A 280,469-nucleotide genomic window follows, 5' to 3' on the forward strand; every position below is an offset into this window, starting at 1 on the left:
ACTCGATCTTCTCCCAGCAGGAAATATGTGACTGAGCCCAACATTGCCATTCTTTCAAAACTGCCATCTCCTAAGTGCCTGTGTGTTATGGTTCTCCAGTCCCAAGGTAGCATCTGTAAGGAACAGGATGACTTGCAAATAAAAGCAATGAAGCTGTAAATTAAGTACCTAAAAAATTAATCAGTGACTATCTTTGTCACCCAAAGATAAATATATTGAAACAAAGAAAAGCACTAGCTTTTGTGCTAGTTTTTTAAAGATTCAGACCTTCCTATCTACTTTTTAATGCAATTTTAATTGTTGGAGTGGAATGTGCTATCCCCGGGGTATTTTGTTGCACTTTCCCAATGAATAAACTTACTTGGTTTTTAAATTAAAGATCTCTATCAGTTTGGGGCTGGCTATTTTCTTCCTTTCTTTTCTTCCTGTTAGTTGTTTCAGTGTATTGTTAATGCTGCTGTATCTCTTGTGCAGTTCCCTCCAGGCTTCTTTTGGATCTACTGCCTCTGCAATCTGCCAGCTCCTGTGGAGGAGCCCTGCATCTGTCTGCAGGGCTGCTTTGCTTTTAGGCAGTTTCAGAGGGGTGTTGCCTGCAGTATCAAAGTCCAATTTAACACATGTGGCAGCTTTTCCTCAGGGGTAATGTGTCTGGTCTGCTTATTTCATGGAGGTCAATGTGTGTTTGCATGCAATTAATTCCTTACACAATAGTGGGAAGAGTTCCAGTAACTTAAAATAATTAGATAAGAGTTTAAAATAATTAGATATGAGTTTCAATGTCTCATTCTATGCTAGATGTATGTCCTGGGCCTGGTATATTTATTTACAGCTGAACTCTAGGAGAGTGAATGTGTTATGCAGACAGGTTACAATGTCGCTGTAGGACACAAAAGACTCCCAATATTTCAGAAGGCAAGAAGTATAGAAAAAGAAGGCTCTATTGTTTAAATTCTTAGTACCTTTTATAAGGTGTTCCAATACACCTTAACATGATTGGTGAATAGGAGCAACACCTCTCTAATGCCATTGGTTAAACTAGACAAACAGAAAACACCAGCTGGACAAAAATTGTTTTGAGAAAGGATAGTTGTTTACCAAGATTGTTTTGAGAAAAAAGCTTTCTCGAGAAACTTTTCCTTGGGAAAATATTAGCAGCTGCTAGGCAGGCTAAAATCTCTCAGGCCCACAATTACAACATGATCAGAAAGGAAAGTTGGCTGAGTCAAGCTCAGAAAGCAGCAAAGCTCCCTTAGTGGCACCTGAAGATGGAGAAGGATGGAGAGGAATATCTGCTTTCCTTACTGAGAAGGCAGACTGACTGTTCTTCACTCTGGAGAAGGAAGCAAAGATTGTCCAACTCGCTCATCTCTGATGATGAGACAAGACAGAGTCATGGAACTAGAAGGGGGTGAACAGGAGCTGGTTTCTTGATGTCATAGGCTGAATTGGTAAGTCCATGGTTTTCCTGTCTTTTGTTCCCTATGAATATATGACAAGCAATCGTTTATTCCATGATTCAGTTCTTCTTGTGATTCAAAGACAAGAAACAATACTGTTTACCCTCTGCAGTTAAAAATTGTAGTAAATGCTGCAAACTACTGATGGCAGTTGGTCATGAGAAGTATCCAGTCCATTGAAGCCTTATGTTTAGATGTGACAGAGTTGAGAATTTGCTGCATTACTTGCAGTCAAGCTTTTTACATAATGCCATTGTAAGACAGCCTTGATCTAATTCTGTACCAGACACCTAGAAAAGGAAATGTCCATGACCCAGAAATGGACATATGGGAAATGACCCAGAAAAACAAAGCATCCATGTACCAAGAGAAGCAACAGTAAGATGAGAGAATTTTCTGAACTGCCAGCCTGGCAAGATCATTGGTTCTGTGACCAGAGCAGAGCAGAGTACAAGTGAGCAAACCACAGGACTTCTGCAGGCTCTACAAACTGTGCTTCCAGAATATAATTTCAAAGAGGCAGTAAGTCCTGGGAAGAAGGCAGTGAATAGAGCTGCATACAGTAATACATTCAGGAAATGTTGACCTACTCCACACAGCTTTCAGAGTCTGACATTTGCACTGCATTTGCTTGGGTTTGTGATGACATAAAAGGATTTTTTCATAGCACTGATCAAATTTTTGTTTCTGTAGGTACCACAAATAATTGCTTGTGTTCATATAGGTGCATGCTGAGATAATCTCTGTAGTTTGTAATTCTTCTGAGGGAAAGGAGGAAAAGAAGAGGACATCTGGACCAATTTTGCAATGAAATTTATGTAATGAGTTGATTACAGGAAGATAAGCATGTGTTTCTTTCAAAGCCACCTGGAACTGAAGCACATTGTTTACCACATGTGCACTGTTCATTATGTGATCTATAGATAAAGCTAGGTGTCCAACAATTACTACTTTTTTTTTTTAAATCAAGAATAAAGGGAAAATAAATCTCCAGTTAAATGAGAAAGTGCAGTTGGATGAATACTGGAAGCAGAAGAGGAAGCTGCCTGCACAAACTAAAAATTTTCAGTCCTCTTGAGAAAACTGTGCTAGAACAGTCAAGGGTTATAACTGGACTGCTTGCTAGTGCCCAAGACAGATTTACTGCATGGCCTCTCCATGCTGCCAGGCAGTAACTTATGGGCCAGGTAGTCCCTAAAGCTCTGCCTGCTGCTGAAATAATTCTGATCTTAGGTATTTTTCCTTTCTTTGAGAGCTTGTTGACATTTTTTCTCACTGTTTCACAGCAGATATTTCTACAGATTGTAGCAAGGTGCACCTAAGTTCCTCCATTTTCCTATGTGCTCTGCAGTGTCAGTAGGCAGAGAGAAGCAAGTGGCTGGGGAAGGAAGCTGGGTGGGGACTGCCGAGACAGCAGCAACATCACACTGCCACAGCTGGGGTGAAGCTGGCCAGTGTCTTATGTAGTGCAGCTCAGATCTGTCTTGTTCTATTCATACAAGTTATTCTCTGCATCACACCTGAAGCAGGGTAGATTTAACACAGAAAGGAGACTTGTCAGTGATAAGATTGTCTTCTACTTAATTAGGATGCAAAATTAATTGAGCAATAATTCAGTGTGCTCTAAGCATACTTTATTCTGATGAAATCGTAAAACTTGCCTGAGTCTGAACACATTACCTCAAAAAGTTAACAGAAGTACATGGCCTGCAGACATTAATGATCCAGAAAAATACGTTGATAGAAGCCTCAAAAGACCCATATATAAAAGGCTTTTTTTGTTGTTAATAATCTTTATGCAAGAAGAGACTTGGAGAAAACCAGTGACAGTCATCCATGGTCTGCTGATGCCTCCATAAATCCTAATGACCCAAGCTGGTTGAAAACAGTCTATAGCATAGTGCTATAGATATGGTACAAAGAGGCACAAGATGTGTGTGACACAAGTTTAGCACAGTAAAAATAAGTTTCATCATTTTTACTCACCAAATAATAATTACAAATACCTTAATAAAACCATTCTTCTATACAAGGAGTTGAACAATGACTTAGAATATGTTCACATGTCTTCTGGTAAAGTTGAGGTGAGATAAAAGTTGCCACCTGTAGGTGACAGCTTCACTCGTTCAGGTTGTTTTCTTGCATCCTCATCTGGACAGAAGGACTACAGAAATGGTGGTTGAAGGGACCTCTGGAGGTGTCTAGTCCAACCTCCCACTAGTAATTAGTGCTGTTGTCTGCATGAAACTTAGAAATCTTCCATGATGGAGACTCTACCATTTCTTTCAGTAACTTGTGCCCAGTGCTGTCATACTCACCTTATAAAGAAATTTCACTTGTCTGAGTTTCCCAGGGTACAACCTCTGTCCATTCTCTCTGCCTTTTTCTTACCATCTTTTACTACCAGGGGTTTGCTTTCACTCTCTTGGTAACTCTCCTACAAATCACTGAAGTTTACAGTTAGACCATCTCCCCTTAGTCTACTCCGAGCCACAAGGAAGGACCCCAGGAACCACAACATTTCCCCGTAGATAATTTGCCCTGGCTCTCCCACTTTTCTTCACTTTAGCCCTGTTTGGAACCTTGCCTGATTTCAGGGGCTGGTTTCTGTTACAATCAGGAAGCCAACAACAAATTGACTTCTGAATCCTAGTTCCTAAACCTGCTAGGTGCACTAGATCCACTTTTTTACAGTGTTTTCTAAATTAAATATTTTTTCCTCCCATCTACATCATAATGAAATAGAAGTAGTGGTTTTGTGAGGTGCAGAATGAATGAGCCATGGTCCCCTATGAATTTCTATTCCTGAACTCTGTTGAGTTCTCACTGAAGCTTTTCATCGAGATGATTAATTACATGTAATTTTTTCATATGTGATGTCCCCAGAGTTTAATACATGCACAGTGCACCATTTTCCTGAACCAGGATATTTATAGGGTCCCTCTCCTCTAACTGACTACCTACTACCTGCAGGAACTTCATTTGCTGTGAAATTTATCAAATCTAATTAAAATAGACCAACAGATTTCAACGTTACTGCTCAGGAACATGAGGACCCACGAAGTTTAACACATGCACAACCCATAAGAACATATGCTTTCTTCCTTTAGGAAACCAGTCTCCAGAGGATATTTTCATGCTCTTATACAAGCTGATCTGGACTTCTGCAGCAGGTCCTGCCCTGAAGGATTCTCCTCTTGACATCCCAGAGAGGAGAGAAACAATCTGGAATATCAGAGCAGTTTTAGTCCAGCAGACACAATCCCCATCTGGTTCCTGCAATTATATCAGCCCCCCTTAGAAGAAGCTGACTATGCACAGAGACTGAACTTAATCAGCTAAATGCTTATCTCTCCATGGTGGTAAATAAGTCTCTGGAGTACAGCAGGGAGTCAGACCTGATTTTTATTCAAAGCTAGGGCTTGTATTCAGATAGGCATCATGGAAAGTATGACTTCCACTGGATCAGGGGTGAAGGAGACAGAGGATAAAGTCTGGAAAAGCCTATAGTAGCTTTCCTTCTTTTCAGAATAGAGGTGTTTATTCCTCTGGATGAGGAAGTGAAAGCTTTAACCTTGTGGAGCCATGTCCTGTCTTGGTTTTTTCCCAAACTGGTAGAGATTACTCAGACTCTGACCTTTTCCTGTGGGGCTGTTGAATATCCTCTTCCACAAAATCCCCATGTATAGTGGACTCTCCCCTGAGCTTCTCTGTGTAGCCTGACCCTTTTTTTCCATCTACATACATCTCAGCACTGGGGTTGTGCCCTCCACCATCACTCAATGCTTATTTCCTTAATTCAAGAACTCAGAGCTGCCACCTGCCACATGAAACAGTTTTCTAATCTGTTTCATCTCAAAGCTCTTCCAAAAGTCGGGACCATTAGCCCCTGGAAGTTCAGAAGCAAGGCCAGTTTATAACAAAATGTGGGGAAACTGAAATAGAGGTAACGTGAGATGGCATTTACCACCACTTATGGGTAGAAGTCTTGCTTAGAGACATGGTTTAGTGGTGGACTTGGCTGTCCACTACAGCCAAGATTTAGATCTAAGTTATAGTTTTATGTTTGGACTTGATCATCTTAGAGGTATTTTCCAACCTAAATGATTTTATTAATCTATGAGGCACAGTGAAAGACTCTCCAAATATTTTTGTTGAACTATGTATAGAGAATAAAAAGTGATTCAGCCTAGAAGACACAGAGTCTCTTTCTCCTCTGATGTTGAGAAGTCAGTATTTTATATTAACTTTTATCTTCCTTGTAGGTGAATTTAAAATGCTCATTCTGTATTTACTGAGGAAGGCCAGAAGAATCAATAAAGGCCTTGGCTTTCTAGAGGTGATCATCTCACCAATCATTCCTCCTCTGTTCTGCACTAAAGGCTTAGATAAGAAGGTCTTGTTTTTGTTTTCTTTCTCTTTAATGGATAGGTTTCTTAATTAGGGTGGGGAAAAATGACTGCAATTTTGCTGTGGCAAATTAAAACCAAAATGAGGTAGCAAAGAGCAGGATCTGGAGGGAAGGGGGTGCAATCAGAGACAGCTATTGATTTGGAAATGATGGAGTAGCCAAAAGAGAGCACACAGCCTGGAAAGGAGACTCATCTTTCAAAGCACTGTTCCTGCTGAAAGCAATCAGTCCAGGCAGAGGTGTTGGTTGATGCTAAAGCTTTGGAGTTAGCTTTGTTTCCAGACAGAATTTAAATTTTGGAAAGACTCACTGGTTCATGATAGGATAACTTCTTAGATGAATTTTGAGACTATGAGAATTAGGAGTCATGGAATGGAGCTGAAATAAAGTAAACATTAGTGGAACATCAAGACATTTTTAGCAGCAATGGTAACAAAAAGAGTTTGGAAATTGTTTTTTTCCAAAGACAAAGTATCACTGCTCACCATGGCCTGGGCATGCAGAGAAATGGAAAAAAAACATACTCTGAATGAGACAAGCACCAAAATCTAACACACCCTCACTACCAGGTGTTGAGTTGCATGTCCCATCTTTTCTACAACAGAGAGAATTGATTTGGCATCATCTTATCTGGTCCCAGTGGCTGAGGCCAAGCTTAGGTACAGCTTTCTGCCACTCCAGTCAGCACATTTTCATTTTCACTGGCCTTCTCCCGCTTGGCTTTTCAGACAACATTCCTGTAAGATTAGAGTCAGATGTTAGCCTGACCTTTTGTCAAATGTAACCAGCACCTGGAAAGGCTGTCAGAGAACTGCACCAATCTTGTGATGACTGGTTTGAGTTTGTCAGCTTGTTCTCATTGCTATGATGAAACCTGACTTGGGAGAATTGCTGATTGTCAGGTATCTATGACGGATCATTTTTAGCCACACTAGTGCAAATAATCTGCAGCCATTCCAAACCCTGCTGAAATAAGCCTCTTTTCAGTTCACATAGCTGAAAACACACCTCAGGCCCTTTTAAAGCAACCTTGTAGGAGAACCATCTTCTATTCTTCACAATGACATTGCTCCATCAAATCCAAGTCTGCTGAAAAATTGGCATCTCTTTTGCTTCTGGCATAGCATGTACCTTAGTATATCTTCTAGGTGTATCTGCTCCATGATCTTTCCAGGCAGAAAGGCGAGGCTCACCAGTTCTCTAGTCTGCAGATCTGACCTGTCAAATAAGAGTGTAGGGATATGATTGCCTCCAAGCCCTTCCTGGCCCAACACTGTAATTATGGTCCAGGAGAGATCTGAGTTTGGCATGCTGTTCTGATGGTTCAGCATTTACCTGAGCTCAAAGTGGAACAAGTCTGCAGACAGGCCCTGGCTTGCATAGGAGTCTTAAGCACCAAAGCAAGTCTTGCACAGTCTTATTACTACCACTGTCAAATTCACTAGCACTTCTTCCCTGCTCCTAGATCAAAATGATAAGGAAGAAATTAAAGGAAAGAAGGATGCCAGGTGAGCAAGCATAAAGAAGTGAAGATATGATATGCTCTTTCTGTCCCTGTGGCCTACTCAACCCTGCCAGCAGCTGCAAGCATCACTGCACACCATTCTGGAACAGCAGAGGAGCTCAGTGCTGAAGGCTGCAATCTTTGCCTCCACAGATGTTTAATACTTCCTTTCCCTGAATTTCACATTAGAAATGCTTTTTTTCACATGGCATGAAACCTACTGAGAAACCGTGGGTCCCATCTGGAGAGTGACTGTGCAAATACTTTCCATTAATATTATTTTCTGCAAAAGAAAAGTGTAAGAGAAAGAAACATTAGTCACATACATGCTTAATTGAGATCTAATAGCCAAGGTCAGTGCTCAGCCCAGAATAGATAGCAAAAGCCTCCTGTGATATATTTTTGTGGTGAGAAGTTCATAGCACACAGACTGATCTATTATTGGGTTTCACTATGAAAAATTTAGCTATCTCCTGGAATATGCTCAAATCTATTTTGCATCATTTCCTTGCTTTTTCATTTAAAAATATCTTTCCAATGAGACCTCATGACCATGCAAATTAGCAAGTCTGTGCTGTGTGGAAAGATTGCTGAACATCCACTGAAGTGCAGTTATTTGTTCTTTTGCCAGCCCTCTGCAAGATGACAATACCTGTTTGTCAGTGTCTAGAATGCTTTTCTGTGATTTAAACAAAAACCCTTACAGGGGAAAAGATGAGTACTCAAGGGAGGATGCTGCAATGGGCACATCAGTGAGGAGAAGCTCTGGACCTTTGCCTTGAGCTGTGTTCTGCATGTCTGCAAAATACCAGTGCAGCAGAAATGACATGATGACCTACCTGCTGGTCTGCAGCACCGCCCTGGTTTCCTGTGGTACTTCAACCTACAGGACCAGTGTGACCATCTACTTGGTCTCTTCTTTCCACAGACCATAAAATAACCATCTCCCCAAACCTCTGAGAACACAAGAGAAATATGACTTCTAATAGCCTTACAGACCACACAGAACTGGAGAACTGATGTAAGAAATAAGGCTTCTGAAGCTGAAAGGAGTATGGTCTCTGAAGATGAGATATAGAAATCTTTGAGGAACACACCTTAGCACTTGTGGTACCTGAAAGAAGCAGCCGTACTTTCTTTTCCTGGAAAACAGGATAGGACATGATTTGATCCTACTAAGAACAGAGAACATGTTCCATGTGGGCACTAAAAGCAAGCGGGAATACACTAGGTGCAAAAAGGCTTTATGCTCTGGTGCACATTTTTCTTTTGCCTGTCCTAGGAATCTTGCAGTACCTGTTGCTGGTGAGCTCCAAGCTCCTGGTGGCATCAGGATTGGAGCTGTTCACTGTGGTGCTCCCTGGAGCACCTTTTGCAGCACGGGTGCAATGTCCTCCAACACAGCTCTCTGCACCCACGGGGTTTGTGCCTAAGGGCTGGCAGCTGGCTCAGACCTCCCTGCTCCTGAGGACACACAGTGGGCACAAGAACCAGACTGTGTCGCAGTAATGCCAACCATTTTTCCTATGCAAACTCTTTTTCCTATGCACTGCACTAGTGACCAGTGCAGGAGGTATCCAGACAGTGGCCCCTTCTACTGAAAGATGGAGTGTGCAGAAACCACTCTACATCCCAGTGTTTGCTATTCTCCCAGTCTGGAGACAGGGCAGCATGGTCCTCACCCTTTCTGAAAACAGGGAGAGAGAGTTTGGGGGTTTTAGAGCAATGCACAAATATTACTGCCTGGAAGCCTGGCATCTGCCAGGGAGAGGAGTGCAGTTGCCATGGTAAATCTTCACCTCCTTTAACTGCCAGGTGACCTGGTGTGGTTATTTGTAGCCATTCCCAGCATAGCAACCCCCTGCCTGCGGCCCACAGCCACACAACACATCCCCTGCTGGGCAACACTCTGCCTGTAGGTAATGCACAACATGAATGTGCTGAGCAATTCACACTCCTTCAGCTTTCTCCCCCTCCTATCACCTGAGCCACTAGATAACCATCCAGTCCCTGCTCCAGCAACTACAGGTCCCTCTACCGCACAGGCATAGGATGGTCTGGGAGCACAAGATCAGCCCATGCTCAGCCAGGCACCAAAAGCTGCACCCACCTCGTCTCCCCCAGCCTTGCCAGCACACAGCTCTTGTACAGTTAATTCTTAGAAGCATTTTGTTTTCGTGCTGTGGCATGAGCAAGGAATAAAAAAGGTCCCAGAGAAGCAGAATCTGTGAGGAGAAGCCTGAGCCTGAACGTCTCTCTGCAGATTCAACTTATGGGAAGCTGGTGATCCAGTCATTTGGTGCTCCTGACTGGACCCTGCTGCTCACATTTCTTGTCAAATAACTACAGCAAATCGATCTTAGTACTGTTCCTCAAAGCACCCTGTAGGTCCCTGCAGGATCTCCAGGAGACAAGCAGAAACTCCTCAGCCATACATACAACAGGGTCCGTGGGAATCAGCAGGATTGGTGAAGCCTCAAGTTCCCATATTACATGGTGTAAGTGTCCTTTTGTACCTTGTGCAGTGGTGAGTTTTAGCAAGCACGTAGCAAAGGCATGCAGTCAGGGATGGACTGTGACTGAGGGTAACAGTCACTGACAGGGCTGCTGACAACCAAGACCCACTTGTTATTCCTACACACCTTGTGTGCTCCATTCGTGTGGCCTACAAATGCTATTAGAAGTGCTTCAGGCAAAACGTCTCCTTAGAGTGCTAGCAGGGTTGCCTGCCCATATCCTTTTGGACCTTCATTCCTCTTTGTAAATCTTTCAAGCTTGCTGATTTCAGCTCTCTTTCTCCTCTACTCTTCCTAAAAGCACCTCAATTGCCACGATCCTCGAGCCTGAATGCCCTGAGTGTGGTCCAGCTAATAGAACCAGACATCTCTATATGTGTGAGGAGAAAACTGAAATGACATTTCCCCACCTGACTGCCCATCATCTCCGGACAAGACATCTCCAGTTCTCTCAGGCCTTCTCAGGGCTGCACATCTTATCCTGCCCTATCTCCAGGAAGTGACAATTCACCTTCCCACTACGCCACCCTCGCTCCCCTCTCAGCCCATCCCCATCATCACTACCTGTACACTCGGCTGTGGCTGAGCTCAGGTGCCTCCGAAGGCACTGGCCCTGCTTTCAGCCTGGGGAGGAGGTGGGACCTAAGCAGATCCATGCTGCTTGCAGAGCCCGCAGCCAACACAGAGAAAGCATCAGAGAAAGAGAGAAAGCACCTAATGCCTGAGCACACACTTCCCTCTTATGGCCATGCCCGATACAGCAACCACGCAGGCCTGCAGCATCTGCACTGGAGATGTGATTTTCCCCATGAACATTTATGAATTTCCTATGAATTTATACCTATGAAACATTTCCCATAGTTTCCTCTTACACTCGCTGGACACAGACATGTCTCTCCTGCAGTCGAGGCTCAAGCAGAGAGTTGAGCTTTGCAGCCCTGCCTGCTGCTGAGCAGCACACACTGTGAGCAGTGTGAGTGGGAAAGACATGAGTGCTCAGCCCTGCCTCAGCATCACTCTCTCTCTCTTATGGAAGGCCGAGTATCAATACCTGATCTTGGGGTAGATTTCCCCTCTTGGTAGTGCACAGCCTCTAACATTTTTCATCTCCTCAGGTTAAATATGGCTTTTACTGCCTTTGACTTGGAAGGGGAAGTTTTTAACTACCTAGTTATGGTAGTTAAGGATCGTTATATTTCTCCCTTGCCCCATTTCACTGTAAGGCAAAGTCTCTCTCTCTCTCTCTCTCCTCTCTATAATAATATGCTTGCCAAAAGGAGAGACAGCAGTCTTCTGTTTTCCTGTATTGACCTTTTTCTCTGAACTGAACTTCAGGTCCTTTCTGTGCTCCCATCACCCCTAATACAGATTTTGTAATCCAAAAGCAGTTTGCTGCACAGATGAGGTGGTTTGCCCTTATATCTAATCTATGGCCACCTTCCTCCAGCTACTATGTCACTTCAGTTCACAGGCCTGAAGAAAATTTTCCATGGGATAATTTTCTGTTGCATGAGGGTTCTGACTCTCTCTGCAAATACAAAGTTGAGCACTAAAAAAAAAACCAAAAAAACCAACACAACCACACCCTCCTTTAGCCATGTCTTTTGCCAACTTGTTCATCTTCTTCAGTCACTTTTTTTTTTTCAAAAGAGAGGTAGGAAAATAAGAACCTGCAAAACTGTGCTTTGTACTGGAAAGATGGCAAATTGCTCCTTCCTTCCTACCAAAGTTTAATCACTGCTCAGGTACTAGAGCACTGTCCTCATTGTCTCTCTTCTCCACAGTATGCTGTCTTCTCATATGCCACCTTTGTAATAGCATCAGTACAGGATGAAATGAAACCATCAACAAAGATATTTTCAAGGGAACACCACTTCTAGTTCTGTTGTTCTCACAGGGAAAGGTGAATAAGGAAGAACCTGTCCAGTCTCCTGCAGTACTAACAGCACTGTCAGATGCAGCAGCAGCAGTTATATTGCGCTTGAGGTCAGTCATAGCAGCTTGATCATGCTCTGCTGGGCTCTGGGCCCTTTACCAGAGGTTTTCAGAGCGCTCCACAGATAAAGTGAGACCAGATCTGCTCTGAACCTGTTTGCCAGGGTTCTGATGGAAAGAGGGTAACTTCCATAGTCCCAATAGGTAGGTGCAGATCCTCAAAAGTATTTAAGCACCTAGAAAGTAGCTAGAAATTAAAATATTATGAGCCTCGAGGTCCTAATGAGGATGTAGTTATATTGGTATTCAGCGTTTTTGCTGATATAGCTGATGGTGCTCGGTAAAGTTCTGCTCAAAAAAGAGCCTCATTCTGCTGACATAAGCTGCCTGCACACAAGGAGGGCTTCACTGCTGCAACTCTGCTGCTACAGCGATATCACCCGTATTTACATGTAAATTAGGGCTTTGTTTATACCGCACAGATGCAGCCTTTCACTTCATCCTGGCTGGGGAGGGAGAGCGGGCGGGGAGTGTGATGGTCTCGCTACTCTCATTTTCTGGACTAAAAGCAAGGCACAAACAAAATGAACTCACTAGTTCAGGATCACCCAACATGGGTGTCAAAAAAGCAGAGATCCTGATCATAGTTTATAAGCATGCGACTGTTTTACTGTAGGGAGGGGGAGACAAGCGAGTCATCATCACTTGGCTCATAGGAGCCTCATCATTACATGAGGTCAAATTCCCGAAGTGTTTTTGTTTGAGTTTGAGGTGGAGGCGTTAGGAATGAATGCACCAGGGAGCCCTGAACACTGGGCATGGAGGTCTGTTTAGATGCACTGTCAGAAACTAACCTGAAGACCTAAAGTTTCTAGCAAGGTGCTCCTCCATTCACCAACCTGAGTGGTGACAGGCATGAGTGACAAAGAATGTCCGTGGAGGATGGACATGAAAGCTGAAGCAGCATGGGTGATTAACTGCACACCATAGGAACCAAACATGAGACCAGAAGGTACAGAGATTACCTTGCTTCCAACTGGTGCCCCAAGTAAATACACACTGACTGCACCTCCATTCTGCCAGCACTCCTGTATCATGACATCAGACTCTGTCAGGCCATATTTCCATTTAAAAAAAGGCAACAAAAGCCAAGAATGATGAAATAACTGATCACATTTCAACCATTCATTCCCAAACGTGCCTCTGCATTCCCAAACGCTGCTGTACTAAACTATGTATCTGGCATGGATACAAGGTAAATTGCACAAGAGGACCAAACTAATTATTTTTTTTCTGGCAAAGTTAACTTGTATCAGCTTCTCTCTGTGGCAACTACAAGGTTCCCGGAGCTACAGCCTTTGCCAGCCCAACAGCGCCAGCAAGGAACCTAAAAAGACACAAACCCACACAGTTCTGGGGTGGTGGCATAAACAAAGATCCAAAATTCAGGCTCCAGGTGGTGTCATGAGTTAGTGTCATGTGAAAAGGGGAGATTTACTTGACTCCTAGTGTTTGATTTGTCTGTCAACACCCCAGGGAAGTCAAGATCCTTGTAGCTGACCAGTCTATCACAGTTCTGTTATGGGGACCTTTCACTGAGCAGCCCTGCTGGATCATAGGGTGGTTCCACTGACTTAGGGACACATTCCAACCCCATAAGGGAGACCCCCTCACTGGGTCTTCCTCTTTATTTGAGTACATTACCCACTGCTGGCGACTTCCAGTGCCTGTGCAGGACTCACAGAGTTTACGGAATAACACTTTATTAAATAAAACTGTGACAGGCTAAAGTTTGAAGAGTGCTGTGATAGTATGTGACTGCAAAAACATATTCAAAGCAATGCAAAAACAAGCCTTAATCCCCAATAAAATATTCAGCATGCATAGAGTTTGAGTCTTACCCAGTAGGGGTCTCCTCAGGGGAGAAAAGTAAGTTTCCAAGGCTGTTTGTTGAAAAGCAGGAGCTGATTAGACAGCATGAGTTCCTGAGAGCAGACAATGGTTCTGATAAGCTCAAGAGGAGCTGAGCCCAGATGCTGTTCACCCTGGCTGAGGCCTGACAAGCATTTCTCACACTGTAGTGTATCCAGAGGTGGGGAGGAAGGGGACATGCACCATTACACCTGTTTTCAGACTGTACCAAAGAGCTGTTTTTCTCTAGGCTTTAGTCAGGGCTGACTATCAAGATCGTCCTAGCTTTGTTTGGAGCCTCCTATGCTTTATCTGCTCTTACTTATGTTCCCTGTCCCCAAGACTTCGGTACAAAACAGTTCTTTGTACCTTCTGTACAAAACAGAAGGTCATCTCTATTCCCATCCCACCCTCCCCAGTTCAATTTTCTGGATATTTGGCACTCCTTTGGACAGTGAGTTGTACCATGTTTTGGAATGTAGATGGCTGTTTCTCACAAATAAAAACCCAAATGTATCTTTTATTTGAAAGCTTGATAGCAAACCAACCAGAATTGCAGCCAGGATAGAAGATTACTACAGCTAGAGCCAACTCTCCCTTTGAGCTCTCCAGGATGGCAGTGGGCTGTGGCCAGAAATCTCCCTCTGAGTGGGATGTCTCTCAGAGCTCACAAACTTTCAAGTCTGCTACCCAATTGCTCCTTCCAGAACTTGACCTTCTGCCATCTCCAAAGTTCACAACTCACCTCTCTGATCATGCCCAGTGTTCAGGGCCCCCTGGTGCATTCATTCCTAACGCCTTCAACTCAAATACACTGGGAAATTGATCTCACATAACAATGAGGATCCCATGAGCCAAGTGATGATGACTCGCTTATCTCCCCCTCCCTACAGTAAAACAGTCTCATGGTTATAAACTATAACCAGGATCTCTGCCTTTTTTGACACCCATGCTGTGTGATATTGATATTGTTCAGTTGACAAAATAAGGCAGTTCGCTCTGCCAGTTCACTGGAATAGTATCTTTGAGACTTAAAATGTAATTTAAAACTGGAATTTACTCTTCAGATTTTGTTTGGCTTCTCTATTTTGCAACTGCCTAGTCCAGAGGTACAAGCTGCAGCCACCTGTGTACACAGGTGTCTCGAGCAGTGCAGAGAGCCATATCAGAATTGCTTGCAGGCGTGATTCCAGAAGCTCCATGGGATGTGTTTAGTGCTGCCTGTGGCAGTAGCTGTGGCCTGGGATGGCATCCCCATGCTGTGACTTGTCTCCATGGTTATCCTGGCCTCTTCTATCACTGCAGCCCCAGTGCCAGCCTGGCCTTCTGTGTCCCCTGCACAGTGCTGGAAGGGATCAAATGCCCCTAAAACACCAAGCTATGCTGGCCCCATGCTCAGAGCAGGGTGAAGTCCCTCTGTGCAGGGGAGCACTGCAGCTGCTGTGTGGGACTGTACAGTCCTGCATGAGCTAATCAGTAGGCCCTTTAGCGTTATTTAGATTTCCTAAACCAAAACTGAAACCATCACCCTCTAAGGGTTCATGTTAGTTGGGTTCAAGGACAAATAAGTGACCAGTCTGTAGGTACCTACATGCAAAAAGGGTTTGTGCTTTAATAGATACCACAGCAGTGAGATCCTATGCCTGGCAGGTGAAGGAGCTTATCCTCTCTAGAAGTAAAGCATCAGCAGGTGAAACTCCTCCCCGTGCAGGTGGGCAGGCAGGGAGTGGAGGGTGCTGCCCTACATATGCCTCGTAAATGTGGACTGATAACCATCTGCACCCCATAGCAAAAGCTAGTCAGTATAATTCAATCTGTTCTGTTCAAAGGGAGAGGAGGCTGGAAGAAAATGCTTACAGCCAAATAAGGCAACAGGAGGAAAAAATACTTCAGAAAGTCTACAGTACATGGTGCCCTAATACACTTCTCTTTCTTGCTCTTTTTTTTTCCCCATTATATTTATTCGTTTCCTCATAGATACTTCCACTCTGCAAAAGCCTTTCCCTGCTCATCCAGAAATAAAGGACTGTGCCTCTTCCCCAGCAGTGCTCCTCACTGTACCTACACTGAAGGCAGTCCACTTGCACAAGAACTCAAGTGCTAAGCAGGAGTGTTTGGTGCTCTGATCCCAAGGTTCCTCCTGCTAACACCAGTCTCCTCCATGGTCCTAACCTGCGAGAGAAGAGTTGGGACATGGCCCAGCCCATCTCTGCTGCTGGCTCTCTCACTGCACATCAAAACCAGGTAAAGGAAGGTCACGGCTGAGGCAAGTGCATACCTGCTTCTGTGGCAGTCCAGGTATGGGAGTGGCCACAGACAGCAAGAAAAGGAACAAGGTGAAACACCCAGCTTGCACTTGTCACCACAGAGGCTGTGTTTGTACCCCTCATTACAAAAAGCCCTCTTGTCCAGAGGGGATATGGAGACGTGAGGCAGACTAGACATGCACTGCTGCCTACAAATAGGCTGAAACAAGGCTGTGAAGTATTCCTGCCTTCCTGAGGGAAAAAAAGTTACTGTCTTTCATAGCAGCTAATTCACTTGTTAGGTACTGCATGTTCATACCAAATTTGCAATAAGATCCATGACAAGGGCTCCAAGATGTGACTATGATACAAAAAAATAACTATCAATAGTAGCAAATCAGGGAGAAAAGGACGAGACCATTCTCTCAAACTCATATGCTTGAATCTAATAACTCTTCATTTTGCTTTTTTTCCCTGTTGCTAAGTGCAAAGAAAAACCACAGCCCTTCCCTCTAAATTACACTGGAGATACCAAAGGTCACACTCTTCCACCTTTTCAGTGTGTGACTAAACATGTCAGGATATTTCCTTTCTGCCAATTAACACTCCTGCAGCTCGGGAACCGCTCCCTACTCCGTCACCAGGATGCATACAGGTGTTTAACAGCGCACAAATACAGACACACTGTGGTTTCCTTCTGGCCTTGTCCACGTGATGCTTGGTCACTCCAACTGTACCGAGGCTGCTAACACCTAAATACAGCATTTAGCTCACCTGCTCTTTGAACGAAACCCTGTCGGAAAACCCGTCTGTATATAAACCCATTATGGTGTTAAACAGAAGGGCGGGCAGAGAGAAGAGCCGGGCAGCTCCGGCTGCCGGGGGCGATACAGCGCAGCAGGGCGGCCAGGCTCACGCCGCTCTTCAGAACAAGTGTGAATCCATTTACACTTTCCCACTGGAATTAAGCTCTGCCCGAAGCTGGTCTGCAGGATTCCCTGCGAGGGCCTTCGATGTCCTGGGGGGCTCCAGACAAGACACGTGTTCCGAGCTGCCGGCAAGGGCATTACAGTAACTACCTCTGATCTCCTAAACGCTTTCCGGAGCTCTCACCCTGAGCTCTCCGCCGGCCCCGACCGATGATTTCATGAGGACACAGGGCGCCCTGGGACAGCCCTCCAGGTCTGGAGGAACCGCTTCGTCCATCGGCTCCCTCAACACGAAACAGCGAGGGGCTGCCCGCGGCCTTACCGCGCCCCGGCCCTCTCATCGCGCCCGAGGCAGGGCTGCCGGTTCCGCGGCGGGGACGGTGACGGCGGCAGCCCCAACCCGCGCTGGGCCCGTCCCCACGGCGTGCGGAACGTGCTCCCAGGGGCTCCCGTCCCCGCGGAACGGGAAGGGTGGGGCGGCTCCCACAGCCCTGTCCCCATCGCCGCCCTCACAGCCCCACTGCCGCCAGCGCCATGCGGCCCCGCTCCCCTTCCCTGCCCGCCCATTGGCTGTCGCCTCAGCCCCGCCCCACTTCTCCCTCCGCCATTGGACGGGCGCTGCTTCTCACTCGCGCCCCTCCCTCGGCCTCGCGCTGTGATTGGCTAGCTATTCCTCTCCCCTTCGCTCCCCGTCCCATCTCTGCTAAATGATTGGGCAATGCTCGCTCTCTGGCTCCGCCTCCCGGCGGGCGTTCCGCTTTGCGATTGGGCCAGCCCCTCCCTTCGCCTCGCTGCCCTCCCACCCGGGCGCCGCGCGGGCTCTCACTGGGCCCCGGCCGCCCGCCTCGCACGCGCGCCGGCGCGTCCCGGCGCGTCCCGTCCCCTCGCGTGACGCCCGCGCTGGCGATTGGGGGAGCGCGGGCCGCGCTTCCGGTGCGGCGGGGCCCGGCCGGCGGGGGCGGCGAGCGGGCGCGGCGGGGCCGGCGCCATGGAGCGGCCCGAGCGGCCCCGCGCCAACGGCTGCGGCGCCCACGGCGCGCTCCGCAACGGCTTCGTGCGCGGCCCGCCCGGCACCCAGGTGTGCGCGGGGGACAGGGGCGCGGGAGGGTGGGGAGCGTGGCGACGGGCCCGCGGAAGGCACCGCGGTGTGTGGCTCTGAGGGGTGTCGGCAGAAGGCGGGTGGTTTGTGGCGTCGGCCCTCGCCTGGGCACGGAGGGCAGCGCCCGGGGTTGCTCACTCACCGCGCTGGCGGCGGCGTGGGTAATGACTGTCCCTCGAGTGGCGGCTGTAACTTTCCTGCAAGGCTTTTGCTGGTGGCAGAGCTTTGAACGTAAACTTCTCTATAGCACAGTAGGTCTGTGAGATAGAAGAAGAGGTTTTAGCGGTTCTCCGCCGCTGTTTCGTTGTGACAGGCGACGCCGGGGCTGTGGGTCCGAGCAGCCTTGAGCACAGACTTCCCTCTGGAGCGGAGTTGGATGTAGCACTTCCCATCTGGCTGTACTACACCCTGTGCTGCGAGTGTGTGTTTGTGCCTGCAGACTTCGCTTGTTTCTTTGCGAAACACTCAAGTTTTGTGTGATAGTGACAGCTTAAAGGTTGTCATGAAGTCAGCCTCAGGAGGAGGCATTAGGTTGTGTTTCCTTGAACACCTCGAGCTGCTTTAGAAAAGCCTTCCTCTGGCATCATCTCTCCTGCTGCTTCTGTTTTTCAGTCCTCTGCTGTCCCTTCTATTTTTTCAGTGTAGGCTTGTGCACTCTCTATGTGAACTGGATTGAGAACTGATGCTGCGTAAAACGAAACTTTTTCCTCCTGAGTTTCCCTCTTCTTTTTTCCTCTTTAACTGAGGATCCTTACTGTATTTCTTTGACTGGATGGATGCTCATAGCCTTGCCCTGGCCTTTGGGATGCAGCACAATACTGGAAGAGAGCAAATGGAGGGAGGTAGAGTACCTTCATTTGGCAGCTTGTGCTTTTTGGGGAGCCATGGCTTTGGCAGTCTTGCCTTTCAAACACCAAGCAGGTTCAGGGTTCCCTGGAGAGGTGGTCATGAGAAATCTTATCAAAAAACCAACCTGTAGCAGCACTGTCAGAGGATATAAGAAGAGTGTAGGAAAGTTTGATATCTTTCTGGCAGCCGCTTGCTGGTCAAACAGAGATTTATAATTAGGAATGTTACATTCTTTTCTCCGTAATTTTACGTGGGCTAGCGTTTTGCTAATTTTCATAGTGAGGGTCTGAATGTTAGAACGGGGACTGGAAGAAGCAGCTGTTTAGGAAACTAATTATATTCATCTTTCTCAGATAGCATCAGTGGTGGTAAGCTGCCAAAGGATGTGTTTGCTGATATGTTACAGATGTGACAACTTGGTTAGTCTTTTGCCTTTTCAGTTTTGCTTTTTGAGCCTTTCTACAGAAGAAGCAAAACATGTGCATGCTCACTTTGTGTTGAATATATTTGTTTGTGTATGTATATACCACATACTTACCACATACAGCACTTGAGAATCTGCAGCTGTAAGCAAGTACCAAAAAAACAGGCAGCTTACACAAAAGAATGCGATTGTTGCTTAGCAGGAAAAAGAAACAAACAGAAAAGTAAGGATGAGTAAAAGAACTTTTTCAAGAAAGCCTTTCATGGGGTTTGTGTGAGACATGAGAGGCAAAATGAGATCTAACTAAAATGATGGGAAGAGGAGAGGCAAGGAAAATTGTTAGTTTAAAGAAATGTTGCAGTCATTGACAATTTATCTGGAAAACCATGGAGTTTCTGAGAGGAGATCTTAGAGACCAGGTAGCGCATTACTGTGCCCTCCAGCAGGGCTTGATAGTGCAGGAAAGCTCTACCCATTTTTAACTATGTGGAAAAAAAAATCCTCCTCTTCTATACAGGATGATTCTGCTCAGGCTGTCTATATAAGTTTTGGGTTTCTTTTCATTCTTGATTTATTTGTTTATGTTGTTTTGGGATTTTTTATGGAAAAAAAAATCTTAAATTCAAGTGTTTCCTTATGATACTCCCTTTACTAAGGGTGGTAATTGACATAGAGTGAGTTCTTTATTGTTACTCGAACATGAACAGAAGAGGGTGAAATTGTTCACTTAGATTTCAAAGAAGTTATATTTGTCTCCTTCTGAACTACTAAACCTCTTTGGTAAGAGGAGAGGGAAACTTGCTGCCTGCTAAAACTTTGCACTAACAGACTTTGGCTGCCTTGGAGATTAATGAAATATCATCAGTGACTAGGAAGGTCACCATTTGAAGTCAGGGTTCCAGCACAGTAAAAACATTCTGCTGAAATACTAAGATAAATAACAGCTCTTGGCTTTCCTGAGATGTGTTCAAATTACTTGGCTCCTGCTTGAAGTTAATCTGTTTAGAGATTGTTGCATTGACTGAATTTCAATCTCATTATGAACAACTTAATTTAAAGAGATTGAAGAACCACGTAGAAATTAAAAATTGTGGAATGATGGAGAAAAATGACTTTTTTTTTACTGTGTACAGTTAAGGGAGTTCATGGTTAGAAAAAACAATAATTTATGGATGGACTTAAAATTGATTTAAAACTCTGGTGTAGTACTTCACTATGTAAGATAAAGGCCTGACATCTCAAAGGGTGTTGTCATGATGTGAGGAATTGAACATAGATAGGAGAAAGAGAGCAAATCTTGAAAGAGTAAAAGAGGTGTGAACTTTTTTACCTAAAACAGTAAAAGCGATGTGAAGTTACGTTTTCAAGTTGTGCATGATTCTGCTTTTTACACCCTTCTGCTCTTTTGGGGAGAGCACTGACCTCAATATAAAAATGGTGTGTAGGAGCTGTCAAGACACCTGTGGGAATAATAAGTGGGGGGAAATTGCTTTTTCTTTCTGCAAAGCAATTTTAAACTGGAATGTATTTCTCTATTGGAATGTTTTGCAAATGACTAATGGTTTGCCAGTGCTGCATCTGAAAAGATTTTTCCTGCTTAGAATAGGGAGATTGGGATATCTTTAATGGGAGAAGGTGCCCTTATTTTCCAAGATAATTTATTTGAATCCACTTGTTTTTGTGAGCAAATTCTTAGTAATGTGATTTTTTTTTTTTTTATCCTTAATTGAGCTTCTCACATTAGAATGGTTCTGTTGTGCTTCTAGAAATTAAAGTAGTAGTCTCAACCTAAGAAAATAAAATTGGAATATAGGTTTTAGCTACCAAGTTTCTAATTTCTGTTGTGTGCAGTATCTCCAAGTCAGTTAGATAGGAGCTGGAATTATATAAACAAATTTTAATTTCTCTGATGTTTCTAGAAGATTTTCAAACACCATCCTATAGCAACTTCCAGATAACGTACATGCCTTTGTAAACAAGTTCTTGTACTGCTTCCTCAGGAAGACAAGGAATAGTTTGGTTGAGGAAAGTGGGAGGACTGTGGGATTTGCATTCCTTTAAGACTGCCACAAGTCCTGAATTCCAACAGCTATTAAAATGGCCAGCATAGGTATTTCTTTCCTGGAAGTTTTGGTGTGGACACAGAGGAAACAGTTTGTGTAGTCTTGTGGTTTGTGCTTGCTCTTCTTAAATAGAACAAACTGCTTGTAGGTTCATCTTGTGGGATGCTTTAGGATACTGGAGAACAGTGGCTTCATCATGATTTTTAAGATGGTTTTGCTGGAATTCAGGTTAATGTAGTTTCTTTCAGAGAGCACATTCAAGATGACTACAGCAGATAATGCCAAGTTCTTCTTGCTACAGGTGATTAGCAGTGATATGAATCTTGTTTCACATGAAAGTTGGGATAAGATAAATGTATTAAATAACTACCCTATGCACTGGTGTAAAAAAGAATTGGAGTACATAACTGTGAGGTTTTTTTCACATCTGTGTGCAAATTTAAAATTTAAGTATTTCTGACAGAAAAAAAATGATCCTGAGTATCTAAATCTCATAAACTTCTTCATGAAGAAGTGATTGTTCTCCCTTACTCAGCATTTGGGAGACTGCATCTTGCCAATGGTGTCCAGTTTTGAGCTTCCCAGAAAGATTCTGACATAACCACATCAGTCTGTGAATCCAGTGGAGGGTCCCCAAGAAATGAAGAGGCTGTGAGAGCTGGGTTTGCTCAACCTTAGGAGGAGAGAAAGTTTAACTAGCTGGCTGCAGGATATAGAGAAAATGAAGCCAGACTATGAGAGGCAATGTAATTTGGAGAAATGAGACATTTTGATTGCACATAAGGAAAATAATTTTTCGCATGAAGGTGGTAAAATACTGGAAGAAGTTGCCCAAAGAGGTTGTGGAATCTTCATCCATGGAGGGAATCAAGAAGTTCAGGACTGTTGGATGTGGCCCTTGGCAACCTGTTGTAATTAGCCCTGCTCTGATTTGGGGCTTGGGCACTGGAGGTCCCTTCCAACCTTGGTTATTCCATGGTTACAGAGATGAACTCAGGGAATGCAGAATTCGTTCTGGTTTAGACATTAGCGTTTAATCCCTGAACCCCTGTAAAAATATGCAGCATAGGGCTCGCAGCAGGTACTCTGAGGAAAGAAATTACTACTTTCTGACTCTTTTTTGCTTTTATGATTGACTGTGTTGATTGTGTCAGTAATGTAAAATTGAAATGAGAAGAAAGGTGTCTGATCTAAAAAAGACTGCAGCCTCGTTCAGATATTTTAATTGACATAACTCTTTTATTTTTGAAAAAGTGTGCCTGTGCACAACAGTCTTTTTCTACTACCAAATTCAATTATAAAAGACTGTGAGCCTTTGTGGAAGGAATAACTGCTCAACATTTTCCCTGGCTAAATGAATACTTGAGGCCATCAGATTAAATTAGTAGGTGTAGCACCAGTGTTGTACTTGTTGAGAATTTGTGTCTCTGTGCTGTATAAAAACAAACGCCCATGGTAGCTGCTGCTGTGATGGGCTTCTCTTAGATTTGAATATGTACTACTGAGAAATTAGTCTGGATGAATTGTTAAAATATGTATTTGTTATATTTGGACTGCTAAATCAAATTTAGCTGGTGATAAGCCTTAAATACTAAGAAATTGTTATAATGTACACAAGTTAATTTTTTTTACTATATCTACTTGAGTGATATGTTGTATTTTTCTGTCTTAATTGTACAACAGAAACAATATTTTTCTAAATTTCATGTTTTCAATTTGTTTGGGGGACAAAAGCTTTATCTGAGTTATCTATTGACTTCAGTTTCTCTAGGTGGAACGTAAAACATTGACCCATCTTCCGTAAGGTTTCCAGTTTTTTGTTTAGCCATCATTAGGAAATGAATCCTAGAAAAAGGAGTGTTTTTAATAATTCCAAAGTATGGTTTTGAAACATACTTACAGTTGAGAAAGCAGGACTTGGAAAGTTTAGAAATAATGGGGTTTAATGTCTATTAAAATGAGAGCAGATTGTAAAATATGTCAGGAAATGCTTTCAGGGATGTCTGAGAGCTTGGAGATTGACGTGTTAGGGAAGCACTGCAGACCTGTTATGTCTTTGGAAATATTTATTGTAAATCATATTTAGTATTTTGCATGCCTGAATGTAATCTACTGAATGTAATAGATAAAGTTGCATGTAAGGTTTAAGATAATTTAGGTTAGGTGTCAGAAAAATAGTATATTTTCAATAGAATTCAAATTGTCACCTATATGTCACAAGAAAAAAACAACCCAAGTTTCATTCTATCCTTTACTTGCCAATGAGGGGTGGGGGAACCCAAACCCAAACAACTTACAAACATTATGAAGATTTATATTTTTGTAGATGTGGTAAATGCATCTTAAACAAGGACTGTCAAATTTGTTGTTAGTAACTAGTTGCAAATAAAAATATTTGAGAATCCTTGTCAGGAAGAACAAATCTTTCATTAGAAATATACTCTTGAAGTCTGTTTCATAAAACAAGTTTATCTCCTGTTTTTTTTTTTTTGGTTTTTTTTTTTTTTTTTTTTTAAAGCTTAAAATATGATTCAAACCAGTTAATTCTAATTTTGGTAGTAAGTCCTTGGTCTTCTTACCCAGTAACAGTCTGAGATTTGAAGTCTAAGCAAAGCACTGCAAGGAAAAGGGCTAGGAGTGAAAAAGGGCTACAGTAAAATTACCACAGAGTACCTAACAGATTATAGCAGCTGCCTTCATGGAATTCTCACTGCTGTGGTTTTCTGTAGTGCTGATTTCCTCATTCCTTTGTAATAAATGTGACCACTTTTGCATACAGAGGCACACTCATGGATGTGGTCTTTCACACTGTGTTTCTAAAAATGGAAGCTGCAAACCTGTTAGTAAAATTTCTGCAACATGTGTGGTACATGGCAATGAGAGGCTGCTAAATTTTAATAAGAATTTAGCAAGGTGTGTTCCAGCATAAATAATCTTTTTAATGTCTTTACATAAAGTCTGCCATGTTCATCTGAATTTGTTCTTCCTGTCAGCATGAAATGAAACAGCCTCTTCAATACAGACTGCTGGACCTTTCCCAGGGTAGCAGCAGTAAGTTACTGTGTGCTGCTCTGGTACTGTGTGCAGCATGTGTTGCACTTGTAGCATCTTTTCTCCCTAAAGTACATGCCTGCCGTGCAAGGTGGGTACCCAGAGTCCTGTGGTAAATCCTCTGCAAATATTCCTGTGTTTGCACATGGCTTTTGTCTTCTCACTCACCAAGGATGTAGGGAGCATCCAAAGGAGCGCTACAGAGATGGTGTAAGGAGCTAGGAGAAAAACTTTATGGAGAGTCATTGAGGTCACTTGGTCTGTTCAGCGTGGAGGAAACAGAGGGCACACCTCACTGCAGTTACAACATCCTCACGAGGGGAAGAGGAGGGGCAGGCACTGATCTCTTTAATCTGGTGACCAGTGACAGTGCCCAAGGGAAGGGCATGAAGCTGTTCTGGGGCAGGTCTAGGCTGGATATTAGAAAAAGGTTCTTCACCTAGTTGGTGGTCAGGTGCTGGAACAGTGTCCCAGGGAAGTGGTCACAGCACCAGGCCTGATGACAAGAGTTCAAGAAGCTCTTGGACAGCTCTCTCAAAGAGATGGTGTGACTCTTGGGGTTGCACTGTGCAGAGTCAGGAGCTGGACTCAGTGGTCCTTGTGGGTCCAGCTCAGTACATTCTGTGACTATCATCAGACTCTGACATGTTTTGCTTAGACCTGTGGAGTCCTGTCTGGCAGTAGCTGTGATGCTGCTGCTGCTCAATAACTGCTACAATACTCTTTGATGTGATTTGTTTCCCCAAGAGATTGGCCCAACACAGCCATTACCAGTGGCTGGTTCTTTGCTGCCTTCTGTAACCAGCTAAGTTTCTGTGTTTTCTGATTCTCCTGCAGCTGAGTTTATTAATGTGCTGGTGCTCTTCTGCATACATGTACTCTGCACAGTACAGGAAAGAGAGATGCAGGTGACCATACACCTACTGTATTTCAACCATGTCTTTAAGTGAACTCTGACTTTTCTTTGTACTTGGATATGCTGCATATTCTACTTCAAAGGTCATGGCTCACTTTATGATCATGAGGCTTGTTACAATCATAAAAGTCTTAATCTTCCAGGTCTTTTTTCTCCTCTCAATAAAAGGAAATTAGGCACTGAACTGTAGCCACCTTCCTTCTTGGTCTATGGAACTAAAATTGGTGTTCTTCTGCAGCAGCTTTGGAGCTTGCAGCATATAAGCCTTCATTTGGAGGTTAATGTGTGGATTTATAAGGCATTCTTAGAAGAACAAATAGGCTTATATTTAATGTGGTTACAAATGTCTCTTATGTAGTCAGATTCTGGAGTTCTTTTACGGTCATATGCTTCATGAAGAGTTTGTGGAATTGTGTTCAGACTTTCCTTTAATGTTTTGATTCAGCTAAGATAACACTTCAGCTTCTCAGCTGATGTGGTAGCTGACAGGCAAATTTAAGGATGTATTAGCACAGTAGTGGAAGAGCACTGAGAGGTGAAGTTGACTGGAGTATGGGTTGAATCAATACAGGTATTCCTGAAACACCTTTTCTTAGTGAAATATTGGCATTGACCATGTTGAATAGCTTTTTTAGTTTTAGCATTCGTTACAAGCACAGGCATCTCCAAAGTTCTGGAAAAAATTGATATGTTTTTATCCTGATTTTGTTTGTATATAGATTTGGATCTCTTAGTTGTTTTTCTTTAAGTAACTACTTTTTGGAGTTTCATAACCTCAGATCCATTATCTTAGGATGTAACCTTGCATCTCTTCCAGATGAACTTCCAGTTACCTTGGAAAGACATTAGGAGCTTTGTTGTGTTCTCTAGTTATTCAATACTAGGTAATTTGCAAAGTAGTCACTAACAGTTTTCTGTCTGCTTATCCAAAAATCAGCTGCTGGTAGGCAGGCACAGATGGCAGGTATGTAGTGTGCCTGCTCCTGAACAGCTGCTATTCACAGCCTGATCTGACAATGTGAGGACACAAACTTCAACTTGTAATTCCCCAAGCTGTGAAACTGAGGTGGTTGGAGCATGATTATTCTTGTATCTGGATGCAGCAAAATCCTATAGTTTTGTGTAAAGGAGCCATAGTGATACAGTTAAGCAATCCTGAGAGTAATAGAGAAGAGGTGGCTTTCACGGTTTTTCCTTTGCAGTGTTGGCTCTCTGATTCTGCAGTTGTCATGGTGCTGCTGCCCCTCCTCTCTCTCCAAAAGCTGCTGCCTCTTGTTTGCTGAGCTCTATCAAATGACTTTGTGCAGCAGTGCTCGAAAGACTATTACGATCTAATGAATAACCTTCTGCAAAAGATTATATTTTCAACGTGCATCAGTTCAGTGTTGAAGGGATGCTATGCCAATAATGAGATTTAGTTGCTTTAGTTGTGCCAGCTGGAGGCTGGTGCAGATGGCTCAAAATGGGAGTGAGTGGGGCAGGGGCAATTTCTTTGGCTGGCATAGTTAATGAGAACAGTGTATGAACCTTTGGCCTGCATTAAAGCCTTAAATTGCAGCACCTGAGCTGCAGTGAGGTAAGCAGGTGTTCCTGCACTTGTTTCAAAGCCATGGCCATCACTGTGTGCAGTATGTTTTTAAAGTAGTACTTCTGTATTAAACCTGGCCTCAAAGCACTACAAGTTAGTTACCTGCATCTGGCTTTAAGTTCTGCTCCTGAAAGAGCTGTCTTTGCTATTTTGTTTCCATATTTACACCTATTCTAAAGTCCCCACAATTATGGTGACCAAATCAAGGATTTGCTTTGCTTAAAACTGTGCAGAAGGGAAGAGGTAGAAGTGGTTATCAGGAGGGGAAGGTGCTGTTGTGGTTTGTACTCAGTGACTGCCTAGCTATAGCATAATTGTATCCCTAAGAATAGATCCTTGCTTCTGAAAATTTGCTTTCATGGTTTTAATGACAGACTTGCTGCAGACATGAGCAGGTATCATTTTCCAAATAATGCAGTGTCTGGTGATGCCAACAAGTATATGTGCCTTATTGATTCATCAACTGTTGCAGAGGTTAGGATGATTCTTTCCCAGATGGTGAGTTGCATAGGTGAATAACTGGTTTTATTCTGTCTGCTGGCCACACCCCTCAGGAATTATTTGCCATTGTCTTTTTTTGATGAGCTTAGGTTCAGTCTCTTTCCTAGGTGTTGAGGTTTCTTTGATTAGTACATTTTAAGGATTACATTTCTTATTTATATATATATATATCTGATGCTACACAAAGGAGATTTATGTCTTGTAGAGTGTTTTGTCATATATAGCTATTCTGTTATTGTGCAGCCATTCTATAACTTATCATGCAGATAGCAATTTGCATCTAATGGCTGGATTTCTATGTTTTTGTTCAATGACTTATGAGATCTGATTTTTAACTTAACAATTTGAAAAAGTGGTCTAGTTAAAACCATGATCTTTTCCCCCAGTGTTAATATTGGGGGAGCACTTGCCTTGTAGCTGTGAAGTTTTTCTGTGATAGTCACAAATATTGCATATTCCAGTAATTGTACTTGAGATAGACCTGCTATATGCACTAGGTAGTTAGTAAATCTCTTACCTTCAGATGACCTGTAAGTAGCCAGATGACTTTTAGCATGGATTTTATACAGAAAGCCATGCATTGTTCTGTATGCTGACATATATGCCGTGTTGAGACTCTGTATACAATGACTTTTTTGTCTGTGGTGTCATGTCCGCCTCATGGATGAGTGCATTGTTTATGTCAGCATCTTTAGGCTAACAGCTACAGAGACACGTGGATTATAATTGTTTTATTGCAGTATTATAGGCTTCCAAGTCTGAGAATATATTGTTTAGATCAATAAGATTATTACTTTCTATTTTGTTTTTCTCTGTAGTAATCCTGGGATGCATCACTGTTCTGTTATTTGTGCCTTCTTGGTGAAGGCACTTTTTAAATTTTGGTTTGCCTATATGTAAGCAATGCTCTGTATATAGTCTTTGTGGCTTTTATGTAGTTTTAGCAAACTAAGTAGTTTTAATGAGATGTTAGATTAAACTGCCCTAGATTGATAACTGTGACTTGAGAAATATCAGCAGCTTGGTAGCTTCATATATGGAGGCTGGCAGTATTTATCAGTGATGGCTGAACTTGGCTGGAAGCAGTTTTTGCTGAGTGGTGGGGGATGCCAAGCACATAACTGACCACAGGGCTGGAAACTACTCTGAAATATCTGCCTTTTCTTCAACTAATACCTCAACTACCTCTCTTTAAATTTTTACTATAGATTAATCATATTGTGCACAATGGAGGATTATACAAAAGGCCTTTCAATGAAGCTTTTGAAGAAACACCCATGCTGGTTGCTGTGCTGACCTATGTGGGCTATGGTGTTCTCACTCTCTTTGGATATCTGCGAGATTTCATGCGGCAGTGGAAGATTGAGAAGTGTCAAAATGCAACAGAAAGAGAAGAACAGAAGGTAACCAGGGAAATAATATTCAGTGGGAAATGATGTGGCTGAGGCTTGAGTGTTTCTTTGGGGAGAAGTGGTGTTCAGAGTTTTCCGCTGTTTTCCTTGTCTTCTGGATGCCCCAAATACTGTACAAGTACTCCTGTGTCATAAAAAAATAATGTTTCAAGTTACTTTTCCTCAGAGTAGTTTCCTCATTTGTCTCAGTGAAAAGCTGCCTCAACAGTTGTAGCAATGTACTGAAAGATCCTCCAGCTGCAGAAACAAGAGTTTGGGGAAGAGAGACTGCATGTTCCAGCATCAGGACCTAAAGAAAGGCTCTGGTTTTAGTTCGACACCAGTGGAAGGCTAATGCTGATCTTGTGGCTGAGTTTTGATTTGGAAATATTATTAATTCTCTTTATCTGAAGCAGTTGCAAAGAGAAGTTTATGGGTCAGATCCAGAGCACAAGCTATATAACTAAATTCTTTTGGAATCCAGAACACTAGCAGGTTAGCTGGTGAGTAATTGGAGATACTGACTCATGGCTCACTGATAGGGATTAGAAACAATTCATGTTAAGACCTATTCACAAAAGCTTCTGTTGCCAGGTGAAATGTCTTGCCTGCTTCAGCAGTTAGCCTGGAAAGGATAATTCTGATTTTCAGTACCTGTAAATTATTTTTAGAGATCTTTATTCCCCACAGGATTAATTGTTTTTAAGAAGCTACTGTTGAAACATGAAATTCACAAGCTATCTACTTGCTAACTCTTAAAAGAGTGTGACTACCAGTGAGCTCTCTCCAAAGGTTTTACTTTTGCTGATTTGGGTTCTGTTTTCCTCAACAGCTTTGGAGAGCCAATGTGGCTTATAAAATATTAAGGGAGTTCCTTTTCCAGCTGCTGGCCTCTCATTCTCTGTGCACCTACACAAGCAGTTGGCTGGCAGAAAAGATGTCTCAGTAAGGCAAACAAATAATCAAGGGTGGCAGGGAGGAACTAAAAAAGGGAAAGCTCCTTTGAAGCCTTTTTTTGGAGACAGCACTGGAGTAAAGTGCATGTATTTTTACAGTAGATTAGCTAAGGACCAGTGCCTAAAATTACCTCACAGTAGCTTCTTTCTGAACATTTTGAGGTAGAATTAAGCAGATTCATAGTAGGGCACTAAATTCCAAAACAGAGCCATTCTTGCAGGAGTTTAATGAGTAAAAAGCGCTTCATATTGGTTAAAAGTACAGGAGTTTAAATTTACACTCTTGTCAAAACTAACTTCTGGAATATGAAAGTAAAAATCATGGATCCCTTTTAACACTTAAAATATTTGATTAAAGAATGCTGGTTAAATCTCTACTTGGAACTTGATGTATTCATTAATGTCTTTTGAGCTACTTTGGTTTATGACACCTGAGAACATGACACCCTTATGTTTTTCTGTGTATAAAGCAGAAGTTGATACAGCAGAGAAGAGTCAAAACAGTTGCAGAAAACTACCAAGACATTAGAATAAAAGTTTAAATATTGATGTGTATTCATGGTGTTGAGGATTAACTGTGTTGAGGATAAAGCAGTAACTGAAGTGTTGGTACAGTACTCTGTGCTGTAATTGTTACACTTCTGTTGCAAGATTGTTGTGAAAAGTTTGTCCTGTTATCAGTATGTAGGAATTGCCTGCAGCAGCCCTTTTCTGTGGGAGCAGTCATGGCTCTTACATGAGGGAGTGTAAAAAAGGGGCAGTAGGTCTAGTTCAGTAACACATAATTGGTATTAGGCTCTCAATAAAGATTCCCACAGAGAACCTTGAGCACAGAGGTTGTTAGGAACAGATTATCCTAGTCCTAAAAGAAATGTATCCTTGAATTTTTTTATAAATTAACTCAGCATTGCATCTTACCCCGAAATACATTTGCTTAACAAGTATGTCTTCTGGAAAGCTGAATTGAAACTCTCAGTTTCTGTGTTGGTCAGGGCTTCCATGAAGAGACATACACATTCTGGTTTTGTTTTGTGCATAGGATGTCTCTGGACAGAGCTAATAAGGAGTGCCAGTGAATATTGCGTAAGAATGAAAAATAGGAAATCCTGTTTAAAGAAGTTTTGATGGTGGAGAAATCTCAGCTGAGTGTAGTTCCCCAAATCGTGTCTCTAGCAGTTAGATTGTAATAGCTGCTTCTGATATCAGACAAATAGAAAAGTGATCACGTGAGGTCTAGAACATACAGTACTTATCCTCACCCTTTGCTGCTTTAATCTTTGTTTGCTTGCAAATGAATAGATGTGAGAGCACGTTGCAGCATGTCTGCTGTGGGAGCCAGGGGTTATTTTGGTGCAGGAGGTGGAAGGTGTGTGCTCAATTACTTGTTTTGAAATGATTTTCTCCAATATTTGTGTCTCTCTGCTGGGTAACAGCCCAGTCACCTTTTGGTAAGGGAATGCAGGTACTAGTGGCCAGAAAAGGCTCAAAACTCACCTTTTTATTATTGTATTGATACATTCAAATCAGAAAACCCCTGTGTCTACTCTGGGGTACTTTCTGGCAGATGTGTGGAAATCTTTACACTGTGTGGAAAGTAACATTTTTATTATTGAAATTCTGAAGAGACAACTAGGTTATTATGATTTTCTTGCATATTAGCCTTACTTATTTGAAATAGTTCATAATTGAATAGGTGAAAAATTACAAAATCATGTAGCGTGAGGAAGTATTTTATAAAGGGCTGAATGAAGCTATTCCAAAAATCACAGAATTGAAGTATGTGGATTTTCTGTTCTGTGTTTCTGAAGGTGATTACATTTAAAAGCATAACATAAACTTAGGTCCAAAATAATATAAAAAACAAATATAAGGAAAAGACTCAGTTTTTCTCTGTTATGGAGGGCAGTTTATTTCAGTACAGCAAGTCCTTCCTTAAATTGTCACTTAATAGTATAATCTTCTGCATCATAACTAGAAAACTGCAAGTGGCCAAACTAATTTAAAGAGCAGAGCAGGATTTTGAACAGGTTTGCATTACAACTGTCTCTGATGGCAGGTAAATTCTTTGGAATTTATTAGAGCCATGCATTGATGTGAATGATTCCAGGAAAACCTAATATTCACTCACTGTTGAGTGAATACAAAAGGGTGAAGAGGGACAGACTTTGCTAGTACTGATTTCCAGGAAATAGCTTCATGGGGTTTGGCTTTGTTTAAAATACATCCAGCTGAGCTTTTCCTGGAAACCAGTGTTGTGTAGCACATCCTCTCTGAAGCATTACTGGTCTGTTTTAGGCATGGGTAAATGGCAAGATTAACAATTCTCAGTTACCGTGGAATCAATTTATGCACACCTAATTTAATGTGCTGTCTGATCATAAAATATAGTCAAATCTGCAAAATGCTTCCAGGATTTTACAGGCAGGATAAAAATCGCTTTTACCTTTCCTCTAGTCTGATTTGCCTGTTGATTACCTTTTATGTTTTGTGTTTGGGAGTGACTGAAAACGGGGCTGGTAAGTCTAATATATTGCTTCTTGCTTTGCAGCTTGCCCAGTTAGAACATGTTTCTAGCATCTGGGGTTTTCAAACACATGTTCACAGGAGTCCAGCTGTAGGAATATTTCAGGGGCAGTAAACTGGAGTCGTTTGTTCAATGTTGTCTTAGCATCTGTGTAGCTCATCAGAGGCCTCCTGATGGTACAAAGGCTACCCACAGCTATTGCTCCACTTTTCTTGACTCACAGAACAGCGAGATGAAACTAGTCTTTCTGCTTCCTTTCAGAAGCCTGAAATTTGTTGCAATTGTCTGCTCCATTTCTGTTCAGAGTCAGTTATGTGTTACCAGAGAGCACATTATGTGAATTGCAGATAAGCCCTGCTGGTGCTCATGGCACCATTTGTTAGCTTAGGTGCAATGCTGTGAAAACTTGGCTCTGAAAGTAGCATAATCACTGCATTTGCATGTGCCCTGAGCTAAAGGCTGCAAAGCTCTCATTATGACCTTCACTTGTTGCAATATTAATTTAGAGTATGATGAAATAATGGATTCCCAAACGACCTATGCTAAGGTGTTGCACCCCAAGGGAGAATTTTGTTCTTCCCTTAATTGGGTGTGCTTTTCAGGCTTCTGGGAGATCACTAATATTTTAGTTTCTTCATCAGGCATCCTTTCATAAACAGGGGATGTGTTCTAGGCTGAAGTTTACAGGAATAGAATTCTATAGGATATTTTAGCTCTATAAATGAAAGAACTTGCTGCTTTTGCTCCCTCTTTTGGTCCAGTGTGTTGCAGTTGTTTGACTCTGTTTACTCAGAAGATTGCTCAAAGAAACAACTCCTAGAATATTTTTCCTCTGAATGAAGCTGTTTCATCTCAGACTGATATTCTGAGGGACCCTTACAGTTGGATCTGAAATAAGATGAGAACTTGATAAGAAAATAACAAGTTCTGAAGGCCATTTAAAGGTGATAGTGGTTGCTTCCAGCTCTAGGATGCTGTTGCAGCAGAGCACTGTGGCTGCATGTGTCAAAAATTTAAAGTCATGGAATATGTTAAGTTGGAAGGCACCCGCAAGGACCCTGAAGTCCAGCTCTTAGGCCTGCACAAGACATCCCAAAAAGTCACACCATGTGCCTGAGAGGGTTTCCAAACACAGTGATCTCTGTCAGGCTTGGTGCTGTGGCCAGTTCCCCTTTGGAGCCCCTTCCAGTGCCCTCTGGGTGAACACCCACTGGCTGAAAAGTAGAAGATTGGAAACACTAAATTAGTATGAAGAATTTAAGTAGTCTTTTTGTTGTACTATCTACTCTTCATCTGTAATGCCACACTGTAGAAGGATGGAGGAGGCAAACAAACAAACCAACCAACTCCTAAAATAACTAGCAGACAGAGAATCTGCTCCTGTATGCCAGCTCCAGAAGAGGGCTCTGAAACTCCAGAAGTCAGTATCAGTTTATAAAGGCACAATATCCTTACCCTTTCTTTTTTATGTTCTCAGATGTACAGGTCATGAGAACCCCTCAGTGGGGTTAGGATCACTGAGGAAATAGACAATCCATTTTTGCATTATGCCAAAATTACACTTTCTGCTTGTCCTATTCCAAGGAATTTTCTCATGAGATGTATCTGAGGATGGTTTGTTGGAGGGAGCAGGACATGTATAGACAACAAAGGAGTTGACAGTGTGCTGATAGCTACACTTAAAGCACTTTACTATCATCCTACAACTAGATACCCCCAAAAACTAAAGCTAGTGTCCTATATTAAACCTTAATTTGCTTACCCATAATTTATTCCTTAGGTTCTTGTTGACTTTTAAAGCATTTTTTTTTAATCATAATCCAGTAGGTTCAGAGAACTTCTCTACTAACCAGTAACTTTAAACTTAGTTCTAATGCTGGCTTTTAAGATCATGTTTGTGCTACATATACTGGTGGTGCCAGCCTGTTGTGGATGATTGTCCTTATCTCACCAGTTGAGCTTGTTACTGTTCTGGCTTTGTCAGCTTGGGTTTCAAAAGAAAACTCATTTGATGAGTAATCTGGAGGGGGATTGGGCTGGATCAACCCAGGCATACCTGCTTGAGTTGGTATAATGACTCATTTCCAGCTCCCCCCCTCCTAGCCCAGAACCTTGGCTAAAATATCAGTTGTTTCCCAGCTCACCTAGTTGGTGTACTTGGATAAGTATTACAAAGCTGAACTCTTGTGTGTAGATGGTTAAGAGGAGTTGAAAATACTGGGAAGCATCTCAATAGATTACAATTAGATTTAACAAGTCTCTCAAGTATTGATCTTCTAATGTGCCAGGGTTTCTTTTTGATCTCAGTTCCCCCATTCCTCTACAAGTAACAAAGCAGAGGGTTTGAAATAATTGTAAATAATTATTTTAAATAATTTTGTGTCATGAGTTGGGACAGGAACATGGAAGAAATAATTTCCCTTCTGTATATCTTAGGACCTAGAAACTTTATTCCTACTGTTTGTCTTTGAGAAAGGACATGCTTGTGATTCTCTGAAAGAGTGATTGCTAGCTAAATTTGGATTGTTTTTCCATACTTGAAATGATGGACATTCATATCTTTGTGCCTTTCTGGTAGAAGCAAATAGGAAATGGGTTTAGGTGAAACTTATCCACTTAGAAGTTGACACTTTTGGGCTTGGTATTTTCTGTGCAGCTGCTGGTAGGAGGATGCAAAGGTGTGAACCTAGATGTTCCTTTACTCCAAGCTGCAAGGACTAAGATGTTAAATCATTAAAATAGGGAAGTAATGAAAAAAGTACTCCTCCTGCAGGCAAATATTGCAAGTAAGAGCTTGAAAGTGCCTGTTTGTGTTTTTATTAAAAATCTGCCATAAATGCTCTCAGTTTTGCTTCAGTGGTACAAATGTCTGACATTATAGTACTTAGTGAGATACTCTGCCTTTCTCATACTGTCACTAAAAATAAAATTCCTGTCACAATGTTTGCGTTTTCTTGTGAAAAACAGGAAGAAATGCTCTGCTGGCTCTTACATTTGTAATAAATTCTACTTTTTTCCTTCTGTAGATGATTAAAAAGGACCTTTTCTTTTTGTTTCCCAACAGAAGCAAATGAGTTATGCATTCTTATCTCTACTAAATGTCAAACTTTCTTTAATTAAATAGTAAAAAGGAAATCTTGTGACTTTGGAGCAAGAAAAAAATGTTCTTGAGTGCTCAGATGTCCTTGCTGCCACAGTTGGTTTGACATTCTTGTGTTATCCATTCAAGACAGTCACTTACTTTTCCTGGAAAACATTGGAAGGGAAGCTAAAATTCAGGAAAGACTCATTCATAAAAATCATGTGGGATTTCAGTCTTGATAAGCTGTGCAGAAGAGACGTGCCATAATGTAGCTTATTAGGTTCTGTTGAAAACAAAAAATTGTGAAAGATTCTAATGGTGATGTGTAAAATAATCCTAGTGGTGCTATATTAAATGCACTCCTTGTGCACAGAACAAAATATGGTAGAGCCAGCTTAGTTTTCAAAGTCTTTGTGTATTCAGTACAGCAATGGATACTGTTTGGTGCGAAAAAGCCATTGCATATTCCCTTGCTCTGATTAATGCAAAGGCTGACTATACCTGTCCTGCAAAGATTTAATAAAGGGGCTGATTTTATATTTGTGTTTTCTTGAGTCTTGTCATTACAGCAGAATGACAGAAAAGAATTCTTCCTCTTACTCTTATTTTGCTATCATATATATATATATTTTTTTTTCTTTTTACTTTGAGTGCTTTTGGTATGTTTCAGGACTTTGTCCCATTGTACCAGGACTTTGAAAATTTCTACAACAGAAACCTCTACATGCGCATTCGGGACAGCTGGAACCGTCCCATCTGTAGCGTGCCTGGGGCCAAGGTGGACATGATGGAGAGAGTTTCCCATGACTATAACTGGACATTCACGTGAGTCAAAAGGCTTGCAAGACTTATCTGGAAATATAGGGTCTCCTAGAGCAAGTTACAGGCTGTGAGGTGAAAGGAGCAGTGAGTTATGAGCTTTGTTATGAAAGTTTGAGCTTTCTAGCAGCTTGAATCAATGAATTTTGCTCTTTTGAAATGCATTTACCCACTAAGGTGATGATTTTTATGTAATCTTTTGACTTTAATACTTTACTGTATTAAGATTTCCTGGGCATATACTTGTAATAAAATCAATAGCTTTGTGCATGATGACAAGAACCTGATGTAGATACTTTGTGTTGCACTGCTGGTATTGACTTTATGTTGACTTAGAAGTTGTTCTGCCACTTGAAGTAAATGCTACTGCCTGAACTGAATTTAACATGATTGTTTTGAGTCATAACTGAAGTAGTCTGTAGAAACAAAAAGAAATACAGTAAAGGATTTTTACAAATTGGAAATGACATATCACAGGTTTGATGTGAAGAGGTTTGCAGCACAGTACTTGAGAAAACTAGTTATGTTTCTTCTTGGATTTCAAGGGCAAAAGAATTAAAATTTATTTTTTTCTGCTAAACTTCTTCCTTGTTCTCCTTGTCACGTATTGTTATTCCAGAAGTGCCAGATGTGTTTCCTTTCTGTGGTTAGAGGATATCCCGCTTGAGGGGCTGCCAAGTTAATTGATTGAGAGATGCTATTTTGTAATTGAAAGAAAAGTTATATGTTTCTGGGATGGAGGGAGAAACATGTCAGAGCAGCAGATGGTTTGAGAAGCCTCGAGCAATTTTATGTGTGATAGCTAATTCACCTGTAAATGTAAACTCCTCTGGGAATTAATTTGAGATTGTAAGAGAGGGAGAGAATCTTTTCCACTAATTGTTGCAGTTTGGTGATGAGAAGCAGTACTGAAATAATTTGATGGTTCTATTGAGTTTTAACATTTCAGTGTATAGTCTAGGAAAGTAAAATAATAATCTTCTGGTGTTGATAACGTTTAAAATTTTGAGTGTCCTAACTTGTGCTGTTTTTAAAACACAGATACACAGGGAGAGTGATAAAAGACATCATAAATATGGGTTCCTACAACTACCTTGGGTTTGCACAGAAGACTGGGGCTTGCCAAGAAGCAGCTGCTAAAGTTCTGTCCCAGTATGGAGCTGGAGTGTGTAGCACTAGGCAGGAGATGGGTAAGTTGGAGGATGATAGTATGTTTCCTGAATGTGTATTTCAAAGTCTGTATCTGATTGCAGGTCCTTGAAACATTAATTGTTTCAGCATTGAACTTTAGTCTAACTGATAAAGCAGCTTTTACTTCAGTGAAGACAAATTGACTTCCTGGATTTAGTTTATATTGCACAGCATTTGGCTTACGTATGTTTTCATGTATGGGGTCTTTCCAGTGCTCCCTTATGGGCCTTTAAATAAAGCATGGCTTGGTTGGTGGAAATTCTCTTTGTAGAATTTAGCAGTAGTGAAAGCTTCTTGCTCTGAATTTCCCATTTGTTTTATGTGCAGGAAACTTGGACAAGCATGAGGAGCTGGAAAAGCTAGTTGCCAGGTTCCTAGGTGTGGAATCTGCAATGGCATATGGAATGGGATTTGCAACCAACTCCATGAACATTCCTGCTTTAGTTGGCAAGGTATGGCTTAAGTCATAGACAAAAGCTCCCCTAACAAAGATTCTAGTGGTTAATTTTTCTAAAAGCTACTTACTTGGTTTTATTTTTCCTCAGTGGCAGCTCCTGCAGATATTCTCTGTGGAAACTGTAGGTCACAGTATGCATCTCTAACCATTGCAGAAACCTTTTTGGGAAACAGCATCCATGGGACAAGTAGCAGCCCAGAACTTTCTGGGAGAAAGCCTAGCATGTTAAGGCTTGCCTCCTCAGACTATTCCTTGGTGTGTGAAATAGTGGCTGTTTAACAGACTGATTGGCTGAAGATGTTTTGGTGCTTTTGAGACACTAAGAACTGACTGTGTCAGCTGCACAGATAAGCTGAATTGCATGTTGCTACATAGAGAAATTATTATCTTTGAGTGACAGCTCAAAAATCCTTCCTTTGAAGAAGAATGATGTTTGAGGGAAATAAGGTGAACTGTAAAGACTCATGATGTTTACTGTGTGCCCCATAAAACAGTAGACAATTAGTTTGAGTGTCCAGTATCTCCAACTATACTATTTTAGTTATTGGAAAAGGAAATAAAAGTGAAAATTTTCTTTGCCTCTTCTGATGCAAAATACATGTTCTCTTAGCTCCTCCATAGAGTAAAATAGTGCAAGTACTGGATCAGGTTTTTGTTTCTTTTTTTTTGAAAATGATTCATTATCAGCCTAATACTGCTAGTCTATTGGAATTCTTTGTCCTTGTGTAGTGAATTATTTTCCTTGTATTTAATTTTTTTTTTTTTCACTTCCTGAGATTACTTTGTAAATCTTCCACTTGCAGTATCTACTGATCACAAATTTGCTGCCTTGTTCTTCCTGGCAACTTTTCTTCCTGGTGATTCTCCTTTGGATTAGCTGCAGCATCTTCCTGCATGTCTTTTTTCTGTTTTTGATTTTGGGTTTTTTTTTGTAAGAAGGAAGTAGTGCTGTCTAAATAATGTGCCTTTTCTTTTGGTCTGCTAAGTTTTAAATATCAAATGCTTTGCATCATTTAAAACAAAAACAAAAACAAAAACAAAAAAAAAAAAAAAAAAAAAAAAAAAAAAAAAAAAAAAAACAAAACCAAAAAACAAAAATCATTTTGAGTCTGATGCTAGAGAGAAATTCAGTGCTTCAAATCTAGTCCTTCTGGAGTCAAATACTTCGGTAGTGTTATGAACCTGAGCAATGTATGTTACTTCTGACATATGTTTCACCTGTATTTTTTGGCTCTTTGTCTTTCCGCATCTCTCCAGTTTTATGTTCAACAGAGAAATGATTCATGATTTCTGTGAGACCTTTCAGATTCAGTACACAACTGCCAGATATATTTAAGTAGATTGCTCGTTGTTGTCACTACAAATTACAGATCCTGCAAACTTACTCTTATCTTTTTTTCTATGTGGAACCCACTGTGTATCTTCAGTACCTTATGAGAGGACTCTTGAGGCACCTTACTCACACCCTGAGTTTCCACCTTTGAACTTCAACAGGTTTTACAACCACTGAGAGAATCTGAACAGTAAATTTCAAGGTGTATAACATACCTGTTTTTATGCAGCTCACTTTACTAAGCCAACTCTTGTCATAAATGGGCACAGCAGTCCCTACTGGGTTAGTCATGAGGATATTTAGTTTCTTGTACACTTGAAATAAAGTCCTAAGAAGCTTTTGCCTCATAACAATAACAAGTGCTCTTATACTTGGGTGAATACTCCAAACAGAAATTGCACTCTGGTGAAGAAAAGAGTTCTTGTCAAATAAACCATTTTGCAGTTCAGAATGTTCACTAAATGGGGTTCTTTTTGGCTGCCTGAAGTTGCTTCTCACTGCACATTTGATTTCTTCATTGTCTGCAAATAAAGACACATAAATCCTGAATTTTGGCACCACCCAGTACACAATTAATTGTGAGTGCACAACCTGTTTGGCAGTGCTTTGACAGTCCTCAGTAAAGCTCAGAGATTCTCATGCTTGATTAAACGCTTGGACTTTTTTTTTTTTTTCTTAATGACTGTTTGTGTCTTTTTGCATGTCCTACTTATGTTTTGAATGGCAAAGCTGCTGGGAATACAAGATATCTTCGAAGTTAATGGTATCTGGGCTCCTCTCTTACTACTTAATTAGCTAAAAGCAAGCTACTGAGTATAGTTGCTCACACATACTGGACCACCTGTTCTTTTTCTGCTCTGTGGAATCCTGAAGCACTTTGTTTATGTTCCTACTTAATCCTCTTTTAATAGTGACATATACAGTCTGACTATCCTAGATCCATCTCTGTGTGATAATCTGATCAGGATTAGTCATCGAAAAGAATTCAAAAGTTTCATTATTATTTAGTTGATCTTTATTCACTGTGCCTTGTTAACAGCAGCCTCTACCAAGCCAATGCTGAAAATAGGTCCTCAGGTGTAGACTGAAAGTTGTATTCAGCACTGTGAAAGCATCACTAAAAACAGGTCTTTCTGCACCTGGCAATTTTCAGCTGTTAGAGACCTCTTCACAGCAAGTTGTTGTTCATTGCCAAGTATGCTGAGTTTAGACCACAGATGATATGAAATTTGAGGTTTACTTAATCAGAAGTTGTTAGACCATCTGAGACTAAACTAGACTCTCAAACTTGCCTGTTTTGGATTAAGTATCATAAATGTAGTTAGTATAACTAGGTCATAACACCATCCTATACTGCTTTTAGCACAGAGTTTTACATCATAGTTCTGGATTGAGAGAGACTAGGCAATTGAGTTAGAACAATGCTGCTTGAAGGAAATTTTTTTTAGTTGTAAGAAAGCAAATTAGTTTCCATATATAGGTGAGTAGTAAAATTAACTGCTCAGGTCCGAATTGCACAATTCATATAGGTAGTGTTCTATAATAAAATGTGGCATTCTCTTCCCTTGGCCTTGCAGCATGTGGTGGTAAGCCTGATCTTCACTGACCTGTCTTTCTAGAGCCCAAGTCATGTTATCTCTAGTTACCGTTAGCCTTGTCCTGGATGCTTTCTCAAATGTAAATTTGCTGATAAATGCAACTGAAGTCTTATCATTGTAGTAGCATCACCTAGTTTTACATATAATCATCACTGATTAATGTATAATAATAATGTATAATAATCAGTGATAATCATCACTGATTGCTGTACTGTGCCAGTGGCTTATGTGATCCATTCCCCTCTCTCTAGTGGCAGACAGTACTACACTAGTTACTACTTCCTCAGTTTCAAATTAATTTGTTTCTAATTGAATTTCCTGATAGCTTAGGCTGCTGCTGCTTATCAATTTAAGTCTGCTTTCTCCACCAAAAGCTCATCTTTTTTTTATAGAAAACTTTTTCTAGGTAAGTAATCTCTTTTTTTTTTTCTTTTTTTCTGTTTTGTTTTTAATCTATCGCTTTTCCTGCTTTCTACCATTTAAGAAGGATACTAGTACTGGATTATTATACTCACTTTTTTTGATACAGTCGTGTTCAACAGCAAAGCCCTCTGATGTATACATAATCTATCTGGTTTAGTAGTTCCAAAGAGCAAACACTACTCAGAAATTTCCATACTTCATGTACCAAAGTCTATGAAACATGTCATGTGAATGTTTGTAGCAGCATTATGAACACTGCTGCATTTGCTGAAGTTTCTGGGGAAAACCAGCCTCGAGCATTCTCAGAATGTAGAATGTTTCTAAGTGCATCGCAGTTCTAGTGCAGAGTTTCCTGTTCTGGAGAAGGTGCTCCTGTTGTCTGTGACACTCCTTGTATAACTATAGGCAATGTTTTCCACAGTCCTTTCTAGTAATTCCCTTTGCAGAGAAGAAATCCTCTTGGTTGTTCCTTCCATCAGTTGTTATTAGCGAAGCATGGAAAGGGCATGTTTCAGTGTTAGATCATCAGCATCTCCTTTTTAGATTTTTAACTGATCAAAGACACTTCTAAAGTTGCAGCACATTTGCACAGTAATTGGAGTGGGCCAAGGTTTTTAGAAATATTGTTCCTCCCTTATATATTAATCCTCCAATACACATACATTCCTGTAGTCCACAGTGATAATGCTGTGACTGAATGTTCAGTGTATCAGTTATCGACCTGTAAACATTACTGCTCTCAAAACATGCATATCCTGTTTTAATGTTTATCCAAGGGTTTATCTTCTGGGTCTTTTTGAAAAAGCAAATTTATTCGGTATCATGTTTAATGGCTTCAGAAAACTTCTCCACTTCACCATGAAATTGTTTTCCACTTTCTGTTTCTTGTATGTTAGCTCCATCTAGACGTGGGTTTAGTCAGTGGTTGCCTCCTACTGAAATAATAGTGCAGCTTTGATAAGGCATTTAACCTTGGTCTTAGGTGTCCTGTTTCTTAGCAGCACTGTCAACTTGTTGAGTGAACTGTGGCAAGCTGCTCTGCTCTCTGTTTTACCTGACTGCATAGGAGGATGAGTACTCATCAGCAGCATTCAGGCAGATTCAGCTGCAGGACTCACAGGAAAAGTGAAATGAGTGGTTCTTTCTGTTAAGAGCAGTTATGTATTTTAATTTGCTGTATTGAGGCTGCACATTGGATCTTAGCAGTTCTTGCCTGGACTAGCTGCATTTATGTTAGAAGTTTTTTATTAAATGATCTTGGAGCACTTCAGAGCTGAAAGGTGTTACATGCTTGGCTGTGAAATATAACCTTTTCATTATCTTCCTCTTTCCCTTTCTAATTCAGGGCTGTCTGATTCTGAGCGATGAACTGAATCATGCATCACTAGTGCTTGGAGCAAGACTGTCAGGAGCAACTATTCGTATCTTTAAGCACAATAGTAAGTATCTGCACTCTGCCTTTCTGCAGATCATATAGATCAGATACAATATTTTTTGTCTTCTAATAGCTGGAAATTCAATTTCATGCAAGGAAATCAATTACTTGTTACATAAAAGGTCAGAAGACTGCTGCTACTGAAAGTTGAATCATCTTGAATCAGATTTTTTAATATGTTCAGTCCCAACTAATAACACTTTTATCCTGAAGCTGTTCTGGCCTACATCTTCTGCATATGGAGAAGAACATACTGGCCTTTGGCAAGTCTAGGGGCACTGGTGTTTTAGCATGGTTTCTTGTTCTACCATGCTTGGGTAGCTCAGCATGTTAGACTATTCTAACACTGTCACATAATGATGCAACCTTATAGGGATCTAGGTTGATTTGAGGGATAAAAAGTTTAATTTTAGAACTAAATGCTTACATGCTCTTACAGTAACAAAAGCTTGTGATTGCAGAAGTCCTAGCTAAACTAGACAGTCATGAGTTGGCACAATGTAGTACTAAAAGAATTTTTGGGACATGAAGCATAGATTAAGTTCAATGAATTACTTGCTTTAAGTATTTGTTTCCAAAATACACAAATTTTAAAATTTCCTAGTTTCGTCTTCCCCCAGTGGAGGTATTTATAGTAACTTTCAGGCTAAAACTAGCTAGGATTTCCTTCTCTTATTCTTGATGAAAGAGGCATGTGGTTGTTCTGGATTAGTAAGAACTACCTACATTCTTCAGGTACTCCTCATAATCTTTATAGTGTCAGTCTCTGAGATCATGATGACTCTTGCTCTCTCTGAAGTGTGTAATGGTAACAGCAAAACTTGAGTGACTGCAATTATCTTTCTTTCTTTGTCCTACTTGATAGTGTGGATTCTCTCTGCTGTGCTGACTGTTTCTTTTGTGTTTGCTCTCTCTTGTTTTCTGTCATTTGAATAATTTGTTTAACAAAATAGTAGAGCTTATTGTAACATTCATGTTTTCTTTTTATTTCTTCATAAATTTCAGTTGCTGGACAAGATCACAAAAGCTTTGCATTCAACTTCTGCATTTGTATGGACATACTTCTGAACATTGCATACAGTTGCAGAATTTTGAAAGAACATTGGTGACAAACGTTGTTCTGGCTATGGGGAGGAGGACTTAGAAGCTGCTGTGATGAAAATTAGATGATTTGTGGGAATGGGCTACAAACTAGTCCTGGTGAAATTGAGGGGTATTCTAGGAACATTTTAGATTGTGGATTTCTGTGGAAGAGAATGTTATGGCAGATTAGAATCAAGGCAAAATACAAACAGTGGTCTTGGCCTGTCAAGAAGATATTCAGTCCATATTTCTGTATGTGTTCTCAGTCCTACTCTTGTTATACTCTATGCTGCCCTTTTAATATAATTTTCTTGAGAGGATAATGGCTTCATTCATATTCAGTTGGAAGGGGGAAATGAAAAATTCCCCTGAAATTCCTTGTTCAGTGTTGGTTTTTTTTTCTGCCGTATTCTGTAGTTTGTCCTATTTATTAAGCTCAGACTCATCTTCCACTCCTTCTTGAAAGATTAGAGTAGAAGTTTATTTTCCACCATTCTCCCTAACTGCACTAACCTTGTCTTTCCTTCATTGAGACACCTGTTGGAGACCCTGTTGATTTCTTCATCGTTAACTTTCTGAACATTAGCTATTTTAACAATCTTAACAATTTTAGCTGACCTATTTTGCTGTTTAGTTTTTAGTCTAGATCTAGTTCACAAACTCCTCTTACTGCTACAACTGCCCTAGTCTACCAATTCTCTTTCCATGATTAATTTGTGCTCTTTTTCTTGCCCTAGTGTTTGTATCTGTATCTTGCCCAGCACTTGGCTTTTATGCTTTAATTAATCCCATCTTCACTCCTTTCCTTGGAGGTTTTTTCAGGACTGATTCCACATATATGTATTTGTCCACATTAGTTAGGTCTCTTAGGATCACAACAAATGTTTGTAACCAAAGCTTGTAAGATTTCAGAATATGTTCCTATTACAGTTTCATCTGTCTAGTTGCTGATATGCCGAGCATTGTCCTCTTTCCTGCACTTGTGCTTCTCTTTTTTTCCCTTTTTTCCTTTGGTTTAGAGGCTTCCTGTTCCCACTTCCAGTATCTTCAATTTTAAACAAAGAATTAAAAAAGTATACTTGCCCTGCTTCTTTTCCTGCACTTTGGTCTTCTACTTATCTTTAGTTGACTAGCCTTGAACTTGTGTTCTAGCTCTATTCTGTTGTTCTATTCTGAATTATTTCTGTCCACAAGGATATTTTTCCTACCTAAATTGCCTTCTCTTTTCATCAGTATGAGATACCTTCCTTTTTTAATTCCCCCCTCCCACTTTCTTTGATTATGCCTAGTGCTCTAACTTGTGCTTTTAGTTTAGAATGATGAAATTCTTCTTTGGAGTTCATACAGTCATCTATTCCCTTCAATCTCATCCATGGGCCTATAGGTAGATGAAGCCTGTGCTTATTGACTTGTATATGGTCTGTCCTCCATGCTGAAGCAATTTGTGCCTTTCTGGAGTATTGCTGTCATGTCAAAGTTCAAGCTAGTAGCTGTTTTGGTACCATTTAACAGTAATTTCTGGTGCAGATATGCAAAGCCTGGAGAAGCTGCTCAAAGATGCTATTGTGCATGGGCAACCTCGTACACGGAGGCCCTGGAAAAAAATTCTTATCTTGGTGGAAGGAATATACAGGTACAAACTATTCTTTATATTCCTAAGACCCTCCACATAAGATCTAAATGCTTAGTATTTGGGTTTCTTTGCCAAATCAAACTATGAATATTGTCACTTCATAGTTATTTCATTAGTCTCATCTGTGAATTAATTACACTGTGTATGTCTCACATCCTGGGCTTTCTGTTGCTAGAACTGTAGCTGCACCTGGTGGTATCACAATGCTTCCCACATCCTGATTAGATTATAGAAATTAATTAATCAGAAGTGATTATTTATATCAGAGCTAAGGTCTTAAGTTGTTTGTCCATTCCATTCTTTCTGTGCTCACTAGATTATGCTAGTGTGAATGGAATTGCACGAATTTAATGTTTTTTGCTAAGAGTGAGTAGGAGCAATAGGCATAACTGTGTTAGGTATTTAAATCCTAGTGACTTTCAGTGCAAAATGTGGTGTTTTGGAGTGTTACTAATGAAAGCCTAGTCAGTTCTTAGCAACATCAGGTAAGTAGATGTCAAGTCCGAATACTGACATTAGGGTGGAAATAAAACTGAGATAATTTTATAAATTAATTATCACTGAACACATTCCTGTGCCCTAACTTCTTGTTGCTGCTACTGTTAAGTCTGTGTGTCAGCATCCCAGAGATGCTGAACCGATAGAAAGCAGAGATCTGGGCCCCAGGTGCAAGGAGGAGAGGTGCATCTCTGCAGACTGTGATGGGTCTAGCAAATTTTAACTGTTTGTAATTACTGAAAGAGTGAAAAAATGAAAACTTAGTGACTTTAGTCTCTGTGAGGTGGTCCCAACTATTAAATCAACTTATACTGAATTTCTGTTTCTCAACAGTATGGAGGGATCCATAGTCCGTTTGCCTGAAGTGATTGCCCTTAAGAAGAAGTACAAATCCTATCTGTACCTTGATGAAGCTCATAGTATAGGTGCCCTGGGTCCCGGTGGCCGGGGTGTAGTGGAGTATTTTGGACTCAATCCTGAAGATGTGGATGTTATGATGGGAACATTCACCAAAAGCTTTGGAGCTGCAGGAGGATACATTGGGGGCAAGAAGGTAAAAAGCTGGGAATCTCATGGCTGGTGGTGAAGTGCATTCCAGGCAGGTGGTGGAATTCTTCATTAAACATTTTAAATTTAATCTATTCCTCAAGTACCCTATTGTCCATTTGTTTCATAATTTTACATGCTGTCTAATACTATGAAAGTTGGCAGTGCAGAAGAGTCTGGTCTGGTAAAATACCTCGTAATTGTGTAGTTCTCACATGGTCAGTGATGATCTGAGTTTGCAGAATGTACAGTAGTGATGTTATAGCTTTCTAGGAAGGGCTAGGAGCTGGGAAGCAGGGATTTCTTGATGTTACTTTTTATGAGACTTGAAGGAAAAATGCCAAAAGCTTAAGTTTTTCAAGCTGTTTGGAGGAAAAATCCGCTTAGGTTAGTCTGATAGAATTGATTTCCCGTGGGTGCAAGCAGTTTGCTTTCTGAAAAGATACTTTTTCCCTTTTTCTTTTTTGTCTGGTTCATGTTTTGGCATTTTGTGTGTTTGAGGTTTTGGGGGGTTTTGTTTTGGTGTGTTGTTGTTTGTTGTTTTTTTTTTTACTACTGTCTCTTTCTATTGGAAAGTACAGCTAGAAAGTATTTCATTTTCTTTATATTCCACACTGTTCTAATAAACATTTGTGAAACTCACCCTAGGCATAGCTCAAGTAATGCAAACATAGTGCAAACCCTTGTTGCAATCCACTGCTGATGGTGTTAGCTAAACAAGTCTGTCATAGACATTGTCTCTGATCAATGCACGTTCTTGCCCTGTGACATTATTTTGAGTTGTCATGTCCCTGCTGTTTCTTGTACTGTAAAATTAATCCTTGAGATACTTGTTCTCCTATGGGGCATTCTGAAAGAGGTTTTTTGTGGTGCCCTGTTTTATTGTGATTAAAGATATAACAGAAGCTTTTTTCCGAATGCTGGGAAGTCTGTGTCTGATGCCTCTTGTGTTTTGCTAGGAACTGATTGATTACCTCAGGACATACTCTCACAGTGCTGCATATGCAACATCAATGTCACCTCCTGTTGTGGAGCAAATCATCACCTCTGTGAAGTGCATTATGGGTGAAGATGGTACAACTATTGGTGAGTCTTTCTAGTGGTGAGCATGTAGAAAGGGGAACCCAAAAAGAGCCTCTGTCACTTTGAAGGATAACACATTCAGTGGTTGCTTTCATAATTATCTATTAGTAATTCTATGGTTAGAATTTCAGAGTCAATAAATCAGTTTACAGTTCTACTTGGCATATAATAACAGCATAATAATAACAGCATAAAGAGTTTTCAGCTGGAGGTAAGTCATCTTAGTCTTGCCTAAGACACACTACTTTCTTGTACTGATTTTTGTTCTCTGTCAAGCTATTCTAGTTACCTTCTTTTTCTTTCCATTGTCTGTCCTTTGTTATTTGCCCCAATTTAAATTGCTTTCAGAATATTTTGCTGTTGTATCTTTTACAGTGGTGTTCTGGTTTATTGCTTGGATAGTGCTTTCAATTTACAGCTCTAGTATAATTTGATATTTGCATCTCAGTTGAAATAAATGTGGAAATGTTTCTGAAATTCCTTTTTACTTGGGGAGCTGGAGGCATTTTTCAAAATCAGTGAACCTAATGGGCTAGAGAAGAAATTCAGCTTATTTGTCTTTATTGTCTTAATTTTCCTGTTTCATTATAGAAGTAAAAAAGGGAAAATTTGTACTACTCGCTGGGCGTTCAAAGTCATAAAAACAGATTCTTGTGTCTCATTTGTCTATGAGTAGCAGCTTCCTTGAGTTACAGCATGAAGTAAATAGCTCTTTAAGCTGCGTTGAAACTGAAATGGTACCGTTTGCACGTAGGTTACTTTTCCCTTTTCACAGGTAATTAAAAAGTTGTGAGCAGCTTACAAAGAACGCTGATGTAGTTTGTTAAGGATCTGCTGGTGGCATTTAGTTTGGAGGCTCTTTGAATTCTAACTGCAGTGTATGTTGAATTCCTGGAGCTTGAGGCATCTGGCCACGAGGTGGTGGTGTACGCTGAAGAAATGAATTGGCTTTTGAGCATGTATCCTCTGACCAACCAGCCTGTTGGATGACTTGCAGTAGAAAAGCTCACTGGAGAAATGACTTGAGAATTTTCCTATTATAACAGTTTTAATTTGGTTTGCTTATATTATCTGAGTTAAGGGCCAGCAGTTGGAGTTGGTGGTTGCTCAGTAGAGATGTCATCAGTGAGGCAAGTACTGCTGGGCACAACCTGTGTCTGTGCTGGCTTTGAGAGCTTCTGAGAGGTGCTTGTGAAAGACCTGGACCAAGAGCCAGGTGTTGACTTCCTGCTCTCCAGTACAGGTATTAAGCAAACTTCACACCACACAAAAGGTTGTCTTGCTGTACTCTTAAAAGTAATTGTCGGAGGTTTTTATAGCTGATGATTTGCCAAGAATCTGTGGTCTGCTTAGGCATTGCTTGTTTTGGGTTTCTTCCAGTATCTGTTTTGCCTAATGAAGCGGGAAGCAAGGAATGTGTAACTGATTTCTGTTTGCAGTATTTAAACTCAGGCATTTTTGTCGCTTTCTGAGGCTACAGTGTGGTATTTGTTCAAGCCAGGAGAATGGAATTAACTTCCATTCCACACTGTTCTGCCATTATGCCAGCAAGATCCATCTGAGCTGAAAGACAAACCAGATCAGGAGCCAATATGGCAAAAACGTAAACTCAAAAGATTGTTTTTGGTCTCATGTTGCTTAAAATGCATGTTGAGCTACATCGTGCTAGTTTGGTGCAAAGAAGTACCAGAATTGCTAGGCATTCTAACGAAAAAATGAGTTGTTTTGGTGTTTGATAGGTGTCTTGTTTCCAAGAAGTCTCTGTATGTCTGCTGTCCTACAAAGCTTTAGCACTTTTCATAAGGGATGGATATAACAGCTGGATCGCCAGAAACCTGTCAAATCTCATGGAATTTTCAGCTACAAGTCTTGTGAAACTGTTACCGGCTTTTTAAGCATCTAAGTCCACTCTGAGTTAAGATAAGCACCTCATAGGATGATTTCTGCATGAAAGTGCTTTTCTGTTTATTTTCTGCAGAGTGCTGTTTCCCAGTCATGCATTTTTTAAATTGCCTTAAAGCTTTAGAGATAATATTACTTTGTAGACATTTTCTGTGGATGAAGTTGGCAAAAGTTCAATTGGGTGAACTAAGCAGCTGATTAGCACGACAAAATTTTTTCATTGTTTAAGGGCTTTGGCTGAAAAACTTCTGTTTGGATTCTGTGGAATTACAAGTGGGGCTCTGGAGGACCTCCACTGCCTGGAGTTGGTTTGACTATGAATAAATAAGAAGTACATGGGTGCTGGTAATAGTTGTTAACTGTGAAAGACAAGTGGAGAAATAGTGTTTAACTGGGTCACTGGTAAGCACCTCTGAATTGACTGTGTACTACAAAAACTTCATTGCTTCTAAGTTAGTCAAGCTGAATGAATCAGTAAAAGAAACTGAGATAGGGCAATGATTTTACAACAGCACGGGAGTTAGAGCTGGAATCAGAACAGTAGATGGCTGGCTCCCAACCTCATGTTTTGGACCACAGCTAAATCTTTTAATAGCTTCAAGAATGCTTTCTTGAAAAGAGCCTTTGCGGCTTCTGTCTGCCTGCTCCTGTTTACCACATGCTATTTGTAAAAGCTGCTGTCCTCCATGGCATCAAATGTTCGTGGAAATTGTTGTGTCAGATTCAGATAGTCTGTAGCTGAGGAATAAATGATAGGAACCAAGTAGTTTTTGAAGATGAAAAGGTTTTTGTATATAATTTTGCAAGAATATGTTATTTGTCTAGGTCATTTCTAAATCTAAAGAAGCATCTGAAGACTCTAAACTTAAAATACAAGGTGCTGTAGTTACTAAAACTTTACATAACTAAAAAAGTGAATGTCTCCTTTCAGATTTTTCCAGCAAGTTGCCAGTGACTAAATAGGATATTGGTAGGAGGCAGCACAGACAAAATACAGGTGCTATGAAAGGCTTCTCTACAGAGAATGTAAGACGTGGGAATGTGCTGCCTTAGTTGTTACACTAGTTTCCTTGTGTCTAGATTGCTGTTCAGTTAATCTGTTAATTGTTTGTAAGGTGTATGCATGGAAGTGACTAGCAGAGTTTGATCACCCTGGAGGCAGTTACAGCAGGTCACATGAATATATAACCTGTTTTTTCATCCAGACTGCAAAACCTATGCCAACAGCTAAAGCAATGGCAGAGCCACCTTATGGGTTCTTGGTAGTGGTGCTTCCAGTACTGCAGCTCCTCTACATTATCAGATCAATGCTCTGTCCTGTGATACTTTGCATTACTTGTCTTGTACTGTAATTGGCTAGAAGACCATCATGAAATCTTAAGCAAAACGTATTTGTTCTGTGATCCCTTTGAGACTTTATTCAAAGGGACAGTCATCCTTAAGAGTGTTGAATATGTTGAGCATATAGACTCTCTTCAGAGAACTCAGGTGACAATGTGCATGAATATCTTGTACATCATCACATTGGGCTTTAATATGTAGTAGAGCAAGGTAAGCAGGAGGGATGGAGAAGTCTTCTTTCTTCAAAACCGAACTTTTGGAACTGTTTTCCAATTCAGATTCTCTGTGGTTGAAAACTTGAATGAGAAAGTGTTGCAGATGCTTGTCAGCAGTTTGGTGAATGTTGCTCTTGCTCTGTTCAGTGACAAAATGAATGAATGTCAGATAGTTTTGTAGATAAAGGAGCTTTTAAAACAATGATCATAAAAAGACACAATAAGCAGACTTTTCAGGGTCATAGTATACATACACAAAGATGACAAATCGATTCTTGGAATGGAGTTTTGGAAAGCTGTAGCATAGAGCCGCTTGATTCTTGCTGTTACTTAAATTGACTGTAGGGAAAATGAGACAGCTTGGTTCTTGTCATGGTAAATGAGACATTGTTGTGATTTATGATGCTAAGTACTTGACCTGTCTTGGTGAATTTTTCAGCATCAATGATTTGGTTTGAGTTAAAAGCTGGATTTTTGCTGCTACAATCTCACTCGGACTGGGAATCCAGCTGGCTCTTTTCTGTTATTTACATAAGAGCCAGTGATGCATCCTGTACAACTGGAGTTCTTTTAGCATTGTAGCTGTTCAGGACCCAGCCTTTGTTGCCCTGATAACATTGGGAGCAAGTGGAAGAAAATCTTAAGTAACCCAAGTGAGGTGCAGGCAAATCAAAATATGCAAAGTGAAACCAGTCCATGGACTGGTTAACCACCTTCAGAGGTGAAACTTAGTTTGCTCACCTATGTATTGAAAACTGAAGGCAAGCCTTAAATCCAGGTGTGTTTCAAGTTTAAGCTAATGCTGGCAGTACTGTTGGCTTGTAAAAGAGGTGAACTATTTCTTTCCACAGACCTTAACTCAGTAACAGTAATTATCCCTCTTGGAACATTTGTAACAAGTTTGACTGACTTCCATGTGAGTTTTAGGAGGCAAATATCCCACACCTAATCGCAGTATATAGTACATAGTATGGATAGAATAAGTGGTGAATAGACCTTTCCCAAGATGGCTCTTAAATTTTGACTGAATGTTGTCTTGAGTACTGTATAGAAATGAAGGATTTTTATCCAACATAGTTCAGTGGAGGTAGCAGCTGCATTGGCCATCCCTGCTGCTAAACTATTGGAAACAAATAACTGCTCTTTGAAGGCTGGTCTGTCAATTAGCAGCACAGAGTCAAATTGGTATTTGTCTTAGCACCTCAGTTGTGAAGAGGCAGTAATTGATTCCATCTCATCAGTGAAAAACCTTAAATTATTTAAAAATTGTACTCTTGCCATTGCTATGTGCAACAATATTGAGTGAGTTAAATCAGAGAAGGCAGTTAAACCAATTATAATCAGAAGTAATAAGGATGTACAGCTGTCTTGGCAGAGAATTGAGCATAACTGAGCTGTTCAGAATTCAGAACCATTGTTATATCCTTAATATGCCCAGGGAGAAGCATGCTGGGGAAAAAAACCCAAACACCAAACCAAGCTTAGATGGTCTGCTTAAATTCTGGAGGAGAAAAGACTGCAATTAGGATTTTAACTTCCTTGTTAGTCAGGCCCTCAAGTGAAGATAGGACCTCAGCAGTTCAATCACCTGCCTAATCAGTAGGTCTCTTGAAGTTGGACATTACCTTTTTCTGTCCAAAGACAAACCAGAATTATATGCAAGTACAAACATAGGCAGTAATGAAGGAGTAGCCCATGTTTCAGCACCTGGAATTGAATTTTAAGTAGCTTATGGTATATTTATAAATGAAGTCTGTCCTTTGTCATTCATTGCCAGCAGTCAATCCACAAATCGAAGCAGTGACTGCTGTTGTACTCCAATGGGGAAATACTCCTTCTGCAGGCTGAGACTGAAAACATTCAATTATCATTAAAAGCGGTTCATTTGAATTTCCTCCAATAATGCACTTGTTAATGAGGTGTTAAATTATCACCTTGGGAACCTGGGGACCAGTCAAAACTAATTTGAGCAAAGTGAATTTTTTTTTTTGTTGCTGCCCTTGAGAATCTCAAGCTGAGCTGGGAAACTGTTGGAAAAACAAATACTCTGGGGGTCATAAAGAGAGTTTCCTGCTTCTCTCCAGGAGTCTAACAGTTTTAAACATCAGTCTCTGTATTTGTACTTCCAGCTGAGGATCTTTTAAATCCAGCTTGTTGCTGCACCCCTACCTCCCTCCCACAGAGCATGGCAAGCTTCCAGAAAAACTGCTTTAACCTGGGCTGGGCAGGAGAAATCTTTCAGCCTTTGATGCTTTGAAGAGTGTTTACAGACGTTAGCAGAGTTGCACCCTTTGTGTTGCACGTTGAAATGTGAGAATTCTTCAGTGCCTCTTCTTCTGGCCTTTATTCAACATTGTAGTGTTTTTATAGAGCTTATAAACCTTTATAAGTATACACCTGCTTTGTTCTCTTAACATTCTGGTTCTTGCTGTTTCTCTTAAGGTAGGAGCTGTCATCCTATGTCTTCATAGACTAAATACTGATCTGTTATGGCAGAAATACAACTAGAAATGTTGCTCTGTTGAAGTAATTTAATTTCTCTTCATTTCTTGTACTACGTTTGATTTAAAATGTGTGTCTCACTTTTTACTCTCAGTAGCATATGAGGTGCCAGGTTTCTACAGAAACTTGGTGTGCTGCTCATACAGGAAAAGGAGAAAATACTGGTAGCTAGTTACTAGTATATATAGTACATATTTTAGCAACAGTACAACTAAAATGCTTCTAAAACAGCAACATTAAGGTAAAGCATTTCAACAGGAGTGGTCAAACATGAGGTGATGTGCACTCTTTCTCTGGGTTAGTGGGAAATAAAGTTTGTGCTATCACCTGATGTGGTACATGATTTACTAGAGCAGAGTTTTTAGAAAATACCTGAATGACCACAAAAGCACTACATTCTATCATCACACCTGGCAACTGCGCCAATTTTCTGTATAGAAAAAATAATGCTAGTACTGCAGCAGTGTCTGCAGTATAGAGACTTCTATGAAGACTGTGTAGTGTGATTGTTTCCATCTTCTTTGGAAACAGGCAATAGTCAGTAATGAAGCCCTTTCTGTGGGCTGTCTTAGGCTGTGTGGGACTTGCAGGCCAGCTGAGCTACTGTCCATGCCTACTTTAGTGGGTTCTGATGGAAAATATGTTTGGCACAAGGTCAACTCATGCCATTTCACATCAATGCAGTTGACCTACCACAAAATTCCCAAACACAGACAATCTTGACAATCTGCAGTGTGTTCTTTTGCTCCTGCTAGAGTGCAGATGTTTGCTAATGGTTCAGGATTAATAAACTTTCTTAGATAGTACAGATTTAATCTTAAAAGGAGGAAGCTGTCTGAAAAACGTGCGTGCCAATTAATGTGTTTTAAGAGCATATGGCCAGAGGAGAGATTTGAGATGACTTTTAATAAGATTGAGAGGATTCTCAGTTTCAGTATTGGGGTTTAGTTCAAGACAAATTGACTTGTCAAGGATAAACCAACCTATAGGGCTTCTTTCTGCCACGAGTAAGCTTCTGTTAATGCTCAGGTTATTGCCTAATTGTTGCATAGTGGAAAAGTTGTGGTTACAATACTGCCTACATGGGGGAAATGTGTTACAGAGTATGTGTGCTTCTCAAGTTCATATTGGCTAGCAGCTCCTAAGATTTCTTAACTGTTTGTCCATGGACACTGGGATTGCAGAAAAAAAAAAAAAAAAAAAGGAAAAAAAGGCGCCAGTAAAATACTTCCGAAGCTTTTTAAGACTTTCAAGCATGCCTTCCAGCTGGTCAGCTTAATGTTGTATCATATAAATGTGTTGGCAAACTCAGGCTCTAAATGGGCAGTGGAGAACTCATTTGTCCTGCAACTAGCACCTCTAGAACTGAGTATTTTGTGCAAGATGTGTCACTCTTACAGAATAACTATACCAGGAGCTGGAAGCACAATGTTCAGTACCTCCAATCTGAAAGAGCTTGTGTTTTCTAAGATTATAGCTGTATTCTTGACAAGTATCCTTTTGTTCAGGACATGGCAGCATAGAGGCAATTGTGAGTTTTATATGCACAGCTTTGATCTTTCCAGGATCCTTGGAAAACAGAGCTGTTCAGGAAAAACAAGTCTGTAAATGTCAAAGGAGAGACAAGGTCCCCAGGGTTTTGGCCTTTTCAGGCACCACGCCTGCTCTTCCACCTGACTGCAGTTCCAGGTGGCAGGATACCAGAAGCTGCTTGCCAAATACAACTTACTAACATGGGAAAGCTCAACACTCTTGCTGTTGAAATTATTACAGAGTTTTAGGGTAAATCTGAGAGCACACAGTAGAAGGACAAGTATGGCTAGTACAACAGATACACAGGCAGATGTGGGCAGCTCTGATTTGATGGGAAGTTTGCAGGTTGTAGTTTTTATTGTAAGCTGAACTTGTCTAGAAGTATCTTTGATGTCAAAGGAGAAACTTGAAATGTTGTAAAGGACCTCTTATTGAATGGATCAAAGTCTTCACAGGAAGATGTATGAAAATGTATTCTGTGAAAGATTCAGGTGCAGCCTTCTCAGTGACTTCACACAAGAGCTTCCTGTTGAAAAAAAAACAAACAAATAAACCAAACCAACTTGTTCAGAGTGAAAGTTCTTAATTTTAGGACACAGTAGTAAAGATCATGTAGACACTTGCAGCATCCTGTCTGTTCCATTGTGCCTTGTGTTAGGTGAAATCTGTAGCAATGTTATATTGGGCAGTATATCAAAGTCTTGTTGAAGGACAGAAAAAACTTTGTAACGTAGTGTGCTCCATTCCATAAGGTCCCATTTAGTACCACTGATGAAAAGTAGGCATTGAGGACTATTCTGTTCACTTTCTTTAGCCCTTCAAGGATTCTTCTGCAAAGAGACGTAGTAGAAGGTAGTCTGTCTGCTGGGCTGCTTTCATGGATTTTCAGACTAACACAGAGATAAATACTACTCATAGTAGCGTACAGTATCCATTACTGGTCAAAGCATGCTTCTGTGTAGGATCTCATTATTATCTAAAGCTCATGGAGCCTGTTTTATGGCACTCTTGACATCATTTCTTTATAGAGCTGGCTTCTGTTCAGTTTGGCCAGAAGATGGTACTTCAGTGTTTATGGCTGCCACCTCCCAAAGGAGTTTGCCCAAAAGTTCCGTAGTCAAGCACATCCCATCTCTCAGGTGGTACCCCCTCAGGGAAAACCTCACTATCCAGGCAAGAGAATGGGTGCCCTAGCTCTGTTTGTTGCTTTCTAGATGAAGCTGATTATTTCTAACCAAAGCTGGCTATTTCTAACCAAAGGTGGACACTTTATAACTGGCTGGTGTCTTTTCCAGTGAATGACAAGTGCTAGAACTTGAGCATTAGTCCAGCTACTTTAGCAGCAATGCTGTTAGAAGCTTTTAAGGTGTTGACATGGAGTGTGACCAGTCACCTGACTATTGCTGAATACTGTTTCTGCACTTAAAGCATCCCTATCTGATTTTGAATTTAAGAGCAGCACTTCAGTATGTGGCTAATGCAGCTGCAGGGAGTGAGGGAGAAGACTGTTGCTAGTCATCTGCAGTTAATTTGCACTGTTTCTTAGTCTACCTTATTGCCTGTGATTTATGTGACATACAAATCCCTCTATTTGGCTGAACTGGCTTTGAGTTTTAGAAGAATAGATTAAGACCTATGGATGTTGTAAAACCTTGTGCTTTCATACCTGTTTGATGTAAAATTCAGAAAACAATGCAGGAAAAAAAAATCTAGTTTTTATGACCCGCTAGCAAAGGTTCCATAGGGAAGGTAGTGTATTAACTCTGTCAGAAGAGCTTCTGAATTACTCCTCTAAAGCTGAGTACTTGGCTGTCTTGTACAGTCTATGGATTCTACTTATGAACTCCTTAGAGATATGCCTAATGGCAGGATAAATATATTGACAAAATAATGTTAGTACTGTTAATAAATAAATATTTTTCCATGAGACTACAGACTACACTTCACTACATTTCCATGAAGACTCTCAAATTGTATTTGAGAATTTTAGGGAAAATTTGTTTTGGTTTTTTTTCTGAAAGCAACAAAGCTAATTCTTTTCCAAGTTTGGTTTGGGGAGCTGTTTCCTGTTAATACAGGTCATTCAGTGGCATTGGATATGGTTGTCAAGCTCTTCACCTTTTCTATCCTGATACCTTTGGCTATAACCTGTGTTTTATGCAGTCATTTTTATAGGATTTTAATACTTTTCATTTTTATAGTACTTAATACTTATACCTTCTTTCTTCATTATATTTTGAGAGAAGTGAGAACACTTTGGAGTAGAAGAAGGCTACATGACCACTTTGGGGTTTTTTAGTTTGTTTATTGAGGTTTTTTTTTTTTTTTTTTGGTTGGTGTCTTCGTTTTGTGGGTTTTGTTTGGGAGGGGTTGTTGGTTGTTGGTTTTGTTGGTTGTTGGATTTGGGGTTTTTTGTGGATTTTGTTGTTTTTTGGTTTGGTTTTGGGATGTGTTTTTTGTTTTAGTGTGGGGTTTTTTGGTTGGTTGGGTTTTCTGGGGGGTTTTTGGTGGTTGTTTTGTGGATTTTTCTGGTGGGATTTTCTCCATTAGGAAGAAGGCATTAGTATCCTTTAGCCTGTTAATTCTGGATATGACGCCCTAATATTCTGGTTGAGTCCATGCATTTTGGTACTTTATTAACTTGGAAATTTTAGTACCAAGGGAAACCTTTGGAAAGTGTTACACAGATTAAAAAGAAACCCCCTACAAGTGTTTGTCTTGTCTAGGAGTTAGTTGTTTTGACAATTCATCATGAAACGAAGGGTTTGCACAACAGTGTCTTCATGGCAGCTTGGTAGATAGCTGGTAAACAAGGGAAATTAGGCTGTGATCTGGGACATAGATGTGTAGGATCTGAGGGTTTTGACAGTTCTGTTTTAATGGCATTTGGTGGAATGGTGGGAGACACTGCTGCTGCTCAGGCATGGTCTGGGATCCCTGTGGTGGTCTCCATAAAATACCTTAAGTTTTGGGTTTGATGTATTCACTGGGATTGAAGGCTCACATGAGAGACTTTGGGAATATTTTTCCTAACGCAGGGTATTAATTATAAATGTTCAATGACTTCCCTTTAGATTTGAGGGTAGTCTAACATGTGGCCACAAGGGCTATATGTTCCATACACATTTGTTTTTCTATAGTAGTAATTACTGTGGAGTGTTTCAAGTGCCTTTCTTTTAAAGTGGTTGTCTGTATAGATCACACCTATTAAACTTCAGCATTGTGCTTTTTCTTGGAAAAGCTGGTGTGCGCTGCAGCTTTTTTGTGTTCTGGGAAAAGAAATACAGTTTTCTGCACTGTTTCCTGTGGTCTGTGCATGTAGAGCCCAGCTATGCCATATAACATAGGGTGAACACCAGCCTAACAGCAGCAGAATGGCAGAACTTGTGCTAATAATATATGAGTACAATAGATGCTTTTTGTTATTTGTTTTTACCTGTTTTAATGGGGGTAGATTCAGAAGAATTTTTTTCCTACCACTGTAAATTAACTTTGGAGGTGGAAGGAATACTTCCAATACTGGTATTTTTCTTTTTCTCTGGAAATAGCAGTTACAGTGCTGTCCTTTTTGTTCTCCTCATGCTTGACCTAAAGCTAATTTCATGTTTTATGGTGACTGTGTCTTTCCATTTTTGACTATAGCTCTCTTAAAATGTGGAAGGGGACTGCTTTGCTGTTCTTATTGCACATGTTGAGCTGGAAGTGATAATCTGTCTGTTTCTGTAAGGTTTTTTATATCTGTGTGATATTTTACAATTAATGAACACAGTAATATTAGCTGAAACTAGGTGACTGCTACATTTTATGTAACACTTCCTGCTTGAAACAAGAGGTCTTCATCACGTTTTTGTATATATATTTAATAGCCATTCAAATCCTCCATCTTCTCTTGTACTACATAGGAAAAGATTTCTTTACCCCTTTGTGTTGCTCTTTAAAATGCCAAGGAGCAGTCAGCTTTGATACTGACTTCCATTGTGAAAAAACAGTCGGCACAAAACAGATGGAAAATATAGTTCACTCTCTTGGTTGCTGTGTTGTAAAGCTACTGAACTGTCTCCATGGAAGTAGATTATAAACATCCTTAATATAATATGCTTTGTCAAAGCTTGCACATTCCTTAGCTTCTAAAGAAATGTGGTGTTTGTATGTGTTCCTGATGTTTTTACTCTCTGTGGCTTCAATCTGCCATAAAGGCCTGCCAGCCTATTTGTACTGTACAAAGGTTTGAGTCCTTTCTTTTTTTTTTTTTTTTTTTTTTTGTCTCCTCTTCACTGATGCTTTCTCTTGAGATTTTTAAGAGCAAAGATGTGCTTTTTAACTTTTGGTGTCCATGATATCATAATAAAAAGAAAACAGAAGGTTTTAAATGCTTGCATTTTTCAACAATTCAATTAACTTGGCCAGGTCAGTTGCATTGAAACTATTTTTCATGGTTCTGACTTAACAGTGAAGGTGCCATAACTAGTTCACAAGAAGCCTGATGAGTGCCCATTTCTTTTCTTTCTTCACAGCAAGACACAAGAATAGCTGTCAAACAGGATATGTATGCCCGTCTTTTTAATGATTATGAATGCTGTTATGATGACTGCATTTGTAATAATACAAAATCTGTATGAGCCAATGTGTAATTAGTATTAATACATTCCCACAAACCCTCACAGTGATTAATGTGTACAGTTAGATAATACATATACCCAGGTAGCACAAACCTAATTTCTTTGTTCTAGAGGGATAGCCCTAATCACATTATTTAAAATTACCTGTTGATCTGAACCAATGCTTTTAAAGTTCATTGACTGTAAATCATAATTGTTAGGATGCAGGGAATTTTAGTCATTTGACAGTGGAACCAGATACAGTGAGCAAGGTATAAACAAACAGGAACAGCTATTGTCAATGCACTGGATGCATGGATTTTCTCCATTAGGAAGAAGGCATTAGTAGCTTGGAGCCTGTTGATTCTGGCTGTGGCACCCTAATAACCTGGTTGAGACCATGGATTTTGGAACTTCATTAACTTGGAAATTTTAGTACCAAGGGAAAGCTTTGGGAAGTGTTATATAGATTAAAAAAAAATCCACTACAAATGTTTGCCTAGTTACTGCAGAAATTGCTTTCAGAATTCCCTATGGGGGTTCAGGGGAGGAATTCTTGCAGGCAATACTACTATTCTTCAGCAGATCCTTCAGCTAGTGTCAGGGTGAAGTTGGCTGGTGATGTACTTTTGTTCTCATTTTATATCACAGTAGATTTTCTTTGTCTGTATGGCTAATGTATTTAACTGTGATAACTCTAGAGAGAACTTAAACTGCTTTCAGTAGAAATTCAGCCTCTGGAAAAGTTTTGTGTGAAAAATACGGTGGTAGGTGTGGAGTTGGAGTTAGGGAACTCTTCTGGATCTCATGAGCCTAGTCTCTCACTGCAACAGGGCTTGAAATATTTCAGGGGAGATGAGTGCAGCGTGACTCTAAAAGTAACTGTTGTTCCTATGCAATTCTTTACGTATGAAATAATTTTGTGTTCAGCCAGTCATATTAATTTTTAGATACACAGGCACATGCTATTGCTTTCTTGTTCTTTTTTTAAATGCTAACATGGATAATTTTATTGACTTAGTCAATGAGGAATTATCTTGAATTCTCCTTGAAGTGGACAGGGCTTGTGTGTTTCTGACAGCCTTCTGACAGGAGGCAGTGTTTTGGTTTGGTTTTGTTTGTTGTTGCTGCTTTGGACAAGATCCATTCTTCATCAAAGAGATCACTGATATAGGAAGTCAGTATCACAGCAGTCTTTGAACATTCTCTATAACCACAAGTTTTCTGGCAGCCCAGGTGTTTTCAGGTTTTGAGACAACCACTAGTCCAGCAGAGCTTTTGGAGAGGCAGGCCTAGGGGAATGTATGTCCTGCTGAATAGTCTTTCCCTCTTCTTTAGGTAATGTTTGTGCAGACTTCAAAGACTGCTTGAGGTCAGCAGATCATTTCCTCTGATTATCACACAGGGAGTCTGAGATGGTAATGACTCCGTATCCCTGTTGTGTGTCATTTTCTTATCTATTCAGGGGGAAAGGGCAATTTTTAAAATCAGGGTGAAAAGCACTGCAGCTCAAGTGTCAAACCTTGCGAAGGTTGCTGCTATAAGCTCAGTGGTCCCTCAGATCTTTCTTAAAGGTTGACAAATGTAAACAGATGCATTATGTTGAATTACAGCCAGATTAGGCTGCATCCCTTTAGCTGTGAATTCCTGAGGGCTGGATGTACCTTCTAGAACAAATAAATGGTCTGATGAAAAATCTCCAGGTTAAGAGAGCTGGTCTCTTCAGCAACCTAAATGTGTGTGGGAGAAGGTCCTGTTATGGCCAAAGTATCAACTGATGAACCTCACATAACAGCACAAAACTTCTCCACACTTCAGTGACAAATATGTAGCATGTCTCAAATGCCAGACTTGGATAGGAATTATTCTGGTGTTAAGACAGCTGAAATGTTTCCATATTAAATTACAAATAATCCTGTCTTTTGGATGTGCCAAAGAGTAGTGTGTGTTGTGGAGCAATATTTTAAACAGAGAGATTTGAAAGTTCATCCGTTGAAATAGTTGGTGTATTCTATTGGCTGTATTTTTATCAGAATACTGAAAATACCTGGTATTTTTAAAAATGCTAGTCAGTATGCAGGCCATGATGCTGCATACCAGTGGAGCCTCTAAAAATCTGTATTGCCCAGAACTGTACTGAGATTCACTTCATTACAGCTCACACAGAGTTCAGCAAAATTGATCATTGGTGCCTTGTGTTTTTTGTTTGTTGTGGGCTTTTCTGCCGGGGTGTAACCCTGTTTCATTTAATTGTATCTCAGTGCAGATACCAGTTTATCAGTTCATTCTGTGTGTCAAGAGGAACTAAGGTGTTTCAGTTAATAAAATAGGTTAATTCAGTTCCTGGCTCTAGAAAATTCAGATTAATTAGGAAACCTAAATTGCAAACTAGAAGGAAGAGTCATAATAAAACCTACATGAAAACTGTTCAGACATGTTTGTCCTTAGAGTTGTATTACATGATTTTAATATGGTGTTAATTAGAAGGTGATACCACTTCTTCAGTCACTCACTAGAGCAGGAGATTGATCAAGAGGAAGATTCTGAACATGCTGCAGTCTGGTTCTGCTTTGGTGTAAGTGCTGACATAATGAGCAGCTGATCATCTGTGCTGTGGTGTTGCCTATGTTCTTTGGCTTTGTTTTTCCAAGTACTGTGCATCAGTTAATATTGGTGGTTCTGAATGTATTTTCTTCATGTAAACACAAATGCCTTCAGTTGTCTTTAGTTTGATTGGGGTTTGACTGGTTTCTGTTTGCTCTACTTTTTCATTAAAATTGCTTGAATAGTAGTGGCAACATTAAAGCTTTCTAGCTGTCAGGAATCTCAAAAAAGATGATTTTGTAGTATACTCTCTGTAATATGGTAGAGTTGGAGATAGTATTGTACAAAACAAGAACATAAAACATGTTTTGTTATCAAGGTGAGACTAGTTGTCATGTGTTGGAAAACAAACAAAAGCCTCCAACTTGGAAAGGGCATTGAGCTTTTTTCTTGTGTGCATCTTTGAGTGTGAGTTGCTGCACAGCTGTGTCTGGGCTTTGGAAAAACCTGCAAAATCCTCTAAGGCTACTGCATAGATGCAAGAAATGCTTAAAATCTGAGAACAACTTTAAGTGTTAGTAAAAATAGCTATGTATCTGTGTGTCTGTGGAAGTTTATCAGTTGCTGTCTCTATTGTCTTATGTCCCCACTGCATGTGCTTATTAAGAGTGAATAACAAAGAGATTTTCCAGTGATACTTTAAGTTCTGGTGAGACTGGACCCTGGTATCCTAAGGTAAGAGCCCCTATAGCTCATTCAGACAGAGAAGACAACTTACTCTTTCTCTGTGAAGCTTTTTGTTAATGCACATAACTGTGCTTCTTGGGAGAACCAAAGGATCCTGGTTTATCTGCTACCCTTTTTTAATGAGTTATGGTCTTCTGGATGGTAAGTCATCAGCTACTTACTGCAGCTTCTGGGGGTGATGAGCAGGGATTTGTCAGCTGAGATTTTTGCAAAGTTTTAAATGCTGTTCAGTTGTTGTGGTGGTTTGGTGTTTTTTGTTTCCTAACATGTTTTGCCTCAATGTAGTTTTCTTCTAAGACTGTAAATTACATGTAAAATGTAATAGAATCTATAACAGCATCCTTTAGGCAATTGTTACATGAAGAGAAGAATATATTGATTTGATCTTAGCTAGAGAGAGGGTCAGTCAAAAGTAAACTGAGCTAAGACATCTTTTAATACATTTGTTACCACTGTGGAACTGAAACTGCAGGAATATTTCTGTTCTATTCTGTTAGATGTAATTCCTGGAAATGGTCACACTTGGGCTTTTAGCTCATGTTTAATTTCCCAAGCTAGACAGTTATTCTGCTTTCTCAAAGTGAACAAAGTGTTCTGGTGTTAGGAAAAAAAGATGTGTTTCTTAACCACTTCATTAAATATGTACTGTTGAAAGAAGGACAAGTTGAAAGTCAGTTTTTGGCGTGGAAGTAGGCTCAGAAAATGCTTTGAGTGTTCAAATAATTACTGCTTTTTATTTGGCGGGGTTTGAAACTCAAGGGGAAATTCAGTATGTAGAGAAATTCATCCAGTTTCTTGCCTTGCTCAAAGTGAAGGTACCATTTGGTTGTATTGTGACTTGTTTAATTATCCTGCAAGGTCCAGTCCTCTGAATTACTCCAGTATGATTGCCATGTGTTTTCAGATGTCAGAGGAGTGTCAACTTAATAGTGTTTTGGTGTGTGAGACACAACTTTCTGTTTTTTAGCATTGCTTTCTAATTAATTTTAATTTTCTGTTCTTTACAACCTTTCCTCCCAGAATAAATGTCGCTACTCCAACTTTTGAGATGCAAAAATGCAAAGCAGAAGAGGTGCATAGCAGAGCAATAAATATCTTCCATAGTTTACCTAAAAGGCCTGGGACAGAGGTGGCATTTTAATGCAATACAACTACTTTTGCTGTAAAATTTGTGATGAAAAACATCTGTGCAAAAAGCTTTTCAAGAAAATTCAAAATGTCTTTACTGTTTGGGTTTTTTTTTTAAATTGTGTGTCATCAGTGTCTTCTGAGACACTTGTGTATGTTTTTAACAAATGGTCTCCTTCACTTCTGTGAGTCTAATGAATCCTGGAGCTGCACAGTGGGAGTCTTGACAGACTGGAAGTTGCATTAAACAGCTTTGGGTTTTTATTGAAAACATTGTCCTTGGTTCAAAGGAAAGGTAATTATTCTGCCCTGGAATGATAGTGGCCTCTCCTTTATTGACAGCACACCATATGGTTGTGATAAATTACATGGCCCTGGCAAGGCTGCAGCTTTTTGGTAGCAATGGGTGACGTAAAAGCTTTATGTCCAGATGGTAGAAAATAAGAAATAAAAATCGTTTATATAAATGACACACTTCCCTGTGTTTGGTGTCATGGTTTAACCCCCAATCAGTCACTGAGATGTATCTCTAAAAGAATATTTCAGAAAGCAAGGTAGTGTATAGAATTTTTTAGGAACTAATTCTTGCTGCAAGGTAAATTCCACTAATCTCTTGAGGGAGAGTTTGAAAAAAGATGATGGAAATCTTGAGTATTTCAGGTGTAATTGGCACCATTTACTTTGCTTTACCACCCAAAGACTGTTAGTGTAGTTCACACCTAGCAGTAAGAACAGTACAGATTATTAAAGGGTTTTTTTCAAGAACTGGTTGTACTTAAACTTGTTTGTTGCTGTAGCTTCAGGGAGGTTCTTTTTCTGAAAACTTGCCAAGCAGTCAGTTTACATCCATAAGTAAAAGTTCAGAGTGCTGTTAGGTAGTTTGCTAGCAAATTTCTTCTCCTGGCAGCTACTGCTTTCTCTTGCTGTTCTAGCCAAAGTCTTATTTCTTCTTCTAACCAGTTTAATTTTATGATACCATTTAATGATATGATACATTCAGGCTCAGTTCTTGTACCCTGACAAAAATAAACATGTGAGCCAATGGTGATTATTAAAGAGAAATGTCTGCAGGAATCTTGGAGGGTAGAGGCAGTTCTGCTTCTCATAATGTCTGAATTAGAACTGTAATACAGGTTTAAATGTTTGCAAGTAAAACATATTGCACGTGACTTCCTATGGTGTCTGATTTGTTCAGACTGTTGGCTGGTACCTGCCTCCAGACTTTATTTCAGAAAGCAATTTTAGATTCTCTTGCCACACATTAATGTTTAGAAATTTCTTCCATTTGTTGTTTTTATTTGTTTTAAAAACATAATCACAGCACACTATGATGAAGCTTATTCTTGACAAGTTCTTCTGGTATCTTTTGTGAGGCTTAGTTGCTGCAGAGGAAAGTGTCATCAACTAACTCTGCAAAGCAGTTCAGTCTTTTTTTATTTGGGCTGAGGTAATGATAATACCACTCATTACTAGTTTTTGCTTTCCTACTACTGCTGTTTTTTGGAGTTGGATCCTTGCAGTTATATTTGCACAATGTGGCATGAATAACATTTATCTTAGATTTAGATGTAAAGAGGAAACACTTTGAACCTGGCATTGCTATGCTTGTTATTTCTGTGGCTAGGCAGTTTGGACATGGCTGTGGGGATTGGCCACAGGTTAAAATAACTCTGAAGCTACGTTGAGTCGTAACTAAAATTCAGTCAAGAATTCTATGTATAATGAGCAAAGTGCCCTGGCAAGTTTGACTCACTGTTTGGCTGCCAGGGTACATAAGAAGCGGATGTGTATTATTCTGGGGTTTGGCAGCTTAGACCTTCACCTTTGTGGGCAAAATGCCTCAGCAGCTTCAAGCTATTTAGGCTAATGCCTCATGTCTGCTGTGCACAGTTTGTGGATGAGCAAAAGTTACAAAGTGCTCATTATTATTAGTCTCTCAAACTAACAGACTTGAAATTTTATCCTCTATTGTGGAAGACAGCTTAAAGTACAAGGTAGAACTAAATGTATATGATTGTAGTGTGTATTAATTCATGTGTGCAATGTTTTCTGCACCTAGTAAATTGTAAGTCTTTGGTAATTTTAGGGTTTACCAAAGAGAGAAAGAGTTTCTGAAAACTCAGACTCTGAGGGTTCTCAGGCATTGGAGCACACTGCTCATGGAGGTTGTAGAGTCTTCATCTGTGAAGACAGTCAAAACCCCAAATAGACACAGTTCTGGGCAACCTCCTCTAGGCAGTCGTGCTTGAGCAGGCAGGTTGGACTGACTGATTTCAAGACATCTATTCCAACCTAAAGAATTTGTGAAATGTGAAAGTGATACCTTCCATGTCAGTAGTAGCTCATTTAACTACTTGGGACAATTTATATTTTTACGCAGAGAATAATTAATCTGCAGAGCTTCTTTTGCATTCCACTAAAGCCTTTTTCAGTGCCATAGGAAAGGTGCAGAGTAGATGTTTCCAGAGTCATTGTCTGTGCAAGATGCATACTACAATGACCTCATTGTATTGACCCTCGTAATGATAACAGTTCCTGATGCTTCAGAGGTGATTTATGTTTGTTCATGGCCAGCTCCAACCTATGGTCAGAGAAGCTGAATCTCTGATGAGATTCCTTCTGATGGTCTTTGACAAGCCAATACAATGTGTCAGTTAGCCCATCCTACTAGACCTGGCCAGAGAGGATAATTCTAGCATCTCGTTTCTTGGGCAGACCCCATATATATTACATACTCTCAGATCTGGTTGAGCAAAGTCACATCAGGAGATATCAAAGCATTTGGAACCTCTGGCATTGAATGATGCCCACGTGTAGAACACTGTCACACTTACAGAGGATGTTCTAATTGGTAAGCAGGCAAAACCCAAGGGGGCATTCTCATGTTGCCAAGTAGGCTGTTTTGTGCCATGTACAAGCACTTATCTGTCCCTTGCTCAGCAGTTCTGGAGCAGCTGTTTGATTACTGTCTTTCAAATTTACCCATTGTTTAGATAGGTTTCTTGCATCTGCCTTCACCACTGAGGTCTTTGAGAAGCCATTTTCTCCAATCAGTCACCCTGTAGTCCTGAAGTACCAAAGCAGTCCCATAAAGGTGTTTCCTTCAATAAAAAACTTCTCTAAGGCAAATTCCAATTTTCGTTCCTCCTATACTCACACACCTCATAAGGGTCACAGTCAGTTTCTCCTCCCGTCTCTGAGGATTACTGTTTTGGTGATCTTGCTGTGAAGGAATGACAGCTTTTAGGGATTTTTTTAGTTTTTTCTCCTAATGATTGACTTTCATCCAAATCTTGGATTTTCAGTTTATTTAAGCTTTGTCATTCAGGACTGAAACTTCCAATAATAGAGAGCAATCAAGTCTTGTTAAAGGCTTCAGTTTATCAGAAGACTGCAGTCACTCCATGAACTATTAGGATTGGTTACAGAAGTCTTCTCTAGTGGAAGCATGCTCTGCTAAAATATTCTAACATAGCCCAAAATAACTTAAAAATGTCTTTCAGATACCTGCAGGTCCATCAATCTTACATTTCAGCTGTGGCTTCATCAAAATCACTGCCACTGGTGCAGTATATGATTGTGATGGTACATTTGATAAAGTAGCCCTCTGTTCATATATGTTTTAAAGACTTGGACCCATTGTTGACTAATTGTAATGACAGGGACTGATTGGAGTCTTCTATCCTGATTTTTAGATTTACTTTTCTTAACACTTGACTTTCCTCTGAGTCCTTAGTAGGTTACTGAGTTCTGTAGTTAAGAGACTGTAAAGGACACATAAAAGGCTGAACATTGGCCTTGTCTCAATCACATGCGGGGAGATGCAGGTTGATAAACAATTGTGCCAACTACAAAGGCAAAAAGTATAGAAATAGTAGATTACTAATGATGTATGTGCACCCAGAAGATTAAACCTACATGCATACAAGATAATTAAAGAATTGGTTATCAAGAAGTAATTTTCCTTCCACTTTAATGAGTATGGATTAATAATTTCTAAATTTCACATATCAACATTTACAATGGTACTTGCTCATTTTATGTATTCTCAGCTACTACCAAATGTTTGGTGTATACTTTTTTTAGGAGCCAAGGCTGGCCAGATTTGGGGCAGGATGAACTGGTAACCCTTCTTATTTTTTTTTCTGTAGGATCAGTAGAATTCTACTGGTTTAATCTCTTTCTCTTTAAAGCTTGAATTTTCAGAATCTTATAAATGATATTTTTGCTGTAGAAAAGCTGACTCCTGTAGTTGGATAAACATTGGCTCAGTTTAAATCAATTGGTTTTAATACTGCCTTTACTAGCTCCTTAATGTTTATTCATGCTGGTCTCCTTAGCACATGTATCTTATTTCAAAGTCTTTCTGCTCACTTGATGAAACCTGCTGTTTGAGGCAAAAGATGACTAATCAAATAATTATAATACTATCATGGCTGTGCACAGAGGAGCAGCCATTTTAGCTGATTTTATTACAGTATCATTTTGTATCATCTTTGTGTCCTCATACTGCAGGACCTTTGACATGAGCTAAGAGTGTTGTGCTCACTGCCGTACACATATTAATACTGCTCTAGAGAAGTTTAAATGATACAGAGAGCAGGGCAGTATAGAGAAATCAGGCTTACAGATACTGTTTTATTGGCTGCAGCAAGGTTGGACTATGCTACTACTGTGATATTTGAAGTAGATATGCAGCCAGATCCTTCAAGTTCTTTTGTGGTCACCAACACAGATATTTTATTAACAGAATAACAAACTGTGAAACATGTGCTATTTTGAACAATTAGTAGGATCCTCTGGCAAGGTGCCTCTAATGTGATCTTTCTGTAGCTAAAGGGAGCTTATGGGAAAGATAGGGACAAACATTTTGGTAGGACTTGTTGCAATAGGACAAGAGGTAATGGTTTTAAACTAAAAGAAGGTAAATTCAGATTAGATATAAGGAAGAATATTTTTTTTGGAAGGCTGGTGGAACACAGGCTCAGGCTTCTCAGAGAAATGGATGCCCCGTCCCTGGAATCATTCCAGGACAGGCTGGATGTGACTCTGAGCAACCTGGTCTAGTGTTAGGTGTCCCTGCTTATGGCAGCAGTGTTGGAACTAGATAATCTTTAAGGTTCCTTCCAACCCAAATTGTTCTGTGATTCTAACAGATTGTGTCTTTCCAGTCACATCAAGCAACATGATCTGTTCTTGGTGAGAGCTGCATCTTTTTATGATGAAGTTCATGGGGAGAGCAGGCTGCCTTGGAGTTCTCTAAATGCAGCTGGTAGTTGCAAACAAAATCAGAAAGTGCAAATATAAAAATACTCCTCTGGGCTCTAGAATATGCCAAAGGCTTCAATCTCACCAGTATATATAAACTCAGTGAATATACAGTACATGCACCCAGCTGTTTTTTGGCAGGCCTTAAGACTCCACTGGAACTATTTAGTTTGATAGCAAATGCAATGATGGATACTTAATATTACCATAAATTTTGTTTGTCTGAGACATTTTAATGCCAAGAACACCAGCCATAATTTTCCTTTTCTCCTTTTTCCATTTCTGATTCTCTTTGGCTTTACCACTGCCAATATTTAAAATCAGATTTACCTCTTTTCCTCTCTCCTTTAAAGCACTGAGCATTTTTACCATCACCTCTGTAGTGGCTCCATCCTGAGTACCCACATAATCCAGGCAAATCCCCTGCATACAGTGCTGTTAAAAGCCACACTTATGGGGTTAACACAGAATGGTCACGAGCCAAGCCCTTCACTGCTTCTCCTAAAATAAATTTGTTGCTTATGCTGCTGCCATATGGCGAATGAACATGAGCTCACAGCCGTCTTTTGATTTCCTCGTCCGCGCTTTCAAGTGCGCTGACTCTTAAACTGGTCTTCTCCCCCCGTGTTATTTGTAGTTTCTGTCCTGAGTGGTGAACTCGGGAAGCATGCAAGTGTGTCAGAAGAATAAATAACTGGACTCAGCTGTCCCCTTAGTGTCTCCTGGGTGAATTAAGCATGGCCAGTGCAGCCCTTCTGTGGGGAGCACAGGCTGTGAGCAGGAGCTGGGGACTCGTGGGGTGCAGCGCTGGCCTCTGGTGGACAGTGCCCGGCCCTTCTGGCCACCTCGGGCTTGACACACACAGCCCAAAGACTCTTTCCATGCCCACATTTGCTTTAAACCTGGGTTCCCCATCAGTCCTGAGAAAAAACCCAGTGAGTTGATTCTGTCTTCAGACTGGTTTGCTGAATACTGCAGTTTGAGCTGTTAAACAGCAATATAATAGCACTAAATAAAGGAATCATTCTAATTGCTTTCTTTAGGTTTCTCATTGTGCTTGGAGGTTCTCTTGGTGTTTGCTGATGTGAGCTGGTTCTTTCTAATGTAAAACTGGGGGAATGCAGTATTCTGGCCCATACATTTTAATATAGCTCTGTGCACTCTCAGGTTACACTGTGTACTTGTATATAATACTTTTCTGAAGATCTATAATGAAAATCTGCAGATGACATCTGAAGGGGAGGATGTAAAATTCTTACTGCAAACGTTGGCGGTGATGCAGTGTTCACATAAGCAAACTTGGAGGAACCAGACTGAAACATGTGGAGTCCCCTTGTAGCTGGAACTTAAACAGTGACATAGGAAAAGTATTCTGAAAGATAAGAAATCTATAGGTAATGTATAATAAAATTTAATTGATTATCTTTTATGGAGTAACCTCTCCAAAGAACCCAGCAACACTTTGCTTTATACCTCCATCTTGTTTATGAGCTGTTGTAAATCACTTTTTTTAGGCTGACAGAGTAAGCTGCTGTAGGAGGTCAGCTCTCCCTTACTGTGTAGGTGAGCGATGCCTTTGGGTGAGTTGTGCAGGTGAAATACTCTTGATCCCTCTTTCTGCCTTGGGGTGTGAGTTTGTGTCATGAGTCTGCTTTCTGACAGATGATGTTACAAGGGTCTTAAAATCAGCACACACTTGGCCCTTAGATATCCGTTACAGCATTTTTAACAACGTTGTACTGCACTCTTAGTGCAACTTTTCCTTAAAAGGTAAAGGTTTTGGCATTTAGTCGCTGTTGAAGTGGAATTTTGTTTAGTGTTCTTTTTTGGTTTAAAAATCTCACTCTCCTTTCTCTGGTTTTAGGTTACTCACTGTAGCCCCTAATAGGTACTACTTTGTTTCCAGTCTGACCCTTGCTTCCAGTCAGATATTCATAAGTTGTTCTTGTCCTTTCTGGGAGCTGGCAAATCCAAAAATATTTTGCTCTTTTTTTTCATTGTGCAAATATTATTAGAAGTCATGCTTGACTTGTGCTTTTCAGGAGAAGCCTTCAAGAGGAGAGTTTTCTATATCTTCTATGAAAAACACATTCATGGCAGTAAAAGGCTAGTAGTGCTTTTATGTCTTCTCAAAAAAAAAAAAAAAAAAAAAAAAAGACATTGGGGGTGGTGTTGGGGCTTTTTTTAAATTTTGAGGTATTTACAAGTATAATGTCCAGAAAACAACTTGACTTATTATGTTAACATTGCAAAAGATCTTCATAAACCCTTGGGAGGCAACTTAGCTTCTGAAAGCTTAGTGGAGAATCTGTTAAATCAGCAGAAGAATATTGAATTCCTGGTTGAGATTTGAAAAATGCTTGTTTCCAAAACAGAATATGCTGAATTATGTCTTTGACTGAAACAGCCAACCAAAAGATGGAAATGTAGGAATAATAAACAGAATGAAAGTATAAGCCTTTGCAAAAACAAGGAGGTTTTAATGTGGAAAAATTTACAAGCTTGATTGTATAATAGCATCACTCTTGACTGGAAGAAACAAACTTTTAGAGAATGATATATGTAACCAAGTTTTCGTTCCAGTTTAATTTGATTTAAGCACTTCCCAATGTCTGAAAATACAGGCTTTTTGAAGTAGAAATTTTCTCTTATTTTCTTTTGTTTGGCCCATTGATAGCAAGGTATGTGGAGAAAAAGCACTATCCGTGTTGATGATACAGTGCTTTATTTTCTCTGTCATTGATGCTGGTGCTCTCAACAAAAGCTACCACAGAGTACTGCAGCCTGGTCCATATCCTTGCTGTGTAGGTTGTATGTAGCCATCATCTGTTTGGAGAAACAGGACACAATGGCATTACACTGTTTACTGTGCCACTCAAGTGGATTGGTTGGTTTGTTTTCTGTGGTGGAGGGCTTTTAATTGTATACATGTCTGCTAAAAATTGTAGTAATGGTCTTACATGGTCCAGGATTTCTGTAAAATTGGGTTATACTTGTCATATAGTTTGGGAGCAATGGTGGATGCTACAGAACCTACCCTTTCCCCAAGCTCTTTTTGTTCTGAACAACTATCTGTCAGCATTAATGCTTAAACTGTAAAATGCCTTTCAGCATTATTTCCTGAAAAAATAGGTTGAGATCTGCTGCTTTGATCTCCTTTCACACCATATGCATGCTGCTTTCTGTCAAGGCTGACTTGCTGGGAAGCAGCTCTGTGGAGAAGGATGAGGGGATGCCTGTGAGCCAGCAGTGTGCCCTTCCTTGCAGCCAAGGAGGCCAACGGTGCCCTGGGGTGCATAAGAAGAGCATTTCCAGCAGGTCAAAGGAGATGATCCTGCCCCTCTACTCAGCCCTGGTGAGGCCGCAGTTGGATTGCTGTGTCCAGTTCTGGGCTCCTCAGTCCAAGAGAGACGTGGAGCTCCTGGAACAAGTCCAGTGGAGTGCAACAAAGATGATTAAGGCTCTGGAGCATCCCTCTTCCAAGGAAACATTGAAGGAACCTTGTCAGTGTACACAAGTATCTGAAGGGAGGGTGCCAAGAGAAAGGATCCAGGCTTTTCTTGGTAGTGCCAAGAAACACAGTGAAGGGCAATGGGCAGAAACTGATGCACAGGAAATTCTGCCTGAATATAGGGAAGAAATTCATTCTTTTTCTGGATGCAGATGATGGAGCACTGTAACAGATTGCCCAGAGAGCTTGTGGAGTCTCCCTCACCAGCTATCCCAGAATTAACTAGGATGGAAAAGACCTTTGAGATGATCAAGTCCAACCTATGACCTAACCTAACACCTCCCATCAACTAAACCATGACACTGAGTGTCATGTCCAGCTGTTTTTTAAATATTCAGGGATGGTGACTCCACCACCAGTGCCCACTCACTCTTCAGTGAAGAATTTTTTTCTGACGTCTAACCTAAACTTCCCCTTGGGGAGGCTTAAGATTCTGTCCTCTCTGGTTGGCTGGGAGAAGGGGCACACACACAGCCACACCTGGCTACAGCCACCTTTCAGGTAATTGTAGAGACTGATAAAGTCTCCCCTGAGCCTCCTTTTTTCTAGGCTTAACAACCCCAGCTCCCTCAGCTGCTCTTCATAGGGCTTATGTTCCAGACCCTTTGCCAGCCTTGTTGCCTTCCTCTGAATGCATTTGACCATCTCAACATCCTGCCTAAACTGAGGGGCCCAGATATTAAAGAAATGTCTGGATACAATCCTGTGCAAAGTGTTCTAGAGTAACCCTGCTTGAGCAGGATGGTTGGACCAAATGACCCACTCTGGACCCTTCCAACCTTACCCAGTGTGTGATTCTGTTATTATATGAGAGGTATTTAAGCACATTTCTTCTTGAAGTAGAAATTGAGTTGGTATTGACTATAATTATCAGCAGGATAAAAAGGGAGTTGCACATTCCACCTTTTGCAATGGGTTTACCAATGACACACATCAACAGAGAAAGTCACCTGTGTTTAGCCTCACTATCTCATAAAGCTAATGCTTAAACTAACAGTCCAGGTATTTATGGGTTCTCATACAACCCAGATTTGCAAAAGTCAGTTTAATAAATAAACAGTTGCTCAGTAATTAAAAATTTTTGCAAGGCCAAGATGAACATAGCCTTTGGAAAAAAAAAAAAAAAAGGAAGACAGTTCTTAGAGCTAATGTGAGTGTGACGACTTAGTTCTGTGTTAAAAAAAATCATCTCTACAAAGAACAAACAACCCCAAGAATTTGTGGAAGTTACTCTCACAAAAATCTAGTATTTATAACATTCCTGTCATCTATTAAGGTTGATAAATAAGCTATCATAGATGGTATTGGACACAAAAGAAAGTTCAGTTCAAACAGGATGTACTTGCTTTCTTCCCCCCGCCTTGATCTCTATGCAGTAATTGGCGAGCAATCACAAATCTGTTCTAAACAGCACAACACTTCATCAGCACGGCTTCTTGAGAAATAAAAAGCATGTTGCATTATGCACAGAAAGACTACCCTCTGACACTGAACTCAGAGGGGCAAACCAACTTCAGATAGGCAAAGCCACACACAGGCAGGATTTTATCTGCTTGTCACACTAAGGATCACTGCCTCCTGGATCTAAAACAAAGATACTGCAATATAAAGGAAGCTTTACATTTCTAATTAGTTCTTGCAAAGACTTCAAGGAAAAAAATAGTATGACATTTTGAAAAATGACTCCTAATCAGTGAAACTGAAAGTTGTATGGAGAAGTTCTTGTTGGTCAACAAATACCAGTTCACATTAGGCAGCTATGATGAAGTTACTCTATAGTCTTTCATTGCCAATCTTGTAGATGCTCAACACTAGAGTTTTAATATTGCAGCCTTAATTTAAGCTATTTACTTTGTCAACATGAAAAGGGGGGCTAAACTAAGGAATTTCATTCCTTTGCCTTACATACTGATTGAAAACTAACATATTTGTTTTATGATGAAATGAAAAATGTAGAATAAAAAAACCCTCATGACACAAATAGACTGGAATTCAGTACATGCAGAAGCATTCCACTTGTGATACATATTTATTGGCCTAATTACTCAGTCCCTCAATAACAGCTCATGCTGTAACACAATCAAACACCTTCAGGTTCAGTTTTCATTATGTGATCAAGGAAGTTAAAACATTTATTATTAGCAGAGATTTGTAAGAATTCTGTAAGAACTTGTGAAGATGTAGTCTGACAGTAGCACACGGCCTCTGTGCTATAGACTCAGAATGTGTCTAACAAGAAATAAGTTTTGTTAACAAGATTGTCAGGTGCATATTAAAGATGTTTTAAATCACTGTAAGAAGATTATATCAAGTTAATATCAGATCCATAAGGCACCTTAACGATGAAAATACTCTATTCATTCATTGTGGAAAAGTATTTTTTAGCTTTCAGTCTCTGTTGTAATTCACTTCCCCCTGTTTTTCACGCTGGTCCCATCTTATGAATTCTTGCCAGGTGTTGGAGGCAAGAAACATTATATAAACTACGGATAGTTGTGCCATCCTTAATTTGTGGCAGAATCATTCATCTTAGTAGAGCTTATTCAAGTCGAGGAAGGGATTTATCTGGCAAACAGTTTACCCTGCCAAATACCACAACTTTACCAATGTTAGCATGACCTCCGCAGATATACTTTACTAGGAGGGCTGTGAATTTTGTAGCACTGCTTACCTGGGCAGGTTTCTTGTCTTCTCTTCTCCTGATTGCCACAATCCAGGGAGTATAATAAAACTTTTCTCTTCCTTGGACAAATGCTTTTCCAGAACTAAACAAGTTTCTGTCTTTCTTAGAACTAAAAATAAGTAAGATCAATAAAAACCAAGCTAACTAAAATAAGGTACTTGGCCAACTAAATGCTTATGGAGATTATGGCAGCTCTGAGTGCGTGTACAGACAGAATGGGTAAGGAAGGGATCAGGATGGGTCATTTCATGAAACCTTCCTGCTCAAGCAGAGTCAGCCTAGAGCACTTTGCACAGGATTGTATCCAGGCATTTCTGTAGTATCTCCAGTGAGGGAGACTCCACAACTTCACTGGGTAATTTGTTACAGTGCTCAGTCATCTACATCTTGAAAAATAAAGAATTTCTTCCTCATAGTCAGGTGGAACTGAGCACAGCACTCCAACTGTGGCCTCACGAGGGCTGAGTTGAGGGGCAGGATCACCTCCTTTTACCTTCTGGCAATGCTCTTATGCACCCCAGGACACCATTGGCCTTCTTGGCTGCGAGGAAAAGCACACTGCTGGCTCATGGACAGCAACTTGTTGTCCACCAGCATCCCCTCGTCCTTCTCTACAGAGCTGCTTCCCAGCAAGTTGGCCCCCAGCCTGTACCAGTGCATGGGGTTATTCTTCCTCAGATGCAGGACCCTGCATTTGCCTTCATTGAATTTCAGATTGTTCTTCTCTGTCCATCTCTCCAAACTGTTGAGGTGTTTGTGAGGGACTCCACAGCCCTCTGTGGTATTGGCCACTCCTCCCAGCTTCATGTCATCAGTGAACTTGCTGAGGAGTTGAACTTCTCTTCCATCCAAGTCATTGATGAATGAGTTAAACAATACTGTGCCCAGTACTGGACTTTTAGGGACACCACTAATGACAGGTATGAAACTGCACCTTGTGCCACTTAATTCAACCCTCTGGGATCTGCCATACTTCCAGAATTTGCCTGTGAGGATATTGTGAGAGATAGTGTCAAAAGACTCGTTGAAGTGTAGGTAGACAATGTCCATTCTCTCCCCTCCTCCATCCAGGTAGTTGATTCATCATAGAGGCCAATCAGGTTCATCAAACATGATTTATCTTTAGTGAATCCATGCTGACTACTCCTGATCACCTTCTTGTCATCCATGTGGATAGAGATGATCTCCAGAATGAGGTGCTTCCTCACCTTTCCTGGGATTGAGGTGAAGCTGACTGGCCGGTAGCCTCCTTCTTGCCTTTTTGAAGACTGGGGCAACATTTGCTTTCTTCTAGTTCTCAGGCCCCTCTCCTGATCATCAGGACCTTTCAAAGATGATCACGTGCTGCCTTGCTGTGATTTCCACCAGGTCTCTGCAGTTGTGGATGCATCTTGTCAGGGCCCATGGACTTGTGGATGTCAAATCTTCCTAGGTGTTTTCTAACCCAATCCTCATTCACTGGGGGAGAGTCATGTTTACAATACTCTACTCTTCCTGGTTTTCTGGGTCAGAGATTCCTGAGGACTGGTCATGTCAGTGAAGATTGATGTGAAGAAAGCATTCAGTAACTGTCTACTCTGCTTCCTGTTTTCATTATAACTTCTGCCTTTCTGAGTATTATGTCCTCTAAAGCAAACACCTTCACAATTGATGAAGTATTTTTCACAGAGTGACTGTATATCCTGAGTTGGAAGGGACCCACAAGGATTGTGAAGTCCAGCTCTGACATGAATATGCCATACAGGTGTTGGACCCACAACCATGGCATTACTGGCACCATGCTCTAATCATGTGAACTAATCTCAGGGTCATTGTTTTATCCTGTGGGAACCTGTTCTGGCAAAGACACTAATTTACTTCCAGTGGTTGTAAGGAATATGTATTTCACGTGCTTTCAGATTCATGATGGAGTACTTTGTCTAGGTGTTGGAATTTCTTTTTTTCAGGTACATACTAGCTGCATTTTTTAAAGAATATTGCTTATGTTGTATATTTGTGATAGGGGAGTGTTTCTCCCCTTTAGGTGACGTGTGACCTTTACTTCTGAAACAATGGCATCATGTTCTTTAGGACATATATGTGTACTTCAGACCAAATGATGCCCAGGCTACTACAAGCAAGGAAGTGTTTTATGAAATTGTAAGAGCAGTCTTGATATGACTGCAGTAAACTTGCAAAAGGGTATAGTAGCACAGGAAAAGTTATTAGTTATCTTCTAATTTCAATGTTGCTCAGTCAGTAGCTAGTTTAAGCCATTAACAGGACCCATGAGGGACTTGAGATGAGTTGATCTGATAAACAGTTCTAGTTTTTTTAACCTTCTGAAGAACTCAGTTCCAGTAATCATCGCTTTCTTCTCCTTTTCCTTGCTTTGCTGAAGGTCATAACATTCCAGTTTCCTAGATGAAAGGATGTTACCAGAATCATTGCACAACTTCTATGCAAGAGCAATTGGCAGGGTGCTGTCTGATCTGGCATTTTTTTGCGTGGTCTTAAAAATGCAGCTGCATAGTGCCAAAAAAGCCCATTGCTGGAAAATTTATGCAGTCCTGTCAATTTTTCTAGGCCTACAGTTGAGCAGTTGTGGACAAAGCTCTAACCTTCAGGAGATGCTTGGGGTGGGAGGGAATGTAGAAGTCCTATTTGAGTGCTCAAGCACTGTTTGGGTTGTGAGTGGGATTAGCAATGATAGCTACTCACTGCTGTTTCCAGCACAGCTTAGTTTGTCTTTGTGGCCCCAGAAAACATGGAGGAACTGTGCTAGCAGTTAACAGCCTGCTACACCAGTGTGCAGCAATGGGGCTTTACTATAACACTGGATATATGCTTGTTCATAATATTGCAAACCCTATTCAATTAGCACGTGGAATCACGCTTCCAAGTGTAGGATTTTATAGTGGAATAGGAGACTAAACATGTTGAAGTGCAGAGAAGAGTACTTGCACAGAATGCAGGGAGAAAGGCAAGCAGAGGACAAGAAACCTGCGCTCAGTTTTTGTTTGATTCCTGGTGCTTTGCTTCACCACAACTACAGTTCTCTTCAGATGGTAATGACATGTGATGGGTAGTGAGCCATTGTGTAGGGATGCCACCGAATATATTTTCAAGTTCTTGGTAATATTATTGTAGCCACGAGTTTTTAAAGAAGTAATTATTTCATTAAATTACTTGATGGCTCTGGCATGAAGTAAAAGGTGATAGACTTTTGAGACCCACAAACCTGAAGAAGGCAACATCTCCCAAATCTGTCACTTGCTTTTAGTGGGTGATTACATGTCTGTGGAGAACTGAAAGACTTGTTCTTGAGACTAGTTTACATTGCAAAGCATTCTTCAATCTATAAGGATAAATCTAAAATCATTAACTGTTTTTATTGGTAGGTGTTTGGGGAAAACTGAAGTGGTTGCTAACTACAAATTAAGATTGCTCTTTAATCTTTAGTCTGGAAGGCTCCCAACAACATGGAAAGGGGTGTGAATGTATAGAGGGGAAAACCATAAAGGTGATGAAATTCCTTCCGCTTCAGCAATGTAAACTCCATGCTTTATGGGAACATAGAGAAGATGTATGGATGGCAAAGGCTGCTTTCCTTGTCCTGGGTGAGGGGCTGATCACAGCAGCTGTGTATGTTACCTTACTACTCCATACTAGTAAAATCTGATTTGTATTTTGATGCAATTATACATCACTGACCTGACATATCAGAAATTGGTGCGTTTCTCTGTAGGAGATGTGCAGATGCAGCTTTGTCAGCTTTTTTTCTGCATGTAGTTTGCTGTGGGCACTTGTTTGTTCATTGATTGCCTCAGTATTAGAAATGCAAGTAGTGGCTTTTGGCTCGCTATTTTTAGTATCTTGCAGTAAGCCTGGTTCTTTTAATTTTATTGAGTTCATTTCTTCTTTTCAACTTCATTTTACAGTCTGGGTTATTTAAAATAACCAAATAATTGGTCTGAAAAGATATGTGAAAGCTGGGTCTGCAGCAGAGGATCTGATCTGATGTGAATAAATTAAAAATTTAGTTTCATTAAGTTAAAGAAGCCTTTGTGTTTTACTGAAATCTTACTGCTTTTTGGGGAAGAGGAATTAAGCTTCTAGGGAAACTGGGGGAGAAAAGATCGAAAAATAATCCTGTTAATGGAGACAAAGAGATGTCTTAAGTGGCATTCAGTGCTATTAAAAATACCAGCTTCCACCCACTAATGATAAGCCAAGTTTTGCAAACTTAACAGGTTTCACCTTTTTTACTTATGCTATGACTTTGATGGGATTTTGCTTTTGTTTGTCTGGTTGTGGGTGGAATGTCTGACACTCTTGGCAACAAATACTATATAGGTTCTTAAAATTACATTTGTTCTGGCCTGGAGCAGAGTTGTGTGGGTGTTGGATATTTGTTTTGAGACCTGGCATTCCTGTTAGTTAATCACCTTATGTCATCTGCAACTTTAAAGGAGGACAATTAGTGTCTAGCAGCCACCTTCACTGTGTGGCATAGATCTGCATGCTGTACATTTAATGGTTTATGAATCACCTGTTTGGGTAATCAATTATCCAGAAATATACTTCGTGGACCAGAGACAAGTAAGTTAAGTGTTACTTATTGTAGTCTCATCCATGGCATAGTGCTTAATCTCTTAAGTACATTAGAGTATTAGTTGATCAGAAATTTATTATGATCTACTTAAGTGAGATGATGTGAACCTTTTTCTTGGTAATACAGGAAAATAGTCCACTAGAATTTAATAAACTGATAAACAGGTTGTTCTATACATATATCTGAACATCTGAGATACTTAAATTTTACTTGGTGTCTAATGTCCTGTGTACTAATTTTGACAAATATCAAAGAATCCCTACGGAAATGGATGAATACATGATAAATTAGCTGCTGCCATTTAAGTGAAGTGAGCTGGATTATCAGAAGTAATCGGTTTAATTTAAACCCAGCTCATTTTAACTGAAAAAGGTTAGGGAGCAGCCACGTGATAGTCCAGCTAAGAGATCTGAAGAGGAAAGAAGTAATTTACAATAATGCAGGCAAGCAAGGTAAAACATGGTAAACAACACAAGCTGATTCAATAGGTTTTCAAAAAAATTAATTATTCAAAAAGTGTAAGCAAACTCTTCTTCAAGATGCAGTTACTAGTGAATTCTGGGAAAACTTTGAATCTTGTTTAAAAGCAGGTAACTGCTTCTGGTTTTTTTGCCAGGTACCTCCTGATTGAAAGAAAACCTGGTATGGAAAAACTAGGCAGTGCTTGGACTGATAGTTGTGCATGTAGTGGTCCATTCAGAATTGTCAGAAAATGCATCATTTATCTTGGTTACATGAAGGAGAAGAAACTGCAAATCCCGATTTACATTTATTTTTAATACTTCCATAAGCACAGGCAGGACATTAATGTCTTGTACTTTAGTACAAGTTTGAGGTCTTGTGTTGCAGTTATAGATGTGACTTATGACAATTGAGTTCAGCCTCACTTTCAAATTCTTTTCTAGGGAGAGCACGTGTGCAGCAGCTGGCAGAGAACACGAGATATTTCAGGAGACGACTGAAAGAGATGGGCTTTATCATCTATGGAAATGAAGATTCCCCTGTTGTGCCTCTGATGCTGTATATGCCAGCAAAAATTGGGTATGTTTGCCAGCAGAACTTTTTACCCATATTCTTTAACGCTAGGTTGGTGTAAGAGTATTAGGAGTTTTCTAAATATAGGAATAGATTAATTTGATTTTTGCTTTTGTGATCATTACTGAGTCTTATAAAATATGGAAACTTCTATAAGGGATCTTGAGAAAGTCGAGGCTTGTAGCTTGGGGCATCAAGGAAGCATTTCCAGGATGCAGTTTTGCCCCTGTGTGTCATGTTTTAAGGGTTGGGTTGTGTGTTTCCATTATATTTATATGTGAAGTGTATAAATGTCCCAAAGAGGAGCTGGAATTTAATGGACATTAACATTAAAAGTCACTGGAAGAAGTCTTTTAACTAGCTCCTGGATCAGAAAGAGGCAACATTTTCATTGACACGCTTTGAAAATTAGAAAAGGAAAAGCAGCGAGGCAAGACATAATGTATTTAGTGAATCCCAAGTTTTTAAGAGGTCACTCAAGTATTGGTATTGTAAATATTAAAACAGCTGTAGCACATAGGTTTGTAAATGCTTGCCAGTTTGTGGGGTGCTGTGTGGATAATTAAGGCTAAAATATATATAAAGTATATATTGAAAATTTTTTGAACATAAAAACCTGATTTCAAGGACAACTTGTCTTTGATTGCCACTTTTCAGGGTCTGTACAATGCAGTGCTCAATCAACACTCTCAGATTTGGAAAACATAATTTCATCTTAAGTTGTACTGAACATCTCCAGTGCTTGACTAGCTCAGGCTTCAGTCCTGCAGGGTCCACCCTTCTTAGTGTAACAAAATTTTAAAAAGCCTTTATGGGCACTTCAGAGTACACATCCAGTGCACAGAGGTGACTGTTTCCACTGCCCAGCTTCTCTAGTCAATAAAATCTTTTCCTTGAAAGTGTTCATGGAAATATTTATTAGCTGAGCAGTTGGTTCAGTACCTTACTCAAAATGAGCAAGAACAGAGAGCTCTGATGAGAGCTGGCTGTGATGATCTGCATTTGGTTTACTTGATCCTTTCTTTGTCCCTTGTAGCCTGTTTTTAAAAGAGTTTGAGAGTACTACATGGATACAAAATGAAGTGTATCAGGATGCACCGTTTATAAGTAAAATAGCTGTGGCAGAAAATTTAAAGATCTAGTAGAAGAATGTTATTTTTATATGTCCTTATAAACCTCTTAAGTTCATTGCTACTTCTCACAAGAAGATCAGTTCAAAAAGGATTAACCATTTCCTGTGGCCTGTAGAAACAGCCCCGACTGCACTGCCATTACAGATCTGATTGAGATCTTGGTGCTTCTTATTGTATGTCACAGCCACTACTTTCTTTAATCTCCTTAAGAATTTGTTTTGTTGAATGAAAATAGTGTGTGACAGTTGTCTGATATTTTTGCGCTTTCCTTAAAAATATTAGGTATCAGTAAATGATCCAAATTTACTGTGGTAATTCAATGGTTCCTGTGATACTTATAAATTATGGATATGATGTACATTCTGTGATGCAATAATGTACTTCAATCAAATTAAATTCATGAAAACAAAACATCTTGAAATTGCAGAAACATCCACTTTGATCATTGCAGTATGAGGAATTCCTTGTATAGTCAAACTACTGTGCCAAAATCACTTTTTCCTATTGGAAAGATTTCCAAGCTTAGGTTACAAATCCATTTAGAGACAGCGGGCTAAAAGACCAGTCTGCTACATATAATCTTTCATCTTTGTTAGAACTTAATACACTGAAACCTTTTGAGAAGGACCACCTTGGGACTGAATTTAAAAAAGGCTTTTGTGAGCAGCCATTTCTGCCTTAAAAAAAAAAACCACTGGAAGCTCCAAACTGTGGTCTGACAGCCTTGCCACAACAAAGGCCTGTATGGGTCACCATACTGAGTCCTTCCTGCTCCTGCTTTGCCCCCAATAATTGTGACAGTCTCGTTCTCTCTGGCAGTGCGTTTGGGCGTGAGATGCTGAAGCGGAACATCGGTGTTGTGGTTGTGGGCTTCCCTGCCACCCCCATCATCGAGTCCAGAGCCAGATTCTGTTTGTCTGCAGCTCATACCAAAGAGATGCTTGATACAGTAAGTCTCTCATCTTGTCTTCCTTCTGCTCATGCCTGCTAATAAACAGATACAACAGCTGTCTGGGTTTTGTACACTGGTTCAGTGTTTGGTACTCGACGTAGTTAAACCTAATCTTCAAAGGCCGTTGCAATAGAGCTGGCAGTGACTCCATCTCTTTCCTTTCTTCTACAGTGTGGAATGGCTGCTTAGAGTAAGGTCTCAGGACTTTCCTGGTCCTGTTTTTAAAGGAGACAGTCTCATTCCTGTGAGACAAAGCTTTTTACCCTCTTTAAAGGCTATATGTTGCATTGAATTGGTTAGAAGGAAACATTTTGCATCTTCTAACCTTAGATGTTAACGGTAAGAAAAAAAGAAAAAAAAAAAAAAAGGGCCTGAGAACCTCCAAAACATTTATATTCCTCTCAAAAGCAAGTGCATGATTATTAGTGAGAATTTTTTTTTTCCAGAGATTGCTATTCCTGTTCTTGTTTAAAGCTTCAGAGCACTGTATTTTAAATGAATCTGTCCTAGTGAGTCTGTACCATGTGCAGTGCTTTGCTTGCTCTTACAGGCACTTGCAGAGGGAATGGAGGTCCCTTCACAGGAGACCTGCATCACAGTTAGGAGATGCTGCCTTCAGTAAGGATGGTGGTTACTCTCTTAACAGAGTCAAAAGAGGATTATATGAATAAGCCTGACTATTCTTAGTATGTCTTGGTATTCTTATGTGTTCTTAGTATGTCTTGGTGTGATAGCTAATTAGACTTTGAGTCTTCTGAAGAATCTTTTTTGATGGACACATGTACATGGGCTGTTTTAGGCGCTGCCAAAGTTCTGCATTGCATTTTTTTTCCCCACTTTGAGGGTCTGTGATTCAGAATACAAACTAAGTTGAGTCATGAATTTGGACTTCATGAGAGTAGACTCTGTCCTATTCAGAAACCTACTTGAAAGAATCCTGTAGGATACAGACAGTCTCAAAGAGCAGAAGTGTCCAGGAGAGCTAATTGATTTTTGCTCCTCACTCCTTCCCTGAAAGAGTCATCTATCTTGACTTAAAGGAGAATGAATGTGGCAGGGAGCCTGCATGGATGAACAAACCAACAAAAATATATCATGAAAATGTATAAGAGGTGCAAACATGGACAGGTGACCAAGGAAGAATAGAGACACAGTCTTGAGCATTCAGGGATGGTGTCAGGAAAACCAAAGCCCACCTGGAACTCAGTCTGTCAAAGGACATCAAATGCAGCAAGCAGAGCTTTTATGGGGCATTAGCAGCAAAAGAAAGAGTAGAGAAAATGTGGAGGACTGCTGCTGAATGTCACAGGGAATCAGGTGAGAAATATGTGCAAGAGCCAAGGGTACTCAGTGCCTTTGTTGTCTCAGACTACTGGTGACTCTCAGGAATCCTGAGACCATGAGGTTAGTGGAAAAGTATGGTGGAAAAGCAAAGACAAGACTTACTCTTGGTGTGAAGGAGGCTCCAATAAGGGAACATTTAAATAAAATCAACACGCACAAGTCCATGGGACCTGATGAGCTGCATCCACAAGCATTGAGGGAGTTGGCAATCACTGCAAGGCCACTCTTGATTATCCTTTGGAGGAAGAATTCGTGGTGGTGGGGGAGGCTCCTGAGGACTGGAAGACAGCAAATGTCACCTTCTTCTTGAAGAAGGGCAAAAAAGTGTAAGGAACTGCAGGTTGAAAAGCCTTGCCTTTATCTTGAGAAGATTGTGGAGAAAAAAATAATCTTGAAACTATTTTTGAACATTTTGTGGACAATGTGGTTGGGAGTAGTCACTGTTAGGAAGGGGAGATCATTCCCAGTGTCCAAATATGGTCAGTAACACTTCAGTATATGAACAGCAAATAGTAACAGATATTTACTACTGTCTTGTAAAAAAAAAAATAGACTCAACCTTTTCACACTTGACTGCTTACATAAAAATCAACAGCTTAAAATTACACACTTTTTAAATGTAATTTCTGTTAAAAAAATTAGTAAGGCAGTGCATGGTGTGAGCAGTTTCATAATGTATCTGTAGTGTCACTGAGTAGTATCAAGCTGCTGTGTGTCTGCAGTGCTGTACTTGCTGCTCCTGACTTGTTTCCACCTTGTGAGAGATTCTACAACATAACACTCCAACAACAGGCTGCTTAAGGAATTCCTTCCCAGCTACATGTCCTGCTACTCTTCCCTTAATTATCTCAGTTTAGTTGTGTCTGTTCCAAAGAAAGGTTTTGAACTAGTATGTTCAGAGCAGACTGTCTCCTTTGCTTCCTTTCCCCTGTATAAAAGAAATAGTATCAGACTTGGCTCAGAGTGTGTTAATAGCCCAGAGTTCATTGACACAAATGAGGGAGCTGTAACTTCTGAACAGGTGAGCATGGAGTGGGGATGAATGGATAAGAGATGGGAGGAAGGAAAATAAAGAAAACTGAAGTCTCTGAAATCATATTGCTATAAATTGAGCTACAATTGAAATTGTACAAACTTGATGTGCAGGCAGTACCTGAGCAATCGTGGAATTTTATATTGGTTGGGTTCTTGGTCTTCTCTTTCAGTGACTAGCTGGGGCCTTTGCCACAATAAGCTGCTTTTGTAGGGTCTGTATAAGTACCACATTTGTCCTCTTTCAAAGTCTATCTGTAACTTTTATTATTATGCTTTAAAAACCTCTTTTCCTGTCAATTTTTCCTGCATTTTCCAAAAAATGTTTCAAATTTTGTGCATTTAACATAAGACTCATTGCTAGAGTACCTCTGTAAGTGTTAAATGTACTGAGTTGAGGAAATGCATGTACAATATATTAGAGCTTGTCTGCTAAGAAAATTAATCCAGAGCAAAATGAGGTGTGAATTTTGAAGTGAATGAAGAAATCCTGATTTAGCTCAGTATGTAGAGGCTTTTTTCCAAGTTAGCATAACCCCCTTTATGGTTCAAAATAGCTGCATGCTCAGAACCCAGAACACTGGCAAGAGGAGTTAATAAGGAGCAAGTCTTTGTGTCAGTGACTTTGTGATGTGTTTTCTTGTGATGCAGTGAAAAGGGATCGATTTCAGGCAGCTAATCATTAAGGCAGACCTCAGGTCTAATCCCTCTGCTAACTATGGCAACAATATCCAGGAGAGGGAAGAACTAAAGTGAATGGACTTGGGGAGAACTGGCAGACAACTTCTTCACTTCACTGACTTGTTGTCCCATCTGTGTATTCATGGATACACAAGCTCTTGTGGTATTTTTTTAAACAAAACTTATCCAGGTTTGAAGCATAGGGAAGAGAAGCTTGTCTTGCAAATAGTGATATTTGTAATGCTTCCTTGTTCTTGTTAAATACACCCACATGATGAAGAACAGTTCTTAGTTAAAATTTTAACTGTTTTATGTAAATAAAACTTCCTTGCCTAAAAATATTTGGCTTAGGATCAGAGTGAAGTTCCTCATAACCTGCATCGCTGTGGGCTGTGCTTTCTTTTCGGTGATGAAAAATATATTACACTCTCCTAAAGTCAGAGTACACCAATGCCATTTCCTTTGTAGTCTTTGCTGGTCACATGGCCCTTTTTGTTTTAAATTAATAAAATCCTAAATCTGCATTCAAGAATAACAGTTAACATACTCTTTCAACAGAAATTCGGCTTTAAATTGCTTCCATATGGGATCTTTACTTAAAGCTCTGGCAGACTGTGCCCATACTTTTGTTTTGTTTTGTTTTTACCGAGGTCCAACTCCTGGGTTTGTCATTCCCCTAGATCTTGGAGTGCAGAGGGTTTTGCTGCCAGATACAACAAGCATGAAGGGCCATTGTTTAAAGAAACAAAAACTTGAACTATCCATCTAGGAAGAAAAAACATGTAGAGCTATTAACCCCCATCAGCCAACTGTCCTCAAGAGACAAGCATTTGACCCAGATTGGAGCATTAGTGTTGAATTAATGACATTCTGAAGCAATGTTGAATGTACCTATCTCCATAATTTTACAATTCAAGGCAGTGAAGAATGCCACCCTTTGAATTCAAAATATCACATTGGACTTGGAAGTGGTCTTCTGAATTAATTTTTGTCACTTGCCTGTATAAAATAACTAGCATCACGTGCTATCACAGATTTGTCTGCAGCAACTGATTTATTTTGTACTTCGCTCTAGGAGTGTTCTGTAGAGAAATGAAATTTAGGATTTGGCTTTTAACAGACTCTACTGTGTGTGGACCAATGTCTTATCGAAGATTGCGACATAATGGAAGTATGATTAACTGAGCTGGGACTTCCCTCATTTCTTACGCAAGCAGATGTTTGATCTCTGGTAAACTTCATAATATGGGAGTTCAGGTCAAAATGGTGAAAGGCTGTGCTAATTCAGTAGCAGTGTTCTGGGTCATGAGTTGCTTGAGTGCAGCCTTTGTGGCAACCTCAGTGGGATTTGCTTTCCAAGGAGAAGATGTTTGGGGTCCTACCCAGAATAACTCTTTATTTTTCTTTCCTTAGATTGTCTGGCAAAGATATCCTGTGCCATGTTGTTTATGACACATAGCTTTCATCTCTAGTTGTATATGGACAATGCAAATTAACCAAATGTAGATATAACAGATGCACCTATAGAACTTGTTAGCTCACTATCGTAGTTTGTCTTTGCTATTTTGCAATTTAAAAAATACGGTAGATCAGGTTTGATAACCCAGCTTGTTTTCAAACTGCATGATATATAAGAAGGAGTCAAAGCTCAAACAAAATGTACATTTTTTTTTCTATTTCAGCTTCATTACCTCCAGGAAGGGAGGAACATTATTCTGTTTTCCTATCGATGAATAGTCATGGGGTTTGCTAGATATTATGATCCTGTTCTGGAACTGGAATAGTCAGGTGGATGCATAGGCACTCTCAGTTAAGTGACCAGTGCTGTTTATGTGGTCTCAACAAAAAAAAAAAAAGAAAGAAAAAAGAAAAGAAAAGAAAGAAAAAAAAATCCTATGCACTTCTGAAGGTGCCGGCTCCTAGCACAGTAAAATCTCAAGTAAAATGGGTGTCAGAGTAGTCTGCAAGCGTGCATAAAGGAAGATGTGCAGATTTACTTTCATCTGTCTCCTCTGCTGATCTACTGTGGTCTCTTTGTCAGGCTTTAAAAGAAATCAATGAAGTTGGGGACCTTTTGCAACTGAAATATTCCCGTCGCCGTTTGGTACCTCTCTTGGACCGGCCGTTTGACGAGACAACGTATGAAGAGACAGAAGACTGAACTCCCTCCATGTGCCTCAGTGGGAGGGACACAGCCCATGGGACACTCCGTGGCACACGGGCCACAGCATCTGTGAACAACACACTTATGACTGCTTAGTATAAAAGACATTTCCTCACAATACTGAAGTGGCCACATCAGCTCTAAATGGCATTTTGTAAATAGGGAGAGGAGAAAAAAATTATTTGATTCCTATGTCTTCAGGGTCTGGCCCTAGAGGTGCTTGGCTTTTTTTTTTTTTTGGCTTTTTTTTTTTTTTTTTTTTTTTTTTCTTGTTGCTTTTTTTTTTATTTATTTGTCTCAGTGAATTCACAGCAACCCAAGTTGGCTGTGGTTGATTAGTTCAGACTTTGTATGCACCATTATCCTCCCAAATGCTGGCTGAGATGTTGTGAGCATGTGTGACGCTGGCATGGCAGCATTTTCAGTGTCACTGCTAGGTGTCTGATCTTCCCAATAAGGAATGAGCTGACCTGTCTGCTTCTGGAGACTTCCTAGAGAAGCTGTTGATTGCTAACTTTGACATATTTAACAAGATGGATAATCAACCAAAGTTGTTTTTTTCATTTGCAGTTACTTATGTTTAAAACTTGAATTTAGCCTTTTTAAAATAAATGTGTTGTTGACATGTCACTGACAGGACCATTGTTCCCAAACATTATTTAGTTTTGTAAGCCACAGGCAGAAGGACTTCCGGAACTGTAACCTCTTTTCCTTCCCAGTATGGATACCAGATTGTCTCCTGATTTTGACACTAATTGTCCCTTTGATAGAGGGTAAGTGATGGAGAAGGGTTTGTTTTGTATTTAATACTTCTGTTTAAAAAAAAAAGAAAAAATATGGGTTATGTGTGTGTCACTTTCTCATCTTCAGGTTAGTTTCTCTTGGTTTAGAATTATCATAAAGTCATGAACAAGTCACTAAGTCCTAGAAGGGTGCTCTTGGGTTTAAACAAACTAGAGCAAGTCTTGTGCTTAGTCTTCAGTCTAAGCCCCCTCAATAAGCAGGCCTATACAAGGGGTCACTATTAGGAGAATCATCTGTTTCATGCAGATCTGTGAAAGACTGCTGCCCTTCGCTATGGTAACTCACTGCTGTTTGTCATCTGGGAGGTGTTCTTCACTGGCCCTGTTACTCTATGGACAGCTTGAATCTTGTAGGCATGTTACATTCTGGCTGGCCAGCAAAGTCCCCGTTGGCAGCTGCATGTCTGTAGGCCTTCTCTGAAGAAAGAGAATGTCCTCACAATTGCATTTAGTTCAATATCTTTATTCTTTTGTGCTTCTGTTACTGATCAACACTGCTCCAGTGAGTGTTTGCTGAGCCAGTTGCTGTTTGGAGTGTTTTATTTGCAAGTTTCATACTGTCCCTCTGTTTCAAATAGATGCCTTTGCTCTAACACACCTTAGAACTGGTCTGCTACTTAGTCTTTACATCTTGAATTCTTTCAGTGAACAGAATGGATCAACAAAAAGGTACCAAAAATTTTAAATATGAGTCAATTGCCATATAGTTCATTTCTATATATTTAGACATATACAATTTCTGCAAAGATAGTAAAATGTTAACATTGTGTCAGTTGGGTTGGGCCAGCTCTTCAGTTTGGGTTAGCAAGATACATTTTGCAGGTCACTGAGGTTTTTGAAACAGACTCATCATCATAATACTAAAGCAGAGAGCAACTCAAAGCTCTTTGTGTGGTGCTGGAAAAAAAAAATCATTCTTTTAAAGTTCTTTAATGTTCACTCTGCAACTAACAGGGAGGGAATGTTTTTGCCACTAGAACCAAACAGTTCTGCAAATACATGTGGTGAGTTAAAGCAGAATTGGCTTCTATTTTATAGACTATCTAACTTCATGCATTAATAGATCTTGTTACATTTTAATGTAAAGGAACTTCAAAACACTGGTTCATTTTTTTACCATTGAATTTCAGAAATTTAATTATGTGAAAAGAACTGAAATTGACTGTTTGAAAAAAGGTCCAGATAACTATTTCTGTCTTAGTCCATTAATGTTGGTTGGCTCTTCTTCTGGAACTGAGTGAGTGCAGAGCCTGAGAAGTCTCTATGTGCAGCTTGGATAGCCATGAAATAGTCTCACATATTCAGGCAGAGTGAATAAATGGCAGTTAGCTGAGCTCATTTTCTCGCCCATGTTCTGCCCAGGACTAGCTCTAACATTCCAGCAGATTACCTGCTTTCTGACTACAAGAATCTTTATCTCAAAGAATTATTGATTTCTTTTTCCTCTGGATTATACTAGGGAACAAGAGGAGTTTAGTACAGGAAGCCCTGACTTCAGCCCTGATCCTATTTACTTGATCATGAAATGGTTTAAGAGCAGACAAAATGGACCAATTTAAAGGCTTGGATCAGTAGGTACCTGTTTTTAAGCATTCACAAATGTACAGTGTCTTTGTCTGCTGTGTAGTCAAGTCAGTTTGGAAACTGTTATGTATTAAGTTAGAAGTGGGTTATCATAGATTCTACAAGTGTTGAATCTTAACCTTGTCTCTGGGAATCAGTTTTAGAGCAGCTTGTCTTAGGAAGGGAGAAAAGCATCTGGAAAAATCTTCAAAATATGGATAAATCCTGTGTAATACTTCTGAAATGGTCAGTATTTAAAAATTACTAGTGTCCATTTGGTTTCTAGTTGCACTTCTTGAGGAAATTGTGTTCAAGCTTCTGCCTTTAAGTATCTTTCTGCTGTGTTACACTGTCAGCATATAACTTAGAATTTTGGATTGCAAAGACACTTCAGAAATAATTCTGGCAGTTAGCATTTGCAGACTGCTTAGTTACATTTCAGCCTTGCCATATCCTTTTTGGGAAGCAAATCCCCCCCCACTCCTTTCTGAGGCTTTTTGTTCAAGAGAATCTGTTTTGCCAAAGTCTGGTAAAAATAATGAAACCTGTTGAAACTGCTTCTGAAAATGTAAGAGTTACAAGTCCAAGATTTCACGCTTTTTAATTCACTGAGCTTGAAAGCCAAGAAAACCTTTTTGCATTTAGTAAAAAAACTCCAGTAAGGGTTTGTGCTAGGCAAACCTACAGCATGTATGCTGTCACAGTATGTGTAGGATGGATTGCTGCTTTGATACTTATGTACTGACCAGAAATCTGTCTCCTTTTTCTCCTGGCAGTAGAAATGAATGAAAGAACCAATCTTGAGAGATCACAAAGGAAGAAAAGCTGCTTAAGAAATAAAACTTCAGTCTCTGCCAACTTTTCAGAGACATTCTAATTGAAAATGACTCCTGGTATTTCTTTAGAGATGCAAAACTGAAAAGAAAATGAAGGCTGCTTTTGAACAAAGGATTTTGCCCAGTACTGTATATTGGCTAAACTTACTCATAAATATACAATAGTTACCTTCCCTCTCTGAAGAACTAAGCAAGCAAGTTTTTGCCTCTGTTAAGCAGAGTAAAGAGTTTAGAACCATTACTGGTTTTAAGGCTAATGGCTATATTCTTTCACTCATAAGAAAATTGAGAAGCTCCTATTACCAAGCATCAGCAAAGAGTGAGAGATCTGCTTCTTGTTAGAAACTGGCCTTCCCAAGCAGATCTTTTTCTTAAGGATTCATAGTTTTCCTTTAGTTCTTCGGCAGAGAAGAAACCAAATTTTTTGTGTCAGAATATTCAGGCCCTTCATTTGTTTTTTCCATGACATAAACTTTTGTATAGTATGTATATGGTATATTTAACTCTTTAGTTGCTGTATCTTTCCCTTCTAAGTAGCATCCTTAATGAACAGTTCTGGTTCTTGAGTTACAGGTGTAGTATGCTTCTGCTTTAGGCAAAGACTCAGGAGTTGACCAAACATCTGAAGGAATTGCATTAGCCATCCTCTTCTTGCTGTTTTTTTTAAGAGTGCAGATCTGGTACTCACGATCAGAACTGCACCTTCACAAAGAACGGGCAAGGGAAGTGTGCCCATAAAATCAGCAATTCTGTGCTGTGTGGATGAAGGACTGATACAGCAGAGATGGAGAAAAGGGAGAGTCAATCATGGCTTATTTTCAGCTGTACAGGTATCTTTCACGTGTATTTGAACAAATATCCCTAAATCAAGAATGCAGCTTTCAGTGCCTGAATGGACACTCCTCTAAAACTTTTCCACACCAAGTAAATACTTTTTTTTCCTTCTGAGCAACTTTGATTTCTTTACCTTTGAAAAGCATTTGGCTTACAGTTGTTTGCTCATTCAGAAGCCATGTTATCCATTCAGGGAGATCATAGGAGAGGTTGGAGGAGAGGGTGAGCATGACTTCATTTCATCTAAGAGAACACCTTGCAGCACTGGATCTGAAGCACTATGCATGAGCCCCCTTGCTGTATCACAGAGAAGGAAACTTGTGGAGATGTATCCCAATATACAATGCTCAGTCAGAATGTATACAGTTTATATATATTATTTTTACAGTTTATATTCAGCCTAGGAAAGTGTCAAGCATGCTGGGATCCGTATGGATGGCACCTTCTGCATGGAGATTTCAGGCACCTGCAGTCTGTTCTGTTTTCAGCACTAGTGAAGTGCTGAGCTGTTCAGGAATGCTTAGTATGACCCCCTCAGCAGGTTCATTGTTGTCTTTGGTGCTGGATCTGACACCCAAATGGCATTGGACCACTATTTGGGAAAAGCACGAGTCATTTGACCTCCATGACCTGAACATGGTTTTAAAAGGAAAAAAAAAAAAAAGAATCTCCAATGCCATTCTGATGGGTTTGTATTCCTGTAAACATTCCCAGCCTCGCAGTTGTTCACCTGTTCAAGGATTCAGACATAATACTAGAGCACAAACATAAAGTGTTTGTGTGAAATATTGTGCTTTCACTAAAAAGAGAAGCATTTGCTGCAAACATTGGAGCTGTTGTGCTTATATCCCCAAAAGGGGCTGGGTGAAGCAGATGATGACTGTGGTGTGTGTTGAAGGCCTTAAACTGTGATTCTTGGTATGAAGAATTAAAATTAAGACTGACCTTGAAGAATGCAGTGGATTTTAACCCACAGAAGAATACTAGGTGCTCTTAATTAAGCAGTATGTACTGCTGTTTCCTTGGGAGGGATAGGTTCAAAACTCAATTTGTGTGACCTTGCTGTTTCAGGAGATGGGAACCAAAAGTAGCGCAGTTCTCTGCACTGATGTTCCTGTGTAGCTTACATTGATCCTGTGTAGTTCCATTGGAAACTTGGTCCGGGGCTGCTGAAAGTGGGAGATTTATTGAGACTGTCAGGGACTTGGGAACCAGTGGCAGCTAGCAGATTCATTTCCTCAGCAGGTGAACAGGTCTCACAGGAATATGCCAAGGGTTGGTGCCGTTCCAAAAATACCCGTAGTGAGGTGAACATGCACCAAACCATCTGACCTTTGTAATTTTTTTTTTTTTTTTGCCAAAGCTCATCCCATTCAGACAGTATTTCTGCTACCCCCTAATGGTATATTAAGCTTAATGCATCTCTAGCCTCCCAATATTAATTTCAGACCCATTTGAGAACTGAGGAATGCTGGAGCCTGAGGCTTTAGGCTAACAACCCCAAAGCCAATGGTGGCCCACATTTCCACGAGCCCTGGGCAGAATTACCAAGTCACAGCACTTCATCTTAAATTGCACTGTATTCTTATGCCTCTGTGTTGCTATAATGTACATATATATTGGATTTTTTTGTAGATAAGACATTTTAGATAAAATTTTTAAATGGGCTCCCCCCAAAAATATTTTATGCCAGATGTCTAATTTTTTTTACACTTGTGATTAACATGAATATGGATGCTCTGTGGGCAGGGAAAAAGATAAATGGATGGTACATTGGCTTTAAAAAGGTAACAATGCATGTTTAAAAAAAAAACTGGAGAAAAAATGCTTGGGAAAAAAATCATTCAAATATATTCTATGTTCTGCATAATAAAGACTTTAAAAAAAACACTATATCATGATTTTGGCACTTTTTTCCTTAATGAAGCTTTCCCTGTTAAGAAGACTGAACCCTCTTCCTTCCCCGTCCCTCTCCTACCTACCCTCAAAATAAAAACCTCAAAAAAAATTCAACACGAGTTTCATACTGGAATGACTGGGTAAAACCACAGCCTGTTTGAGAGCTCAGACAGATCATTGTTCCCCTCTGTTCCTCCACTCCAGAGGCAGGAAACCTCGCATGTGAGATGGGTGCTCAGCTGGTTTTTGGCAGGCTCTGGTCCATCGTACAGCAGCAGCTTTGATGTGCAGTGTAGAAAAGCCGCTTCTCTTGCAGTCGTAGCTGCTGTTGCTGATGTGCAGCACTCCCACGATGACTGCCCGCTCCAGCTCGGTGCTGGCCCCAAAAAGCTGCCGTGCTTGAAAGCCAGGCTGCTACTCTTGGGTGCTGTTAAGAGTGTCAGACTGCTCAGCTGCCGTGCTGCTAATGAGATGTTTGAAAGGGCTTCTTGATCCATCTCGCATGGGATTCTTGACCTCACATCTGTCTTGCAGTTTGTGTCTTGTTTTAAACATTTCCTTCCATTCGTCTCAGCCCTAAGTCGGCATAAACCAGATGTCGGTATTTGAAAAGGAGGTGTGGGTCCTGATTTCAGCTGTGGGTACGCAAATGGGCCCAGGTGATTTGCAGCTTTGTGCTGAGGCTGTAGAAATGTTGGGTTTTGCCTTCCAGATCTCCCTTTCTGGGATCGTGCCAACACTGGCACTTCTCAGTGGGCTGCAAAACCTCCTTTCAGTGTCCTTCCTTTCCCTAATTTCCTTCATTGGCTCATGAATGCCTGTGGAAATCCTGGAAAAGATGCTCTCTACACCCCAAGTAAACAGCCACTCCCATGTTTCCAACAGGCTTTGAGGGCTGGATAAGATGCTGACGGCGCAGAAGAGAGCAGATCACGGAATAGACTTTTTTTTTAGTGGTAGAAACTTTCTCCCGCAATTCGGGAACAGCCGGGGCGTTCAGCGGGGAGCACAGAGCCCCGTTTTCTGCCTGTCGCGGGCCGTCCTCCCCTCCCGCAGAGCGGCCCCAGCCCTGGCGCTGGGAGAAAGGAGAAAAGGGACGGCTTTTGCCAGCTCTATCCCCCGGGGGCGCGGCGGGAAGCTCTGAGCCCCCTGCCCGGCTCCGTGCAGGGCTCCTCCATCCTCCGTGCCCCATGCGGCCGGCCCGGAGCCGCCGGAGCCCTGCGGCCCGCCCCGCCGGGAGGGCGCTGCGCCGGCGGGAAGCGCCCGGTGCCGCGGGGCTGCTGCGGGCCCGGCGCCGCCGAGGCGCGGAACAAAGAGCCGCGGGCCGGAGCGACCCCGCGGCACGGGCAGCGCCCCGCGGCACCGCCGGGTGCAGGGGGCGGCGGCCAGCCCGGCCATGCGGCTCCCGGGAGGGGAGGAGCGCCCGGAGGGAGAGGGGGGAGGTCTGGCAGTGCCGGCAGCCTCCGAGCGGGGCAGGGGCGCGCCGGGGCCGTGCCCGGGGCCGGCAGCCGCGGCGGTGGCCCGGGAGGGGCTGGAGCACGCTTGGTGCGAGCGGCAGCCTCTCCCCGCCGAGCGGCCTCCCGTCCGCCCTCCGGTGCCCGGCGCTGCCTGCGGAGCCGCGGCGGCATCGGGGAGTGACTCGGCCAGGGGAGGAAAAGAAATCGGATTGCCGAAAGGATTTAGGAAGTGGGGTGGGGAGCCGAAGGTCTCTCCCTCCCTCCCTCCCTCCCCGCACACATTTGTGAAGCTTTTCAGAGTTACCCTTCAGCATCAGTACCGGCGGGCGAGCCGGGGGAGCCGCGACAGCGGAAGGTGCTCGGCAAACTGCAAGAGCGATCAGAGGGAGCGGAGTGGCCGGGCCGGCAGACCCTAGCCCGGCCCCTGCCCGCTGCCGCGGGGCACCGCACCTCCCGGCCCCGGTGATATATATATATATATATATATATAAGTATATAAGTTGTTTGGGTTGGGGTTTTTTGGTGTTTTTTGTTTGTTTGTTTGCTTGGTTGTTTTTTGTTGGGTTTTTGTGGTGTTTTTTTTTTTACGTTTTTACTGCTCCTCTCGGAGGACAGGATTTGGAGCATTAAAGGCGGGCGTGCCGCCAGACCGCCTGCCCTGGACGTGCGAGGTGGGGAGAGAGGAAGGGAGAGATGCCTCTGATTAGAGGGAAAGTCGTGCTTATCCTCGGATTCGTCTTTCTGACAACTTTCCTGACTGCGCTGAGAGGACTACCCGTGAGGGGGAAACAGCGCGCCAATACCCCGAGGGAGAGGAGCTCCAAGCTGACGGAGGTAGGGCGATCTTTGAGGAAACAGGGAAAGCCGGGAGGGTGCCAAGGCGAGCTCTTCCTCAGCCCCTGCCCCGCCTTTCGTGCCCGGGAAAGCTGAGGGTGGCAGCCGGCCACCTGGGCGGTCGCTGGGGCTCCCTCGGAGCTAGTTGTGCATCTCGGGAGGGAGCAGCATCCAACACGTGTCCCGCGGCCCGGCCGCCCCGAGCTCCGGGATGGAAGCAGCAGCGGGGAGAAGCAGCCTCCTCTCCCCGCCGCCTTGTCGGCTGTTTCCTCGCTCGCTGAGGGGCAGAGCCCTTCCCTGGCCCGCGGGGTGCTCGGGAAGCCTCAGGTCTTTGCACTGCACGGAGGCGGAAGGTTAGGGAATGCTTTAGGCTTTCTGAGTTCGGGGCCGAGTGCCGTGACCCGATACCCGGGAAGATCCCTTGATTCCGGCGGCCAGCATCCCAGGTGGCAGAGAGCGGTCCGGCTGCAGTTAAATTAGCACTTGGCACTTGGTGCCCTGCCAAGAACGCCAGATCTCCTCTACCAGAAACAGAAGACACGATAGATTTCAGTCACCATCTCCCCTCGCCTCCCCGCCGAAACTCCCCTGGGGCAGGTTCCGGAGCGGCCGTGCTCCCTCCTCACCCCGGCCCTGGAGCCCCTCGGCCGGGAGCAGAGCACGACCCGGGGCTGCGCCTCTCCTCCTCTGAGCGCCGGATCCTGGGCTGTGGAAGGGGAAACATCGGCAGGCAATGAGGGACTGGTCAGACTGGGGATGACAGGAATGGGAAAGAAACTACTGGGAGAGCGGGTAGTAAGGAAGGAAGACTTATTGGATGGTAAACAAGCTGTTTATGGATGAAAACAAGCTGTTTTCCATCTTGAAATTGTTGTCTGGAGGGAAAATAATGCAGGCAGCAGAGCTGTGTTTAAAAAGTACTTTTTCAAAGAATGCTGCTGCTAAAAGTAGGTGAAAGGAATGGTTAAGGAAAGTGATGATAGGAGGGGTTTGAGCAGGACAGGGTAAGAGCAGCTCAGTCCTCACTGACGATACGCGGCAGAATGGAAAGCAGCAGATTTGATCTCCAGTCTCAGTCAGACCGGGAGAGGAGGTGCAATGTGATGGGAATATACCGTATTGTGAGTTAATGCCAAAACAGGGTCTGATCTGTGGAGGAGTCATGCTGACAGCTCCAATCAGATGCACTAAACTCCATTCCAGCATGGTCACAACTGTGAGGAGGGAATCTGCCACACGGAATGCTTGGTCAAGAGGCAAGAGACAAGTACATCCAGACAAGTACCGCTAGTCAAGCCTGGTGACAGTTTTGAGTGGAGTGTGGACTGAGCAGATGCAAAGAGAATTGCTGGAGATGATGTGCTGTAGTGCTGGCGGCACCATGTTGGTGCTGTACTTTGCCAGTGAAACTTCAACCATAGACGTAGATGCTGGTTGAATTGCCAGACAAACGTCGGGCAGAGTGACCTCAGGCTCCAGCTGCAGAAGGAGTAGGGATTTACACTTGAAATCCAGGAAGGTATCGCAGCCCTGTGGCAGGGACCAAGGATAGGGACAAGCTGCGTGTTAGGAAGCTGTGCATGCCCCCACCACGGGACCCTGCAGCGCAGTCTCAGGCTCCTTTTTCTCTGACATCTCAAATCCACGGGAGAGCATGTGAGCCGCTGTCAGTGGCGGTGTGTGAATGGGGAGCGTTGTGCGGCCAGCCAAAGATCACACACGGCACTTACACAGCGCGGCCTCTGTCCCCGGGACCTTTGCTTCTTGCAGAAACACAAACATGCCGGGAGGGCAGAGGCAAAGGTTTGAGGGTGGAGGTTAGAAGCAAGGAGGAAGCTGAAGAATGGATTCCTCTGGCAGTCTGTTGGTGCACCCTGCATCCCTCAGAGCACTGCGGCACAGTTCTCATGGCAGGGAGGAAGCAGTATGTCTCTCCTAGCTGCGTTTTGGGATGAAATCCTCTGTTTCTGGTGCGTTTAGGGGCCAATTTAGAGTAGTCATGCCCAGCTGTTTGAACTAAAGCGGAGAGCACAAGCACAGCAGCATGGTGGTTAAAAAAATCCAGAGTGATTTTGGGTCATACACACAGATGGTTCCTGTTGCAGCGCTGATACGTCCTGTCTCTATGGCAGCAGGGCAGCCACAGCTGGAGTATTGGTTACACTATGGGTAATGCCCTACAGATGTGGGCAGAATGAAGGGGGCTGTGAGGAAAAAAATAGAAATGACAGAGCAGAGCAGATAGACAATCCAAACCCTTAAACAATTACATAACTTGGACTTATTAAAATAACTTTGTTTAAAGCAAACATTTTTCCTTGGTTTAGAATTGAATGGAAATTTATGTAATCTGTGCTGAGCCTTAGAGTTGTACTTCTGTGCTAAAATAGTTTAGGAAAATAAAACAAGTAAGTCTTTCAGTAAATTTTTGAGAAAGAAAGTCTTACTATTATTGTAGGAAGGATGGAGGAAACACATGCTTTATTTTTGGGTGTTAGCCTTATTGATGTGTCTAAAGTCCCATACCTCTGTCAGAATCCAGTATTTCCAGCCATTACCAAAGGAGCAAGTACATGCATTTACATTATTTCAGCAATGACACTGGTCACCAAAGTTTTGCCTGAATTATACTGTGCTTAGCATAAACAACAGACATAGTGAGAATATTTTGCTTTTTCTTCTGTCTATTTGACTAGAAGTTTAAAAGGCAGGATGAAAAAAACTGAAAGGCAGTTTTCTTTCCAAACTGTGTGACTTGAGTCCAACAAGAGATGATACCTGCTAATTTTGAGGTTTGTTGGTGATGTTTGGGAAGGCAGGTGGGTTCAGAAACAGCAGATGGGTGTGCAGCAGGGGTTTAAGAAGAACTTTTGCAGGTTGAATGCATCATACTTTGATGTGGGCAGAAATGTGGCAGGATGGAGCACTGACCATTAAGTAGCTCTTCAGGTTTGGGTAACAATATTTGGAAAAGCTTGTGTCCCTTTCAGAGACAAGGTACAGCTCTCCACATCACTTAATGGTTTGTTTATTTATTTATTAAGTCAAGAGTTATAAATGAAAAATTATGTTTTGATAAACTCACTGGATTTCAAAATATTGGCTCTGAACATTGTTAATAGATGTTTGGATTCTTTCCAGCTGATACCAATCCGTTACAGTGCTGTTCTGGTAAACAGAAAACAGCCACACTACTGACATGCTACAAGTGTAAACGTTAGGAGGGATTAAATCCGTGTGAACTGACACAGGAGATTCAATGGTTGTGCACAGGAATAACCGTGCTGGTGGGAATGGTGATGGGAGTGTTGGAGCATCCCGGCGCTGACAGGGTGAGGCAGAGCAAGCCACAGCAGTGTTTTATGGAGGGTCTGGGCCACCCAGTCCAGGTCTGGTGGGTTTGGTGGGTGCTCTTCTGCAGGTAGGAACAATTCTTGAGAGAGGAGCCCCAGAGCAATGTCAGCAAACTCACCCAAGCACCCAGGGTGTTACTGCAGGGCTGGGGGCAGATCCAGGCTGGAACTTGCTCTTGGATTTCCCCTGGTCTGAGGCTGTGAGCAAAGCAAATCTGGCATCTGCGATAAGAGATAATGGAAGGCAACAAAAGAAATATCAAACGTAGCATAGAGGCTGAGCTGGCAGCAAATCAGTGGGTTTGTGCAGCACCTGATATGACTGGCTCCTGGCCCCTGAGAAATAAGGAAGCAAGTAACAACATTACACATTATTTACTGGTTAAACCAGGCAGTGAGAAAAGCGATGGGAAACTGCTTGCAATACTAAAGGTCTACACCTGATTAAAAATCATTTAAGAATTAAATGTATAGCAGTGATGTGATGCCTGGCCGGAGACACCGGGAGTGAAGGAGCTCCAAGGTGACATGGTGTGACTGTACTAGATTTAAAAAGGGTTAAAGGGAAAGAAATATCAGCTGGGCTGGAGTGGGGTTGGTCAGGAGGCTGTAAGTCAGGGTATCCCTGTCGCTTGGGAGCCCTAATATAGCCTAGACACCTCGGTTTGGGGAGACCACTGGGGTGCTGGGCTGCACAGGCACAGGGGTCCGCGGGATCCTGCAATATGCCTCCCCCACAACCCTTGCTCCATCTTTACTCCTCTAGGGCTCTGGCCAAGAAGAGCATCTCGGTTTCCCCTTGGCCGTCTGTCCCTGCTGTGGATCCCCAGCCCGTGTCACCCACGCCTGCCCTTGCCGGGCTGCGCTGCGAGGGTCAGCGCTGGCTGCCTGCACAGCCACATCCCCGCCGCCACTGCGGGCTGTGTCAGTAGCAGAGTCATTTTGCCCGAGGATGTGCTTTTTACCTTTTCATTTCTTCAGCAATTAAGCGTTCTTGTCCCTGGCTTTGTCCTTGGCGGAGGTCGGATTTGTGGGTACAAAACGTTCACTGAAGCATCCTTCCGCTCTGAAAGGGGCTCTTTGTGTGCAGGGAGGTACTTCGCCCTTTGTAGCAAATTCCCTTTTGAGAAGTGCCAAATTATCTTAGTCAACACAGTTGAAAACCCTCCCGCCCTGGGGCTGAGACAGCAGCAGAAACAAAGGAGAGCCGGGTGTAGGGAAGCTGCCCAACAAGGGGGCTTCTTCCATTTTCACTGCACAAATAGGTCTGCTGCGTTCCCATTGTTACAATCAAAGGGGTTCCTGTAAAAGGCACATGTAAGGGGAAGAGATTAGGCATAAATCGCCCCACAGGGTATTGCCCTGCGCTCTCTCTGGGTTCCCAAAATTGTCCAAATCGTTCAGACCCTTTCCTCAAAGACAGTCAAATTAGGGGACTCATCCTGCTTCCAGCCATAGTCCTTCCCAATGGGGTGATAGAGGAGGGTGTTAGAGAGCAATTCCTGCTTTCCTCTTGTCAGTGTCTTAGGGGTAGGGAGTGCAAACTGATCCACAGTAGCAGTAAGTGCTCTTCCTCTCAGAATAATCCTCAAAACAAGAAGCCTGATACTTCCCTTAGGGAAGCCTGAGGACAATCTGAGCTGCAGACAGGCCACCAAGGTGTTCCTGTGCTGCCCAGCTCCTTCAAAGCAAATCTTATCAGCCAGAGGCTCGGGTTTTGCATAATATACTGGAGAAAGGAAGAGATTGCAGCATATTTCAGCGTTGAATTGGATTTGTTTCAGACAGAAGCTTGCAAAAGTGCCGTGTAAGGACTATTTTTGTTTATTTGTTTGTTTGTTTTGGTTGAATGTTTTTGCAAGGAGCCTTCATTGGGCAGGCTGATGCTTTTATGTGGCCAGCTGTAAAAGTCAGCCTGCATGGTGCTGCTTCCAAGCAATTCAGTTTCTCTATGTTCCTTCTGGGTAGGGCCTCTGGGGGCTATCTGAGAAGCTGTTTGAGATGTACTTTCATCTTAGTACTTACGAGATGAAGACACCAAAAATATGGTGCCTCTGAGTCCCAGGTGGCCCTGGCATGAAGGGCACCAACGCCTCTTGAGGTCCAGGTTGGTTTAGTCTGCAGGGCAAGGATACAAGTTCAAAGAGAAGAAAATGCAGTGAATTGTTGCCTTCTGCTGTCTCCTGCCACCACAAGACAGGCACAGGTTAGAGACCTGGCTGCAGATGGCCAGGAAACATCCATGGATGCAGGGAAGAGGTGCTGAGGCATGGAATAATCTTGGATTAGGAGCTGGTGGTTGGCCTGGTCACTCAGGACTCGGGCTGCAAGGCAGGTGTGGGAACACGTCCCAAACCAAGAGAGCCACTAGCACAGAAGGCTCAGTAGGAGGCTGGCACATGGCATGGGTACAGTGCCCTTCAGGTGAGCTGCCTTCCACCCCAGCCTTGGCAGCCTCGGGTGAGCAAGGCAGCCCTGGCTCTCTCCCAGGACCTGAGCCCCCAGGAACCTGCTGGCTGAGGGGACAGTGTTTGCTGGACGGCCAGAGGTGCTGTGGGAGGTTCCTCATGTGCAAAATCGACACCTCTTTGCCTCCCTGGGATGTCTTCTCTTCCTTAACACTTTGGCACTTAACACTTCCCTCCTGCTGTCCTCCCTGCCCTCCCCTTCACCTGCAACCATTCCCACAGCAGCCAAAAATCACAGGGAATTCCAGCTGCACTGTGCTGTACCGTGAGCACCTGCATCGAGACAAGGTGTTGTACAGATGTCCTCCTGTGTGGAGTTCCCAGCACCTTCCCCTCTGGAGACAGTGTGCTTTTATTACATGCTAAGGCTGCTGGATCCTTAAAATCAAAGCTTTTGGGGAGGGAAGCTGAGCTTGACCCCAGGCTGGGGAGCTGCAGCCAAGCACCTGGGGCAGGGGCTGCTGGCTCAGAGTCATCCCAGCTTTGCCCCTTCAGCAGGATGAGATGCAGCATCCCTGCCTGAATCTGCAGGGCATGGAGATACTCCAAGCCTGGCTCAGGTGCCCATTTTGTCTGTTGTTGAAGGGATCCCTGACGGATTTGCATTTGTTTGGTTGGCTGCATTCCTTGCCCCGCTGCTTGCACGGAGGGGCAGTGTGTGCACCCTTCGTGGGACAAGGGGAGCAGGTGTCCCCTGCACTCTGTCCTGCCTGTGATTCCTCCCCCACCTCTTCTAGCCGGTGTGACAGAGGGTCACACTTGTGACTGCTGTTAGGAGCACCAAAGGACGAGGCAGGCAGCAGGAGGTCAAGCAGGAAAGCTTCTACTTTATTTTTCTGACTCCATATATATACAATTTTACAGACAGGCCAAGATTGGCCACACAGGTAGCCACCTCTTCGACCTCGTTGGTGAACATCACCATCAATCATCTTTCTCCTCCTAGAGAGGAAAAGTATGTAAACAAAGATATAATTTTCTAAAAACATACATAGTTTACTTGAAGCTGCGTGAGAACAAAATGCAAACAGTGAAAAGCAGGCAAACTTGAGGCAACAGCACGGGGAGGCTGGTGTTGGTCTGGTCCTGTCAGTTCCTACACCTGCTTTGCGGTATTTGGGGTTTTCTTCCTTCTGCAGTTTTGCCTGGGCTATGGCAGGCAGGGAAGCAGCAGCTGGAGCAGTGGGAGAGTTACGGTGTGCAGACTAGCAAATGCAGATCATTAGCTGGAACAAGTTAATGGTTACTGAAGCACATGGGGTTTGGAGCTGGAACAAGTTAGCAGCGACTCCCTCTGATGCGTTGGGAGCTCATGTGTATTACTGCTCAACTCTGTTAACAGAAACCATGTGCCCTAGCAGGAGCGTTTGGCAGAGCACCAGGGGATGTGGGTGTGTGCCTGTTCATCCCTCTGGGAGACCTTTCCATGCAGTCTCTGTGGGGGCCTTGCTCCCATATCCATGACTTAGCAGAAGTCTCAGGGTCTTCAAGTAACAGTGCCTTGCCACCAGTTTGTGTCCTTCCCACCCATCAGGAGTTGGCCCTTGGGGTCTGTGCACTTGGGCAGAGGCTCTGGTGTGAGGACAGCCCCGTCTGCTCTGCTGGGACAATCAGTGGTGCCAAGGATGAGCTCCAGCTTCCCCACTACGAGGCTTGTGTGGTTCATCTGTGTAGAAGGCAGACCAGTTTCCCCTTTGGGGCAGGTGGGGAGAAGAAACTGAGCTGTGGTGAACCTTCTTGAGAGTCTTCTCCAAGCACAATGTGGGAGACCTGTGTGCCTGGCCTTGCCACAGGCTACCAGAGGAGCATGCCATTTTCTTTGTCTGCAAAATGGGAGTTTTGTAGACAAAGAAATTAGTCTCAGTGTTAAAGAGGGAGATGCTGATGGTAGAGAAACATCTCTACCATCTCTCTTTCTTTGCAGACAAAGAAATTAGTCTCAGTGTTAAAGAGGGAGATGTTGATGGTAGAGAAACATCTCCCAGTGGAACAACCATGATCTGCATGAGGAGGCCATTTAAAGACAAAGCAAGTATTAGTAATGAGTTAAGTATAATTATAGTAGAATATCTAGGGGTGAAATACTTTATTGTTTAAGTAGATTAGAAATGTATGTTGTATGTAATTTTGATAATAATTTTAAGCCTGTGTTTTCCAGAGTCGAGGGGTGGAAAGATGTGGTGGTTTAACATGAATGTGAAGGTTTTTTTAAAAAAGGAAGATCTAGCATGGATTGTGATTGACAGATTGGCTGATGAATGGGAGTGTTCCTACACCTCTAGAAACACAGCCTTAAATTGCAAGTTCTGGTGACTTTTTCCCTCTCCTTTTCCAGCCACCAGAAAGGTAACACAGAAAGGTAATGGTGAGGGGAAAGGCGTGAGGCTGCTGCTTTTCCTCCTTGTGTCACAAGTGGTCAGGGGAGTGAGGATGCCACGGGCAATTCGCTCATGAGCACACCCACAGGAAAGTGACTGTGGTGTGAGGAGCTGGGCTGTGCCAGCAAGATGCATGAGGAGCATTCTCTGTAGCCTGGGCATCCTCCTCATTTTTGGTTTTGCACAAAGTCAGCTCTGCTGTGTCTTTGCTCATCATGGTCCTGCTGCTTCTCTGTGCTGTGATGCCTTCTGCTCCAGCGTTGACTCTGCCTCAGGGGCAACTGAGTCACCGACCTTGGAAAGGGTTTTGAGATTACAGTTGTTGCAACTGTGAGACATGAAAATAAATGTGAAACATGAGGAAGCCTTTGATGCTGCCTCCTGCAGCTCCCTACCCAAGAGAGTTGAAATGAAGCTAGTTAGAAAAGAAAGTGATACCATATGATCTAAAGTATTTTGATAACTGCATGAAAATTATAATCATGAGAGCATAATAATTATCTGCACAGCCCACAGTTTGCTGCTGGCTCCTGCTGGTCTGTCAGAAACAGGATCTGCCCATGTAAGCATGATAACCAAGTGCCTTGTCTGTTCCACGAGCACTTTAACAATGCTCCTAAATCCTGAAGGGAGTCTTTATTAAAAGAAAAGAACAAACCAACAAAATCAAACAAACCAACCAATAACTCCCCCCCCACAGCACCCATGTAAGTTGATCCTGAGGTGGACCAGATAGTACAGCGTTTGGGAAGTCTCAGTTGTGCTCAGACAGAACTTTGGAGGCAGGGGTGTAACCCAGAACACAAGAAGAGGGAGGCATCTGGAGGTGTTAACTTCTTTAAATTACCTCTGGGAGATCTTCCAGAGCTCACAAGTCAAAATGCTGAGTGACAGCTCCTGCTAAGCCACCTGCCTGTGAGTCTAAATGTGTTGGGTCTGATGTCTGGGGTTGTGGCTCAGAGGGTCCTACAGACAGTAACGGGAACTGAGAGGCATGTTTGCCTTCCCTGTTATCTCACATGGACCCACCCAGCTCTTGACACCTCTAGAAGACCTTGTGCTCTGTCATGGCTCTGGGAAATCCCTTAAGTGGGTGATGAGCTGATGGGTGGCAGAGGTCACTTGCCTAATGTGTATCCCATGGATTTTCCATGTGGCTGAGAGACTTCCAGTAGACAGGTTATGTGCTGGTGGATGGCTTATGAGCCAGGAGGATCAAACTACAGGCCTCAGGAGGCTGCAGTGGTTTCAGCTGGCTGGAAAAAAGCCCTTTATTTGAGCACTGCCTCATGGAGGAGAAAGTATTTACTATGGGAGGGAGGCATCATGGCACACTGCATTTGTTCCTGGTGATTACCCTGCTGTTCATCCTTACTTTATGTTAAAGAGACAACAGAGTTACCTGTTATCACTAGAAAAACCTCCCTTTTCCCCATCCCACCAGTAAAAATTGTCATGAGCCTTTCTGCAAACTGCAGCCCTAGAGCAAACCCCAGACATGCTGGGCTTCCTTCTAATGCATCCAACCAGCCTCCTCTACTTCCATAGCTGTATAGTATGGCTTTATATTAAATCCTGCTTTGGAGTTGTTCCTGCCCAGTTTCAATCCAAAGATAATTTTTTAATGCTTTCTCCAGATCCTTGCAGCTCATTTACGTAAATATAAAAAGAAAAGTTTTATGGTTAAAAAAAAAAATTGTACTTGACTAATTCATAAGTGGGCAAGTTTGCAACGGATGAATTTTAAAATAATGTTGGAGAGAGCTTAGGGGAAAGAGAAGGAAGGTCTATTCAGGAAAAGATCAATAGTTCTTCTGGTGGTTTCTTGTTTCAATACAGCATGGTAAAACTGTTCAAAGGAAACCTAACACAAGCAGTAATGATTAAGCAACAAAAGCCCCCATTCCTTATAATTATAGCTCAGTGTGATACCAGCCTTTAGCAAATACGTCATTTTCTTCACTGCGGTGTTAACAAGCCCAAAGCACAGCCTGAATGTTGCCTCTGATCTGACTGCCGTGTGCACAGGTTTCTTTGGTTCGAGTTGAATGAGTTTATGTGCTGGATAATTGGCTTGGGATAGGTGTGGGTAGAAGCTGCATCCTCTGAGCTTGTCCTGTGCTGGTGACTTGCTTGCCCCACTGGCTGCTGATGCACAAGCTCTAGCAGTGCTTCACTGCCAGGGGAGTTCTCCAGATGTACTCGGAGTGGTTTAACCCCGTGATGAGGGGTAGCTCTGCTCAGCAGTGTGTGTGGTTACAAAGGAAACTGCTGTTCCGTGCTCTGGCAATTTGCAACACCGACAGAGGTGCTGAGGAAAGTGCTGGAGGGACAAGTACCTGTGGTTGTGTAAGTGACAGTGGGGTGGTGTCCCTGGTTGCCAAAGTGCAGTACAGCACAGGAACTAGTCTGATGATGCTTTCAGGTTTTAAACTTCTGTAGGATCTGAAATGTCATGTCTCTAATGGTAAGAGCTGCAGCACATGAACATTGGTCATTTGCTTCCTTAACCCAGATTTAGTTCAAAGCCTTACAGACATTTCTAGAAAAATCACAAATTTTAAAAGCAGAAGAAATTACTAAAGCCTTGAATTTCTTCCCTAGTGCAGTTGCCATGCTCATGTGTTGAGCCCAGTGATGTGGGTTTTGACAGTCTCCACAAGAGAAATTGTCACTTTTTTTGTTAATTGTTCCTGTGGTTAATTACCTACGGCATTAAAAGCACAATTCTTATTTATCAGTTAAATTTGTTTAGCTTTGACTCGGGCATATTGCTTCCTATTATGTGTTTCTGTTCTGGATTATAGAGTCTCTGGTGCCTGATGGATTATTGCCTTAAAGAACTGGAAAACTGAGTCACTGCTTTCTTTTCTCAGCATGAAAAACAAGTTTAATTGTACAAGTCTTTCACTGGAAAAGTCTTTCCATCCCTTGAAACGTTTTTGTGGCTACTCTCTTCATCATCTCCAGATTTTTGAGCAATTCTAATAGAGGTGTATGGACTAGAAATGGAAAAATGTCAGCCTTTAGTCTCCAGAGCAATGATGTGTGGCCTTTCCCCACACCTTTTCCACATACCTTGTTGCCCGTGTTATGTACAAAGTAAGCATGACACTGGGGTGAATTGCTAATGAGTTTATTCCCCTTCCAAACATCTCTTCCAAGCTTGTGCCTCAAGGTGTTTCAGTGGTCAGTCCCACATGTGGGACGGCCTGGACTGTGTGGGAAGGGCTCCTGGGCTGGTAGGCTGGTGTGATCCTGCTTATAGCCTTCAATCAAAACATGATCTTCACAAATGGAAAGTCCATGCTCTTTCCTGAGGGCTGTCCCAGAGTTTCTCCAGGTTCCTGCCCTGAGAACCCTGATTCCCAGACAGATAGGATATGCCAAGTGTAAACAGGAGCAGCTGTGGCAATTCCTTGTTCAGCTTTTCCCTTTGCTTGGTGCTGGCTGGTCACAGGAGAAGGCTGGAACTCATCTGCAAGACATTAATGGCTTCCCAGCACCTCACTCTGCTTCCATGGTGGTGGAAGGAGAAGGGAGCTGCTGCTGACCAGTTCTCCAGTGGTTTGCTTTCTTCTGTGCTCCATAGAGAGCAGAGGAATAGAGAATTCTTCTCTTCCCTTAGCCCACTGCAGTGGCTCAGCTCCAGGCTTGATGGTTTTATCTGAAACAAACCCCTGCAGCCCCCTGGGGCTAGCTCAGTTCCTTGGGAGGCTTTGGGGGAACATTTCAGGGACAAGACAAAAGATCCAAAAGAGGCTCTTACCCCCAGGGTTGACCCAAGATGTTTTTTTCCAGGAGGGAAAGCGAGGGCAAGAGAGGAAGAAGAGGGCTTTATCAAGGCTCCTGCTCAGGGGGGTGGCTGGACCTCAGCCAGTTGGGTCAAGAAAGGAAGGAAGGGTCAAAAGACATGGTTACAGGCTCCAGGAGTCCTGGGAAAAAACCATTCCCCAGAGAAATACAACATTTATCCAGCTGCTCCTTGGACACTGCAGAGGAGAGGGTGGGTGTCAAGTGCAGGGGTGCAAACCTCAAGGGCAGCTGCTTTTGTGGCTGTCACAGGGCCCTTGATGATCACTTGAAGAAGACACATCTGATGCCATGGATGCTCTGACCTGGAGGGAGCACTGGGCCTTCTGAGAGCTTGTTCAATCCATGGATTGATTGTCTGGGGCAGCAGGGCACTGAGCCTTACATCTGATGCAGGGACAGGTTTTAACCCAGCAAAGCTTCAGAGCAGTGCAGATGGCAACAGGAGGGAAGAGTTGGGTGGTACATTGTAGTGACCATTGCTGAAGGGCTCTTGGCCATCCAGGGTGGCCACCCTTGTGCTTACACCACCAGAGTATCTGGGAGCTGAGGGAGCTCTGTTTGCCCTGGAGCGCTCTTGCAGCCAGTTCCCCTGGAGCAGTTTCACATTTTCCCTGTGGGAACAGTACTCTGAATTTCTTGAGCTTGTTTGGGCGTAAAATCTGAATTAGGCACTGAGTGTAAATTTGGAGACTTTGAGTCTGTTCCTGGCTTGCGTGCTCTGGTGTCCTTGGGTGAGCTCAGATCTTGTTGCTAGAGGAGACCTCACTTTCCATGTGTGTTAAATTTGGGTTGTGTGTGAAACGAGCTTACCCAGCCCAATAAGCTCTTGGCAAATTAGGCAGGAAGGCCAGCCTTGCAGGGCTGTTGTCAGTCTCTTGTGCAGGGGATGTGTTGGGCATGTGCAGCTGGCAGCAAACCCAGCACCAGCAGGCAGTGTCATGCAGCCAGCACTGGGACATGGCTAGGTTTGCCTGCTCAGCCCAGCATGCAGGTTTTGTTCCACCCGGGCTCCTTGCTCCTTGTCAAGGACTCCTGGGACATGACAGGAGACCCAGCGAGGGGCTAAGGCACTGGGAAATAGGCTGAGACAGAGCCAGGCATCATTCTCGCGCATTCTTCCCAAAACCATTGTGGTTTGCATGAGGACAGAAGGAGCTGGGAGGGGAAGGTGTATGCAGGGGAGTCTTTCTGCTCAGGTTTGCTACCAGCAGTTCCACGGAGTCCTCCAGGCCAGGGAGAGGAGTAGGACCCAAATGCTGTGTCTGGACAGCCCAGGTTCTGTCCTCTCTGCAGCCCTCTCCTCCGGGCCCATCTGGTGAAGTCTGTCACCGGCCCTTCCCTGCGCTCAGCCTGCTCTGGGCACCAGCCAAGGGACCAGCAGCGTCCCTGCTGCTCTTTTCCCTCCCCCTGGGATGGAGGGATCGTGGGCTTTGATGTACGGGGACAGGGCCGGGGACGGGCTGTGTGCGCTCATGAGAGTCTGGCTAGGCTCCAGCTGCCTTTGAAGTGCTCCAGTGATCAGGATGAAAGGGAGGGGAGTCCTTCCCCAAACCATCTGGCTCTAATTGCAGGTAGAAATGCCTCTCTGCGTCCCCCCGCCCGGCGCCGTGGGGAGGGGGCACTCCGCGCTCTGCCTTAATCCCACGGCTCTCCACTGGGCTGACGCGAAGGGTGAGAGCTTGGGAACAAAAGGGGGTTTCAGCCGGGCAGCCAGAAATAGGCAGACGCTGGCGGAGATGCTGGGAGCTCGGGCACCTCTGCTCTCAGCCTGGAGCTGCGGGGCCCTGCAGACCTTCCCGAGGGCGGCCGTGCCTCCGGGGGCTTGGCCAGTTGTTCCCATCTCGGGTTTCGTGGGCACGCTGGAGCCCGCTGGCCCCTGGAGTCACGCTCTTTCGTGCCAGGAACGTGGGAACTCACTCGGTGCAAGCACAGCGTTGGCTGGCCACCTCCCTGCGTTTGCTGGCCACCTCCCTGGCACCCCGATGGCTGGTGCTGCCTCTCGGGCGAGGCTCCCTGTGTGCTGCCCCTGCTCCTCCTGGGGCTGGAGGGCTAGCCTGGGACTGACAGCAGTGCTTGGAGCCATTGGCAGCACTCACAAGTGAGTTTTGTGGATTTGTTTGGCTGGGCATCTTCCCTTTCCCGAAGAGCTGAAGGTGGCTGGGTTATAAATGCCAGCAGTTTCGTTCTGTCTTTGTGGTAGCCCTTGGGCACCATCAGAAATTTCAATTAAACCTGTGTCGCTTGAAGTCGTCTGCCCCAATACCAGCACCACAGAACAATTTGTTTGGGTGAGGTTTTCCCCTTTGTCATAAAGCCTTGGTTGTAAACTATTTATATAAATATATAAAATTATTAAACATGACCTGTGGTAACTCTGTGACCAGAAGCAACCCTCGCTGTCAACCCATTTCCAGGGATGGAGAAATAGCTAAAAAGGGAGAGTGAGAAGAGGAAAGCCAGGCGAGATGGGCAATGGTACAGCAGAGGGATGCAGAGAGGGCGATCATGGGGTTGGGAATTACCAGTCTGAATAGACCTGCAGGTTCAAGTGCAGCAGAACTGAGCACTGGCACAGCACAGGGCACTTGGCATTAACTTGACTGATTAACATGTTGATTGCTATCCCGATGCTGCAATAAGATGGAGTGGAGGAACTGTTCGGGGCAGGAGAGCAGACCCATCTTTGCTGGGCAGTGTTTTTCTCCCTGCCCTGCACCACCACCCTGAAGAGACGTTGTCTGTGCCTGTTCCCTGTCCAGGTGTCGGCGGTGTCCAGCCCCGGTTCCGCGGGGGACGAGGAGCTGCCGGCGGGCAGGGCGCGGGGGCTGCGGCGCCACCGGCGCAGGGGACTGCCTCAGCAGGCTGCCAGGAGCCCTGCCCTGCCCCAGCCCGCTGCTGCTGGCCGGGAGGACAGCCTGCCCTTCATGCTGGACCTGCAGAACCTGCCGGGGCTGGCCAACGTGGACCTGAGTGCCCAGAACCCCAACATCCAGGTGGGGAGTGGGGCTGGGATGGCCTCAGGGGATGTGGGTGAGCGCTGTTGTGCTCTGCAGCTTCATTTAGTTCCTTAAGAGGAAAGATCTCGTGAGCAGGGTCTGTGTGGCTGCTGTCATCTGTTTTCTTGGTGACTCCCAGGAGCAGATAAGAGAAGATCTTCATAGATAGAAGAGCATAGAGAAGATCTTCAACTGAGGAATTTGCTCACAGCCTTTCCCCCGTCCCCCTCATCCCCCCTTCACAGAGCAGGAGTAAAAACGCTCCTAATGTGGGTGATCTCTCCATTTCTGAGGGTGGAGTTGGCCCCTGTGGGTGACCGCCAGCCATCCTGTGCTTCCCACTCTGTCCCTGCTCAGTCCCTCTGGATGAGGAGAGACCATTTGCACTCCTCATAAAGTCCTGCAGTCCTGAGTGTCCCTGGCCTCTTGGGCTGGGAGCCAGTGCGTGGTCTGCTAGGTCCATCCAAGGGCTGTGCCCCAGCTCACTGCCTTGCCTCATGTCTGCCCACCAGGTGACCATTGAAGTGGTGGATGATCCTCAGGCTGAGATGGAGATGGATTTGTTGAAGGAGACAAGCAATGACTGGTCTCTGACATCCTCTGAGTGGCTGTCTCACAAGGACCTATTCTGGCCCCTCTTCTGGGAGTACACTGACCCTGCTGAGGGGGAGGAGGAGGAAGATGAAGAGGAGGAGGAAGAGGAGGAAGATGATGACAACCTGGATGTAGGGGACAGGGAGGAAGAAGAAGAGGATGATGATGAAGAGGAAGATTACACAGCAGAATATGAGGAGGAGGAGTCTATGCTTAGTGGAGTAGGTGGTAACTGGGACCAGCGATGGCCTGGGCAGAAGAACTGGATCTTTAAGGAAAAATATAATTATGGTGAGTTCTCTTGGCACCTGCAGCTGCCCTGCAGACCAGCAGTGCCCTCCCCTCTCCTGCCTGGCCTGCAGCCCTGCACCAGGAATCACAGCACATTGGTGCTCAGGTCTTGCTTACAAAACAAGCAAGCCTGCCAAGGAGCAAGGCCAGCACACTCAGCTGGGGCTGCCAGCAGTCAGACATGCCAGTGTCCTGGTGGGAATTGTCCTTGCATGTAATCACCCTGGAGCATGGGCTCTAGCGAAGGCATGCTCAGATGAGACACACAATGTAAATGTTTAATGACAAGTGCTGCTGCCATTAACTCAGGTCCCTGTAGTGACATCAGTGCCAGAAGCCTTTTCCACAGACCTGGGTGCCCCCCAAGAGAGGAGGTGCAGAGAGCTAGATGGCAGATTCTAGTGAGCAGATGGGCCAGGGCCCCACAGCAGCTCCCTCCTGCAGCTTCCTGGCCATGGCCCCAAAACCAGCCAACCTTTGCTAATACCTGATGTTCACATCATGGTCATGTGGGGGTGGGCAGCGGTACCTGTTTGGGTTGGTATGACTGTGGGTAAAGCTGTGAGAATTAGAGCCTTGCTCAGGGCTGCTTCCGTGGGCTTGGCAGTGAGGATGGGGTTGGCCCTTGGCACTGTGTGGCTGGGCACCTCCGTGTGCCCCAGGCAGCACTGTCACTGTTCAGGGATGGAGGCAGAGCTGAGGGAGGTGGCTGTTGTCACCGCTCCTGCTAAAGCTTTGCTGAGGTCCATCACTCTCTGCCTCTTCCCTGCCGTGCACAGACTATGAAGATGAGGAGGAGTGGAGCCCATGGTCCCCTTGCAGCATCACCTGTGGCAGTGGCAACCAGAAGAGGACCCGGTCCTGTGGCTATGCCTGCACAGCGACAGAGTCGAGGACCTGTGATCTGACACACTGCCCTGGTGAGCCCCTGGCCATATCAGTCCTTGGGCACTGTCTGTCTTTGGTGTGGGCTGGTCCTCCACTGCTGCAGTGGGCATTGCTCATGCTTCAAGAATTAGTTATGTTTAATGTGATCAGGGGTGATGACCATGGGGCTTTGTTTCCACAAAGAAGCTGTGATTGAGCTTCGTGGCTCCCCAGGAAGCTGTGTGGGGCCCAGGGGTGGTAAAGCTGGTGGTAAAGTGTGGTGTGTGATTTCTTGCATCTCTCTGACATTGGGAGCTTGAAATTCTCCCCTGAGGCATACTGGGATCCGGCTCTATCCTCTGGGATTTGCATAATTAACTGCCTCTGTTGGGCTTGCTGCTGGCCCTTCCTTCCGAACACAGGCCCATGTTACTGAAGAAATGGCAGGAGAGGGGCTGGGGGACAGATGGTGTCGGGTGCACATACAGAGGGAAAAATCCACCATTCCTCCTGGTGTTCAACGGGGCTCTTTGTTCTGGTTTTTTTCTGTCTCAAGGAGCAGAAGGAGAAATGGTCTTCCCCACAGAGGAGACACCTTTCAAAAGCGACAACACCACAGAGCTGTTCAACTCAGGTCAGCCTCTGCCTCTGTTTGCACTGGGGGCTTCAGTGGCGCACCTTGGGAGGGTTGTAGCTGGCTGGCGGGGAGGGCTCAGCAAAGGGCTCCTGTGTCTAGAGTCCAGACCGAAGTCACCCAAACCACTGCCATGAGCAGGCTTCAGTGGTCATGCTGGAAACCCTGTTACTCCCACAGCCCTGCTAAAACACAGTCCTGCCTTAGGGTTCAGTGGCTGAGGCCAGCCTGCCACATGCCCTCTCCTGTGAGGGAATGTTCCCAGCTTTTGCCCCAGCACAAAACCCATTCCCTTTGTCGCTGCCTTGGGGGTGGAGGATGGCTCCAGCTGAACCCCAGAGTCTGGTGGCTCCTGCCTGGTGTTTGCAGGCTGCCCTGGTGGTGTTGGCATGGCCTCAGGCAAACGGCAGCTGGCTGCAGTGGGATGCAGAGTTGTGCATGCCCTCACCCTTTTGGTACCCTCCCCCAGAGGTGGACAGCTGTGAGAAGTGGCTGAACTGCAAGAGCGACTTCCTCACCAAGTACCTGAGCAAGGTGCTGACGGACCTGCCCAGCTGCCCCTGCTCCTACCCTCTGGAGGCCGTCTACAGTGCCGTCAACCTGCGGGACGAGCAGCAGGGCAAGAGCTTCCGATGGCGGGACGCCAGCGGCCCCAAGGAGCGCCTGGACATCTACAAGCCCACGGCACGCTTCTGCCTGCGCTCCATGCTCTCCCTGGACAGCACCACCCTGGCTGCACAGCACTGCTGCTACGACGAGCACACTCGCCTCATCACCCGCGGCAAGGGGGCCGGTGTCCCCAACCTCATCAGCACAGAGTTCTCTCCGGAGCTGCACTACAAGGTGGACATGCTGCCCTGGATCCTGTGCAAGGGTGACTGGAGCCGGTATCACGCCGTCCGGCCCCCCAACAACGGGCAGCGCTGTGCTGACAACCCCACCGAGGAGGAGTACCTGTCCCAGCTGCAGGAGGCCAAGGAGTACTAGCCACAGCCACCCTCAAAAGGTGCCACGACCACCGCTGGCTTGCACTCCTGCGTGGCCTGGCCAGCCCTGACCCTGCTCGTGGGCTCCTCAGTGGTGCCAGGCAAAATGGGGAGGATGTGCCGTCTGTCTCGTGCCCTCCGAGGGGTGTCTCAGCCCCACTCTGAATTCTGAGGGTGCTGGAGGTTAACGGGGTGCAGTCCCTGCCATGCCACCCATGGCAGTCCTGCAGTTCAGGGCTCCTGGCCTGGCATATGGAGAGCAGCAGGGGCTGGCAGGTGTAAAGGGAACAAGGGGCTGCTCTTGTCTGCTTTCATTCTCTACGACCTTTCAACACAGCCTGAAAGCTGAGCACAGGGTGAGGTGGGCTCAGCTCCTGCTGGCTTCACATCACATCTGAGGAGCTGCTGCAAGCATGGCTGCCTGCTCTTGTCTGTACACCTGCCCAGGAACATGCTGGTTTATGTCTCAAGCTGAGGGTAGGTCTTCTTAGACAGTGCAGGGCTGTTCCAGTCACACATACAGAGCAGGGCCTCCCCCATCCTTGTGCATGCACAGTTGGGAAGGAGCAGGGAAGGGCTTATCAGGGTCTGTGGGTCTGGGTGTTGTGGGGCAGGTTGTGTGGCTGCCTGGGCTTCCTTGAGGTTGCCTAGCCGCCAGAGGTTTGGCTGCCAAAGCTGCACATAGGTGGACCTCAGAGGAGGTCAGCATGGGGACACACCACCTGTGTGCATCTCAGCTCTTCTGCCTTGGTGCTTGGGGGAACAGGGTGGTACCATCTGTGCAAGTCACAGCACTAGCCCTTGCCAGACTGTGGCCCGTTGGCAGTCTCCAGAGGGTCTCAGAAGCACCTGTGACACAGCCCAAAAGAAAGTCCTGTGTTTCCCACTCATAGCCCTGCCAGGGGCAGGAGGCACCTTGGCCACTGCTCAGGCCATTGCTGGTGAGGAGCAAAAAGCACTCAGCCAAGCTGGGCCCTGCTCCATGCTGAGTCTGCCCATGTCCCCAGCTGCTCCATTCTGTGTCTGCCCAGCTCTCCACCTGGAGTCAACCCACACAAACTGAGCCATAGACCCTTCAGGCTCACTTCCAGGCCAAGCTCACAAGTGTGGCTCCAGAGGGAGAAGACACACACATGCTAATATTGTCAATACCTGGTGTCCACAGATCAGGGATCATGATGCTCTCTGTTGGCACTTTGTTCTTGCCTGGGCTTTATTCAGCTTTTCACAGGTCCATGGCAGTGTCTCCCAGCATAATTTGGAAGCTTTTCTGCAGAGAAACTAGGCTGAGCACCTTTGTCCCTGGACATTCAGTTGCTAAACTGGCAGAAAATTTATAGCTTTTATTTAAGAAATTTTATTCATCAGGGGAAATAAAACTCAAGCACACATAAAGAAGAATGAAGTCATTTCTACACTAGAGGTTTCATGCAAAGCTGCTAGCTACTCCGTGTACTTTTGCAGGGCACTGTTGAACCAAAAAACTGGTTGCAGAGGTCCTTAGTTGGCCATCTGTAGGGGAGTCTTTCTGGGGAGGTCTTTGTATTTGTTGAGTGTATGATGATCCATTTGCCTTGGTTACTGACAGAATATTGCATCCTTGGTCATCCATATCTATGGATGGTATGAAGCTATGAGGTCTGGTAAAACAGAAGTATTAATGAAATTAGAACTGAATTATTCTTTCTCAACTGTTATTACACCCTTGTATCCCTAGACTCTGGATATGGGTTCTATCAAAATACAGGCAGACGTCATCCATTTCTTAACAGACATGCAGTCTGAGATGACCAGTGTTCTGTAAATGGTGAGAAAGAAGAGAGCTAAATAACCATGGATGGAGACCTTGGAACGTTTTCATGACCACTACGTGTTCTCTAGCCCAGATGGTCATTCACTGGCTGGTTTCTGGCAAAGAGGTAGGTCATATAGAGGTGGTCAAGAGGAGGTGACAGTGATCGATCTGGTGGCTTCTGGGAGCCAGGGAGCCTCAGCAGGAGACATGGAAGCAAACCAAGCATCTGAAGCCGTGGAAGGATGAGCTTGGTAACTGCAGTCATTCAGCAGAGTGTATTTCCACTCCCATACCACACCCCATCATTAACATCATCCATCTCTCAGTGGAGTGTTTTCACCATCAGTGCAGACTTCTTTAAAGCAACCTCCGGTTGAATGTGTCTAGTGTTCAGTATTGGACCCATGCATGGAAGCAGGACTTCTACAAACAGTCTTTCTTGAAGAAGATTTGCAAAAGCTTAGCAGATTTGTTTGTTAGACTGGCTGCTCTCTAAGGAAGTGCTCTTACAGTAGGAGTGTTACCCAGGATTTTTACCCTCCTCTTCTTTACACTGGCTGGTCAACCAGTCTAACCCCCAGAAAAAAAACTTGTGATTTCTGTAATAACTGGAGTTCCTACCCAAGGGCAAGTAAAAAAATTTCTTGCATTGATACTTCCCCATTCCCTGATGCCCCCACAAAATCTAGTTGAGAGCCAAGTAGCTGTTCTGCCTTGCTGCCTCTGTGGTTTGAACAGTACAGGCACAAACTGGAGCATGAGAAACAAGCACCATTGTTCCTCATACAAGCACCTTACACACTGTGAGGCTTTGCAGAACACTGTGAGAAATGTAGACATTAGGCAAGTGTTTGTTTTTATATCCCGTCAAAGATTCTGTCCAGCCCACTGCTATTTAAGTGATGAGTCTTTAAGCTTTCACTCCTTAAGTTTATTGGGTTTTTATATATATGTAATATATATATATAATGTCTTTTATTTCCTTGAAATTTCACAGAGAAGAGTTCTTTAATCTGATGCTGCAATAAAGCACTTTATAAATGTATATGTCATGCTGATGTAATTCAATTGTGACTGAAGTGTGTTGCTATTTATTTTGGTTGAGAGGGATGATACTGTGTTTAACAATGTGTGTCTTGTGTTCCCAGCCTTAGTTGGAGCCCTGATGGTTTTTCTTCCTTCCCTTAACATTAGCATTTGAAGTTGTCTGGCTGCAAAAGTCACAGGTAAGAAAGCATAACTGGAGCCCATGGGATATGTGAAGTTCTGCTTACAGGGAAGGAAGCCTCCTACAAGAAGGCTCTCAGGGTCAGTGCTGAGAAGCAAATGCATTGCCTGTGCCCCAGACCTGTCCTTGGGTTTTATTTCATGGTCAGCCTGGACAGAGCTGGCTACTGGCTGATGGTCCAGTACATCACTTTAGGCAGGAGTGTTAAGCATGGAAGCAGGGGAAAAAAACCCCAGCATCATCCCAGCTGAAAAACTGGTTTGGCAAACCACCTCCAGAGCCAACAGCTAATTGTAGCAGGGGAATTTGCAAAGCTTTCCATGGATCACAACTTTTTGTTGCTGTTAATTTAGTGCGTAAATCATAAACACTTCCAAGCTCTTGCTGTTTCCAGCTGTTTCCCCTCCTTCTCTCTTGCTCCTTCTGCTTTGTGCTGCCTGCACATCTGTCAAGGGCATGGGACTCTGCTTCACAGCTGCCTGCACCATTGCTGGCCAGTGAGGAGCAGGGAAGGATGCTGGGGGCTTCCTACTGGCCTTCTGCAACATCTAAAATGTTGTTGCATGGAGCCCAAATGAGGGTGAGCAGGCTGAGCTCCACTCTGCTCAGAGAAAATCACTTTCCCTGGAAGGGCAGTCAGCAGTTACTGCTATGTGTATAACATGCCTAATGTGCTTTTATCCTCTGCAACAAGGTCCTTGCTGTATTGGATGATGGACCCTGCTGTGAAACTCCTGGGATATAGAAATCCCACAGCCAGAGGATGGAAGCAGGAAGAATTCCTGCCCTCGTTCTGCAGGTGATGAAGAACTGGAGATGTCACCTGAAATCATAGAGTGAGTCTGTGGCAGTCTTAAGCTGCACTTTTACCTGCTGCTTTGAACACAAAACTTCTTGAGCAGTTGCTGTTGAGTTGTCTTAGTCTGCCAGCCTGCACTGGAGCTGAGCTGGACCAGTCCCCTGGCATCCAGTGTGCAGTGGTGTTTGCACACAGAAGGTTTAGTTACCGTGCCCAGATTTTGCTGGGACACAGATGGGGTGAGTAAAGCCCATTTCTCAGGGATGAACATGGAATTTTGTAGGGACATGTTTACAGCAACAGAGATGAACATGAGATTTTTCTAGGAACATGTTCACAGCAGCAGACATCCTGTTACCTATCTGATTTTTTTCGGAGTTCTAGTTCCAAGAATCCACTTCTTAGAAAGCACAGAAAAAGCCCATCTGGGCCCAGAGGGATCTCTCTCCTCTGGAAGGAGAAAACAGAATGGTAATGCCAGGAGAGTTTAGCTGAAGCCTGTGCAGCAGGCCTGAACTGCAATGCTTGGTATTGACCTAGGAAAGAGGAAGGTGTGGTTGTGGTCTGTGGATCCTGAGTTAAAACCGTAGTTCTAAAGAAGAAACAAACCTTTCAGACACCCCTGTTCTGGCCTGTGAAGGGACACACCCCACTGTGTGACTACATTGGTCTTCTGTGCTGGTGGCACACCTCTGGAACAAAAGACTAGGAAAAAACACAAACCCCAACATGCTGCAGCTTTTCAGCTGTAGTCCTGTTGACCTCACTTTTCCACTTGCTCAAGATAATTTTTGATCCTAAACTTGTCTTTTACAGCACCAGTGGTAATGTATTTTTTTAATTTTTTTTTTTTTTTTAGTTGCCAAGTATATTATATTCTATATCAAAATTCACAGGATTCATTAAGCTTTATTAGGCCCTCCCTTATTTACTATGAATGTAAAGCATTGCTTACAGTCTTAAAAAATTCAAAAACCCCTTTTGGTTTGTTTGATGGCTGCTCCTTACTTATCTCCATGTGCCTCGTAATGGCATAGTCAGTGAGGATTGACCTCTAACTTCCATCACTGTGAAAAATTAACTTCTATTTTCTGGTTTTGTAACCTTTGTTTTCTTTAATTTACAAGACTTTCCTTCCTATCCTATGTCAGATTCTTAAAGAGCCTTTGGGCCAGAGTATACTGAACCTTGCTTTTCTCTCTAATCTTACACATCCCTCCCTTCCCCAAATAGCTGAAGGACTACTAAACTGTGACTGTCTCCCAACACTTCCAAGTAAAGCAGAGGTCTGGGGTTTCTCATTAGCATGGTGTAGCTGCCCTGGAGGTCAGCTGTAGCTGAAGGAGTCTGTGTCTGCTGGCAGTAGGCAGATGTAGTGCAGCGACCCTCTCTAGCACGACTTAAGGCTCAGATCTCCTTCACCAAGTGAATGTCTGAAGCGGTGCAAGGCCTTAATAAGCTCTGTTGTGCCTTGTTAGAGCTGGCACAGTCTGGCAGGCTCTGCCTGAGTGCACAGCCTGGCCTTTTAGCACAAGCTTTCCTTCGCTGCTGGGTTAGTCCAAGAGATTCACGTGTGAACGGCAGCCAAGGCATGGCTACATTTCACAGCCTGTTCTGCTGTGGGCATGGTGATTTCCAGCCTGCGGGGCAGGGAGCCAGCTGGGGAAGCACCAGCTTAACTCAGGGCAGTCAGTTTTGCTGGAAGAGCCCTCCAATGGCCTCCAAGCAAAGCCCTGAGTCCATGAGCCCCGTGTACGTGGGTTGCTGGCCGAGGCCGAAGCGTGCCCTATTAGAGTAGCAGCAGGATGCCTGAAGTAAACCCTGCTTGTGATGAAAGGAAGGCAATTAAAATTCCACTTCAGTTGCCTTCCTGTCCCGCTTCCTAACCTTCCAGCAGCAGGTGATTAGCAGGGCCTGCCTTCTGCTGCCCTGGCCCAGCTGTGCCAGCAGAGCCTGCAGCAGGCAAGTGCTGCTACCACAGAGCTGCCAAAGCACAGCAAAGACATCGCAACTCAGCTGTCACCTTTGTCTCAAGTTGACTTAGAACAAGCTAATTTTTTTCAGAATTAAATAATTTTGCTTTTTTTTTACAGAATTTTTGGCTGTGAACTCGCTGGCCCTGCTGGTTTAAGGTTTTTCCCATGTTTCTGCTTAGGATTTCCCAGACAGAAAATGAAGTGTAAAGGGTGTAGAGTGAGATCAGCGTGGCTCCATCATGTTACCCACCCCCTGCAGCCTACTGAGTGCATACAGTAGTTCATCTGTGCACAAAAATCCTAGCAGAATACCCACATCCATTTTCCCAGCCAGACAGTGCTTTAGGGAAGACAACCCTGCATGGCACGGGGAAGCTCTACTGTTAACTACAGCTGCCTCTTGGTACAACTTTTGCTCTCACAGGTCAGCTCAGGGATGAGTACACACTTCAGAATTTAGTTCCATGCTGCATTCTTGATGTCTGTCTGTACGCATTTTATCATGGTTTTTCATACTTCAGCATGTTGGAGTAGTGAGAACAGGTAGAATGCTCTTCATAATTTAAAAGGAGACTCCAAGAACTACATTCAGGGTTTTTTTTAAACAGGCACTGAAGCTTTTTTTCCTGTCTCCTCTATTGAAGGGAACCACATGTGATTCATATTTTAAAAAACGTGGGAAAAAACCCAAGAAAAATCCCCAAACTAGTAAATTTCACCCAGTAACATTACTCTCTTCTAGCTTACTAGAGGAGCTCTGCAGGAAGCAGTAGGAGAAAACAAAGTATACAAGAGAAGCTCATGCCTCAAAAAGAAAACCAAGCACGTCTGTCACCCTTAAGGTTAAGCAGGGCTGACATTCCTGATCAGCCAAATTTTCACCCTCCTATAAAATTTATTGCTTTTGAAGACAGCTCTAGGAGCTAATGTATTAGCAGGTGAGAACGAGAGGGTTTTTTCTTCCTCACCAGTTAAAGGAATAGCTGAGGTATGATGAGCGAGAAGTACTGCTCTCTGTGGACTCTAAATGAAGGTGAGATTTATTTCTGAAAAAAAGTTTGCTTTGGCCTGAAGCTCTTGGTGGTGGCTCGCCCTGGGCCCCACAACCTTCCAGAATTATTCTGTAGGTGGGAGTTTCCCTAGCACTGGTTTGCATGACTGTTGTTCTCATAGGGCAGACTAGTGGAAGTGTAAGAAAGGACTGTGTTGAAGGGGATTTGCAAAGGAGAGGAACGGCTTGAACAGGATCACAGATCCCTTCAAAAATGGGAAAGGTTTGAAACATTTACTAGCGGCAGATCAAAAGCAGAGGGAAAATGAGCAGCTGCTCAGACTAAAAACTGCATCAAGCTCATGCTCTGTACTCCCCCAGAAGCGAGGAGTAAATCACATTGGCATCAGCAATCCTCATTGATCAGTGTTTTTCCAGACAGATCCCTCCCTCAGCCTATCGCCCAACCCTTTGAACTCAAGCCAATCTGAGGACACAAATTCCACAGTGTTTTTTTAAGTTAGGTTTATTTAGCAATAGAAGTATGTACATGTAAGAGAATCCCCTGCAGCACAAGACATGCACAAAGCAGTGAGGGACTGAAAGTGGTGCTGCTCCATGGCCTTCCTCATCACCTGTCATCCCACTTTACTCAGCGGCAGCGCCAAGATTAGAAAGGAACAGGCGAGAAATTTATCAGTCCATGTGGCAGAGTCTTCAGGCAGAGCCTCCCAGCAACCGGTATTAAAACAAGCGGGCACCATAGCCAAATGTCTGTTTAATGCCCTCGAAGTAGTAGCGCTGCCAGCCTTGCTTTGTTCTTTCCTCCTCACTGGCAGGAATGCCCTTGCCTTCCAGGCACACCTCTGTCTCGCCACCTTTGTCATTGAAGTTCAAGGTAATGGTTGCAAAGTGCCCTAGAAGAACCAAAGGAAATCTGTCAGCAGTGTGTAGAACAGTACATACAGCCCCAGAGGCTGCTCCTGGCCCTCCTTTCACAGGGCACCACTTAAAAGACTCTTCCAGGTCCTTCCCAGAGAGTCTACTTATGGCAGCTGTAGGCCTTCCCTAGAAACACAGCTCGGAGAGGGCTCCCTCTTCCTGAGGATTGAAGCAGTTGCAGCTACAGCTGCGCAAGCAGCTACTTCATCTTTCCTAGCTGGTCACTGCTCTACCCAGTGGCTGAAGATGCAGACACAATAACATGGGATAGGAAGCTGGGATAACACTGGAGCAAATCCCTGAACATGTGTGCTCCTTGACCACGAGCCACAATAAAGTGTGGCAAACGGGGCTGGTATCCTTCAAAGACAGGCAAATCCATTTCTGGACTACTTACCAGCTGGCCAAGATTTGAATCTCCATTTCATAACAAGTTGCTTCTCAGGAACCTTGAAAAGTGAGACAAAAGACTGAGTAGTAATTTCTTGTAAATCCTGCAGTCTAACAGAAAACATTTAGAATTGTGTTGACGTTAATGAAGCCTTAGAGATCCCTCGAGAAACACACACATAGAGGGAAAGGGATTTTTAAGTGTCCTTTTCAATCCCCTTCTAGAAAGATATGCAATAGTACAGCCCCAAACATTGAGGTAAGAGTCCCTGTCCAGAAGACTTTAGTGACAATTGAGCCAAAGAGAAAAAGGGTCAGTTACTATCTTTAACACTCTTCCAACCCCTGGTAAGTAAAATCACACAAAGACAGGGGAGATCTCTGACTGGAAGCCCCATTTTCTCCCCAGACTGAAGTGCCATGTATCAATCCATACTACTAGAAATGCTTCAACAGCCACGGAAATTATAGATAACTATTGGGCACCAAGTAGAACCCCAGAGTTAGCTAACAAAAGCACTGTAACAGAACTGACTGATAAAGTCACAGCTTGATAACAATGCTTCCTCTGAGCAAGACACACCTGAACTAGTTCGTACTTACTAGGTCAACAAACTCTCCTGTGACACTGCCATCCAGCAGCTGAAACTTGCCTCCTTTATCGGCCTCCAAGGTGGCTTGTGCGTGGGTGAAAGCTTGGACCATCTGAAAAGAATTCAGGAGCAGATCTGCATTATTTGACATTATCTTCCTGCAAACTCTTTGCCGAATGCCTCCCACCCAGCTACAAAAGTTCTGGAAGAGGAGGTAAGTCAACAGTGTAAGAGCTTCAGCAAAAGACAAAACCCCTGCCCCGGCCAGAAAAGCAAGTTTTTAGTCACTACACCAACATTTCACCTGCCCAAGGAAAAGAACCTCCAGCTTTCTAGTGCTATGCAGTCTTCTGAGTCACACAGTAATTTATTCTGTTGATTCCTTAAGGAAACCTAGTTCTAAGAAAAAATATTCTTTGCTTTTTCATGTTTCTTACCAAATTAGGAAGAATAAAAGACTAATACCACATTTAAATAATGATATAACCCTGCTCTCTCACCCTAAACTATGTAATAGTGTGCAGAAAAGTGGAATCTATTCCCAAAGCATGCTTTTGACACCACTTAACCTGATAACGAAAACGCAAAAACAAACCAGAAGGACACAACTATAAATACCAAGTGATCTGGCCACATGCAGTAAGGGATACACCTACACACAGGTGCTGACAGCTGTCTGGAACTTGCTTCTGGTTGGCATTAATCCCCTCTTGTCAGCTGTGTAGAAAGATGCACACACAAGCTTTCAGCAGCTACTCTACAGAACAGCTTTCTTATTCCATTCTCATGGATTGTTGAGTGTCCTACAGAACTTCTTAGAAAGCTTTTTAGGAAGAGCCTCCTATGTGCAAAGAGCAGCTCTCAGAACAAGCCAGGCATTACCTCCTGAGTAACGAAAACCCGGTAGAGCTCGTCAGGAGATGTTAAGAAGGTGTCCTTCATATTGATCTTACAGGTAGGGATCTTGACTCCTATTGACTTGGACTGTGTTGTGGCAGTACTGCTCCTGGCAGCCATCTAACAAAACAAGGAAAACAAACACACACTTTTTTTCACCCAAGAAACCCCCAAACTAATAATCAACAAATGGTTCACATATCCACGTCTAATTGCAAAGATACAATTAGATACCACCACACCTCAATGTAAAAAACACATTTATCACTTGCTTGGAAGAAACATCATGTGCTGCCAATGGAAACTGTCATGCCTATTCCACAGATTGCCAATTCCTGAATGTATATATCCTATACACAACACAGGTTGCTCCTGTAAGTCCCAGAATCTAATACAGTGCACCTTTTTTCACTGATCCCAAAGCATGATTTCAGTTTTGTTTACCTTGCGGTCTTCTGCTTTAGGAGCCACCTGAGGTGCTGTTTCCATGTGTTCACCATTCACTGTGGGCAAAATCATGCCCTGGGTGAATTCTGGAAAGACAGGAATGTGCCCAATAAAAGATCAAGTAAACCTTCTGACTGCACTTTGAAATACACAATCAAAAGGGCTTCCTGGTTTCCCCCCCTTGCTCTCCCTAGAATCCATGACTTGAAACAGTTTTTACAAAAACTAAACAGACTCTTTTCACAAGCAATTAACTCTCTCCCTCACTACTCTTCAGCAAAGGCCCTGTCAGAACCTGCCTACACTAACAATTAGGAACTTACCTCCTCTTTGCAGCCTAGACACAGCATCTTCCACATGCTGCTCTCATGTTAGTGTTGGTTTAACCTTTGACTTAGGTAGCTTTTTTCCCCTCTCGCTCTTTAATATAAATTGCACTCACACCTCAAAAACGTTTGCCTTCCTGGCCTAGAGACACCTAACCAAGCTTTTTCATTTCTTTTCACACTGGCTCTTCATTTCTTGTACCACTGCAGTAAACAATAATAACTTCTAACTCCCTTGGTTTATCTTCATGGACACCAGACACCAGGACTACACGTGGAAAGCCAGGCAAGCCTCGCCAGCACCCTGTCCAGCAGCACTAACACTCTTGTAACTCCATCAGAACCTTCAGCCTCGTTCAAAAGTACATTTGCTTTCTCTCCAGCTCAGTCAATTCTGCTTATACTATTTATACAACATTTTCCTCTTTTTTCTTTCTTTTCATCTGTTCAGAGTAGCAAAATTACAATAGAAAGCAGTATTTTATCATCTGTGCATAAATCTGTATCCTGTAATACTTGGATATGGTTCCCACTTTTTCTCATTGATTGCAGCCCACAAGATCACATAGTTTTTTCTGATTAGCATTCTGATCTTTCACTGGGTGCCTGCATTTCCCAGCCTGAACACTACAGTGCCTGAAAGAAACCCAAGAGTACAGAAATTTGATCCTAGAAAAACCAGTGGTGGTTTGTACCCAACATATCTAGAACGTGTACTGTAATATAAATAAATGCATATAGAAAGCAACTGTAGCATTCCCAGCCTGTATTTGAGAGGAAAGCCAAACTCCACCAAAGCACACTGATTTAACTCCAACTCCTGGACTCAGATTTAACTTTAAAAAATTGATCCAGATGCTGAGACAGCTCATTAAAAGGCACCAACAAAACCTGCAAAGCAATTTCCAGACATCAGTTATTCTAAAATTCAAGTAACACCAGATGTCTTTACCAGTGTGGCAAGAGGGAAAAAAAACCAAACCAACAAACCAAAAAAAACCCCAAACCACAGACTTGGAGAAGATATGTCCTTCCAAGGGAGTATGCAAACTGAAGGCCAGACTGTGCCACAGGCACTGACTATGTCACTGAGGTAACCAACACATTTTACTGGCTTGCATTTTCCCTCTATCTCCAGGATATGAAGGGCATTCTCAGTTTTAAAACATGAATTCAAAAATACTGTTTATTACTGTGCTACCACCAAAACCAATCTTTCTGGGCTGTGCTATACTGTCTAGAGCCAGAAATGCTTCTTCCCAAAGTTACTGTAATTGCTCTGACACCTTTCTGTTGAGATGGAGTGAGCAACTCCTCTCTTTACCCCCATCCCTCCTTTAGAATTAGTCCATATGGATTCCCATAACATTTGTCCCTCTCAGTTACAGACCCGTTTTGAGAGTGCTGATGTAAGTTTTCATTGCATCTCTAATTTTCTTTGCACCCTCTTGCTTCATCAGGCTCTTCAAGTTAGTTTCAGGTTCATCTTTAGCAAGGCTGACAAGGATCTAAACAACAAAGATATGCATTGATTAACAAGGACAAATGTGCACAGATCTTTTATTACTCAATTCAACATCACAGACTTTGGCTAACCTTTTATAAACAGCCCTGCAGTTTTATTAATCTTTCAGTTCATCTCCCTCAGCCTACAGCACTCTACATGGGTGCCTAAATACCTTCTTGTGCTACAGAGCCCTTTGCACCTAGAAGACAGAAATTAATTTGATAACTATACAACATGATGGGGGAGCAACTTTCTATCAGGAGTGTGGTGACAGAATGAAAGATAACGATTTTAAGTTGAAAGAGGGTAGATCCAGATTAAAAATTAGAAAGAAATTCTTTAATTCCTTACTCTAAGGGTGGTGAGGCACTAGAACAAGTCGCCCAGAGAAATCTGTGGATGTTCCATTCCTGGATGCGTTCAGGGCCAGGTGGGATGGAGCTCTGAGTAACCTGGTCTAGTGACAGATGTCCCTGCCCATGGCTGAGAGGTTGGTAATAAATGACCTTTAAAGATCTCCTCCAACCCAAACCATTCTTTGATTCTATTAAGCAGTCTCCAGCAGTAAACAAGAAAGGTAACAGGGAAGGAAATATTAATGCTGCGACTATTCCTGTTAGAATACTCCATACATCCATCTGCACTTACCTCAACTTCATCGATGTCATTCTCATCCGAGAGATTAGGAATCTCCACATAACCCTTGTACTTCACTCCTGTCTTTGAGGTGCCTGCAATTATATAGTTCATATCACTCCTTCTTACTCTGGTTGTTGTCAAAGCAAACTTGTATCAAAATACAACACTTCCCTTTATTATTATTTCCCATACAAGACAAATATCGCCGTCCTTGATGTTATACATGAATCTGACCTTGAAACAAGAGGGGTGCACATCACTCACCAGTCCACGCCAGCTTGATAGCCCACTCATAGAAGAAGATAAGTTTCCCTTTGCGGTTGTTAATGGAGGCCTCTCCATCCAGTTTACTCACTTCTGTCACCTCACACGCCCCTTCCTCACCCTCCACCCTGACAGGCAGGAGGAGAGCTTTCAGCCGCTCCGTGGACCAGTTGGAAGCATCCCTCTCCGTCCTGCACAAAAACCGAGGGGGTGAGAATCTGGGACAGTCCACGCTGACAGTGCATACCGGGACTATCCAGTGCTCCTCGACCTTGTCTGCGGCCCCGCTTCAACACAAACACACGGAGATGTCCTCCCCAGGCCACCTCCGCGCCTTGCCCTGGCACACCTCGGCTCGGGCACCCCTTACACACGCACGGAGCCGAGGGCCGCCCCGGAGATCGGCCTGCACACCCCGGCCTCAGCTCCAGTCCGAGGCGGGGACGGGAGGCGGCCCCGCTGCCCGTGACTCCGGGCGTGCAGCCCCCTCGGCCCCGGGGCCTCCCGGGCGGGTCCGGCAGCAGCCGCCGCGCTCACCAGTGCCAGTTGTTGACGTTGGTGGCGTCCGCCCGCTGCTCCACGATCCAGCGCGGGTCTCCCTCCCCCCACTTGGCCATCGGGACCGGGATCGCCGCCTCCGCTCCGAGCGCCCGTGGAAGCTGCTAGAACCGCCGCGCCGCCTCCCGCCTTCCGCCCGGCGCGGGCCCTTCCGGCACGCCCCCGCCGCGCGACCCCGGCTTATTGGTTCCGCCCGGCCAATTGGTTCCGCCGCGCGGCAGGCAGCTAGAGCTGGCGCTCCCGGCGCTCCCGTCCCGTCCCGTCCCCGCCGGCCCACAGCTCCTGAGTCAGCCCACAGCTCCCAGAGCCCCGATCCCGGCTGCCGGCCCAGACACCGCACTGCCTCACTCGCAGCCCGCTGGGACTGGTAGTCCGAAGGCAAGTCAATGCGTTTCGCGGGGCACGCCGGGATTCGTAGTGCGTGAACGAGGAGCGGCTGCGCCGCGCCCAGCGGGAGAACTACGTGACCCGGCGTGCCCCGCGCGCGGCTGCCCCGCCCCGCCCCGCCGTGAGGACGCCGCTGCTGCTGGCGCGGGAGGGGCGGCGAGGTGAGAGCGGGGCCGGGAGCAGGGGCAGGGGCAGGGGCAGGGGCAGGGGCAGGGGCAGGGGCAGGGGCGGGGTCGGTGTCGGTGTCGGTGTCGGTGATACCCCCGAGGCAGCCGCTCCTTCCCTCTGCTGAGGCAGCCGCGCGGTGCCGTTGCAGATGAGCAGGGTGCGGGCGGACGAGGAGGAGTACTGGCACAGCTCCAAGTTCCGGGCCTTCACCTTTGACGATGAGGATGACGAGCTGTCGCAGGTAGGGAGGGTCCGACCCCGGAACTGCCGGTGAGACACTCTCCCCGGGTGGGCCCCCGTCGGCGTCCCAGCGCAGGCCTCGGCCCTGCACATCGCGGGGAGCTGATGTTCTCTAGGTGGATTGTCACCCCTTGCCCACTGCCGAGGGTACCAAGGGCTCCCGTGTCTCCCTCCACAGCAGCCAGTCCGAAATCTCATTAGGACGTGGTTCCTCGCCCACGAACCAAACTGCATCTCCCACTGGCTGAGCTGTTATTGTCGATGTAGGTGTCCTTGGGCTTCCCAGTGGTGAGGAAGGGCTACTACTAAAATATCATCTCAAGAAGAAGCAATGGAAGCTGAAGAAGCTGTATTCAAAGTTCTTTGGGAGATGTTTGATAGTAATGGGAAATGAAGTGCGTTCTGCAATTCTGATGGTCCTTATGCAAGATCGCTCTTTTGTGTGTAGCTGAAGGAATCCAAACGGACAGTGAACAGCCTTCGGGATATTGTTGATGATGATGATGACGACCTCGAGAGGGTCAGCTGGAGCGGAGAACCTGTGGGAAGTAAGTGCAGTAGTACTGCAAATTATCCTTGAAACAGAGGCAGTTTAAAATTGCTGCTTAAGTCAGGAGTATTATTTGCTATCTAATCCTGCCTATCTAATCTGATTCTAGTCTCCCAGGTCACATTGTGAGCTACTTGATTTACCTGAGCAGATCCACTGAAAAGAAGGGTGAGCAGAATCCCAAATTGTGTAAAAAAGGGGAGTGCAGACAAGTGGAGGGAATTCACTGTGTTTTTTCTAATATGTAGCCAAGATCTGAGTAGGTATTTTGGAGATTATGGATTGATACTCATCATGCTCAGGTGGCCTGCAAGATTCTAGGTGATCAATTCCTTCACAGCACTGCCTGAAATGGCACTATTTGAAGTTTGTGTTTTGACCCCACAGCACTTTAAGCAGATAATCCAAGTTTCAATGTGTGTTTATAGAATGACTGTTATGCTTGAAATTTGAAAGGGAGTTGTGAACATTAAGCCGATGTGTTTCTGGTGATGATGGGAGTCAGCTCATGGCCCACACATAATCCTCTGTGTGCTGTGCTTTTGAGTTTGTGACCCACAGAATTGTGACACTTGCTAGCCAGTGTCAAACCATGAAAATTTATGTGTGGATCACCCAAAGGATCTTTAAAGACTGATGTTCTTGTCCTTTGCTGTAGCTCCTCCTTGTGCTTTCTTTTCCCACCCAGGGTGTCTACCTATTGGGTTTTTTTGTCTGTTAATCCTGATCCTGAAATACGTGTGTTGTGTATCTGTGTGAAAACAAGGGGAAACTGTATTGAACAGGCAGGAGGGAGATACATGCGTTGTTGCCAGCAGCATGTGCACACTGAGAGCTGTTTGTCTGAGAGGGAAGGAAAGCGATCTTTGTCTTCAGTGTTCAGGAAAGTGTGCTCTTAGGCTTCTGCTATTTGAGGTAGGCCAGTCTTGCTTTGTACTTTCAGAGCAAAGACCATGCTTTTCTCAGTGCAACAATATGTAAATTATGGGGTGTCTATGTATTCTTTTTACACAAGCCATAGCCAGCTGTACAATGTTGCTGAAAACAGCCATTTCTGGAAGACAACATGCCTCTGTTAACAAGCAGCATTACAGGAGACTGGGATTCTGCATGGAGAGATGCACTGCATCTGCTTGGTGCAGAGGGTCAGACTTACCAACATGTGCTAGTGCAGAACTGACCAGCACAAACCTGGTGATGGTTTTGTCGTGCCAGAAGCTCATTCTTTACAGGCTCTTTCTTGGTTAAAAATGATCTGTCTGCACACAGGTATCTCCTGGTCAATCAAAGAGACAGCCTCTGGCAGCACTAGCTCCCTGGATGGCCGAGATTCCAGCCTACAGAAGGGCTCTTCCTCCTATGCTGCTCTTCCCAAACAAGGTTCTTCCTATTCCTTAAGCAGCCTGTTCAAAGGTGAGGTTCATTATATACCACACTGACAAACGTGTTTTTCCTTAAGACTGTGAAGGAGCAACTGGGTTATCTTGTGTAGATGGTTTTATCTGAAGTGAATTGTGGGACAGGAAAGCTTCCTCAGGGTGGAAGTGTATTGCTCACTGGTCAGAAATTGAAGACTGTCTTGTGCAGTAGATCACATGCTTTTGTGGAGTGAGAAGGGGCTTTGGAGATCACCTTTTTGGAGGTTCCAAAGAACAGCAAAGTAGAGCACAGCACTGTGTGGCAATCCATTTGGTTGGTGGAAAAGAGCTGGCTGCAAAGGCTGGCTGCTTGACCTATGTAGCCCTCATTTAATTTTCAGTTCTGTAGAGAGCACAGATTGATTATCCTTTATTTGGAGCTCAGCTGGCTGCTGTTGGTGTTGGTTCAGCAAGCACATGATGGCAGCAGTGGCAGTGTAGCTGCTTATGGAGAAGCTGTGCAGCAGGCCATGGGCAAACATACACAGCTTGCGAGAGTTCAGCTCTGTTCTCTCACAGCAAGACAGCAAAACTGCTTTTACTTTGTCTCTCTTTCCCTGAGGTGGTTTTTACTCTCAACTTTGACAATAAAGTTATGAAGAAAGGCATGCAAATTGCAGCCCTAGTGGATGGAGCTGTCCATGTTGCCATGGCCTGTGTTGCAGTGCTGTGTGCTTGAGCCTCTGCTCTGCAGGTAGATGAGTGAATTCAGGCTCTAACCTCTCCTGGCCTCAGCACCAAGAGAGCAGATAGGGATGGAGTGTGATATCCAATGCCACAGAGAACTTCAATGCCTTAGAATGTCAGCAGGTGAGCCCCAGCTGTGCTGGTGTAGTGTGAATCACTGTACAGAGTGGCTTGTTCTACAGGGGCATAGCTGCAGTAAAATGGCCTTTGTAGTCCAGGCTTGTGTTCCCTGTGCAGGAGATGTTGCTGGTGAAGGGACAGTGTCTCATCAGTGTTTTTATTTCAGGACGAAACAAACTCTCAAGTTTCCAGTCCCTTTCAGATGGTAAGTTTTGGGTCCTGCCTCATTCTGGGAGGGATGCAGATGAAACATGAAACAAAGCATTTCCAAAAATAGGGAAGTGTCATCTGCCTTATGGTGCAAAAAGGGAAACAGAATCATGTGCTGTCTAAAAGCTCAGTTATGGATGGTTCTTTCCTCAAAGAAATTAAAGAATCAGCATGAAGATTTGGGGTAATTACTTATGTACAACTGACATCTGTTTGTTTTAGAGTAATGCTGTGTTGCCATTTTGTGCTTAAGTTTGGGTGTGCTGTCATAAAAACCAAGAAAGGGATGGGTTTCCAAAGTGGAATCATGACTTTTACGTGCTACTCAGCTGTGCCCTTCCCTCTCAGCCCTGAGTGACACAGGAGTTAAAAGCTACGCCCCAGAGCTGCGCAGACCAAGAGCTGAGTACAAGGTGAGCAGCCTGTGCTGGATTGAGACTGGTGAGACTGGTGAACCTCCTACTCCACTCCTTCCCTGGGAACGGATTAGTTGCTGTTTCAGACAGAAGAGGGCAATGCAGGGAATAGGACAGGGAGTTGCAGAATGCAGCGTTGCAGTAATTTAAGCCTTCTGTGCTTTTGTTTGGCAGTATAGAGCTTTGCTGGGGGTCTTGGTTTTGGTTACTTCTTTTAATGAGTAGCCCAGCAGTCTTTGTGGAAAGGATTTCAAAATAATGCTTTATCTATAACCTGCTTTCATGCTGGGTCAGATAAACTGACATCACATGTGGGTTTTACATTTTTTAACTATGAGGTTTGAAAATTCCTGTTCATGAATCACTGGGACAACACAGAGAGAGTTGTGCAGAGGTAGTGTTCCAATTGGCAGGAATGTTTGTATACCCGATTTGCAGTGATAGGTGCTGGAGAATCTAGGGGATTTTGAGACTGGGTGGATTCCTCTTGTTAGGTGTGAAATTGTGGTCTCATGTCCCTCGGTCCAGGCAGTAACAGGACTGAGCCCATATTCCCTACAGACGTGCACAATACTAACACATGCCTGCATGGATTAACACAGAAGCCAAAGCCTTTATGAATAGACACATATAGAAAACACTCAAGCCTGATCCTGAGTTTTCTTTCTGTCTGACCAATTCCACTAGTGCAACATACACTCTATGGGTCCCTCCAGCTGGTCTTAGACATATGGTTGTTTTGTAGCTGAATTCCAGACCCCAGTCTCCTCCAGTAGCTAGCACTTGCATCCTTGAGCTGCTAGGGTTCATGGTCCACTTGTTCTTGGCCTCTGATCCTCCCCAGGTTGGTGTATTTTGTCAGTTAGCCATTAATGAAATAACCTAACAGACAGCACTTCCTCAAAGCACAGCAGGAGAAACAAGAGTGCCCTGTTGTGTTCTGTTCTGGGCCTGCAGAAGCAGTGAAATAGGAAGGAGAAGGATTATAAAGCCTGTCAAATGCAGACAGGGGTGGAACAAAGAAGAGAAAGTTAATGGCAGCTTTTGATGACTGTCCTAACAGTGACAGGCTGAGAAGCTGCCTCTGGCCAGAGGTGCTGGAGGGTATCCTGGCTTTAGGATATTTGGCACTCAGCTGTACATTGCTTTGAGAGACTGATTTGCTGAGGTCCCCTGATAGGACTGGGTCAGACCTTTCATAGATTTGGGCTTTCAATAAATCTTCAATGGATGTAAAATTCAGTGTCCTCAGAGCTGCTTCTTGTTGCTTCCTTTCTCTGGGCCTTTTGAGGCAGAAAGCTGAATTGCAACCTGGCTGGAGTGCCTCACAGAGACCCAGATGACTTTATGGTGTCTGAGTTAGGAGTGGCTGAGGCCACCATCCATTTTTATCCAGTGCTTCAGATCACACTGCCTGCCTGCTGCAGGGGGAAAATTCTGGTTGTTGCAGCAGTGGTTGCATACTACCATTAAGATGGTCCAGGCTTCAATGCCCTTGTCACATTGTCCTTGTGTTGTGCGACTCCCCAGGTGCTTGCCTGAGGCTGTTGTCCCTGTGCTCTCCACGCTGCTGTGGAAGGCTCACCAGCAGAAGTCTGTCTGAATTGTAACAAGAAACTGACTCCTTGCCCTTCAGTTTTGGGTTAGTCTGTTTTGCGTGTGTGTTGTTTGTCCTGAAAACAACAGAGTTTGGAAGGAGAACAATCTGATGCCATGCACTTCTTACAAAGGATATGATGGCACACTTTACTGAGGCAATAGAAAGGCTGTGTTAACATATGAGCCTTTAGCTTCCCTCCACACCAGCATATGCAGAGTCTGAGGGCTCAGCATTTGCACCTGAAAAGTGTACATACACATCCTACAAACACCTTTCCTGGAGCAGCTGAGTGATAAATGTGAGTAGCTACATATGGGCTGTCACTGATACAGCAGAAGTGAAAAGCAGCTTGGAGACTGCTGAAATGATCTGAGGGTTTATTTTTCTTGTGGCAGGATTACAGCAGTGACTGGAGCCCTAAAGATACAGTCAGGCGAATGCAGAGAGGCAAGGTAAGGACTTTGCACTCCCACTGGCTTGTAAGAGATGGAGGGTGGGTGGTCCCAAAATGCTTTACTGTCTGTTCCTGGCTGTTCTGGGAGCAAGGAGGGGATCTGTGTTGGTTTCAACACCTAGCAGGGATGGTGGTCTGCCTGTCTGTTACTTTGCCAGGTGGCAGTGCTGGGATCACACTAGCTCAGGAGCAGCAGGAGAACTTCAGGGTTTTGTTGCTTTGTTTACTTGAGTTGTCCCCTCAGCAAGGCTCTGACAGTAGGTATCTGTACTGCTGTGTCCCTTTCTGCCCTTTCTGCTCGCTGGGGCTGGGTTTGTTTTAAAAATCTGAGGGGATGGGGCTTTATCTCCATTTTCTGTTCGTGGCAAATTGAGGGAGGAAGACAGAAATGGTTTCACTGGAGCTGTAATCTTAGTCTCAGCTGCCTCAGTGTGCCATGAACACATAATGAGATTGTGGTTTCACTCTGCATGTGTCTTCTCAAAGGCTGAGGTGAACTAAAGGCTGAGAGAGGCCACGGATGTGGGTAAGAAGAAGGGAGAAAGAGATATGACTCTACTTTTTCTGGTCTCCTTTGTGGAAAAGGGCCTGCAGAGTCCCCTCCTCCTGTCAGGGCCAGTGGTTTATGGTATACAGGAAAGTTTTGTCTTGTTACAAGGATGTTTGTGCTGAATGTATGTTGTCTGCTGTCCTAGACTGGGCAGTAATGAGGATTGACTGCAACCCCTGTGGACACATTTCCAGGGATTACGTGGCATGTGGTTTCAGTGAAATGAGAATTTTTCCACTTGTTGGGAGGGTGGTTATTCATGCTGCTGAAGGGCTTATGGGAGAGGAATAAATAAAGCCTGAGGACTGTCTCATGTCCCACATGCCTACTTCTTCCTGTTCTATCTCTAGGTCTGCTCTCTAGAGAGATTTCGCTCCCTGCAGGACAAGCTGGTGCTCTTGGATGAAGCTGTGGCAGGGCATGATGGGAATGTCATTACAGCTGTGAGTCCTGCTGGGGCCATACAGGGCTGGGACTTCTGGGTGACCCCACACAGAGCACTTGTGAGAAGGCAGTCAGCTGGCCACTCAGTCTTGCAAAAGTTTGGTTTAAAGTTCTTTACTTTAAACCAAACAGTTACTGGAAAGTGTCAAAGCTTAAGACTGGGAAATCACGTATTCCTGCTGTCTTTCCTGCCACTCTGCAGAATCGATGTTAATAACAAGGAATCGGATCCATCAGCCTTACAGATTTTCACAACTGCTTCTTGAAGGTCAAGGTTTAATTTGCTCATGCAGCACAGAACTAGGACTTGGCATTTGGGATCTGGGGCCTCAGCAGTTTTTCTGGCTTTTAAAGTATCAGACAGAAAATGGGATTGTGTCAGAGCTTCCTTCATCCAGGTCTTTTAGTTCCTTGGATTTTGCATGGAAAGGTTTTCCTTTGTAAATTCTGGTGTCACTCATCCAAACTCCAAAGTAGGAGCTTAGGCAAGAATCTAGGCAGCTGTGGCCCAGGCTCACTGCTTCTCCTGGGTGTTGTGGGTACCAGAACTAAGTGCAGTGCTGTAAGAGCTGTGTTTTCAGAGGCCCTTTGCAAAAGCTTCTCTAGGCCTTGACCAGTGTGCTGTTTGTTTGTCTGCAATCTGAGCTGTCTGTCTGTGCTCACAGGTCCTGATATTCCTGAAACGGACACTAAGGAGAGGTGAGTGTGACTGAGGCTGGGATTTCTGTGGTGGGTTTCAGTGAAGGACAGAGGGGGTAATCCTTTCACTGGGTGCAAGTTACAAAGAGAGCATCTGGGGTATTGCATTTTTACTAAGCATGAAGTATTTTTGTAGCAAGTGTAGTGTGGGAGGCAGGGGGGGTGGTGATGCCTACAAAGGCTCCAGAGAGGAGCTTTAAGCACTGGTAGGTGGTGGTGATGGGATGAATGAAGATGAATCTGTAGAGGTATCACATGGCTGTAAATTCAGCTGTCAGCCCAGTGATTGGGCTCTTCTGTGCTCCAGCCTCCAAGACTGTGATTCGAAATGGGATAAGGTTGTTGAATCCTGCCAATGACTTTCAACTCCATGCACTGTGCTAAGTCCCCTCTGCTTGGTAGTGCTGTCTTACTTTACCCACTGGTACATAAACTCTTTGCCCTGTAGAGATCTTGTTTCGGGAGCTGGAGGTGCGGCAGGTGGCCTTGTGCCATCTGATCCATTTCCTCAGAGAGATGGGTGAACAGAAATTCCTTCTGGATCTACTCAGGTGAGGCTGTTGATCCGTCTTGTGGCAGGGCTGAGCACACTGCTAGGAACCTGCCTCCAAGTTAATGTTTGCTAATTCCCTTTTGCAGGTTCTTAGACAGGACTGAGGAAGTTGCTGTGAGTATTCCCAGGAGCATAAATTCCCTTACTGCAGGGGGAGGCTGGCTGTAGAGTGTGTGGGAATCAGGCAAAAACTTTTCATCCCCATTTCACCCTCTGGAATACTGTATCTCCCAAATCTGTGAGAACAGACTGCTTCTTTCCCCTCTCCCTCCAGCTGTCTCAGTACCGGGAGCATTTGAACATCCAGGATGTAGAAAAAAGGAGGGAGTTTCTGAAAGGTTGCATTGGGTAAGAAAAATATGCAAAAGCAGGGGAGGGATGTGGATTCTTCACAGAAGGTGGTAGTGAAGAAAATTAGACCTCTGCACCAGTGCCATGGCTTATGTGGTTTGCTAGCTGATGTGGGTTTTCCCTTAGTGGGGAGTGGGAGCAGAGCTGTGGATACAGTGTAGACCAGAGAGGAATCATTGGCACTAGTCCAGCAGCTTTTGTTGCTTATTCAGGAGGAAATATGCTTCAAGGGACTTTCTGAGCATTGACCCTTCAGATTGTAATAGGTGAAAGTCTGGATGTCTAAGCACTTGAAGCTGGTAGTTGGTATCCACTTTAGGTTATTCTGTGAGAGGTGCCACATAATGTTTCTTTCTCTGGAGCCTATCTAGGAGAGAGCCAGTTGGAGTTAGGAATTTGAGTATCCACTAGCCATTCAAGCTGGGAAGAATGGGAGCTTGTTTGGTAGAAAAAAAAAAATCTAAGTGTATTTAGAAGTAAATTAAGGATTCTCTACATTAGAGCTGGTCACAGCATCTCTTTCCTTCTTGTCTGGCCAGGCTGCCATTTTCAGCTGAGGATACATCTCACATCCAAGACCATTATACCCTCTTGGAGCGACAGATCATCATTGAGGTATGAAATCTCTGCTGGTCAGAAGATGGCTGGGACTACCTGTGAGATCTCTTGCTGTCCCTGACTGACACCAGTTGGATCTAACCAGCCTGCCCTGGCTAGGTGTAGTTGTAATTGTTATTCAGGCTGCTGTGCCAGGCACGTGTGAAATACCAGATCTGAGACTTGGTAGCATCCTGGGGCTATGCTTGCACATTGCTGTCACAACACTCTCTCTAGGTCTCTGTCCCACAGCTCAAGAGGCAGTTGTCCTGGCTCATGTTCACACTGTCTTCCTGATTCCACAGGCTAACGATAGGCACCTGGAGATGGCTGGGCAGTCAGAGCTCTTTCGGAAATATCCTCGCAAGGCTTCAATTCTCAACATGCCACTAGTGACCACCCTCTTCTACTCCTGTTTCTACCACTACACAGAGGCTGAGGTGAGGAGAACGTGGCAGAAGATAAGGTTGCATCTCATCCTTGTAGCCCTCAGGAGGTGGGGTGGTCAAGCTGTGGCATGTTAAGGAAAGAAAGGGAAAGAGAGGTCATATTTCATCCCTCAGAGAGACTTTGTCCCCTGACACCAGTTTGGAGTTTTGTGGTCCAAGACATTTAACCTGGCACAGTTTATCAGGGGGTTGCCTCCTAGAAACCACTGTAAATCCCATGAGGCTGAGGTACTGGTACTAATCTTGGAAGTGCTGGAGGTGCAGCAGTTGAGGATGTTGGGAAGCCAGAACAGAATGCTAATGGGGTGGGATTGTCGTTCTCTTCTGCTAGATGCTTTCTCCTGTGGCACTGACACAAGGAAAAAGCAGTAAAATCTTGAGAAGATTAACTCTGTGCAAGGCAGATGGTGTATAACAGGTGTCTGAACCCCTGCTGTGGCCTGCTCTTCTGAGTTTGCACTGACTTGTCTGATTTCTCTAGGGAATGTTCAGCAGCCCCACCAACCTGAAGAAAACATTTAAGGTGCGTGAGTCTCCCCTGTTGTGGCAGCACTAGCTGAAAGCATGTGCAGACAAACTGTATGTAATGAAGGGGCTCAGTAGGAATTTGAGGGGCTCAGCACTAAGCTAGAGAGAGGGCCATGGCATCCTTTTTGAGCAGGACCCTTCTGGAGTCTCAGAAAGGCAAATGGGTGCCATGTGGAGATTTTCAATGGCTGTGCCCTGTCTGCAGCAGCACTTGCAAATCCCCACTTCCTACTTTCTGCAGTGCTGTGTGGCATCAGGCAGCATCTTGACTCTTGCACCCTTGCTTGGGTGTTGGTGTGGGTCATTATAGGGCTGGGGCAGATGCCATTCATATCCAGCCCACACAGGCCTTCTGAGCTGTGCTACTGTTCTGACTGCAGCTTTCTGCCTTGCAGATTCCTGATAAGCAGTATGTGCTGACTGCCCTGGCTGCCCGTGCCAAGCTGCGGGCCTGGGGTGATGTGGATGCCCTCCTCACCACCAAGGTGAGCTGCAGAAAACCTTGCTGGGGAAACAGTCTCAAGTACTGGTGTCTGCCACTGATAGCTGGCTTATTCTGGAGTTACTGGACAAACTGGTTTTATTCAGGGCCCAGCACCTCTGCTGCAGGGTGTTGCAATACTTCCCTCCTCTCCCTGCCCAAGACCTCTGCTGGGCCTGGCTTGGCTGCAGCAGTAACATCAGAGAAGGGGGCTGCCCCTGAGCTCTGTTTCCAAAGGGCTTGCAGCCAGCCTGTGCCCGAGGGCTCTGCCATGAGGTGTGTGTGGTGGCTGTGGAGTACGTTGCTGGCACTGGGAAAAAAAACCCCACATTTTCTTGTGGCTGGTGGGATTGTCCTTTTGGGTTAACAGTGGTTTGGTTCTCATTTCAGAACTGGCTGGGTTACACCAAGAAGAAGGCACCTATTGGCTTCCACAGGGTGGTGGAGATTTTGCAGAGGAACAATGCTCCTGTGCAGGTGAGCCAGGAACCTCTGCTTGTGTCCTTCTCTTTATTGGGATTTGGTGTATGAATGACTCCTCGGGTGAGCTGCTTCCTAGCTGGAAGTGGGAGAAGCTTGCTGATCTTCTGGCTCTGTCGGGTGGGCGTAGCACTCAGCTGAGTGACCCGTGCATCAACAGAAGGTGTAGGTGATATTGAGGGCTGGGTCCTAGCTCTGACTGCAAGAGGGACAGCTGGTCAAAGTTGGAACTCTCTTCCCACATGCATTGCCTTTCTTTGCTACCTTAAATTTTCTCTTTCTTAATCTGGCTGGCAATGGTTAATCTGATCTGTAGGAGTGAGGTAGACTAAGACTCTGTTGATAGAAGGGAAAGTGCCAGCAAAACCTTAACTCTGAATGTGAGGAGAACAGACTTCAGGCTTCTCAGAGAGTTGGTAAGGTCTCCTAGGAAAATGTTCTTCAGGCAGTGGGGTCCATCAGTCACTTTTTTAACATGACCTTCTAAGGGTACAGGAGCAGCCAATTCCCAAATGTTGGAAGTCAGGCAGGCAAGGCAGAAGGCCAGCTTGTCTGAACAGGAATCTTCTCTTGGAAATAAGGCAGAAAAGGAAGGTGTAGAAGCAAGAATCTTCTCTTGGAAATAAGGCAGAAAAGGAAGGTGTAGAAGCAAGATCAAACAACATGAGAAGAATGCAGAGATGCTGCTTGCCACTATAGGGAGAAAATTTTTTGCAGCCAAAGCTCTACTGAAATTGAAGCTGGCCAGAACTGTGGGGAACAATAAAGAGATTTTGCAAATATTTTAATGGCAATAGGCAGTGTAGAAGTAACATTGGCCCATTACAATGGGATGACAATGGTCACCTCACAAACAGATGATGGATCAAGTGGGTCTCAGTGCCCTGACTTCGAAATGACTGTGAAATTTATCACTGACTGTGAAAATTATCAACTCCCAGTTGACCCTGAATCTATGCAGGATCTGCTGCTTCAGTTGGAAATCTATGGGGCATGATGGGATTCATCAAAGAATCCTCAAAGAGCCAGCTGATGTTGTCACAAAACCTCTCAATGATTTTTTGAGCAGTCTTGAGAATCTGGAGAGATTCCAGATGACTGGAGGCTGGTTGATGTCCCAATTTTCAAGAAGGCAAGAAGGAGGATCTTGAAGTCTGTAGGCCTGCTAGTCTCATTTCAGTGCATGGTAAAGTTATGGAGAAGATTATTCTGGAAGGTAGTGAAAAACCTGGAGCACAACACAGTTACTGGTCACAGCCAGCGTGGCTTCATGAGAGGAAAATTCTGCTTGTCAAATCTGATTTCTTTTTATGACAAGGTAACCCCCTTGACTGATCAAGGGAAGCCAGTCCACGTAGTGTTTTTGGATTTCAGTAAAGCTTTTGATATCTCTTGGAGTATCCTTGTGGACAAAATGTCTAGCACACATCTGGATAAACAAGTGATGAGGTGTGTGACTCATGGGTTGGGCATAATGGATTACAGTGGATAGGGTGACATCAGACTGGTGACTGGTCACTAGTGGGGTTCCACAGGGCTCCATCCTTGGCCCTGTGCTCTTCAGCATCTTCATGAATGACTTGGATGCGTGACTGGAGGAGATACTAAGCAAGGTCATAGATAATACAAAACTGGGAGGAGCTGTTGACTCCCTAGAAGGCAAGGAGGCTCTGCAGAGAGACCTCAGTTTACTAGAGGGCTGGGTAGTCACCAAAATTAAAGGGAGTTCAGCAAGGGAAAGTGACAGATTCTGCATCTGGGATGGGCAACCCGGGATTTACAGACAGACTGGGGAATGAGGGGCTGGAGAGCAGCAGTGTGGATCCTGGTCAATGACAAGTGACATGAGCCTGCAGTGCCCTGGCAGCCAGGAGGCCAACCCTGTCCTGGGGTGCATCAGGCACAGCATGGCAGCTGGGCAAGGGAGGGGATTGTCCTGCTCTGCTCTGGGCTGGGGCAGCCTCGAGCCTCAGCCTCGAGTCCTGTGTGCATTTTTGGGCACCACAATTTAAGAAAGTTATAAAGCTATTGGAGAGTCTCTAAAGGCTAATATGGTGAAGGGCCTTGAGAGGAAGCTGTATGAAGAGCAGCTATGGTTATTTGGTCTGTTCACTGTGGAGAAGAAGAGCCTGAGGGGAAACCTCATTGCAGTTTACAACTTCTTTGTGAGGGGAAGAGCAGAGGTGACCAGTGACAGGACCCAAGGGAGTAGCCTGAAATTGTGTCAGGGAAGGTTTAGGTTGGGTATTGGAAAGAGGTTCTTTATCCAGAGGGTGATTTAGCACTGGAAAAGGCTCCCCAGGGAAGTGGTCACAGCATGAAGCTTGATAGAATTCAAGAAACGTTTGGACAATGCTTTCAAGCACATGTTCTGAGCCTTGGGGATGGTGCTATGCTGGGACAGGAGCTGGACTCTATGATCATTGTGGATCCCTTCTAACTCTGCTTATTCTGTGATTCTGAGCTTTGTAAGCAAAGCCTCTGGGATCCTGAACAGTCTTGTTGAGGTCACTGGTTCCCTAAGGAAGGGACCAAGTCTGTGTGGCCAGCAACCTTGAATGGTTTTGGGACTGGGGTGAAGGAATGAGGCAGGACATACCTGTGGAAGGGAGCTGGGACATTCTTCTGTCTTTCACAGGTGCTGCAGGAATACGTGCGCCTGGTGGAAGATGTGGATACCCGACTGAACCTCGCTACCAAATACAAGTGCCATGATGTTGTCATAGAGGTAGATGGCTGCTGTGGGAAGACATGGCACATGGACCTGCTTTTTCTCTGTAGCTTTTCTGTTCTCTGCCTTGTGCCACTTCTGTCATGTGCCTGGTGGGGTTTGTTCATCCCTGTGGCCAAAATGATAAGGTTCCCAGTAGAAGTCTATGAGCCAGGAGAGTGGCTCCTAGAATTTGTGCTGTGAAATTGTTGTGTGTTGGGAGCTGGATGGGGAACAGTAGAGTTGCCCTGCCTGTTTGCAGGACACCATCTAACCGTGGAAGTGTCCCTTTCTCTCAGCTGGGTGCTGGTTTTGCTCTTTACCTAGACCTACCGGGATCTAAAGGATCGTATCCAGCTGACAGCATATAAAGACAAGGTGGAGCGGGGCTCTGCGGAAGAAGAGAAGATACACAGCATTCTCAGCAACATGGTAAGAAATGCTTACTCTTTCTTCCAGATACTCTCATCAGAAACAGATATAGATTTGGTGTAGGGGCATGGCTGTCCTGCATACTTTCTATCCCTGCTGGGAAGCTAATCTTTTGTTTGGTGTTGCATTCAGGGTAGGAATGAATGGTTATACTATAGAAATGGCATGCTCTGGCTGTAGCTGTCCTTGTCAGGGATTAGGAGTCACTAGGGCCCCTAGGGCTCTGTGTTCAGCATTGCTGTTAGTCATGTCTTGTTCTCTCTTTAGCAAATCCGGTGGAAGAACTGAACGCATGTGAAACAGCCTGTTTTGCCATCACCTTGTCACTGAAAGAGGGAACTGCAAAACCCAGTCCAGTGCCAACAGAGCAGCTCTGTTACTCCTCCTTGCATGATCAACGTTCGTCAGTCAGTGGGTACCTATGGCTTGTGGGACCGTGGCGTTCAGGCTGGTTGAAGGCAGCTGCTAAAATGTAGCTGGCAAAACCATGGTACTGATCCATCAGGGTTGATTCTTTTTGGAATCTGATTGTCTTGGATGTGGCTGTAAGCCAGGCATCACTTGTGTGTATGAAGGGAAGTTGCAGGGCACAGCGAGATGAATGTTTCCTCTGGGTGGTGCCTGGGCTGCTTCTTCCAAGAGGAACGTGTCACTCACACTTGTGAGTCTCTCCACCAGACAGTGCTGACCAGTAACAGTCAAGCTGGCTTGGGCATCACTAATCATGGCTGTGGCTGGAGTAAAACCTACCTGGATGGACCATGTTCTTCTCCCTGTGTGAAGTGTTGGGGGAAAGGACCAGTTGCACTTTTTTGTTTGTTCTGGCTCACCCTAGGAAAAGAGGTGTGTGAACTTCTGCAGAGAGCAGGACAGCAACTTCTGCCAGTATCCTTCTGCTAGCACTCCACAGCATTTGGAAGATCCCTTTATCATGGAAGTACCTAGTGTGGAGGTGATCAGAGTCCTGATGGGTTGGATGGAGACCTTTCACACTTACACAAACCTGCTGGTCCCAGCAGCTCATTTCTCAGAAAGTGTTATGCCAGGAAGAATTAAAGTGCACTTTCTCAGAAACACAACTCCTCAGGCCAGCTCCTGGCTTCATCCTTTCAGACCTCACTTCAATTCTGTAAATAAAAGCTGTCTCTTTCTCCTTGGGCTGTTTCTTTCCTTCTCCCACTAAGCATGTTGTCACTCTTGTGTGTTAATCCTGAGCACTTTATCACCTCCCACAAAATGAAGTGCAGGATGTTTTTTAATGTTCTGAAAACACAGTGCATGTTACCATGGAGTGACATTACTTGCAGCAGTACCTTATTTCACACCTTCAGTGCCATCAGCACAGATGAATTAATTTTTGAGAGTTTGCTGCCTCAGGGGGTCACACAAACATGAGAGTAAATTTGGATTCCAGCCTCCCTGCTGCACTTTGAACTCTTTCATTTTTTTTTTCTTTTCCTGTTGGTGTGTTTGTTTGTTTTTTCTTATGGAATCATTAGGGTTGGGAGGGACCTCTTGATCATCTAGTCCACTCCTGCTTTTGCAGGATCATCTGGAACAGGCAGACAAGGACTGTGGCTATGTGGGTTTTCAGTATCAACACAGCTGGAGATGACTCAGCTTCCCTGGGAAACCTAGTCTGAATTTGGCAACACTCACAGTAAAAGGTGGGTTTGTGTCTTCAAATGGACCAGTACATTTCAGTTTGTGCCCAGTGCCCCGTGTCATCACTGGGCACCACTGAAGAGAGTCTGGGTCCCTTTCTTTTCCTCCTTCTCGTCACATACTTGGACAAATTGACAAGATTGCCCTTGAACTAGGACCATTTCAGGTGGGGGGTGCTAAAATTAATAGTAACAAGTTTAATACAGCTTATATTTTTTATGTAGCTCATACTAATTGACTAAATAAGTTGTTCATAGGCTGCATATAAAGTTATATAACCCCATAAACTCTTAGATAAGACAAATGGGGAGAATGGTCCTCCAGGGGAGATGTTAGGAATAAAATCTTCTTTCTAATCATCTCAGGGAAGAGACAAAACAGAGATTATTAAATAGTTTTTTATAGATCTTGAAAACTAGCCAGATCCCAAGGCTCAGCTGTTTCGGCTCAAGACTTTAAATCAGCCTGCAAGGACTGGGCCAGGCAGCTGAGCTCTTCACGTGTTTATCCCTTTGTGTCACCCTGCTGCTGCCCTTGGCTATGTGAGAACAGTGATGGGCAGCCACCAAAGTCCCTCTGCCACTTTGGGCAGGCAGTGCTAGCAGTCTGCAGTGGTTTGTGTTCCACCTGCATATGGCAGAACACAGGTAATTGTGTCCCAGTGCCTAGAGGTGTTGGTCAGCTCTGCTGTCTCTCTGGGCTTTTTGAGTCCCTTTCTCTTTGCTTAGGGCAGTAGCCCTGCAGAAGCAGATCCTTACATGCTTTTATAACAATGCTCAGCTGGTGGCCTCCTCTGCTGCCTCCTGTCACACATGCTGTCCATCTGCTGTCATTTGTCCTGTCACTGTGTACAGCCTTGGCATCTCCATCCCTCCTCTCAAGAAAAATGGGCCATGTCATTTCAGAGCCTGGAACTGTCACCAAACACAGGAAGAAATTAAACTCTCTGACCCTATCTTTGAGATGTCTGTGAGTGGCATTACTTCATTCTGGCCAGGATCTGCAATGAAAATCATTCCAACTGCACATGTCCTGTACAAAACTTCACATATTTAAGCATTTATCAAAAAATTTTTTTTGAGCAAACAAGCTTTATGTCATGGGTGTCCCTATGTCAATTTTTTTTAATGCTGGAAGACTCAACACATAACTAATTCTTCTTAACACACACATAAAATATTCATAAACTGCACTGAATTCATCCAGCTCCCTTAGAGTTAAAAGAACTCAAAGCATCTGAGCAAATAAAAGCTGCTAATTTACTAACTTACATGTGGCCTAAAAAATCTTCACAGTGCATCTTTCACCACACAGTTTCACTGCAGGACTCAAACCTGCAATTTCTGAGTTTTTCCACTGGATGGGACTCAGACCCATTGTTTCTACAAAAAGGGACCCAAACCATCAGAACAGCCACCCTGTCACTGGTGCATTGCTGAGGGTATTTGAAGCACCCATGGCACTCCCCGTGGCCACATGGTTACATGGCTTTATATGTGGCCTGTCAAGGACTTCTGTTTACTCAATTAGTATGAGCTATATAAAATACAAGCTAAATTGGACTTGTTACTACTAATTTTAGCATCCCTCACCTAAAATGGTCCCAGATCAGATGTTTCAAACCAAACAGTTCTGGTTGTCAGTGTGATTCCTCACAGCAGTGTGAGATGAGAATATCTCTTCACATCTGTGTGCACATTGGTAATTGATATTTGATTTTGTTCATCCTGCAAGGAAAATAAAATTCCATGAGTAGTGGTCATTTTTTATGCAGGCTCAAAGAGCATCATGTGACAGAACCTGCCTCACCACAAGGCACTGAAACTAAGCAATGACCTCAGCTTTCCTGAATGTGGCCTCATCTGTGCAGAGAAAAAACCTTCCTGCCAAGTTTTGCATGCAAGAGATTTTCAGCAAAGATTTTACCTCTGATTACTCAAGAGGAGAAAGAAGACAATAGAATGCTGAGATACTGCTTGTCTCTGCTTTGCAACTTGCCTCATCTCACATAAACCATGGTCTGCCTTGTTGGGATGGAAGGTGCTGAACTCTATGTTTTCCTTAGGACCACATCGCTGCCCCAGGAACTGCTTAGATGATGCATTAGCAACAGAAGACCTGGCTGAGTTTTGTCTCTAGATCCTGCTTATCAGGGTGTTTGAAACAATTGGGGCATTGGATTAAAAAAAAAAAATAATAAAAGAATTTAAAGTTCCTATGGGACAGTTCTTGGGGGTAATGATCTTATGACACAGTTCATGAACTGGACTATTGAGGATGTTAAGTCAGGGAAATGCTGCTTGAGGGAAGAAGTCTGCTTTTGCAGGACTATTCTAGAGCCACTAGTCTCAGTTTTACTTCACTTGACAGTGATGCCTGGAACATTTTGTATTCAAGTCTCTGAGTCTGATGGTTTCTCAAAGGCCCAAGAAAGAGTCTTGTAGTCAGACACTGAAGAAAACCACTATTTGTTACATTATTAGCAAGCTGCTTTGGACTGTTGTTGCCAGTAAATGTTTCTTCTTGATTTCCCTACCAGAACCTTTCCCTTGATCTGACCTGACAGCTGTGCCACTGAGAAAGTCTCTCTTTAGCCAGCTGATAGAAAAGAGAGAGTTTGTCTGGTGCCATCTGATTCCTGGTGCTCTACTGTACCAGGCACCCTCTAGAGACTGTCCTACAAAGTGATGTGGGCTGGTCAGGACCAAGACATCTCTCACTTCAGCTGTAGTGGAGCCTGACATGATACTGGATGACAAATCTCCATTCTCCACAGCTGCTTTCAACACTTTCTCAGAAATTCCAGAGGAAAATGCTGAGTATGATTCTAAATCTTCATAAACCATCATGAAACCCATGAGGAATGCTTTGCTGAGATCTCATCCCAGCTCCTTCATGGGACTAAGCAGTGCCTGAACCAGCACTGTTAACTCTCAGACTCTTTAAATTATTTCACACAACAACCCCTATGCACACATTTTCTTCTATGAGTTTCACTCTATACTGCTCAGCAAACTTGTTTATCCCTGGTTGCCTGAGCTTTTTTTTTTTTTTTTTTTTTTTTCTGAATGTCTTATTACTTGGTCTTCTTAGCATATGAACTGCTTCAGTTTCACTGTGTTTCTGTTGCAGCTTCTATACAAAACTGAATTACAAAACCAAATTACAGTTATTGTGTAGTGGCTACAACTTTGGTGTAACAAACTAAACAGGATCAGGCCCAGCCTTTTTTTGTTGTGTTTTTTTATTCCCTATGGGGGATCTTGGGAAAGCCACTGAAGCTTTAGACAACATGCTAATGATTTAGTCAGGAGCACTCTTTCTGTTAAGACAGGCTTCCATCAGCACTTACTTCTACTTCCTTGCTGGTGATAATGCATCCCACCCTCATCACCACAGAATATATTATATGTCCTTCAAGGGAACAAGAAATAACTGGATACCTGTCCAAATCCATTCAGGACAAAGCAATTTTTATTCCCTAAATTCTCAAGTTCAGTGTTCTTTTGTTCTTTTGCCACCATCTATCATGTGTTTCAGTACTGTTTACCATAATAAACTGCCTGCCTGGTTTTGCCTCACAGGAAATCATTTCTGTGGTGAGGCCAAGCATTAGTTATGCATGTTGCTTCTAGACCCCTTGCTTAATTATGATTGCTAACAGCAGCTGTCACCACACCTGTACACCAGTTATTGTATAAGCCATTTATCTTACATCTTGGTTTCAGAGCAAACCCAGTCTGCAGACACTAAAACCTGGGAGAAATCTATTCACTTGGGCATCTGGGAAGGTTTTATCAATCACTTGTGCCTAAAATATTTCTATCTTTTTTTTTTTTTTTTTAATTTTTTTAACTAATTGTGAAGCAGAAATGAAAGATAGACAATGGTACAGTCTGATCTATGACTTCCACTTCAATTAGTTCCTGTAAGCAAATGAAGTATTGCAGAAAAGAGGCAATGTGGGAATGGGTTTGGTGTAATAAAATGTCTAAGAGTTGCATGGCAGTGTGGTGCACAATGTTTTGTAATTATGAAAAGGTAGAACTCCTTGAACAATCTGCAAGGTAATAAGGGTACACTCTACTGTGGCTGCTGGGCTTCTTACAAAGGCAAAAGTGCAGTATGAGTCCCTAATTCTGCCTCTGCATGTCCTGTGATGCAGGGAGAGCATCCGCTCCCACCACGGTCTGGGATTCTTGCAAAGAAGGAACTGTAGTACAGGGCTCCAGTCCTGCTTCTTGGATAAACTGTGAGAAAGTGAGGGCATCTGCTTTCTCTCCTGTTGGTGCCTTTCTCTCTAGGAAGAGACCCATATTGTCTCTGTATGGGAGGGCAATGGATCTGCTGAAGAGAGGCTCCTCAATCCCCAGCAACTCTCGCACCTGTCGTGAAATTTCCTGAAATACAAGACAAAACACCAGGAATTCTCATTTCTCAAACCAAGACAATAGGACAACAGCTAAAACCATCCATTCCATGTCAGAGCAGCGGGAAAAAGAAGTGATATTCTGAATTTCAGTACAGTTTCATGCTTGAAGTTGCAACACAAGGGGGATCTGAATCCCTAAGCCCCATGTGACACTGTAAAAGCAGTGCGTGTTGCTTTCTTTCCAGATTCACTATCAGGGATGGCATCACATCTGATCCCTTAGTGGCATAAATATAGCTCTGCTTTCATCCTTGCACGTCAAGGACGAACAAGTAATGGGTGAATGAACTGCAGTCCCTTCTGCTTAATGCAAAATCATCACTATTTGTTAAATTATAATGCGAATGACAGTCTACACAAAGGTGTAAAAAATAATTAGCAAAAAGTCATATTGTTCATTTAGAAAATGATGAGTGTATGGTTGTCTGGGCCACCTGGACCTGGAACTGTTAGTGAGCAGAGCCTTACCATTGTTTTTGAAGCAACTTCTTAGAATTTAACTGTCTAATATGATTGAAGCTTCAAAATACAATTTGCAAGGTTTTACTGATATTTCACAGTATTTGCTCAAAACCTTCCCCCAACTTTAGCTTGACTCTGAAAAGCAGTACCCTACTTTTTGTGATAACAGAAGACCACCAGACTTGTGTCTTTAGTGGTTTTGATATTTAAAATTCCAGTACAGTGGGATTAAAACCAGCAGTAATGTCACTTGTCCATGCTGCATAGTTACTACATAATTAGCTGTGTAATTTTCTACCAAACTGCCATTTCCCCTAAACTGCAAACAGTTTCTGTCTCACTGAGCTGATGCTATCACTCTTGTTTCTATAGTAACTTTATCAGTTTCGACTGCTCACAGCATTTCATTTATATTTCTTGTTGGGAAATTGCGGCTTTAACTTTTCACCTGCTCTAGGTAGACACTTCCTGAAAGACCCAAAGGGCCACATCCTGCAGAGCTCTGCATACTTGGATTCTGTCAGAACACAGTTCTTTGAAACACAAATAACTGGCAGAATACGGCATGACCTTTGAGAACATCTAGGTTCCACTGAAGTCTGTGAGATGTTCCCAATTTACCTGCAAGCTTTGGAAAACATTACTGAGACAGTCTCACTTCCAAGCTTGCAGCAGTGTCCTGGCTGTCTATCGCTTATCTAGAGGAATTTCAGTTCCTACAAGAGGAAGAATGGGTTACAGTTGATATGTCTAACCATGTCTAGTATTACTCAGCAGTGGAAAACACAAATGACTATAGTTTCTATCTGCTTGTACCAGAAATATTTGTGAAGGTATGCCGCCTGAAAACCTTAGTGTTAAATTGATGCCTTGCTCTCAAAACAACAGGCAAAGTCATGGCACTACTTAATGGTTTTGGCGGCATATTTAGTTTCAAACAAACAGTTTAGATTGAGCAACCAGACAGAACTGTGGTCAAATTGCATTTTGGTACTGCAGAATCAAATAAACAGTGTTAATACTCTAGTCACTGGAGCATAAAGCTTCCTTTTTCTTCTTGAACTTCCACCTGTGTCTTCTGGTGAAAGCAATTTCAAATTTTGATGCAAAACAGATAATTTGGCTCTGTAAATGCAGTTCCTCTGTGGTTTCCACTAGGGGAGGGAAAGAGGGTAGTGAAAGTTAGGTCAACTTGTTGATCTTCTGAACTTTTAGGAAGCTAAAAGTTATAGTCCCGAAATTCAGTCTTTACTATCAGTGTTTGTTAAACAAAATATGTAGGTTTGAAAGGAAAAAAACCAATTACATGTTCATAAAATGAGGAAGAGACAGAGCTCCCATTTGTGTCCAGCAAAGCGTAAAAGAAGGAAGTAAAAATAATTGGACCTTTTGCTGCTTGAGATAAGTGGCTCAATTGCTGCAGGTTAAATCTAACTAGATTTTCATAAGTTCTACAAATCGGTCAGCTGAAAATGATTTAAAAGAAATTCTGAGGGTGCATACATCTTGCTAAGCAATTTTATGGGGCCGGAGAGCAACATCCACTTAAAGGAAGGCTAAGCACTTATGGTGCCCCAGAGAAGCAGCCCAAGACCTGCAGCCAGCTGAAGGCCTGAACAGACCCATGCTCTAAGCCCATGACTGTATAAATTGGTTGTCCGGTTTGAGGCTCGCTGTGCCCAGGCAGACCGGCCACAGCCCAGCCCGCGGGCAGGGCCAGCCAGGGAGCTCCGGGAGCCGCAGCCGGGCGCACCTGCATGTGGCCGAAGTCCGTGACGCCCAGGGCGGGCAGGTTGGAGCAGGTGGCGTGGATGAGGCGGCGGCCGGTGACACCGTTGGCCCTGAAGCATTCCTGGGCAGGGAAGCGGAGGGAAAGGCGGATCGCCCTCTGCCACCTCTACCCTCCTGCCGCTCGCACACGCACACGCTCACGCACACACTGAGTTCAGGGCCACCGGCCCAGGCGGCGCCGAGGGCGGGGGTTTCCTGCCCAGACCGGCAACCCCGCACCTCGTACTGGGGGAAGCCGAGCTGCGCCACCCACTCAGCCACGTCCTCGGCGCTCCAGGTCAGGAAGGCGCGGTCGGACCGCGGTCCCCCCGCGCCCTCGGACTCAGGCTGCGGCCCTTCAGCCACTCCAGGCCCCGCGGGACCCGAGCGCGGCTCCACCGGCTCCATCCCCAGGCCACCACGGCAACGCGTCTTTCCGGGATCCCGTTACCTTGGCAACCACCACTTCCTGGAGGTGCGCCCCCTTCTTCCTTCCGCCACTCCCTCCCTGCTGTCACCCTGCAACGCCGCCCGTGCCCCTCCGCTCTGCAGAACTAAATGTTGATTGGCTGCGTTGTCGAGGGGGGAGGCTGAGGGATGAGCACCGAGGCGCCACCATCTCCCTGCGGCCCGGCTCACACGCACTCGCTCGGGTGTTTCCGTTCCCCCCGCTCGGGTGTTTCCGGCCGCCCGCCGAGCCGTGCCCATGTCGGACGCGCTCTCCGCCGCCGCCGGCTCCCGCTCCGAGCCCCCGGGCGGCGACACCGCGCCCCGGGGCCCCGCAGGTACGGGCAGGGCAGGGGGCGGCCCGGTGGCGGGTGTTTAGCGGTACCCTTATGGGGAGATTCTGTTTAGGTGGTGGGTTTGCTCGGTTCTGGCGGAGAAGCCGTGTTTCCGGGTGGCAGCTCCCTGCGGTGGAGCAGCGCCCCGGGTGCCGCCCGCGGTGCCGGGGCTGAGCGGACAGGGGCGGGCTGCGGGCTCTGCGCGGCTCGCCTGCCGCTCGGGCGCCTGGAGCTGCTGCAGGAGTTCTTCCCGCTGCAGTGGGAAGAGCGAGGATTGATGGAGGTTTGTGCTTTCCCCGGTGAGAGGGGCTGCGCGCCCCTGGGCTGGAGCTGTCTCCTTCCCGCCTAACTCTCGGGGATGGCCAGCAGCTCCGAGGAGCGTCAGCATCCTGCAGACGCCGGAGCTTGTCCGTGCCCTGTTCACTGCCCTAACGCGATCGGAGAGCAGGGCTGTGAGCCGCAGTCTTATGGGGACAGAGCTTTCCCTGAGTTCAGAGACTCGGGGAAGACCAGGAGCCGTCTTTACAGACGGTCCTTTTAGCACTGACCTAGGAATTTCCATCTCATCAGTATCCTTTGTGAACTGCTGCATGATTGCTTTTTCCAGGGTTTTGTCAGCTCAGCTTTACGTGATGAAATTTGGCCTTGTTCTGTCCTTCTAAAGCTAGGATTAGTAGTTCCTGAATGAACCCTGCTTCTGAGAATGGCTTTATGCCAAAAATACGCGTAGGTTTTTGTTCTCCCTTTCCTAGGGTTGAGGCCATTAAAAATCTTTGTTCCACAAGGTTCTAGATACACCTCATAACACAGTTATGAAAAACTGGTTGGCACAGGTCTTTGTTCCACAGCTGTGTGACCTCGTCAGTGTTTGAGTGCTGGCTGCAGGTTTTTTTTTCCTGCTGGTTTATTATAAACACCAACCTTTATTTCACCTTCTTTTCCTATATTCTGTTTGTTGTTAGAAGATGAAGACTCAGCCCGAAAGACAGAGCCTACAGATCAGCTAGTTGATTCTTTGGAGTCCAATACTTCGCAGAGCGGGTAGGAAAACCTTTTTGTGTGTTGTGGCCCACGTGCATGACAGTCTGTTTCACTCCTATGACCTCTTCTGTATGGCAGTTTGTTCTGTTCGGGTAAAAAGAAGAGACTGAAGACTGAATTGTCTGCTTTGGGACAGTATATACTGGAATCAGTATGGGAGGCTTGTTTTTACAGGCTTTAAGGTTGTTTTAGAGCTTGAGAAATGTAGTTCATAGCTCAGCTATTCAAATCACAGTCATTCAGCTTGAAAGGAATACTGTAGGGTTTTATAAATCCATTATAAGACCTCGTACGCTTTCCGGGGAAATTTTCTGTATCCTGTCTGAAGGATACTTTAATAATTGAGCATGCCTACTGTCTGTAAATCTGCTGGAAGCTGTACGAGAAAATACCTTTTATAATTTTCTTGGCAATGTTTTGGCTTTTTTTCTTCATTGTTTGTTTTCTATATCTCTCCATTAATTCTGCTGATCAACCCTGTTATCAGATGTTTGGCTTGTTGGTACCAGCTGGGCATGTGGTGTTTGTGGCCAAGTAATTTCATTGGTTCCAAGCACTAATACCATGCAGTGCAATTTCATTTGCCTCTGTACATTTATTGCACAGGGTACAATTTCAGAAATGTGTGAGTTAATTACAGTAGGCAAACCACAGCTTCATTAAAAAAATACAAAAATCCAGGAAAAAAAAAAAAAACACATCAAACTACCTTTCTTAGCAAAACTACAGTTTGATGCCATCTTGGTTTGATGCTGCTGACATCTCTATCAGACTTCCTGACTATAAATGAGCTCTTCCATCTTTTTATTATATCCTCTAATTTTCCATAAAGAGATTAATACAGACCCTGGGCAAAATATCCAAAGTAGATGATACATACTTGCGAACATTATTAAATTTAGATCTTCTTTGAAAGGGATGGAGATAGTCCAAAACGTTTGTGTGAGGAGGAATCAGCTGAACTCTGTCTTTGTAAGTCTGCTTGTAAAGCTTGTGTAGCTCTTCCTTATCTTTCAGTGAGACTCACGAGTACCAGTGGTATCTAGAGGAAAAAATTCCCAACCTGTAAGCTTCTGTGTTGACGGAGAACTTTTTGAGCAGATGTGTGGACCTGTGGTAGCAAATGACCAAATAGCCCATCTAGGTGTGTTCATGCAACTGCTCAACTGAAATGCAGATAGGCTGGAAAACAACAACATAGAAGTTCAAAAATTCTTCCTTTAAAAAATTGTTCCCACTAAGTGTACCTTCTTATCTGGTCCATCTGCTGCCATTTTCTGAACCTGATATTCATCTTGTTTGAGTTGTTCTTACAGACCTTCTGGTCTATCATGCCTGTTCTAGGAAAGGAAGTCACACTGTCGAGAGAATGTAAGAAAAAAATGGCTTTGTTTCTGGTTAAATTCTGTAGTGCTGTAGGAGTAACAATTTGAGGACAAAAGCCACGTTTACCCTGTTCAAGTCTTTTCTGTGGATGCAGAATGTGTCTTAATTGAGCTGTGTGTATTTTATTTTATTTTTAATTATTCCAAACGATACTCATAGTCTGTTTCCTTGCTAATGAGAATATTTCTCGTTTCTGAAAGGCAACATTTGAAGAAATGCATTTTTTTCCATTAATGCTATATTCTCATGTTTCTCATGAGAATTCTCATGCTTTAGAGCAAGGCAGTTGACATTGGGTTTATAGTGCTGTGAGAAGGTTTTGATTTTCAAAAGTGATTTTCTGTTCTTATTTAATACTAGGTTGCTTGTCATAGAAGTTTCACTTACATAATGAGAGCATTACAGAGGCCACTCTTCCGGCATCTGAGTTAATTTGGGATTATAAGTCTAGCTGCAGACAACATTGCAGCATTTTTTCCCAACATAATTTAGAAGAAAACTCCTCAACAGAATAAATGCCAGAGACATTTCCTTTCCTGCCCATTCTTTTCCTGCTGTGTACCATTCTTATTGTTTTAGCATGTCCATTTTCTTTTGTTAGAGTGCAGTACTTGGACCTCATTGCTTAAGTTACTGTGCTGTCCATTGTATGTCTTACTGCTTGCTTATCTGTGGAGTGTATTTGAATATGGCAAAGATGCACTTGGGTGCTCCCGGTATCTTTTGGGACTGCTAGTGGAAAAGGCATAATGGGCTACTTAAATAGATGCCATTCTCAGATGGCTGTCAAAATTGTTCTGAATTCTTTCACTGATCCAGTTGACCTCTGAGGGAGTATGCAGATGCCATGAAGTACCTGGCATAAAGAAAGTTATCATTTCTTGGGCAGTAAAGTTGCTGCTAATGTCTGTCCTTAGTATAGTGTTGGTGAGCCAGCATGCTGTGGGGTGAGTGCAGTGAATTTCTGCTGTCTAAAGGACAGTAAATATGGAGTATCCCGCTGAAGTTGCTCCCCCTGGCTCACATGGAAGACAATCATGCAGAGATGGCAGGACTGGGGTGGGCAGGGGTTCTTTGTCCAGCTGACAGGTGCTGACTACAGAAGCTTGTTCCTTCAGTTCATCTCAATTTGAGTTCCAGAGCAGTGATTCCTCTGCTGGCTGTGCCCTGGGTGCAAGCACTGAATTGTACTGCTCTGTTCCTCCAGAAGGTCACAGGCTGGGGCACACCTGAGCGTGGGCACAAGAGACCATTCAAAGGAAGAAACTGGTGCTCTGGGGGACCAGAAAGTGGCTGAACTAGAAGAGAAGCTGCCTGACCAAATCCAATCTCTCAAAAAGGTAGATGGATGTTTCTTATGTCTGAGAGCAAAGACAGAAATGCAGCAGCAGTTCTACTGTGCTTGCCGCTTTGAGACTGAGGCTGTAAGGGTTATGTTAAGATAAAAGTAGAATTAACATAGATTCAGTTACATTTTTACCTGTACATTTGTGGAAGATAAATGGTATCAGTTTTATTTTTAAAATCCCTCTTGTGTCTTCAGCTAGTCCTTGCTTCCTTGCTCACTGAGGCGTCAAGGTAATCCTCACCTTCTGGTCTTATCTGGTGCTTCTGGAAATTCCATTCCTGCAGATTTATGGAAGAGGGAACTGCAAGTCCCTTGTTTCTTCTTGTAAGCAGCCAATTTGCCTTACAGATAGAGTCAGGAAAACCTGTGCAAGTGACACCAAGGTCAGGACCTGTGAGTTTGGATATGTGAGAAGAGAGGCCTTAGTGAACCAGATGAACTTCCAACTAAGATGCAGCAATGATTGATTGTGGCTGTAGTCTAGATGCACACAGAGCTGAAATGCTCTCCCTAGAGAGGCTGTGTGTTGGGAATTCTTTCCAGGAATAGTCAGCTAAATCTATAATGTTACTGCTTTGTTGAGGGGTGGCAATTAACTCTGATGCAAGTGCAAAAATGTGCCTGCCTAGGACTCCCAGGGAGGCCAAGGGGAGTGAAATTTGTGACACTAATGCAGCATTTGACTTCAAAGTTCATGACGTTGGTGCAGTAGGGGGAACAATGCTGAGAGGTGTCTCAGAGCTAGCCTACACTATTTACTAGAAGGTTCTGCAAGTCTGACTTGATTTCATAAAGGTGCTTGAGTTACTAATGAGTTGTTTCAAATCTAGGCAGCGACTTTTTAACCAGGACGTCTTTGTGACAATGTTTCTTCTGTGCTTTGTGCAGGAAGCTGTTCGATTAACCAACTACCATATACCTCAGGGAGTAGGGGATATAGTCATGATTCAGTCAGATCACACTGGTGCTGTGGATATCCTTTCAGCTGAGCTGGAGACTGCAGACCTCCTTGGGGAACAGAGAAAAGGTGAGTCCTGAAGGCAGAACTCCTGTTTGGGTAATTTTTAAGTGCCTGCCCTGGCTAGAAGAGCAGAGAATGTCCTGGAGATACTTTTAATTCCTGATGGAGATTCGGGCTCCTGGCTAGTGAGTGGAAGAACTTCACATCTGGGGCTTTTGGGAGCAGGCCCCAGAATGGAGGCGCCTTAGCAGAAAACATTAGGCCCCTTAGCTTCACTGTTTTCGGGTAACAGTTTGTCAGTAGTGAAAAGTCATGTAAGCCTGTGAACTTTTCCCTTGTCTCAGCTCAGCCTCCCCCTCTGGCTGCACCCACCATGTGGACCACTGAGAAGATGAAGGAATTCAAAGCCAAAGTGGGAAAGGAGAGGAATGGGCGGATGGTGGTGAAGCGAGGCGAGGTGGTGACAGTCCGTGTGCCCACCCATCCTGATGGGAAATGCATTTGCTGGGAGTTTGCTACGGATGACTACGACATTGGGTTTGGAGTCTACTTTGACTGGACCACAGTTACTAGCACTGCCATTACTGTTCAAGTCAGTGAATCCAGTGATGAGGAGGATGAAGAGGAAGACGAGGAAATTGAAGGTTAGTGCAGATCTTATAAAGGTTAATTTGTGTTGCATGTTGCTATGCTGCTGAGAGTATCTGGCAGATGCTATAATTTCCATCTACTTTGTTTAGTCAGCCTATTTTCAATCTCTGCAGCCTTTTAAGTTGTTGGTTAGAATGATAAGAAAGCATTTGGCCCTTCCTGCTCCGGCATATGTCGATGGCTGTCCTCTCCATGAGCATTCTTAAAATTGAACACATGGAAAAATAAGATCAGAATTCACTCAGTCAACTTCTAGCTGATAAAAAGGTTATAAAGTCTGAAATTTTAACCTGACTGTTTTGGTTAGACTCCTGGACTGAGAAATTTCTGGTGGTGAATGGAGGCAAGAAGGTTTTGTTTAGGGATGTTGGTTTTTTGGGGGTTTTTGTTGGTTTTTTTTTGAGGGAGGGTGTTTTTTTGGGCTTTTTTTCTTTTCTTTTTCCCCCGGCACATCAGTAGCTCCTTCTGACTATATGTGAAATGTTTGCTACCTGTGTCACTGAACTTGGGAAACACACAGTGACCTTGCCTGTTCTGTGGCTTCAGTGTATGCTGTGACCAGTGTAGCTGGGAGGTTTGTGTCTGAATTTTGCAGCCCCTGTAAACAGGGGTAAGTTCCTTTATGAGAAATCCTCTTGGAGAAGTGAACTGAGGATATAGAAAGCTAAGGGCTTTCCTGCCTCTTTTTGCATCAAGTCTATATCACAGGACTGCTGTTGTGTGTATAAAAGCAGTGAGGTGTCTAAAAGGTAAGCTAAAAAAAAGAGAGGAGACTGGGCTGGTGGGCTAGTAAATACTGTCCCATCAGTATTCCCAAGAGAACTGGGTCTTGGTATGACCTTTGTTATGATAAGGAAGACCAGACTTTGTGGGAATTATTTGCAGAAAGGTCAGAGGAGATGCTCTGGGTAATGCTGTCACAGTTAGCCTTCCATATAGCTGCATGTCTGTGTTGCATTCTGGTCCTGTTGGTCTTTTTCTGGATTATGAAGTGGTTCTGGCCTACTTCCTTGTCTCCTGTCTGCCGTTCAGGACTGTCCCCTGCAGGTGATGTGGAGCGGGGCTCCAAAAGCTACCTGCGGAGCCGCTATGGAGAGATCATGCCGGTGTACCGCAGGAACAGCCATCGGGAGGTGCAGGCCGGCAGCCATCAGTACCCGGGAGAGGGCGTCTACCTGCTGAAATTCGATAACTCCTACTCTCTGCTCCGCAATAAGACTCTGTTCTTTCACGTCTACTACACTAGCTGAAGAAGAGGGAAGGGGCAAGGATGGCAGGCAGGTGATGGTGAGTGTAGCAGGCTGCCACCCAGCCCTGGTACTGCCTGACAGGCACTGCTGTGTGACAGAACCACGGCGCAATTCTGCCAGCTCTTCTTCGGACATGAACTGGTTTCTTCCCACACCCTTCTTCCCCACTGTCCCAGGGGAGAAAGGTAGTTGTGACTCCCTGGTTGTTCCCAGGCAGCTGCTCTTTCTCTAAAACTTCAGGAGGTCTGCTCCATGCAGGCATTGGGCTGGGCCTTCACATCACAGCTGGCAATTGCCCAGAAGCCACGTTCGGGTGGTTGTGATTCTGGATCTGTTGTGCTGGTACAAAATGAAGTGAAAATAATCTGTTACTATTTTGTGAATAACTTTGCCAACTCTCCTGCTGCATCTGCGTCACTAGAGGGCAGCTGTTAGCTTCAGTAAGCCAGAAGCACAGCTGGCTTGTCACTTAGCCAGGGTAACCCCATCACCTACCATCGACGCAGTCAGTACAGTCAATGCTTCCTTCACTCACGTCAGTGGGTGGGAGTGCAGCTGGCCAGCAGCAGCCCAGGCTGCAGTGGCTTGGCAGTGCTACAGCAGGTGGGCCCCAAATAGCAGTCACAGCTCGTGTTTGAACAGGGGGTGGGAGCAGGGTGCACACCTCATAGTCCACAGGAGGGCTTTTCTACAGATCGAGAATTGGATGATATATCTGTTGATTGTAGGAAGATGATTAAAACCTCCCTGATTACCAGAAGTTTTTTCTGGAATCCAGATGTGAAGCAGAAGACATGACTTACTGCCATGCTGAATGAACACAAAATGGTTGGAATACAACCAATAAATACACAGGAAATATTTCTTAGCAGCAGGATGTTGGTTCACTGGTATTGCAACCATATGTAGCAAGGAAAAGGCTCCCAGAGAAATGCAGTTTGTCAGCTGCTATTGCTGCTGCAAAAGTACTGTTGGGAAGTTCCTTGGCATGTTTTCGTGACTAGTGATGGTACTAGTTACCACCTTCTGCCTAAATAGCGGCTGAGTTGAACAAGGAGAAGTTAATCCATCAGAGATGAATTTTAAAACATGTTTATTTCTAGCTGTTGTTTATTTTAGTACTTTTAACTTGAAATTGTCCTCTTTTCTAAGAATACTGCTGTATTTACATTTTGATACCTCTTTGCAAAGACACAAAATGACTTTCCATGGTGATACTAAAAGTTCTGAGTTTTATTTTTAAATCATCCAGGTAAAGCACCTCTCCTTGGTCCATTCCTTCTATTGAGAGGAAATGATGGACAGAATTATTTGTGGTAGTTAAAGCCAAAGATTTTGCTCTCATAGGAGGGCTGCATATTTCCTATTAAGGGTATATTGTAATGCTGTACAATTTGCTCTGTATTCAAGCTTAATTTTAACTATCTCTGCTTACTGATTTGCTGCTTCAGAGCACTTAGTAGGTCAAAATGGTAAGAGAGGAAGCAGTCAGTCTACAGTAGAGCAGCTCGAGCTGGGAGCAGGAGGAGTGGAAATTGGGAGAACACTGCTTGGAGCACAGTGGCTCTCTGGGGGAGCAGGCAAGGAGCAGAGTTGTTGCTGCTTTGGCCCCTGAGATGGGGAGAAGACAGCTACCTTCCTTGAAAGAGAGAGTGTGTTCACCATGGTGGGGGGGAACTGCAAAGCTGCCTTATTCAAGGTCAAGCACAAGGAGACAGAACAGTAGGGGTTAGTATCTGTCAGAGCAAGATGCTCTTTCAGTTAGCAGCTTGGAGAGGGCTGTTCCTTCCTTTAAATTCTCATGGATGACATGAAGAACCATCTAGAGCACTTGAATCAGGCCTGAGCAATTTAGGTAAGGTGTTTGCTGGGTGGGTTTTTTTTTCATCCTTTGTCTATCAAGTTCCAAGATATTGCTGATGGAGTGACACACTTCACTCCAAACAGAGAAGCAGTAGTATGTTTGCTGATATAAAACATCCTGCTGGCTGGCTTAGGCAGTTATGGAAACTATTCTTATTTAAATAGAGATCTTTGGAGTTAGACTTTGGGTCAAGAAAGAAAAATAAAGTTTAATTGCAGCTGCACTTCAGAAAGAGAAATTAATCCTCAGGAAAGGAAAATTTCTTCATTTCTGTGGAAGGAAGATTTCAAATAGGTTTTTAATATATGTTTCCTTTCCCTCTAAATATTCTCTAGAAATTCAGAAAGCTAAATCAAGGAAGAATCTTCTTTTGCATTTTGGGTTTGCTTTTGTGAAAGCACAAAATTGTTTTCCATTTTGTTTTGAATACAATTTAGATCTAAATAAAATTTACATGTTCAGTCAAACATATATCCTTGTAGCAAAGGACATGTATAAAATTACCTTGTATAAGTGTTTAGTTTTAATAATGGTACTAGTCTGTTGGACATTTTCTATGTCAGAGAAGGTCATAAGCTCTCCATTGTTTTCTCTTTTTTGCTTTATGTGTAATGTAGCAGCAGAAGTTTAAAATGTATGTGTTTTGTTGAGAACAGAGAGTTAAAATTGCTTAAATCAAGGACCACTACTGGTACTGCTTACATTTACTCAGACTCTTTGGAGGCCTGTAATACATGTTCTCAGGAAAGGTTACTGGTGTAGCAATTAATGCTCGGGACCCATTTAATATGCACGAACAGGTCAAATGAAAATGTGTTAAGAGGAAGAGCTTAGTTAACCTGACTTCAGGTGCTAAGAAAGCCGAGTTACTATGCACTGAGTCTGGAAGGCAGCCACATGCCTTTGGGGCTCTACCCTGTCAGCTTGTCTCCTTGTACCTGTGTGTGCATGTAACCTCCATCTGTGGCCTGCAGTGGGTCAGTCATTGTGGTGCTGGACCTGGTGAGGTGAATTTGAGGTAAACCTTATGACAGGTCTAGCTGCTGAAAGATTTTATTGTTCTTGTGGGGAATTAGGGTAGAGAATGAATCCCCAAAGGAGTTCACTTTCATCCCCACTCTTTCTTCGTGTCTCACTACCCCTATTAAAGCCACTCTACAGAGGATTTATCACAAGGTGCCTTAGGAACAAAGAGCATGTCTGAAATAAGAAGCATAGGGGTCATTAATACAAGAGATTTCTTCTTATTTCTCTGCCCATTTGGGTAGGGGGTTGTACTTGCTAAGGTCAGGCAGGGAGAGCCCCTCTAGGCTGTTCCTGGAGATGTGATCTGTTCATAGATTGCCTTGTTGCTGTAAAATGAGTAGTACAATGGTATTTGAATTTCCTGGTGCCATACATTCTTTGCCTTCATATGCTGCTGTCAGATGTCTAGGAACACCAGAGGACTACTCCTTTTGATATGCTGACACTAAACCCAAGGACCAGAGGAACACTAGACAGACGTACAAGAGTGTTTCTTAGGGCCATTCATAATTTTCTCTAAAAAGAGTGTTGAAATCCAGAGTTGTGAGTAGTGTGTGCCTGTGCATATTGAGTGTGGATGAGAGACCAAAGCAACAAAGTTTTTTTTTTTTTTTTTTTTTTTTTTTTTGTTTTTTTTTACAAGTGTAAAAGAAAAGACTATTTCACCTTTTTTCGTATGTGGGAAAATATTGGGTGTGACAACATCATGTTGATGAATGAGAACTTCACAAGTGACAGAATGGAAAACTGTGAACTGATTGTGTCAAATTCATTGCTAATTAGACTGTGAAAGAAAACAGGAGTTTAGCAGGAGTCCGAGTGCTAAGGCATTTATCTAAATAAGTTAATTTGCAGTAAATACCAATTAAATAAAGTTTTAGAAGGTACATAGAACAGCAGAGTTCAAATGTATATTGCAAGGAGAGTTTTCTGGAGGGATATTCCACATTTGCCTGGAGAGAGTCTCTGGCTACTTACTCTGAAACTGGGGTGCTGTTGCATCTGAAGGTGCATCAGGCCAGGTGGATGGTGGATCTGAGTCTCCTTATCTTTTCTAGGTTCCCTTCTGGATTTTACATGTTGTTTTCTCAGAATCATCATACGTTAAATGTAGCCTTTATTGGGAAGGGTGAGAGGAAGAATTTTCTGATCCATCAGTGAGGGTTATCTGTTTTAAACCCATCTGGACTGGTGAATCAAGTCCCTTGGGCAAGAAGCAGGATGGCAGCCACAAAATTCAGAGCTAAAGGAGACTTTTCCCAAGTAGTGACCTTGACGTTTAGGAGCATTTAGCAGGACATTTCCTGTTTGGAAATGATAAATAGCTGGAGATGACCTCACTGCAACCTCCAAGATGCCCTAGGGATAGCTCTCAGAGGGATGCAGGCTGCTTTCCACTCACAGCTCCAGCTATTAGCACAGGCTTTCAGTGGGGAGCATCTTGTAACTGGTCATACCTTTTTCAGATCTATGTTCTTGTGAACTGTGATCGTTGTTTGTCAGTCCTTATCTATGTGATGTAGATATTTTTTGATGTCCTGTGATTTCAAAATTGAGTTCTCAGCACCAGCTGTTTGCTTTTCATGTGCTCACCAAGAGGTGAGTTTTAAATAGAGAAGAAGGTATTTTAACAAAATGTGGCACTGGACTCTTTCTGAAGGGCACATATGAAGGCTATATTTATATTGTGCTTGCATTCCTTCTACAATTGGTTTGTATTGTTTATATTTGATGTGTTGTGGTTGATTTGTAATAATATATTGGAACTTACTCTCTTTAAATAAACTTTTCACTATGCAACCAAGAACTTTGTCTTCTGTTTAAGGCAAATGAATATCTTGATATGAAAAATTCAACTACAGACTTTCCAACAAAACAAGAATGCAGTTAGTTTTAGGAGTAAAGAGGAGGCAAATACACAAAATATACTTTGCAGTGTACAGGAGATTCTGATGCAAATGGATAGAAAAATGCCCTGTTAGCTCCTGATTATGGTTCCAGCCAGGAAATCTTGGCTGTTAAAATGACCTGCTGGAATATTTTTCTTAAGATTGTACTGAATGCTTGAGGAATTGGAGAGGAACAAGCAAGTAGCCAAGCTCATATAATGGATGTAAGAGTTTGAATACTTTACCTTCCAGTTCTTCAAACTGGTACTGTCGCCTCCATTCGCAGAGATCCCCTAGTTCCTTTGTTATTTCGGCTTCCGATCTGGAAGATTTAAACACATCTCTTCAGTTACCAGATACTCATTAAATGATCTAAAGAAAAGTGTTTGCCCTTCACAGCTCCTCACAGCTGCTTTGCCCATCAGCTTTATCATACTACAAAGGCTCTATTTAAATGTCCTGAAAGAAGCACTTGCTGGTCAAAATGAGAAATGATGCCTGTAGTGGGAGTCATCTTTTCTCACCTATCTCATTTGAGGTTTGGCAGGACAAGTGCTGCAGAGGTTCAATTCTCTGTTCTAGTCTGATGTTCCCTGGAAGCACTTTCACAAACTAATTGATGGGCAGGAGCAATCATAAACTAAGCTCATCCAAACCATAGAAGAGTCTGCCAAGTTAAAGATGTTTCATTGCATTTTAAGACCACCAAAGAGAAACACTGCCACAGCTACTTTATTATGAAGCACTCATGATACATCCTTGTGCTTGGCTCAGGCATATGGCCAAGAGGAAAACTAAGGAAAACAGTGGGGATGCAGGGAAGTGATGCAAAATTTCACATTAGTTCTTCCCATCCACCCCCACTCTGCCACTCCCCCCTTCTGTAAATTTTATGGATGGGCTGCAGCAGAAACACTGATCACGAGGTGCTCCATGAAGGCCTTGCAGAAGGCTTGGTTGCCTCTGCTAGGGAAGTGGCTCTTCACCTGATGTCCTTCAGGTGAATAGGGAGAATATTGTACTTTGGCTGCTGAAGTCTTGTTACTGCTTTTAGTAGTGTTTGATTATCAACAGCAGTTTTAAGCTTAGCAGAGCTACTCATTGTTATACAGGTGGTATTAGTTACCCAGTGGAGCCCTCTGTATTAACACATACACACGTGTAATTACTGTTTAAGGAGGATCTGCCACCATCCTACCTTCAATATAAGCCGTGACTGCAGAGTAAGGAAAGTGAGGTTCACACCTGCTTTTTCATGAAGGCTGATCAAGAAATGTGTACAGACACCATCACTTAGGAATCGCCAAGCAAGTTATCCCTCTCTGGAAAGGGTCATGTGGCTCTAGAAATGGTGAATGTCTGAAGCACAAGTTATTTGAGGAATGGCTGAGGGAGCTGGGGTTGTTTAGGCTGGAGAAAAGGAGACTCCTGGAGATCTATCACTCTCTACAACTACCTGAAAGGAGGGTGCAGCCAGGTGGGAATTGGCCTCTTCTCCCAGGCAGCCAGTGACAGGACAAGAGGACATATGTGGGCCTGATATTTCTGGGTCTGAGAGATTTTAGCCTCCTAGCAGCTGCTAATTTTTTCCCAAGGAAAAAATTCTCAAGGAAGTTTCTTCTCAAAACAATCTTGGCAAACAAGTATCCTTTCTCAAAACAATCCTTTTCCAGGAGGTGCTTTGCTGTTTCTCTAGTTTAACCAATGAGATTAGGTTCCTATTCACCAATCATGTTAAGTCTGTATCAGAACACCTTATAAAAGGTACTAATAATTAGACAATAAAAGCCTTTTTTCTATGCTCTTTGCCTTCTGAAATATTTGGAGTCTTTCATCTTTCTGTCGTGTCCTACAGTGACGGATGTAGTCTCAAGCTGTGCCAGGGCAAGTTTAGGTTGGACACTAGAAGGGATTTCTTCACAGAAAGGGCGATTATATACCGGAATGGACTGCACGGGGAGGCGGTGGACTCACCAACGCTGGAGGTGTTTAAGGACAGCCTGGATGTGTAGTGCCCATCTCTAATTGACACGGAGTTGGGTCATTGGCTATTCTCCACGATCTCAGAGATCTTTTCCAACCTAATTAATTCTGTGATTCTACAGAGGCTGCTTTGCTACGAAGGCGAGGCTGAGCCCGGCTTCGTCAGGCCCGAGCAGCCGGCCGCACTGCCCGTAGCCGCTCCCGGCGGGGCTGCCCACGGTAACGGGGCAGGGCGGGCCCCGCGGAGCCCCTCCGCAGCTGTGGGGGTGCCGGGGCCGCCCCCGCCGCGCCGAGCCCTTTAATGTCGGCGCCGAGGCCCCGGTGCCGCCCGCCGCCATGCTCCGCGCCCGCCGCCGGGGCCGGCCGGGGCCCGCGGGCAGCGCCCGGCAGGGCGGCCTGGCCTTCTACGTGCTCTGGGCTCTGCGGGAGCCGCCGCGGCGCCTCGGCAGGTGCGGCCCGGCCCGGCCCGGCCAGGGCCGTGCTCCGCCGCGGCCGGGACAGCCGCACGCCGTGCCTCCACCCTCTCTGGAAATGCCGCTGCCAGCGCCTGGCGGCTCTCCCTTCCCACGGGTTATTTCCTTCCCTGCATCCTTGCACTGTTTCGGCTTTAAACGACACAAGCCCCCTCCTTTCAACCCTCCCTGGCATAAGCGTGTTTTCAGGCGTTTCCGTGTGTTTTCCCCACCTTTTATTTTACTCCTTGATTACAGCCTCTCGTTTTTCTTCCCTGCCCTTGCAGGCACTGCAGCCAGATGGGTTTCCAGGCGTGGCTGCCCCTGCCGTTGCCAAAGCAGCTGGTGGTGTTCGGGCTGGGAGACTGGAGCTCGTACTCTCCGGACACGAGCATCGCAGTGGATGTGCTGGTGTCCCCGGGCGTCGCACCACAGCGGCTCGGCACGCTGGAACCCGCCCGCAGGTTACGGCAGGAGCTGCTGCGCTGTCAGGAGGGGCATCCTGGAAAAGCTTTCTCATCTCTGGTGCTGCCTGATTCTGCTGCTGTTATCCAAAAGCTTCTCAGGCCTGCTGCTCCTCCACTATGGTGTTTCTCTCTAGTGATGATTCCTTTTGGCTGCTTTCAGGATTGGCTCTCCTTTGGCTTTGGGCTGTTGCCATCTAGTATGGGAGCAGGAATTTTGTCCTGGTCAGTGTCATTTGTGAGCTGAAAAGCCGTGGTCCTTTATGCAGGTCTCTGGTGTGGGAAGATGACTGGAGAACAGATATTTTCATGGCCTCGTTGAAAGAGATGGACAAAGGCAACCCTGTGAGGCTTGTCCTGACTGTCAATGGAAAGGTAAAAAGAATTGACACTCTCTTCTCTTCCTGCACAGGGATTCAAATGTTGTCAGTTCTGAGCTCCAGAACTTCTTCTCCCTGCTTGCCTTTTCCTTCTCTGCTACTCCAAGGTAGAGCTGGCAAACATGGATGTATTAAAGCACATCTGTGCTGAGCCTGAAACCTCTGTGATGCTCCAGGCCTATCCTCTGAACACAGTTTTGCCAGAACACCTTGTGTGTTTCAGGAGACGGGCAGCAGACAGCTGTTCACTTCCAGTTCTTCTCTCTCCTGAGTCTTTGGTACTTATATATTTGTTTTACCTTGAGCTGAAGCCAATGGATTTAGCATCTTGCAGTGCCTGGCTTTCCTTTTTCTTGTTTTGTTGGCGTGGGAGATAAAAGGCAGGTTATCCCATTGCAGGGAACCTGTCCCTTGCAAGACATGCTTTTGCTCATCCTTTGTGTGGATGGAGGCCAGCACACTTATGGCCTTTTATTCTGTTGCTGTTTCTGCTGCAGCTGCTCCGAGGTGTCTGCAGCAGTACACCTGCCCGTTCCTTCCTTGTACCAGAGACCACCCAGTCACCAGTGTTCCCAGCAGATGATGCACCCCATGGCCAGGACCTGGAGGATCCTACTGGGGTATTTTGGAGTCATCTTCTTGTTATTTCACCTTTTTATTATTATCCCTCACCTCTAGCCATTCAGTTGATGTCTAGCTGAAACATTAGCTGCCATTTTTTCAATGTAGATATGGGTAAGCAAGTTCTGGAGCCAAAGTTTCTCTTGTACTGAAGAAAGATATGTTCTCCATTGAAATGCCTTTTTGCTCTTCCATGTTGTAGCTGTGCCCAGCAGCCAGCAGTCTGAAAGCTGACTACAGCACACAGCAGCAGATAGCTGCATTGCTCAGCACCTGTTTGGCAGCTGATACTGATGGCATGTTGGCCCTTAAAACTCAATGGGAAGATGAGCCTAAAAACAGTTACCAGATCCCTGTCTCATTTAGATGCAATTCACAGTAGTCTCAGGTATCTTTCTTCAGGGCTGATTTGGCTGGGACTCATGTCACAGGTTAAGAGTCAGAGCTCAGAGGTGACTGCCAGAGCATGCAGGCCTGTGAAGGACATCCAGCCACCACTGAGGACCCTGGTGGTACCCTGTGCCCTGAAGTCACCAGCTGGAAAGGTGGAATCCAGTGAGGCCTGGAGGAAGAGTCCTGACCAAGGACCATCAAGAGTCCACTCCAAAAAGCCCAGAAAAGTTTTATTTGAACCCACAGCATCTGAGAGAGATCTAGATGAAGAAGGTAAGTCTGGTAGCTTCCAACTGTATTTTACAGGTCTTGTCTGAATGATCTGTCAATGCTGCTGGGCTGCACCTTTTCAGTCGGTTTCTCTATGTACTTCTAAGGCATGATGGGCTTGTATATTTGGCTTTGAAATACTGAGAGTGCTCTTTATTCCTTGATCAGCTGCTTGGTGAGTTTTTGCCTGCTGGGAAAAGGCCAGAAATAGAACATAGGACATTCTATTTTTAGAATATTGTTAACAAATATTGTTACCCTTGTTTTACAAAAAAGTAAGTTGAGGCACAAGAAAGTTACCTACTGTGATGTCCTGTAAGGTCTGCATTAGTTTGTACCCCTACTAACAGCATACCACTTGTCCATAGAAGACATTGGTTATTATTATGGTATAGAAAATACAAAATGCACATATATATACATATATATATATATATGTAATTAGCATAATTGGTACTGACTTTTCAGTAGTAAGCTAAGGGATTTAGAAAGAAAACCTTAGGCTTCTGGAGTGGGAATTCCAAGTCAGTTCCAGAGTGTGACCAAGTTTATGTGTAAAGGTTTGGCAATAACTTAGTGGTCCCCATAAGAAATTACTTATTGGGACTTGTCTTGCTTGTCATAAAGGCAAATATAGCTCCATCATAAAGTTTTTTTCTGCTGTAGGTGGTGTGAGAAGGAGGGAAACAAGCTTCCATCAGAAGGATAAAATGCAATGGTGACAGCATTTGCCAGTCAGAGGAAGTGTGCCCTGCTCTTACCCATCTTCTGCATTTCTTCTGATGAGACAGTTCATGATTCCTAGTCTTAAACCTTGTTTGTTGCAGTGAGGTAGCTTTGTGCTGGAGGTTGGAGGAAGGAAGGTCAAAGGGCTCTTACATAGTGGAACTGAGCACTTTCCATAGTATATCTGCTGGCTGCTTTATGGGGCTCTCTCTGTGTTCCCTCTGCAGATCTGACGGTGAAGGAGCTGCAAGGTGAGGATTTGGTTCCCTACCCTGGTTTGTCTTTTCAGTCACTCAGTGATGATATTCCTTCCCCTCAACATCAGAAGCCTCTCATGCTTCACCCTGTATTTCTCCAGTGATGAAGAATAACAAGTAGGTTGTGTGTATATACTGTTCCTCTTAATGCAATTGCCATTAGTGCTTCCAGTACTGTCAGGCTCTCAAATGTTTCTTTATCCACTCTGAATCTCACACCTCTGGGTACATAGCTCTTTGAGGAAAAAAGGTAAGATATGAAATAGACTTCGATTAAAAAGTATTTTTTAGCTTGCTCAGCCAACTGCAGGGGCCTGGGAGGGGAAAGGAGGAGGAACAAAGCAGTACAAGGAATACCTCTGAAAGCAGCTCCAGGCTTCTGATTGTTCTATCCAAGGCACTGAGAAGCTGTCCCTGGGTAGTCCTCCCTCACAAGTAGTAGCTTGGGGTGGGTAGTACCACTCTGGATATCACTTCCGGAGATGGGGTAGTAAATGGGGAACATCCAAGCCTGTCTGAAGTGGCAGCCTGAATGCATCCTACATCCAGCTACTCCTTGCTCCTGAGGTCTCTCTACTATTACTACAGCAACTATTACAGTTACTACAGTTACTACTACTACTACTGCAGTAACTCTCTACAGTTACTACAGCAACTATTCCCCCAAGCCAACTGAAAATATTGCTCAGGGAGGTATGTCTTCTTCCCCTGCAGAGGGAAGGGACCAGGGGCCCTTGCCTTACCATTTCCCCCCTCTGAGCATTCAGGTGGCTTGTTCTCCCCAGAAGAGAAGGGAGCTGAGGGTGTCCTGTCTGACGGCTCACAGGGCTGTGCTCTTCCCTCCTCAGGCAGTCCCAGCCCTCGGTGGTGCCATGCCATGTGCCTCAGTGACCTGAGGACAGCTGTTCTCATTGGTGGAGAAGGTGTCAATCAACAGTCCTGCCAGGATGCTCTCTGGAAGCTGGAAATTGGTGAGGACTTTAGGGATGTCAAAATCAGTGGGGACAGTAGGGCTTGAGGACAGCTCATGCAGATGAGGGGGGTATTTGGCCATCTGTGCATATGGAGGGGACAGCAAAGGCATCACATCTAGCATGTCACCTGGCTGAGCTGACAGCATAGAATGCTTTATGAGGCTCTGGGATTGTACTTGAGAGCCCTCTAGGAGCTAAAGCTACAAGTTCTGGGAAGAATGGAATTTTAAGGCATAAAAGCAGCAGTGCAATTTGCAGTCTGTGTGTGGTGACTGGTGGGGAAGTATGAGACACAATTCCAGTGCCTTGTGTCTGTCTGCATCTCACTGGTCTTCTCTCTCACCTTGCTATTCCCCATCATTCCTTTACAAAACAATTCTGTATGAGTTCCCTCTAGCCCTGAATCAAAGGAGAGGAGAAGACAAAGGGAGCATGGTTTTGAGTAAAGATTTTATGGCATATTCTTTAAATCTAGTGAAATCAAGAGCCTTTTTGAACTTCCACACCATGTGTCTGCTGTTGCTCCCACAGACAGTGATTTATGGCTTCCAGTGGATTTCCAGCTACAAAATGCCATGCCATCGTGCTTGCACGGTCACACAGCTACCTATGACCCTGACACCAAGCGTATCTACATCTTTGGGGGCATAAGGGAGGACAAAGACTACAGCAGCATCTACATTCTGGACACAGTCACCTGGAAATGGCTCCTTGTGGCTGTAAGTACTGCATCTCTTCCAAGACAAAAGTGCAGGAGGGGTGGCAGGTTCTGCCTGAATGTGGCAGTCCATGTGCCCATGTCCTTTTAGTCCAGTAGTCTTGGCCCACTGTTGCTGCAGGTTGTCTGAGATGCATAGTTGGGTTTGACAGGTATTAGGAGGCTGTGCTGAAAAGCCACGTGCTGAATGGAAACCATTCCATATTAGGGGCTGTGCCTACAATGAATGAAGCAACGTGGAAAAATGGTTGCTGCAGAGGGCTGTGCCTGACCAAGCTCAAGGGTGGGAAGCAGCAGAGGGAAATGGCCTCTCATTTTATGGTGCCATTGAGAGCAGCACCGGATGCTTAGGTGAAGAGCCAGTCTTCTCAAATCAGGAGCTGCCCTGAGCACAGCAGAATTCTGAGCCCTTGTCAGCATGGCACTATCTGTCTCTTTCCTAGTAAAGCACAACATGGCCTTTAGAGGGTAAGCCTGGATAAGATCTTTCTGTTCCATGACATATTCTAAGGAAGGTGTGGGAGGCTGAGTTCCTTTTCTGATCAGAGCATTCTGGTGGTGTAGAGCATGCAAAGGATGTACTGTCTGCCTGTGCAGCAAAGATCTGGCTAGGGAGCCAATAAACTGGAAATGGAGACTTGTTAAACTCACTGCATGATGTATCTCTTTCCTATGGGTCATGCAGCAAATAATGCACTTCTTGTAACAAATATATATTGAACCTTTTCTAGGCTAAAGGGAAGATACCAGTGCTCGCCTACCACAGTGCAGCTATCTACCACAAGGAGCTCTTTGTTTTTGGAGGAACTTTGCCCAGAAAGGCATCGCTGGCAGTTGCACCCTGCAGCAATATGCTCTATGTCTTCAATCCAGAGCATGAAATTTGGTATCAGCCCATCTCAGAAGGAGAGAAGCCTCTGCCTAGGCTTGGGTGAGAGTGCTCTAGTTCCAGCTATCCAAATTAGTGCAGGAAACCTCTGCCTACCTTCCATCTCACACCAGTGTGATTTGCTAAATATTAGGTGATTGTTCTCCACCATGTACTCCTTAAGATAGGGCTGTGTTTAGAGCAATGGGATTCTCAGTACCTCCTGTTGTGAATCCTGATGGGATTCTGTCCCAGGTGTAGACTGAAGCTATGGCAGCCCAGTAGAAGAGGCCAAGGCTGACAAGTACTAGAAGCATCTTCTTTGCTGAAGATGTTTTATTCATTTGCTCTCTGCCTAGGCATTCAGCTACTCTGTTGAAAAACAAGCTGCTGATTTTTGGGGGTCGGAGGACTTCTCTCTACTTCAGTGACATGCACATTCTGGATCTGGGTAAGAAAGTCTGTGCCATCTGGCTGCCTTGGGAAGGTCTGTTCCAAGACAGGGACTTGGGAGTGAGGTGTGCTCAATGGGAAAATAGCAATAACATTATAAAAACTCCTGACTAGGCAATGGAGATGAAAAACTATGGGTTAAAAAAACACCCTTTCTGGGGTAATAAGGGAGTGGATGAAGAAAAAACAAGGGCTTTTTTGGAAGAAGTTGGATAATAAAGAAGGCAGGTTGTTGATGTGGCAGAGTATCTAAGTTTTTGTCTAGTTACGAAGCTGAGTTTTTGGACATTTCATCTGCCTTTTTTCTGTCTTACCAGGTTTCATGGAGTACACACCAGTCCCCCTCCTGGCAGGACAGCCTTCTGCACGTTGGTAAGATTCTATTGCAGACCCAGGAGCTATCTTCTTTTGTCATTTCTCTTTGAAGCCAGGTTTAAACAGTGCTTGTGATCAGACCCAGCTACATATATCTGTCCCGCTAGTCAAATAGAGAGGATCTTCTCTCTGCTGTGGGGCCAGGAATTCCTGTGCTGTCCTTGTTGGTGCCTCTATGGTGTGGGGGGATATTCCTTAGTCTCCCTGGAAATCTGTATTTCAGGGTAAGTTTTCTGCCATGTGCTTGTAAACTGTATGGCCTGCTGTTTAGTCTCCACAGTGCCTGGAGAGATACTGTGCCACACAGAAGAAACTCCTGTACCAGGACTATGCTGTTCCTAAAAGGACAGAATTGCTCACTAGAACAATGACCTAAATCAATGCAGAGCCCAGCTAGCCTACTATCTCACCCCACAGAGCAAAGCATAGGAGTTTTGATAGCTCCTTCTGAGATAATGAGTTGCTCTTCAGGCCTGATTGTGGCCTGACTGCAGAGGCAAACATCTCTTTTAAGTAGGGTTATTCTGCAAGTCAGAGCAGAGAGAAGCAAAAGTCAATTTTCTTCCTGCAGCTTAAGCCCTCAACTTCCTGATCAAGTCTGCCCATCCCTGCCCATCACTGACTGAGGCCATCCCAGCAGGTTTTGTTGTAGTCACCTTTTGGCTTTGCTTTGGTTACAGTTTTCATGCAGCTCTGGCTGTGTCGGACCAGAAGGTTCTGATCAGTGGAGGCTGCAATGCCAGAGGAGCCTTGCATGATGCCTTTGTTTTCCACCTAGGTGAGTGACACTCCAGCCCTGTTTTGATAGCTGAAGGCGACTCTGAGGCTGCAGTGGTGTTTCTGAACACCTAGTCTAGTCTATTTGTCTCGTCCCTTGTACTAAGAATAGGCTTGTCAGCATTGATATCCCCTTTCCACTTCAGATACTCTTTCATGGAGCACAGTGATCCACCACGAACTCTGCTCTGTTCCCCGAGCTGGCCACACATTGCTTGACCTGAGTCCTCCTCACTTGATGGATATGGACAAGGAGAACAAAGAGGAGCAGAACCTGCACACAGTGTTGGTCTTTGGGGGCTCCAACTGTGCTGGGACCTTTTATAACAGCACAGTCAAGATCCAGCTGGACCTAAGATAATGCGTGATTCTCAGAATGAGCCTGAACAGCAAGGCTCTTCACTAGCCCAAATACAGATATGGATGGCAATAAATGAGTCCAAGCAATGTGGCAGCCCAGGTATCTGTATGTAGATGAATGCCACCTTAAGAGACTGTGGGTTTGTAGTCTGAAGGCCATGGGTATTGTTCCTCTAGGGTACCTGATATACAGTATCTGGGCTCAGGTGCCAAAACATTTGGTGGGATCTGAGCTAAGTCTGCACAAGAACAGACATAAGGTTATAGGTTCCCTTCTTGCCCTACTCTGGAATTCCCAGAGTGCTTTCAGCTTTGAAGGTGACTTGGGTGTTTGGTTTCATTTGGGATGAGTGGATGGTATTTATCGCTGCTATTTGGAAAGTCCTCACAGTTAAAGTACAGGCATGATTCTGGTTTGAAGGGAATCTGGGGTGGGATTCCCTTGGGCAACAGTCTGCAGCTGAAGGCTAGGAAAACACCTAGAGCAGTATCTGAGGATGAGAAAAAGAAGAGAACATAATTTTGAGTGTAGGGGAGAGAACTGGTTGTGCCTTGCTGTCTATGGCACAAGCACTTAGCTTTGCTCTAGGCAGACCTTTTATAAATTCTGTGTGACTGCTCGTTATTGCAAGAGGTGACAGTTGCTGACTTGGCTCTTTCAAGACCCCAACAAGGGTTAAGCTATCTTCCATCAGAGACTAGATCTCATTGTTTATATCCATGGAACTGATGACTGTGCTGTGGCTCTGAGGCAGCTCCAAGGATGAGCACATTGTATGCTGATTCCCTGATGCTCTCTTCTGCAGATGGTAGAAAGGAAGTAGCCCCCGTGGGGAATACAGAATTAGCTCAATGCCTCACAGTTGTTTGTGGCCACATTCCCCAACCCAAAGCCATACAGAGGGAACTTCTGATCATTATGGATACTTCTGCTTTAATCTGCTTCACAGGGATAGACTGCATAGAAAAAACAAGTAGCTGCAGGTGTTCCAGCACATGCATAGTTCCACACACATAGTAAGTCATCCACACTATTTCCAGGTCCTCTGTCCTATCCCCCCAAGATGAAATGGAAACAGTAGTACTAGGGACTCCTACTGGCACTGAAGTCCTACTCAAACTGTAGGTTTGTCTTTACCACACCAGATTTCTGGATTTAATGAGTAGAAAGGCTTCAAGCTCGCAGCTCTGCAGGGGTATCTGGCTGCTGGGAAGGGTGGCTTATCTTGAAGGCCTCTAACTCCAAGAGAGCTTTATTTATTCTGGTTATTATGGGATATGGTCTCATGTCCACTTTAAATCTGTAAAAGGAAAAGAATCAGTGAAGTATTATGAGTTGAGAGCCAGTGCAGCAGTGAGCAGAAATGCAGTGTGACAGGCCTATCTAGTATGGGAGAATCCCACAGTCATTTACACTAACAGAAAAGGTTCATCCTTGTAGGTTTAAAAACAAATGCTTCAGAGGTTGTAAAGTCTTTTTCTATAGAGATACTCAAAACCCAGCAGGATGCAATCCTGTGCCACTTCCTCTACCAGGGAAATTGGACTGGATATCCTCCAGAATTCCCTTCCAACCCCAGTGAATCTGCAATTGTGTGAACTTCACCAGACTTTTATTTAATGTTCAACACAAAGTAAGAAGACATAGCTTTTCCTGGGAATCATGCAGCCACTACTTGCATGGGTTTAAGGCTTTAAACAAATAAAGTCTGATTAATCTTTTCCTCCTGTGTGCAGTGTAAGAATAGAGCAAATGGGAACAGAGATCATGGAGTGTGGGCAACTTCAGCTTTTCAAAGGCAGTAGACCAGGTTTCCCCAGGCCTCTAAGAGGATACCACAACTTCTTACTTCCAAAAGATACAGTATTTATGAAATAGGTTTTTTCTCTCCATGAATTTTCCTAAGTGGATAGGGCAGGCAGGAGGGATACTTTCTAACAAGGAGCAGCAAAAGGTAAGCTCTGACAGCCCAGCATAAATAGGTGTGTTGAAGAATATCTCAAGCTTAGCATTTAATTACCTTTCAGCATTGGCAACTTGAGGCACTAAACACAGATCAGCCATGGAAACCTGCAAATATAGCACAGAGAAGGGACTAGAGTAACTCGGAGCCTGTCCCCTCACACTTTCCAGTGGTGGCAGGCTTTGAGACCAGTACAGAAATTATTTTATCAGCCAGTACAGAGGAGTTGTCATTTGATGATGATCTATTTCTTTAATTCAGCATTAATAATACAGTAGCAGTACAAGAAAAAGAACTTAATTGCAGTCACTAGTAAAAACCATCAGCTTTTAGGGAGCTTTATATTTACCAGCTGATCATTATGACCTCAAGGACATTGTGCTTCTATGGCAACTGCCTCTGAGCAAACAGGTTTGCTGGCAAGCTGCAGAGGGAGGTGATGGAGGGAGAGGAGTGTTTGCATGGCTGGTAAAAGTTTAGTACATTTTCCTTGTTTGCACTGGAGGGATATCCAGCAGGTCCTGCCAATGTCAAGACTTGGCTTATGATAAGACCTTTGTACACAGGCCCAGAGACTTGCAATCTGAATGGAAGACTCAAGGACAGTGTCTGTGTCTGCACAGACAGAGGCAGCTGGCCTCACCCTGCCTCTGGGTGCCCTCTCAATGCACATGTTATTCTCCAACATTAGATCTTGTAAGTAGCCTTTGACTACCAAGGGCTCCATAAGGCTGCTATTAGACAATCCTCTGCCTCGCAGCATAATGCAGGAGCTTTCCTTGTTTTTTCTAAAGCTTTTATAGGAAAGATCTTTTGCCTGGCAGCAGAACTAATACATGGAAAAGGCCCTGAGCTGCCTCTAGTTTGGTAAGGGTCAGAACAGCTTTTATGTGAGCTCTGTAAAATCTGTCCATATTAAATTTGGATGATTGGAGCAGAAAAATACAAGGTGGTTACAGGTTCCATAGAACAGAGCTAAGAACTGAACCCATGTGTCTTGAGCCAAGATTTGCCCCTATGACAGGACATGTTGAAGTCCATATCCCATAAAGACAAAATGATATATCATCATATCTTTTTCCACATCCTCTAGTACCAGCCAGTATATAAAGCTGCAGAATCTGGCCATCAGCAAGTTACAGGCAGAGACAAATAAACATCTCTGTAACTCTCTGCCAGTCAGTAATGGCCTGAGTAGAATCCATGCAGCTGTTTTTTGTTATGGTGAAGGCACTGCATGTAATTCTAGGCACTGGATGGGGTTGTGCTTTTGTTTCCTCAACTAATTTTCTTTCCTATTTTAGGAGAAGATACTGGGGTTTTCAGTTCTGCAACAGCACACAGGGCTCTCTCAGACACTTACTTCATCTCCCACACAGTAGCGTCCAGCAGTGTGCTGCAGAATATGCTCCAGTGCTGTCAAGAGAGGTGGTACACTGGAGTGAGGCATTGGAAAGTCAATTGAAAGGGACATCAAACACTTCCTAGACTAGGAATTATGTACAAGGGCATCTTAACCCTAAGCAGAGTATGAAAAAGGAGCATTTTGGGACAGAAACTAAAAGGAACAGAAATCTTGCTACAGTTTTGGGAGTTTTTAAAGTCCTTCAGTCTTTTTGGACCTAGGGTGATTTCAGCTGCTTCAGAAAATGCACTTGAAATACTACAAAGATAATGTAGAAATACTTGACTGGGGAGGGGAAAAATATAAAGGTTCAGTCAGTTAGTGTCTGTCAGAAGTGAGGATGGGCCTGTCACTGCAGCACATGGGGGGAAAGGGTTTTGAGGGAACCAAAAGCACTTTATTTCTCTCAAAGAGGCAAAGAAATCCTCTGCTCCTTGCTAGACTCTGTGGGAGTTTGCCATTCGATGTCTGATTATAAAAGCATATCTATATATCTCTGTCTATCTGTATATGTATGTAGAACCTTAGAAGTGCTGTGAGCCCTTGTCCTTCAGAAAGAATAAACTGCTGCAGTGTGCAGGATGGCACCAGGCTTCCCTCTTCCAAGTGCAGCAGTGGAAGTGTTCTGTGCACATCTTTCCTCTGAGATCCTGGGGAGCTACCAGTCTTGGACAAGAGACTCTGGAAGAGCACTGTCTCTGCCAGCAAGCAGGACCCCAGCACACCAACCTAGGAATACCTGTGGTTCTACTTGAAAAGGCAAGCAGAATGCCAGTGGTACAGCATTTTGTAAGGTCAGCCAAAATACTGATCATTTTGGATGTGGGATGTACCTTGAAAGCCAGATGTGATACAGTTCTGAGCCCATTCCATTTTTTTCTCCCCCATTTGTTTCAGGACACTCAGGTTCTGTGAAGGCAAAGCAATTTCTAGGTTAGTTGATCACTGCTGGCAGGATCTTACCCACTGTGTCATCCAGTGGAGGAGAGGGGAGATGAGGAGTTGCCAAGGCTGAACCCCTGGCCTGAGTTCAGTTGGTTGGGTCAGCCCTGACCTCACCTGCACCAAATCATGCACCCTGTGGTATCTTTCTCTTGGCACTACCCTTCTGTAACAGTTGCCAGAGTATCCCTTTGCCTCTTCTCTTTGGGCTGCTCAATTCTCTTCTTCCTAAAGTGTCCTAGACTCAGCAGTAAAACCATATGGATTCAGCTTTTTTGGAAAGAACCCTGGGATGCTATAGGATTTGCTGTGTTGGAAATACTGTATTGTTGCCATTGGCAGATCAGGCAGAGGTTAAGCAGATATTATCTGCTAGCACACCAGTCTGAAGTTCTGCCATCTGGTTGGCTGGCAACAATTTAAGGAGACAGAATTTCAGAGACAGAAATCCTTTCTGATTTTCTCATTTGTATGGATATGACAAGGCAGTACCTGGAGTGGTTGAATGCCAGAGGCAATGTGATCAGCAATCATTCTGACTTGAGCTCTCTTCTTTGGATCTTGGGGCAGGAGCCTCGGGTTAGGATGTGTCTCTTCTAGGTAATTAATTATAGCTAGCTGTAATGAACAAAGAGATAATGGGAGGTTATTGGAGAGCCAAGGAAAACTTCACATCCTGGACACCTAGGAAAGGGGAGCTGATCCAAGAGAGTACAACAGCTTTTGAAGGCAGTTTGTTACCAACCCAAGGAACAGAATAACCCCTCTGACATCTGCCTGTGATCTTGTTGTCATTTGGTCCAGCTGTAATTTCAGGCAAACCATGAAACAGCCATTGAAGTCAGACTACAAACTGCTTACTGAAGGGTGGAGTTACGAACCAAAGCAGAATTGAACTTAAATCCTTGAGTAGTTTCCCATCAGGAAAATATGTGCTATTTCTGTTCCTAAGTGGCATCATGAATGCCATCACTTTTCCAACACTTAGATGACAGCTCTGGGGAAAAAGAGGGGACAAAGCCATCCTGTTCAGATTGGGCAGCCATTGTTTAGATTGGAATGAAAGGGTCACAGGGATGTGGCTGATAACTCACCGACTGAGAAAGGGTGATGCCATCAATTTGCAAGGCTGGGACTTGCTGCATTGGATTCAGTGCCTTGAATTCAGCAGAAAACTGTAGAAACAAACCTGCAATTACTCTACAGCAATAAGAAATTCTTCAATGTTTTCTTCTTCCAGAATCCAGTTACCAAATGTTTTTCTTACCTCTTTTTTCTCTCTACCTTAATACTAATATCTGCAGTAAATGATGCTGTACTATTAGCCTACAGCAAGCTCTCACTGGGGCTCAGGGATCACTGCATCCAGGGCCAGGCTGCCTTATCTCCTGATAAAGCACCACTGCAATGCCCAGAATGGGTGGTACAGCATCAGTGCCCCATTGCTGTCCCAGTTCTCCAACTCTGCCTTAGCCCATCCCAGCCCATTGAGCCAGTGGTACTGCGAGGTGCACAACTCCCTCCTATGGACCCCCAAGTAAGGTCTCAGTGAAGATCTCTTTTGGCAACTCATCTCTTCCTTTTGCAGGCCTTTTGCAGGCCCTTTGCAGCCCCCTGCCATATCATTTAGCATCTTCTGGACACCTCCTATCCCCACTACGATGCATTTTCTGGTGCTAACTGAATGAAGCTGAGTCTGTTTAAAGTGCAGGGCAGCTCCTCTGAAGTCTGTGCTCCTAATGTATTCAGTTGTATCATGGTAAGCAAAAGATGTTCAGCCTTATGGATTCAGTCACAAATGTCTGAGAGAGGAAAAAACCTCTATTCTCCTGCAGTCATATTCTCCTCCTGTCTCACATGCCAGGGAATACTGGCTATAATTTTAATTACAGAGAAGTGGTGAGGAATTCAGTAACTTTGCCTGTGAACTTTCTAGTGCTAATCCCAAGTCTCCTAATGATCCCTAAGTTCAGTACCCCTGGAGAGAGCAGTGGTATTTTTATCCTTACCTGCTGTCCTCCATCCTTAATGAGGTTCACTGGGACCAGGTCATAGGAAATTCCTTTCAGAGCCAGTGCTAGGGAGAGCAGAGTGTACAGGTTCAGACAGCTACACTGGGACCAGTTTCATTGGTAATGGGCTCAGGGAAATGTTAGCATCTACATTTGAAAAAAGACCCTATGCCTCAAGGAGAGTGGCCTGAGTCCATTGAGAAGACAGTGCTCTGGCAAATGAAGGACCAAAGTACTAAAGATCAGTCCTGGCAAAACCACTGCATTTTTCAAAATAAGCTTTGCAACTCCTTGCAGCACAGCCCTTCCTGATTTGGCTTATAGAGGGCAGGGGTCTGTGCGCTCACCTGTAAAACCTTTCTGTCTCAGAACAAGTAGGGACCATTCCCAGCCCTGCTTAGCTTCAAGACCTGGGCAGGCCAGAGTCTGAGGCAGTAGCATGAAGCCCTCTTATCTGTTCCCCTCTATTCCACCTGCTCCCGTAGGCTGCAGTCTTCCCCCACTCCCCATGGGGAGATACCTCACTGTTCCAGGCTCATGTTTGCTAACTTTCTGTTAATAAGTGATTGATTAATTAGGTTAGTGAAGGGTAAGATACTGCAATATTGAGACACAGAAAGAGAGATCAGCTCTGAATCTTACCAATTCGCACTCTCCAAGAACAGGAGCTTCGGAAATAGCTGTAAAGTATCGGCTGAGAATAGAAAGATAAAAGGGTTTTATGCTGGGAGCACCAGAGAATTGTATGTAAGGAGAAGGATGCATGAGCAGAAGGCATTTCACAAACCTGAGACAGGGGAGAGCAATGTTTGGGGGAGAGAGGGTTCCTTTCTGAAAGTAACCGAAACCTCTGAAGGTTTCTGATTTGGCGTACAGATAACATCACTGTCTCTCATAATAGCAGTTGCACCTGATGTTTCCAGCAATGCACAAATGACCTTGAAATTATTCCCTATAAAGCTTCCCTCTTTGTTCCTATCCAATATTGGACTCAATCCCATCTTAGATTTCTAAAACAATTTCTGTACTGATTGTGCCAAGCCCCTGCACTGGGTATGTGCATGGTATGAAATAGCTTTTCTAGCCTTGCAGGGAAAAGCCACATCTCTTTCCAAACAAGAAGAGCTTCTGCTGTTTGAGATGAAAGCCAGAAGGCAGACAATTAATTTCTACCTGAACTATAACATTAGGCAGCCTTCCCAGATGCTTCCACCCTGTCCAAACTCTCACCTTTTCAGATGCCATGGTAAGTGCGTGCAGTTGTCTCCACGAAATAAAAACCACCTCTGTGTTTTGCTTTTAACTCAGCTGGAATAGGGGAAGGTTCTTTCCTAAAACCAATGAGGAAAGGACTATGCCCCCCAGTCTGTGCCCAGGACACAAAAACCAGCCACTCAGATTCAACCCTGAGTCACTGCAGTCACCCTCTCCCCGCCCTGAAATCAAAACCATTAACCAGATTTAAGCTTGGAAGCACACTTGGGAACCATCCTTATTTCCGTAGCTTTTCGTCCAGAAACAAATAAGATATCTAGAGAGCCCTGTAAGCTGTCACCAGCTGCCAATGCAGAAATCTAACACTGGAGAACAAAACAAACAAAAAAAAACCAAAAACCAAACCAAAACAAACAAACAAAAAATCGCAAAAAACCATACCAAACCAAAGCTGCTTGCAGAATTTCTGTTTCACTAGGGAATGACTGCTAGCTACAGGACTGGGCTCCCTTTGCAGGGAGATTCCTTAATATCCTCCTGTAGCCCCTCTTCCACCAGTACTGGCCAGTACAGGGGATTTTCTACGTTGCAGATATGGGAGCAGCTGCTACTCTACTCTCAGACCAAAATAAAAGATGGTGATTTTTGTGTGTCACTGTCTATTCTTTCCACACAAGAAATTGGTACCCATGCGTGTCTCTAAACAAACCTGTACTCATGTCTCCTTGATTACACAGATCCCATGGATCTCCCTGTGTCTCTACTCTTCCAAAATGCATAAAAAGTTTTCCAGAGACTGGCAGTAAGACAAAAGAAAGCACAAAAGATATGCTCAATTATAGTCTGTCAACAGAAAACCAGAGACACTGATGATCCCTGCCCTCCAGTCCTCTTTGTGAGCTTTATGCTTCTCTTACAGTTTGGATTGCCTCAAATAACTTTAAATGAGGTGTCTTTCACTAAATTACTCAGATTTATAAGTGAGAAGGAAAGTGAAGGTGATACTGGTAACACTTTAGTGGACAAAGCATTTACTGATTTTCTTAAATTCTCTTCTTCTAGGATCAGGACATTAGAAATATCAGCTGTGTTTGTTTTTCAAATATCTAGCCTGCTGAGTTTCAGGGAAAGAAACCAAAACTATGGCTTCAAAAGAGAAACATAGAGCATTCATGAGATACTAATTTTACCTGCTTTTCCTGAGGACCTTGCTAATGATTTTTTTGGCACAGAAATTCATGTCCTTTACCACATCTGTTTTGGACTCTGGCCTCTCAGCCAGCAGAGAGATTCCTCCTGATCTTCTCTGCAGTTATTTTTTGATTTTAGAGCCTGTGCTACAATTTGGAATAAATTGTGCTAAGCTAATTGCCTTGCTGTATAATTTAAAGACCCTGGGGGACTTCACCAAAAAGAACACATAAACCAACCCATCGTTCAGCTGGGAACTGTCTCCAGAGGCTGGGGCACGGAGAGATCTCTTGAGTTCATGCTGTTTGGTTCCTAGCAGCAGGGCAGATCACAGGCAAAAATAATCAGCGAAGTAAAGACTAGAGAAGTAAAGACTGTCAGAAATGTTTTTGTCCTCAGTGGACAGATCCCAGAGTGACACTATGTCTTCCTCAGAGCAAATGCTGAGCATGTTCCAGGGAAGTCTCAGGAAAAGAATTTCCTGCATTTGCAACCCTGTGGATAAAACCCCCAAAACCTGAAGTTTAGATTGATTGGAGCTGGGATGATAGCAGGAGGACAGGATTTTCTAGATGTCTACTCAGAGTTCTGGTAGTTTAGTTCTGTTTTCTGGCAATCATTGAGGAAAGTTTGGGCTTAAATACCAGTCCAGAGTAAAAATCTGGGAAACGCACTTCCCTGTTGTGAAAGACAGAAGGAACACCCCAAACCTTGTGTGTTGACCTCTTGGGTTTCCTGTCTTCTTCAGCATGGTCTACTCTGGATACCACCTCTCTCCAGGTGACACAGAGGACGCACCTGGAAAGGTTAAACCTCTCTCCTCTGCTGAGACCTGTCAAACCCAGCACACACACACTGCTCCTCGGGGGCTGGCACAGGGGACAGCACGGTGCCTGAAAGGCACTGCTGCTACTCTGCTAGGTTCAAATGTAAAGCAGAAAGAAGAGGTTTGCTCCTAAATTCTCAGTGTCTCTTCAGCAGAACTCGGTGTGAACAGTGCACCCGAATAAAATACGGTAAGCAAGCACCACGGCTAAAAGCATTAGCACACTACAGCATTTTATTCAGCGTGGGGTTAAATTCTTTGCTTTCCACTGCCACAGAGACACGGGTGCAGGCCGGGGCGGGGACGCGGTCCTCCCGGGAACCGCCAGAAGCCACGGCCGGCGACAACGCCGAACCGAGGCAGGCCCGCGCAGGCTGAAGGCGGAGAGGCGCCGCCCCGAGCCCCGCTCCCTCCGGCTGCGGCGCCGCCATCCCCCTCGTTCCCCTCCCAGCCCGTGAAGACAGCGCGGAGGCAGCGGCGCGTACCTTGGCGGCGGCAGCGCTCATCGCCGTCCCGGCCTCCGCTCAGGGCTCCGCGGCCGCCGGGCACCGCAGCCCCGGGACTACATTTCCCGGCGTGCCCCGCGCCGCGCCCGCGCTCCGCGCCCAGCATGCGCCGCGCCCGGCGCGCTGCAGCGCGCGGCGGATGCCCGCGGATGCCGCCGCGCCAGCGGGAGCCCCGCCGGGGGCCGGGACGGCAGGCGCGTCCCTCCGCCCCGCCCGCCGCCGCCCGCCCGGCCGCGCTGGCCCTCGTCACCCTCCTCAGCTTCGCCTCCCGCTTCCACCGCCTGCGGGAGCCGCCGCACGTATGGTACGGGCCGGGCACTGCCCGGGGTACGGGTGGGTGCGTGTCCGCCTCCTCCCGCCCACAGCGGCCGGGACCGCGCCCTGCCTCCCGGCCCCCGGCCCGGCCTTGCCCGGCGTGCGAGGGCTCCCCGTTCATCCCGGGCCGGTGGGGGACGGGCCGTGGCGGTGAGGGCCGCAGGGCGCGCTGCGCTCTCAGGCCGGCCCGGCCTGGCCCCGTGCCCTCCCCGCTGCTCTGGGGACGGCGGGCCCGCGTGAGGCGCTTTTGGGGCCTCTGTGCTCCAGGCCGGCTCTTTAACCCGGCTAAGGTCGAATTGGAATCAAAGTGGAGATTTTCGAGCGATAATATCAAACGCTTAAAAAAACCCAAAAAACCTTTCCTACTCCATGATTTCCCACTGAGTGTAACGCGTTGTCTCATAATGGACAGTATGCAGTATGGCAGTAGCCCTCTATACTATAAAAAATCATAAGTAAAAAGATCTTCCTAGATTTTTTTTTTCTTCTTTCTTGAGCGTTGTAGCAGATTGGTTATTGTGGTTTGTGTTTTGTTGGTGTGTTTTTTCCAGTTGGGATGAAACTCATTTTGGGAAGATGGGAAGTTACTACATTAATCGGACCTTCTTCTTTGATGTCCATCCCCCTTTGGGGAAGGTAAACTGCTTTTCTGTTACGTGTGTCAGAAGCCACAGCAGGGGCCAATAAAAGTCTGCCTCTGCTTTCTGGCCAAAGGATGTGGTAAAACATTAAGTCCTTCCTAACTGTTGTTGACTTCATAGTAATTTGCATTATGTGTCTAGAGCCTCAACTTGCAACTTTTTGTCTTCACACAAAATGCTTCAAATGTAAGAAAACCAAACAGTGTTGCATGTTGGCTTTTTGAAAGGTTTGACGTGAAAAAAAAAAATCCATGTGACACTTGGAGGGTGTAATAGAAGCCTACATTTTAAAGGAAGCAAACAGTTCCTGATAACTTGTGAGCAAATGAGATTCTTGCCACAAATGACCCTGAGAACACTGATTTCTTGTTCTGTAAATGAACTTGTTTATTTGTATTATACAAGTGTGTAGTGTGGATGAAGGTGCATCCTCCTGCCTCATAAAGGTTATCTTCCTTTCAGGCTGAGGCTCCTGAAACTAAAAGGATAGGGAGCTATGGGGAGGACTCTACAGAATTCTCTCTGCTCAATTCCACACCTGATATTTTTCTTGAGCTTGCAGTCATCCTTACAGTCTGTTGCAAAAATAATTCTGATTTTGCCTTTAGACAAAGGGCAGTATGTATGCATATGATTTCTGTCAATAAACTCTTCTTTGGATGATGTGTCTGAATTATTTGTCGTCTGGATCAGTGTGGCTTCTATAAAAATCTTACTTGCTACTCGCTTGGATACTTTTTCCTCCAGTGTGATTTCCCTGACCCATTTTTTCACCTTTCCTCTTCAGATGCTGATTGGACTTGCTGGCTACCTTAGTGGATATGATGGTACATTTCCTTTCCAAAAGCCAGGGGATCGATATGAGCAGCACAACTACCTAGGGATGAGAGGGGTAAGGCTCTGCAGGCTGGTGTCAAGCTGGCTATTCCCTGTGCCTTTCAGTACAATGTTGCATCTTCAGAACAGCTCTGCTTGATGAGGTCAGAGGTCTGTTCAGCCTTGTGCCTTGTCTTTAAGCTCCTTCTAAAAGTGTTAGTGGTCCTATTGTGAATAAGTCTTAATGTGGGTCTGTGAGAGGCCAGGTAAGAAATTAAGGTGAAAATTGAGGCCAGGTCTTCCTGCTAATAGTGAGACTACACTGCTGCATGGGATAGATACCTTGCCTGTTCTGCAAAGCAAACATGGCTGAGTTTGAGGTTCTCTCACTCCGTTGTGCCTGGCTAATCTGCTGGGTGGCCAAGGATATCAAAAAGCCAGGATCATCCACTGTCTCCTGCAGTTTGCCACCACCAGTGACACTGAGCTGAGTATGCTGATGGAGCCTGGGCCAGCAGGGCAGAATTCAGAGTTGTATTCAATCTGAAACCCTGGCTGTACTGCTATTTTTAGGAAGACCAAGAGCCATTTAACCAATAGCAGCTAAGTCAAAAAGAGAAACAGTGGCCAATTGCTACTACCTAGAAAGAAAACTGAAAACTGGGAAGGCATGTTTTCTCAGTTTAGTTTCCAAAAGTTCATGGTTTTAGATTTCCCTGAGCCAAAGGTGGGAGAAGTGCTAGAAACAGATACTAAAGATAATAAATTTTACTGTCGTCTTGCTTTCTTTGGATTTCTCCTTTTTCTCCTCCAACTATCCTTGGCCTCATTTGTGGAAGAGAGGGGAATCTGGTTTGCTAAAGATACAAAGTGCAGGTGTATTTTATTCTTAGCTTTCATAATCTAGTATCTTGTTAAAAAAGGGCTAAGTGTAGTGGATGTGTAGTGCACATCCTACTTGACACATCCTTTTATGAATATCTGGTGTAGTCTTGCAAGAGTGTGACTGGCTGTTGTTACTGACACCTCTGCAGAACAGAGTAAGCCTCTGTCCTCTGAGCAGTGTCTTTGCTCAGTTGGCTTTTGTGCAGTATTCTTTGTGCCTCAGTTCAGCTGCTGCAACACCTCCTGTTGTTGTAGGTATGGGAGAGGAGAGGAGTGTGAGCTCTTGTCTGCTGGGTGTGGGGTTATAATTTCTCCCATGATCTTTTCCTGCAGTTTTGTGCATTTCTTGGCTCCTGCCTGGTTCCCTTTGCCTACCTCACGGTGTTGGAACTGTCAAAGTCACTGCCTGCAGCCTTACTCACGGCTTTCATCCTTATTTTTGGTAGGTGTTCCTGCTACAGCAAAATTGAGTAACTGTTCAGGTAATTTAATTCTTAACTGTTCAGGTAATTTAATTTCTGGATTACCATGTGTTACCTAACCAGGGAATATTTGGGTTAATGAGAGACTTTCTCAAAAGCAAAGTAATTCCAGTATATATACATATATATGTATATAAAGTGGAACTTATACATTTATTAATTTATAACTTTATACACATATATATGTATGTATATGTATGAGGCTTTTTATTTGGTGGTCCCCTTAAGAACTTCACAGTCTTGTTTAGTTCATAGGTACTTCTGTTATTTGCATAACCACAGGATTGGATTAGATTGCACCTTAATTTTAAAATTTTTATAAGGTGGATGGACAAGAATGATTTTACCCACTAGGAAAATATTGATGTTTCCCATATGAATTACCGAGATGTTTAACATCCCCATCATTACTTTAGAAGAGTTCACAATAAGAAATTAATAAAGTTCCTTGTTGAATTGAGACAAGTGGAGAAATTGACCTTGTAATCGGAGTTACCAAAATAGGGGTTTTGTGAGGACACACAGGTATTGAGAAAGGAAGACTTAAGATATCAAAGCCATATTAATTTTTTATAGGTACCATCTGAAAGGTGACTTCTCCTCTGGCATCCTTTGGGACTATGGTGGTGCCTTAGGTAGATCATTACTGGCTGTAATCCTCTCTATCTGAATATGTTACCAGCACTTTCCAAATGGCGTTTCACAGATACTGCTGTACTACCTTTTGTTTTTGTATTTGTATTTGGTTTTATTTTTGTTTTGTTGCTTGCTTTTTTTTTTTGCCTTTGCTATCCAGGTAGAAGGTGAAATGCTGTGATCTCCTTCTGTTTCTAAATTTTCCTGCCTTATTCTTGTCTTTACTACACTGAGGAAACTGAATTCCCACAATCTTAGATTCAGTTTGGAACTGCAAGTCTTTCTGACATTGCTGTGTGTCTCTTTGCAGATACAGGCTGTATTACATTGTCCCAATACATTCTGCTGGATCCCATTCTAATGTTCTTTCTCATGGGAGCTGTTCTGAGTATGGTGAAATGTAACAGCTGTGCAGACAGGTAAGATAAGGATGATAATTTTGTTAAACTATGGGTGTTTAACTTTCACATAGTTAAAGTAACGTCTGCCATTGGTGGTGTGTGAATAGCTGAAATGAGATTATTTCAGGAAATTTGAAGGTGAAAATGACTGTTGGTAGCAGACAGAAATTTTTACTCTGAGAGGTTGTGTAGCTAGGGAGAAAGTATTGTGACTGGAGTACACCAACTTACCTGTGACTGTAAGCATCTATAAAAATCCTGCTGTCTGAGGTAAATAGTGTAATTTGTTTGGTTTAGAGAAATGGCTACAAAAACTTAGAGGGATATAGCCAGGATGATCTTGAATAAAGTAGTCATGTTACTAAGGATATTTGCTGTAGACCTATCCAGAGAGTAGTGTTGTTTATAGGTACTGGGATATGTCAGAAGGCTTCTTTGTGGCTGAGCTCCACAGAGTAGTTTCCTTGAAATGCATTCCATATTCAAAGACATAAAAGTCAAATTTCTGTGTTATATATGAGCAGCTTTCATTTCATGAAACGTTCAATAACTGATTGTTTCAATCTTTGTGTGTCTACAGTTCGTGTGGCTGAAATGCAGCCTGCAGCATCATGTACAACTATCCAAGGTCATCCTTATCTAAAGACATTCCCCAGGGAGTGCAAGCACTAAATCACAGGGCAGTGCTTGATCAGCTCTGTGTGCCTTGACCTGAATTTATTTTTCATATCTTAGAACTCATCCTGTTGTCAAAGTAGTTGATATTCTGCAATTCTAGCTATTGTGTTGCTTAGCAGGTCAGGGGGATTTTGTCTAGTTGAAATAAAATCATCAAGACATTAGGACTCAGAAGGAAAAGGGTTTTAAATTCTGCTGTCATTTTTTATCATCTTTTTTCTATGGTTCAGTTTATAATTTGTTTGGTTTTTGCTGTAGCTTTTGTTTGTATTTTGGATAGATGTTTTCTGCTAAGGCTTTCTTGCTTTAGTAAGGGTGGCTGCTCTTTGCCTCTTGTTCTTCTCTGTGTCCCTAAATTTCTGAGAGAAGTAAGTCGGCACTTTATGGAGCAAAATTCTTGTTTCTGTTCTCAGAACTTCCATGTAGTCAGACATTCTTCACACTAGTATTTTAGCTTATACCTGATGTCTGTCTTTCCATCCTTGAATGGGAGATCTAGGGTTGCCCCTGGCTACAGTCACAAGCCTGTATCTGAAACCAGTATCCTTGTGTGATCCTAAACTAAATTAAAGACTTGTTTTTCTACTTCTAATGGCTTCCTGAGAAGGTGGACTGTAATTTTGTGGGGTAATTGATTTGTTATTTATTTTTGTGATCGCAGACTGCCCGTTCATGTAGCCATCATTTTATTTACTGACTTGCTCTACTGGTCCTGCAGGCCATTTTCTGCCTCCTGGTGGTTCTGGCTGAGTCTGACTGGTGTGAGCCTTGCTGGAGCAATGGGGGTAAAATTTGTTGGCCTTTTTGTAGTCCTCTTGGTTGGCCTGAACACAATCTATGACCTATGGGACTTGCTGGGGAATCTCAGCCTGTCACTGGTGAGTTTCAAAGGCTTTTCTTTACTTCAAGGGATTCTTTGTTTTGTTTGCTGTGTAATTCTCCTAGTCTTTGACAACCCTGCAAGTACCCAAACAGAGATACTCTATCTGCAGCAAAGAGAGGCATCTGATAATGGGTGATGAAAAATGGATATTAAGGTTATAATGAAAAAATTATCGCCAGACTTCTGAAAAAACCAAACACACTTATATTAGCAGGATGTAATAGTATACAAGCACAGCAGAAAGATTATTACTTTTTCCTGAGAGAAACTGTTACCTTACCATTCCAGTTGGCTATATTTTCAGTCTAAGCTAAGAATTCTCATTGGGAATGGCTTTACAGTGGCCCAAGGCAAGATGCTGTCCAGCACTGTCACCTGACCTTCCAAGGAGTATGTGCTGCCTGGCAGACAGGCATGTCTTGTAGCACTTTGTTTGCATGAGCAGCATGAGCTCAGGCTCTGCTTGGTGAGAGTAAGGGGGCAGAGGCTGCATAGCAGGAGCAACACGAGTCACAGAAATGCTCTGCAACCTGTAACGTTTAATTCTTCTAAGCCCTAAAGAATTTGCTAGTGGGTTTGAGTGTCTTGGTGTAATATATTGCATTTTATGTTTATGAAGCTTGAAATCTGCTATTTGGAGAAACGCCTTGATGTACCATTTGCTGCCTTGCAACCAGCAGGAAGACAAATTCTTCAGTCATATCTTTTAAAAGGTGTTCAGTTCTCCTCTTTTCTCAGCCTCTTTTGAAGCTTGAAAATTTTATTTCTTTCACTTACTGTTTTTGTTTTGTTTGTGTTATAAACAGTGAGGGTGTGGGGGGACTTTATCTATTCATCCTGTGTGATTTGTTTTCTTTGATTAATGTGAATCAATATGGGCTGCAAAGACTCAATGTTCCAACTCCAGAGAAACACTTCTTGAGCAAAGTCAGTTAATTGCTTTTGAAATAGAACAAATCCATCATGTCTAAGCTTTCTGCCAGCAGACAGCTGCACAGTGATTTCATTTGTGCTGCTGGCACCAAAGGCAGCAAACCCCTGAATGTTAGAATATGTAAAGAAATTTACTCCAGAAGGTAGGTGCTTTCTGAATAGCTATTTGGCAACCTTGGTGCTTGAGGAGAGGAAAAAAAAAAAAAAAGGTGAGGATTAATCTCCTGAAAGCCTGAATAACTTACCTCTGCATTTGTTAGGAAGCTACTCATGATTATTCACATGCAATTTTTTGGGGACTAACTTGATTTCTAGAATTCTCAGGTTGTTGGTCCATTGTTCTGGTTTGCTCACTGCTGTCTTTCACATGCACTTTCTCTTTTTTTGCCTCTGCATTGAAGTCTTTAGTTAAAGAAAACCATTTCATGAAAATTGAAGCATATTGAGGCCTTTTTAAGTAGGGAACTGGAGATTAGTTCATGTGCCTCTCCACTTCCTATATTTGGTTATGTACCATCAATCAGCATTTTTCTAAGTGTCCAGTGGTTATTAAGTGTTCTGCTGAAGTACTTGAATTGAACAGTTCTTTCTTTTGTTGACTTCAGTGAGTTTTGCAATGTGTTCAGTTTTTTCCATTCCTTCTGAATTAATTGGTTCAGGTACTAAGGGATGGAGAATGATTAGCTTAATGATTATATGATAGGTATCATGTTAAAAAATATGGAGAACAGCAAGTGCATCTGCTTTCATGCACTTTGAAGTTAGTGTGGGCATTTAGCAAACAGTTTTTGCTATTTAATTTTTTTCTTCTTCTACAGCTATTTATTATCCACCCTCTGTTTTACATTATTTACTCTACTACCAGCCGTGTCAGTAGGATACCAAAGGGCTATTTTGGAAGCCCTTTGCTGGAATTTTGGGTCAAGATGTGTACCACCAATGGACAAGTTAAGGTCCTTGCTCTCAAAGTATTTTCAATGGGGGCTGCCCAACCTCCTTTGCCAAAGTTAGGGATGCTCAGCACTTTGGAGCCTTAAACTCTCCTATTGCCTGTTTTTGTCTTTTTTCCCATGACCCTAAAATTTTGAGGTACCACAGCTCCAGCTTTTAGAGATACACCACAAGGTCTGCCCCAGCTTTTACCTCTCTCTGGGCCTTTCTGAGGTAATTCTTCAGCCTGGTGAGCTTTCTTGCACAGCAAGCTCCAGCTATAGGACTGCTGCTCAGAGTCTTTTGAAATAAGGAGTGAAGTTGTTCCTGCACAGTTTGATCCAGATTGTGTTTGTTACAGGTCATGTTTGGGAAGCATTTACTGGCTCGTGTACTCTGCCTCATCATGCTCCCACTTGCCCTCTACATGGCTATGTTTGCTGTTCATTTTGCAGTGTTAAATAGAAGGTATTTCATTATGTTTTCTCCAGAATATTTACTTGTCTTTGCTTTGAATTAAAGGCTGTTGGTTATGTAGTACTCCACTTTCAGTGTCAGAAGCACAGCCACAAGCTGTGTCTTTGTTTGATTCCCTTCCCCAACTCTCTGGCCAAGCTGGCAGTGAAATTGAATTTGAAATAGAATTTGAGCTCCAGACTTTCTGAAATACCAAGCAAGTAACCAAACCAAACTTCCTGTCTCATTTTTTCCTCTTCTCTTTCTGGGACCTGAAAAGGTTTCAACTCCATTCTTTGTCTTTTTGTAATTTAAAAAAAAAGTCATTCCTGAAAAGTGGCTGTGATTAAGAGTGAGTGTGCCTGAAAGGAGGGCTCTTTCCTGAATGCTTGCAACCAAGGGATGCTTTTTACAAGGAAAGAGCTAGTAAAACGGCCAAGTAATGGTTTCCATGTGGAACATTAAAAAATGAGGTGAAAAAAATAAGCATTTCACTGTAGAAAAAGAATAGAAAAATAAATCTGTTGTTTTTCATTTGAAGTCGACTGGTCTTACCACTAACCTCTTGGCAGAAGTCAGACTACAGGAGCCACAGAGAAAGGCTTTGTTATATCTGTTGTGACAGTGGGTCAGTTTATTTGTTGTAAGGACACCCCTAAAGACAGTTCTGATGCTTTATGCAGTGCCAGCATGTACATTTTTGTGACCTTAAGCTCTTGCAGCTCTGGACAATTTCCTGGAAGACTGTCTCTATCTGCTGTGATTCACAGCATTAGAGAAGTGTATCTCTTAAGGGAGCTGCACCCACTCTTCTTCTTCAGATACCCAGTCTGGTTTTATAATTTTTCTTCTGTTAAAAACAACTTGGTAATGCATGAAGGTGGTTTGTATGCTGTTTAGTGATGTTCTAATTGTCATATTCTTTGCTCTCTTTTGTAGTGGTCCTGGGGATGGTTTCTTCAGTTCAGCATTTCAATCCCAGCTGATTGGCAACAATCTTCATAATGTCTCCGTTCCAGAGCGTGAGTGTTCAAGTGAATAAAGCACTCTGAATGTTGTCAGTATACATGGGAACTTAAATAAAAACTGTCCCCATCATTCAGTGCAGGGCAGTGTGAATTATGCCTTCCATGGTCAAGGCCAGATCCATGCTCTTCCTCTGTGCAGTTTTGTGTATTGACAGAAAAAAAAAAAAACAAAAAAACAAAAACCTGAAAATACCACCATGTTCAGTGTATGGTCACTGGCTGTTTCATCATATTCCATCTAGAGGGGAAGATGCCATTTTGAGGGGTTTGACTTGTGTGCATGTGTCTTGTTATTCTTTGGTTCTGTATTGCTTGAGACAATAAAAAGTTGTTTTTCCTGTTCACCTTAGATTTGTAGGTATTCAGATGTGGGATTTGTCTCCAAAATATGTGTAAATGGAAGCTATCAACTTCTGTGACACAGTGTGCCACTGGTCCAGCTATGTTGAATTTAGTAAAAGGAAGGCTCTATGGTTGTTCCCTAATCCTCAGGTTGGCTAGGGACTTCTGAGCCTTTTAAATGGTTTAGCTTTCTGATTATTTAATCTTTTTTCTGGCTGTTGCCTGCTCCAGAGCTGTCACTGGGGGCACATCAGGTCTGTTTTCTAAGGCTGAGTTCTCTTGCTGGTGTTGAGGGGCTAGGAGGGAAGATAATCTTAAACCAGTGTATCAGCTCCACTATCCAATAGCTGAGCTTGCCTCCCTTCCCTCTTGTATTGCTGTAGGGGTCAGTAGTGTTTTAATTTGACTGTATACTCTTAGGGAAATCTATCTCAAAACTCTCATTATGAAATTACAAGCAAAGGAATGCCTTACCACTGTTTATGTTAAAACTTACAGGGAGTGTTTTAAGTGCTTCAGCCAAATGCAATGTAACAGTTTCGCTGATCCTTGTTAGGGATGGGAGATAAGCTTGTAATGAGCCCTGGGGAGTAATGTGTCCAACTTCCATCAAGACAATGGAGAATGCATGCCTAAGGAGTGCTGTAGACTAGTTGGAGGAGATACAGGAGAGCTGCCTTTTGTCTTTTTTCCTCCTTTCTCATGCAGATTTGGCATATGGCTCAGTGGTCACAATGAAGAACCTTCGGATGGCAGGGGGATACCTTCATTCCCACTGGCACCTCTATCCAGAGGGCATTGGGGCTCGCCAGCAGCAGGTTGGTGTGCTGTGGTGGTGGTGCCTGTGACTACAACCACCGACTAACTCTCCTTGCATTTAGCATTAGGGGCCAAAACTGGTAGGAACTACATGTTTACTCAGCTTCTGTTAGTCTCTCAGTGCCATGGCTGTGCACTTGGCTTGGAACTCTGACTAAAGTGGAGGCTTGAAGAGAGCCTACCACACTTTACCAGGGTGGTGACTTACAGTAACAAGGCTTTGCAAGACCACCATCCATAAATGGAGTCCAAGAGGACTTCAGAATAGTCTTCCATAATGGAAGTTACCTCAAGGAAGGCTGTAAAACCTTGTTTAAAGCAAGTACATTATCTTACAGCTTTTCTGGCTGTATATTGAAAGCAAGGGAATAGAACTGCTGTATATTATTTTTACTCCAGCCACTGGCTTCTGTGACCTTACATGAATCCCTCTCCTTTTTGCCTTGCTTCCTTCATCTGTCACCAAAGAATTTGTAATGCTTTGCTCATGAAATTAGATACTGTACATTTGTAAGCTCATGTAGCCATATGGAAACCATCTGAACTAAGGGCTTCTCATTAAATGATTAAGCAATAAGTGAAAATAGAAATCAGAAATCATGTAACTATCTCTAATTAAGAAGTACAAACATCAAGTGGATTTCTTATTTTTGTCCATCATCATCAAGCTTCACAAATCTTTGCTGCTTCTGCACTTCTACCAAGATGTGTTCTGCAGTTTGACTATTGGTGTCTAAAAACTGCTCTGACATCCTTGAAAGAAAGTTGCCAGAGAAACACAAGTGTTTGGTTTTTAACTCCCTGCTGTCTCTGTGGCTAGGAGAAAGTTTTCAGAAGTGAAAACTTTGTCTCAGTCTTTTTTCCCTGCTGCTTGTCACAATCAGAATTTCTAATACTCTAGCATGACAATGTTTATTACAGTATATGGAGATGTCATGCTAAACTGCCTCAAGCATAGACAAAAGTGGAATGCAGATCTTGTTTTTTGACACTAAAAGCAGGGAAAGGCAATTTGGAGAGGACACTAATGGGAGTTCCTTGTGGAAAGTGGGAAAGGGTGGAGATTTCCCCCCTGTGCTCCCTGCTCTGGTGGTAGGACAACAGTAGGTTCTAGGGTAGTTTCAGGGCTCTGGAGAGGGGAAGGGAATTTAGAACTTGGAGGAGATTTAGAAAGGAAAAAATGATCTCTCTGATTCTACTTTCCCATCCTCTCCTGATGGCTTGACCTCAAGGTGTGAGGTTCTACCTCCAGCCCTCCCTTTTTCCCCATTGTCAGACACTCTGTGTTCTCTCCCCTATCCACTGGGCCATCTGCTCCCACCTAGGAGAGAGGCATAGGTGGGGCACTGGGCAAGGGTCCCACAGAGCAGGCTTTACTGCTCTTTAAGAGGAGGAGTTCCACGTGCTCTGGGGAGCAGCAGCCTGGAATAAGATGGTCTTTGGGTCCATGGTAGCAGTAGATGCATTTACTCTGTGTGAGGCTGAGCAGGCTGGCTGTGGGTTAGCTGTGTAGCACGTGTGGCTTTAATGGGTGATCCCTGAATCCTTGCCTGGATCTTTTGGCAGATGTTATACTTGTCACAGTCAGCCTGTTGTCCTAAATCTCTACTGTCTGTAAAGCCAGTGCTGCTTCTGTCTCCTGGTTCGGATAGTGGTCAGTGATTATTCAAGAGTTCTGGTTTGGATATCCCCTTGTTGTAGAAGGAGGCTCAGAAACAGGGTGAGAGGAGGTCAGACTGTGTTTGGAGGCTCTTGGTGTGTATGAACTACCATGAATGTGGTGCTTCTGAGTATGGGCTATACACTGGGCAGGAGGTGTCATCTGAGTTAAGGAGTTGGCCCATAGCTGGTTTCCTACAGGGCACTGTTGTAAAGGTAATCCCAGGATTTCTGTGTGGGTGGTGCAGTCATTTGGGGCTTTGGTTTGCTGGTGAATGTGTGACTGCTTATCAACAGCCTTTCTCTTGTTAGGTAAAATAATTAATCCTGTCATTTCAGGTCACTGCCTACTTACATAAAGATTTGAATAACCTGTGGATCATAAAGAAACATGATTCAGATACAGGTAACAAATACCAGTAAAGTGCCTTTTGTAACAACTGCTTCTGTTTTTCACATAAGTATTCTGAGTTCTTTCCAGGGCAGAGTATCCTTCATGGATATGAGGGGGAGAGGAGGAAGAAGGGGAAGCTGTCTCCATCTTGATTTATGTTGTGTGTGTCTACTGTGTTTTTGGTTCTTCTTCAGATTGTACAGCTGAAGTAAATAAGCTTTTCTTAACTGAAGGTTGCATTGACAGTTTTTCAGCTGTGTAGGGCTGCAAATAACAGCAGAGAGGAAATTCATCTAAACTGAGTTAATATTTTTTGCAATCTGTTATTGTGGCCAAGAATCTTAGGAAAGCTGGGTCCTGTTACAGTCTGGTGCATTGTGTTTGACAGATTTTTGTGGGTGATTGCTTGGGAGATGATAAGAGTACTGAATGCAATGATCTATGCTTTGTGCAGAAAGCTGTTGGTTTAGATTATGTAGTGCATGTAGCTGAGGCCTGCTTGGTCTGGCAGTTCCCTTTTTTTTCACCTGCTGCATGTGTTTATAAAAATTAGCAACAATTGTCTAAACAGCAAAAGAATGTAAATAACATAGATATATAAGAAAAACTATAATCAATGTTGCAAGAGTCATTTATAGTTCACATTCTTTGGAGTAGCTCTCAGGGTTAGAGTCTAGAACCATGTTTTACACTGGGCTTAGGGTCAGCACAACTTTGTTTGCTTTATTATCTGCTTGAGCATCAGCAAGAAACTTTGTAAGACCCTGGTAAGCTTGTCAGTGCACTGATGTGATTAGATTGTCTTCCTTCAGCAGATCTGTCTGACCCCTCAAGCCCTGTGGAGTTTGTGAGGCATGGTGATATTATTCGTCTGGAACATAAAGAGTAAGGATGATTTTTGGGATTCAAAGAGATTGTGTGATTGAATAGAATTGGTGGAAAACTTGTCCTGCTGGATACTGTGCTTAGGCCAGCAGAAGCAGGCTGTGTGACAGAGGTATTTGTATATCTCAATTTCCAGTGTGAGATTTGTAGAGTTTTTCTTCTGTGGTTTATGTTTTGAAAAGCGTCCATTAAATGAGAAGCTTTTAAGAGAGAACAACTTTATTAGAACTACCTACCTAAGCAGCAGGGAGATTTGTTCATTTGTGTGAGGTGCAATAATAAGGGTAATTCTTCCAGAGAAGCAATTTCAAAACCCTCATTCTGTTGCCTGTTTCCATGCTGAATTTTCTAGACAAATAGAAAACAGGGTTTTTTGTCAGTGTACTGCAGGTATCCTGTTCCTATGTTTATAGGCAGTATTCACCCACTGAAGTTCTCAACAGCACTGAGATCATAGCAGTTAAACACTTTGAATGAAAATGGAAGCTGATCCCTTCCCTTTCTGCAGGGAATACCTAAGAGGAAGCAGGGGAACTGTAGTGACTTGATATTTAGTCTTTGTCTAGTCTAATGTCGCTGTGCCAAAATGTTTTGTGCTTTCATAGCTCTGATTTCTTAACACAGCCTCTGACCTCAGGAGACAAGAAATCATGCTGTGTTGTATTCAGTATGCCATATGCACAAATCATTGCTTAGGTTTCCGAAATGATTGTAAGACTTTTTTTTTTTTTCTTTTTTTTTAATTTGAATTTGGGAGTTTACCATCAAATAAGATGGTAATGAGGATGATAAAATCGTGATTAGGCAAAATGGGTTAAGTCCTGGTGAAGTCCCTGGCTTTGGGAGTGGATTGGCAGTGCTGGGGCAGGATCCAGCCTGTGGCACATCCCTTGGGACAGCAGTGCCCGTGCTGATGTGGCTGGGTGGCAGCAGCTCACTGGGCACTGTCCCAGGGCCTTTGGCAAGGACTGATGGGCTCTGGCCAGGTTTCTCTGGTCACCTCAGCTGGCAGACCCTGCCAGTGTGCGTGCTGGTGCTAAATGGTGGCTACTGATTTCCCCCTAAATGGTACAGTCTTTCCCTGAGAAAGCAAAACGGATAATCACAAAAGGTCAGGATCTTGCTTTTCTTCTTATGAGACAGGTCTCTTTGTCGCACTTTTACTGTTAATTAAAAAACAGAGCAAACCAAAACAAATTTTTTTTCTTTTAGAGGTGTTGGATTGTAGTTTGAGGGTTGGATTTATTCATGCTGTCATCCTTTTCTGTCACTGCCCAGTGTGGCATAAGCTCAGAGTCACATGCTGGGAAATGACAGTTTCACTCCATGTCCCCCATCCCGTTAAGGCTGCCTCCTGCTGTGCCCTCAGCTGGAATTCAATGGTTAGAGTACTGGCAGATCTCTGAATGGCTCAAACCAATGTTTTTATCACAAATTGACAAGGTTCAAAGGTTTGACTTTTAATTTCATTTCAGAACTTCTAGAAATCTGCACAGTCACCAGCATGAGGCTCCCCTGACAAGGAAACATTTTCAGGTCACTGGCTATGGAATAGTAAGTGAAGGCAAGATAAAACAAAAGCTGCTTCTTTTGGGAAGAGTTCATATCATGCGAAGGGAATTTATTGTTGCTTTTTTTAGTTTGTTAGCCAGGATGATGGATGGACATCTGCCATCTTCAAGGAAAAAACCAATGTAGTATGAAAAGCCTTATCTCATATTTAAGGTGTATTTAATGTGAACACAGATAAAAAAAATAATTTAAACTTTTACTGTCAGTCTAGCTTTGGCAGCATTCAACTCCAGAAATGACAAACTGAGCAACCTTGAAGTTGCTCTGACAAGTATTATTTTATGCATTTGGCCTTGTCACATAGACAATTGTTTTTATGACAGAATGATGACAGAATTTTGAATCACCAAGATGAAACACGCTTTGAGGGCTAAATTTCTACATGCAAAGATCTGTCGCCTAAACCTCTTTTGCGAAGCAGCCAAGTTGCCACTGTTTATGCTCTTACTCTGAGCTACAGTCAAGAATGAATTGAAAGCAAACAAAATTAAGGTTGGCAAGATTGAGATCTATTTGCAAGTGGTTGCTTATGTCTAGAATGATGTCTTCCTGATGGGGAATCTCTTCTGTGAAGTGTGAGTGAGGCTGGTCTGGGCTAGTTTTTTTAGCTTTGCACTCAGTGGAGTTTCAGAATTTCCTATTTGCAGTGCTTCAGTTCTGTGTGTCTTTTAGTTTGGGCATTCTTTAGTGGGTTTTTTTGTAATTTTCTTTTTCTCTGATGGTATGTTTGCATGGTAGAATGGAACAGGAGACTCCAATGACTTCTGGCGGATTGAAGTGGTAGGCAGAAAGAGTGGGAAGCTCATCAAAGTCCTGCGGAGTCAGGTCCGGCTAACCCACGTGGCCACAGGGTGTATACTGGGATCTTCTGGGAAGACTCTGCCAAAATGGTAAATCATTTGTAATCCCCATTCACCCTGCAGGGCTTTGAGCTGACATGTTCCTTTACTCAATGGTACTTTTAGACTAAGCAATAACTACATTTCTTGCATTTCTTTAAAAGAATAAAAAATATAACTAGCAGGTAAAAGTATGACCAGAGGGAGAGATCTGGGTTAGCATTATGCAGTCTGTTACAGTGAAGGTACACGGCTCTGAAAATTAATATCCCTTACTACGAGATCTAAGAGTGGCATGGACATAGACCTGGTCATCTGGTAAGGCCAGGAGGGGATGACAAATGTGTTATTTATCCTTAGGGTTTGTAAAAATCACTGGAAACTGGGGCAGTTCATGCTGCTGTATACCACAATCTTCAAAATAGCTTTCTATTTGTATTAGTTTACCTTGTGATTAGAAGACCTTTGCCATTTTTGCATGCAGTATCTGAAGCGAGGCAGTGGTTACAAGCCGCTATTAACAGGGCTCGGGATTTTATATATCCTTGAATTATACATCTTCATCATTCAAATGAGGTGTATGCAAAGACATCCAGGCTGATGCCAAGCAAGCTGCTCTGTCTGCAAAGCTGCACTATGTCAGATGGAGACACATTGATCCTGGCTATGGGATCCTGTGAGGAGAGCCTGGCATGGACAGGCTGTGCACTCGTGTTGCTGCTGTCTTGAGAGCTGCCTCCCTTTCTGCTGCTCTAGGTTTTCCTTCACTGTGTTGTGGTAAAACCAGATTTTAAGGAATCCTGTGGATGCTGAATTATATACCTCTGGCAACTGCCTGACGAGGAGTGCAAATGCCACTTGGACATCACAATACACCTGGGCTCATGGGTACATAATGTGTTCAGTTAAAAAAAAAAAAAAAAAGCCACTCTCCATCAAGAGCATTCAAAAAACATGAATTAGTTTGGTTTTTTCCCCACTAACAATTTACTGTGTGAACGGAAGTTATTGCCACAAAATATTGATGATAGAAACAGCTGAGGGGAAGAAAATACACGTTAACTGCAAATAAGGATGGTTTGAGTATATTGGATTTTTTTTTTTAATTTATATATGTCCTTCAGAGAATTTAATGGTAATTCTTTAATGGATTATTTAATTAGTGAAATTTGCTAAGTGGTGATGGATAGAAAATTCCCTATTAATGTCATATTACTGCCAGATTTGATGCACTTTCTCCCAAAATCTTTGATGTGACCTGCTAGACAGAGGGTGACAGACTAAAGAACAGTTAGTTATTAGTATTCTCTAAGGTAATTGTTTTGTTTCTGTAATAAAGTTCTTGTAGATATGGATTGACTTAAACTGATGATGGTGATTGTCTTTGGAGGGACTATAGGGGTTAAATTGGAAGTAGTTTCTAGTTGGTAAGGTGCATAATTTTCAAAAATCCCACATATGCACCTAGTGTTTTTTAGGTGAGAAAGTGAGAAATGTGGTTGACATTTCTCAATGTGAACCATAGAATTGATGTCAGCTGCCTTGCAGATCTGTTTTGATTTCTAAATGGTTTTTATAGCATGTAAGAATGCAACTGCTGAAGCATTATGGAGAAGTATAAAGCTAAATGGTGAAAAACTAAACACAAAATGGAAATATTGAGTGTTCCTGTGGGGTGGTGGTGAACTGTTCTGCTGATCCTCAGGGGCTGGGAACAAGTAGAAGTGACCTGCACACCATACCTGAAGGAGACACCCAATTCCCTCTGGAACTTTGAAGATCATATTAACCCTAAATGTAAGTAATTTATTTCCTTTTCATTTGAGAGTGCATCTTGGCTTGCTGTTAAAAGAAGGGTTGAGCTATCAGATAGCAGTAACTGGCATTCTGCATTTGAAATGTATGTGTTCTTTCCCAGCTTAAGTGCAAACTTGCTGAACTTGAGTATGTGCAGAGATTCAAAGCCCTTTTCTATTTCACTGTTTGTACTGGAAGCTGGTAATAATGCTTGAAGTGCAGTGGAAGTATAAAGACTTTTTAAAGGATTTTGAGATTTTAATGTGTTACAGAAGTGTGAAAACACTCCAGTACAGGCTGTTTCCAACATTGTTTAATTGAGAATTGTCATTGATATGAATATGTCATATGCATTTCAGTGATTTTTAAAAAAAGCTTGGATCCAGTATGTTCTGGTGTATTTTTTTCCTTCTCCTGCTGGGGGTATGCTAAATTATGACTGCAATACCATCAAGAAATAAATACTGTGTGACAGAGATCTGAGTTTGCCAGTAATGCGGCCTCATCCAGGAGTTACATATGTTTCACAGGCTCATCTGGCCTGGCTTGTTCAACACAATTTTAATCCCATGAATTTCGGATGACTGGGCTGAGCTCTGAGTTATTAAAACACTTACTGTTCTTCCTCATGTGAGAGCAACTGTATAAAAACCAAAAGAGAGAAATCCTGGGCTGGTGACTTGGTAGAATTTCCTCATGTGTTGTAATGCATTTTACATTCCCATATTTATGGCTCATTTACAGATCAACAGCAACCTATGAAGAGTATGTCTCTAATTTCAGCCAGAAATACAAATCCATTTATTTCATGGACTTTTATATATTTCTGTTGCTCCTGGAAATACAGGAGGAAATTCAGAAGTACAGCAGTTGTAAAGTTCACTGGGGGATACTTCTGACTGGAACCCACTGTGTTTAGAGTATGAATGAATTGCACAGAGAATTAAAAGAGGTTCTGGAAGCAGATTTATTGTAGGAGGAGAGGGTTTAATTTATTATGAAAAACGCAAATAAAAGTAAACCATACAAACTTCCAATCTGTTTTTCTCTCTCTCTCTTTTTTTAAGTGCCCAATATCAGCCTGGATGTTCTGAAGCCTTCTTTTGCAGAAATTCTGCTAGAATCCCACATGGTTATGATCCGGGTAGGATGTCATTGATTCCAGATTATCATTTTCTTCCTCCTCTTTCTTGCATTCGAAAAGAAATAGCACTTCCTGAGAGATCTAGGTGATGGCTGCAAGCTAGGGCAGAATTTGCATGCCCAAGCAACCTACTTGAATTTATACTTAGAAAAAAGGATGGTCTTGGAGCTAAATCTTCCAAGTCCAAGTTTGGAAGCCTTGGGCTTAATGCCTGGCTCTGCTGTTGGTGTGATCTAGCTACAGGCTAGTTATGTAATGCTTTCCCTACCTTCCTGTAAAGCTAGAGAGGAAGTTAGTGTGAGGCAGGAGGATATTACTGTGGTCAAAATCAGGAAAATCAGCTAAACACACACTTAAAAGACAGTAAGCATTTGGATTTGAAAATAGAAAACTTCTGGTTTTTTTCAAGTTCATCAAGGAGCTGCGATTTCTGGTTTCCTTTTTATCTCTGAATATATGTATTTTAAAAAGAGCTGATTTAATATTTGCTAGGTGGACTGCTCTTGCAGTCTTTTCCTATGATTGTACTCTTGGCCACAGCCCTTCTGCTTCTAGCTCCTCAGTCCTTCTTCTGAAGAATGAGAAGTCAATATTTTGAGAAAGGAGTCTAGGGTTTTCTTCGCTACTGTTTGTGAAGCTCTTCTCAGATTTTAAAGAGAAAAAAGTAGTCAAGCACATTATTCTTAGTACTTGTAAAGTGTTTTTGTGAAGCGTTTCCATGGCAATTAGTGATAATGCTGTCTCAGGTAAGGAAGCACCTGCATGAGTTTCCATGGAAATAATCTTTGAGGCTTTTTTTCCGTAGTGAAGGGAAACCTGTCACAGTAGTCTCTTAATGAAAAAAGGTCTTGCTTATGCAACACGTATCCTCAGTGACAGAAAAGCTGAAGAAGAGAAATGAGAGAATACTGCCTCTTTTGTTACCCAAAAACCATTTTCACTTGTGCAGTAGTATTAAAACATTCATAGTCCTAATTGTGACCATTGTGGAGGATGATGTATTTATGTAGGTCAAAAAAGAACTTTCACTTAGGAAGGATATTGATGTATGTTTGTGTACACTGACATTTCTGGGCAGACATTGCAGCATAACTGCCTGCTCATTTAAATTTTATGTTGGTTTATCTGTAGGGAAACAGTGGCCTCAAACCAAAGGACAATGAAGTTACATCCAAACCTTGGCACTGGCCCATCAACTACCAGGTATATTAATCAATCCATATTCCTTTCTATTTTCAAGTGCTTTTGCAGTGCCTTTTGAAGCACACCACCTTGTAATTGCATTGAAGATGCTGTCAGCTTTCTTTTGTTGCACCTGAGATGCATGGATGGGAATTTGTCTCATCTTAGACACTGTGCCAAATACAAACTGGACTGATGACTATCCATTTTTCTCCCTTCTGATCTCTTTCCTCAGGGACTGCGTTTTTCTGGTGTCAATGAGACAGATTATCGGGTTTATTTGCTTGGAAACCCGGTAAGTTGGACTGAGAGGTTCCAACCCAATGGCTTTAGCAAATTTTAGCTTAGTTTTGCTTCTGCCAGTTCTTTTCCTTTTCCTTTTGGATTGTCTCTCTTATTGGACCCTTAATGTTTGCATGTCACATGCACATGTCCAGCATAAGGTCCCAAATCTTTCTTTTCCTCTTGTGTAGGTGATTTGGTGGCTAAACCTGGTCACTATTGGGTTATATCTTCTGATAACGGTTTGCACTGCAGTGGCACTGAAGAGAGGTGTCCAGCTGACATCTGAACTCAAAGGTGAGGTCAGTCTTCCTTTTCATAAATACCTTTTGCAGGAGCCTTAAAATTGTGTGGATGGCAGGACTTCATGTGTCAAGGATGGGAGAACATTGAGCTTGGATTATCAAGCAGTATCCACAGGGAAAAGAGTGGGAACTTGATAGCAGTAGTTTAATAGTGAACACCACAAATCTTCTAAAAAAATAATGCACAGCTACCTACAGTGGCTGCAAGGGATACAGACCAATTAATCAATGCCCTGCTATCAAGCTCTGCATGTGCTCTGTACTCGGTAGTTTGCACAGTGTTTTAAGACAAGAAATGTTTTCTGATATTTATGCAAAGCAAACGACAAATGCCAGAAATAAAATAGTCCTTTATTATGTCCATTGCCAAGGTTTTGGAGCTTTTCACAAGCCCTAATTAGTCATCCCTTTCAGCAGTCTTGTTTACATCAATGGTTGCTTCCTTTTGTAGATCTCCTTATGGGAAGTCAGTTCTAAAATGTGATGGGAAACTATTCAATTATACAATAAATTATTAGCTAAGCCATATACAGACACCAGAGCTCTTAGTCCCTTCCCCAGGCTTTGAAGTCCAGGCACCACTTCTTTCCAGGAAGGGCTGACAAAGTGATCCTCTGGATGGCTCTCATTGCAGAGACAGTGAAAATCATCAGAAACCAGAATCACCAGATTAGTCTGATGGACATCTGGAGAAACTGCACATTTGGCCTTAACATAGAGCATGGTCAGCCTCCTGCCATGCCTTGAGACTTTGGTCTTTGTATATGTTTTGTGATAGCTGTTCTCCTGAAGAGTGTTTGTATGCTTATAAAGAATGCAGCTAGGATGTTGCAGAGGCTGGAAGCAATTCCAGACCAATACATGACTTCCTGCACAGTTGAGTTTACTTAGGGCTTGCAAATAGCAACTGTAGCTGAGCTTTTCTCTGCTGAAGTCTGTTCATTTGTGTTCCAGAACTGTCCCGAGTTGTGCTACGTGCTGGAGGGCAGATCACACTGGGCTGGCTCCTTCATTACCTCCCTTTTTTTATGATGGGACGAGTTCTCTACTTCCATCACTACTTTCCTGCCATGCTTTTTTCCAGCATGTTGACAGGTAAATACTAGAGACTTGGAGAAAACAGTGTAGGGGAAAAGGTGATAATCTGTTAAATCGAATGTTTATCAGCCTAAAAAGTTTAATATTTTTATAGGCTTTGTTTGCTTGTACAAAGTGCTTGAAAGCATTGACTTGCTCAAAATGTTTTTCACAAAGCAGCTTGCAGGGCAAATTTTTTGTTAGTCTATTTGGTTTTGGTTTTTTGGTGGTGGTTGATTGGCTGGTTGGTTGGTTTTTTGTTATCACCCTGAAGAGGCAGTCATGTAGTGCTTAGGGCATTTAAATTTAGAGCTGTTTCACTGTTCTTATATATTCATGTATATAAGTTACTTCCCTCTTGGTTTACTGCCAACACTTTTCTGTCATGTCTGTTTATAATTTGGCCTTGGTGGTTTTTCCTGTGATTTTATACCAACTTCATTAGCATCTGGGGCCCATATCTCTTTTGCATTTATTCAAATGGAAAGGTAGGACAAAAAGAACCTTTCCTGATACAAAACAGTCTCAATGGTTCTGAAGGTTACCAAGGTAAATGAATCTTAAAATTGACATGGTCTTTTGGTGTCAACAGTTTCATCAGCCTAGTCTGTGAACATAGCAGCTCTGTTCTTCTGACTTCTACCTCTTCCTTCTCCTAGGAATCACCTGGGATGCACTACTGAAGTTCTGTGCTGGGTTCTTGTCACCCAGCACTACAGCTAGTAAGGTATATGGAGGTGGATTCCTGGCATTGATCCTGCTCATCCTGTACAGGTGAGTGCTAAAAGCTGAACTTTTCATGAATGGAATGTGTGATGGTTGCCATCTCTGCTGCCTGTTAATTATCCTTAGCCTTTGTTCCCTTTTCTCTGCTGAATTTGCCTGACATCCTAAATCTTCAAATTTGATTAGATTCAGCATCTGTGTCCCAGTAATGCATTGTAGAACATCTTTCCATTGCAGGGAATCTTTCTTTAGTTGCAGCACACAGTGTGAACATTTTGTTCTCCTCCAAACCTGCTGTTCAGCAGTTTGTGGTTCTAATCCCAATGATGGTGACATATTCCTCAAATACAGGCAAATTTTTCATTACTGTAGGTTTTATCAGATTCTAAGAGAAAATACCATGTGTGATAAAACTGTGTGCCGTGTATGTATTAGCAGAGATTAGAGGGCTCCCAGTAGAGCTTAGAGCAGCCCAAAGACAAAGATCCCCTAGGCTGCAAACTTCTTGAGACAGCAAACTGTGCTGTGTTTGATGGGCATTTGCTTTCTTTCCACAGCTTCTACCTCTTCCATCCGCTGTCCTATGGGATGATAGGACCCATGGCCTCCAACCCGAGCAGCCCCATGGCAGGGCTCCGCTGGATGGACTCCTGGGAATTCTAGAGCAAAGGAAGCCTGGGAACAGCAGATCAGCAATATGAGATCTGCTGCATGTCAGGCTCATTCTGGTGCTTTGAAGATGTGACTGTAAAACACCCTCTCTGGAGAACTCTGGGTATAGTAACCCTGTTGCTTTGTCATTTGTTTGCACTGCCTGCATTGGAAGATGCAGAGGATGAGAAGGTCCCCTTAAATTAAAAGATTCATGTCCTGAATCCTTAAGTTATAGTAATGGACAACTGGCTGCCTGAATGTCAATTCCTTGAAGCAGTATATGTCAGTCAAACAGCAGTGGCATTCCAGCAGCCAGGCCAGTACAAGTTGGAGGCTGTCTGGGGTTGCATGTACACTCTGTGCATGTGTGTGTCTTCCTTCTTGTAATCTAAGCACCACTACAGTTTGAAGCACTGTAGGACTTCTATCATGATTAACAACCTTTCTTATGGTGAGGTTTTTGAAAGATTACTCTAAGTATCTGGGGACCTTCATTCTACTTGCCTATCTGAAGGTATTTTTGTTCTGACCCTGGATTTTTAAAATTTGACTGAAGAGGTCTGTTTGAAATCTCCTGAGCCATTGTGCCTTGCCTGTCTCTCAGGCCCTCTGCAGAGATGGAAATTGTTTATTCCTATATACTGCCTTGCTTTCTGGTCATCTTTAATCATTTATACAACTCATCTAGCAGGCCTATTTTCAGGGCCAGATTGTTCCAGCTCAGCTCTTTGTAGCTTCTTTCAGTTCCGTCTGAAGGTGCCAAGGAAATTACAGTACAAATAGCAGGTGATTTATTTTCAGCCCCAGTATGCTGTGGAGACCATCATGGGGATATGCTAGAGACTATAATGATAGCTTGGAAATCCTACAGACAGCTGCCATTCAGCTCTTGTTCCCAGCTATTTCAGTGCCAGTGCCTGTGCTTTTAGGGGAAGGCTTCATCTCAATGCATGTGGCATCTGCAAAACTGGCTGCTGGTGCCAAAGTATCTGCTCAGTGTTCCCATATTGAACAAGTTCATTCTCTAGACTGCTGAACATCAAATTACAAGGAAATGTGAGGTCAGGCAAAAATTCTTTGTGAAGTGTCAAGAGCCACTGTATGTTGAATCCGCCCCTTCCAAGAAATTGGAGTTTAGTTTATCAGGTGCTTTCATCCTGTCTAGGATGAAATAGGTCATTTTTGTCTACGTTTCTTTTATTCCATTTCCTACTCTTCAATCCGTGTTGATTTCTTCTGACAGTTCAAGTTGCTACCTGGTAGCATCCAAGGTGAATGACACTTAGATCACAGCTGTGTTCTTGTCTCAAGAAGTAACATTTTAAAAGCTCTTTTAAGTATATTTCAATGAACTCATGTCTTTCATTTCAGAGTTCTTGCTTTGCTTCACAGCCTTTCATCAAAATTACAGGCAGAGGGAGAGTAGCTAGTGGGTGTGTCTACCTTTAAACATGGACTGTGCATTTACTTCTCTTAACAAATCTTGGATTCCAATACATTTCCTACCACACAGAAGGGCTGCATTAGCACAGTTGTTCTGTGGGGGGGACTAGACTCCAGTCAGACTTACTTTGGTTCCTTTTTAGTAGAGATCCATAGCATTGTTCAATAAGGCAGCTGCTTGATTTGTAAGGCTCTGGCTTGGTATGTCACATCTCTCCAGAAACTGACTCCTGTAGATACTAGCTCAGATGGGATGGACCTGTGCTTTTGATTCTAAAGGTTTTGAGTTGATGACCTGCTGCTTATACATGGTGGGAAGTCATTGCAATAATTAGCTGCTGGGTTAGATGATTTTTTTCCACTTGTTATTGAAGGAAATGCTCCTACCTGCATGAGCCAGGGGTTCACAGAGGTGATAAATAGGCAAGAAGGATGTGGGGGAAGGCTGCAAACTTCTTCAGAACCTACCAGATCTGACAGCAGCAGCAAATTGTTAACCGTTGGCAATGTGGAAGGCAGACAGTGCAGTGCTCCCTTCTCTAACAATGTGATCCAGCATCTTCTACTCTTGGTGAGATTGACTTAATACATTGCTATCCTCAGTATGAGCTTTCCCTAAGGTGGTCCATTGTCATGGGGAGGATTTGCCAGAAGACCTGGCAAAAGCCGTGATTTAAAGTGCCATTTTTTCCATTGCATCCAATTATACACTTCCCCTTAGCATTAACAACAAAGAAATGTAAGAGACATGTGTGTGTTTTGGAGTTACTTTTTCTAACACCCTTTATTCATCATATTAAACCTCAGGAATGCAAAAATTGAGTCAGTAACCTTGGTTTCTACAGTTACTAAGGAGGGGTCAGTTTTGTAGGAGTTGCCTGAGGAAGATGAACTAGACTGTTCCTTGGCTAGGATCCCTCCATCCTTTATTACTATTAATCTTTTGCATGTGGATTGGCAACTGAGTGCTGAAGGTGGCAAATTTAATGCTCCCACCCCACCTTTTTATACAGAACTTCAGCTTCTGTTTCAACACACACAAAAGGTTTATTTTTCTCTAGGACTGTTGCTTCAGAAATTCTCGTGAGAGCATTTGATTGACATTGAGACTGTTTCTTAGGTCTCGTGTGCTGGTAAGAGGGTGGAGGCATACAGTGAAAAAAGAATCTAGCTATTCCACAAGAGGGAGCAACTTCCAGCAGAATTTTTATTTTTGATCTGGAGTTTAAAGGATAGAAAGGTCTACATTGAAGACTAGAGGGCAGACATTTCCTCTGCACTCTATGGACTCCAAGGGTTGTGTTTTCAAGTAAATGTACATTGATGTAGCTCTGTTTTCTTTTAGGAGAAAAATACTGACAAATTACTCCAGTTAGAATTTGACCTTCAGTATTTGCTTCTTAAAACAAAACCTCTCAGGCCACTGCTGAAACATAATGGTAACTGATATTTTGTTAGATCAATAAAATACAATAATTACGATTCACTTCCTGACTCTGTCTTGAAATACCTGAGTGGTACACATGTGAGGCAATGGGTGCAAGGCACTCTTTGCTTTTGGGATGGAATTTGGGCTGCTTTGGTTCAGTTTTTCCAATTGTGCTTGTGGAATGAGTTCAGGTTCTTTTTGAGAACTGCTCATTAGTCGTCTTCCCCAGTCATGTGGAAAATAGCTAATGGTGCTTTCTGAGGCCAGAAGGTGCTGTTCTCTGAGCAGCTGCTCTCTTTGAACCTTGCTTGACAGGGCTCCTTTTATCACTGACAAAGTATTTCATCAAACTCTATCCATGGATTCAAATCATAAAAAGCTGCAGGCTGCCACGTTCCCTGATTCAAATTCTTTTTTTGTGTGTAAACTCTATTTTCAACTCTTCAGTCTCTGAAGGATAGATAGAGGGCCTTTAGGCTCATCTAGCTTTATCCTAGGCAATCCATCCATCTTAAAAGGTTTCTGCTAACAGGCGCTTCAGGACATCGATAGGCACACATCTATTCCAGGAGCAGGGACTGGCCTATTTCCAGGAACTGGACCACTCATGCTATGAGACACAGATGTGACTGTGAGGAGGATTTCAATGGAGATTTCTGTGCCAAGGTTGCCCTTGATCCAGGTGGAGGACTTTGTATCATCACTGTTTGCCATCATTGTTTGCAGCCCTGGGAGCTACCACCACTCTTCAGTCTGTACAGGGTTTTCTTTTTGCATCTTGGTTGGAAAGGCTGATTGATGCACAAAGGGCACTGACAGAATATACTATTTTATATATTCCTCCTTCCTTCTGGTTCTTGAAGAATGCCTAAAGTACAGGACATGTCTTTGCTTCCCCTAATTTTTGGGCTATGCATCCATTTCATACAGGTGCCTGAAGAAGGGATAAGATAGGACATCTTCTAGTAGCCTGAGTGAATGAATACCTGTCACGTGGTCTGAGAGCAAAACCAGAACCTTGTTATGGAAAGGTAAATGTGTTACTTGATAGTTCCCTCCTGAATTCTTCAGAGAATTGTTTCTAAGGGACATGAGAGCAAACCAGCTGTTAATGTGGAAACACAAGGCATTTACCTGAAATCCTCCATTACCATGCTTAGCAGCTTCCCTTCCATGCTGTGACTGAGTAACCCTCTCGATTGGCACTCTGCACAAGCACTGTTTCCTCCTCTCAGGATCCTGCTGGCTATGTGAAAACCTCCTTGGCACTGCCCTGTGTCTTTGCTAGATGGGGAATGTAGGTAAGAGGTTTTTTTTCTCCCCCCTTCAAAGCAAGTGACCCCATGGCCCCACACATGGGCAAATGTGTCATGAGGGCAAAAATGTGTGGACTGTTAGAAGAACATAAGGCTCTTCCTGCTGGGAAAGGAAGGCTGAGGATAAGAACACCACCTCTGTAGCATACTTTCTTTGAGGTGGGGCTGTTGGCTGCAAGCAGTCAGGACTGAAAATTCTCCATCTTCTTTAAAGTACTAAGACCTTGGTTGTGTGGTTGCGAGTTTGCTTCACTTTGTAAACTTTTTTATGCTCTTTACTTGAGTGTCAAGGGCTATGGTTATCACAAATAATATAGGTGATCACATGTTAGCATAGCTACCACTCCTGCTGAATTTGTAATTGATTCTCAAACTTTGCCAAGTGAGCTAACTGTGTTTTACAAGAGACACAGTTTAGAGGCATCCTTGAAGAGCTTGCTACTGGCTAAGCAAGAATTTGGAGCAACAGTGAGAGAGGCTCTTTGGTAATTCTGAACCTTTCTTACTAATGCCGGGGGGCATGTGTGTGCATCTGTCTGTGAACTGAATTCTTTTAACTACAGTGCAATTACTGTACCATATGGTGTGCATGGGAGAAGGTTCCCTTCAGCTATCAATGTGTTTTGTACAGGTGATAATGGAAAATGAGGTAGAATTTGAAATTTAATTTTGTAATAAATATCTCTTCTTTGAAGCAGTCTCTTTGTGTCTAGATTTTGGGGTGGGTTTTTCTCCCCTTTCATTTCTTCCTCACATACATGCTTGAAGTAACAACATGAACTTTAAATTCACCCATTGGAGAATTTAATCTAGGATAGTGATAACGTACATCAGCTTTTAGCACATAAGTATTGCTGGACTGCAATTCTAGGAGATTATATTTTAGTGCAATCCAAGCAATGTATTGGTAAGCACAACAGGAAGCGAAACTGGTACATTTGGACAAGAATAAAGTCCTGTCTGTCGAAGTGGGTTTATTTGTCCCTATTAAAGATGTGGTAAATTGTTAATAAGTATCATATGTCAGGTTTAATGGGTATTTTCATCAAGCTTCTGATAGGTCACCTATGAACACTTAAATTGACAGGTCAGGCACTTTATTCAGAAACCCAGCATTTTTCTGTAAGTCATGTTCAGTCTGTAGTGTCCATAGCACCAGACTGGTGCAGAGTTTTGTACAAATGAGGCTCTTACTGTGAGCATCTGTAATCAAACTGGAACACTGAGAATCAGAATCTGGCTTTATACAAGGCTGTAGTGAGGGGCTGGGATATGCTTTTGAGTACAGTGTAAGAAGGGGTTGCTTGGGGTGGAACTAGATGGGGAAAAAGCAACATAAAGCCACCTTACCTGGGACTTCGCATTGATGCCCAGATGAGTGCTGGAGGAGAGCCAACCAATCTGTCTGGACATGTTCCAAGGGCTGCTGAAGTACAGCCAGGACAGCTAGGAACTGGACTGTGGCCTGTCCAGGGTGATACAATAGGCTATTAAATGGTTACTGAAAAGCCCATTGACGTATTGTTTCACACAGTACGAGTTGGTCTTTGGATGTTGTCTAATCAGGGCTATTGTTCTGGAAGGGAGGACTGCTGATACAGAAGCTGTGCTAGAATGCAGGGAGATGGCAAAAAAGAAGGAAGCGTTGTTGGTAAAATGCTGATAATATCTGAGGTAAAACTTCTTACTGCCCTCTAAAGGAAGAATGGCTTCTTTATGCAGATAAGTGATCTCACATGGGTGAATAGTGGTGACTGATTCCAATTTGCACTTGATTTGAACCTGCCAGATTTGTAGGCTTCTAGATTCCACCCATCACCTCGTTACCTGTTCCTCAACAAGAATGAGGCTTTTTTACAACCTGGTGTTTTAATACAGATTTTATGCTCTGTCTTCAAGATGCTTCTTAATATTCTATTTTCTAACCAAATAGAAACTTCCAATGCAAGTTGCTTCCTTTGGCCCTCAATCTCCCATGACCTCCTTTTCATTTTCCTTGGTTTACCCATAAGGTTTCCCAATCTGTACCATGTCTTCCAACATCAGTCTCCCAAGGTCCATAGGCTGAAATCATATGGATTTCATCTTCACTACACCTACCACTGCTGCCTGGTTTACATCCAAGGATTGTGGTTGTACACTTTGGAGTTGTTTTCTAATACACCCCCACTAACTGTAACTCTGGCCCATGTAATGCATGCTCTGGAAGTAGAAAGTTTGTGCTTTATAAAATGGGTGTAAGTCTGACAAGCATTATAATTGTTGTAAATTGCTTTTCCATTTTTATCCTTCTTGCAGTCACTGCTTTATCTCTGTATTACCTGTCATCTTGTCATGCAGCTGACAAAAGGTAGTCTTAAGGCTTTATTCACCTGACCTATTTTTCACCATGTATTTTAGCATGAGCTGGTTCTGGAGTACTTGGGTTTCTCCATTGATCAGAATGAGAGTTTAGATTATGTGTCCTTATGAAAGCATCTGTGTTGGCTCAGCTGAGTCACACCCTGGCAGTGTGCTGGTGCCTTGCAGTGCTTTAGGGACAATAACTGTTTGGTTACAAGGTGGAGAATGAAAGCAGCTGAGAAGTGGGAAGAATCAGTTAGGATGAGAATGTGAACATGCATTAAGATGGTACATTCTTGATGTGCATCAGAAACAGTGTGGCCAAGGCAATGATTGTCCCCTTCTCAGCACTCACACCTCAAATCCTGTGTTCATTTTTAGGATCCCTCACTTCAAGAAAGATCTTGAAGTAATGCGGCGTGTCCAGAGAAGGGTAACAGAGCTGGTAAAGAAGCACAACTCTGATGAGAAGCAGCTGATGGAGCTGGGGATGTTAAGCTTGGAGAAGCAGCAAGCTCAGAGGGGACCTTATCTCTCTCTACAGCTACCTGAAAGAAGGCTGTATAGCAAGGTGAGGGTCAGTCTCTTCTCTCAAGTAACAAGTGACAGGATGAGAGGAAATAGCCTCAAGTTGTACCAGGCAGGTTTAGATTGAATATGAGGAAAAATTTCTTCATTCAGAGAGGGGGCAGGTGTTGGAACAGCCTGCCCAGGAAAGTGGTGGAATTACCATACCTTAAAGTGTATGAAAAACACATAGATGTGACACCTGGGGACAGGGTTTAGTGGTGAACCTAGCAGTGCAGTTGGCAGGTGGAAAATTCCTCACTTAACAGGAGAATTATTTTTGACAAATCCCCAAAGCTGTAATGGCTTAGGTGAGGAGGAGAAGGTCTCAAGCCAGAGGTGTCCCACACATAGAAGGAACAATACATGGCATTTGCTTTGAGACCAGATGGCTGAGTGCAAAGCTGAAATGTGAGAATGCTGGCACAGTCCTGACGTGAAGGAATGGGTGCAGTAAAATACAAAATCTTTGTTTCAATAGATCACATCGAAAATGCTATTCCTGGAGACAACAGCTGTAGGTCAAATGTTTATAGGAGATGGCCTAATCAATAGTGTCAATTTAAATTGCAAGGAGGGAGAGATCAAAGAGAGCTGAGATCAGAGAGAAGGCGATCAATGACCACTTGAGAGACCAGCAGTGCTTCTGAAACAAGAAGTCCTGTGGGGAAACTACAGAGAAGACTCCACAATGAATAAAGCATTCATTTACAAGCTATTGCCATGATGTTTCAGCTGCTGAGGGATAAGCCAGTCCAGAAGCATAAGGACAATTGGAGGAAGATCCAAGACCATGTGCATCATCCCTGGGTAGGACAGAAGCCAGGTAACTGTGTTAACACAATGCTTGCCAAGTTTCCAGGTGGATTAGCTAGAGCATCATGTTGAGCTAAGGAGCCTGGAGAACTTTTTGCTTGCATCCCACCAGCTTGGGGTTGTCCTGGTTTAGGGCAAATTTGGGAGGGAACCTCTGAATGGGGTTCCTCTGGAGAGCAAACCCAAATGGCCTCTCCCCCACACCCAGTCCAGGAAAAAGAATTTTCTCATAGAAAAGTGGAAAAAACTATTTATTTAACAAACAAAATGCCCACAAGCATGAGGAATGAAAAAATATGAAACAATAAAACTTTTCACTGCTCCGAAGAGAGACGGCAAAACCGAGGAAGTCCTTGCCAGGAGTTAGCTCAGCTCTCTCAGTCTCTTATCAGTCCCAGTCCCTTTGGTGCTGGAAAATGCCGAGGTCCAGGCCCTGGTGGGCCACGTGTACCAGATCCTGGTCCTTCTCTGTGTTTTCAGTCCACAGCAGATTTAAACAGTCCCAAGAAAAAAGGAAAAAAACAGTCCAGGAAGCTTCTTTGCCTCAGCTAGCTAAACTAACTAAAAGCAAAAAAAAAAGAAAAACCTCTCTCCGGCTGCTGTCCATGCATCTGATGAACACACAGTCCCGAGGAAGAAGAAGAAAATGCAGAGGAGTGAACACTGTTTTCAAAACAAACTGCACGCTTCTTCTTTCCCTGCTTCACTCTCAGAACCAGTCTTAAAGGTACAGAACACAACCTACAGCACACACAGAACAGACAATTGGGGACACAGCATTATAGTGACCCCAGGACAGGGGTGCATGCACCTCTATAGCTGTGTCTTATGACCAAATTCAGCTTGTGTGTCAAGACTGACATGGTCTTGAGCTGTTTGAACTCACTTTGGTAGAGTGACTTACAAAAGGCTTCTTGAAAGATCAGCCTGCTGGTCTTGGGTTATCATTGTGCTAGGGAGCTCAAGGTGAACAACATCTGGGGTGAGGTCTGAGCATCTGCAAGTGCCAGACCTGGTCCAACAGCTCGGTGTGATCCCCTTTGACTTTTCTCACCACTTCATGTCTCGTCATCCTAGGACTGTTTTCACCTGCCTGTACAAATATTCCCTAGGTGCCCACGGGATATTCAAGATAAACCTGGGGATGTCTAGCAAATTGAATTCAAAAGAAGTTTTCATTTTATTCTACTGTTGAATCCTCTCTCTGCCTATCCCTCCTCCCGTAGCCCAGATCCCCACCACTGAGGGTGGAGGTGCTGCCCTGCTCTCTCCACAGCCATGGTGACAGCAAGCAAGCTCTGCAGCTCATCTTAATCATTTTATGAACAAGATTAGTACCTTCTGCATCACTTTTGATTCTTATTATGTAACCATCTTTCGTGACTTGCTTTGTTACTGAGCTGTACTGTGCCATGGCCTGAGGGCGTAGCTTAAGAAGAAATTTGGGAATGTTGCATGACTTCTGCACCCACCTGAGGATGGGATGGGAGTCTGGGAGAAAGAGAACCTGTCATAATCTGTGGTTTTGAGACTGGGGACAAGGGGAAATAAAGGGGATTAGCCAAACCCGTGAGTCTGTATCCTAAGTGAGCAGGGAGCCTGAGGCAGATAGAACAGAGTGTCTTTATTCTCTAGTGTATTTATGAAGACTCACAGATGTAGAATTGGAAATGAGCAGGAGTTCAAAGGGAGATATGGGTTTGTTAGTGCAGCAGCTGGGATGAAAACTGACAGTGCCACAGCAGCACAGGCAAAACATTCATCCCTGGGCCAGGCAGACAGGGCCTCCATGGGCAGAGGGGGTTGTTCTCCAGGTGCTGTGAACCCTGAGTGCTGGGCTGGGGACTGGCATTTGTGAGCCTGCTCCTAGTTATGTCACACTGTTTTGTGGTGTTGGGAAACTTTCTTTCCATGTGGATGAACTGAAAAAGTAAAGCCAACACTTGGCAAGGGAAGTTAAGAGTGTTGGTACTGTAACGTGAAGTGGGTGTAGATTACAATAATGAAACCCACTGCAAACTAAAAACATTATAAATTTGTGTTCTCCCAAAGCACAAAAGAGCATTATCATCCTCCTTGCATGTCAGTGAATTTCTCCAAAAACCTCCCTCCCCTTTCTTCAAGTTGCCTACAGATGATTTTGGAGCAGTCTGGAGCACAGGGGTGTGCTGCAGACCTGGTTGTTCTTCACTCATGAGGGCTCCAGGGATGGTCTTGCAGAAAGCCAAGAGCAGCTCAGAAAAGAGCTGAACGGCTAGGTTAGGTACATGGAGCCAAGGGAGCTGGGAAGCATCACAGGAAACTCTCAGACTGTGGAAACATTTGCAGTGCTCAACCTCTTGCTGAGATTCTCATACTTGAAGGCTCACAAAACATTTGGAACAAGAAGAGGGGTTTTCTCATTTGCTTCCTTGTGCTTTAAATCCTCTCTTGACTCAACTTGTGCTCTCAGCACCTCAGCGCTGTGACAGCAGGAGGAGCTCTGACAGCCACATAACTGCAAAGGAGAAGCTGCTTTCCACAGAGGCAAGAGCACAGTCTCTCCAAAGCCCCTTTTAAATAATTTGAATGGTGGTTTGAACGTTTCTTATCCCTGAGCTCTCCCTGTCTCCCATCTCAAATCCCTCCTTGCAGCTCCTCCTTCCTTTGCTGGAAGACCTATGCTGTCACAGGGGAAAAATGCTGGGTTTATTCAGAGTGGAGATGTTTCAGTGCCAGAAAGCAGGCCCTTATATCTGGTTTGTTCTGACACTTGTGCCTTGTGTGTGAGCATTCAGCTGCCACCTGCAGCACAGAGGGAAGGTACTGCGGGAACATTTTGGACAAGAGCAGCCGTTTTCTTTGTCATCACAGCGGCACTGCTATTGTCTGGGACACCCTTTCTATCAGGAGCAATGGCTGAACCTGTACTTTGTTGTCGCCCTGGGATAGGGTAACTGATATGGTGCCCTATGTGGATGGGAGGAAAGGTGTCCCACATCCCAACAAACCTTCAGGAACTGATTACTCTTAACTACAACTTGCTTTTATGGAATTTCTCTTCCTTACTATCAGCCTATATACTGTCAGCCAGCTCTGAATGTATTCCAAGTGTTAGGCAAATAATCAGCCTTGGCTGCTGCTGTGACTGCACATATGTGCTTCAACTCTGCTCCTCAGTATCCTGTGGCCTGGGATGACTCTCCACACTCCTTTTCAGTACCCTGGCAGCACACCACTGCCTATGTGTTATACCTTTTACTGTTAGCAGGGCCAGGCTGAACTGTCCAGCCAGGCTCTGGTGAAGCTCCTCGTCTGCATGTGATAACTGGCTGAAATGTCAGAGTACCTTGCACAGATGACAAAGGATGACACTTGATGCTCGTTGCTGGTTCACTCGATCAGCTGCAAGACAGCTAAAGGGTAATGTTTGCCTTGGCACTGCCAGGCTGGTCTTCTCCACCCTGCTCAGATTAACCCTGTATTTCCTGCTGCTGTCCCTTTCAGGCTCCTTGCTGCTTCAGTGCTTATCATGGCAGTGACTTATCATTAGCCAGTGTGAATATGTCCTTTGAAGCACAGTTAAGATGCTCTTTTATCTGACTCCTTAGTTCCATCTGACAGTTCAATTTTTTTATTTTTTTTTAGTTTGTTGGACTCTTCCTTCAAGTACCCAACCTTAGGACAGGTTTTTCAGCTTCCTTTAACACATGTGGAGCTTTTCCTATGCAGCATCTTGTCTGGCCTGGGCTGAGAACGTGAGGTCTCAAAATCCTGAGAAAACAGGTAATTTATCCTGGCACTTGCAGAGCCATCCCAGGTGGATTCCTGCTGTCACTGCAGTCAGTGCTGTCACTACAGCTCTGTAGGAGAAAGGCCCCTGGGAGACAAGCTGGGGCTGAGAACATAACACTGAGCCTTTGAACTTGTTTCCTCCCAGGGAATGTTTTCAATTCTCTCACAAGAAGATTCTCCTTTCTGCCTACACTGAGTCAATGTGCCATGGGATGGGTCGGAGTCTTCTGTCTTTTCTCCTGTTTACCAGAAATGTCTGATATACAGAAGCAGGACTTGTAATAAGATCAACACAATTGTTATTTTGGTGCAGACTGTGATGGTTTCAGTATTAGTTGCACTTCTGTATTGCTCTCGTCCTTCTGAAAACCTTAACTTTCCTGACTTCCCTTGTGTTGCTTGAGACCTCATTTGCCTTTTCTTGCTTTGTTTCTTTCCTCTGTGCTGCATAAAACCTGGGGCCAAATTAAGCAGCAAAGAGAATCTGTGCATCCTGAACACATTTGACAAAGATGTCATGTCTTCTCATCTGTTATTAACAACTTTGCCTGCTTCAGCTGGCATAATTAGCCTTAAATTAGACACGTACCTTGCAGTGTCTAGACTTCATCAGGCTGTGGAGATAGCAGGTGGCTGCGTGGCATCCAGAGTCTCAGTGGAAGTGGCCAAGAGCAAGAGGATGCTGCAGAGCATCGTTGAGGCCCTCCCAAGCAACGTTAGACTCAGAGGGAGCCGTGCTAATGGTGAGTGAAGGTGGCCAGGTCTCGGTGGCACGGCTCTGCCCTGCCGTAAAATCAGGACGGACGGGAAATGTCAACCGTGAACCAGCTGAACTTTCTGTCCTGCCCCGCGGGCCCGGGATAGGGAAGTTTGGGCATTTCGAATTTCTTTTTTTATTCCTTCCATCCCCGCTCCCTTCTCCCGAGCGGGAAACGCTCGGTGCGACCTCCGTTCCCCGGGCGGGGCGCGGCCGTGGCGGGGCGCGGGGGCGGGAGCCCGGGGGCCGCGGGGGCAGCGAGGGGCGGGCGGCCGCAGCTCTCCGGCCCCTCCGCCCGCGGAGCCGCGGTACCGGCGCCTCGCCTCGGGCGGCCAGGGGCAGCGCCCCCGCCATGGAGAGCGGGATGCCGCTGTCGGGCGGGCAGCGAGCGCTGATCCGGGAGAGCTGGCGGCGGGTGAGCGGCAGCCCCGTGCAGCACGGCCTCGTCCTCTTCACCAGGTGAGCGGCGCGATGCGGCCGCCGACACCCCGGTGCCGGCTCGCCCCACCGACCCGCGGGAGGGATGGACGGGCTCCGCTCGGCTCTTGGCTTCGCTGTGCTTGGCGGCGGCTCCTGGCCGGCTGCCCTCCCCTGGCCTCTCTCCCCTCGCGTGGCTGGCGGTCCGAATTCGCTCCGCCGCCGAGCCGCGGGTGCCGTGGGGCAGCGGCGTGGGGCAGGGCTGGGCTCCGCTCCGCGCTGCCGCCCTGCCTTTGCCGTCCTTGGCGAGTGAGAACTTTGCCACGCGGAGACGGAGAGAGAAGCGGCGGGCGGGTTTTGTGCGTTTCTGCCCCGCTCATCCCCTGCCTTGTCACCGCGACTTCTGCTCTTCGAAGGGCCGTGTGTCCGCTTGGCTCCGAGGCGTGTATGGAAAGGGCCACCCCATCATTCCCCGATCACAGAAACGCTGTGCAGCCCCAGGCACAGACCTGGCCGCCGGGCAGAGGAAATGGTGTGCCGGGTGGAATGGCTGATACCCAGCTCCTTGCCTCTCCTCGGCAGATTAATATATCAATTATGTGAAGAGAAAAAAAAAGGAAAAATCAATGAAAAGTCGTTTTAAAAGGAAAAATGGAGAGTTGATTAGCAGCTTCCGCAGCGAAAGGGATCCAAGTCTCCCAGAGCAGGACTAAAGCAGTGACAACAGTGTGGGGGAGAGGGGTGCAGTAGTTCGATGTGCAGGATGAGAAGAGAGACTTGACTGAATTACCGGTGGCCTGTTCTATCTACCTGGGTGGCTGCTGACATGCAGTGGCAAGGGAGGATGGGGCATGGAGCAGGGGGAGAGGAAATGGGAGCTGGTGATGATGTCGGGGAGTGGGGCATCAGCTGAGTTTGTACATGCTCCCCTCGGTCCAGATGGCTGCTGGAGCTTGGAAGCCTTCCCTGATTTGGGAACTTTTGGGTTCAAGGGGATCAAAAAGTGAGAATGGGAATAGTCGAGACAACAGCCGAGACTTTGAGGAGAAGGGCCAGGCTGGGACAAATTCCAAAGGGTTGGGACTAGTTCTCAGGTGACATAAATATGTATCAGAGAGCTGGGGTTATGGGCTAGAGAAACAGAAAGGTTTTTGTCTGTAGGTAATCTGGATTGCCCCAAATGAAAACTTTCCAGAACTTTTGGATCTTTTACAGATGGGGAGGGATCAGTGAGTGGGTAGGAAGGCAGTAGTGAGCTGTGGGTGTGCTGCTGATAGGTTGAGTGAGACCTTAAATAAAGCTGAGGAAGCGAGAAGATGCAGTGTTCTTTCTTGCTGTTGCAGGCTGTTTGACTTGGATCCTGACCTGCTGCCCCTTTTCCAGTACAACTGCAAGCAGTTTGCCAGCCCTCAGGAGTGCCTCTCTGCCCCTGAGTTCCTGGATCACATCAGGAAGGTGAGAGAAGGGCTGTGGCATGGCTGGAGCAGTCTCCATGGAGGAAGAAACTCTTAGGCAATGATTTGGGACTGTGGTTTGTCTGACCAGGGAACACATGAGAAGTTTCCTCTTGAGATGGTAACTGCAAGGGGTTACTCAGGCTAGCAGAAGGCTAGGACAAAGTGTCCTACAACAGTGGGGAGGGGATGAGAAGACAGGTTATGATGGCTAAGAAGTACCATGTTGATTTCCATGCCCTCATCTGAGTGTTGATTGCTTCCTGTGAAAGCTGAAAGAATCCTTCTCCTACTGTGGAGGTGCCTCAGGGAGCTCACCTGTGTCCCGATGAGGACTGAAGCTCTCTGCTTGGCCACACACTGACCAGGAGGTGGCACAGAGCTGGGCAGTGGGTCAGGCTGCCCTGGCCCCACTGCTGTGGAGAAGTTGTTGGTGCAGCTGAGAAGCCAGGAAGCCCACAGCCCCTCCGAGGGAGTGCTGCAGTACACATTCCCTCTCTCCCAAACAGAGAAAGGAGCAGCTGAGGAGAGGCTCATGCATGCACAGTACACCTGGTGCAGCAGAAACCCTTTGCTGAACCCTGAAGAGAAGCCACACTGGGACAAAGCACAGCCTTGGCTTGCAGATGCCTTTATTAGCTGCCTGACTCCATCTTTAAACCAGTTTGGTGCTTTACTTGCCTGTCTTTATTCCTTGTTAAGAGGCTGTTTCAGGACTGAGCTCCTCTGATAGCTGCAAGCTTTTTTGTTATTTTCCAGCCTCTCTTTATTGGCAAAATTAACATTATTGCTTTGAGTTCTTTGCTCTTGTTGGAGATAAATTGCCTGTTGAAATTACAGGGTACAATTCTATCACCTCTTGGCTTTGTCAAGCTAACCATGCCCTGGCTTCAATCTCTTCTTCTAATTTGTTGTGTCTGTTCCCTTCATCCTTCATTAAATCTTTTCTGTACTGTTTCCATTTGACTCTTAATGCTCCTGAGAGACTAATGGTATATGTTTTACCAGACCAGGTCAAGAGTTCCCATGCAGTTTTCCTGGGGTCCTAGGAGCTGTAATTAATGCATCACCATTAGGCCTTGACCTGCAGCTGCTCTGCTGTAGGGCTGTTTGTCCCCTCTGGTACAGCGTGGTCAGCAGTGCTGCTTGCTGTGCAAGTGTCCCATGGAAGGATGTGGTGTGTGCTGCTGCCAGCCTCACTGATGTGACACATGGATCACACTAGAGCAAAGGAAAGCTCAGAGGGCTGGGGGGGATGAGGCTGACAAGGGTGAAATAGAAGGTCAGCCATTTTGTTTCCTCTGAGAGGGAAGCCGAACCTTTCTGTTAATGCCACTCTGCCTTTCTGCTCCTGCACTAGGTGATGCTGGTGATTGATGCTGCTGTGAGCCACATGGAGAACTTGTCCTGTCTGGAAGAATATCTCTGCAACCTTGGCAAGAAGCACCAGGCAGTTGGTGTGAAGGTTGAGTCTTTCTCGGTGAGGTGTTCTCTCTTGTCTCTCTGTGACTGTGTTTGTTCACCCCTGCCTGCAACCCTCAGCTGTTCCCATCCTTCCTTTGGGTTCAGCTGTCTGGAGAGAAGGCTGATGGCTCAGGGCAGCCCGTCCAAGGTGCTGATACCAATGTAGTGACACTGCCCCAATGAGGGAAACCTTTGAGCTCCCCTTGTTTTCTGCCCTTGCCCAGTAAGCCCAGGCAGAAAGGATAGATGGTAGCAAAGCATTTCCACTGTTTGAAGAGGACCGTGGTTTAGGACACTGAAGTCTCTCCTGTAGCACAGGGCTGCAGGCTCAGCCTTTGCCCTGGATCCTTTGCATCTAATGCTCTGGGCAAACCTCACCACACCTGGAAAAGGGAGCATCCACCTCTTTGTGTCTGCACTGGGATGATGTTGTGGCACCTCAGCCCCTGCTTCTTCCATGCCAGTAACACCCAAGCATCTTCCATATTAAACCCTTGATTACTCCTCTCCTGCTATCAGGCATGGACAGAAATGCAGTGGGGAAGAGTGGGTTGAAGAAAAGCTTTCTAACCCACACGTGGCTCATTCCTGATATTGCTCCCTTTTGTTCTCTTCAGAGGGAGCAGGGTCCCTTTTGTTTGGGGTAGTGATCCCCACCAGCTCTGCACTCAGTGTGGGGGTGCTCCTGCATGTGGCTGCTCACAGCTCTGTGAGGAGCAGTGTCCTGTGGAGAAAGCCTGAGAGACACTGAGACATGCCTTAAACATCCAGCATGGGGTCTGATCCACTCTCCTGACATCAGGGCATTGCTCAGCTCTGCTGCTCCACTGCTATGCCAAGGGATAGGGCCAGCTACCTGCACCTGGGAGCCACAGACACTGGATGGGTGCCTCTCCCCTGGTGTTACATGTGCAGTGTCAGCCCTTGCTCCCTGACTTCCACTCTGCAGTCGTGCATGGTGAGGGCCAGCATAGGGCAGGGGAAAAGGATGACATGGGCTGCTTCTGGGCCCCTTCTGGCAAGCCAGGGACTGGAGGGGCCTGGTACTGTTGGTGGAAGAGGAGCAGGTGCCCTGCAATTGGAGAAGTCAGAAAAGGTGGTGAAGTGAACAAGAGACCACATGTCATCCTCTGGTGCTGAGCTTGACACCTCCTTGTTTGGTTTGCAGACTGTCGGCGAGTCCTTGCTGTACATGCTGGAGAAATGCCTTGGTGCTGCCTTCAGCCCAGAGGTGCAGGAAGCTTGGAGCAAACTGTACAGTGCTGTGGTGAAAGCCATGCAGCGTGGCTGGGAGACCCTCCCAGAAGGGGACTAGATCCTGCCAGCCATCCCTATCCCTGACCATGCAGCGGTCCTGAGCACGGGGAGTCTCACGCCACACTCGCTGCCTCTCCCCACCTCTGTCTTTCTGTGTGCACCAGCCCATGGCTGCCTCTGCCACTCACCACATGCTGTGGGGCTCTCACGTGGTTCCACCCTGCTTCAACACGAGTGTGTCTCTGCCTTTGCTAAGGGCTGGCAGGGCATGTCCCTGCACTGAAGCCTGGCAGTGCCACAGCACTGGTATGCCCCCCTGCCCCAAGTTCCTTCAGGAACACCAACACCCATCTACCTACTCTGGGTTTTAGCTTGCTCATCTTCCCTCCTCTTGCTACCCACCCGAGGCAGGTGACAGCTGGCATAGGCCTCCTGGGCTTATTTGCTCGAAATCCTATTTTCTGTGCTTTACCTGCCAGGTCTGACACTGCTCAGCCCTCCTGTGCTGCTGTACCTGGTTCAGCTGTGGCAGTGACACATTTGGCTCCATCCAGGTCAAAAGGCAGCAAGAGAGCGAGGCTGGTCACACCATGTGGCTGTCCTCAAACCTTGTAGAGAGTTTTCCCCCTCTCTCTTCATCAATATATCATTACCAGATGGTTAGTCCTGGTGCTTTCTTCTGCCTTGCCTCTGACCTGGATGGAATCCCTGGCTTTTCCCTGTGTCAGGTTGGCCACAAGCCAATAGGTTTCCTAGGGATGCTTCAGGCAGTGGTGTCACATTAATCCCAAGGTGAGACTACTTTTGGCAGGGTTGGGCTGCCAGCTGAAAGGCTTTGTGTTGATTTGGTCAGCTGGTTTAGCCTTAGAGCCATTTGAAATGCAGCAGCAGCAGCAACAGCAGCAGTAGCAATGTCTGTTTACTGCTTTGTGTTAAGGAAAACAAAGTAAATCCAAGGAAAAGATGTCTTAAAATAAAAATGAAGGTTGCAATTGTGTCATAGCAACAGCTTCCAGAAATTGTGGCTCTTGGCCAGAGGAAGCATAGCTGGAATCTTCCTGCTGATGCTGTCAGAATCTGGAGCGCTTCCCAGCTGCTCACAGTGCCCATCTGCAGAGTTCCTCACCCTGCAGGAGTGAGGAGATAGCATCTGCTAGAAGAAATCCCAGAAAAATGCTGACAGGCAGCACCTGAGGGCTCTGTGAAGGGGCTGAACTTGAGCACTTTGAGGAAGAGTTCGTCTTTATGAGGAAGTCACTGTGGAACAAGCAGAACCATGATTCTAGCCACCACTAGCCCCAGAGCAAGGACATGGAGAAATTATTCAGTTATAGGCAGCACCCTTTTTTTTTGGCCTCTTTTTCAGGACAGCAGGAGCCTAGTGTGGAGGTCTGAGATGGTCCTGTTCTGAGGACACATTCCTCCTTTTCTCAGATGTCTTCCACTCTGGGGCAAGAGAGTGCTGCTCAACATAACTGAGGGCTCCTAGGCTGGTGCCATGGAGGGGATGATGAGGTATCCTGTGAGATGGGTCTGTAGTGCCCTGCCTCCAGGCCTGATGGGTTTCCAGCAAGTAAAAAGCCCTCCAGCTGTGTTTGGGAGGCAAGCTAATAGGTTTTTCTGAAACAGGCAGTGAAGATCCCCACGTTCCTTGTCCTCCCCACTGTACCATGTTCTGCCTCTGCAGCCCTGCAGTGTGGTGGTGGCCCTGCATCCTGGTCCACAGCTCCCTCCATCAGCTGGGTCAGGTGAAGTCCTCCCCACTCTTGCACCCAGCAGTGAGGGATGGAGGAGCTGGGGCTGGGGTGGGACACTAGCTTTGATGGCACGGTATGGGGCAGGAGGGTTTGGGAATGGGGATGTTCTCTTTGCAACCCTGTTATGGGGCATCAGCCTTCAGCATCATAGGAGTGGGTCACCTTCTGGCACCATGTGACAAGTAGGCAGCTGTGTGATGGGTGGGTTGTGGGTGTTACTGCCCAAACCATCTCTGCTCCCTCTAGCTTTCCTTGATTTCTGCTCTTCTGTGCCACATTTTTGTGTAACTCCCAAGAGAACTGAACTAGTCTGTGTGCCTCTTATACCCAGCTGTACTGTTTATTAAAAAACAACAGTGAGTCTTAGCCGGTTTTGATGCCTTGTGTTTATTTTAATATAAAAGGCCCAAGCAGACCAGAAAAAAAGTATGACAAAGAGTGATTTACTAATTTCTTCTTGATTCTAGCTTTGGAGATATTGGTCACTGAGAGCACTTGTGTAATGCAGCTTGACTGACATGAGAACACATCCACCAGCAAAAGTGTGTTGGGTGTTTTTGGGTCTGGTAATTGAATGGGTGAGCAGTGGAGGGGCTGACAGAGACACCCTGCTACTGATTGCTCAGACCCTTCAAGTGTAATAATCTCTAATGGAATCAGAATTTTAAGCAATCAGCCTAAAAATCTCTTTTCTGTTGTTCAGCTGCTGCTTTTGTTCTTTGACATAGCACTGACTCACCTATTGCTGGTGACCTGGTCACCCACTGGTGGTCATCTGCAGCAGCAGAGCATGGCTTCATAACGAAGTCCTGTTTGGCTCCACGGAGCATCATTCACCCTGCCAGCTGGATTGTGGAGTCATTCCAGCAGCCCTGCCCAGGGAGTAGCTGGTGAGGATGCACTCGGTTCTGTCTTCTAGCATTTTCTAGCTTTGATAAGATGGGTTTCCAGCCCTGTGAGAGTTGGGGACTTGATGCTGAAGAATGGTGCCTCGAGTGGGGAAGCCAGCTCAGGGTCTGTAATAGCATCTCCCAAAGGTTGGAAATCCCAGCCCTGGCACAGGAGAGAAGGGAAAACATTCTGGGAGAGCCATGCTGCTCATTCAGGATGGGCTTGTTCCACAAGGCAATGTGTGGTGGGCTGTGAAGGGCAAGGAGAGCAGCAGAAATCTGAATGCAAAGAAATACCCCCCTTGGGTCATTGATAAAATAAGTTTTCCATCTCTTCTTGGCCTCAGGACTGGTGCTGGGAGTCCAAGCCTGGCACAGCAGGGAAGGGCCAGCGTGGCAGCCTCCAGAAGCACTCCCATCTTTGACTGCCTGTGCCAGCAGGGAGGTTTGCCACAGCCCCCACAGACTGCCCCTTTGCTGTGGCTGCTGCCCAGTGCAGGTGCTCCTGTCACTGCCTGCCACCAGCCGGCACAGTGGGACACTCCATGCGATTGCTGGGCCCCGGCTGTGAGGGATTCTGAGTGTGCAGGTTGCAGTCAGGAGCGGGTTCCTGAGTGGGTTTCAAAGCGGAGGTGTGGTGTGATGGGGCCCATAGCCCTGCACTAGGCTGAGGGGTGGTGTGATGGGGCCCATAGCCCTGCACTAGGCCCAGGTGTGGTGTGATGGGGCCCATAGCCCTGCACTAGGCTGAGGGGCGGTGTGATGGGGCCCACAGCCCTGCACTAGGCCCAGGTGAGGTGTGATGGGGCCCATAGCCCTGCACTAGGCTGAGGGGCGGTGTGATGGGGCCCATAGCCCTGCACTAGGCCCAGGTGAGGTGTGATGGGGCCCACAGCCCTGCACTAGGCCCAGGTGTGGTGTGATGGGGCCCACAGCCCTGCACTAGGCCCAGGCACGGTGTGATGGGGCCCATAGCCCTGCACTAGGCCCAGGTGAGGTGTGATGGGGCCCACAGCCCTGCACTAGGCTGAGGGGCGGTGTGATGGGGCCCATAGCCCTGCACTAGGCCCAGGTGAGGTGTGATGGGGCCCATGGCGCTGCACTAGGTGGAGGTGAGGTGTGATGGGGCCCACAGCCCTGCACTAGGCCCAGGTGAGGTGTGATGGGGCCCATGGCGCTGCACTAGGTGGAGGTGAGGTGTGATGGGGCCCACAGCCCTGCACTAGGCCCAGGTGTGGTGTGATGGGGCCCACAGCCCTGCACTAGGCTGAGGGGCAGTGTGATGGGGCCCATAGCCCTGCACTAGGCTGAGGGGCAGTGTGATGGGGCCCATAGCCCTGCACTAGGCTGAGGGGCGGTGTGATGGGGCCCATAGCCCTGCACTAGGCTGAGGGGCGGTGTGATGGGGCCCATAGCCCTGCACTAGGCCCAGGTGTGGTGTGATGGGGCCCACAGCCCTGCACTAGGCTGAGGGGCAGTGTGATGGGGCCCACAGCCCTGCACTAGGCTGAGGGGCGATGTGATGGGGCCCACAGCCCTGCACTAGGCCCAGGCACGGTGTGATGGGGCCCATAGCCCTGCACTAGGCCCAGGTGTGGTGTGATGGGGCCCATAGCCCTGCACTAGGCCCAGGTGTGGTGTGATGGGGCCCACAGCCCTGCACTAGGCCCAGGCACGGTGTGATGGGGCCCACAGCCCTGCACTAGGCCCAGGTGTGGTGTGATGGGGCCCACAGCCCTGCACTAGGCCCAGGCACGGTGTGATGGGGCCCATAGCCCTGCACTAGGCCCAGGCACGGTGTGATGGGGCCCACAGCCCTGCACTAGGCCCAGGCACGGTGTGATGGGGCCCATAGCCCTGCACTAGGTGGAGGTGTGGTGTGATGGGGCCCATAGCCCTGCACTAGGTGGAGGTGTGGTGTGATGGGGTCCATAGCCCTGCACCAGGCTGAGGGGTGGTGTGATGGGGTCCATAGCCCTGCACTAGGCTGTGAGGAGCTTCCTGGAGTGAGGGCTGGGAAAGCTGCCACCGGCAACAACTGCAGTGATTACAGCCCTTGGCTCACACGCAGAGCTCCTGCCCAGCTCCCTGGCACGGCAATGCCCTGTGGTAACTCTGTTTACCACTCGTTACAAACCACGGGGAGCCTCTGTAGGGGCATGAGATGGGTTTTTAGTTTTCCATTTCTTCAGCCAAAGTGAAGCACTCCCCATGCCTTCTGCCCTGTGCCCTGAACCAGAGGGGCAGCACTCACCCCGCTGGAGCTGTGGAGGAGCCAGCAGGAGGAACCTGCTGAAACCAGGGTCAAATCATTCAAGCAGGAATTCAGGTAAAAATAGTGTGTATTTTGAGAGGGAGGAAGGCAGAAAAGAGCACTGTTCTCTCACAATCTAGAGAAGGACTTCCAAAATGGTGTTCACCCCCTTCCCTGCGATTTGCTGGTGGGTAGTTCAGCTTTGGGAACATCTGCTCCATCCTCAGATGGAATGGGTTCCTCCTGCCCCTGACCCTTGCTGTGGTCATAGAGAGGACTCCAGGCCACCCTCTTGCCATCTTCAAGCAGCATCTGCACCTTTGGTGGTGTTCTGAGCCAGCTCTGCCAGTGGAGTGACGGCTGACAGAAGGTGGGCAAGAAAGGCACACCACTGTCCCATGACTGCATCCCATCCCCAACAGAGGGATGGTGCCAAGGGCTGTGCCAGTCTGTCTGGGACACAGTGAGCTGTTCTTTCACTCCCGAAACTTTGCTGCTTCTGCCCACTTTTAGGGTTTGTTTTTATGGGGATCATAGTGGGCTGTCTGGAGGTGGGGATGTGTCCAAGCAGTCTCCTTGCCACTGAAGCCTCTGCAGGACATCTCTAGGCAGGGTCAAAAGCAGCCTACAGGTGGGAAAAGGCTCCAGTGGCAAGGGTTGCCCCTAAACCAGTGCCAGGAAAGACGCATGGGGGTGACGACGCCAGGCAGCAGCTGGGTGAAGTCATTTTATTCAAGGCACGGTCATAGCAATAAATCACGAGAAGGTACAGACCTCTGGCACATTCCTGCAGTGGGGCAGCCAAGGGCAATCAGACCAGCAGCCCGAGCTCCCGAGGACACAGTGCCACTAGCAGGCACTTGCTTCTACCCTCAGAGACCACCAGCATCCCCGTGCCCTGCCTGGGGCTGCCTCTGGAGCAGGCAGTGAGGGGAGCAGCTGAGCCATGGGCAGCCACGGGGGCACCGGGGCAGGAGGCCATAAACCCCCCAGGAAACTTTTTTGGGTTGGAAGGGTGTGTCTGAGCTCAAGGCTCCCCCGAGGCAACCACTTTGTGGCAAGTGTGCCACCGCCCCAGCATGCAGGGGTGTGGGTGAGAAGGGGGCCACGGGACTGCCAGCCAGCTCAGCTGAGACCCACCAGCCCCACAGGACTGTCCTAAGGGCCCCCTTGGTGCTCTCACTGCTGGGCTGCCTTTCAACCTCCTCCTCAGCCCAAAACTGGCACACTACCCCTCCTCCCAGTGGCACTACTAATGCTAACCAGTGCCTTGGCTGAGCATCTGCCTTTGCACTGCTGCCAGCAGCCCTGGTGCTGGTAGAGCTGTACTTTCCTCCCTTCCCTCCCTGCACTATCCTGGGATGGTGGCAACTCTAGTTGCTTTGATGCTAGCAGGAGAATCAAGGACAGGAAATCAGCCCTGAGGCCAAAGCAGGGCTGAGTGAGGAGCCAGCATGCCCAGGTGGACCATGGTGGGAGAGGAGCTGAGCAGGATGAGGATAAACCCTTGTCCCCAGGGGCCACCACAGCTACTCTGGATGAGCTGGAAAACTTCAGGGATGCTGTCTGGGCAGGTAATGGCGCATTTACATTAATAACAGCAGGACTCACATTGAAGAGGCAGTGTGGCTACTGGGGGAGCATCCCACAGCTGCAGCTTGTGGACAAGGGCAGGCAGGATGTGGTGGACCAGGAGCACCTGGAACTCCAGGCTAGCCTCCACCTGTCCCCGCTGTTGTGTTGCATTAGGACAGAGCTGTTCTGGGCCCCATGGGCAGCCCCAGTGAGAGCATGAGCACGATGGGATGCTGTCAGGAAGAGGAGTGACAAGGAGCTGTCCTCAAAGCCATTAAACACACTTGTCTCTTGCCTTCCCACTTCTCCCCAAGGGCACAGGCCTTGTGCAGCAAGATGGGGGGATGGAGTGGGAGGTCAAGGAAGAGCTGGGCTTGCATTTGATGCCTGCTATGGTGCAGGGTTGTTGGTGCTCATGTAAGGGCTCTGGTGGCAGATGTAGGGACACTCACCTTCCCCACCAAAACACACGCAAGTCAGCAGTCCCTGCAAAAATGGGCAAAGAAGGGGCAGGCAGCAGCCTGCAGGCCAGCAGCAGGGAAGGCAGCAGGACAGCTGCCTGAGCAGTGACTGGATGGATTGAGATGCAAGGGTTAGGGGTGGCTGTCCCCTGCCACTGAGGACCCAGAGGACAGCACGGTGGCAGGCACATTCATCTGGGCTGTCTGGGCTGCTTATTCCTCTCAGAGGGGCCAGGGCCTCCCTCCTGCCCCCAAAAGCATGGCCTCTCAGAGAGACCCTCTCCCTATACTGCTGCACGCCCTCTACCCCACCGGGTGCTGGAAGAGGCAGGTGGGGACGGGGGACACTCAGGGGCTCAGCCAGTGCAGGCAGTGGGAGGGACCATCACAGCCTCCTGCCACTGCCCATGCAATGGGGTCTCTCCCTCACAGTCCTGTCACCCCCTGCCCCATTAGCAAGGTGCCCCCACCAGTGCAGGGAAGGCTCCTTCCTGCCCCACGGCACGTTCTCCGCTCTCAGCACAGTCTGTTCTCAGCCTGTGGCGGGGATGTTCACTGGTAGCGAGCCTGGCTCTCTATCACGGGGCCGCTCCTGTACTCGCCCTCCACTGTCTCCAGCTCTGTCTCGAAGCTCTGCAGGCCCCCATCCTCCCCATCCTCCACTGGCTCCAGGTGGTTGCCCATGGTGCCATAGGACTGGTGTGCTGGAGAGGCTGCCGGTGTCAGGCTCAGCTCAGGCTCCTGCAGGACAGTGGCCACAAAGAGCTGCCCCGGGGGGCAGTGGGCCATCAGGACCCAGGGGAGCAAGGGCAGGTGGCCACAGCAGGGCTGTGGAGGGGTACTCACATTGGAGTTAGGGGTGGAGGAAACGCTGCTCCGCTCCACGTCGTTGAAGGCGCTCTCAGACTGGTCAGACATCTGAGGAGAAGGAGGCCATGAGGAAAACATGGTTTGGGGAGCCCAGCTTTGGCTAGGGACAGCCAGGTGCTATTTCAGATTCCCCATGGCAAGCAAGGAGGGGATGCACTGGGGTGAAGGAACAGAGTGGGTGGCTGTCTGCACTCACCTGGTAGCTAGAGGGTTTCCGTGGCTGCAGCTTCTTCAGGCAGAGGCCAAAGAAGGAGAAGACAATGCAGGAAAGGAGGACCACAAAGGTGAAGAGGGTGACAGGCCGAGTGGGACCTAGGGCACAGAGACACTGGGGCAGCACATAAGCCTCCAAGAGCCTGCTGCTTGTCCAGCTGAGACCCAGGGTGGTGCCTGATTTGGGTTTTACAAGGTCTCAATCCCCTTCCCAAAATACAAGCTGAAACCTCCTTCCAGGTCTTCACAACACCTCCCCCCATACCACTCTCCATGCCATGCCTAACTCAAGGGTGACACCAGTGGCTTGTCACCCCCAAGCATCAGACACGACCCTCAGCAGTGGCAGGGCGCAGCCCCAAACTCTCCCTACCGAGGCGCAGGACGGAGAAGAAGAGCAGCCAGAACATGCAGAGGATGGGGGCCACCACAACCTGGCTGATGGCAGCGACGTGGAGGCGCTGGTTCAGTTTGGTGGGGATGTACACGTAGTAAATGTTGTACCGGTCAACCATGTGCTTGAGCAGCATGTAGAGCAACCCTGGAGGGACAAGAGGAGCCACTTGGCAATGGGGACAGCCAGGCCATAGGGACAGCAGGGCAGGCCCTGGGGATAATGCCCAAGGGTGCCCACCTGTACAATGCAGGAAGCCTGCACCCCCATGCTGCTGCTGATGGCTGGAACAGGCTTGTTCTTGGCATGGCTGGGATCATGGGCAGGGGATCATACTCACCAAAGGGGACGATGATGGGGCAGGTGATGCTGTAGGTCATGACAACAGAGAAGATACAGCAGGTCCAGGCGTATTCCAGTCCAAACTGGAACTGGTATGCTTGGCTCTGGGGCACAACGAACAGTGTCATTGCCGCCTCTGTCACTGCAAAGCCTGCACTTGCCCTTGCACCCTGGCCCACAGGACTGCCTCACCCCCACTAGCCTGAAGAAGTCCCCACGAGTGACCCCACAGAAACACATCAGCCCGAGTTTCCAGTGAGTGCATCTCTGCTGTGCTGGGGGTCACGAAAACTTAGAGATGACCAGAGCCACGTACCCGCTTGACATGGAGCCGCTCGGGCTCAGACTTGGCAAAGCAGAGGCGAGCAGTGTAGACGAGGAGGCCTGGGATGCGCAGCAGCTCCATGGCTGTCCCAATCAGGCTGGAAGTGACGACGTAGTTGACAAAGAAGGCGCCATTGTCTGGGAGGAAAACGCACCTGCCCCACGGACAGAGAGGTGAGACAGTGAGAGGATGTGCAGGCAGGAGCTGCAAGAGCTGCTGGTGGTGGACAACAGGTGCTCCCGCTTGCCTGGGAAGTTTGGGAGCTTCCTGCTACTCACTGGAACTTGACTTCAGCCTCATCCAGAAAGTGGGTGTCAAAGAGCCAGCGGAAAAACAGGTCCAGGCTGGAGGGAACAGAAGAGGAGCAGCTCAGACAGAAGGGGAACTACAGAGTGATGTGAGAGACACCCAACAGGCACGTGCTCTTCCCTGTCCTGACTAGGCAAGACCCTCTGCACCCTACACTACCAGAGCACCCCCTTCTGCCACACGAGACCACTGTGGAGTGTGTGCTCGCCTCCTGGATGGCCAGGATTGCTGTAGCTGGAGCTACGCAGATACCTGACCAGGTCCTTCTAGGGTCAGCTGAACCCAAGCAGCAGCTAAACACTGTCACCAGCCCTCTTGGGTCAGCTGTGGCAGCCTGGTAAACTGCTCTGTTGCACTCCTCTGTGGGGAAGGTTTCCATCTGTGATCATGGGTGAGTGGATCAGCACTGCTGAAGAGTGTTTTCCTCCCCAGAGATCACTGTGTTTCACTGGCAATGGGATCTTAGCCCTTTGGGGCTGGATTGCCAGGGCAAGGGGCCTGGGTGTGATCCTGACAGCCTGTGAGCAGGGAGAGCAGCATGGCAGGGTGGTCTGTACCTGCTCAGACCCAGCGAGGGCAGGATGATAACCATGAACACCAGGAAGAAGAAGCACTTGTGCATGGTGATCTGATTTTCACTTGACCTGCAGAGATGGAAGACAAAGAAAGAACATTGCACTTTTTTGGGAAAGAGCAGCAGGTGGGGTGAGGGGCTGGGCTTGGTCTCACTCTTCACCAAGGAGTTACTCCCTGCCTCACAAAGCTGTGTCCATTTGATCTATGCCTCCACTGGGACCTTGCAAAGCCTCTCCCAGGCTAGGGTGTGTCACCATGAGTAATCTGCTGTAGTGAAAGCTCTCGTATTCCCAGCCTCCTTCATCTTTGCCCTCTCCTACCATCCCTGCTGGTATAGACACTCAACAAGGGGCAGATGGGTATCTAGTATCAGTTCATGACCTTTTGTTTCCCCCAGAAAAAGGAAGGGAGGTGGTGACAAAGCTCTCACAAGGACTTATCAGACCAGGCACAGGGCTTGGGGCTGATGGAGGGTCAAGACAGAGAGAGTACATTGCAGGAGTTTCCTCTAAGCATCCTGAATCCATACCTCTGCCTTGGAGGGCTGGAAGCATGCCTGGGATGGCCCTGCTGCTGCCAGTCCACCATCACACCGTCCCTCTTACAAACTTCTTCAGATCCATCTTAAAACCACCTGACTTTGTTAGTAGCCTGAAAGTGCTCAGGACCATGGGAAGCAAATGGCTCCTTTGAGCATGGACTTGGGGCTCTTTCTATGGAGAGAAACACCCAGGGGGCTACTGCTCACTGCCTGCCTCCCTGCAGGTTGGGTTCCCCTTCCACTGCAGTTCCTCCCATGTATGGCAGCCCTGGGGACTGTGGGGCCAGCCCCATTACCTTGTCCAGTGAGACTCAAAGAACGCTGAGTAGTAGACAAGGAAGGGCAAGAAGACAGAGAAGGCCCAGAGCAGCAGCGTAGGGAAAAACTGGGTGATGATGGGGTTCTGCAGAAAGAGAGATGCCAATCACCCCCTCAGCAACCCACTACAACACAGCCATGCTGGAGACAGCACGTGATGGTGCATGCAGCAGGTGGGCTGGAGCATTCCCTTCCATAAGCAGGGGCATTTTTTTCAGGAGATAAGAACTTGAGGCCATCCAAAGGTACCACAGCCATATTCTGAGTGCCCACCCAAAAGCTCACAGGTCAATGAGCAAGAAGAGCTGTGCTGCTGGGAGCTCCTAACATCTTATGAGCCCTTTCCAGACCTTTCTTCTTGAAAGGACAGCAACCTGCCTGACTCCATGGACACCAGCACCAAAGCTCAGGTGCTGCCCCAGGGATCTGCCACTGGAAGTACAAGGAGAAGGGGCTAGGTAGCAAGTATGAGCAAGACCTCATCAATGACCCTGTTCCTCATCAATGCCCATCCTAGTGATAGCTTGTCTTCTTAGGACAGTGTAGAGCTGGTGCCCCACCCCATCACAAGCCCAGAAATGATGACCTTTTAGGAAAACTGGCATGGGTTAGGGACTACCTTGAGGCTCTCCACAGGGTGTGTGACATTGAACATGTCCATAGTGTTGACAATGATGGCCGGTGTAGTGAGGAAGAAGAGAAGGATGAACAGGCAGATATTAAGCAGAATGAATCGCAGCCACCACGATGTGCCACGGACTGATAAATTCTCCCTGTAAGAGGAAAACACAACTTGGACATGATCAGGAGGAAAAGCCCTGTGTCCTGGGCCTCCTGGCATAGCTTCATGAAACTCTGTCTCCTGCTATCTGCACCAGCCATCCTGGCAGACATTGTTCTGAGCTTGCCTTCTTCCCCTCCCCACGCTGCTTTGCTGTCACATGCAGAGCCCCCTGGACCAGAGAACAGCCACAGCAGAGGTCCATACCACCAGGAGACTTTGGAACCAGGCCAGAGAAATCAGACTCTGGCAATTACCCCCCGTCTGCCACCCTTGGGGTGATCATCCCAATCACCCCTGCTGACTTCTGCTATGGCAATAGGAGGGACTTTCAGCCCACATCGCCCCGGGAAAGTGTCCTAAAGATACAGACATAGGTTTCCTACAGCTATATGGGCTCCCTATAGCTATGGGCATATGCTCCTTATAGCTATGTGCGTGGGCTCCTTATATGTATGGACATGGGCTTCCCCATGTTTGCTTGTTCCCCCTCCCTCCCGCTGTGGGGGTTCACCAGATGATATCACTGGGTGCAGGGGCATAGCGAACACCCCAGTGGTGTGACTTGACCACGGTGGTGACAGAGGACTGCTGGGGGTGCTTGCGGCAGTGGATGTGGCTGTAGTCCTTCAAAATCCTGCAGGAAGAGGGAGCCATGGGTCAGGTCTCACTTCTTGTGAGACCCTTCCTGCAGCCCTAACAGAGCAGCCAACTCCACAAACGGCAGAGGCATAGGAGAGACCAATCCATTGCCTGGCTTTGGTTGGAAAAGCTGGCAAGGTGCCCCAATTCCCTGGCAGTGGTGGTCAACAGGCTGAGGGGCATCCCCACGGCCGTTGCATGAGGGACACTCACACAGCTGTCATCCGCTCGTCCTGGAAGGTGACAAAGGCCATATCAAGCCGCTTGAGTGTGATACGGTTGCGCTCTGCATTGAACTCATCTGTGAGCTTCTCCTCCAGCTCCCCGTAGTACTGCTCAGCATCCACCTGTGGGAGCAGCCAGGGCTGTGCACTGGGGCAGGGGCAAGCTGCCATGCTCTGCCTTGCCCACGGTGTAGGTGTGCTGCCTGCAGCCCTGCCAGCACCCTCCTACCTCCTCAAAGCCACAGAAGCGGCAGCAGAAGATGCGGGCGCAGGGGTGAGTTTTGATCATGATCTTCCCCTCTTTCTGTGCCTTGGTGGTGAAGTAAAGCCGCCCCTTCATTGCTTTGCGCCTGCCAGGAAGCCGATAGCAAAGGTCACTTGGGGAGCACCAGACACACACACATAAACCCAGCCTGGGTGCCTTGAGGTGGTGGGCAGGAGCAGTACAGCCTCCCACAGAGGCAGTACAGACGTGCATGCACTCACCTCTCCGCATCCAGCTTCATCAGCTTGCGCACGTCGAAGCAGAACTGGACATTGGTGACGGTGCAGCTGGGATAAGCCTCGCTGCAAGCACAGGGACATGGTGGCACCAGGAGTCAGGGGACAGGGACAGTCCCTGCCACCTGCCTGCCACTCACCCAGCAAGGCTGTGGCACATGGCTACTCACTGGAAATGCTTGATGATAAGTGAAGGGTCTGTGATCTCCTTGGGGATGTGGGTAACCATCAGTGTCCGGGCGACCTGGGGGAAGAGGCAAAGGGATCTGCAGGATGGGCAGGATCTGCAGGATGGGCAGGATCTGCTCCCGCTCTGTCCACCCAGCAGCGAGCTGGGGCACAAACTGCCACCCCAGAGGCAAGTCAGCACAGACCTCCTCAATGCCCAATCCCAAACCATGAGGCCGAGCCAGACAATGCCATAGCCCAGACAGATGGATACAGCAGAGCTTCAGTCTCAAGAGACAAGACAGTAAAGAGAGAGAAATTTGTCTCCAGGCTGTCACTTTATCAAGAAGCTGGTGAAAATCAACCATACCTTTCCCTGCCAGCCCAGTTCCAGGCTGTTCCTAAAGACCTCTGTATTTACTGGGACCAGCATTTGTGCAAAGCAAGAAGTTGTCCATTAGCACTAAACAAGGCAGGGTTGGAGGAGGGGTGGTTTCTCACCTTCTCATTCTCTCTATATTCCAGGTGGACAGAGTGGTGAGCCATGCAAAGGATGGTGAAGATAAAATAGAGGAGGGCAAAGATGCTGTGCAGCCACAGGAGACGGTCTCTGGAAGAGAGGAAGTGGGGATCAGTGAGCACTGTGGTGAGGATGTGGCATGGGGACCAGTCTGGCACTCAGCATCTCACCTATGGCCACCCCTTCCACTCAGCAGGACCTCCCCATGCCAGCTGTCAGACACTCACCCCAGAACTACAGGGGCAGCACCCAGGCTGTGGACTGAGACACTACAGAAATGAGGCCACACAACACCCCCAAGAGCACTTCTGCCAGTAGTGGGGTGCAATGAGCAGTGCCACTGGGTTGGCCGCCCTGACTGTGCTCATGTAGTACAGAGACAGGAGAGCTACTGTGAGTGGTGTGCTGCTCAGTGGACCTGTCCCTGTCCCCAGCACGGGGCTGTGGTGAGTTCTGTGCCCAGGTGCTCCCAGCAGTGTCCACCACAGCGGCAGCACACACAGCCCCCCTGCCTCTGGGAGCACCTACTGAGTTGGGATGTTGGCGATGGTTGTCCGGCCGAAGTGGGTGGGATTGTGTCCTGCAGAGGAAGAGGAGAAGCAGAAGGTTAAGGGAACCAGTGCAGTGTGCATGTCCATATTGCAGTTATTGGCTCTGGTCCTTGCTCCCTTCTTTTCCATCTCCCAGGTCCCCATCCAGTCCCCGCTGCCCTGAATTTCCCAGCCTCTTATGCTCCTGTCACCCAGCTGACGGTGGGCTCCTGCTCACATGGGGGCTTCTGAGAGAGGGTTTTTTTGGCCTTCTTTCCCAGAGGCATAATACCTGCCCAAAGGCTTGGAAGCCTGCATGGCACACCTGAGTCATCCTGTGACTAGGGAAGCACTTACCCAGGAGGTCCCCTGAGAAGTTGACAGGCAGGATAACAGCCACGGAGAGCACGCAAACCAACATCAGCAAGACCAGGAGGTGCCGCTGGAAGGAGAGGTAGGTGGTGGCGTCGATCCCACACTTGCTCTGTATCTCCTCATCCCTGGAGAGAGGCAGGTGGGGGTCAGTGCTGGTGGTTCCTCCCCACCACCTCCCGCCATGGGGACACTGGCTTGCTCCAGTCTCCCACAGCCCACACCAACACGTGACATCCTAACTGTGGCACAAAGGATTTAGGCACAGAGGGAATGAGGGACCCAAGCAACCCACCACCTGACATGCCATTACAGGATTGGTTCCTGTCAGGAGAGGTTAAAGCCCCTTTCTTTGGGATAGGCTCTAGGGCCAGGAGGAAATGAAGAGGTGAGCTCTCTGCTCTCTCTTCAGAGTGGATGTTTTAAGAGGGCTCTCCTCTGCTGCTGGCCACCAGCTGTGGGCAGCAGCTCCCCAGGGGCACAATACCAAGGACACATACTTACTTCATCTGGTAAATAGAAAGGAGCCAGGAACAGAATCCCTAGAAGGAAAAAGAGTCATGATGAGAAAAAGGGCAATCACCCCCATCTCCCTGGTGAGGGACTGGGTCACAACATATGCTCGGGAAACACGCAGAGGTAGTGCAGTGCCTATGGCAAGGGGTTGAGCAAATAGAGGCAGTGCCCAAGGCAGCTCAGCAATGTTCAGCCTAGTGGCAAGGGCAGCTGCCTCAGGAGAAGCAAGGAAAACACACTCCAAAGAGCTGATGGGAAGATGAGCACAACCTCTCTTCCAGGTGGTGAAAGCCCTGAGGGACCATGTGACCTTCCTGAGAGTAGTGATAAGAGAATTTCTGTGAGTGGGAACAAGGAGTCTGCTGGGGCAGGGGAATAAAGGGACAGGGACGTCTCTCTACAAACATAAAGCATCCTGTCAGGTTGTCAGTTTTTGGCTGCAGAAAGATTTGCAAAGGAAGCTGAGGTCAAGCATTAACCCACTGTTTCAGGGGTGACTTGCTGGACCTCAGCTTCCTCTGAATATTAAGGAGCATCACTGGCTCCTGCTTCCAGAGCCCCCTCCTCTTCCCTTTCCATGACATTCAAGGCACTTTTTTTACCACTATGAAGTGCTGAGGTGGCACTGCTATAGAGTGCTACAGGACAATCTGAGTTCTTGTGCACTGACAAGCTTATTCCCCATCACTGTATACACACATGGGTTTTCAGACTTTCCCCTGGTGAAGGAGGACTGGTTTAGAAAACACCTAGGCAGACTTGACATCCACAAGTCCATGGACTGCTGAGAGAGCTGGTGGACACCACAGCAAGGCATCATCTTTGAAAAGTCCTGGTGATCAGGAAAGGTGCCTAAGGACTGGAAGAAAGCACCAAGCACTGGAACAGATTGCCCAGAAAGGTTGTGGAGTCTCCTTCACTGGAGATATTCAAGATACAATCTTGTGCCATGTGCTCTAGGATGATTCTGCTTGAACAAGGAGGTAGGAGCAGATGACCCACATTGGCTCAAGTCTATCTATGATTCTGGGCTTTTTATGTTCTCTACAAATTTCTCTTCAAAACTGCTCTTCTCCCCTCTTAAGTGTATTTTACATCTAACCTGGCAGAGTTGAGATTTTCCTCTTTTGCAAGCAGTTTAACTTTTTAAATGATGTCTTCTTACTTCTAATAATCTCCTTCAATCTGCTTTTTAGTGTGCTGGCTTTCACTGTAGTATTTTTCATTTATTTTTTGATGAGCAGAATACATTTGCCTAGAGCATCTGGTACAGAGCCTTTGAACAGGTCTCCTGCCACCTGCAAGGATTTTGCATCTTTTGCTTCTTTCCTACCTAGACTTTTTTAAAAGTCATGACAATTTTTCATAGTTGTACCAGTGACTAATTTTTGAGCTTTTGCTGCCAAAAAAGAAATAGAAGGAGGCAGCAAAATGTGTCTGTGTTTGCTTCCAGCGAAGCCTGGTGTGGTAGAGAGAAACAAAAGATTACTTTAAAGCCTCACCATGCTGGCAGAGGAGGAAATGTGGTGTGGGAGGACTTTATCCTGAGGGGTGGGGAAGATCCTTGCAGGCATGCAGCCAGGCTCTGGCCATGCATGATACTAGATCCCCACAGCTGCAAGGACAGCCAGGCAGCTGTGAGACACTTGCCAACAGGAGCATCCACTCCAAACTGCCATTCAAAATAGATGCCTCAAATAATTCAGGACAAAAAACCTCTACTCTCCAGCTTCCAGGAATTCTCCACTGCTGAAGGCTGCTGAGCAGGAGATTTAATTTCTCACACTTAACTTCTGACCTGGGTTTCTGATGAAGAACAGGACAGGACAAGCCCAGCCCAGGTTCCCACAGCCACTGGCACTCACCACATCCTTGTTGTCGGCATCCAGAGGGCTGCTCTCTGATGGGGACTTCTCCTTCTCACTCTGCTCTCCATAGAAAAGCGATGTCAGGCTTTGCAGTGAGGGGAAGAGGGGAGGGGTGAGGCAGAAGAGAAGCAGCAGACACAAGATGTTAAGCACCCTTGGAGAAGTCTCTCCTAGGACAGCAGCCCAAGAAATGCCTCCCCCACTCCCTGCATCCTACACTGGGGCTGGAACTGTGATTACTGCTGGGCTTGGGACAAAGGGGTTGCATCTTGCTGCCTCCACACAAACAAGTTTCCCCAGCTTCTTTGTGGCCTTGATCCATGATGGGCTCATGAAAATGTAGCCTTAGCTCCATTACAAGGGACTGTTGAACCACATATTTTCTATTCCACTGTTTTCAGATGTTTCAAATGGTTTTACAGTAAAAAGCAATGTAATCAGAGCTTGCATTTTAAATCTTGATTGCCCTTTGATCTCACTGGTGAAGGGAAAACATTGTGTATTCATTGCCAGACTCAGCTCCAGATTCAAAAAGAAGCCAAGAGGAACTGGAGGGTAGAAGGCAGAAGAGGGACTTTAACAGAGCTTATTCTTGTGAGCCGCCCAGCCTTGCACAGACCCCTCCTGTGTGGACCAGCCTATGCAAAGAAAGATGCTTTGTTGCCCAAGGTGAGCTTGCTCTGGCAGGCAAGCTGTGGTGGGCAGCACAGCCCACCTGGAAATATGGTCTGGGCTCTACTTTTACCAGAACACTGCTTATTTTTGTGGAACTCTGCACCTAGCCCAAATGACGGGCCAGTCAAGTCGCTGTGGTGACATGAGGGAACACTGTTACTGCTGTGTGTCTCCATCTGCCCCCTCCACCAGCCAGTCCAGCTCATCCCAAGACAGTGGGAGGAGAAGAGGCAGTGGCACAGTCCCCACTGAAAAACAGCTTTGTCCTTCTCAGAACAGTGCCTGCAATGGCACCAAGACCATTGTCACCAAATGCTACAGGGAATAAAAGCTGGCCTGGGCTTTCCCTCCCCTTGCAGCAGATGGTGACTGTATCCCCATGGGAAAGGGGGGCACTAGGCCATTCCCAGTGGGAAGGAGGGACAGCAACACCTGCTGATCTCTGTGTGTCATGCCACAGTGCTGGCCTTCCTTCCAGCCCTCTTGAAGACAATGGAGCCATCACCTGCAGCAGCTTTGCATCCTCCTCACCTATCATTGTCCATCAGCAGTGCCAGGCGCCCATAGTCCCAAGCCGCTTTCCGAAGACATGAGAAGACCAGAAGGAGAAGCTGGAAGAAGAAGAATGAGAAGTGTTCTGCAGCAAGGTCTCACCCCATGGAATCTTCTCATATCCCTCCTTTCTGCTTTCTCATTCATGAGCCCAAGCTTGTGCAAAAGTTTACTCCAAACTGTTCCTGCTCTGTGATCTGAGCACTGCTGCCCAAGTGTGCCCTGCTGCCCACCACGATGTGGGCAAAGCCCTTGGACCCCTGCACTCATCCCTTTCCCTTGCCAGCCAGGTGCACTGCTGCACAGGCTGCACCTGTGTGTGGGTGTCAGTGCACGTGGGGGCTGCAGAGCCCATAGCAATGGCACCCTCCTGTCCCGCTCACCAGCCAGAGGATGAAGTTGATGGCCAGCACAGTGGGCACACCACCGAAGGGCAGCCCCTCCAGGACAGTGCTGCGGGAGCGGGCGCTGAAGCACTGCTCCTCCGTGCTGTTCGCCGGCGCGTCCAGGAAAAGGAGCACGTCCAGAGAGGTGAGGCCAGCACCATCGGGTGCTGCCTCCATTGAGTACCTGCTGTCCATTGGTACCGTTGTGGGGTCTCACCCTGCAACGCAGAGACAGGAGCATGGATGGAGAGGCCTTTGCTTGAAAAGGGGCTCTCCCAGGTCTCTTCCATCAAGGTCTGAGGAGCTCACTAAAGGTAGGGAGGGGAGAGGACTGGGTGGTGACCTCAGAGCTTCCCAGTCCCAGTTTCTCTCAGGGAGAGGTTGATGGACACAAGGCAGAGGGTGTTGCTGAAGAAATCTCACAGCTACCTGCTCTTTCCCCACCCCATTAAACCCCATGCTATTTGGTTGTCTATGTCATACCTGACACAGGTCTCTCACCACCTCTGTCCCTCAGTCCTGGAAGCTGGTAGAGTCATGGCCACCCTGGTGTTGTCAGCAGGCAGGAATGAGAAGCTGAAGCATTTGTTTGAATTTCTGAAAAAAAACCACCCAGCAATTATAATATTGATAACTAGGCTGCTGGGGCTGCACTTGCTTCTCTCCCCACAGCCACATATCTACTGCCTATGGAAGATCCCTAAGCCTGCTGTCCTCCTCCAGCATCATGATTTGTGTGACTCAGGAGTTAGAGGACTTCCTTTTCATCTTTCCACCTAAGCAGAATTGCTCCTTCTGATATCTCAGAAGATATCTCAAGATATATCAGAAGATATATCGAGATATCTCTGATATCTTGATCTCTTCAAAAGAGTTAGCTTCTCAAAACCCTAAATGTCAGGCTTCCCACCATGTTCCCCAGGAGCTGATACCATAGGTTACAGTCCTCACTGGCAGGAGACATTTAAAGGCCATTAATGGCCAAGACTGTGGCTTGTTTCCAAAACCTTTCCTACCACCATGCTTTAGGTAGGAGAGGATGCTCTCCAAACTTGCAGTGCCTGGAACCCCTGGGAATGAGCAGCCTACAGTAGACAGTACCAAATGGCTGCTGCACTTAGCATACAAAGATGAGGAGAGGGAAATAGCACAGCAAAAATGGGGTGGGGACAAGGGGGCCAGAGTCTCTTGTCCTCATGTACCTGTCCTGCCTCTATGTTTCGGAGTCACCCTCAACACCTTTAGTCAGCTGTTTCTCATGACTGAAGAGCTGCATGGCCTTCAGAGAACAGCTGTGTCTGTGGTAAGATGATCCAGTCTTTGGAGGCCTTGAGCAGCCAAATATAATTTTGAAGCTGGCCTGGCCCTGAGCAAGGGTTTTATCAGATGACCTCCAAGGGGGCCCTTCAACCACAATTATTCTACACCCCTATTCTCAGGAACTTGTGCTCTCAACAAGAACATTTTCAGGCCTGCCCAAAGTTTATAAGGAGCTCTGTAAGTGCCTTGCCCTGCAGACATGATGGACACAGTACACTGAGGTCAGCATATTGTGACCAGTGCAAAGGCTGTGTGAAAACCTAAGAGTGGTTTATAACCTGTACTCCTGGGAGCTGGCATTCAAGTCACTGAGCATTCATTCCTCTCCTTCCTTTTCATCTGTATTTCAGCCACAACTGAGACACTGCTACAGCCCCTGCAGTCATCCAGCACCAGGTAATCCCTGCTGGGGGATGCTCAAAGCCCACATGAACAGGAAGGAGGAAGTGAAGCAGGACCCGTGGTTTGATTAAGCAGTGGAAGAGAACACAAACAAAGACAGATGGGACCTCCAGGGATGTGGAGAGACAAAGTGTTTATGGCAGTTTTTGCCACCAAGACCAAACAAGATCAAATCTTCTTCAACACCAAAGGAAATGTAATTGAGATGTCCCTGTGGAGCACAGAGAGAGCACACAAAAAATGATTTGACTTAGAAAGGGGATATTCCTAAGCTCTACACAGATCTCCTTTTGCTAGGAAACACTAACTTGTGCTGTGTCAATGTGATAGATGGGGGACTACAGTAACACCTGATTTTATATGCATGGCTGTGGCCTCAGCCTCTCTCTCTTAGACCTTACAGTTTGCTGCTTGAGGAGTCCTGTCCTAAAGCTCACGAGGAGCCCAGACATCCCCAACCCACAGCTGACCAGAGTGGGCAGCACCAGAGTGCTGGAGCAGGAGCTGACACACATTTCATGCCTGAGACTGACTCTCTTTGACCTCCTCATCCAGGGAAACAAAAAGCTGAAGAGGAGGGAGTTTTTCAAACACAAGACTTGATTAAATAAATAAAGAAAGAAAGAAAGAAAAAAGGTCTGACAACCTGGACACTGAGGATTCCCCAAGGATTGTCTACTCAAGCCCGCCAGAGGGTTGAAGAATCAAGGAACTACTCTTGGTGCTTGCAGTTTCCAAATTAAACACACACAAAAAAGATGGTGACTTGCTATTTTCTTCATTTCTGAAGCATAAATTCCATTAAAAAAAAATCTTCACTGGAAGCCTAAGAGTGCCTGAGATGATTGGACCAAAGCTATGAGCCCAGAAGAGCTTGAGTCTCACCCCACTGCAATGTTAGGCTGCCATCTGACTACCTGTGTAGATGCCTTGAAGGGATGTCAGAAGCTGCTGAGCTACAGGCACCAAGTTCCCCATGACACGCAGACACATGGCAGTCCCTCCTCCTGAGCCATGGGCTTTAGTTCCTGCTACAGGCCTGCCCATGCTGCATCTTCAGTTCTCCTGGGAGGTCCCTATCCGTATCCACATCCATCTGTCCAGACTATGATGTCTGGAGACAACACTGCCCAAGCGAGGGCAGCTGAACATTAGTGTGACTCTCAAAAGAACTGCCAGGTCGCTTGAGATATAGTGATACTTCTCCAAAGGGTATCTCAGTAGACTTGGGGCTGATACTTCCACCCGGGTGGGGGGGGTGATGGGCTGGCAAAGCCTCCCTGCAGTGCCCTCAGTCACAGCCTGTCTCCCAGCCATGGTTGGGAGTCCTGTACTTCAGTGGCCAGCATGGTTCTATCAGGATAATGACCCCTGACAAGGGGCCTCCAGAAGAGACCTGTAAGAAGTGAAGGGGCTGCTCTGGAAAGCAGAAGCTGTTTGCCCTGGCTTGCCTGCCTCCTGCTTGCTACCTGGGCCACCAGGACCTCTAGCCAGGGTCTGCTCTTTGCTATGGAAATGCTCTCAATCTGTTCCTCACCATGTGCATGTCTCTGTCTCTCCCCTCCTCCTGTAAGCAGCAGAGCCACTGCCATCTGGCATTTTCAGCTGCTAAATAATTCACTGCCTTTTTGTTAACAAGGAGAGTGTGTCTCTGACCAAGGGAGCTGTTAGATCATCAGCAAACAAACAAGAAGACCCTTAGCAACCTCCAAGTCCCTTCTCCATCACCACGACTCCACTACACAGCAATAAGATCCTGCAGCTTGTTTCTAGGCACCGGCTTCACGCTTGTAGGAGGAACATCCTGTCAGGGATAGCAGGGTGAGGGGGATTTTCACAGGGATCTGTACAAGTTGTGTTTCTCTAACAAGTCCTTGTTGCTATCTCTTTCTCTCCCATACCAGATATTTTGCTCCTGGTGGCCAAAAGCAATGGGTTCCTCCTGGAGATGGTGTTAGTATCTCTGCTCTGAGCTCTCCCGCCCAGAAACCTCCCAAATGCAAACCTTCACCCTTCCAGCCCAACCAGCTCATGTCTCTCCACACAGCACTGCCAACAACGCCAGACTGCACAGAGAAATTTCAGGAGCAGAAGATACTTGAAAACCCAGTCCAGCTCAGTCCCCTCTCTCTGAAGAACCTCCAGCTCCAGAGGAGTCCAAAGGAGCCGTCATGTCACGCTCAGGCCTGTAAACACAAGCCTTTGCAGTGTACCACAGCTCCTCTGAACCTGATCTCAAGCCACTCTCCTGCCCTTTTGGTGCTCCTTTCATCACCAGACAGCCACAGAAACTCTCCTCCAAATATCCAAATCACTACTTTTCTAGAGAATTTGTTCTAGCTAGTCTCACCTTTTATGGTGCTGCTCTCAGAAAAGCTTATGCAAATTATATAACCACAGTGTTACCATTAAAATAACTACTGGGGGCAACCAGCTAAAAGTAAATCATGTGTATGTTCCAGGAACAGCATGCTGTAGGAACAGAGAGAGAAGATTTCTGCTCACATGCATCAAAAACAGCTTAAACTCAGACCTGTAGAACATGTTCAATCTCCCTCTGGTTGGAGAGGCAAGTTTTTTGGTATACAGAAAGAAAACTCACAGGAGCACTGCAGGTCACACTTAAAAGTCATTGTTGAAATGCCTAAGATAAATTTTCATGTCACACAAAAAAGAGAAAATTCAATATTTTGCAATATTCAGTTGATGGCATTCTTCAAGAGTATCTGAAAGTGTCAACAAGACCCATAGCATCACCAAACCAGTTCCTGTTCCCTGCTGTGCCACTGCCATTGTGCTTTTCTCAATCTTCAGGGGCCAAAGGAACAAATACTATTGTGAATAAAAAAGCTGAATGGGTGTCAGCTCCAGAAGGTGCCAGGACAACTTCCCATTAGCTGTGTATGAGGCAGAGCCTCTAGATGCAGGCCACAGACAGATGTCCTTCAGAGCAGCCACTGTCCTGGAGTAGTGACAGCAATGGACTAGTCCAGAGACACAGGGGTATGCAGGGTTGCAGGTGGGAAAATGAAGCAATAACAAAGGCAGAAATTTCAGTATATGGTCTATCCACTATAGGTCTTACTTAGAGGGAAGATACTAAAACAGGGTCAGAAAAAAAGTCAGAAAACATGTAGAGCAATTCTTTTTCCTCTTTGTGGCCTGTGAATTCACAGTGAATGCATGAGATTTGCCACTGAAACTGATTTGCTGGATAATTTCTGTGGAGCATTTTCAGTGCGTGTAAGCTTTGCCTTGAATATTCAGTGCCCTCTTTGTTTTGTTGATACATCAGCATATGTTTCTTCTCTCCAGTTGGGTGGGCACTAATCCAGAGAATCAGATTTCCAATTAAAAATAAGGCATGTCTTTTATGCGAATGCAATTTTTCATAATTTGTCTTCCCCTTGAAGCAGCCTGCCAGCAAACTCATTTGCTAGGAGATTCATGGACAGCTGGAGTAGCAAAACATCAAAACAGTCTTGGAAGCATTGAGATGACTAAGCTGGGTTTCCCAGCATGCCTACACTCATCCAGCCTTAGCATCCCGCTCTCACACAGGTGGGATTACTGACCTCGGCTGGCCAGAGGGCAGCCAGGGCACGAGGCTGTTGATGGAGCAGTCTGTGACCACAGAAAAGCCAGGCTGAGGACCTAGACCTACAAAACAAGCATCTATGCTAGCTGACTGCCTCTACATCCTTCTTCCATTACAAGTAGATTCTGGCCAGGCTGTGGAAGGGAAAATCAAGGACTGCTGTAACAGGGAGATCAGGTTCATGCCCTGTGTGCAGAGGACCAGGGAGTCAGGCAAACCTCCAGCATCCCACCCTGCAGGACTGCAGTGACTGACCTTGTGGGACTGCAGTGACAGGAAACCCGAGACACTGCCACTTACTCAGCGTGGCCAGCCAGGTACCTCAGGATGGGAAAAGGCTCATCAACAGCCTGTGCCAAGCTCAGTTTTGGCACCACAGGGCATGGTGACCTCTCCATTCCTGTAGCTTGGTGCATGGGAGAGCAGGCACACCATGGGCCACATCTGTCCCACAAGGTGAGCACAGAGCAGGTGGGACCACAGAGACACAGCCCTCCAAAACCCCACAGAGGTCCAAGGTGTTCCTCCCTGGCTCTCCCTTCAATCTTCCTTCTCAAGATTAATGGCCTCGAGGTCCAAAAAGCAAAGAGAGGATCTGGCTGCTCATGGTCTGAGAGGTGAGCACCTGTGGGGCAGCAGCATCCCTAGGCAGGGCTCACTAACACTGGTGTGAATGCTGTGGCCACACCCTGTCAGGGTATGAGACAGACAGCTCATCAGCCAAAGACCCAATCCTATCACTAACAGGACATGGGGCATACAGCAGCCTGTTCTGTTAGCTTGCTGCAAATCAGATGCATCTTTCAAACAAGGACTATACCACAAGCAGCAATATGGCTTGTTAGCTACAGAGGTTGGGGTTAGTAAGGTTTGGAGGCAAAGGACCACTCTGCAGCAACAGATGACCCTTAACAGGTAAAAAACACCTGCTCAAATATTATTTTTTTCATTGCCGATGATCACTTGGAGAGGTCAGGAGGACTCATGTTTCATTGATCCTACTCCATCTCACACCCATACCCACCACTAAATGAGAAAATGAATGTGAGTGCATGACAGCTTAAGAAAAATCTGCTTAAAATGATATAGATAAACTTCATCTTCCCTTCCAGTAAGCTCTGGCAGTATTCTCTCACTGAGGAGTACAAAGCCAGGCTCACTGCCAGCCAGGGCAGGAAGGCTGGGAAAGAGCCAACCCCTGAGCCCACCCAAGCCCTGGGGATGCAAACCCCACAGCGAGGTCCTTCCCCTCAGTGGTGAGCCTGCCTTTGGCACTCCTGCTCCTACCCCCAGTGTCTCCCCATTCCCAACCTGTCCTGCCAACACCGTTCATCTAAATAACATAACCCACTAGGAGGCTGAGATTGACCCCACTTTGGGGAGCTAAGCAAATGTTTCTGCACTCTGCATTGGCAGGTTGCCACTACCTTCAGGAAACTCTGTACAGGGTCATGCTGCCCCAGGGACTCTCCTGAAACCAATACATACCCCTCTTCTGCCGTGTGTCCCTGTGGTGGTTGCCACATCACCCACAGCTCCCTGCCTTCCCCTTCTCCCCCAGCACCACCATGCAGGGCGGGTTTTTGGCACTTGGGCAGACTCAGTTCCATTAGGTTTTTTGCATGAGAAGGCATCCCAGTCCCCTTGGGACTCTCTGCAGGACAATGGTTGTGGCCTTCCAAACAGGCACCTGCATAAGCCCCTTCTCCTGCTGTGGACCAAGCAGACTAATGCTGACTTGCTGGAGTGCTCCTTGGCAGAAAAAAGCCAAACCCTTGGCAACTGAGAGCAAACAGTGCTTACAGTGGTATCTACAGCCAGGGAGATTTGTTTGGGCCAGTGTGTGGGAGATGCTGTGCAGAGAGCAGCTCCTCTCCAGCCTCCTCCACACACGTGCGAGCCAGCGGCTGCTGGAGCCAGCACACTGAGATGGGGAAGGAAGAATCGGAGCGGAATTTATTTATTCCACCCCCAGCCATTTTTGCCACATTTGACTAAGCTGCCAGTGCAGGTTGGCTCTAACCCACATTTGGTTCCCATTTCACTCTCCTGCTGTGCACACAGCCCCTCACACCACACTTTGTGTGTGCAGTGCACCAAGCAAACATGAGCTAATGGGGTTGCTAGCTCCCCAGAGTATCATGCACCTTTGTCCTCTGATAAAACCTAAATCAACACTCTTCAGCGCAAAGGATCACCTGGACCAGGACCAAGCCAAGCAGAGAGTGGGGTGCTGCTGGGCTGCTGGTAGATGATAGCTGGGAACAGAGAGATGGGAAAGGGGACTTATAATAAAGATGGGAACAGGCTTTTTAATAGACCTTGTAGTGACATAATCTTAAACTAAAAGAGGGTAGATTCAAACCAGATATAAGAAAGAAAATTTTAAATTTGAGAATAGTGAAACACTGGCACAAGTTGCCCACATAGGTGGCAGATGCCCCATCCCTGGAAACATTTAAGGTCAGGTTGGACAGGGCCATGGGCAACCTTGTCAAGCTGAAGATGTCCATGCTCATTGCAGGAGCATTGCACTAGAACACATTTAAAAGTCCTTTTCAACAGAAACTTTTGTACGATACTATGACAAAGCCAAGGTTGACTTCAGGGAATGGAGACCCAGGGAGCTCACATGTGGGAAAAGAGGAAAGGTATCATCCTGGAGTTCTCACTTAACCTATACATATACACACACATGTCCATTCAGAAAAACAGTATTTCAGGAGAACAGCAAAGAGACACCCTGCTACCATCAGATCCCTGCTCCAAGCTGGGCTGTTTCATGCTGTTCACTGTCCCCAGAACAACTCCTGCACTTGCAATTAAATAATGATGATACATGCAGATGAGAACAACTCCCAGTCCCTGCTGCCTGTGTGACTGAGGGCCGTGGCAGCAGCTGGGCCTAGGGAAGGGCTTGAACTTCTCTGCAAAAGGCATCTCTGGGCTCCTCATTGCCTGCCAGCTCCAAGACCACAGCATGTGCCCTCATGCAGAGCCTGCTTTGCAAAGGCAGCTCCCCTTTGGCATTGAAGACCAAGGGAAAAGACACTTCTCAGCAAGGCTGCAACTGTGGTGGGATGTCAGGCAATTACAGACAGATTCCTTCTTCTGCCACCCAGGTTACAGTGCTGACAAAGAGGATTTTAAGGTCTTTGTGAAGAAAAGTGCCACATTTACTGGGAAAAACACTCCCTTGTGGAAACCTGTACAGAAACCAGGAGTAGCTGTGCCTTGGTCAGGGCCCAGACTGAAGCTGCCACCATCGGTCACAGGCATCTTTCACAATGCCACAAGGTGCCAGGTGCACTTTGGTTTCTGGAGATGGGGAACAAGACAGGATGGAAATAGGGAAAAGGCAGCTCTTTCTTCCCCAAGCCCCTTCCACTTTTTGGGGAGCAGGGAGCTGTGGGAGGCAGAAAGGAGAGCAGGAGGTTTATCTGATGCCTTTTATAAAGCCACCTGCTGCAGAGCCTGCTAGCCATGGGATCCGCCAGCCCAGCTGGAGCCAACACCGGAGGGAACTCCACCTGAGGGCAGAGGGAAAGAGACTGGCAAGGAGAGAAGTTGGGTTGTGCATGAAAGGGATGCAGACTGGGAAGCCCAGCATCACAGTGTTTGGGCCACCAATTCTGGTGGCTTTGGACATCGGTGTCCTGATGTCCAGAGCATCATGACACACCTGGGGGCAGCAGGGACCTCACTGCTGAGTTGGTGGAGAAAGGAGGCACATTCCAAGCCCTTGTGCAGCTGCTCTTGGCTGCTGAGCTCCAGCCAGCCTTCCTCACGGCTGATGCCCATCAGCCTGCTGCACAATGTGGGGTGAGCACACATGGTGGGCTACCAAGGGCCTGGCACTCAGCTCTGCTCCATTCCAGCCTGTTGCTGCCTGACAGGGACCTGGGAGCACCCTTCCACCAAGCACCCTCATCCTACAGCTTCCTACTGGCCAGCAGGCAGTGCTGTGGTTACCCTGTTGATCCCCTTCTCCTGGGTCCATACGTGCACCTTCCTGCTCTGGGGGATTCCCTGGTGCCTGGCTGCCACCACCCTCTCCACCCCTCACCCCTCCCCATCTTCAAGCAATCACAACATTCTCCACAGCCGGGTCTGCTGCAGAAGCAAAGAAACGCTCCTGCCCTGCCCAACTCCCCTCTCTGCAAGCAGAGAGGCTTCTTACTGAGAGCACTACAATACACACACACACAAAATACTATTTTAGAGCATCTAAAATCTAGTGCAGACTCTAAAAGCTAGAACATTTCTATTGCCTGTGCTTGGTGCCAAGAGCAGAGTGAGGTTTGGACTGCAGCAGGAGCCCATAAGCATAACTGCTCACCAATCCTGGCCTTGACAAGGCTTTCCTCCCACCTCTGCCCAGCTTCTGAGCAGATCTGGGTGACACCATATGACTGGGATGAATCACACTGCCCTGGGAGCACGGGAGCTGGCAGCAGTGGGTTACACAAGCGGGGATGGCCCCAGCAGCCACTGTGCCAGTCACATTCAGCCACGCTCCTTGTATCCGACTGTGCCAGAGGGATTAACACTCAGCACACTGGTTTGAGTCAACAGCACATCAAAGGGAAGGGAAAGCTTTTAATGGGATACACCATGCAGGGCAATCCTGGAGCTGCTTTTCACTGGGGAAATGGAGGGAGTAGGTAGTCACTCTCCTCCGGTCGCTGGGGCACTCATCCAGTTGTCTCTGCAGCTTTTGGGGGAGATGAGAGGAAAGCTGCTGCTGCAGCCAGGAAGGAAGGCAGCTCTCCCAGGCACACGTGGAGCTGCAGATATGTGGCCCTGCAAAGCACAACTGTTCTGACCTCCTTCCAGTGTGACAAGGTATGGTGACAAGTCTTGTCCCCATCACTTGCATCACCCCCAGGAATTCCCCTTGCCCACAACGCCCAAGCACAGCCACAGCCATGTACCTGCTGCAGGGCACAGCAGAGCCAAGCAGAGCAGAGCAGGCAGCCCATCACACCCACCACACCAGCCTGCTCTCATCTCCTCCAAGGAAAATATTTGGGGAGTCAAATGGCCCTGGATAAGAAGGAAATCACAGGACTTTTGGGCAAGAACTGGGGTTCATGATCCCCCCCTCAATTCACACCTATCACAGGCAGGTGGCCCAGCACAGAGGAGGAATGGGACACAGATGGTCAGCAAACAGGCTCTGCTGTGCCCGTGCTGCAGCTGGCACTGCCTGCACCCCCTGTGCTGCTCTCCTGCCCCGTTCTGCCCACACCAGCACAAGGCGAGTTGGGAGTGACGGATGTGATGGAGAAAAACACAAGAAATGGTTTTTCTCCCTTCAGGCAGAGAAGGAAGTGTCACATCTGGACATGTACAGCAGAAGGGCTGGGAAAGGGACAAGACACTGGGAGAAGAGAAGCTGTGGGCTGGGAGGCACAGCATCGCCCGGAGGATGTGAGACAGATGGCAGCTTTGGCAGCGGGGTGGTCACAGAGCGACCTGCAAGCTTTTTCTGCTGCAAGAGCACACAACACAACGTTGTACAGGAGCTGCCAGCCCAGCCTGGCAGGTTTGCTGGGGGGGCTGCATCCTTTCAAATATACTGCATCCAAAAGGCAGCATCAGAGATGCTTCATGGGCAATTCAGCCTTGGGAAAAAGGCTCTCTAGGATCAGGGGGAAAACGGGAGGGAAGGCAGAGAGATTGTCCCTGGCTCCTCTACACAAGCCTACCTCCCCTGCACACAGGGCCACACAGGCAGCTCAGGGAAGGGCTGGCAGCCTCTGTGCTGATTTACCCACATTGCCAGTAGCACAGGCTCCTCAGGCAGCCACCCCCTGCCCTCCACATAAACACTGCTCACTTGAAACGGAAAAGAATGGGAAATTAAACATGAGGCACTGCAGAAGATGGCTGCAAAACCTCCCCAAGTTCACACTTCCTTGTTCTTTCAGGGTGGGTACAACAGAGCCAGCATTAGGAATACAGCTGCTGAAGAGATTTGGGGACTCAGTGTCAGCAGGATGGTATCTCTCTCTCTGATCCACCCACCCTGCAGGGATCAGTGTCCCAGCAAGAGCCACTGCAAGCCTCTCCACAGCCCAGCAGCTACTGAGGCCCTGCCACAATTAGGAATCAGGCTCTGTGTCCATTCTGGAAGAGATGTTTGGGGATGCAGCATTGACATAGAGGTGTTTGTGGAATGGCTGGGTATCCTGGCCCAGTCCCAGCCATCGCTCCTGCCTTATGCCTGGATCTGTATATGCTGCTCTCCCTCCCTGCATCCCCACTCAGCACATCCCAACTTGCCACTGTGTACTGTGGTTCTGCACAGAGCACCCCGAAAACCTGATCCCACATTCAGCCTCTGCAGCACCAGCAAGACATTTATTAAATGAGTGAGGGTCTCCACCTCTTCACCCACTGTGTGACTGATGTAAGGGGTACTTTGATGCTCTCTGTGCCTCATAACTGCTGTCCCTGCTCTGGGAGGCATGGAAACACCACTAGCCAGTTTGGGAAAATGCAAGGTGCAAATGCATGAGACCTCAGCACAGCTGCCACCTCCCAGACTGGCTCCCCGGGGCAACCAGCACTTCCAGTAAAGCATGGACACATCCTGCAGCAAAATACCCCTCTACTTCACTACTGCCAGCAGCAATACACCTGCACTCACTAGAGACAATAATCTGTGCAACCACAGATGCTATGGAGGTTCTGGCTCATCCCAACATCCTTGTGCCCACCACAGCTCTGGGAGGGTGAGCAGAGCTCTGAACAGGCAACCCCGAGTGGTGCCCACCAATATTTAAGTGAAGCTGAATCCTGCACTGTTGCTTTTTCCCTGGGGGTACACTGATACCTGCAGGACACACTGGTCTCCAAACCCTGCCCAGCTGCTTTCCACGCCTCTCCTGGCAACACAGCTCTGTCACAGGGCACATGCATGTCATGCTGGAGGGAGGGGACCAAGAAGTAACAAAAGCCAGGTGTGAGGAGGACACCGGAAAGGCTCCTCCCAGTGCTCACCACGTTATGGAGAGACCCAGTGCTAAATGAGCTGCAGGACTCATTCAGCAGAGAAGAAGCCAAGAGCTCCCACAGCGCTGCTGCTGCTGTGCAGAGCACCAGGCTGGCCATGCACAAACCCCATCGACCCAGCTTAGCTTTGTTCAGCTGGGGGGATCTAGGGACATCCCTGGACGGCAGGGACAAGGAACTCTGCAGACCTGAGATATTCTAGAAACACGTGGTTTTATTGCAAGGGTCGTGGGTAAAGAGGGCTGCTGCCAGCCACCAGCCTCGGCTGAAGGGAAACCCCAAAGAGAGAAGGAGAGAGAGGGGGGGTGTGAGGTAAGGGAGGTAAAAAAGCTCAGAGGTAAGAAGAATGCCGGGGTCAGGGCAGGAGGAGAGAGGGAGGTAGAAGAAGCAAAGGGAGAGAGCGGGCAAGAGAAGGGGTGAAGAGGCAAGAGGAAAAAAAGTGAGAAGAGAGCGAGGACCTTGTTACAACACATTATATCTCCTTTTGTGTTGAATATTCTAATTTACAGTGACCAACCAGCACAAGATACAAAACCTACAAACTTTGCATGCAGCCTATGAGAACTACTAAATTACCATCTCATCCTATATTCTAAACTCTAAAGACTACTCTTCTTATCTACTTTTTCCTTGATGCCTTGGCAGGGTGGAGAGGGGCTGCATTCTTGGGTCCTTTTGTTTTCTGTCCTTCAACCTATCTCCAGCTAATCACCGTCCTCCTGCCTGCCATGCCTACATCTCAAAGCTGGCCTTCATTTCTATTTCACTCACAGATTTTACATCTCCAGTATTTCTTACCAGACAATCATATCCATTAGCTCTTCCTGTCCCATCTTTTCCAACATCCAGAGACACCTGCTGACACAAACACTCGCCCTGCTTTCCACCTCTCAAACCAGGTGAGCTCTGAGGAACACGGAGCTTTCCCCAGGGTGTTCAGGGAGCCAGCAGCCTGCAGCACAGAGAGCAGGGTCAGCAGGGTCCCATCAAATGCAGCTCTTCTCCTGCCCCAGGGATGGAGAGGACACAGCACTGGCACAGAGGGCTCCCAGGGGCAGGGAGCAGCTGGGGAGTTGGATGGATACTCCTGAGTATCGCTCCCAGCTTGGACTTTCAAGGCTACACATGTACAGAAATTTATGCTGCCTTCAGCGTATTTTCCATAAAACAAAAACAAAACAAACAAAACCCAAACCAACAACATAAACCGAAACCAACCCTCCCTAAAAAAAAACAAAACAAAAAAACAAGACCCAAAGAAATGTGGAATGACATCTCTTCTCTGTTGAAACAAACTGCTGCAACACGCCTTTAAAGAGGGCTGGAAATTCACCTTCTCATTATGGAGGGGAAGAAACCCCTGGAGTTTAACTGTGCAGGGACTGTTCAAATAAACAGCTGGTCCTCCAGACACAGAATGAAGGAATCCTGAAACCTGGGGCACACATAAAGCTGAAGTCATCAAAGGGTATGTATGTACCTAGGACAAGACATAAGGCATGGTCATAGTTTCTCTAAGTTCAGTTACTAAGGTTTTCCACAGCTAGCTTTTTCCAGCCCAAGGTGTAGGATATCAGAGGACTATATTTGCAAAGACATCCATCCTCTGACTCCTGAAATGACTGAACAAAACGTGAAAGTCTTTAAAATGCACAATTCTCAGGAGGTTACACAGCCACTACCACAATTATCATCAATATTCCCTTTGTTTGGGGTTTCTTTGATTTTAAAGAAGGAAGAAATTGATGAAATTTCATGGAAGAAAACATAAGAAATTAAATCCAGGTTTTTACCTGGATAAAAGAAAATTAAGCTTGATGAAAACCTCCAAACAGAAAATCAAATGAAACTGCTTGATGAGAAGATTAGCAGCAGTAATATGAAAGGAAAAGGCAATAAAGAGGACTTGGAACCAGAACAAATAAAAGAATTATGACTCTTGGAAACATACACCTGACTGAAAAGTAATCAGATTTGGTCTGAAGTAAAAACTTTTTAAATTAAAAAGACAGCCAATTTAAAACTGGAAATTATTAAAACCTACATGATAAGACCTGATATCCCTCTCATCAGTGAAAAATAGAAATTCATGCAGTATATCCTTGCTGCCAGATCTGCTCAGTGGCTGAGAACCTGGAGCTAAAGCTTGATGAACTGCAAAAGTGTCTCTGACAGCAACAACCTTTTTTCAAAGTAGAGGGAAAAATGTTTCCATTAACTTAGTACATGGATTAGTTCAGTAAAAGTTCTGAAAAATTACTGCCTGTTAATGCAGGAAAGGCCAGTTCCCTTTCAAAGCCTAACAAAGATGAACTGTGAGAGGATAATCTCTACAACTTCTGAATTCTTAAATGCTAAAAAATAATCACGTTATATCACTGGTTATATTTTGTATCTCCCAGAAAAAAATTTTGTTCCTATCATTTGGTATTATAACAATAAAATATAGTATAGCAGCACAGTACTCTTAAATTCATTACATACATAAATAATGTCATTGTAAACTTATTCTCTTTTCTTTTGTGGACTCATACATTTTAAGCAGTTTTATTTATCCAGCTAGAAATCACCTTTTAAATGGTCACATTCTGCATTTTCAACTGGACTGCATTTTCCACTGAAATACAGCTGGACCAAATTTATAATAAATAATTAAGTGTTATCTAATAAGAAATCCATCACTCACCATTTTGGAAGAAATGGAAGTAATGGAAGAAATGGAAGAAATGGAAGAAATATAGATATTAAATATCTAAAAAACCATACGTTAGCTATGAACCCACTCACTTAAGCACGGTGCAGCCTTCTGCTCAGCCCTAAGCATCACCTCATGCCCATCACTGAGAACCAACTTGTCCTCAGGAAAAGAGCAGCAGAACAAACACAGCGAGATTAAAAACAGGTACGCAGGTCGTGGCTTTCTGATCATTAACTTAAGTCCTGACTTCAATTCCTCCATCCTATTTAGCAGCAGGTCAAGAGCCAAACAAGGCACAGACCGAGTTTACTCTGAAGTCTCTAAAACTTGGTTGATTTTTCTGTCCCCTTTGCCGTTATACTTCCACACAGTTCTGCCCTCCCTGAGAAAAGCAGCCCAGAAACACAATGAACAGTGCATGTCCCCAGCCTGGAGCCTGCAAGCCCTGGCAGTGTCCTAGCCTTGTAGAGACTCCAGAATACTGCCTGTAGACAAAGGGAAGCCTGGCCGACTTCTCTAATGCTGCCTTGGGAATTACCCCATGGGGACAGATTTTGTCAGAAGGCAGGACAAATAAGCTCAGAAGCACTGAGGCTGAAGGGAGGTCATGTAGTGTCAAAGCAGTGTCAGCTACAAGAGGTTCCTCAGGGCCACGTCCAGGCAGGTTTTGAATATCTCAGAGGATGAACATTCTGCTCCAAACCACAGCCATGCCAAGAAGACCATCCCAACCTGCTGTTGGAACCAGATCCTCCAGCCAGGTGTGTCCCAAGCCCCACGTTACTAGAGGCTGTCCCAATGCTGGCTGGGATCCTAACTGCACAGGTGCCTGTGGTCCACAGCCAGCCACTTCCATGCCTCAGGAGTCACCCCCAGCTTGCTAGCCCTCAGAGGATCTCAGCACCTCAGCCTGTGCCACTTCCCTGCTGTGTCACCTTAGTGTGGACACCTTGCTGGACACGGTCACCTTGGCTTGGCCAATGCAGAAGCCCCAGGCTTTGTCTCAGGATACCACAGGCTCACTTTGGGCAACAACAGGGTGCCACTCCCCAGCTACATTCCCAAAACTGTTCTTTGCCCTAACTCCCACATCCCCAGCTTCTCTAAATTTCGTTCTCCCCTTGCCCATCCAACACAGCACATTAGGGGCTCATTGTCTCAACCTCCATCACCTCCTGCCCCAGCTAGCTCCTACCACCGACTGCCAGCTAATAACAAAGTGTTCTCAGTGAAGCAGGGCCAGAGCACTCTCCTATCTGTTAGAGGAACTCAAAATTACATGATTACATGTTTCTCCACCTCTCACAAGCTGCCTTTTAGCACTTGAGGGGGGCACTGGGGCTTGTCTTTGTTCAGATCCTGCCTTCCTCTCTGTTCACCCACAAATCTGCAGCTGACAAGACACAAGACCATGGTGCTGAGGAGGGGGAATCAGGTCACCCAAAGCTTTCACATGCTCCCACTGAACAGGGGCACTGAATCTCACACATCTTTATTCAAGATCAAACTATGACTGCGAGGAGCCCCTCCTTGGTCAAAATGGTAACCCCAGTTTCTCACGGGGACTCTGCTTGGAACTAAAAACTGATTCCAGCGTTGAAACGCTTCTGTACAATGGTGTTCATGCTCCTCAGAGGCAGGACAGCATTATGTTAGGTGAGGGTGACACAGGGACCAGGGCGGTGGGCTAGGAGAGGCAAGTCTGTGCCCCCCTCCCAGCTACTCTGCAGAGAGACCCAGAAGGACTGGCTGTGCCCTTTCTCACCCATTAACCAGCAACAATAGTGCCCCTGGTGACGGCAAGGGCTGTGCACCGCTCTCTCTCTGTCCCATTGTGGCATTAATAGTGTGAGCAAACTGCCGACATTGTCCCCACCTAATAGCAAGGTGTGACCACAGCCTAATTGCTACTCTCAGGCACATTTGAAGCAGTAACTTCAAACAAGCTTTGAGAGGCTATTCAGGCACCTTAAACTGGGATCTTTTAAAGCTCCAAGTTCTCTTGTGACAGCTGGTTAGGGACTGAATGTGTTCAAGCCATAGTTGAAGGAAATTAGGACTAGAGCTGCTTCTCCTGAAATAATCTCAAAGCAAATCTGCTTTTGCTCTGAGCACATCGCATCAGCAATTCAATGTTTTCTTCAGACTTAGGGCTAAGTACACAAAATATATTTACAGCAACTAAAGTAAGTAAGAAACACGGGAGTGACAGCAGTAGAAGGCTTTGGTGTTTGTAGGACTCGTGGAGGAGTCAGCATTTGCACAGCACACTGATGTTTGCCAAAGAGTTTAGGTGATTGATTAGTTTAATATCAATTGAATTCACTAGTGGGTGTTAGAAACATTTCTCCCTCTTTTTTGTGTTTTCTGAAAGCTCTCGAAGTCTCTTAACACGAGAGTATTTCCTGCAAGGAATATTTTAAAGCAGAGACACTCATCCTTTTACAGTTCTGCAGATGCAGGCTTTGAAGATGTGCTGAAATCTGCCTTACGTTCCCGTGGGCCAGAAGTCTCTGCATGGAAGGAGGATGGTGTTTACCTGCAAGGGCCTACACACACCCCTGATCAGCATCCCAAGCAAGCACCACTAATTCTACCCTGCACAGGACCACCCGATGCTCACCACTGTCAGCAGCCACCATCCAGAGATGAAATAGTTAACCTCAGGGAAAGCTTCGAATTGGAATGGAGTTTCAGGAGCCAGGATGGAGCCACGAGAAGAAGGCAGAGGTTTAAGCTCACAGGGAAGCCAGAAAAGCCCATATGTGCTATGGAGTCAGAGGCTGCAGGGGTGCTGGTGGCCTCCCTGCTTTTATTTATTACCTATTTGTTTGCCAGTGGCTCTTCGCCAGGATACTTTCGACAAATCCTTCCTGAAGGAGCTGCTTCTGCTTCCCTCTCCATCTGTTGCCCAGCCTTGACCACCACTTTGCAGGGCAGCAGGGAAGGCAGCGAGCCCAAGGCTCTGCTTTGGTATCAGACCCAGCCTTTCTGTTTCCTATTTTTTCCCACTTTCTCCCCTCTTGCCTCTGAATAAATACTGCGAACCACTACAACAGCACCTTTTCTCCCAAATGGCATATTTTGTTGTCTCTCTTCTGCTCAGACTGGCAGCCTGACCGGTGCCACAGAATTGTAAATCTCCACATGGGGCAAAGTGCTTTCTCATACCTTGTTTCCCCACCCAGTTTTCCCTTCACACCCTGCTCCCCCGTGAACTCTCTGAAAGGGGAAAAGGCTGGCACGTACATCAGTCCTGGAGATGGTGGCTAAACAGTTAAAAGGAAAAAAGATGTTCATGCAGAAATAACATCTGTCAGCCAGACAAAGGTCTCTCTCTTTCAGTCTCGTAGAAAACACTCTTTCTGTTCAGGAGGTTTCTGAATAGCAAACCCACTGTGCAGCACCGCTGCTGCTAGTGAGGATGGGGAAGCAAGCAAGGGAGAAGATTCGTCCATGGACTGATCTGGATGAAGTCTTAAATCGGGCAAGGGCAGCTTGGCCAGAGCATTACACTGCCCTACCAGCCCGCTCAAAATCATCAGTGCAACAAAACTGGAGGGAGAAAAGGGGAGAAGTTCCCCCTCCACTCCCCTGCCAGCACAAAGCACATCTAACACCCTCAGGTGTAGCTCCCAGAAGGAGGATTCTGTGGCCAGGATGACGTGGAGACTAGCACAAGCCATGCCATGACACAGCGGCGGGGTGACATTTTATCTCACATCGCAGACCAGCGGCGCAGGCCAGTGCATGTGCCCGGGGAGAGGACACTGAGGGGCTGGGGCTCACTCCCTGCTTCTGCCACCAACTTGTTCCGGCAGCCAGGGGAGCCGCTGTGCCTCGCCGGGCCTCAGTCACCCATCAGGCAGGCAGACACAAGCATTAGTTACAAACACTTCGGTACATGCCCCAAGATGAAGGCGGGCAAACAGCGTCTAAACAGAGCCAAGTACCCAGAAATCTCCCACACCAGCGGCCCGAACCCCTCCGCGCCTGCCGGGAGCCGCGGCAGGGCCCTGGCGAGCTGTCCCAGGGCTGCCCGGGGAGATGCTGCCGTACCCGCCCAGCGAGCATCCCCCGCCGCAGTCGCACCCGGCAAGCGCAGCTCGGCGTGGGCGGCCCGGGGTCAGTCCCACTCACGTTTCCTCCCCACCCCAACCACCAGCTCATGTCCCCGGGTCCGTCCTGCACCCCAGCGACGCCCCGGTCCCACCGGCCGGGGCCCCGCTGCCCGCCCGGCCTCCATCCCGCCGCGGCTCCCGCCGAGCGCCGCAGCCCGGCCCGCGGCTGCCGTCCTCCCGGCCGCACTGACCTGCTGAGGGCTCCGGGCCCCGCTCGCTCCGGGCCCCGCGCCCGCCGCCTCCTCCCGCCCGGCCCCGGCCCGGCAGCGGCCCGGCAGCGGCAGGGGAAGCGCCCGGGGCCGCCCCGCCCCCGCCCGCCCCGCTGCGGCGGAGAGCCCGGGCCGCTCCCCCGCCTCCCGGGCCGCGGGGCCTGAGCTCCGGGCCCCGCCGGGGGAGCCGCCGCCGCCTCCCGGGCCGACACGGGGTCGGGCAGCCTTACCGTGAGCGCCGCGGCATCCGTGCGGGGAGGAGCGGGCGAGGCGGCGGCGCCGGCGGCGGGGAGCGGGCGGCACGACGCCCGGCTGCGGGCTCTGCGCGTCTCAGGCTATTTCTGGGTGTGAGGCTGTGCGCGCCGCATCCGCCGCTCCCAGCGCTCGGGCTCCTCGGGATGGCTCCCGGAGCGTGTCCCGGCGGCGAGCGGAACGGGGCCCCGGGGCCGGCAGCCCGGTGGGGAACGCGGTGCTGGGAGCAGCTGGGTGGGTGTATTCGAGCCCTCAACACCGTTTGCAAAAGCTCCCCCCTTTATGAAGCTTGGCTGGGGTGGCAGCAGGCGCGGTAGCTAAGAAACTCCCTAGGGGTCTTGTTCCTGCAGAAGGTCTCTGCCTTCATGGCCAGCGGGAGAGAGAGGAACCTGACCCACCAAGTGCAAAGGGGCACTGAGAGCCTTGTTTCCCATGAGCATTCCCATTTCTCCAATCCGTGAGAATGCGAGCAGTGCGCTCCGTGCTGGAGGAGCCGCCCGCAGCACCCTCAGGGCTGCAGTACTGGGTGTCTTGCACGGCCAGCATTGTTCCCAAGTGATGTTCAGAGACATAAATGGGCTACCAGGGAACAGTCACCAGAATGTGACTGAAGAGAAATCTCACTGCCATGCCAAGTGTTTCATTGTTCCCACCTCATATGGGGGACTTGGGGTCCCACATTCACGACTTCAGATGCTGAAGTAGATGGTGTTGTTCTGCAGCATCCTCTGAAGACTTGTTTTGGCTCATTTCATCTATTTTGGGCTTAAGCACAGTCCAGTGGTTAAACTCCAGCCATTTAAGTAAAGGACCTTCCAGTCTCACAAGTACAGCTATGAAAATCACCAGGAGAAGTATCAGGGAATGAACATAATATAACAGCCGCCAGCAAAGAATCTTCATTCATGCTGCTAGTGGAAATGGCTGCCACAGCTCACAGACCATGAGGAACCAAGGGGTGAAATCCCTATGACCCCTAAAGTGTCTTTCTTGTTTTAGGCTCTCCAAGGCTGAGGTAGAGCTCAGATGACTTCTGGTCTGCTGGAGCACGGTGCAGAGAACAGGTTGGCCACAACATGATGTCTTTTGATAAAACTTCAGTTTTATGTAAATGAGTCTCTCATAAATGAGACCTTTATCTCCATAGCCCAAACATACCTACCACAGCCCAAACAACACATACTTAGGGAATAGCTGAATTAAAAAAAAAAAAAAAATCCAAATCTCTGTCACTGCTATCTTCTTTAGCCATATGTATGATGAGCAGAAGCCACACAGCTTGTCCTCTCACTCCAAACAAGCCAGTGCCAGTCCCAAGCATCACTGAAGCTTGGGGACCTTGTGCATCAGGGGACACAAGTCTGCCTCAGGAGGGAGCAGAGATGACCATGCCAGCTGAGTAATGAGAGGCTGTGGGAGAAACAAATCCATGGGGACATTCTAAATTGCGTTATGACTGTGATCTGCCACGGGGTCCCCAATATTTGGTCCCCTACTTCTGAGCAAGTAAAGACTACTTTTCATAAGCCATGGATCCTCTGACTTACTGAACTGGAAGCCAACCTGTCTGATAACTTAAACTGGCAAACACTGCTGGGAAACGTTGACCTCTGGGCAGATCTGGCAACCTTGCTGCTGGTGAGCTGCCTCAGTCCCAAAGGAACAGCCTCTCCCCTTCCTTTGGCCTGCCAAGACATCAGGGATCATACAAAGCTGGACAAACCTAGCCTGTGTGTAAGTCATTCCCTGGAGATTCTTGTTTCTTCCTGCCTCTGGCCCAGCCTGTGCCTAGTTGGGATAGGATAGGATAGGATAGGATGGAATAGAATAGAATAGAATAGAATAGAATAGAATAGAATAGAATAGAATAGAATAGAATAGAATAGAATAGTAAACAAAAATGGAAATACAGAGCAGCCCCAAAAGGGAGAGAAACTCCTTCATTTTCTGTTATGTGCTGGGCCTCAGTGGCCATGATTTTGGCCCAAGAAGAGCCTTACCTTTGCAGACTCTCAAGGGCTCAGGCATCCCATGTTTTTTAAGTCCTCCACATGCCTGAGAATCATGAGGGGCGTGTGGCTCGGCTCCAGCTCTGTGTGTGAAGAAGCACAATACCTCCTTCCTGCATCACTTATAACCCTGCAGCAGTGCGGGAGAGACAGGGAGCTGCAGCCAGAGACAGCAGGAAGATGAGGCACAGGGAGCTAGCTGCTTGGCAGCTGGGGTTGTAGCACTGCATCCTGCTATCTGTATGGCTCTCCCAATTGTAATTCCTCTTTTCCATCATTGATGGCTTTAATATTTAAGCTGAATTTCTCCAGGCAGACTGAGAGACTCAGGCTGAATTTGTCTGGACACATTTGAGCAAGATGGTGCAAGCGTTCCTGAGAATGACATCTCTAGAAAAAGGTTATTATGTCTATTTTTTTTGAAAAGGCTGGTGGTTTACCCTTGGGCAGCACCAGTATCTCCGAGCTTTAGAGCCAAATACGGGCAAAGGTGTGGCTGGAGATGTGTCTCTGAATACCTCTATGGAGCTGATGCTTGTGAAACTGGAAACCTACAATTTGCCCAGACCAGCGGCAAACTTGAAGGGTCAGGGAATGAAAACACCCTTTAGTCCTTGATGTCGTGGGGCCAGCTAGACTGTGTGTCCCTGGCTGACAGCCCAGCTTGGCATGGCACATGGCACTGCCAGGATATCCCCATGCTGGCTCACTCATCAGGACGAGTGGGCCGGCTGGAGCGTGGTGAGCTCAGCATGCGAGCCCGTGGCAAATGGTTGCCTCTAGGCAAAGGCCGAAGAGAGCCCTGCCCTCCCTTGTGCCCGGCTGGGAGGCGGTGCAGGGCTCCGGGCGGGTCTGCACTGTGGGCAGGCCTGGATACAGGACCTGGGAGGTGAGGCTGCAAATGGGCAAAGGCACAAAATGGCACAGTCCTGCGTGTGGCCCCAGACTTTCTCATCTGCAAGCTGCTTCTAGGACAGAATTGCTTCTTTCCTTGGAGGGCTGATAGAATCATTACGTTATTTTCATGCTGCAAAAGCAGGAAGGAATTTCTCCTCATCTCTGGACAAGTGGGGGATTATCTCCCGGGAAGAGATGGAAGCTCACACCTGCGGAGGTCGGAGCTACGCTCACCCCGCGGTGCTGGCGGGATTCCTCCTGGCTCTTGGAGCCCTTCTGTGCCCATTGCAGTCCCGGCGGTGGGCTCCTGGCATTCCTTCCATCTGGACTGCGGGGCATCAGCTGCACAGCCGGGATACAGAGCCCGGGCAGTTCAGACACGGTGTGAGGGGTCGCTGAAGCCCGGGCCCCCTCAGGGCAGTCTCTCCCCGGAGCTGCCGGCCTTTCCGAGCGCTGCCCGCCTCCTTCCCGGAATATCTCCTGCCTGCCGTAGCTAAGGAAACGGAGCTCCCTGTCGGCAGCGGTGCGCACATCGGAGGGCGGGAGAGCTGCGGGGACCACTCCGGGCTGAGGCAGCCCCAGCCCGGGCAGGGATCGCCGGGCTGCCCCGCTCCCGGAGCCCGAGTGAGCTCCCGCACACGGCGGCGGACACCCGCGGCTCTGTGCGCATCCCCGGGGCGGGGACCTCGGCCCCGAGCAAGGCGCTTCTCCCTTCCCACAGGAGACCACGGGACTCAGGCTGTGCGAAAGGAGGAGCTGGAAGAGCTGCAGCAGGAGCTGAGCCGCCATGGCGCCAGCCACCTCAGTTCCGTTAATTAAAAAAGTTAATTTCTTAATTTTTCAAGTGCTCACCCCGGACCTTCTCAGGGCTCTTCGGAGGCATTGGGAATAGCTGAGAAACTGGAGCCGCAGCTGCTACGCTGGGAAATCATCTCTCCCCCATGCCAGCTCCCTCGTGGTTTGGTGTCTGCATGCTTATACTTTCAAATCTGCTTCAACAATCCCCCACCACCCGGGCTGTGTGACCACGCTCTAATCAGTCCCATTAGAATATGCTAATTGGCTCTTCCCAATTTCCAGCCGGGTGGGACAGTGTGGTTCAGTATTTACCAGCACAGGATTTCTCTGTGACTCTGTACCTCTGTTCTTTGGCTGGCCTGGGGAAGCAAGATATTCCCATGGTGCTGCCCAGACACCACCTGCCCTGCTCCAAAAGACACCATATCTGGGCCCTCAGCACAGGCAGCTCCAGTTGTCCATGTCCCCCGTGCAGCCTAAATCCACGGAACAGTTCGCTGACCTCCTTGGAGAAGGACCCAGTGGAGAGGTAGACATTCGGGCTTGCACTTGATAGGCCCAGTCCCAATTTTGTGCATCAAAAATCCTTGCGTTACTCTGCAAATCGGTGGTCTGCACTTCCCCAGAGGTCAGGCCACTGCTCACCTACCCTCAATACCAGACATTCTGATGTGGCCCCTCGTGTCTGCTCTCAAAGCCTAGGACGTGCTGTGGCACTTCCTCGTGGAGATGGATGCAGAAAGGAACATGGGTTCGTTTACTCTGTGTAAAATCTCCCTCTCTTAGACAAATGTGTATGGGAGAGAAACAAAATAAATACATGTTTATATGGAGCTTGAAATGGAGGTCATGGATCAGAGTGAAATGCTTTCTGGAAATCTCAGGGAAATGACTCCTCTGCTTCAAGAGGTGCAACTGGTAATTCCTGACAGAGGAGGAAAAGATCCAGGCTGAGCACTTGACCTTCTGAAACAGTAAATGGCATTTTTAATGATGTTTAGAGCAATGAAAGACGGATTGTAGATAGACCAGGGAAAAGCGATGGTAGTTTTAATGAGAATGACAGTGGATTATAGGGGGGGAAATGTAAGCTTACAGGCTGAGCTGGGAGAGGCAGTGAGGAAGATGCACATCATGTAATGAACCATACTGTTCTGGCCAAATGCAGGGCTCTGCGTGCAGGCTGTGTCTCTGCCCACAAGCCAGCCTTCCTGGGAGCAAACACTCAATGCACTGATGTTCTCCCTGGCTAAAACAGTCGCCAGCAGCGAAGCTAGCTAATGCACAGTGGCACGGTCCTTTGTGAAAGTCATTAACTCTAAATAGGATGTCTCGTAAACAAAATAAAAAATAAAAACAAAAAGAAAAAGGAAGGGGTGTTTTAGGTCAGAAAACAGGGTTGTGTAGGCTATCATCCTGTTTCTGGAAGGGCTGGCAGCAGACACCTTGAGAAGAGTGTAAGAACAGAGCAGGTGGATGATGCTCCTTTAGTCTCCTCTCCCATTCACCAGCAAACACACTGTTCTTGAAAGAGATTCAGAAGCATATAAAACATGTGGACATCCACAGCACTTCGCAGCAGGATGTTCCTTGGTGAAGCCACACACTGTATGAAGGACACAATGTCTCCCTGTGCCTCTTCTGACCCACTGACAAGCTACTTTCACCCATTTCTCTGCCTGGAACGTGTGGTCAACATTTGAACCTAGTCAACAGCAAATAATTATTTATTAATTTCCCTGCTCATGCTGCTGGTTTTACCTGTGTTCTTACTGTGTGTATAATTTATCACATTCAACTTCATTTATCTTCTATGAAGATGGGGTGAGAGGATTGGGGTTGTTCAGACTGGTGAAAGAAGGCTCCAGCTTAGAGCAGCCTTCCAGTACCTAAAGGCAGCATACAAGAGAGCTGGAAAGGGACTCCTACAGGGGCATGTAGTGATAGGACAAGGGGCAGTGGCTTCGAACTGGAAGAAAGTAGGTTTAGATTAAATATTAGGAAGAAATTCTTTACTGTGAGAGTAATGAGGCACTGGACCAAGTTGATCAGAGAAACTGTGGCAGCTCCATTTGTGAAAATGCTCAAGGCCAGGGCTGGATGGGGCTTTGACCAACCTGTTCTAGTGGAAGGTGTCCCTGCTAACGGCAGGACATTGGAACTAGGTGATCTAGAAAGTTCCTTCCAACCCAAACCACTCTGATTCTATGGTTCTATTTTTGCACCTCTTTTATCTCTCCCTCCCTTTCCACAAGCACGGAAATGAAGGCATCACTCAGGTGGAGATAATATGGAGTTTATCGAGTTACACCCGGGAGAAGCTGGCAATGCTCAACTGGACTGAAACCAGAAGGGAAATGTGAGTGAATGACAAACAATTCGTGGTTAATAATGCCAACTCACGACAAGCAGAGTCCTAAAACACTGGTGGTCACTGCTGATCACAGCCCTGCATCTGGTCCCTCATCCACCTTCCCAGGTGGGTCAGCTTCAGCAGAGCTCCCAGTGCCACAGGGAGAGCCCCACCATACTGAGACAAGGCAGATGCAGCAGCTCTTTTGCTCCGTGCTGGTGACCAGTGTAATACGTGTCATGACAAACAAGGAGGAAGCGCTGTACCTCTCGAGCAAAAGCTTGGAGGACTCCTGGAGCATATTTAGCCGTGTTGCAAAAGAGCATCCCGCTGCAGCGGGTAGGATTCACATCTGGTGTGTCTTTTATCCTGCTGTACTGAGGACTGCAGCCCTTAGCAGAGGCGATCTGGGGAGCTGTGGCTGGGGGATGCTGCTCTGCGTGTGGGTCCTGCTCGGGGAGAAAGCGTTGCCCTGCCGAGGCTGATCCCAGCTGCGGGGCTGGAGAGGGGGACAGGGCAGAGATCACTCTCGGGCGGTGATGTTGGCTCCCAGCGCACACCCACAAACGTCCTCGCCCTGGGAAACCGCGGGCAGCCCTCCGCTCTCTCCTTCCTCCGCTCCCTCCGCCCGCAGCTCCCGGCGGGTTCCCGGCGCCATCTGCCGGCCCGGCCCGGCATCCCTGCCACGCCCAGGGCCGTGCCGTGCCGTGCCGGGCCGGGCCGGGCCGTGCCGCACAGAGCCGTGCCGTGCCGTGCCGTACAGAGCCGTGCCGTGCCGGGCCGCACAGAGCCGTGCCGGGCCGTGCCGTGCCGCACAGAGCCGTGCCGTGCCGTGCCGTACAGAGCCGTGCCGTGCCGTACAGAGCCGGGCCGTGCCGTACAGAGCCGTGCCGTACAGAGCCGTGCCGTGCCGTGCTGTACAGAGCCGTGCCGTGCCGGGCCGTACAGAGCCGTGCCGTGCCGTGCTGTACAGAGCCGTGCCGTGCCGTGCTGTACAGAGCCGTGCCGTGCCGTGCTGTACAGAGCCGTGCCGTGCAGAGCCGTGCCGTGCCGTGCCGGGCAGCGGTGTCCCTCCATGTGCCGGCACCCCGCCGGTCGTTCCTCGGCCTGTGACGGACTGACCTGTCACACGTGGACCTGCGGCTCTTCCTCGGCTCTCAGAGAGGTCAGCAGCAGCTGGAGAACCGGGCAGGGGGCGGGTGCCCGGGGGGGTTTGAGGAGGGTCGGCGGCGGAAGGGTCTGCCAGTGTCCCCTGCCCTCTCATCCCGGCCACCAGCCAGCCTCTCTGCTGGATCTTTCTGACCCCCGCCACCCTTGTTCTTTCCAGCTTTCACATCACACCGAAATCCCCTCCGTCCCCGCATCTTCATCTCTTCCATTCTTGTTTCCCAGCTCCTTTACATCCTGCTCTCCACATCACGCCAGGATTCCCTCTGCCTGAGCTCTCCACAGGGCCCTTCTTGTCCCTGGTCCCCTTGAACCCCTGGAAGTGACCTTGTCCTTGCTGTTCACTATACAGCCACTGTTCCCTCTGCTCCCAGAGCAGAAGGTGCCTCTGCCCCCTCCCTGTTCTGTGGGATAACTCCCTTTCCCAAGCTGGCTTCTGCTTCTGGCAGGCATTTTGGAAACCTAGCTGCTGGCTGTGCTTACCCCAAATCCACCAGACAGGAATCTGAGAGAAGCAAGTGAAGACAAGTCTGGAGAAAGTCCAAGTCTCACTGCTATGGAACTTCTCCCTTATATTTATCCTCATTTTTCTGTTTCACTACCCCTGCAAGGAGGGACAATATGACTGAAGGTGTTGTCCCACAGGAGACACCACAGTGGCTCTGTAGTCTCTGAGCTACCATTGGCCTTTGGAGGTGCCCAGAAGCTTGGGGATGAGGGAAATTACCATCTGACACATGCATACTCTTTCTTCCAGCAGACTCATGTGTAGCTGACCTTGATGAAGTGCCAACATCTTAACCTTAGGCTTACTCAAAGCAGTGCTAAGGTCTTCATTTGTTTGATACCGAATACATCAGGTGATTCCTGGAAACTGGCAAACAGCTACCCATAATCGAATCATGGCTTTCTATTTCTACAGCTGACAAAAGAAAGTAGCATCTCAATTATTTCTCCTTGGCTCCTCTAGGGAGTTGATATTCCTAGAAAAAGATTTACCCATCAGCCCTGCCTAGCCCAGAGGTGTTATTGGCCTCAGGAGCCTGGGTTTTTTTCCCAGCATTTATAAGAATGGATTGCTCAACCCCATCCATCTGGCACAGAGAAAGAGTTGCCTTCCCTGGAAGTCCAGCTCACATGGGGGCTGGGAAAAGGTGAGCATGGGGCTGCCTCCAATCCCCTCAGAAGATGACATAGTTCTGCCTCTTCTTCCTACAGTACTTTAAATTTCTTCTGTTAAAGCAAGGCACATTTGCTCCAGGAAAAGAAGCTGTTCCTCACCAGTAGGGACAGAGAGCTGCCCAGAGGATGCTCTGACTGGAGATGGTGCTGAGCAGGTGTCTAGCTCAGAGCTGCACAGAATACACCTGGACTAAGGGATCAATGTGGGAATCTCCTCCATATGGGCACCAGACTGGCAGAGATAATGGCCCTTCTTCTGCACCAGTCTGGGGCTTAAATCTGTGCTTGGAAAGTGCCTGGACTCAAGGTCCTCCTAAATCTGCCATGGTTTGAGCCCAGTGTCTTTCACACCAAAGGATGGGATGGGATGGGGTCGGAGCATCTCCTTCAATGGAGCTGGGCAAGCTTATGTGTTGCACATGGGGACAAAGAAAGGCAAGAAGCAGGATGGTTTGACTTGGCGTTGAGTGGCTGAGGGCCTGGTCTCTGCTCCCAGTGCTGCTAGTGCATCTTATGTAAGAGATCGTAAATAAAATCTGCAGCCACTGGGATGGGTGGAAATGAAGCAGGCAGAGTCTGACCCTCCATGTAGCAACAGTTAAAATCAGTCAGTTGAAATCATTGCCACCTGCAGTGTGGCTGGGTGGTGGTCATGTGCAGCACTTGTAGTGCACTGGCTGCTAGCTGGCCTTTTTGAAGAGCAAAACCAATTTAGGAACTGCTCCTACAGACCCAGTGGAGGGACGTCTTGATAGCAGAGGCAGCAGCCATGTGACAGTGGGGAGAGAGATTGCTTCTCCCAGAGCACTGCTGCAGCATGCAGGAGGATTAATCCAAATCTATTTTCTGGAATTGATTTAACACTGCGTTCGTTTATCTGCAGCTTCTGCTGAAAGATTTCATATATCAGATCTGAATGTTTCCAAGGCTGAAAGTCTTTCTTCTCTTGGGAGCAGCAGTTCTACAAGAGAACAACAAGTAGGAGCCCTAGGGAAGCAGCAGAGGGAAGGAATATTTTATCTTTAGTAACTGGTCATTTCCATTTTGGAGGCAGTGAAAGAAGAACCATCTGGTGTGTGCTGAATATTCACTACAGAAACAATTACTTGGTTATGAATACGTGCGTGTGTTATTGTTATTTATTATTTATAGGGTTCCCTAGGTGTGCTTGACACTTCACAAGCAGAAAGGAAGACCAGGGCTCCTGCATCTTGATGTGGCCAGTATAAATTTGACACAATGCTCAAAGCATCCAACGATGGCAGACAAGGGTTGAGCAGGCAGCTGGAGGGGAGAAGGAAGATGCCAGACCTGTGAAAAAGGGCAGTGCACTACTTCTGAGGCAGTAGCTGCTTCTACTGATGGAAGATTGTTTCAGATGGCCATGCTCACATTCTCCTGCCTGTTAGTTTGGGGTTTAATCTTCCCTTGAAGTAAACACCATTTACATTTATTAGTTTAATTTTCTACTCCTTAAGAGCTCTGTTCCTGCAATATCCTGCCTGGGAATGATGCAGAATGTCAGGAACCCTGTTCCAATAACTTTCCATGACAGTCATCTGGGAGTGATGGGTCTGCTCAGTTGGCTTGAGCTTTACAGCTCAGGAGCTCCAAATCAGTCAGCTGAGACAAATGATTTAGAGATGTTCTATTGTGTACTTTACCTGATAGTCAAAGTGTCTTGAAAGCAAGGAGGAGAGTCCCATCAAGGGCAGCCTGACACCTTGTTGTGAGGATATAACCTGTGGTACTGAGGCCAGCTGGGGATGACAGGAATTTGAGAGCACCCAGACACCTGCAGAGGATGCTCAGAGCTTTGCAGGAACAAAATGCCTGTAGTGCTCCCCCCTCTCTTGTCCTTTTTCTTTTCACTACTGCAGCTTTTCCATAGGCTGCAGCATTCAGCCATTCCTCTGGTGCTGAGTCAGTGTTATGGGCAAGGTTTGATGAAGGGAGCAGCTGTAGGCATTGGAAGGGAAGAATCTTGAATCTTTTAGGGGAAGAATTCCCACACCATTATGAGGACAGAGCTCAGGGGCATTTTGCAGGGCCAGCGGGGGTGGAGGAAAGAGTGGACCACAGCCAGAGACAACAGCCCTGGGCTGAGCTTGGGCCCAAGAGTGCCTTCCCTCCTACAGCACTCCCTTCCCACCTATAACCAACATTTTCTCTGCCTGCTTTTACATGCTCTGACACACTGAAATTTACTTGACTGCAAAAGTTTGTTTCCTGACACCACCAACAAGCAGCAAATAAGCGAAATGTTGGTTTTTGCAACAGCTTTCCTGACACAGCAGGGCACACCATAAATTGTGACTTAGAGCCCTTTTTTTCCACACAGGTTTGTTGCTCCATTGCATGGGCCAGCTAGAATGGACCAGAGCATCATGAACAACGTTATTTCCAACTCCTTGGAAACATGTTACCATCTCTTCCTTTGTTAATAAACACCCTCCTCATCAATACATCAGCACAAGTGAGGCAGCAAAATGGACAGTTAAAAATCACATCATTTAAAACCCAGCTGCCTAAAACCATACTGTCAGTCTGCCTGACCTCAGTGCTGGGTGCTCCTCTCAGGTCATTGTACAACAGGAACCTCAGGACCTTCACCCTTTCTCTCAGAAGTTTTTAGACACAATCCAAGTGGTGGTATTAAAGGGCTTGGCTTCCCCTAGGGAAGACATGGTAGCCACTTTCAAGTATGTAAAAGACTGCAGTGAGGAAAGGGTTTATCTTTCTCTGGATCCACTGGAGTAAGGACTACAACCTTAGACTGCTGCAAGGGAGTGCCACATTATGCATAAAATATTCTGAATGAATAACAAGTCGCTGAATGGATTGCCTGGAGGTGGTGGAGAATCTCCATCACCTGGGATCTTCAGGACTTTATCAGACTTTCGTCTGCAAAGGACAGGTAAACTTGGAGCAAGGGTATGGAAAATTGGGAAAGATGGTTGAGTTGGCGTCTGAAGGCCGTTTCTCACTCCGAGTAGAAGCTTAGCATCAGATTTGTGTTTATGGAAGATCAGATCCTGACAGCCTATGTAGTGTAACCCAGAACTGGATGAGGAAAGGGCTGAGCACCCTTTTGCTCTCAGTATTGATGCCTCCACCCAGGCAGATTTGTACCTGGTCAGCATAAAGGCAGGCAGCTCAGCCATGCAACATTTATTTTGTTGCTAAACTGAAGACATTAGGCTGCCCCTGTTACTTTTCTCGGCCATTCAGCTTTACCTAATCAAACAGGAAACCTCTCCAGACATTGTGGGTGTTCAAATTTTGAAGGCTAACTGCCCAGGAAAAGAAAATTCAAACCAAACCAGAAAGTTGTAGTTAAGTGATAATTTAAATCAAGCAAGCAACTGGTTTACCACAGAGAGCATTTCTTTCTTTAAAAATGTCACAGCAAATAGCAGAGGTTAAATTACTCATTCCAGAGAAAAATCACCATCAGACTGTATGTTGAATAATAAACGAATGGTGCAGGCTAACCCTATGCACATTTTGCAAAGGGTGGAAAGAATTACACATAATTTGGGATGCAATTTAAAGTGAAACTTTCAAAGATGTTGGGCAGGCTGTATCAGAGCATGGCATCAACTGGAACAGTGTTTTGTTCTGTTTGAAATCTCTCAGCACAAAGAATTAGAAGATCTGGGGACAAAGCTACAAAAACTGTCATCTGCCAGTGATTATCAAATGTAGCCCAGATGATTGAATGAGAGGATGGAATCACCAGCTGGTTGACAACTGCATAGATTATGTCAGTGGTTTCCTACCCTGCTTGCTAAAGGGAGATATTGGGAAAGAGTCCATACTAAGGAAAGTCCCTGCACACAACTGGCCATCAGGGAAGAGTGGTGACACTCAAAATCATCAAGGCCAGGGTGAGAGAGGGACTGGCTACAGTATGCTGTGCTAATTTCTGAAGGACATCTGCACAGTAGGTGATGAGAAGAATAAATTGCTCTTACATGTGTTTCTTATGCCCAGCTGCCAAGTTCTTCCAGAAAAAGGCAGATAGCATCATCCTTGCCATACTCAGAAGACAAGAAAATCTTGAGACATGAGTGAAGTGATTTTACCTATGGTTGGAAAGCAGAATGGGGAAATACTCCATCTCCTGGGTCACAACCAGACTCAGAGAATAAAAAGGGACAAAGTATTTCTGGGTGTCACACCACCAAGTTGTCTCATGATGTTGATTTTACAGCAGGAGAAAACCCAATTCATGCAGTGTTATTTTTTTTTTAATGTTTGCTCCAAATTACCTACTGTTCCCATTTTTTGCTTACATTCTGTGCTAATCTCCTTATTTACCTCATTCTCTCTTATATACATGTGCATGAACAAAGGCAAATTCATCCCCAGTCAATTTCTCCCCCATCCTGCAAACAGCTCATAATATCAACACAAACAGCACTGAAAAAGGATTTTTTTGCTATATTGTAAAATATGAATCCACTATTTTGACAGTGACAAATCATAAGCATCAATGTGCAGGAGCATTTTAATGAGAATGTGGGGAATAATCTGCCTCACCAACCTTCCATTCCAGTGGAAACAAGTTTTTTTCCCCTTCCCTTCCCTTCCCTTCCCTTCCCTTCCCTTCCCTTCCCTTCCCTTCCCTTCCCTTCCCTTCCCTTCCCTTCCCTTCCCTTCCCTTCCCTTCCCTTCCCTTCCCTTCCCTTCCCTTCCCTTCCCTTCCCTTCCCTTCCCTTCCCTTCCCTTCCCTTCCCTTCCCTTCCCTTCCCTTCCCTTCCCTTCCCTTCCCTTCCCTTCCCTTCCCTTCCCTTCCCTTCCCTTCCCTTCCCTTCCCTTCCCTTCCTCCTCCCACTTTAGCTACAGCTTTTGATGTTCCCTATGCAGGCAGGCTTAATGTCTTTCATGAGATGCAGTCCCCTCAGTCGGGAGTCTTTCATGACATGAAAAGATTCCTCTGTGATTTTTTTTTATTATTATTTTGATGTAAGCTGTTAAAATATGGAGAAAACACTGTCTGATTATTTAAAGATAAAGCCTAGACTGGGTCATGTATCTCTATTGCAAGGCTCAGTCTACTTTAAATTGATGAGTTGAGGGAATATTGGAGGATTTTTTTATTCTCAGTAGTCGTGACAGGAGAATGAGGGAGGTGGGAGTGAAAACTAGATCTGTTCTGAGCAGCCTCCCCTTCACTCTGCCAGAGGTGTCTCTTAGCTGTTTGTCACTGCAGATCCAGTGCCTACAGGCTTGGTTTTCCCTTGCTTGTGTTATTGCCACCACTTTTCTCAGAAATGTTGAACCACGAAGGTTATCTGGGAGAAAAGTTATTTCTAAAAAAGAACCCTTGAACGCTTCGTTGCTGTCATCACCTTCCATGCCAGTGCACGTGCCGAGGCAAGCACAGCCGCTCTCTCCTCCACTCCTCTCTCCCTAGAGACTGAGGCATGAAACACACTTTCATTTTGCTCTGAGCCTTCAGGCAAAGGGAGAGTCCCTTGTGGAGTTGCAGAGTCTGTGCTGAGGCGCTGGCCAGTAAACCTATGACCTAAAATGATGCAAAATGCCTTTTTCTTTGACTTTTCACCAGTGCAGGGTTTGGCTGTCTCCAGGGACACAATAGCCCTCTTCCCTTCCCCTGTCACGGGTGGTTCCTCTGTGGAGGGAGACAGGGATGCTATTCATCAGAGCTGCGAGGGTGCAGCACGTAGGTGTGTAGGAGAAGGAGAGGCTGTGCACAGAGCCTGTGTAGACAGTACAAGAAGAGCGTGGGTGGGCAGAGGGGATTGAGGGTGTGTAGCTGTCAGAGAGCAAACACGTCTGCAAAACTTCTACCAGCGCCAAGCTGCGGCCGCTGCCCAGGTCCCACGTGCCCAGATCAAAGCTTTTCCTGCTTGTGTTAAGGGAGGCTTTGACCCTGCAGAACCATCCCCCGCTCACACACACATTTCGCCTTGCTTCCAATGCTGGTTCCAGTAGGGGCAGCTTTGGGGAGGCATGAGGACACACAGGAAACTCACCTTGCCTCCCTCACCCACACCGCGGGGAGAAAGGGTGTTCTGCGGGCTGGAGCAGCAGAACGCCTCTGCCCACCCTTCTGCTCTCCCCGGGGGGGTTGTCAGGACCTCGGAGGCCCAAGAACACCTTCCTCTTTTCCTGGGCCGGGCTGTGCTCGGCGGGAGGTGGAAGGACCTGCAGCAAGCGCTGGTGGTGCTGAAGGGACAGCTACGGTGGAGACGGGCCGGGACCAGAGCGAGACGGGAGAGGGACACACGGAGAGGGAGGGAGAAGTGTGAGGCTGAATAGCCCAGGGACCAGGACACGGACAGGGAGACACACGGGGCATTCCACGGGGAGAGACAGACACGGGGCAGGGGGCAGAGAGAAGAGGGACAGGAAGGGAGAAGAGGAGGGAAAGGGAGAGGGAGAGGGTGACAGGGCAGGCTCGGGGCTGGATCTCGGCATGGCCGGCCGTGGCGGCGGCTCCGCCGGCTCCAGACACGCCGGTACCGGGCGGCACCCGCCGCGCCTGGGGACAAGGGGACTGCAAGGTGGCAGCGGGCAGCCCGCAGCGCCGCGGGGCCGAGGCGGCTCCGGGGCCGCCGGGGCTCCGCCGACACCGGCTCTGGGGAGACCTTGAGGCTGCCGGCGCGGCTGTGCTCGGGGCGCCGGGGTACCCGCACCGCCACCCGGCTGGCTGCCCGCCGCTATCCTGTGCCCTGGCGATGCAGGCTGTGCCCCGCGATGATCGCCCGTCCGGCGGGGATGCGCCGTGCCCGGCCGGAGCTGGGCTGCAGCTGCGGGGCTGCCCCGGCTCGGCAGCCGAGCGCCGCAGGTTGCATCCGGACGGCACTTGGACCAGCTGTTTTGTGTATTTTCTAATTTCGTGCAGAACAGGGCAGCGATCATAGAGGTAATCTGTAGATCCGTGGCTTTAAGGGATAAATTAGAGCATTGGATTTGATCCGTATTGCAGTGGATTAGAGCAACCTCTCCCCCCTCCCCTTCTCCTCCTCCCACCCCTCCTTTCCAATTCACTCCCCCCTCCTCCAGCACCACCTTTTTTCCTCTCATGCAATACCAAAACTGACCCTGTCTGGCAGAGAGACTCTGCTAGGCGAGCAGAGCAGTGCTCACATCGCCAGCACACCGCGGGAGCCGCCTCTCCCCTTCCAGCCGCTGCAGCCCCTCCGGGGCACCGCCGCTGCGAGTTCCCCGGAGGCTGGCGCCGGGGCCGGGGTGTCTCCTCCGGGAACCGGGGAGCGGTCGCTGCCCACGGGCTGTCCCTTTGCCTCGGCCCGGCCGGGGCCGTGGGGCGGCGGCGAGGGAGAGCGGCCCCCGGAGGGCATTTCCCGAAGGCAGCGGGGCCGAGACCCGGCAGGAAATGGAAGGATGAAGTGTGCAGCCGGAGCGGTGATGTTCCTTCTCTCCTTGCTTTCCCCCGCAGGAACGTAATCCGCAATGCTAGTTCTCAGGTTGCTCAATGTTGTCGCTCCAGCCTACTTCTTGTGCATCTCCCTAGTGACCTTCGTCCTCCAGATCTTTGTCTTCATCCCCAGCATGTTCAGAGACCCTTCCACCACCCCACTTTTCTCGCCTGCTCTGCTGCACGGGGCCCTCTTCCTCTTCCTCTCAGCTAATGCCCTGGGCAACTACGTCCTTGTGATCCAGAGCTCCCCCGAGGACTTGGGCAAGGACTTAAACTTGGGCAAAGGAGCTGAAGTGGCAGACTGGCTGGATGGAAGCAGGTCCCCTGGCTCAGCCTTGCCCAGCACTCACTTCTGTAGACTGTGTGCCAGAGTCACCCAGAGGCATGACCACCACTGTTTCTTCACAGGGAACTGCATCGGGAGCAGGAACATGCGAAACTTCATCATGTTCTGCCTCTACACCTCCCTGGCTTGCCTTGACTCCCTGGTGGCAGGCATGGCTTACATTTCTGCTACACTTTCCATGTCCTTTGCGGACCCGCTGGCCTTCCTCACTCTTCTGCCTCACTCCATCAGCCAGTTCTTCTCAGGTAAGGACTCCTTGATCAGAGATGAGGAGCGTGTTCCTCCTCCAGGGCTCCTGGGATGGGGGGACCTGATCTTCCTTGGACAGCCATCTGTGTGGAGGTGTGGTATGGAAATGGGCAAGAGGGGCAATTTGCCTCCTTTGGAGGCTACAGCCAGCCTTTTCAAAAGACTTTGCTTCACCTGAAATAGAAGCTGGCACCCACTCCAGGTTGCACCCATAGCTATATTCCCAATGCATTAGGCTCTGGAAAATGCCCCATAACCAACTCGGTGGTGACAGAATAGAGCTCTCTCTTGTGCAGGACATGTGTTGTAATTAGACAGAGGGGATGGATTTCACTGCAGGTATGGGGGGTCTTTTGCCTGTCCTACAGGTAGAGGTGGGGGCTTTTGTACCCTACAAATCTGGAGGTTCCCCATATCCCAGCAGGTATATCTTACCCAGGTCTACTCCCCTCACTGTCACCCACCTCCTGCCTCCTGGCAGTACAAACTTACTGAGATCTTTTCATCCTTCCAGCACAGGAGAATTGGGGTTTAGGCAACAGAAGACGAGAGAGGAGTTAATGTGACATGATTAGCTACCTGTCTTGTGACTCCAGTCTGGGACATAAGTCCACAGAGAACTAGGAGAAATTCTCTGTGCTGCTCTTTGCAAAAGCTCCACACCAAAAGCAAATACCTCCTTCTCCTTGCTACCATTCCTTATCCTTCTTTCTACTTCTTTCCCTTTCCCCTCTTTCCCTGCCTTTCTGTAAATCTCCACAACCTTTCTCCTTCCCTCTCCTGATTTTGCTCCCATAACCCATCCTCTGCTCTTGCAGAGCAAGAAGCCGTGCTTCTTCACCTTTCAGCACACCCTCAAACTCTCCAACCTCAACCCTTTCTCTGACCAAACCCAAGAGTTAGACAGATCTTGACCTCAGGGATTATGCAGACAGCCTGGACTGTTACTCTGCCCTGAGAGCGACTGCAGAAAATTGCCATCTCTCCCCTGTGCTCCTGCTTCATGCACTTACATCAGCTTTTACTAGACTAAAATAGGTATCCCATATATTTTATCTTGGCAGGTTCAGCTGAGCTTAGTAAGAAGGGAGTCTGTTTTGGCTTGTGCACTGTCACCAGAAGTGTTGATTAAGATCTGAGTGTGGAGACTCCACTTCTGGGAATACAGGAGCCAGAGAGGCCCCAGCTTGCTTTTCGGATTCCAGACTGGGTTGCCATCTGAAAACAAACAAATACCTCTCTACTTGGCAAATTTGCAGATTTGTCATGGTAATCGCTGAAAGACAATAAACATGAAATCCTGCCATGACATTTTAATAGAATCATTTTTCCAACTAGAAAAAAATTTTGTAAATAATGTTGCATGAGCTTTACTAGCATTAAAAACACCGGGAATGATTTTCCCCTGTGCCTAAGCTCTGCTCAGCACAGCAGTCTGGGAGGGGGAGCAGGGATATGGGAGGAGATTATCAAGGAATTAGGTCTCTGACTCTGAGGGCTCATCTGCACAGAGGTGGGTCCTGGCATATATTTGCAGAGACACCGAAGTGTCCCAGCTCTGGTGGCAGCAACTATGGTGCCAAAACAGCATGTGGGCAGTGTTTGAGTGGGACACAGTGGGGCTGGGAGCAAAGCTCAGAGCCAGAACACCCTTGAGAGGCAGCAGCTCCCACCAAACCTCTAGTTCTGCTGAGAAGAGAACTGCTGCCTCACACAGCAAGACACAGGTATGTGGTGTCTTGATTGCTTGGGCCTACTGAGTTTCTACCAGCACATTTAACCTCCATTTCAGGAAAGAAAAACACAGTTTTGAACAGTTACCTGGAAGGGTTGCTCACACAGTATTTTTCAGCTAATGTAACTATTACTTAAAGGTTGTTGTATGATCCAAACAGAGGACTGTGATAGCAAAAACTTTATCTTTCTTCTTCTCCATCATGCCAACTGTACTAAAGGAGGATGAAGAGTTAATCCGCTGGTCTTATGTCAACTAAGTGTTCCCTGCTTTCATGCTGGGAAAGTTTTCAGCTGGCTCATTCTACCCAGACTGTACTCAGGCCTGGATTTCAGAATCTAACCCAAAGTCGATAACTACAGCCTACAATACAGCTCTTCTGCCATGGATAATATAAGCTTGAGATCATACTGGGTCACTTAGAGCAAAAAAGAATCTGACACTAAAAGAGACTGTGGGGATGAGGGGCAAAAGGAGAGCACTATCATAAACACTTCATATTGGACCACATAAAAAAAATTATAGAAAATGGTTTATGTAGGTAGCCTGAAGAAAAGGTTAAAAAATCATGTATCTGTAAAGGATGGCTCAGAGATGCTTAATATTTTCAAGGGAAAACAAGGGTAATTACCTCCTGAATGTTGAATTTCAGCAAGTCAGATAAATAAAGCTTATAGGTGCCTTGCAAAGGGTTAAAAAAAAAAAAAAAGTCTCTCTCCGTATCTCACCTCAGCATTAGCTGTAGGAAAAAAATATCTGTCACACTCTGGTCCAGTAAAGGAGGGACAGATAATCCAGTATTTGACTCTGGGCTTCCTACCTGGTAGATTAAGTTATT

The 280,469-nt window shown here is 45.5% G+C and overlaps 11 protein-coding genes across 20 annotated transcripts in view; 8 read left to right on the forward strand and 3 right to left on the reverse strand.

The window, feature by feature from the left end:
* The first annotated feature begins 17,878 nt into the window (after positions 1–17,878).
* On the forward strand, positions 17,879–94,288 carry SPTLC2 (serine palmitoyltransferase long chain base subunit 2). The gene is made up of 12 exons (XM_066321983.1): positions 17,879–17,987; positions 28,609–28,803; positions 36,024–36,178; positions 37,214–37,362; positions 37,691–37,815; positions 42,520–42,613; positions 45,220–45,325; positions 46,157–46,376; positions 47,329–47,455; positions 80,924–81,059; positions 83,006–83,135; positions 88,237–94,288. The coding sequence occupies exons 1-12, from the start codon at positions 17,898–17,900 to the stop codon at positions 88,354–88,356; spliced, it is 1,647 nt and encodes a 548-aa protein (XP_066178080.1). The 5' UTR covers positions 17,879–17,897; the 3' UTR covers positions 88,357–94,288.
* A 2,057-nt stretch (positions 94,289–96,345) lies between these two features.
* Positions 96,346–114,989, forward strand: ISM2 (isthmin 2). The gene is made up of 6 exons (XM_066322303.1): positions 96,346–96,585; positions 111,360–111,593; positions 112,109–112,481; positions 113,261–113,401; positions 113,905–113,982; positions 114,452–114,989. Exons 1-6 carry the CDS (start codon positions 96,445–96,447, stop codon positions 114,967–114,969), a joined length of 1,485 nt encoding a protein of 494 aa, XP_066178400.1. The 5' UTR covers positions 96,346–96,444; the 3' UTR covers positions 114,970–114,989.
* Positions 114,990–122,246: 7,257 nt separating this feature from the next.
* Positions 122,247–128,581, reverse strand: AHSA1 (activator of HSP90 ATPase activity 1). The gene is made up of 9 exons (XM_066321988.1): positions 128,300–128,581; positions 127,763–127,953; positions 127,508–127,590; positions 126,743–126,860; positions 125,024–125,112; positions 124,565–124,699; positions 123,693–123,794; positions 123,097–123,148; positions 122,247–122,674 (listed from the first exon to the last, which is right to left on the reverse strand). The coding sequence occupies exons 1-9, from the start codon at positions 128,377–128,379 to the stop codon at positions 122,502–122,504; spliced, it is 1,023 nt and encodes a 340-aa protein (XP_066178085.1). The 5' UTR covers positions 128,380–128,581; the 3' UTR covers positions 122,247–122,501.
* Positions 128,582–128,771: 190 nt separating this feature from the next.
* On the forward strand, positions 128,772–143,997 carry VIPAS39 (VPS33B interacting protein, apical-basolateral polarity regulator, spe-39 homolog). 4 transcript variants are annotated; one of them, XM_066321984.1, is made up of 20 exons: positions 128,772–128,868; positions 129,024–129,116; positions 129,564–129,663; positions 130,935–131,078; positions 132,057–132,095; positions 132,449–132,513; positions 134,512–134,568; positions 135,471–135,563; positions 136,230–136,263; positions 136,712–136,814; positions 136,903–136,930; positions 137,091–137,164; positions 137,707–137,782; positions 138,070–138,204; positions 138,695–138,736; positions 139,137–139,226; positions 139,613–139,699; positions 142,341–142,430; positions 142,740–142,844; positions 143,112–143,997. In XM_066321984.1, the coding sequence occupies exons 2-20, from the start codon at positions 129,024–129,026 to the stop codon at positions 143,130–143,132; spliced, it is 1,476 nt and encodes a 491-aa protein (XP_066178081.1). In that variant the 5' UTR covers positions 128,772–128,868; the 3' UTR covers positions 143,133–143,997. The 4 variants fall into 4 exon arrangements, with proteins under 4 accessions (XP_066178081.1, XP_066178082.1, XP_066178083.1 ...); XM_066321985.1 differs by lacking the exons at positions 128,772–128,868; positions 135,471–135,563 and having other exon boundaries at positions 128,923–129,116; XM_066321986.1 differs by lacking the exons at positions 128,772–128,868; positions 134,512–134,568; positions 135,471–135,563 and having other exon boundaries at positions 128,923–129,116.
* Positions 143,998–151,861: 7,864 nt separating this feature from the next.
* TMED8 (transmembrane p24 trafficking protein family member 8) lies at positions 151,862–163,289 on the forward strand. 2 transcript variants are annotated; one of them, XM_066321989.1, is made up of 6 exons: positions 151,862–151,958; positions 152,918–152,996; positions 155,590–155,722; positions 156,619–156,757; positions 157,036–157,335; positions 158,375–163,289. In XM_066321989.1, exons 1-6 carry the CDS (start codon positions 151,880–151,882, stop codon positions 158,590–158,592), a joined length of 948 nt encoding a protein of 315 aa, XP_066178086.1. In that variant the 5' UTR covers positions 151,862–151,879; the 3' UTR covers positions 158,593–163,289. The 2 variants fall into 2 exon arrangements, with proteins under 2 accessions (XP_066178086.1, XP_066178087.1); XM_066321990.1 differs by having other exon boundaries at positions 155,593–155,722.
* Positions 163,290–165,690: 2,401 nt separating this feature from the next.
* On the forward strand, positions 165,691–173,529 carry LOC136363122 (uncharacterized). The gene is made up of 13 exons (XM_066322209.1): positions 165,691–165,803; positions 166,094–166,270; positions 166,540–166,645; positions 167,148–167,270; positions 167,703–167,937; positions 168,888–168,911; positions 169,766–169,888; positions 170,423–170,610; positions 171,341–171,540; positions 171,837–171,928; positions 172,248–172,302; positions 172,986–173,083; positions 173,229–173,529. Exons 1-13 carry the CDS (start codon positions 165,691–165,693, stop codon positions 173,441–173,443), a joined length of 1,749 nt encoding a protein of 582 aa, XP_066178306.1. The 3' UTR covers positions 173,444–173,529.
* An 827-nt stretch (positions 173,530–174,356) lies between these two features.
* GSTZ1 (glutathione S-transferase zeta 1) lies at positions 174,357–183,595 on the reverse strand. Of its 5 annotated transcripts, none has more exons than XM_066321996.1 (9): positions 183,483–183,595; positions 180,408–180,459; positions 179,763–179,830; positions 178,848–178,928; positions 178,246–178,371; positions 177,645–177,720; positions 176,770–176,822; positions 175,464–175,513; positions 174,357–174,743 (listed from the first exon to the last, which is right to left on the reverse strand). In XM_066321996.1, exons 1-9 carry the CDS (start codon positions 183,501–183,503, stop codon positions 174,617–174,619), a joined length of 654 nt encoding a protein of 217 aa, XP_066178093.1. In that variant the 5' UTR covers positions 183,504–183,595; the 3' UTR covers positions 174,357–174,616. The 5 variants fall into 5 exon arrangements, with proteins under 5 accessions (XP_066178093.1, XP_066178094.1, XP_066178096.1 ...); XM_066321997.1 differs by lacking the exon at positions 183,483–183,595 and adding an exon at positions 180,996–181,090; XM_066321999.1 differs by lacking the exon at positions 179,763–179,830 and having other exon boundaries at positions 183,483–183,551.
* A 12-nt stretch (positions 183,596–183,607) lies between these two features.
* On the forward strand, positions 183,608–211,146 carry POMT2 (protein O-mannosyltransferase 2). Of its 2 annotated transcripts, none has more exons than XM_066321994.1 (21): positions 183,608–183,807; positions 184,370–184,454; positions 185,247–185,351; positions 186,494–186,602; positions 187,589–187,697; positions 189,076–189,235; positions 191,465–191,571; positions 192,499–192,581; positions 193,638–193,747; positions 195,747–195,813; positions 196,614–196,686; positions 198,162–198,240; positions 198,997–199,148; positions 200,803–200,894; positions 201,962–202,038; positions 203,170–203,241; positions 203,456–203,515; positions 203,694–203,799; positions 204,762–204,902; positions 205,544–205,658; positions 206,168–211,146. In XM_066321994.1, exons 1-21 carry the CDS (start codon positions 183,608–183,610, stop codon positions 206,271–206,273), a joined length of 2,208 nt encoding a protein of 735 aa, XP_066178091.1. In that variant the 3' UTR covers positions 206,274–211,146. The 2 variants fall into 2 exon arrangements, with proteins under 2 accessions (XP_066178091.1, XP_066178092.1); XM_066321995.1 differs by having other exon boundaries at positions 183,617–183,807; positions 196,617–196,686.
* A 7,907-nt stretch (positions 211,147–219,053) lies between these two features.
* Positions 219,054–225,424, forward strand: NGB (neuroglobin). The gene is made up of 4 exons (XM_066321992.1): positions 219,054–219,168; positions 220,470–220,581; positions 221,941–222,060; positions 223,213–225,424. The coding sequence occupies exons 1-4, from the start codon at positions 219,062–219,064 to the stop codon at positions 223,357–223,359; spliced, it is 486 nt and encodes a 161-aa protein (XP_066178089.1). The 5' UTR covers positions 219,054–219,061; the 3' UTR covers positions 223,360–225,424.
* A 3,492-nt stretch (positions 225,425–228,916) lies between these two features.
* Positions 228,917–261,261, reverse strand: TMEM63C (transmembrane protein 63C). The gene is made up of 24 exons (XM_066321993.1): positions 261,212–261,261; positions 242,345–242,458; positions 241,859–242,079; positions 241,455–241,534; positions 240,246–240,333; positions 238,369–238,406; positions 237,850–237,992; positions 237,491–237,542; positions 236,944–237,052; positions 236,445–236,518; positions 236,260–236,340; positions 236,003–236,123; positions 235,763–235,896; positions 235,422–235,544; positions 234,746–234,899; positions 234,105–234,211; positions 233,249–233,335; positions 232,661–232,726; positions 232,374–232,536; positions 232,056–232,161; positions 231,695–231,862; positions 231,305–231,420; positions 231,085–231,156; positions 228,917–231,003 (listed from the first exon to the last, which is right to left on the reverse strand). Exons 3-24 carry the CDS (start codon positions 242,054–242,056, stop codon positions 230,791–230,793), a joined length of 2,493 nt encoding a protein of 830 aa, XP_066178090.1. The 5' UTR covers positions 242,057–242,079; positions 242,345–242,458; positions 261,212–261,261; the 3' UTR covers positions 228,917–230,790.
* A 15,841-nt stretch (positions 261,262–277,102) lies between these two features.
* The window catches only part of ZDHHC22 (zinc finger DHHC-type palmitoyltransferase 22), a 6,991-nt gene continuing 3,624 nt past the window's right edge, over positions 277,103–280,469 (forward strand). The window contains exon 1 of the mRNA XM_066322001.1: positions 277,103–277,892. Within this exon, the coding sequence (XP_066178098.1) occupies positions 277,334–277,892 (559 nt within the window). The 5' untranslated portion in view covers positions 277,103–277,333. The remainder of the gene's footprint in view (positions 277,893–280,469) is intronic.

This window comes from Sylvia atricapilla, chromosome 6, assembly GCF_009819655.1.
Source record: "Sylvia atricapilla isolate bSylAtr1 chromosome 6, bSylAtr1.pri, whole genome shotgun sequence".
NCBI lineage: Eukaryota > Metazoa > Chordata > Aves > Passeriformes > Sylviidae > Sylvia > Sylvia atricapilla.

What these genes read in the sequence shown, in the direction of transcription:
- TMED8 (XM_066321989.1), top strand. Translation starts at nt 151,880, where the DNA reads ATGTCGGACGCGCTCTCCGCCGCCGCCGGCTCCCGCTCCGAGCCCCCG. An exon ending in AAATCCAATCTCTCAAAAAG is followed by an intron (nt 155,723 to 156,618) that starts GTAGATGGATGT and finishes TGCTTTGTGCAG; the next exon opens with GAAGCTGTTCGATTAACCAA. An exon ending in CCTTGGGGAACAGAGAAAAG is followed by an intron (nt 156,758 to 157,035) that starts GTGAGTCCTGAA and finishes CCCTTGTCTCAG; the next exon opens with CTCAGCCTCCCCCTCTGGCT.
- GSTZ1 (XM_066321996.1), bottom strand. Translation starts at nt 183,503, where the DNA reads ATGAGCGCTGCCGCCGCCAAG. An exon ending in TTCTTGGAGAGTGCGAATTG is followed by an intron (nt 179,831 to 180,407) that starts GTAAGATTCAGA and finishes TGCTCTCCCTAG; the next exon opens with CACTGGCTCTGAAAGGAATT. An exon ending in CTGGCATTCAACCACTCCAG is followed by an intron (nt 177,721 to 178,245) that starts GTACTGCCTTGT and finishes TTGCCTTCACAG; the next exon opens with AACCTGAGTGTCCTGAAACA.
- AHSA1 (XM_066321988.1), bottom strand. Translation starts at nt 128,379, where the DNA reads ATGGCCAAGTGGGGGGAGGGAGACCCGCGCTGGATCGTGGAGCAGCGG. An exon ending in AACGTCAACAACTGGCACTG is followed by an intron (nt 127,954 to 128,299) that starts GTGAGCGCGGCG and finishes GTTTTTGTGCAG; the next exon opens with GACGGAGAGGGATGCTTCCA. An exon ending in GGGTTTTCGTTACTCAGGAG is followed by an intron (nt 123,795 to 124,564) that starts GTAATGCCTGGC and finishes AATTCTTTTCAG; the next exon opens with ATGGTCCAAGCTTTCACCCA.
- TMEM63C (XM_066321993.1), bottom strand. Translation starts at nt 242,056, where the DNA reads ATGGACAGCAGGTACTCAATGGAGGCAGCACCCGATGGTGCTGGCCTC. An exon ending in CTGCTGATGGACAATGATAG is followed by an intron (nt 240,334 to 241,454) that starts GTGAGGAGGATG and finishes CTCACTGCAAAG; the next exon opens with CCTGACATCGCTTTTCTATG. An exon ending in CTTTCTATTTACCAGATGAA is followed by an intron (nt 237,993 to 238,368) that starts GTAAGTATGTGT and finishes GCCTCTCTCCAG; the next exon opens with GGATGAGGAGATACAGAGCA.
- LOC136363122 (XM_066322209.1), top strand. Translation starts at nt 165,691, where the DNA reads ATGCTCCGCGCCCGCCGCCGGGGCCGGCCGGGGCCCGCGGGCAGCGCC. An exon ending in GAGAGATCTAGATGAAGAAG is followed by an intron (nt 167,938 to 168,887) that starts GTAAGTCTGGTA and finishes TTCCCTCTGCAG; the next exon opens with ATCTGACGGTGAAGGAGCTG. An exon ending in TGCCTTTGTTTTCCACCTAG is followed by an intron (nt 173,084 to 173,228) that starts GTGAGTGACACT and finishes TTTCCACTTCAG; the next exon opens with ATACTCTTTCATGGAGCACA.
- NGB (XM_066321992.1), top strand. Translation starts at nt 219,062, where the DNA reads ATGGAGAGCGGGATGCCGCTGTCGGGCGGGCAGCGAGCGCTGATCCGG. An exon ending in GGCCTCGTCCTCTTCACCAG is followed by an intron (nt 219,169 to 220,469) that starts GTGAGCGGCGCG and finishes TTGCTGTTGCAG; the next exon opens with GCTGTTTGACTTGGATCCTG. An exon ending in TGAAGGTTGAGTCTTTCTCG is followed by an intron (nt 222,061 to 223,212) that starts GTGAGGTGTTCT and finishes TTTGGTTTGCAG; the next exon opens with ACTGTCGGCGAGTCCTTGCT.
- SPTLC2 (XM_066321983.1), top strand. Translation starts at nt 17,898, where the DNA reads ATGGAGCGGCCCGAGCGGCCCCGCGCCAACGGCTGCGGCGCCCACGGC. An exon ending in CAGAAAGAGAAGAACAGAAG is followed by an intron (nt 28,804 to 36,023) that starts GTAACCAGGGAA and finishes GGTATGTTTCAG; the next exon opens with GACTTTGTCCCATTGTACCA. An exon ending in TTCCTGCTTTAGTTGGCAAG is followed by an intron (nt 37,816 to 42,519) that starts GTATGGCTTAAG and finishes TTTCTAATTCAG; the next exon opens with GGCTGTCTGATTCTGAGCGA.
- POMT2 (XM_066321994.1), top strand. Translation starts at nt 183,608, where the DNA reads ATGCGCCGCGCCCGGCGCGCTGCAGCGCGCGGCGGATGCCCGCGGATG. An exon ending in TGTAACAGCTGTGCAGACAG is followed by an intron (nt 187,698 to 189,075) that starts GTAAGATAAGGA and finishes CTGGTCCTGCAG; the next exon opens with GCCATTTTCTGCCTCCTGGT. An exon ending in GAAACATGATTCAGATACAG is followed by an intron (nt 195,814 to 196,613) that starts GTAACAAATACC and finishes GTCTTCCTTCAG; the next exon opens with CAGATCTGTCTGACCCCTCA.
- ISM2 (XM_066322303.1), top strand. Translation starts at nt 96,445, where the DNA reads ATGCCTCTGATTAGAGGGAAAGTCGTGCTTATCCTCGGATTCGTCTTT. An exon ending in TAAGGAAAAATATAATTATG is followed by an intron (nt 112,482 to 113,260) that starts GTGAGTTCTCTT and finishes TGCCGTGCACAG; the next exon opens with ACTATGAAGATGAGGAGGAG. An exon ending in TGATCTGACACACTGCCCTG is followed by an intron (nt 113,402 to 113,904) that starts GTGAGCCCCTGG and finishes TTCTGTCTCAAG; the next exon opens with GAGCAGAAGGAGAAATGGTC.
- VIPAS39 (XM_066321984.1), top strand. Translation starts at nt 129,024, where the DNA reads ATGAGCAGGGTGCGGGCGGACGAGGAGGAGTACTGGCACAGCTCCAAG. An exon ending in GACCAAGAGCTGAGTACAAG is followed by an intron (nt 132,514 to 134,511) that starts GTGAGCAGCCTG and finishes TTCTTGTGGCAG; the next exon opens with GATTACAGCAGTGACTGGAG. An exon ending in TTTCTGAAAGGTTGCATTGG is followed by an intron (nt 137,165 to 137,706) that starts GTAAGAAAAATA and finishes TTGTCTGGCCAG; the next exon opens with GCTGCCATTTTCAGCTGAGG.